This window comes from Peromyscus maniculatus, chromosome 19, assembly GCF_049852395.1.
Source record: "Peromyscus maniculatus bairdii isolate BWxNUB_F1_BW_parent chromosome 19, HU_Pman_BW_mat_3.1, whole genome shotgun sequence".
NCBI lineage: Eukaryota > Metazoa > Chordata > Mammalia > Rodentia > Cricetidae > Peromyscus > Peromyscus maniculatus.
In genome coordinates this window covers 11,092,977-11,375,862 of record NC_134870.1, presented here as the reverse complement: position 1 = coordinate 11,375,862, position 282,886 = coordinate 11,092,977, and the positions used below count along the sequence as shown (strand labels likewise).

Here is a 282,886-nt window from a genome sequence, read left to right as displayed (position 1 = left end):
GGTGCATGGACATCTATGCAGGTGAACAGTCATGCACATACAAATCAATGAACCCCCCTTTTTTTTTTTAACAAAAGAAAGATAAAGTGAGATCCTTTCATGAGTAAGACCAAATTGTGAACATCTGGCTTTCCAAGCTGCCATGTGGGCCTGAAACACCTAACTGCACTCTGTGCATCAGGACAGACAGCTGTCATTTGGAAAGAGGAGAAGAGCAGTAGAAAGAGCAGGAAGCAGTCACCCCCGGGGATAGGGGAGTCTGCTTTCCACTCTAATCACAGGGTATGACCCAAGTCTGAGTAGGTGTCTCATAGGCAGTCAACGAGGCACTGCTGAATCCAACTGCAAAAGCTGTAGTCTGCCCACACTGGGTGGGTGGCTTCTGTATTCTCTTCTGTCCTGGAGTTTCAAGCACACTCTGCTGCAGGAGCATCACTTGTGTGGGGGGAGGGGAGCTCCAGCTTCCCTCCAAACACCATCATGTTCATCCTGTCCCTGGAGAGCCTTCACAACTTCATCCGGAATTTGAAGCTGTCTGCCTCTGCTTGCTGGTCCAACTGTGCTCTTCATTTCTCCCGAGGCAACATCATCAACTGGAACCCTGGTGTTAGGATCACAAAATTTATAGGTCACTGGCAAATCCCCTGGAGCCAACAGGAAAGCTGTTTCTCTCAGAAATATGATTCACAAAGCAACCATGGGAGAGGACAACATCCTGGATCCAAGTGTTGCAAACAGTGAGGGCAGAAAGGAGTCTGCAGGAGCAAGTACAACAAGAGGACCCAAAGTACTTCACAATGTCCTCACAATGTGATTTTCTTTTCCTGAGTCTCCCTCAAAAATAGTGCAAGTTGTGGGGCTGGTTCTCTAGTTCAGTTGGTAGAATGTTTGCTTAGCATGTGTGAAGTCCTGGGTTCAGTCTCCAGCACTACACAAATGCTGGGATTAAAGGCGTGAGCCACCACCATCCAGCATAATAAATGTTTTTAAATAAGGAAAACTGAAGTGAAGCTGTGAGGAGATACAAATTAATCTACATCTACAGTAGAAAGCTTCCACTCCTTCTGTGGGTTATTTTTCACACCACTGTAATATAGTACCCAACGGAAGCCACTTTAACTTATTTTGGTTCATGGTGTCAGGGAGACAGCCCATTATGGTGGGGAAAGTATGGCAGAGACTCCAGATAAGAGAATACCATTCAGTGCTAAAAAGTAAGTGGAAGTTGGACATGTTGATGTACTCAAGAGACTGGACCTGGGGCAGGAGGACTCTAAGTTCTTTATTTTATTTTATTTTTATTGTTATGTTCATTGATGTTTTGCCTGTATGTGTGTCTGTGTGAGGGTGTCAGAAGCCTTGGAACTGGAGTGACATGCAGGTGTGAGCTGTCATATGGGGGCTGGGAACTGAACCCTGGTCCTCCAGAAAAGCAGCCAGTACTCTTAACCACTGAGCCATCTCCCCAGCCCTGAGGATTCTAAGTTCAAGGACAGCCAGAGATACATAGCAAGAACCTGTCTCAATTTTTTCTTATAATTAAAAAAAAGCCATTTACCATTTTTTAATTCTTACAACATCTTAATTTATCATGTGGGTTGTGTAGGTGTGTGTGTGTGTGTGTGTGTGTGTGTGTGTGTGTGTGTGTGTGTATAGATCAGAGGACAACCTGAGTTATCTTGCCAGTTCAACCTTAAAAATGTCTGTGATTTGCTAAAATAACATTCATTGTTTTGCTATACTATTTTTACTCATGCTGAGAGCCTGTTCATGTCTGTTACCCACTTGAATAAAAGTGCATTTTTGGTTAACTTTTATGACCAATTCCATATTAAAAATAAGAATCCTGTGTAAAAAAAAGTCTGTAATATTTGAATCAATTAACATGATGTGGTTATATGATTCTTATAATGGATCAAGAAAACCCAACAAATTTAAACCACGGGCAAGTAGCACCTCTCATGTGCCTGGCACCAAGAATCATCTTACTTCTAGACCACTGTTGCTTTCACAGTGTGTGCCTTTGAGAAAAGTCCCCTATATCCAAGTTTCTTATGCTGCTGTTCACAACCTTACAGGGGGTCAATTAACTAAATGTGGGATCTCAAAAAAAAAATAAGCAATCAATTCCTCCCCTGAGCTCCACATTAGGGCCCACAGACCTGGTAGCTTTACCAAAGGCCAGGCTGGTCCTAGGGACCCCAGGTAAAATACCACCCATAGGCCACCAAACCCCTTTAAGGCTGCCCAACATCTCCAGACTCACCTCCTTGCCAGGAGTCCACATCCTGCTCTACAACTTGGCTTTACCAGAGGTCAGGCTGGATCTGGGGACCACAGGCCCCCCAAAATCCCCCGGAGACACCATACTGGACCTGAAGACTTACTAATCACCAGAACCCTTGGCCATTTAGGCCAGAAGACCAGAGAGGAAAGAGAAACCAAGGAACAAAACACCCATCCAACAAAGACAAACAGAGGAATCAATACCTAGACCTATAATTATCCCAAATCCAGATGCCTAAATGCTGGTGTAAGAACATAATTGATAACAGAAAGAGCAATGTGACACCATCAGAGCCCAGCTATCCAGTGACAGCAAGACCTGAACAATCCAACGCAGCTGAAGCACAAGAAAATGACCTTGGAAATAACTTTATAAAGATGATAGAGGCCCTTAAAGAGGAAATTTAAAAAATCCCTTTAAGATATTGAGGAAAAGACAAACAAAAAAAATTGGATGACATCAATAAATCCCTAAAAGAATGTCAAGAAAGTCAAGAGCAAACAAACAGGTGAAGGAAATAGTTCAAGACCTGAAAATGGAAATAGAAGCAATAAAGAAAACACAGACAGAAAGAATCCTGAAAATATAAAATCTGGAACTACAGATGCAAGCATCACTAACAGAACACAGGAGATAGAAGAGAGAGCCTCAGATGTTGAAGACACAATAGAGGAAATAGATTCATCAGTCAAGGGAAATGTTAAATCTAAAAAATTCCTAACACAAAACATCCAGGAAATCTTAGGCACTATGAAAAGACCAAACATGAGAATAATAGGAATAGAAGAAGAAGAAACCCAGCTCAAAAACCCAGAGAATATATTTAACAAAACCATAAAAGAAAATTTTCTCAATCTAAAGAAGGACACATAAAAGTACAAGAAGCTTACAGAACACCAAAGATTGGATCAGGAAAGAAAATCCCCACACCACATAATAATCAAAACACTAAATATACAAAGTAGAGAAAGAATATTAAAAGCAGCAAAGGAAAAAAGCCAAGAAACATATAAAGGCAGACCTATTAGAATCACACCCAACTTCTCAACAGAGACTCTAAGAACCAAAAGGGATTGGACAGATGTGCTGCAGACTCTAAAAGACCACAGATACCAGCCCAGATTACTATACCCAGTAAAATATTCAATCACCATAGATGGAAAAAACAAGATATTTCATGACAAAGTCAAATTTAAACACTATCCACAAATCCAGCCCTCCAGAAGATACTAGAAGGAAAACTCCAATCCCAGGAAGTTAACTACACCCACAAAAACACGGGCAGTAAATAATCCCACACTAGTAAAAACCAAAGAAGTGAAACACACAAACACACACACACACACACACACACACACACACACACTACCAACACCAACAAAATAACAGGTGCTGTGGGATGTTCTGTATGGCAAATGTGTTGCTCTGATTTGTCAATAAAACACTGATTGGCCAGTGGTTAGGCAGGAAGTATAGGCGGGACTAACAGAAAGGAGAAAAGAAAGAACAGGAAAGCAGAAGGAGTCACTGCCAGCTGCCACCAGGACAAGCAGCATGTGAAGACACCGGTAAGCCACGAGCCATGTGGCAAGGTATAGATTTATGGAAATGGTTTAATTTAAGCTATAAGAACAGTTAGCAAGAAGCCTGCCACGGCCATACAGTTTGTAAGCAATATAAGTCTCTGTGTTTACTTGGTTGGGTCTGAGCGGCTGTGGGACTGGCGGGTGACAAAGATTTGTCCTGACTGTGGGCAAGGAAGGAAAACTCTAGCTATAAATAGGAATTAACAATCATTGGTTTCTAATATCCCACAATATAAATAGACTCAATTCTCCAATAAAAAGACACAGGCTAACAGAATGGATACAAAAACAGAATCTATCATTCTGCTGCATACAAGAAATGCACCCCAACATCAAAGACAGACATTACCTCAGAGTAAAGAATTGGAAAAAGATTGTCCAATCAAATGGACAGGTGGTGTAACTATCCTAATATCTAATAAAATAGACTTCAAATAAAAATTAATCCAAAGAGGTGGAAAAGTACATTTCATACTTATCAAAGGAAAAATCCACCAAGATGATGTCTCAGTTCTGAACATCTATGCCCCAAATGTAAAAACACCCACATTTGTAAATAAAAAACATTACTAAAGCTTAAATCACACATCAAAACCTACACAATAATACTAGGAGACTTCAACACCTTACTCTCACCGATGGACAGGTCATTCAGACAGAAATTAAACAAAGAAATAATAGATCTGACAAACATTGACTCAAGTGGATTTGACAGATGTCTACAGAACATTTCACCCAAACACAAAAGAATATACCTTCTTCTTAGCACCTCATGGAACCTTCTCCAAAACTGACCATATTCTTGGCCACAAAAAAAGTCTCAACAGATACAAAAAAAAATGAAATAACCCCCTATATCTTATCAGATCACCATGGATTAAAGCTAGATTCCAACAACAGAAACAACAGAAAGCCTACAAACTCATGGAAACTGAACAACTCCCTACTGAGTGACTACTGGGTCAAGGAAGAGAGGGGAGAGAGAGAGAGAGAGAGAGAGAGAGAGAGAGAGAGAGAGAGAGAGAGAGAGAGAGAGAGAGAAGACTTCTGAGAATTCAATGAAAATTAATGCACAACATATCCAAACCTATGGTACACAATGAAAGTGGTTTTAAGAGGAAAGTTCATAACACTAAGTGCCTTCATGAAGAATCTGGAGAGATCTCATACTAGTGACTTAACAGCACACCTGAAAGCTCTAGAACAAAAAGAAGCAAATACACCCAAGAGGGATAGATGGCAGGAAATAATCAAACTGAGGGCTGAAATCAATAAAATAGACACAAAGAGAACAATACAAAGAATTAATGAAACAAAGAAATCATTTTTCAGGAAAATAGATAAACCCTTATCCAAACTAATTAAAAGGCAGAGAGAGAATATACAAATTAACAAAATCAGGGTTGGGGATTTAGCTCAGTGGTAGAGTGCTTGCCTAGCAAGCACACAAGGCCCTGGGTTCGGTCCTCAGCTCTGAAAAAAAAATAAACAAATCTCAAATTAACAAAATCAGAAACTAAGAAGGGGACATAACAACAATGAGGAAATCAAGAGAGTCATCGGGTCATACTTCAAAAACCCATATTCCACAAAACTGGAAAATCTAAAAGAAATAGACATATTTCTTGATAGATACCACTCACCAAAGTTAAATCAAGATCAGATAAACAATTTCAATAGACCAATAACCCCTAAGGAAATAGAAGCAGTCATTATAAGTCTCCTAACAACAAAAAAGCCCAGGGCCAGATGGTTCTAATGTAGAATTCTACCAGACTTTCAAAGAAAAGCTAGTGCCAACATTCTTTAAAGTATAACACACACACTCAAAAAAAAAAAAAAAAAAAAAAACAGAAGGAACATTGCCAAATTCTTTCTATGAGGCCACAGTCACCCTGGTACCCAAACCACACAGACTCAACTAAAAAAGAGAATTACAGAATGATTTCACTCATGAACATTGATGCAAAATATTCAATAAAATACTGGCAAACTGAATCCAAGAATACATCAAAAAGATCATCCACCATGATCAAATAGGCTTCATCCCAGAGATGAGAGGCTGGTTCAATATACAAAAATCTGTCAATGTAATACACCATATAAACAAACTGAAAGAGAAAAACAACATGATCATCTCACTAAATGCTGAAAAAGTCTTTGACAAAATCCAACACCCCTTCATGATATAAGTATTGTGGAGAACAGGGATACAAAGAACATGCCTAAACATAACAAAAACAATATACAGCAAGCCTATAGTCAACATTAAATTAAATGGAGAGAAACTCAAAACAATCCTACTAAAATCAGGAACAAAACAAGGCTGTCCACTCTCTTCATATCTATTCAATATAGTACTTAAAGTTCTAGGTAGAGCAATAAGACAACTAAAGGAAATCAAGTGGATACAAATTGGAAAAGAACTCAAAATATCAGTATTTGCAGATGACATAAGTGATCCCAAAAATTCTACCAGAAGTCAGGCAGTGGTGGCGCACACCTTTAATCCCAGCACTCAGGAGGCAGAGCCAGGTGGATCTATGTGAGTTTGAGGCCAGCCTGGGCTACAGAGTGAGATCCAGGACAGGCACCAAAACTACACAGAGAAACCCTGTCTCAAAAAACAAAAGAAAAAATTTCTACCAGGGAACTCCTACAACTGATAAACAGTAATATGTTGGGATACAAGATTAGCTTTAAAAAAAAAATCTGTAGCCCTCCTATATACAAATGGTAAATGGGCTGAGAAAAAAAAATCGGGGAATCTCTCTTTATAATAGTCTCAAATAATAAAAAATATCTTGGGATAACTCTAACCAAGCAACTGAAAGACCTGTATGACAAGAACTTAAAATCTTTGAAGAGAGAAATTGGAGAAGATATCAGAAGATGGAAAGGTCTTCCATGCTCATGGATTAGTAGAGTGAACAATAAAAATGTCCATCTTACTGAAAGATATTCAATGCAATCCCCATTAAAATACCAACACAATTCTTTACAGACCTTGAAAGAATGATACTCAACTTCATATGGAAAAACAAAAAAAGACCCAAGATAGCTAAAATAATCCTGCACAATAAAAGAACTTCTAGAGGTATTATCACCCCTGATTTCAAGCTTTACTACAAAGTTATAGTAATAAAAACTGCATGGTATTAGCATAAAAACAGACAGATGGATTAATTGAATCAAAGATACAGACATAAGTCCACATACCTATGGACACCCAATTTTTGACAAAGAAGCCAAAATCATACAATGGAAAAGAGAAAACATCTTCAACAAATGGTACTGGCATAACTGGATGTCTGCATCTAGAAGAATGCAAATAGATCCATATCTATCACCCTGCATAAAACTCAAGTCCAAGTAGATAAAAGACCTCAGCACATATCTCAGATACACTGAATCTGATAGAAGAGGAAGTGGAAAATAGCCTTGAATGCATTGGCACAGAAGACAACTTCTTGAACAGGACACCAACAATGCAGACACAAGATCAACACTTAATAAACAGGACCTCATGAAACTAAAAAGTTTCTGTAAGGCAAAGGACACAGTCAATAAGCCAAAATAGCAACCTACAATGGAAAAAAAATATTCACCAACCCCACATCTGACAGAGAGCTGATTTCCAAAATATATAAAGAACTCAAGAAACTAGACATCAACAAACCAAATAATCAGATTTAAAATGGGGTACAGATCTAAACATAGAATTCTCAACAGAGGACTTCCAAATGACCGAGACACATTTAAAGAAATGCTCAACATCCTTATTCATCTAGGAAATGCAAATCAAAATGACTCTGAAATTCTATCTTACACCTGTCAGAATGGCTAAGATCAAAAACACAAGTGACAGCACATGCTGGAGAGGATGTGAAGCAAAGGAAACACTCCTCCATTGCTGGTGGGAGGGCAAACTTGGACAGCCACGCACTTTGGAAATCAATATGGTTAGTTCCTCAAAAAAAATGGGAATGAAACTATGACAAGACCTAGCTATACCACTCTTGGGCATATACCCAAAGGGTGCTAATCATACCACAAGGATACTTGATCAACTATGTTTATAACAACTTTATTTATAATAGTCAGAACCTGGAAATAACCTAAATGCCCCTCAACTAAGAAATGTATTTTTTTAAAAAATATGGTATATTTACACAGTGGAGTATTACTCGGCTGTTAAAAACAATGATTTGCCGGGCGGTGGTGGCGCACGCCTTTAATCCCAGCACTCGGGAGGCAGAGCCAGGAGGATCTCTGTGAGTTTGAGGCCAGCCTGGGCTACCAAGTGAGCTCCAGGAAAGGCGCAAAGCTACGCAGAGAAACCCTGTCTCGAAAAACCAAAAAAAAAAAAAAAATACAATGATTCATGAAATTTGAAGGCAAATGGATGGGACTAGAAAAAATCATCCTGAGTGAGATAACCCAGACTGAGAAAGACAAATATGGTATGTATTCACTCATGAGTGGACATTAGCTATAAAGTAAAGGATGACCATGCTACAATCCACATGCTCAGAGAGACTAGGTAACAAGGAAGGTTCAAAGGAAGAGACCTGGGTCTCCCTGGGAAGGGGAAATAGAAGAGAATTTGTGAATGGACTGGGGGTGGGTGGGAATGGGAACATGAGAGAGCAGGTTGTGGGGCAGAGGGGGAGAGTACTAGGAAGGGGGACATTTCTGGGTCAGATAAAACCCTGGCACAAGGGAATCTTCCAGGAATCTACAAGGATGACCCCAGCTAAGACTCCTAGCAATAGCAGATATGTAGTCTGAACTGGCGATCTCCTGTGATCAGGCAAGACTTCAAGTGAAGGGAATGAGAAACCAACCCAGCCAATAACCTTCCACCTACAGTCTGCCCTGCCTGTAGAATGGACTGGGATTGGTGCCTAACCCAGCTGTCATCAGAGAGACTTCATCCAGCAACTGATGGAAACAGATGCAGAACCACAGCCAAACATGAGGGAGGAAAGATTGTAGGAGCCAGGGGAGTCAAAGACACCACAAGAAAAAAACCCACAGAATCAACTAACCTGAGCTCACAGGGGCTCACAGAGACTGAACTGACAATCAGGGAGCCTGCAGGGGAATGATCTAGGTGCTCTGCATATATGTTACTGTTAGGGATCCAGAGAAGCCCCCAAGAAAGACCAACAGTTATGTATGCAGTTTAGCAAGAGAATTTATTTCCAGCATGATGGGGTGGCAAATAGCGACCCCAAAGTGGGGTTGCAAGCTCCTTTTAAGCAGAGTTAGGGGAATTCCAGGGAGGAGGGATTAATCTGGTGCTGATTGGTGGAGGAAAGATTGGTCTGGGAGCTGATTGGTGGGAGGCTGTAGTGGTTAAGGGGCCCATTGGTGGTGATGGTGATGGGGTGTCTAGTGTCTAGAGACTTGTTGATGAAAGGGTAGGGGAAGCTATCTTTAGTTGGTAGAAGTCTGGGAGGCATCTGCTGAGCCAGCAGAAGGGGCTTCAAGGTGTCTGCTGAGCCAGCAGGAGGTGGGGGAGGGGAGACCCGTTGATTGGTTGCCCCTAAGTTGTGGTTTTCTTGAGAATTGCTTGCTCAGCTCACGCCGATTCTAGTGAACCGAAACTAAGGCCTGGTCCATGCCAGGGCTGCCAGGGGAGCCTGTTATGGCCCTGGTTCGGCCACCGGGTCCTCTCACTCCCACCTTGAGTAGTGAGCCATCTCAAATCCTGGAGATGCATCCTCTGGATCTACAGGCTGCTATTGCTGTCTCAGAACCACCAGCTATACCATGGAAATCTTCTCCTTTACAAATCTGACTAGGGCATTGATAATGCAAGGTCCACAGGTTAAGGCCAAGGAGGACCAAGAGTCCAGCCAGAGCTGGCAGGAGAGTATTTAACCAGGGTGACCATTTGAATGAAGATTCATACCGTCCTTCATTCTGTTGTTTTTCCAGTTTTCTATCATGTAGCCTTTTTCTGATTAGATTCATGGAATCTTTTATAACTTCTGAATAGTTAGCATAAAAACAGCATTGTTCCCCCAGAGCCAGGCACAGACCCCCTTGTTGAAGGAACAGTAAGTCTAGCCCCTTTCTATTCTGGAGGATAACTCAGCTAAAGAGGAGAATGATTCCTCCAGGTGAGTGATGGATTTCTCCAGGTGGCTATGTCTGCATCTATGGCTGCACCCAGAATCCTATAATGTCAGTCTTGGAGAATGAGGGCTGAGGTCCCGGTGCCTACGGCCCCTGCTAAGCCCAAGCCTACAAGGGAGGATATTAGGGTGCCTGTGAAAACTTCCCATTTAGTCCATCCTAGCGGTGTTAATTGATGGAGGTTCTCTTCCTTGGGGAAATAAGCTATCCTGGGGACCAGCTGCACCAAGACACAGAAACCCTGAGTATCATTTAAAACTTGGACGTGTATTCAGGGGGTTAAACCCATGGGACAGGCCCACCAGGCATCATCCAGTGGGATTAAATATCCTGTCCCTGGTGGATTCTGAGTTTTGTTGCAGAGGTCAACATAATTAGATGGGTGTTTGCCCGCACAGAGGCTGTTTCCTGTTACAGACTGTAGCCCCAAGTTTTCCTGTGTCCACCCAGCTCCTGCAGCTGCTCAGACCCAAGTAAACACACAGAGACTTTTATTACTTATAAACTGTATGGCCATGGCAGGCTTCTTGCTATCTAGTTCTTATATCTTAAATTAACCCATTTCTATTAATCTATAAGTTGCCACATGGCTTGTGGCTTTTACATCTCATTTCCTCTGTGTCTGGCTGGCAAATCCTGACTAAGCCTTCTACTTCCCAGAATTCTCCTCTCTCCTTATCCTGCCTACACTGTACTTCCTGCTGGCCAATCAGCATTTTATTTATCAGTCAATCAGAGCAATACATTCAGAGCATACAGAAAGACAGCCCCAGCAACAGACTGCAGGGTAAGCCTTCTTCTGCCTGAACGTTGTCATCTGCATGACTGCAGGTCAGGGGAGCTGATATAACTTCCCTTTATTGCAATCCTCTCATAATAGAGTCGTTTTATATCCAGACAGAGCCAACAAGTCTTGGTGATGTTTGGCTTTGAGGAATTTCGAACCAAATAAGTAGCTCTCATCAGGTTAAAGAGGTCTGAATTGGTGGGCAAACTCAAGGGGGCTGCCTTCCTTGTCAAAGATAATGTTTTAGTTTTCTTAGGCCTAGATTTTTAAGATTTTATTTTCTTAGGCTTTGGGGTGCTCATTATCTTATTGGGGCCCAGGGACTTTGTGGATGGAGGGGTTGAACATCCAGCCGAAGGGTGAATAATGCTCCTGGGTCCTTCCTTCCCTATTTGTCTTTCAACCCGACTATATAGCCTTAAACCCCAGGTCATTCCTGACATCCAACCAGATGTGTTTTTACCAGCATCAGTAAACTGAATTAATATTGGGTTACATGTCCCTTATCCAGCAAATTTAGTCCTCCAAGCACCCAGACATTTTGGATCGCCTGCCCTTTTTACCTTGGTAAGGTCTCCATCCTTTGGGGCCTTCCACCAAATATGACCAGTGGAGACACAGATCCATGAAGCACAGAAATAGTCATTGACTCCCCCACAAGTCTCTATTCGGACCTTGTTTCTATCATACCCAGGGCAAACATAAAAACATGGGTGACTTCTTGTAACGTAGCATCACATACCTCCGCCCAACCATAAAGCATCCCCAAGTCAAAGTGTAGGTCAGGAAACCAGGTCCCCAAAGGGGCTGCATGGGAGGTTTTGGTTCAGGATCTTTCCTGAGCCAGCACTGATAATTTTTCATGTGAGATTAAAGGGTAGGTGAAGGTTGTGGTCCCTTATGGTGATCTGACTGGAAAGTCCCAGCAGGCACATGCATATGCTGAGGAAGCATAGGGACAAGCCCATCATTTAGCTGGGTAGGAGATTTCTGGAGTCTCAGTTTTAAAGGATCTCGTGGGTGTGCAATGGCCCTCCAAAGTCCAGGGTTGGCTTCCTCTGGAGCATAGTCCTCGGGATCAGTGTGTGGGTCCACAGTCTTCATGTGGGGATGATGAATCCAAGTGGGGATCCCATCCACTTTGGCAGCTGTGGGCTTTGTCAGGATGACAATGTAAGGTCCCTTCCAGCCAGGCTCTGAGGTGTCTTTCTTGTGTTTCTTGATGATCATCATGTTCCCTGGCCAAAAACTGTGGGACACAGGAGGTGGTGCCTTCTCATAGACTACACGCAGCTGAGGCCAAAGTTGTTTCTGCACCTGAGACAGAACTTGTAGAGAGGAGAGAAATTTGTGGTCATCAAATTCAGCCAGCAATTCTGCCCCGAGATTTGGCAGAATGGGTGGTGGCCTGACATACACGATCTCAAATGGAGTCAGACCTAAAGTGTAAGGAGAATTGCAAACCCAGTAAAGAGCAAAGAGAGACACCCAGTCACTGCCAGTCTCAAGGGTTAATTTAGTTACAGTCTCCTTCAGGGTCCTGTTTATCCTTTCTACCTGGCCTGAACTTTGGGGACGATAAGCACATTGGAGTTTGTAATTGGTCCCCATAGCCTTACCTAATTTCTGTGTTACCTGTGAAATTAGCTTCTGCTGTTTTGGCCTTAAATCTTAAGGTGTGCTCTTCTCAAAAGATCCTGTATTTTTCTTTCTCCCAGACGGGTACCCTGATGTATTTGTCAGACTAGTTGAGTGGCAAAGTCTGATGGGAGGATGATCCGTTCGTCAAGAGTCTTGAACCATCCTTCCTCCTTGTCAGCATTTGTGCTGGAGTGGATTCTCTGGAGCTCTTGGTAGGTGTAAGATGGGAATTCTGGCAATGTGGGTGTCACCATCTTTGGTGGTGTGGCCAGCAGGATGGATAACATCTGGAGGGCAGCTTCCTTTGCTGCCTTGTCTGCCCGGCTGCTTTCCCTCCAGATTGGGTCCTCTCCTTTCTGGTGTCCTGGGCAGTGCATGACAGCTTTATCTTGGGGCGGCCAAATGGCCTGTAAGAGGTCTAAAATTTCCTGTTGGTTTTTAACAGTCTTTCCTTCTGCAGTCAACAATCCCCTCTCTCTGTAGATGGCACCATGGACATATATCGTGGCAAATGCATACCGGCTGTCAGTATAGACATTAAGTCTTTTTCCCTTTCCCAACTGCAGTGCCTTTGTTAGAGCTATCAGCTCAGCCCTCTAGGCTGATGTCCCAGGAGGTAGGCCCTCTGTCCATATGATTTCTTCCTCAGCTGTAACCACGGCTCCCAAGTACCTGAGCACCATCTTTGATTAAACTACTGCCATCTGTATACCATGTTACCTCAGCCCTTGATAAAGGGACGTCCTTGAGGTCTGGTCTGGTCCTGTGGAGATGGCTCAGGATGTCCAGACAATCACGGAGAGGCTAGTCTAGGTCCAGGTCTGGGAGCAGGGTAGGAGGCAGGGTTCAGGGCACTGCTGGGGGTGTATTCGATCCTGGGTGGGTTTAGGAGCAAAGCCTGGTAATGAATTAGAAAGCCATCTATCAGGAGGGTGTTTAAGGACCCCCTCGATAGCATGGGGCGTGGTCACTTTAAGAGTCTACCCCAAGATTAGTTTATCTGAATCTTTGACTAATAAAGCTGTTGCTGCAATTATGCAGAGGCAAGGAGGCCATCCAGCAGCCACTGGGTCCAGCTTTTTGGACAAGTAGGCTACTGGCCTTTTCCATGGACCCAGGGTTTGCATCAGTACCCCCTCGGCCACTCCCTTCATATAGGTGGAAGGGTTTGGTGACATCTGTAGTGCCAAAGCAGGTGCACTCAGCAGAGCTGCCTTGATTTCACTGAAGGCCCTTTCCATTTGTGGGGTCCAATCTAGGGGAATCTTTCCCCTCCCCCTCATGCCTTCATACACTGACCAGGCTAATTTCAGCAAACCCAGGGATCCAGAGCCTACAGAACCCAGCAGAACCCAGGAACTCCCTCACCTCTCGGCAGTTGCTGGGTCTGGAGAGCCTCAGGATGGTCTCGTTCCTTGCTTTGGACAGCCATCTTTTGCCCCCCTTGATTGTGTACCCTAGGTAAGTTACCTCAGTCTGGCAGAGTTGAGCCTTCTTTGCTGATACACAATACCCCAGATCTCCCAAAGTTTTAGGTAGCCCCTCAGTGGTGGCCTTGCAGGCTTCCAAGGTATCGGCTGCTATCAGGAGGTCATCCACAGACTGTAATAAGCTGATGTTGGGGTGGGCTTGTCGGTACTCACCCAAGGCCTCATGGAGTGCCTCATCAAAGATGGTAGGAGAGTTTTTGAAGCCCTGGGGCAGTCGTGTCCAAGTCAGCTGTCCATTGAATCCGTCCTCTGGATCCATCCATTCAAAAGCAAACATAGGCTGACTGGCTGGTGCCAGTGGCAGGCTGAAGAAGGCATCCTTGATGCCTTAAGACAGTGTAGATGACCTATTCTGGAGGCAAGACACTTAGAAGTGTGTAGGGGTTGGGAACTGTTGTATGAATATCCTCCACCTTCATATTAACCTCACAGAGGTCTTTTACTGGTCTGTAGTCATTAGAATTGGGCTTTTTAAATAGCAGCAGAGGCATATTCCAGGCTGATTGGCAAGGGACCAAAGTACCCAGGTCTCTGAGATGCTTAATATGGGGGATGATCCCCTGCTTGGCCTCTCTGGGCATTAGGTACTGTCTAACATGTGTTGGCATTGCCCCAGCTTTCAGATGCACTAGAATGGGGAGCTGGTGTGCTGCCTAGATACCCCAGTTTCTGCCCATGCCTGGGGAATTTCTTGGAGCCAATTTTGGAGTAGGTTTCTATTGTCTTCCTGCTTTGGAGGACCCACAAACAATTTATATTCATCTTCAAGTGACATGGTGAGCACATGCAGTATCTCTCCCTCTTGATCAGTCACTGATATCCCGGTCTGGTGTCAAAATGGATGTGGGCCCCCATCTTAGTCATTAAGTATCTTCCCAACAGTGGGCATGGGCATTCAGGAATGACCACGAAAGAGTGAGTTACCCGGCCTTTTCCTATGTCTACTGGTCTTCCACAAATACCAGTTCATCCCTGTAGCCCCTTGCACCCAGGATTGTTTTTGTGACATTTTGCCTAGAGGTTGTTTTAAAATGGAGTGTTGTGTTCCTGTATCCACCAGAAAATACATTTCCCCTCCACCTTTAGGGTTACCCAAGGCTCAGGGAGGAGCTCTGAGCCCCGTCCTCTTCAGTCACTCATTTCTTCCAATTCCAGTACCTTCACTTTTGAGCCCTGTCATACAGGCATTCACTCTTCCAGTGACCCAACTTCTTACAGTGGGCACATTGGTCTTTCTGCAGTCTAGGCCTATTGCTCAGTCCTTGCTCCAGGACTTTCTGTGTGGTGAGCCTCCAGAAGCCAATGCCCATCTTCTAACCTTTGGGCTGCCTGATGCAGCTACAAGGACTTTGGTGAGTCCTTGCATCTGTCTTTCTAAAGCCTCCGTGAGCCCCTTAGTCGGTCTGTCTTCTGGGGTCTCCCTGTTATTGAATACTTTCTCAGCAACTGTAATGAGTTCAGCCAACCTCTTACCTTCAAAACCTTCTAGTCTTTGCAGCTTATGGAGGATACCTGGTGCTGACTGGTTGACAAAAGCCAGGCTGACTGCAGACCGACTCTCTGGTGCTTCTGGGTCCAAGGGTGTATATGTTCTATAAGCCTCTCTCAGCCTCTCTAGGAACACTCCTGGTGTTTCTTCAGGCTCCTGGCATACTTGACTAACTTTGAACAAATTTGTGGGCCGCCTCTCAGCAGCCCGGAGACCCCCCATTAGAGTCTGGTGGTAGACTTTTAGCCTCTCCCTACCTTCCTCTGTATTGAAGTCCCACTTGGGTCATGTCACAGGAAAACCAATACTTATGAGGTCTGCATTGGTGGTTGGTATTCCATCTGGGCCCAGAACCAATTTCCGTGTCTCGGCTATAATCCACTCCCCCCATCTCCTCAGTACTAAAGAGGACCTGGGGTAGCTAAAAACAGTCATCTCACATGGGCTGGTGTGTGAAAAGGACAGAATCTAACAAATCAGTGAGTTTGGCAGGTTTCTCAGAAAACTTAGGGTTTTGTAACTTCCAATTATAAAGGTCACTAGTGGCAAAGGGCCAATGGACTAGCTGCTGCCTGCCCTGAGCATCATGTGGGAAGGGCCATGGAATCAGCCCTGCATGGTGGCTTCCTCCCTCTGAGACTATGCTCATATGTGTGGGGGACTCCTCCATCCCTCCCCTGGAGCTCTCCTGGTTCCTTCATTCTGGGGCACCTGGGGGTAAGGTGGTGGGGTAGAAAGGAACTCTTCCTCTAAATCTGGAGATGGAAGGACAGGGTACAGGGGTGCAGAAGGCTGTGGCCTGAACCTCTTCTCCTTTTTCTCAGAAGCCACAGCCACGACTGCCCCTGGAGGAAGAAGAAAGGGGTTTCTTTTCCATGCAGAGAGCTTTTCTATGAGGTTGCCAGGTGGTGATATAGGGGACCTTATCAGGGTGTCCTGGTGACCCATAGACTATGTTCTTGACTCAATGGACAGTTGAGAGGTCAAAAGTCCCTCCTCCCGCCCTCCCACATCAAATGCAGGCCATTCATTCCTACAAAAAACAGAGAGTTTTCCCTTCTGGACCACAACTCCCAAGTCAGCAGCTTGGGCCCGGAAGTCCTTAAAATGATCCAGCAAGATATTTAGGGGAGTGGAAGCCGCCTGTCCCATTTCTTCTGAAGGAACAAATATAACAATATAATGAACAGACAGAAGCACAGGAGGGTTACAGAAATCACAATGCACAGGAATAGACCTTAAAAGAGAGACTGAAAACGGGCTGATGGCTTAGTTCTGCTTTTCTGCCAGAGCAAACTGCTTTCCCATTCAACCAGGGGGACCTTCTGCCCCAATTCAGCCGAAGGGACTCAGTTGTCCCTCTCAGATGAGTCCAGAATATCTCCAGGCCCAAAGCGGCAGGGGTGCCTCTAGCATGTCTGCCAGGCAAAATCTGGCCTCTAGATTCAGTCAGCTCAAGCTTCCTAGAGGAAGAAGCACAGAACAAAAAACAGAAACACAGAACATGGAACAGAACAGTGATAGTCAGACAGTCAGAACAGTGACAGACCAAGACAAAGAGTGATCACTCTTACACAGCTCAGTTTTCAACGCTCACATGACAGGGGGTCTTCAGGGGGCTTCCCAGTCAATGCACCAATAGTTAGGGTCTAAGAGAAGCCCCCAAGAAAGACCAACAGTCATGTATGCAATTTAGCAAGAGCATTTATTTCCAACATGATGAGGTGGCACAGAGCGACCCCAAAGGGGGTGTCACAAGCTCCTTTTAAGCAGAGTTGGGGAAATTCCAGGGAGGATGGATTAATCTGGTGCTGATTGGTGGAGGAAAGATTAGTCTAGGAGCTGATTGGTGGGAGGCTGTAGTGGTTAGGGGCCCATTGGTGGTGGTGGGGTCTAGTGTCTAGGGTCTTGTTGACAAGACAGTAGGGGAAGCTATCTTTAGCTAGCAGAAGTCTGGGGGGCATCTGCTGAGCCAGCAGAAGGGACTTCAGGATGCCTGCTGAGCCAGCAGGAGGCTGGGGGAACACCTGCTGATTGGTTGCCCCTACATTGTGATTTTTCTGAGAATTGCTTGCTCAGCTCCAGCCCATTCTAGTGAACTGAAACTAAGACCTGGTCCATGTCAGGGCTGCTAGGGGAACCTGTTATGGCCCCAGCTTGGCCACCAGATCCTCTCAGTTAGTTTTGTAGCTTGGTCCTCTTGTGGGATGCAGGAGCTGTCTCTGACTCTTTTACTGGTTTGGGGACCCTACACCTCATACTGGGCCACCTTGCCCAGTCTTAATACATGCGGAGGTGCCTAGTATTACTGCAACTTGATATGTTATGTTTTGTTAGTATCCATGGAAGACCTGCCCTTTTCTGAACAGAAACAGAGGAGGGGATGGATTTGGGGAGTGGGAACGGGAAGGTGGAGGGAGGGACTGGGAAGAGAGGAAAGAGGGAAACTTTGGCCAGGATATAAAATAAATAAATAGATGGATGGAAGAATGGATGGATAGATAGATAGATAGATAGATAGATAGATAGATAGATAGATAGATAGATAGATAGATAGATTAGATAGAAAGACAGATAGATATGATGGATAGATGTGATAGATATGATAGACAGACAGATAGATATGATAAGATAGATAGATGTGTATATACATACATAGATACATAGATTAAAAAATGAGCAAAAGGAGGAAGTTTCTGAATACACAAGGACCAAAAGTTTTTCAGAATCAAGTGTGTACTGACTTTGAACATCTCTGGAAGCGCCCATCCATACTTCATTGTGTATTCACTGCAGGCTTCATTCTGAACACGCAGTCCAAGCTCAGGTCACACCAGGGAACTCTGCTGGAACACCTCCCCTCAGACTTGAAACCAATGCTCATTACTTTTTAACTGTATGGAAAGGTCAACGGACAACTTTCGGAGGCCAGTTCTCTCCTGGGGATCAAACTCAGGTCATTAGGCTTAACAGCAAAAACCTTTGCCCACCAACCCACCCTGACTGCCTTGTGAACTTCAGTGTTTTCATTGTAGGTACTAAGTTTTTGCTCATACAGAAACATGAAGGTTTGATTATGAAAAAGTATTTTTAATATTTTTCCACTGTTACTATTCAATGTATAAGTAGCAAACTAGTATATCTTTGGATTGGGTTTTGTTATCCAAACAAATGCATCTATCTCATTAAAATACAAATTTGCATTAGTCTTCAAAAAATGGTAACATTTTATATATACCTAACAGTTTTTCCAGAACAGTTTTTGTAGTATTGGAGATCCAACCCAGGGCCCCGTGCATGCTAGACAAGCCGTCGCTACTGAGAGTACCCGTGCTCTTCATTTTCTTGTTTTCAGATGGGGACCTCACTGAATTTCCCAAGCTGCCCTCAGTTCACTCTGAAGCACAGATTGGCCCAGAGTCTGCGATCTCCTGCCTCAGCTTCCCAAGCAGCTGGGATTACAAACCTGTGCCACTACACAGGATGGTGGTGTCACAAACCTTTAATCCCAGCACTGGAGCGGCACAGGCAAGCAGATCTCTATGACAGCCTGGTCTACAAAGCAAGTTCCAGGACAACCAAGGATGCAGAGAGAAACTCTGTCTCAGGAAAGAAAAAAAAAAAAAGACAGTACCACTGTAACCAACTTAAAATAAATTCATCACTTAATATTAGTGAATGTTTAATTTGCATGCTTATTTCACATACCTATCTAGCCAGGATCGTGTAAAATTTTCTCAGGCACAAATAGCTTTCTAAATAAACAGTTTAAGAAGCCCTGACCTAGATGTGCTGGAGTAACAAACACATTTCAAAGAATGTGGAAGCGGCATTATGAAGGAAAACGGGGTCACACATGACCCCCAAGACTGGGCTGCCAGGTAGGGAGATGGAGGCAGGAGCTAAAGTGTGTTTCTGCAGTGGAGGGATCAAGGTCATTGTTGTCACAGTGGCCATTGTGCTAACATGAGGAAGCCCACTAGAGACATCGTGAGAAGTTTGGAAGAAGCCCAGGTTTCTCCCTCCTGCGTCTGAACTCTGCTAGTAACTCACAGTGATTCGTCTGGGTCACCTTAACCACAGAAACTACTGAAGAGAAAAAAAAATCCAGGAACAGAACATATACTGTGATCTTGTTTATATATAAATGTTCTGAATGGACACATTTAAAACAATACAAGAAACTAACACAAGAAAATAAAAACCACACCTGTAATCCTAGCACCAAAGGAGACAGAGGATCAGAAGTTCAAGGTACTCAGCTACTTAATAAGCTTGAGACCGGCCGGGCGGTGGTGGCGCACGCCTTTAATCCCAGCACTCGGGAGGCAGAGCCAGGCGGATCTCTGTGAGTTCGAGGCCAGCCTGGGCTACCAAGTGAGCTCCAGGAAAGGCGCAAAGCTACACAGAGAAACCCTGTCTCGAAAAACCAAAAAAAAAAAAAAAAAAAAAAAAAAATAAGCTTGAGACCAACCTAAGCTATGAGAGAACCTAACCTCAGGAGAAAAAAAAAAAGCAATTATAAAAATACCATTCTAGGTTGGGGATTTAGCTCAGTGGTAGAGCACCTGCCTAGCAAGCACAAGGCCCTGGGTTTGATCCTCAGCTCCAATAATAATAATAATAATAATAATAATAAATAAAAATACCGTTCTATATTGGGATTAAATTGCTAGCAATTTACAGAGTCATTTTAATGATCAAAGGAATTTATTTGGGGGTTAACTCACAATCATGAGAGATTTATCATAAGGTCCAAGAAAGCTCAGCTATGTCCCATGCTGATCTGCTTGGTCCAAGATCTCAGCATCCAAATCATGAGGTAGCCAAGAAAGAGTTGGGTCCGTGCATCCCAGGTCTTAAGCACCCCCCCAGCAGCCACACCCCAGGGGCAGGTACCTCAAGGTCATAGGCAGGTGTAACTGTTACTAGAGGGAGTGCTTCAGGGCTGGTTCAAATAGCCATCCAGTACAATTCTATGTTAATAAAAATAACATTTTAATGACTATGTACATGACCAAAACAAAAAATAATTACCAGAAAGTTTTACCATTTTGCAAACTCAATGTCTGGTTTAGTAAAATATTGGTGGATTCCCACACCTGCTGATAGATTCAGCTCATCAGTAGAAAGTTGTAACTAAAGAAGGTGAAGAAAGTATGACCTCAAATAAAACTGTATTTGGAAAAGAAGTATTTTATAATCCTTTATGTGGGTGGAGGTTTTGTTGTTGTTGTTTTTAAAGTTTTTTAAGACAAGTTCTCCCTATAGCCAAGGCTGGAACTTACTTTGTAGACCACGTCGGCCTGGAACTTCTGACCCTCCTGCCTCAGCCTCCCAGGTACTGGATTATGGGCATGAACCACAAAATTAAACTTAGATTATGACTGTTCTTCTGAAGCACTCAGTCAGATTCAACCAGCTGTAGTCCTTTGGGTGTCTATTTGTGGAGTTGTGTGAGGGGACAGGTACTGATGTGTGGATAGGTGCTTGACGTTTCCAAGGAGGCCAGAAGAGGGCATCAGATGTCCTGGAGCTGGAGTTACAGGTGATCCTTAGCCACCCTATAGGTGCTGGGAATGGAACTCCAGTCCTCTTCAAGAAGAGCCAGCGCTCCTAAATCATTGAACCATCCCTGCAGTCCGTCTACCTTGGTTTTTTACACATGGTCTCTCACTGGCTTGGAACTCAATGATTCCTCTAGGCTGGCGAGCCCACCATGTTAGGGTTTCTATTTCTGTGAAGAGACACCATGACCATGGCAACTCTTTTGTTTTGTTTTGTTTTGTTTTTTTGTTTTTCGAGAACTCACTCTGTAGCCCAGGCTGGCCTCGAACTCACAGAGATCCGCCTGCCTCTGCCTCCCGAGTGCTGGGATTAAAGGCGTGCGCCACCACCGCCTGGCTCCCATGGCAACTCTTATACAGAAAAACATTTAATTGAGGTGGCTCTCTTACAGTTCAGAGTTCAGTCCATTATCATCATGGTGGAGAGCATGGCAGCATGCAGGCAGACGTGGTGCTGGAGGAACAGCTGAGAGTCCTACATCTTGCAGGGAACAGAAAACCAACTGACAGTCACACCGAGGAAAGCTTGAGCAAAAGAGATCTCAAAGCCTGCCCCCACAGTGACACACTTCCTCCAACAAGGCCACACCTCCTAACAGTGCCACTCCCTTTAAGGGCCATTTTCTTGCAAACCACCACACCCACAAGTCCAGGAATCTGCCTGTCTCTGACTGTAACAGTGCTATGATTACAACAGTATGCTACCATGCCCAGGTTTTGTGGGTTTGCTTTGTTTTTTGTTTTTTGTTTTAACATGGTACCTTAGTTAGAGTTTCTATTGTTGTGAAGAGACACCATGACCATGGCAACTCTTATAAAAGAAAAACATTTAATTGAGGTGGCAGCTTACAGTTCAGAGGTTCAGTCCATTATCATCATGGCGGGGAGCATGACGGCATGCAGGCAGATATGGTGCTGGCTACATCTTGATCAGAAGAGCACAGGAAATGAACTGAGACATTGGGCAGTGTCTTGAGCATCTGAGAACTCAAAGCCTGCTCCCACAGTGACACACTTCCTCCAACAAGACCATCCCTACTCCAACAAAGCCGTGCCTCCTAATAGTGCCACTCCCTAGGAGCTTATGGGGGTCAATTTCATTCAAACTACCACACATAGGCTCTAGAGATAAAATTTGGGTTCTCAGACTTGCAAGGCTTTGTTCACTGAGCTATGACCCAGCCCCAAACAACCTAGTTTTCTCAAGATTTCCGGGGAGCTCCTCAGGTGAGGGGAGCCCACCATTCCTAACTGTACGCTGTGTGCATGCATGCCAGGGAAGCGGGCACTGGAGATTGTGTTGTGAACTTCCGATTTTTCAGACCCTCACCATGATGGTGCACAGAAATCGATGCCTCTAGGAGGGCACAGTGGATCCCTGAGGACTCAGCAGTTCAGTGTCTGTGATTCTGGCACTGTGGCAGGTTCCAAGGTGGGTGCTGTGCCCTGGAGGAAATGGCTTTATTTTTATTTATTTATTTATTTATTTATTTATTTATTTATTTATTTATTTATTTTTGGTTTTTCGAGACAGGGTTTCTCTGTGTAGCTTTGCGCCTTTTCCTGGAACTCACTTGGTAGCCCAAGCTGGCCTCGAACTCACAGAGATCCACCTGGCTCTGCCTCCCGAGTGCTGGGATTAAAGGCGTGCGCCACCACCGCCCGGCTGGAAATGGCTTTATTAAGAGGCCGCAAGGCAAGCGGAGTGCAGGAGATGAGACGTGTTCCAATGAAGGTGGTTTTTTATAAGAATGAAAGAGAAAGAAAAACACTGTTTCTGAGTTCAAATGTCCTCATTTAATCCCCGAGCTGGCCACTCAGAAGTGCATTGCAAAAGGTTTTACCAGGGCCCAGAACACAACAGAGGAATCCCACATCAGACGCAAACGATTCCACCTTCATTTTTTTCTGAGGGAATAGGAATTAGAGATCACTGCTCTGTCTGCATCTAATGGGGAAGAAAAGGAACGAGACAATAAGCAGCTGTGTAAACTGTGCACATGGGAGGAGAAACTTAATGGTTAGAATTAGACATTCTCCATCCAAGAGACACAAACCAAAGACAACCTGAACGTTTCTCAAGTGAGTCCTAAAACAAATTCTTCTGCATAGGGAAATGACTTGATTTGTGCTAATCGTGCTAGAAATTTCTGAGACTGACTTGACCATCTGTGATCCTTTACACAGGCGTGGCTGTTCCCCAGTCTGAGGAGAACTGGGAGTGGGTGATGAGCACCAAGTTCCACCCGTACCTTCACTGCACAGCCTCTTTATTATATGTGTGCCTACATGCCTGTGGAGTGGACAAAAAGAAGGTCCTCTGGTGGTTTAGTATGAACAAAAAATGAAATAAACTAAGCTGGGTGTGGTGGCACACACCTTGAATCCCAGCACTCAAGAGGCAGAGGCAGGAGGATGTCTGTGAGTTCGAGGCCAGCCTGGGCTACAAAATGAAGGAGGATGTCTGTGAGTTCGAGGCCGGCCTGGGCTACAAAGAAACCCTGTCTTGGAAAATCAAAAGAAAGAAAGAGAGGGAGGGACAAAAGGAGGGAGGGATGAAGGGAGGGAAGGAGAGAGAGAGAGAGAGAGAGAGAGAGAGAGAGAGAGAGAGAGAGAGAGAGAGAGAGAGAGAGAAGCTGTATAGTAAAATAAAGTTTTCATGCAGAGGACGCAGCTCAGTGATGGAGTACTAACCTAGTATATGCAAGCCCCTGGATTCTATCACCAGCTCCATTCTCTAGGACTGGGGAGGCCTGGGAGAGCTGTCTGGGGACCATGTGGAGATGAGCTTGTCACAGCTCTGGTTTTGGGGTTGTTGCCATGGAAAAGGAGGGAACAGGGAAGAGACAGAGTCTCATGCAGCCTCAAACTTGCTATGACCTTAAACTTCTGATCCTCCTGTGCCCACCTCTTGGGTGCTGGTATTACAGCCACTGGGCATGCACCACCATGCCAGGATTTTGTTTTGTTTTGTTCTGAGACAGGGTTTCTCTGTGTAGCCCTGACTGTCCTGGAACTCACTCTGTAGACCAGGCTGGCCTCGAACTCACAGAAAGATCTGCCTGCCTCTGCCTCCTGAGTGCAAAGACTAAAGAAATGTGCCACCCCTGCCCGGCTACCATGCCAGGTTTTATACAGTGCAGGATCAATCCCAGGGCCTTGTGCATGACATACAAGCCCTCTACCAACTGACCCACAGCCCCACATACTTGTTTTGGGGACCGGGTCTTGCTATGCAGTCCTGGCTGGCCCGGTACTACGCCTTGTGCCAGGCTTCAGCCTAGGCTGACTCAGACTCAGAACAACCTTCTTACCTCAGAGTCTTACGTGCCGGCTGTATGGGCATGCACCTGACCTGGCAATAGATTTTTGCTTGTTTGTTTATTTCATCTTTTTAAAAATGTGTGTGTGTGTGTGTGTGTGAGAGAGAGAGAGAGAGAGAGAGAGAGAGAGAGAGAAACAGACAGACAGACAGAGAGAGAGAGGGGTGGCGGGGAGAGAGATCTACGTGCACCTGTGTTTATGTACATGTGTGAGTATAGCATGTATGTCAGTCACATGGTACATGTGAAGGTCAGATGACCACCTCGAGTCTTTTCCTTTCATGTTGTTGTTTGAGGCCAGGTCGCTTGTTGAAACTTCGCACGCCAGGCTAGTTGGCTCACAAGCTCCAGGCACCCTCCTGTTCCAGAACGCTGGGATTGCAGATGCTCCCTGCTGTGCCCAGCTCTATGTGGCTTCTGAGGACCCGATCTTCACACTGGTTTAGCAAATACTTCATCCACTGAGCCATTTCTCAGCCCTGACAGCTTGGGCTTCTGAGTGGGAGATTGGAAGTCACTTGAACATCTCATGTACTTAGTAAAAGGCAGGGCCTGTGGGGACAGAGGTGTCCACACACTCAGCTTCAGTCTATAGCTGCAAACTTAAGGTATTTGGTATTTGAATTCCTCCTGCCATAATAATTCCTGATGTCCATGGCGTCCCTCACCCTGCTTTGATTCTATCCACATCCACACACAGAATGCCCAGATACTGTGAATTAGAAGTTATGAACTCATTGTATCTACCTGTTGGTAAAATGTAGCTTTTTATTTCCTCACTATGAAAATAGGCAAGAAAGCCATATAGTGGTCACTGCATGGGTGTGACTTTGACATCAGCTGAAATAACAAGCCAGGCCTGGGGGCTTAGGCCTGTAATGATGGCACTTGGGAGGCAGAGTCAGAAGGATGATGAGTTCAAAAGCAACCTGACCTAAATAGCTAACCTTAGGCTAGCCTGGGCTACATAGAGAAACTCTGGCTCAAAACAAAACAAACAAAACCAAAAAGCCCCACAAAATCAGGTCACAGTGCCTGTTGGTCATGTTTACATTCACTACTACTTTGACATGACAGCAGTTGCCAGCCTAGAGCTGGATCCTGCCATCCTTTAATACATTAAAAATGAACCCCAGCTGGGCACAGTGGCTCACATCTATAATGACAGCATTTGAGAGGCCACAGCAGGAGAACTGCCAGTTGTTTGAGGATAGTTGTTTGGGCTACATGGTGAACTGTAGACCAGCCTGGTGTATACAGCAAGGCTGTATCTCAAAATAACAATAGCCCAAGAAATGTGACGCACTACTATCAAACTTTTATTCCTCTTAAAAATTGTTGTATTACAATAAATTTCTTTCCCTTTTATTTTGTGCATTTTAAATATTATTCTCAGCCAGGCAGTGGTGGTGCATGCCTTTAATTCCAGCACTCGGGAGGCAGGGGCAGGCAGACCTCTGAGTTTGAGACCAGGCTGGTCTGCAGAGTTAGTTCCAGGACACCCAGGGCTACACAAAGAAACCCTGTCTCAAACAACAACAACAAAAATTATTCTGGGAAGGAATCAAAATGATGAGGTTTAGGCTGGTGAGTTGGCTGAGCAGGGTAACGACTCTCACTGCCAACTCTAACAACCTGAGCTCAGGCCCTGGGACCAGGCGGTAGCAGGAATAGAGTGGGCTCCTACAAGTTGTTCTATGACCTCCATACACGTGATGTGTTCCACGTGACACACACACACACACACACACACACACACACACACAAATTTAATTAAAACATTAGATTTTACATGTATGGGCACTATGCCTGCATGTATGTATATACGCATGTGCACTACATTCATGCAGTGCCCACAGAGGACAGACCACGGTGTGAGTCCACTAGAACGGGCTTACAGACGGCTCTGAGCTGCCATGTAGGTGCCAGGAACCAAGCCTGGGTCCTCTGTGAGAGCGGCAAGTGCTCTTAGACATTGAGCCCTTTCTCAGCCCTCCCATTTCACAGTTTACTTGTGAGCTTGTAGACTAACGAAGAAGTCCACAGCCCAAGGATGTTGGGAAGGAAGCTGCCTCTCTCCACCATATTGTCTTTCCTGGATGGACACTGCCCTGAGTTCTCACAAAGGGGTAGGAAGCATTTGACAGTTCCAGGGTACAGCCAAGTCATCAAGTCAGAGGACTGTGAGAAAGCTGCTTTATCCATCAGGTACCACAGGAACAGGGCCCAGGGCCAAAGAGGCAGGACAGCAGTGTCCAAAAAAACACTGAAGATAGACCTGGGCATGGAAAACTATTAGCTTTAAACTAAAAATAATGTCTAGTTAAATGTTCTACCAAATATTGTATGCTGGGCTTATCTGTTACCAAATTTTTACATTTGAAAAAAATACCACAGATCAGATTTTTTTTTCTCACTTTGCAGGCAATTGCAAGTAAACATGCTCATGAAGAAAGGCAGAAACAGATTTTTTTTTAATTACAGCTAGAAAGCAGAATTTTATGAAAATACATCAAATATTTTATGAGGGGAAAAATCTAGCCTTCCATAAGGTGGAATGTCGGGATTTTTTTGTTTGTTTGTTTTAATGCTTGAGAGGGTGTGAGAGGGGAATAGAAATGAGGGGTGGACCTGGTCTTCAAAAGTGCCAAGCCCTGCTTGCAAAAACTATAACTTATCCTCTTGCCTTCCACAAGCAGCAGGGCTGTGAGACAAGGGTGTCCAATGTTTTGACATTGTGACACGATGTCATGGTCTATAAATGTGCAGGGCTGCATGCATAGCTGTCCTGGGATAATAGTTTCCTCTCTGTTGCTGTGATAAAATATCCCTACAAAAAGCAAAACTGGTTGTGGGGTATCAATCAGTGCAGACTACTGCTTGGACACAAGCTTAAGTCAATAGAAAGTTTTTATTAGCTGGCCAGAAACTATACTGGGTGTTCCGGATCCCAGTGAAGCAAGGTTAGTACATTTAGAGACTTCCCAAGAACTGTGGACTTTGATGGATTAGGTCTTTGGTTTTGTTTCAGCAGGTGCCACTGTCTATGTGCTGAGTTTTATGAACTGAGCGGTACTTCCATCATGGAGTCAGTTGTGCTAAGGTCTGGGGGCCTATTAAGGTCTAGGGCCCTGGTATACTCCCAATTGGTGTTAGTGAATGAGTCAAATCATGATTCATCCTTCTCATAATTGGCCAAATAGTTTTAGATGCAGGGCTTCATTGTTAATCAGTCAGAATGAGAATTAAAGGCCCAGCCAGTGTTGATAGCAGAGTAGTTAGTCAGGGGACCAAGAGAACAGAGATTGGTAGCAATTATCTGATTTATGTCTTTGTCTCTTTCTCTTTTTGCCCAATCACAGTAAGATTTTCTTTAATTAATTCTTGATTATTAGCATAGAAACAACAGGTTTTCCCCAAAGCCATACATAGCCCTCCTTATCTTATGAGAAGTAATTCTAAGTCTCTCTAATTTTGTAGGATCATTTCTGTGAGGAAATCTAACTTGTTTTAATTCAGAAATGGAAACTTTTAAATACCTCTATGTCCCAATCAACCTGCCTACTTAGCTTCCAAAGTTTGCATCTCCCATGATAAAGGCTAGTGTGTCCATGGCTGTTGCCAGCTCCAACTAGGAATTCGATAAGAACAGGAACAGCTCTTTTTTTTTTTTTATAGTCCAGGGTCTATACTGAAATGTTTATTTTTCTTCTTTCCCATTATATAGGTGCAGAATGTGTACTGAGGTGCATAAAAGGAGTTTCTCAGTTTGGAAAGCATTAAAAGACACACATTTAATCATTCTATTAGCATGTGCCCATCAAGTAGTCTCAGAGGCCCGGTAATACTGCCCTTGTACAGCTGAGTTAACCCACAAGGCACAACAGCAGGCATCAGAATGAGGGGAAGTGCCTAGGCTAAAGATGCTGAGTATTAGACAAGCTTCAGCACCTTGTAAGTCCTCTAATGTTAATTTCGACTGCCCTTCGCACAAGTCACGGTGAGTTTTGTCAGTCAATGACTGACAGTCTGGTTAGCTCCTATCCCTACCTAGTATGGGGATTGGAGGTCTAAGAATACCAGCAATTCTGGCCAGTTTCTGCCTGGGAATGGTTAACTAAGCAGTGGACCTTGTCCAGAGTAGAAAACAGAGATGGGCATCCCTTAGCTTCCTAGACAGTGGGAGGCGGGACTCCGGCCCTGGGTGTGTTAGGAGGGGAGAGTTGGTTGGGGCCTTGGCACGGGTAAGAGATCTTTGTTAGGATCCAAAGGTCTGGGGACCTCAAGGACTGGTTTGAGTCTACCCCTAGGGTACCTTCCTGTGGCATAGAGTCTGAGTCTCCAGATTCTCCCTGTTTCCCGAAGGCCAGAATATTTCTTAAGGAATTTTCCTGGAAGCCGCAGTTTCACAACTCCATCTGCCAGGCTGTCCAGTCTAGGAATAACATACCTTGGTCTGAGCAACTCAGAACATTTGTGAACTGCAGATGAGTACCCAGGTGAAGGTCAGTTACCAGAGTCCTGGGAGAATGTTTCCGGGAGAATGATCTTTCCCTCCGGTGTCCTCCACCAACCTTTCTGCATTCCTATTTCTTCTTGGTTGTACCATGGAGTCTCAGGCAATACTGGCTCTGATATCCTCAGAATATCAACAGGCCCCACTGGTCTTAGGGCCTTTTGTAGGCATCAGGTCAGTGTCCCACTTACCTCTTCCCTCAGGGGAATCATCATTTCTATGTCCTCCAAGTGGAGCAGTAGAAGACAGCAATTTATAGGGAAGCCAAATAGCCTCTAGGAGGGCGAAGGTTTTCTCTGTGTTTTTAATGTCTGTTCCCCCCGATGGTGAGAGGTCCTCTTTCTCTATCATTCATACCATGGGCATGTGCAGTAGTAAAAGCATAGTGACTGTCCATGTATAAGGTGCTGGACTTTTCTTTTCCCAATCTGAAAGCCTGGGTCAGATTGGTCAGTTCTGCTCTCTGGGCTGGGGTACGTGCTTGGGCCCAAATTGCTTCAGTTAAAGTAACTACCGTAGCTCTCACATATCTGGTTTCCTCCTTCATCTTGTGGTAGTCATGGATGAGCACCTATGGGTCCTCGGTAGACAAGAGGGTGACTGTTACAGGGTATATGATCAACCTTGGGTCAAGAGGCAGAGCCAGCAACTAGTTAATAGAAAGTAATCATGGAGATTCAGAGGGAGTTCAGAGAACAGATAGAGAGACTCACAGGAAGTCGTAGGGAGGGACTTTGAGTGTGGTGGTCTTTTTTGAAGGGACACTCTTTCTGAAACACCCACAAAGAGGGAAGGTCAGCTAGTTGCTCCTCAACCTCTCTGAGCTAACAGGTTTTCACCCCAGCCTCTGACTCCTGAGTCTTGATTGGTAAATAGGATAATAGAGATCTAGTTAAAAACGACATTTGGTGGCAGTGGCAAGAGACTGGTCTGGCGGGATGTAGAAGTCCCACCGAGCACTTCCTGAGAAGTGGGCCAGTAACTGGCTGAACCAGCAGTAGGTTCAGATGCAGCCTCTGTGCCAGCAGGAAAACAACAGGCAACTGGACTGATGACAGTGGGTTTCTCAACAGGACTCAAGGGTGGTCCAGGAGTAGGGACTGGTGCTGGGTCGTACAGGCATTAGACAGCCAGAGTTCTGGTGTTCCTCAAAGGAAGACCTCAGCAGCGTGGGGTGCTGTAAGGATAAGATCTTGACCCAGAACCAGCTTGTTTTGTTGTTGTGTTTCATTAGGTTAGCAGTTAGCTGCCCCGGCTCTTACATAGGTAGACCATGCTGTGGCTATGGGTCCAGTTGTTTGGACAGGTATGTTATAGGCCATTTCCCGGACCCCAAAGTTGGGGTTAAAACCCTTTTTGTCATGTTGTTTCATGGACACACAGATGAAAAGGTTTGGGGAACTGTTTGCCTCTCTCTGTGTGCATTGTACATAAAAGTCAGGGGAGCCTGGATGATGAGAGGTCTGGCCCCTCGCCACCTCCACACAGGGACCAGGACCTACCGGGACCATGCGCAGGAGTCCAGTGATGAAACTAGCATGCGTCCCAGAATGGGACAGGTGGAGGAATTTTAGGTTCCTCTGGGTGACCTGGCAAAGCCCAAAGGATTCAGCCAACAAGAGGCACAGATCTTAAGGCTGGGGGTTCTCACACCAGACAAAGCCATTGCTCAATGTAGGAAAATGGAGCTGACAGAAACTCATGAAAAGACCCACAGTCAAGGCAACCAAGATTGGCCACCACACATTCATACACCTGAAACAGACAGGTGGGATCCAGTGACATCTGACGCTCACCCCAGACACTTGATAAAAGGCCATGCCTGGCCTCTCTTATGTGTCCAAACAGAAGGCACCTTAACCAGACTTAGAGGAGATGACAGACCAGGCAACTTTCTAATTTGTTTCCTTTTGGGGGTGGAGGTGTCAGGCCCCTCCAAAGCCCCATTAGACAGCAATTGATCAGAGGGACCCCTGGGGACCTGGGACATCTCAGGTTGAGCACCTCGTAGGAGCTCCTTGGTTCTTCCTCACTCTGAGGGGCTCTGTGATCTATGGTATCTTGAAGTCTGGTCTCTGAGGATATGGGTGAGACCTCTAGAAATGTTGTGGGGTATCCACTGTGGGGGGTCCCCAAAACAGCTTGACCACACAGCTGCCATGACCAGCTTAGAGGCCCAGACACAGCTTCTGGCAGGCAACACCTGGACCCAGGAAGAGCCATAAGCTAATCCCACCCAGTGGGGCCTGCACCTAAGAGGAACTTCCAAACATTCCCTATACCCCTAGACAAATGTCAGCTAATCAGGGTCCTGAACCCTGGGAATCCCCTCACCCCAACCTCTGCTATGATAAAAACATCACCCTGCCTAGGCTCTGGGCTCTCTGTTCTCACCTCTGTGTCAGACAGACAGAGGGTCCAAGCTCTGAGCTTGAAAATAAAGGCTCTTTGCTTTTACATACGGGATTTGCTCTCCATGGTGGCCTTTTGGGGGGTCCCTGCGATTTGGGCATAACACCACCAGAGAAGACTGCTCACACACAGATTTAAGCCAATAAATAAACTCAGGGCATAGACCTGCCAAAATAAAAACAAAGACCTAATCCATCAAAATACATAGTTCTGGGAAAGTCTCTAAATGTATTAATGTTGCTACATGACTGCACATGCCCAGTTCAGTAGCCAAGCAAGAGACTTAGTCATCCCTTACATCCTATGGAATTCATGCGTTGCATGGTTGCTTAATTTTCACACAGCGTGACCATGCAATCTATGTGCATGCGTGGAATATCTCCGTAAGCCCATATGTATGTGTGTGTGTGGGGAATCCATAAAAAGCGGGTCACAGACTCCTCCCCCTCCTCTTTCTCTTCTCCCTCTCTCTCCCTGTACAATCTCCATAGGCCTAAGCACATCTTTCCTTAATAAACTCTTACCGTGGCTTTCGTTGTGCCTCGTGGCTTTTCTCGCACAGCAAACAGCGCTGCTTGATGAATAACACAGTGCCGCATAAAACTAACAGCTAACCTTGCTTTTTTGGCTTACATAGTTCTGCTTCTGGCTAACTGTCCTTGATAACTGAAGTATGTCAACCCAGAACATGGTTTTTGTGCTTAAAAGCTCATCCTGAGAAAGGCTTGGCGCTTGTGGTGGCTGAAGGAAAATGGTCCCCAGGGGCTCATAGGGAGTGGCACTATTAGAAGGTGTGGCCTTGTTGGAGGAAGTGTGTCACTAGGGGAGGGCTTTGAGGTTTCAGGAGCTCAAGCCAGGCCCACTGTCTCTTCTTGCTGCCTTCGGACACTGATGGAGAACCCTCAGCTACCTCTCCAGCACCATTCCTCCCTGCATGCTGCCATGCTTCCTGCCTATCTTTATGACAATGGGCTAAAGCTCTGAACTGTAAGCAGGCTCCCAATTAAAGGCTTTCCTTTGTAAGCGTTGCCCAGATCATGGTGTCTCTTCACAGCAATAGAAACTCCAACTAAGACAGTGCCATACTGGGCTCCCGAATATACCCAGTTAGTCACCAGGCAGCTAATAAAGGCTTAAACTTGTGTCTGAGAAGTCTTCTCTGGCGGATACCCCACAATAGCAGGTCAGCTAGGACTTCACTGCCCAGACCGATGACCCTTCAATGAAGCACACCTTACCCTCTGCGAGTTGGGATTCTCCTGCGTCCTCCCTCTGGGTCTTTCTGTTGGAAATGCTGCTTGTTGTTTCTGAACAGCTCCAAACAAATCTGCCTTCTTCGCCTCCCACTGTGACAGGTTCTGGCGATGGAAGAAATGGCTATTCCTGTACTTCCTCCACTTGCTTCCTTCTGGCTGCCTCCATGCCCTCAGGTTTCTCTCTGTGCAGCATTAATGAAATGCCCCCGTTGTGGCTGAGATAGAAGATGGCCCCAAATGTGTGTAGAAGTCTTGGTTCTCAGCTGTTGGCACTACTGAGAGCCGACTGGATCACAAGTGTGCCCGCTACAAGGATGAATGAGTCCCCTGGTGAGTGCATAGCTCCACTGGCTATTAGCAGGTGGGGCCTGGTTGGAGGGATGTTGGGCACACTGGAGCTGGTAAGACAGGCAGGAGGGGAAGAGAGAGGAAGGCCTGGGAAGAACAGGGGAAAGTGGGGAAAGGGAAGGGAAGATGACGCTCCAATATGTGTGTGTGTGCTTGTGTGGATATGTGCACGTGTGTGTGTGTGAAGGTGCCCGGGACAGGGTGTCAGACCCTTGGAGCTGGAGTTACAAGCATTCATGATCTGCCTGATATGGGTGCTAGAATCAGAGCTTCAGTCCTCACAATACAGTAGCAAGGACTCTTAACCACTTCATCTCTTCAGCCCCAACATCCCTTTCCATGTATGGAGAAGGTGGAAGCCGTCAATGCGGAGGACAGTGGAGCCCGGCCTTACAACACTCAACCTCAACTCTTGTGTTCTTGTCTTTACCACTTTCTGCAAACTTTTTCTCTATTTTTTTTGTTTTGTTTTGTTTTGTTTTGTTTTAGGAGTGCAGTGGGGTATTGCGATAGAGGCTTACTCTGTAGCTCAAACTGTCCTAGAACTCACTGTGTAGCCTAAGATGGCCCTAAACTTCCAAGGACCCTCTGGCCTCAGCCTCCCAGATGCAGGAATTTCACAGGCATGAGCTACCACACTGGACTTCTGGAAATTTTTTCTAAAAAGAGACTGGGCATGGTGACACCCACCTTTAATCACAACACGAGAGAGGCAAAGGGAGGCAGTATCTGTGGACTTAAGGCCAACCTGGGATATGTAGAGAGACCCTAACCCACTTACTGCTCTGGAAGGCTCATAGCCAGCCAGCCTTGGTGGCATTTAATCCTAGTATTGGGGAGGCAGAGGCAAGAGATCCCTGTGAATTCAAAGTCAGCCTGGTCTACAAACCTAGTTCCAGGTCAGGTAGGGCTACACAGTGAGACCCGCCCTACCCCCCCCCCCCCCCCGCAAAAATAAATAAATAAAGTCAAAGGCTCATAACCATCTGTTCAACTTACTTCCTACAGCTTCTATATGTTGGCACAGTTCTTAGGGCTGGACAGAGGGCAGTAATGTAAACAGATTGAGAGTCCCTGCCTGTAGGAGCCAACAAAGACTCCAACTTATGGTTTGTTTCTATTTTGACTCAAGATCAGAGAGTTTATGTTGCTCTCCAAGGCTGCATAATAGGATATTTTGGCCAGGTGTCTTATGCTTCAAGGCCTAATTACAAGATGCTTCGCTGTAAGGCGTGTTTACCAGGTGTTTAGAGAATTAAGAAAGTGTCTACACTTGGTTGTACTGTGTACTTTGATCTTGAAAGGAGGAGGTCTTTTGCCCCTCCCCTTGCTAGTGTATAAAAAGCCCATTAGGAATAAACTCAAGGAGACTGGGTATTGACCCAGAGCCCTCCCAAAGCTATCCTGTGTCTCTATCTTTTTCTTCATTTACGTCTATATTTTTTCCTATCTAGCATTTCTCAATTCTTTACTCCCCACTTCAAGGACCCTTCAACAGATCAGGGCTGGACCCTGACACGTGCCCCTTAGGCAGAAAGGTGATTGTAATAAGTAACCATGGGCACAATGCCAGGACAAGTCCCATTCAGAAATAAGACTCTAGGTGAGGAGCCCAGGAGTCTCAAGGGGGTGTGATTGGGTGGACAAGATGGCTTAAGCGGTAAAGACACCAGCCACCAAGCCTGATGCTGAGGTCAGTACCTAGACCCACATGGGAAACTGACTCTTCCAAGTTGTCCATATAACAATCAATCAATAAACACATTTTAAATGTGCTTTACAAGGATGGTCAAGGAAGGAATCTGTAGTTAGGTGGCCTTCCTTTGTGCTCGTAGGAAGTAAATGAGGGGTTGAGGTAATGCGGACCATCAAAGGCTCAGGATTGGAGACTCCATAACACAGGACCAGATGGGAGAATGCGTAGGTGGAGGAAGTGGGGTGCTGAAGTTTGCTGTGCAGTCTTTACTTGGGCTTTACTCTCCACTTCTAAGAGTTCAGCTTTTTTTGTTCCACACATAAAGTGAAATTGGGTGGCATTTGTAATCCCTATAAGTTCACATCTGATTTTTCAAATACTAGGATTTCCTTTTAGAGTTTTGTTTCTTTGTTTTGTTTTGTTTTTCAAGACAGAGTCTCACTATGTCTCTCTGGCTGGCCTTGAACTCACAGAGATCCACCTGCCTCTGCCTCCCAAATGCCAGAATTAAAGGCATGTGCCCCTATGCCCTGCTTGGATTTCCTTCTTTTTAAAGGCTGACTGGTGCTCCATGGTTACAGTGTGACCAGCCAGCTGCTCAGGCTCCTGCTGCTGCAGCACTGTACCAAGAGGGACTCGAGCTTCGGAAGAGCGCGACAACGTCTTTTAAACAATGTCTACCAGAGCCTTTGTCCATCCTCAGGCTACCTTCTTGCTACTGAGTTGTTCAAGGTCCTTAGATACCTTTCTATTAACCCTTTTCATGCAAATGACATACAAACGTTTTCTGCAGGGACAAAGGGTATCAACAACAACCCTGTCCTCTCCAATTCCAACACAAGAATGGCCACTGCCAGTGTGGGGGTACACATCTGTAACCCCAGCAAGGGGAGGCTGAGGCAGGAGGATGGTAAGATTAAAGTCAGCCTGAACTACATAGAGAGACCTGTCTCATAAAAAGGAGAGGAGTCACTGTAATGAAAACTGTGGGGTCCTGCCCCACCGGGAACTTAGGTCACCTGTGAAGAGGTGGCCTGGAACCAAGGAAAGGTGAGTGTGCCCTTTCCCCAGCCTCCCTCTTACCTGGACACAATCAGACCCAGTGGGGAGTCAAGTCAACTCGTTTATTGTTAGGCAGTAAGCCTCCTTTATAACAAAAACCTCGGAACCCTAGGAGGGGGTGAAAAAAGCAACCAATCACTTTAAAGGTCATCCTATTTACAAGTTGTTTATGCACTGACATCATCTCCTGTTTTTAGTATCTTATCTCAGCGTAAATAACTTGAGCTAACTTCCTTTCTCACCATCCTTTGTGTCTACTTTCTGCGTAAAAAGCTTAAACTAACTTCCTCTAGCACCATTTGTGTCTACTCTCATGGAAAACAGCTTAAAGCTTAAGCTCTATTTGTCTAACTTTCTCTCAGCACCCTCTTTGTAGCCCATGTATGCCCCACAGAAGACAAATGGATTTCATTGCATGGCGTCAAAAAAACATGACCGACAGCCAACATGCTCTGGCAGTGTAGCAGCCAGCCAAGTGACCAGGGGGAAAAATCGCCTGTAATTGAACTGTCCCGTAAAGAGGGCTCTCTTCAACCCTTTTGTGCACACGCATTATCTTTCCGACTTTGGAGCAAGCTGTGGGATGTTTCCCTGTAAGGATTCTGTATATGCCCAGCTGGGGGGGGGGTTCTCCTCTGGCACCTTATTACGTCATCAGCAGGTGACTGCTGCGTTCCAGCCTAAAAGCCGGACGTGCACCCCCATGCTCTCTCTCTCTGCGCTCAGTCTCTCTCTGTCTCTCTTTCTCTGTGTCTTTCTCTCTGTCCTATCCCCTCTTCTCTCTAATAAAGCCCATTCTAACTCTGGTAACCATGGCTCGTGATTCTTCCACACTCTTCTGTTGCCGACCAAACCACTGCCATATACCCTTTCATTCCCCAGTCTTGAAAATCTTTGCTACCCCTGGTTTTCCTGAAACTGATTTTCCTCCTATCTCACTGCATCCTGCCAGGTTAACAAGCAAGCCTTGTTCTTTTCATGTACCTTAGCAGCTAACAAAGTATCTAACCTGTGATACGTACTCTACAAGACTTGTTCAACACAACCAGGGGACTGGCCAGCTGCAGGTTCTCTGCTTGCTTACACTGATTCATTAATTCTGTGAGTCAGCTCTCAAGTGCCAGGATTAAAACAGGCAAGCACCCTTGCCACAGAAGGGTTGACATCTAAGGGCAGGAAATGGGTAACTAAAGTGTATTTAAAGCAAGCCCAGTGGGGGTCTAGAGAGATGCTCCAGAGGTTAAGAGCATTGATTGGTCTTCCGGAGATCCTGAGTTCAATTCCCAGCAACTACATGGCAGCTCACGACCATCTATAATGAGATCTGGTGCCCTCTTTTGGCCTGCAGGCAAACATGCAGATAGAACCCTGTATACATAAGAAACAAATCTAAAGAAAGAAAGAAAGAAGGAAGGAAGGAAGGAAAGAAAGAAAGAAAAAAAGAAAGAAAGAAAGAAAGAAAGAAAGAAAGAAAGAAAGAAAGAAAGAAAGAAAGAAAGAAAGAAAGAAAGAAGGAAGCCAGGTGTGGTGGCAAGGCCTTTCTCATTCCAGCAGTTGGGAGGCAGAGGCAGGCAAATCTCTGAGTTTGAGGCCAGCGTGGTGAACAGAGAGAGTTCCAGGACAGCCAGAGCCACACAAAGAAACCCAACTCAAAAAAACAAAACCAACAAACAAAACCAAGCTCCTAGGTAGTATGCACAGTGCTGTGCTGGAACCAGCTTACAGCAGCTAAGCCTTCGTTAACATTTCTCTCCTCTCCCTCCTCAGTGATAGCTTAAAATGCGGTGGGAACATCTATACCAGAAAACTAGCAAAGCTTATCAATCAGGGCTCCTGCCTATCCAAAAGTTGCATCTTATACTTGTATATCCTCCCCCGCCCCTGTGCCTGTCCATTGTGTGTCCTCCCCGCATCCAAGAATTTATGTGATTCTACAGAGTAGATACCAGGGTACATGAGGCTGCTTCTTTGGTGTGTGTTGCTGGTGCCTGAAGTAAGCAAGGCAGATAATCAGGGAGAAACTAAGGGGAGCAGGGTTCAGACAATGTAGCTGTCACCTCTGGGAGGAGAAGAGAGAATTTATTCTAGAACCAAACAGGAATTGAAAGACACCAGCATACTTGCTTAACCTAACGCCATTTTGAGCAAGGCCTGAAAAGTACGGGGAAAGTTCAGTTAGAGGACATGGGCATAGGAACAAACAGGGTACTAAAGGTCAGAAAAACAACTTGGAGCCAAGTCAGCAGGCGTGTGGAGCTCGGGGAAAAACCACGAGCTGTCCTGAGTTTGAACCTGGCCTCATACGAATCGTCCAATCAGAACCCTGTAAACCATGCTTCTCGCTTCTGTACCCGCCCTTCTGCTGCCCGACCCTATAAAAACCCTCCACTCCAGCCCGTGGGCGCCAGTCTCTTGAGCCTCTTGAGGGACTGTGTTGCCCCGGGTACCCGTGTTCCTGAATAAAGCCTCTTGCTGTTTGCATCTGACTTGTGGTCTCGGTGTGATCTCTGGGCGAGGGTCTCTCCAGAGGGAAGACTACCTTCGGGGGTCTTTCATTTGGGGGCTCATCCGGGATTTGAGACCCCCCCCTCGGGACCACCGACCCACTGTCAGGAGGTAAGCCGGCCGGCCTTGGTGTATGTCATCTCTGTCCTGTCTGAGTGTTGTCAGTTTGTCTGAATGTTGAATGTTGTCTGTTTGCGCGCCTGAATCTGTCTGTGTCAGTGGAACTGAAGGAGCCGACGGGCTCGGACTTCGCCACTGCGACCCTGGAAGACGTTCCACGGGTCTCTTAAGTCCCCTCTGGGGCACGGTCTGAAGTCCCCTCTGGGGCACGGTTTTTCTGGTTTTGCTTTCGGTTTGGAACCGAAGCCGCGCAGCGCGTGTTAGTCTCGTTTGTGTTTGTCTGTCATTCTGTGTTTTCTGTTTAACCGTTCTCCTCCTAGAAACAGTCATAGGAAGCCAGATCTCTCCCGCTCCCTGTTCCTCCCGACCCCTCCACCAGCGTGTCGTTTCCTCTCCCCGCGTTCTGCCGCTCGGGCGGCGGCGGAGGCGGGCGCCGGTGCGCCCCGTGCCTCCTCCCGTCCGCGCGTCCGCGGCGCGGTCGCGGGGGTCCGGGGCGGCGCTGGGGGGGGGCCTCCCCTCCTCGCTCCCCGCTCTCCCCGGCCGTCCGCGTCTCCCGCGCGGGCGGAGGGTCGGGGCTGCGCCGGTCTTCCCCCGCCGGGTCCGCCCCCGGGCCACTTAGAACTGGTGCGGACCAGGGGAATCCGATCGCGAAGGCCCGCGGCGGCGGCGGGCGCGGGATGTGGCGGGGGCGCGCAGGCGGGGCCGGGGATGGGGTCGGTGGGGGGACTGCCCCCCGGCCGGCGACCGGCGCCGAGCGCACTTCCACCGCGGAGCGCACGGGCCGGCGACCGGCTGCCGAGCGCACTTCCACCGCGGCGGTGTGCCGCGACCGGCTCCGGGACGGCTGGGAGGGCCCGGTATGGGGAAGGTGGCTCGGGGGCGGCGTCACCCGTGGACGCCGAGACACCCCGCCCGGAGTGTTACAGCCCCCCCGCCCCCGACAGCACTGGAGGGACCGGCGGCTCCTGCAGCGGCCTCCGAACCGCTTCTACAGGGCCGCGCCCTTCGCCCTCTCTGCAGCCCGGCCGGGCTGCTCCGGGCGGCCTGAGGGGCGGCGCCTTCTGCGGCCTCCGCGGCTGGGGGGACGTGAGGGGCGGCCCACCGCTATGGAGACAGGCCCGGCGCCCCTGGTGGCCCCGCCGCGCCGTCACGGCGCCTCCGCTGCTGCCCCTTCGCCCCCGCCCCGGGGTTCCCGGGCTGGGCCGATCCTAGTGGTGGCACCGGGACCGCTGGTGACCACGGCCACGTCTGCCCCCGTCAACCTGGTGGTCCCCGGGGAAGCTCAGCCCACCTGGGTTCCAGGAGCGGCACCGACCACGGCCACGGCGGCGACAGAGACGGCGGCGACAGAGACGGCGGCGACAGAGGCGGCAGCGACAGAGGCGGCGGCGGGCAGCACGGTGGTGGTGCTGACCCTGGAGGCCTCAGCCGAAGCGGCCAAGACGCAAGAGTCCCCTGCACCGGCGGCGGCAGAGGCAGGAGCAGAGACGGCGGTGGCCTTGGCTTCGGGGGCAGACGCTCCGAAGACGGAAGAGGCTCGAGCCTCGCCCACCCCAGGACCAGGGACCCCCACTCGGACCCCTTCCAGAACGGCGCCTGGAGCCCTGACTGCCAAACCCCCGGTTGCCCCCAAGCCGGGAACCACAGTGGCTTCAGGAGTGACTGCTCGGGGCGGAGCGGGACAGGTGACAGGTGGACATGGAGCTGCTACGTCGGCCTCGGCCGGGCCCGCGCCGGAGGACCCCGCGGGGCCTGTCGCAGGCCCCCCCGGGACGTGTGAGGCTCCGGTGGCTGTGGTGACGATGACCCCAGCCCCGGAGCCTGTTGAGAACTTTCAAGACCTGGGCTCCACGTCCAGCCTCGGACCTGGCATCTCTGGGCCTCGAGGGCAAGCCCCGGACACCCTGAGCTACCTGGACTCCGTGAGCCTCATGTCCGGGACCTTGGAGTCCTTGGCGGATGATGTGAGCTCCATGGGTTCGGACTCGGAGATAAATGGGCTGGCCCTGCGCAAGACGGACAAGTATGGTTTCCTTGGGGGCAGCCAGTACTCAGGCAGCCTAGAGAGCTCTATTCCTGTGGATGTGGCTCGGCAGAGGGAGCTCAAATGGCTGGAAATGTTCAGTAACTGGGATAAGTGGCTGTCACGGCGTTTCCAGAAGGTAAAACTTCGCTGCCGGAAAGGGATCCCCTCATCTCTCAGAGCCAAGGCCTGACAGTACCTGTCTAATAGCAAGGAACTTTTGGAGCAGAACCCGGGCAAGTTTGAGGAGCTGGAACGGGCCCCTGGGGACCCCAAGTGGCTGGATGTGATTGAGAAGGACTTGCATCGCCAATTCCCTTTCCATGAAATGTTTGCTGCTCGAGGAGGGCATGGGCAACAGGACCTGTACCGCATCCTGAAGGCCTACACCATCTACAGGCCTGATGAGGGTTACTGCCAGGCCCAGGCCCCCGTGGCCGCAGTCCTGCTCATGCACATGCCTGCTGAGCAAGCCTTCTGGTGCCTGGTACAGATCTGCGACAAGTACCTCCCAGGTTACTACAGTGCGGGGCTGGAGGCCATTCAGTTGGACGGAGAAATCTTTTTTTGCGCTCCTGCGCCGGGCTTCCCCGCTAGCACATCGGCATCTCCGGCGGCAGCGCATTGACCCTGTGCTGTACATGACAGAATGGTTCATGTGCATCTTTGCCCGCACCCTCCCCTGGGCTTCAGTGCTGCGTGTCTGGGACATGTTTTTCTGTAAAGGCGTTAAGATCATCTTCCGAGTGGCTCTGGTCTTGCTGAGACACACTTTGGGTACTGTGGAGAAGCTTCGTTCCTGTCAAGGCATGTATGAAACCATGGAGCAGCTTCAAAACCTGCCACAACAGTGTATGCAGGAGGACTTCCTGGTGCATGAAGTAACCAACCTCCCAGTGACAGAAACATTGATTGAGCGAGAGAATGCAGCCCAGCTGAAGAAATGGCGGGAGACCAGGGGAGAGCTACAGTACCGGCCCTCACGGCGACTGCACGGCTCCCGAGCCATCCACGAGGAGCGCAGGCGGCAGCAGCCACCCCTGGGCCCTTCCTCCAGCTTCCTCCAGCCTCCCTAGTCTTAAGAGCAGAGGCTCCCGGTCAGCTGGAGGGGCTCCTTCCCCACCACCTCCTGTCCGCAGGGCGAGTGCCGGCCTCGTCCCTGGGGCTGTCGTCACTGCTGAGGGACTGCATCCGTCACTTCCTTCGCCCACTGGCAACAGCACCCCACTAGGCACCAGCAAGGAGGCACGGTGGCAGGAGAAAGAGCGGCAGAAACAGGTCAGAGAGGGAGTTAGGACAGGAGATCAAAGAAGAACACCGCTTGACAAAGACCAGTGTGCTTACTGTAGGTATTGATGGACCACCAAGAAAAAGGTTCAGCTGGCATCTGGACAGGACCCAAAGGGACCCCCCTACAAGTCCTAGCCCTTTGAACTGTTCGTGGATGAGAACTCAGGCTTTGCAAAAGGAATGCTGGTACAGAGACTGGGGCCATGAAAGCCCGGTAGCTGCAGGATGGCCCCCCTGTCTGTGCATGGTAGCCGCCATTGCTGTTTTGCTCAAGGATTCAGGGAAACTGACTTTGGGACAGCCATTAACTATGTTATCCTCCCATGCGGTGAAAGCTCTGGTCCAGCAGATGACCCACTACCAGGCTCTGTTGTTAGACACAGACCGAGTGGTGTTCGGACCAGTTGTCTCCCTCAACCCCACAACCCTGCTGCCCTTGCCAGACCCATCCAAGGAGCACAATTGCCTCCAGATTCTAGCGGAGGCCCATGGCACCCGCTCTGACCTAACAGATCAACCGCTGTTGAACTCAGATTTTATCTGGTTCACAGATGGGAGCAGCTTCCTCCAAGAAGGAGAACGGAGGGCTGGAGCAGCCGTCACCACCGAATCGGAGGTAGTTTGGACCTCACCACTGCCACCTGGAACATCGGCCCAAAAGGCAGAGTTGATCGCACTGACCCAGGCCCTCCGGATGGCGAAAGCCCGGAGGACCAGGAACTAGCAAAGAAAATGGGGGCGGAATAGAGCCCCGAGCGACAAGCTTACATCATGGATGGACAGAGGCCTCCCCTACCAAGAAGGAGACCGCTAACGTGGTAACCAAGAAACTCCTGGATGACATCTTTCCCAGAGGCACATCTTCAAGCCCTCCAACTGGTGCAGAGGGAGATCTGGAAGCCTCTGGCCAAGGCTTATCAGGAGCAGCTAGACAAGCCGGTGGTGCCCCACCCCTTCCAGATCAGGGACTCCGTTTGGGTCCGACGACACCAGACCAAGAATCTGGAACCACGGTGGAAGGGGCCCTACACTGTCTTGCTGACCACCCCCACTGCACTCAAGGTCGACGGGATTGCTGCATGGATCCACGCCTCTCATGTGAAGGCTGCCAGGGAACCCGACCCAGCAGGATCCAGAAAGTCAACATGGACAGTGCGCCGCACACGAAACCCCCTAAAAATAAGGTTGGCCCGCGGCTCCTCTTCCTCCCCCTCCTCTTAATCTCTGCCTACCCCCAGGGGACTAGGGCGGCAGAGAGCCCGCACCTAGTTAAGAGGCTCACTTGGCAGGTCATCTCACAAACTGGGGAGACGGTCTGGCAAACGACCGCCCTTCACACCCCCTTTACATGGTGGCCTAACTTGCATCCAGATCTCTGCCAATTAGCAGCAGGGTCAGAGGACTGGGACATCCCTACCACTGACCCCATGAACCCCAGAGCACCAGACGTCTGTCAGGATGGTAAGGGAACTTGCAAATGTAGTGACGGGAGATACGGATGTGGTCACCCTGAAACCAGGGCAGCCCTGTCACAACTATCCTTCTACGTCTGCCCCCGGGATGGTAGGGACAGAAAGATGATTAGACAATGTGGGGGTTATGAAAGTTACTTCTGTAAAGCATGGGGATGTGAAACAACTGGTAATACCTATTGGAAGCCTTCATCCACTTGGGACCTCATTAGGGTAAAAAGGGCTACCCAAGGAGAAAGCCACTCATGGCATCCCCTTACCCAAGGGCGTTGTTGGGGAACTGTCATGTCAGAAAGAGATAACACTTACTGGAAGGGGGGAGGCCCCTGTGTAAATTTCACCTGCAACCCCCTGAATATATCTTTTACCCAGAAGGGAAGGGAGATAACACAAGACTAGATTAAAGGTAAAACATGGGGACTTAGACTTTACATGACGGGACGGGACCAGGGAGTCGTGTTTACGATTAAGCTTAAAATCACGGAGCCCTCCGCCTCTATAGGTCCCAACCAGGTTCTCTCTGACCAAAAGTGCCCCTCTTTACCCGCTCCGGCACCCCCGAGGGCTACCCCCCGACCCAATTCGGCCATTCGCCCAAGCACGGCTCCGAATGCTACTGTAACCCCAGTCACCCTCCAGCCACCCAGGCCCGGTACGGGAGACCGGCTATTGAATCTTATAGAGGGCGCCTACTCAGCCCTCAATGTTACCAACCCAAATCGGACTCAGGAGTGTTGGTTATGCCTAGTCTCCACACCTCCCTATTATGAGGGGGTGGCCGTAGTCGGAAGCTTCACCAATTCTTCTTCACCCCCGTCAGGATGTGCCTCGACACCTCAGCATAAGCTCACAATCTCCGAGGTGTCAGGACAAGGACTATGTCTGGGGACAGTACCCTACACCCACCAACACCTGTGCAATCACACCCAGGCACTTGTTCCAGGACCCCACTATCTCGTGGCTCCCAACGGGACTTACTGGGCCTGTAGCACTGGACTTACACCATGCATCTCCCCCTCAATACTAGCCAACATGGCCGATTATTGTATGCTCATAGAACTGTACCCCAAGATAGTCTACCATACACCTGAAGATATCTATGCCCAGTATGAAATAGGGGTCCCCCGCATAAAAAGAGAGCCAGTCTCGCTAACCCTGGCCCTGATACTAGGTGGATTAACTATGGGAGGAGTCGCCGCCGGAATAGGCACAGGTACCACTGCCCTCATGGAAACCAACCAGTTCAGACACCTCCAGGCTGCCATGCATACCGATATCCAGGCATTGGAGGAATCCGTGAGTGCCTTGGAAAAGTCACCCACCTCCCTGTCTGAGGTAGTTCTGCAGAACCGGAGGGGATTAGACCTCCTCTTCCTGCGTGGGGGAGGGGGGGGGGTTATGTGCCACCCTTAAAGAAGAATGTTGCTTCTATGCGGATCATACTGGGGTGGTGAGAGATAGCATGGCTAAATTAAGAAAGAGATTAGAACAAAGACAAAAACTCTTTGAAGAACAGCAGGGATGGTTTGAAGGATGGTTCGGAAGGTCCCCCTGGCTCACCACCCTCATCTCCACCCTTGTGGGACCCCTTCTGATTTTATTGCTCCTTCTGACGCTCGGGCCCTGTATCCTAAACAGACTTGTCCAATTTATCAGGGAACGCGTTTCTACTGTTCAGACCTTGGTATTGACCCAACAATACCGAAGACTCAACCAGGTGGAAATGGAGCCACATCCCTATTCTACCCCATGAATGGAGGATTCCATTCCCTGAGATAAGAAAATGGGGGAATGAAAGACCCCAGCATACTTGCTTAGCCTAACGCCATTTTGAGCAAGGCCTGAAAAGTACGGGGAAAGTTCAGTTAGAGGACATGGGCATAGGAACAAACAGGGTACTAAAGGTCAGAAAAACAACTTGGAGCCAAGTCAGCAGGCGTGTCGAGCTCGGGGAAAAACCACGAGCTGTCCTGAGTTTGAACCTGGCCTCATATGAATCGTCCAATCAGAACCCTGTAAACCATGCTTCTCGCTTCTGTACCCGCCCTTCTGCTGCCCGACCCTATAAAAACCCTCCACTCCAGCCCGTGGGCGCGCCAGTCTCTTGAGCCTCTTGAGGGACTGTGTTGCCCCGGGTACCCGTGTTCCTGAATAAAGCCTCTTGCTGTTTGCATCTGACTTGTGGTCTCGGTGTGATCTCTGGGCGAGGGTCTCTCCAGAGGGAAGACTACCTTCGGGGGTCTTTCAGAATGACCCTGGCCCAGGAACACAGGTTCCATCATGGTAACAGTGTCATGAAGTTCTTAAAGTAACAGAACAAAGACAGCCTTTCATTTTCAAGGTACCTTGAAAATATGTTGGTGGGAATGTTGTACCTGTTTCTCGAAACCCCCACAGACCACCAAGGAGCTGGTTTCCAATGCAAGCACATAAGGTTCCTTTTATTGTCAGGTTCAACCTGGGCCACCACAAGGCAGATGGAAGGAAATGTGGCAGTGGCCACGAGCCCGGGTGTAGAGAGTTTTTATAGGGAAAAACCACAAGCAGGAATTAGCAACTTGGGATTCGGTAGAAGGGATATGGGACATGGTGATTTTTTTGAAACTATTGGTCTAGGCTTTCAGCTCAAAACCACATTTGAAACCATTGGATTGTACTTTTGGTGGGGAACCATAACTTACTCAGTAGGATTATCTAGATATCTTTGCTGTGGATATCGCTCTATATAAATAAAACACTGTCGAAAACAACAACAACAAAAAAAAAAATAATAAATAAAACACTGATGGCCAGTGACCAGACAGGAAGTATAGGCGGGACAAGGAGAGAGGAGAATTGGGGAAACAGGAAGAAGGAGGGGGAGACACTGCAGCCACCGCCAGGACAAGCAACATGTAAAGATGCCGGTAAGCCACAAGCCACGTGGCAAGGTATAGATTTATAGAAATGGGTTAATTTAAGATATAAGAACAGTTAGCAAGAAGCCTGCCACAGCCATACAGTTTATAAGTAATATAAGCGTCTGAGTGATTATTTTATACGTGGATTGTGGGACTGCAGGGCTTGGTGGAACCTGGAGAGAAGCCCTCCAGCAACGTATCTTCAAGGGCCATAAACTGCAGACAGGATGTCTGCAGGAGGATACGGCCCTGTATCTGTTCTAGTTGTCATGGCACATTCCTGAGTTCCTTTCTGGAACTGAGGACAGCAGGTGGTCTAAGATGGTGGCCCTACCCTAAGATGGGGTCAGTATTGCCTTCACAGGAACACCAGGCAGGTGGGCACAGCAAAGCAGGTAGTGGGCTGGGGTTTTTTGTTTTCTTGTTGTTGTTGTTTTCACTTTCTAAAATTATTTACCTAAAAGTCAGGTAGGTGTTAACACAAATGCGGAAGAAGACAAGTGGCTGTCTACAGGTTGACCATGGCTCAAGGTCATTCAGCTCTTGGTCGCCAGTGCTCTGGCTCCACAATCGTGAGAGTTTTGGTTTTTAGTTTTTTGGTTTTTGTTTTGTTCTGTTGTTTTGTTTTTTGAGACAGGGTTTCTCTGTATAATTTTGGTGCCAGTCCTGTATCTCACTCTGTAGACAAGGCTGGCCTCAAACTCACAGAGATCCATCTGGCCCTGCCTCCTGAGTGCTGGATTAAAGGCGTGAGACACTGCCACCCCGCTGTCACGGAAGTTCTTAAGAGTCACTCAGCTCTGTAGACAATGTTCACGGGTGTGCCCTGCCCCCAAATGTAGCTAGGAGTTTTCCTGTGTCCTGGGTGGCCGGCAGTCGGGACACATCTCTCCCACTCTCGTCCCCCATTAAAACACACAGAGGCTTATATTAATTATAATTGCTCAGCCATTAGCTCAGGCCTACCCTTGACTAGCTCTTACACTTAAATTAACCCATAATTCTTATTTATGTTTAGCCATGTGGCTTGGTACCTTTCCTCAGTTCTGCCTTGTCATCTTGCTTCCTCTGTATCTGGCTGGTGACTCCTGACTCTGCTCTTCCTTTTCCCAGCATTCCTTTAGTCTGCTCCCCTTGCCTATACTTCCTGCCTGGCTACCGGCCAATCAGTGTTTTCTTAAACCAGTGTACAATAGCATTATCCCACAGCAGGTGTCATCTACAGGGAGGAGTTGTGGGTCCAGTCACGGCCAGACACTGACCAGGTAATCCAAGAAGTGAGAAGTGAGCCCATGGGTAAATAAGTACACTTGTAGGCATGCCACCGTGCCCTGCCCTGTGAGCCCCTGGGTAAATAAGTACACTTGTAGGCATGCCACCGTGCCCTGCCCTGTTTGAGTCTTCTGTGTGAGAAACAATAATGCCTCCCTCACATCTGCCTTCCCTGGCTGAGCAGTATGTTCTGTGCCCGTGTGACCTTGGAACTCTGGGTAGAGAACCTGGCAAATGGAACTCTAGCTGAGCCCAGCTGACATAGTATATCTCCACTGTGGTGAAGGAAGGGAATAAGGAATGTCTGGGGAGTACAATTAATTTTCAACGAGATGGTCAAGAAAACATTGACTATAGTATGACATTTTAGCCAGGCATGGTAGCCGGCGCCTGGAACCCCACCCAGTCCTGGGGAAGAAGCAGTAGGATAATCAAAAGTTCAAGGTCATCCTTGACTACACAGTGAGCTCAAAGCCAGGCTGGGCTGCATGAAAGGTAGCCCTGTCTTAATTGGAGGGTGGCTGTTGCTGCCTGTGCCACCCCAGCAACCCCAATTTACCTCAGTGGTGGCTGAATCCAGTTTGCAGTTTCTCTGGGATTTGCCAGTGCCCCTTCAGAGACAACAGCATCAACCAGAATCCCTTTAAATGTTGCCTAAGTTTTAAGAATCCTAGCCTCTCCTCTTGGCTTCCCCGGGCCCAGGGGTAACCACTGCTTCTTTTATTAACTGGTTAGTTGGAAAATTATTTTTATTCAATTCTGTCCTTGTAAACATCAACCACAAAGATGCTGTTTGGATATTGAGAGGGAAGCTGAGGTGCAAACTTGGGAACACCATAGGAAGAGAGTTCTAGATGGAGGAAGGAGTCCATGGTGGCCCTGTCGAAGCACAACTCAAAGAATAACAACGATGATGAGTAGCTGTGTGAAGCATAAGACACCAGCAGGAGGGCCAAGTAGTGGCGAGTAGAGGACCTTGTTGTGGCTTCCACCCAGTGGGACAAAGATCCACTGGGTGATCTTGAACAGAGAGCAACAAGCAAGTTTCGTCAGGATTGTTCCAGATGCTGTATTGGAAACTACACTGAAGGATTTACAAATGGGGCTAACAGGGTTGTTGTGTAAATCTGCAGGGGAGCTGGTTCCCACCGAGGGAATGGCCATGGGGTGGTGCAAAGAGGATCCTGGGATATTTTCTAAGTGGAGTCAATGGTGCTTGGACATGAGATATGGGGGGGGGGGATGAGAAATCAGGGTGGTTCAAGCATTGAAATGTTATTGGCCAAAATTTAAAAACTGAAGGAAACATGGTTTGGATGGGGTGGGAGGAAATAGGGGGTTCAATTTAGACAGAATAAGGCTAGGTTACTACGTAGATGCTGTGATGGCCCATCTTCACTGTGAATTTGATTTGAAATCACCTAGGAGACACCTTTGGGCATGCCTCTGCAATTGTTTCCGTAGAGGACTGAGTGTGGAAGACTCACCCTGAAGGTGGGCGGTATCTCACGGGTTGGGATTCCAGACAGAATAAAAATGGAAATAAAGGGGGCTGGAGAGTTGGCTCAGAGGTTAAGAACACTGGCTGCTCTTCCAGAGGTCCTAAGTTCAATTCCCAACGCCCACAAGGTACCTCACAACCATCTGTGATGAGATCTGGTGCCCTCTTCTGGCGTGCAGGCATACATGGAGGCAGAACACTGAATACACAATAAATAAATAAATAGATCTTTGGGGTTGGGGATTTAGCTCAGTGGTAGAGTGCTTGCCTAGCAAGTGCAAGGCCCTGGATTCGGTCCTCAGCTCTAGGGGGGAAAAAAAGGAAATAAAGTAGAAAGCAAGCTGAGCATTCAGTTCTCTGTTTCATGATTGTAGATAAGGTGCGACCAGCAGCCACACACTTACACTGCCAGGCTTCGTTTTCTTTTGTTTTTGCCATGATTGACTGTATCCCCTCCAACCACCAGCCAAAACCTACCTTCCTTAAGTTGATTTAATCAGAGGTTTGTCACAGTAAGTAGCTGGCAGAGAAGCCTAGAAGCTTCCAGGTTAAGACCATGCCTTGCAGCACTTAAGGCCCTTCCTGCCAAAACCATTGCTCAATCTTTTTTTTTTTCCACTTTTATCAATTCTTTGTGGATTTCACATCATGCATTCCAATCCTACTTATCTTTCCTTCTCCTTGAATTTACCCTCTGCCCCTGCAACATTTCCCTCAAATCAAAACCAAATTTAAAAGAAAAACCAAAAACCAAACCAAACAAAGAAACAAACAAAAACAAAAAAGAAGAATCTTGTCGTGGAAGCTGCAGTGTGGCCCGTTGAGTCATCCAGGTTATCCTTTAATCCATTCATCTTCACTTGCCAAGTGTTCATTACCACGAATCATTGATGTGGCTCAAGGCCCCTGGTTTCTGCTCCACCACCGATAATGGGTTCTCCCTGGGGCTCCTTTTGGATATCCTGTTGTCTCCTGTGTTATGGGGATCCTGCTGTTTTGAATCTGTAGGTTCGTCCCCTTTATATGCTCCAACAGTTCATAGATTCGGTGGATGCTGGGGTGAGCCAACCCATAGCCCTAGTTCTGGGTGTGGGTGGTACCTGGGTTGGTCAGCCTGCCAGCTTTCCCTCATCGTCACTACCAGGACAAGCTCTCCAGCACTGCCCAGGCTAGCTCACCCAACGCAGTCTGCAACAAGGAGCCGGGCCAGTTCTGTTCTCAGGTTCTCAGATCCGGGTCCCCCACACTCACATCGCCAGGGCCAGCTCTACGGTTTTGCCCAGGCAAAGTGCAGGGCCCTCTCTCCTGATTGTTATGGGTAGAAAGAGGGGTGGGGGTGGGGCTAGGCAGGGTCCGGCTCTCATGCCCTCAGGGCTGGCTCACTTGTGCCCCCAGAGGGTCGGCTCTAGTGTGCTGCTCGGGCAGGATGCAGAATCTCCTCTCCTGTGTGCTACAGCTGGGGAGGGGCAGGGCTAGCCCTCTCACTCCCACCATCCTGGGGCCAGCTCTGTCACTGGCCACAGGTAGCAATCGGCAGAGGGGAAAGGGCATCTTTCCCTCACCCGTGCCACTGCATGGCAGAGGAGTGGGGGCGAGGTCAGCTTTGTTGCTCTCAGGCCCTCAGGGCGGGCTCACCTGTGTCCCTGACATCAGGGCAGCTCCAGTGTGCTGCCCAGACAGGAAGCAGAGCCTGCTCTCTATGCACTGCAGCTGCTGAAGGTCAGGGACAGCTCCCCCACTCTTGTGACCCCAGGGCCAGCTCTCTCACCTGCCTCCGGTGGTGATGGGTGAAGGGGTAGAGCATCCCACAGGGTCAGCTCTAACATGCTGCCCAGGTGAGGTGCGTGCCTGTGGTGAGGGGTGGAACCATCTTTCCCAAGCGCTGGGGTGAGTTCTCCCCTGAAAGGTAGGACCAGCTCTCCTGCTGCAGTATCCAGTGAGGGGCAGGGCCAGTCATCCCAGAGCCACCAAGCTTTACAGCCTGAGTTTGATCCCTGAGCCCCAACATGGTGGAAGGAGAGAACTTACCCCCCCCCCACACACACACACAAAACAGCACTAAACAATGGCACTCAGTTAGTACCTAAGAAGGGGCTTGGAATCTGACTTCTACATGACATCATCATCATTTTCAACTTCTCTCATCTACTCCATAACTACAACTTCATTTTTTTAGTTGTGCATTTAAAATATGATTCAATTTTCACATTTATTTAGCCATTCGATCTTACGTGATCAATTTACTGTCTGTATTTGAACATTTATATACACATGGTAACTGCAGGTAATATTTCATGGTGTTTAGACGATTTGTAAGAAAATTTTTATATATTTATTTATTTAGAATGTATATATGGAGAGCAGAGGCACACTTATGCCACAGCATGAATGTGGAAGTCAGAGGAAAGCTTCTGGGCGTCCGTTTGCTCCTTCCACCATGTGGGTCCAGAGGACTGAACTCAGGGCGTCAGGCTATTTGCTGACCTACCTTTCTTTCTTTCTTTCTTTCTTTCTTTCTTTCTTTCTTTCTTCTTTCTTTCTTTCTTTCTTTCTTTTTTCTTTCTCTCTTTCCTCCTCTTCCTCCTCTTCTTTCCTCCATGTTCCTCTTCCTCTTCATCTCATGTGACCTGAAGCTGACCTCAAACTCTGTAGCTGAGGATTACCTTGAATTTCTGATCCTCCTGCCTCTACTTCCTAAGTGCTGGGACCACAGGCTTGTACCACTATCCTCAGTTTTAGCGACCCTTGGGATCAAATCTCGGGCTTTGCACATAATAAGCAAACCACTAACTTGATTATATCATCCCCGTCAGTGTTCATCGTCAACTTGATAGAATATCGAATCATTTGAGAGAGGAGCCAGTAGTCATGCCTTTAGGGGATTATCTCAATTACATTAATTGAGGTGGGAGGACCTGCCCACTATGGGTGGCATCATTCCCTGTCCAGGATCCTGAACTACATAAAGAGAAAGAGAACTGAGTGACAGCATGCCTTCATCTTTCTGTTTCCTGACTGTGGATGTGATGTGATGGGACCAGCCACTTCATTCTCTGGCTGCGTTGCCTCCCCTACCAAAATGGACTGTACCCTTGAACTGTGAGCCAGAATAAATCTGTTCTCCCTTAAGTTGCTTTTGTCAGGGTGTCTTAGCACAGCAACAGAAAAAGAGAGACTAAGACACCCCAGATGACTTATTAAAACAAAATATACCTTGCATATTTCCAAGTTTATATTACCCAGGTTACTGCCTCAGTCAGTCAAAGACCTTCTGTGGTGTTATTTTATTTTTGCAACCCAATAAATTTATCTGAGGATCAGAGGAAAAAGTCAGCCACTATAGTAAACATAGAAGTCAGGCAATGGTAGCACACGTCTTTAATCCTATCATTTGGGAAGCAGGGATCTGTCTGGATCTCTGTGAGTTCAAGGCCCCAGTGGGAACAGAGCCAGGCATAGTGGCTCACACCTTAAATTCCAATACTAGTTAACCATAAAAGTTTGGAGGTCTGCATAGACAGATAGGAAGTGACAGAGCTGGGCAGGAAGAGGAAGTGATGTAGCTGGACTGAGAGAGCAAATGAGACAGCAGAACAGAAAAGCATATAGGCATAGGTATACAAGAAGTAGGTCTCTTTGGAAGCTGAGGTGTGGGTGAGGTGAGGTTGGCTTGTGGCTATCCAATTCCTCTGATCTCTCAGGTTTTAACCCCGATATCTGGCTCTGGGTTTTTTATTTAATATGGTAGTTTAGCAGTTCATCTACAACCTTCTTTTCTGCTAAGGTAGAGGACACACACCCTTTAGGCTTGCCTCCCAGGCACGTGTCCATCTCCTGCTGCCCTCTGTTATGGTATTCAAATCCGCTGGGACGACCACAGACTTAGGCTCAATTCAAATTTAGATGAAATGAATTTATTCTTACTGCTAACAGAGGATGACTGACAGCCACAGAGCCAAACAGCATGCTGTGTGGAAGAGGGGTAAGGGAGGGTTCTAAAGAGGACATCAGGAAGGTGTGTATTACAACTATCCATGGAACCCACCAGGAAGGTGTGTATTACAACTATCCATGGAACCCACCAGGAAGGTGTGTATTACAACTATCCATGGAACCCACACACAGGGGGGCAGGAGAGTTGTTTTACTTCCTTGGTTTTTTCATTCTTTCTTGATATATAGTAATATTAAGTTTCTTTAGCCAACACAGGGGACCTGTGTAAATGATTACTCAGGTCTGAGCATGCTAATGACTGGGACAGAGCAGTTCTTTTCTGGGCAGACATTAACACAGTGCCATCAGGTCAGGGCTGGCTGTCATGTCCCCACACCTCCACACCCCAGGTGAATATTGACCCTGTTCACCCTCTTCCCGAATCTGTCTCAAGGCCCCATATACCAGGATACTTCTCCCTCCTGCTATCATCTGCACAAGCTTCTCCTGTCGGCCCAGGCCAGTGCCAACACCTTCTCTGAAGACTTCCTCCCTCTGAGATTCTATAGCCTTTGTTTTTGCCATTCAAGACGGATGTGTAGTTGGAGACTTGTCTATCTCCTTAGTAACATAAAAGCCTGGAAGTATATGCCTGTAATCCCAGCACTGAGGAAGTAGAGGCAGGAGGATCTGATCAAGAGCTCTAGGTCATTCTTGACTACATAGAGAATTTGTGGCCAGCCTTTATGAGGCTGTGTCTCACACAGATAAATGAATATTAATAAAAAGCTGGCAAAAGGACCCTGCATTTCATGGATGTAGCAAGTTTGCTCTGAGAAGAATAGACAGGGTATAGGTGTGGAGGGCCCCAAAACAGCTTGACCACACAGCAGCCATGACAGGCTTAGGGGCCTAGACACAGCTTCTGTGACAGGCTTACTGGCCCTTGAGTCTATCACACACCTATTTTTGTTTTACAGATACCCTAGAAAATTGTCAGCCAATCAGGGTCCTGGACCCTGGAAATCCCCTCACCCCAACCTCTACTATGATATGTTCTTTTCCCTTCCCTTGCCTCTCTCTGTGACGCTCCACACGGTGTTGAATTTTCACTCTGATACCAGTTCCTCATCTCCCATTTCCGGATACCTTTCTCTATTTCCCTTCAATTCAGTCAGCCAGGATCTATTGAGCACCTACTATGTGTGAATCATGATGGAAAATACTGGTTTCCTGACTTATCAGTGGAGGATATATATACATACATACATACACACACATATATATGTATGTGTATGTGTATGTATATGCATATGCATATGCATATGTATATGTATATGTATATGTATATACACACAGTACAGATCAATCTCCAAAACTATACACTTTTATAAACAGTTCTGAAGTTTGACAGCACCTATCTTAGGTGGGAACTGGAAAGGTTAACTAGCCAAGTGAGGTTTCAGGTGTAAGCGTGTGTGTGTGTGTGTGTGTGTGTGTGTGTGTGTGTGTGTGTGTGTGTGTGACATCATACTGTTCTACAATGAAAACAAAATGAGAGATGGATACAAGTACATAAACTGCAATCTTTCCTCCTTTTCCCATTGACTCTAGCCAGATTCCAAAACTACCGGGTCTTTGAACGCCCTGTCACGTCATAGTTCTAAGCTGCCATCTAGTGGCGGTGGGGAGTTTGGCTTCAGTCTGATACCACATTCCTTCCTTTTTGCCTCCTACACTCTGTTCCTTCCACACTCCTGAAATCTGGGAATAATGCATCTCACATATGGCAGGAGAAGAGTTGAGATACATGCTTCCTTCTGCAGCATCGCCAGATTCCCTGTAAGGATCATGACAATGGGTTACAATACTCCATATTTTTCAAGAAAACAAGTGCCCCAAGACCTCCAAAACAGCAGGAGTGCACAGTACTTACAACTTCCCATTCACCTTGAAATTTGCATTTTAAAGACTCATTATTCCACAAGAAATTCCAAATTCTTTTCATGTGCACTTACTGGGCAGCTGTAAGTCAATCTGTAATGTGACAATTATAATCACAAAGGAGACCTTGGACAAAATGCTCATGTCTCTCTGAAAGGGTGAGTGGTATCTTCTAGAAACATCCGGGCTGAGACTTAAACAAGAAAGTCAACAGGCCAATGATGGGAGAAGGGCAGACCTTCAGGGAAAGGAGAAAGATAGGCTGTTTGGGTGAGAAAGCAAACACACACACACACACACACACACACACACACACACACACACACACGTACACTTCTGGAACTCAGTCCCAAGTTTCACAAATCCAAACAGTCAAGCTTTTAAGAATGCATTTAAATGTTCTTAGGGGAACCACCTCCTTTTTTATTTTCTTCCAAACAAAATCTTGTACTGGGACTGGGGAGATGATTCACTGGTTAAGAGCAATTGGTGCTCTTTCAGAGGATCCAAATTTGGTTCCTGGCACCACATCACGTGGCTTGCAACCATCTGTAACTCCAGCTCTAGTGACATCTAATGCCTTCTTCTGGCTTCCTCAGGCACCTGTACTCATGTGGACACCATCCTTCCCATGTACATGTTATACCCAGATCACGGGGACCCCCAAAAGACCACCACGGAGACCGAATCCCACATGTAAAAGCAAAGAGCCTTTATTTCAAGCTCCAGAGCTTAGTCCCTCTGCCTGTCTGACACAGCAGTGAGAGCAGAGCCTTGAACTCAGGTGAGGCAGAGTTTTTAATCATAGCAGAAGTTGGGGTGAAGGCATTTCCAGGGTCCAGGACCCTGATTGGCAGACAATTTTCTAGGGGTATTTGTAAAACAAAAAAAAAAAATAGGTATGTGTTAGACTCAAGGACATCTGGCCACCTTATCTAATGGTTGGAATGTTTGGGATGTCAGGTACTAGTCCTCACCCCTGGGTGGATCTCTGGGTGGAATCAGCTTAAGGCTTTTCCTGGATCTGGGTGTTGCCTGCCAGTAAGCCTGTCACAGAAGCTGTGTCTAGGCCCCTAAGCCTGTCATGGCTGCTGTGTGGTCAAGCTGTTTGGGGGCCCTTCACAATACATACAATCTAAATGCCTTTGGCCTCCTCCAGCATCTGTACTCAAGTGTTCATACCTACATGCAAATATACAAAACCGTGCATAACTAAAAATAATAAGAACAATTTTTTTCTCTGATACAGAATTTCTCTACACAGCTATCCTGGAACTCAGATATGCCTGCCTTTGCCTCCCGAGTGTTGAGATTAAAGGCATGTGTCACCACCACTTGGCTATAAAAACAAAACGTAAAAAAAAAAAAAAAAAATCTTACATTGACCCATAAAAGATTTTTGAGCTAAAGCTTGGCCAATGGCAGAATTACCCAGCATTAGCTCTCTTTAATACAGTTCTTCCATTTCAGAATTTCTAATTATTTTCGCTTTAAATTTTTGTTGTTTTTGAAAAAGGAATGTAGCCCAGGCCAGTCTCAAACTTTCTGTAGCCAGGGATCACCTTGAATCCCTCCCTGATCCTCACATGCCTCCTCTCAGCTTTATTCAGGCTGGAGATCAACCCAGGGCCTCTGGCATGCTAGACAAGCAGTCTATCAGCTGAGGTGCATGTCAGCCAACCAGAGTCCTGAACCCTGGAAATTCCCTCACCCCAACCTCTGCTATGACAAAAACTCTACCCTGCCTGAGCTCAGGGCTCTCTGCTCTCACTGCTGCATGGGACAGACAAGAGAGACCAAGCTCGGAGCTTGAAAATAAAGGTTCATTGCTTTTACATATGGGATTTGGACTCCGTGGTGGTCTTTTGGGGGTCCCCGAAACCTGGACATAACAGTTCTGTTTCTCCCATTCTTATTACATGTTCACAATGGAGCTCAGAGAAGGATCATTCCTGGAGAACTTCAGAAGCCCTAGAGAACATGTTGGCAACATTGTGACAGGCATTATCTCCATAGTAATTCACAAATGACATCCCTCCTGAAATTGAAACACTCCATCCTTCAGGGAAACCCCCTAAGCAGGAAGGTAAACAAATCAAAATAGCTCCAGGAAGTCCCTGAAACTGATCAGATTCACTAGGGCCCTCTCAGACAGAGTAAGTCATAAAAGTTTCGAGTCCCTCTGACACTTGAAGAACCGAGCTACAAAGACTCTCAGAAGAAAAACTCAAAGAAGACTCTGAGCCCAGACCAGCTGCCTGGAAGAAGCAGGACCAGACAAGCTGCCCGGAAGAGGCTAGACCACTTGGAAAGGGCATTTTCCATCCTGTTGAGCTGCAGGCTGTGCAGTGTGCTCCAGGTTCCCAGATTTGTGAGCTGTGGCCCATGATGGTGTCAGCCTCAGTGGTGCAGCTGTCCTTGGGTAATTTGTGCTCCTGTAAGTAATCCCTTACCCACATTCCTGTAAGTAACCCCAATAAAACTACTGGTTCACCCAATTGGACTTTGGTGGTATCTGTTGTGGATTAGGATGAACAGATATGTGTTGTGTCTTCTCAGGAAAAAAATTGTCACACAAGGGGTGAACAAAGAGGACGACCAACACCTGAGGTTGCCTCTTACCTGCATATACATGCCATGGGACTCACAGGCACATTCACACACAAAATGATAAAACCAAAACCAGCTTATGGCTAGAGGTATGGCTTCACAGTAGAGTACTTGCCTGGCATTAATGCAACTTGTTTTTCAAGAGGAGGTTTCTCTGTGTAGCATTGGAGCCTATCCTGGAACTCACTCTGTAGACCACGCTGGTCTTGAATTCAGAGATCTGCCTGCCTCTGCCTCTGGGATCAAAGATGTGCACCACCACCTCCCAACCGACTCATTTCTAATCTGAGCAGAAGATAAATTATTGCAGGGAGATCCATGGGAGAAATGTGCTTGATGTGAGCATCAGACACTTCTGCTTCTGTTCCCTTGGTGCATGCTCAGTGTCATATCCATCACTGCCACGGACAGACCTGGAATATCCTCCCTCACAGCCTGTGTCTCTGCTGCATGTCCTCCACTGAATAGGCTATTAATTCATCTAATCATGTGTTCTGTATGCACACTCACCCTCTTGCACCTTGTTCATCCACAACAGCATAAATAGTCTCTTCTTTGTCTCATGTAGATAAAGGACTTGGTCCTCCTGCCTCCATTATTTTTAAGATTTTTCACTTCATATGCATGGAGACTGTGCAACCATGTGTCTGATACTTGCTGAGACCAGAGGCATCAGATCTCCTGGAACTGGAGTTACATGAGATTGTTAGCTGACATATGGGTGCTGGAAATTGAACCCTGAACCTCTCTGCAAAAGCAGCCAGTGCTTTAAGCTTCTAAACCATGTCTAGACACACATACAACCCCCTAAACCATGACACACATACACCCTAAACCATGTCTAGACACGCACACATGCACACACAAGCAGTTCTTTAAATCCTGATTGTCCTCAAACTCCTAATCCTCCTCCTGCCTCTGCCTTCCAAGTGCTGACACCTTTTAAAAGATAAGATCTTGAGAATAAGTTGGTCTCCACCTCCCCAGCTGGGATTAGACATGCATCACTATGCCCAGAAAAGTCTGATACATTTAGAAAGGGGGATTGAGACAGGATCCAATTACATAGCGCAGGCTGTTCTTGACTTTACAGCAATCCCTTTGCCTCAGCTTCCCCAAAATTGATCATACTCTTAAAAATCCCTCATACAAGGGCTGGAAGTGTACACTAGCAGTAGAGCACATACTTCATTCAATCAAAACAAAACAAAACACTCAGAAACATACTGCAACCTTGTATTGCAGTTTGGTACCTTAGCAGGAATGAAAGGCACACACATCTTCTACTAGTGAGGATAGTGTGATGGTTGGCCTCTCTCAAGCCTGACAGTCAAGTGCAGTTGGTGTGGAGGGCTGTTAATTCCCCCTTTCACAAAGCCCTTGTATCTGCCATTAAAAAATGTACATGGAGTGCTTACATGCCACACTACTGTGGAGGTCAGGGAACAACTTTGTGGAAGTCTGTTCTCTCCATCTCATGGTTCCAAAGATCAAACTCAAGTTGCCAAACTTTGTCAGAAAGTGTTTTGTAATTACCCACTGAGCCATCTCACTGGCCCTCTAGGCCTTTTACTCGCTAATCTAGTACTTCTTTTTAAAAAGATTTGTGTGTGTTTGTGTTCTTCCTGAAATATGTGTAACATGTGCTGGTACCCTGGAACTGGAGTTATGGATGGTTGTGAACCGCACCCAGGTCCCCTACAAGAGCAAGTGGTTAACTGATGAGCCATCTCTACAGCTTATTTGACCTCTTATGCTTGGTCTCCATTCTCCTTTCCCCAACCCTGTATTGCAGAACTGAAACTACACAATAGGTGGCATCACACAATATATATACCTCCACTACAAACTGCACATGGCTGCATTAGGGTGCATCCCAAGACACATCTTTTCTACATAAACAACAGCATTCCTTTGATGGGAGTCTATTTGAATACAATACCCACAATTCCTATAGAAGGCATGGTTCACTGAAGACAGCAATCTTTACCAAGCAATCCAACACAAAGATGACACTACATGTGCAAAATATTCTTAGGGCCCCATCTTGCCTACTGCCAATTTCTCCACATTAAAGGTGTCAACTAGCTGACTTTTTGACTGACTGTTAACAGGACTTGAAATATCTTGGCCAGGCCGTGGTGGCGCACGCCTTTAATCCCACTCTGGAGGCAGAGGCAGGCGGATCTGTGTGAGTTCGAGGCCAGCCTGGTCTACAGAGGGAGTTCCAGGAAAGGTGCAAATCTACACAGAGAAACCCTGTCTTGGGGAAGAAAAAAATATAATAATAAAAAAAAGAAATATCTTGCTGTATGGACATTTATGAAATGGTTTTATGACGATCTTTAGCACTGGAAATACATAATAACAAAATTTTATACAGTTCAACCGAACATACACTTGTATCAGCACTAACAGCCTGTCAACTTTTTCAAGTGCAAAATAATGGAAAATCTCCTGCGTGTTTTGCAGGGTCTTATGAGAGCTAGAAATGTTTCTCTAAGGACAAATTTTAATTAAGACACACAAATAGGAGAAAACCATTTTTAATTGAAAAAAATAAAGCAATACATCTCAAATAACACCATATTTAACAACATACACTAAATTGTAAGGAGAAATAGCTTTCCTAACTGGTACTGTGAAACCAATGCATCAGCATATTGCTACAGCTTCTCCCCTTTATACTGACAGCTACAAAGACAAAATAAAGTAGGAGCTTTCCCCCCTAGCAATTAAATTATAAACCTATCTATCCCTGTTCTTATTCCACTGACAAAAAGAGTAATTTAAAAAGTGTTTTCCATAGTCAGGAGTTCCCAAAGGGGGGGAGGTGTGATTCTTATAAAAAAAAAAAACTGTTAATATTTAACTCATCCACAAGACTTCAAAACAGGATTTCAAAACGGCCTCTAGTACAAGTTTCCCTGGATGGTGTACGGGCACACTGGCTCGATTAAACTTTAAAAGTATCAAAGTTATTGCTTTAGCTAGAAGAACTGTGGACAGAAGTCTCCTTTTAAAGAGTTCATTATACAGATGTTCCTAAAATTCCTGTATGTCAACTGAAAGTGCTAGAAAACACAGCAAACATCACATTCAAGAATGGACAGAAAAGAGGCATTAAGATGTATGGCTTTTTGTGTTTGATTATATTACTAAACATATAAATAAAGTCATTACTGTTTAACAGAAAAAGGTTTTTACAAAATGCATGTTCAAAATTAACATTTTTATTAAATCAAGTTAAAAAAAAGTTCACTGTAGAAAAGTCAACAAGGGTATTAAGAAAATCAAAATATACCATTTTTTACAATGTATGTATATATTAGCAGCAAACTACTTCAGACATTTTTCTTTTGAGTTTAGTTATTTTAAAGAAAGCGTAACAGTGTATGTCAGCATGGAATGTCAGGAATTCATTCTTCACCCTATACTCTGTGACTTGGCCTCTTCTACAATAGTTTACACCAAAGACTAAGAACGAACTTGGTTTTGACTAAAATGTAGTTAAACAGTAGCTGGTAAAACCTCTCTCACTACATCACCTATGCATTATTTTAAAAAATAACTAATGAGCACCATATAACAAATTTTTCAGATGTAATAACAGCCAACTATACCATTTAGTATTTGGCTTACTGTTTAAAAAATCTGGTAACATACAAAATTTTAATCAAATGAGATAAATACTTCAATCCTATATTGCTTGCCCATTATTAAAACTCTTAATAGAAATTCTATACATAACCTGACAAACTCTAGGTAAAGATATATGTGCATAGATACATGCAAAAGTGTATGTACATATCTCCACATACATCTTCAACTTTGGATTTTTAAAAAACTAATTTAAGTGTAATATATCATCACAAACTGAAAGTTTCATCAGCTAGTGAGAAATACTGACTACAAAGAACTGTCATACAACTCATTTTAGGCTTACAAATTACTCAAGCTAGAGTGAAATAACAAACTAACCACCAAAGAAAACTTTTTTTCTCTTCTTTTGATATGTTCATCTAATAGCAAAAGAAGAAACATTTGTACAATATGCTTTCAAAGTCAAAATTATTATAGAAATTTCACTAGTCTTCAAAAATACAAAACATTACATAAATACAATTTTCTTATTGTTGAATTCCTCAGCTAGAATCTATTCTTTAAAAAATCCCTTTGGATTATCCCACTTAGCACTTCAAGTTTCCATTCTGCAGTTCTGACAAATGGCTCAGGCTTATTATTTTTATAGGAATCACATCTTTTAGAATTTGCTGTTACCTTTGTAATAAAGTACTGTTACCTCTAAAGTAAATAGAAGGAACTGCATCAAAATATCAAAAACAACTTAATGAAACATTCAGAATATGTAACACAAGGAAGAAAAAGACAACAGGAATTCCCTTTTCACCACACAAGTAAAATACAACCATTTCCATGCTGTTAAAGTAACTGTCTAGAGAATGGAGTTAGGGTGGTCCACCTTTAATTTCAATTAAAAACCTAATACAGTAGACTGAATTATTATTTTTATTAATATGCACAGCAAATTATTCAAACGGTGACTTCATGTTGTCTTCCCCTTAAAGATGGCACTTGTAGGTACAAGGATGCAGAAATGTGTACTCAAATCAGATGTTTGCTTGAAAAGATTCTTCTACAGCAGTTTGATACTGGGTTTCCTCATCTAGCTGAAGATTCTAAGTAAAGAAAAAAAAACGTTAACAGGGTAATAGTCAACTATTCAATTTTATCTAATGCATTACACATCTTCACATTCATTTGCATACAAGGGAGTTTATGTACAGTATGCTTTAAAATGCAAGATTAAGCCAAGTACCATGGTGTGTGTGCCATATTCTCAGCCACTCAGGACTGTGAGGCAGGAGGATACCTAGAGCCCAGGGGTTTGAAACCAGCATGGACATAATGGGACCCCATCTCAAAAATTAGCAAAATACCAAGTTTCAATACATGAACTTTAAAAATTAAATTTGGCTATCATTATTTAGTAATAAGTAATAACTGCTCTGCTCAGCAGAGGATAAAATTTACACTGACCAAAATTATAGTTAATTAAAACTAGCAGTATGATAAATTTGTATCATTTCTAAAAAAGATTTCTAAGTTTTGAAGAGAAACTAAATTTAAGAAAGATAAGCATTATGTTAACTAACTGAATCAACAGCCGAATTAACAGTTCTTAACCACAGCGTGAAACTAAGTAACTGTAGCTCAGTCATTTTTAAATTATAACTGACTCTATGACTAGGGCTTAGTACCTCGGTGTACACAACTGTTTAGAATGCACTGAGTCTTGACCCAGTGCAACAACACCAACAACAGAAACCCTACTCTCTCTTTAACAACCCTATTTGCTGTCAATTTATGCCCCATGGATTAGCTTTAAAAGATAGCAAGTCTTCTACCTGACAACTAAAATAGTTTTCTATGGCAAGGTAAAACAAAGAATTAGATTAAAAATAGTTGACAAAACCTATTTTGTTCTTCCAAATATAGCCCTCCAGACACAGTATCTGCTCTTAAAATGGAAATTTAAAAATAATATACAATTACTTCCTAAAATCACTAAAGCAGCACATGTAAATTTTACAAACATTTAAATTATTCTGAAATAAGACTAAAATTGCAAATCCCATAAAAATGAAAATTATGCATGCCTGTTTTTACCTATTGGGATTAATTGTGTATTAAATAAGATCTTAACTACACACAAGCTGAATAAAGTGCAATTTTATAATTAATAAAGTGGAACTATCACATCATTTTTTAAAATTATCATGAGTATGAAAAATAGAAATGGAGCCATTTTGGTCTGAGGGGCTCCGTTGCCTTTCCTGAGTAGACAACCTGGTTTTTGATGGGTTTCTCTGGTTTGTGTTCTTTTTTTTTTTTTTTGGTTTTTCGAGACAGGGTTTCTCTGTGTAGCTTTGCGCCTTTCCTGGAACTCACTTGGTAGCCCAGGCTGGCCTCGAACTCACAGAGATCCACCTGGCTCTGCCTCCCGAGTGCTGGGATTAAAGGCGTGCGCCACCACCGCCCGGCTATGGTTTGTGTTCTTAATGGGCCTCCTATGCTAACAACTTACTCTGTATTTGAAGCCCATTCTCCCACGTGATTGGTACCAATTTTACTTTTCAAGCAGGTATAATTTTCTCTTAATTCTAGGCAATTTTTTACTTAAACTTTCATTTTGCTATTAAGGGGCTTATTTTTCTAGTAATTATCTCTCTAGTATAAAAAATAAATTCAATTCTCAGAATTTCATGAAGCTTAACAATTTTACTACTAAAAATATAGCAACTTGCCCTTTATTCAAGTAGTCTGATTCCACAACTTGCCTGAAAACTCAAATTTAGATTGAAAAAGTTAATTTAACTTTCTTAATCTTGAAGAACTCACTTACCACAAATTCTCCATAATCAAACTGATGTCTTTGATTTAGATGACTAACGAAATTTCTAGTAATCTGGCTAGGATCTCCCCAAGGAAGAGACACACAAATAGGACATGTCTATGAGAAACAGATTGTTTTAAATAAAAAAATAACAAAAATAATGAAACATCATATAATTATTGAGAGCATTAAAATACAAGCTCATGTTACTGAAAACACCAGGTATACTTCATTGTGCGTCACTTTGCTGCATTTTGCAGATACTACATTTCTTTAAAAGTTGAAAGTCTGTGCCAACCCAGTGTCAAGCAAGTCTATTTGGCACCATTGTTCCAACAGCTCAAATGATGAATAACACTTTTAGCAATGAAGCATGTAACTCAGATAATGTATATACTTTAGACATAATACAATTGCATACTTAACAGAAAACAGTATAGTCAAGTGTAACTTTTATATGCACTGAAAAATAAAAGGTGTAGCTCAATTCACATCAATTTTTTATTTTATTTTTTGTTTTTTTGAGACAGGGTCTCTCTAATGTAGTCCTGGCTATTCTGGAGCTTGCTATGTAGACAAGGCTCACTGAGATCCTCCTGCCTCTGCCTCCCAAGTGCTGGGATTAAAGGCGTGAACCAGCACATTCAGCCCTCACATCAATATTTGCTTTAATACTGTGATCTGTACTCAAACCTATAGTCTCTCTAAGGTTTGCCTGAACACAAAAAGCACTGGACAGTATAAAGAGATTGAGACAGGGTCTCACTATGTAGCCCAGGCTGCCTTGAACTTGTGATTCTTCTGTCTAAGGCTCCCAAGTCCTGGGACTAGAGACATGTGTCACCATGTGCAGCTCTTAAAATCCATTTCTAAGAGCCAAATCCCATGACTAGATCATTTCCCAAGCAGATTACCTTAGATAAATGACACTATTATAGTAAGAGAGACCATGGATATTCTATTAATTAAATCTCTAGTTATAGAACTATTTAAACAGAAACAGCACATGCAGCCTACACTAATGTCAATGTAATGACAGTTTCCATTAACTACCTACAACATGTGTAACATATAGTCTCACCTGATCTAATTAATAACCATTATAGAAATATTAGCTTGATTTCACTTACATGTAAAATGAAAATGGAGTGAATCATAAAGTTTAAACTGTATCCTCAAAGTTTTAATGAAGTACATTTTTTAAAATGACACAAAAAGAAGTAACTGGATTCTAACCAAAGCTGACAGTGCATAGAGTATTATGCAGAAAAGAATACAAATCAAATAATTCAACCCACATACCTCTTGGGTACTGTATTTGCTTATTTAACCCCTTCCCTTTTAATGAATGGTTGCAGGAATTGAAAGGAATCCTCAATAGTTACTCAGGCATTTTTTAAAAAATATTTTTCTACTATATTTGCTAAAATATCTAAAGACTGGCTGTAAATGTTATTAATAAATTTTACTCCTTATTTTTGAAGAAGCTGGTTGTAGTAGCTCAACCCTGTCGTCCCTAATCCTATTGTAAACTGTCCACACTACCTCATGATATCATCTTCCTTTATATAAGGTAATAAAAATCAATCAACAACGTTCTCCTATTTATGTAGAGAAATATATAGAACCAGATCTTCCTGAAGTTGAGGCGGAAAGAACACAAATGCAAGGTCTGCCTGGGCAACTAAGTGAGACCCCCCCCATCATAAAATTTTATTAGAAAAAATTTAAAAGGCTGGAGATATATTTTAAAGGTAGGATTCTTGTGGAGCAAGTGTCGAGCTCCAGTTGAAGCCCCAGTACAGGGCAGGAGGATGAAAGATATCTTCCAGCTTAATAAATTCACTTATCTATGAAATGTATGCTCAAAATGAGTTCTTTTGGGACCATTAACATAATGTTGGGATCCTGTAATCTACATAAATTTCCCCCTAAAAACAACATCAAAAAATACAAGTATGCATCAAAATAAAAATAAATATAGCATGACTTTTTTCCTTCTTGCTTTTACACATTCATATAAATTCTTCAATGATAGAATTAAAAATATCTACTGGTTTTACCCTTTGGCTTTTGAGACAAGGTCTCACTGTATGGCTCTGGTCAGCCTAGAACTGTTCTCCAGAGCTAGGAGTAAAAGCATTCACCACCATACCTAGCTCAGTTTTATTCTTATAAGTATTGTCTTCTATAGCAGATTCATGTGACTGGATCCAGTCCTCTGCATCCAGAATAAACTGAAAGGACTCAACAGAATTAGGCTCTGCCCCTACACAAAAATGACTCCCTAGTTCACATTTTATTCTTTACTAGAGTAGTCTACATTACCTGACAGTAACTATCTTTCTTTACATGAGGCAATAAAAATTTAAATATCTCATTTTTTTGCATCACAGTCAATCATTTATTAAAACTTTTAAATCCAAATTTAAATAAGAAACTTCCCTTTTCTATACATAAAGTGAGATTCATGGAACCACATGCTTTAAACAAAAGATTCTTTTGAATATATGTACTCACCACAGGAACTATCTGAAATAGATGGTTACTATTACAGTGATCCAACAAACGCTGTCTGGTGAAATTTGACTCTTGACATAAGGGACACTTAAAGGTGGGATGCCCAGAAGAACTACAAGGCAATTCAAATGAGACATACTGAAATTCAAAACCATCAACATAAAAAATGAGCTATTTTTTGATGCACTGTTGTGAATTAATTATTATGTTTTAAGTCATAGTTATGAGATTATTCAACAATTGATTCGGAATAGAATTTCTCTTACAGTCTCAGTTTATATAGTACTAGTGTTTATCCTTTCAGTTCATTTGTTCTCCAGGGGGGAAAAGCTAAGTATGATAGTACTCAGAAGGCTAAAGTAGCGAGGTCATGAGTTCAAGATCAGCCTCATCTACCTTATGAAACCCATCTCCAAAAAAACAATTACAAACAAAATATAGGACAATGGTTAAGAAGTTAAGTCCAAATGTAATTGTAATCATTCACATGGTACCAGAAGTCACTGTGTATCCCTTCAAGTTTCTAACTGTCTTACGGTTTACCACATTTTAGAAAGCTCCTCTGTAGGAACTGAAAACTTAACACAGATTCTATGGACCAGTGAAATGGTTCAACAAGTGAAGAAGGCACAAGTAGTTGTCTGACTGTACTGCAGCATGTGCTTCATTACCCTTCCAAGGCTCACAAAATAAACAACACAGTTAGTGAAAGAAGGATTTCCATCAAATTCTAACTTTAATCTACCCCAGATTAAGAATCTAACACAAAATTCACAGAAAAAGCAAAAAGGCAAAGACTGAAACATGTAGTGGTTTGAATAACAATGACTCCCAAAGGTTTGTGTTTGAATATTTCATTCCCATTTGTTAGAACTGTTTGGAAAGGATTAGCAAGTATGGCCTTGATGGAAGTGTGTCATTGGGCAGACTTTAAGGTTTCAAAAAACTGACACCATTTCCAGTGTGCTTTCTGCTTCCTCCTTGTGTATCAAGATGTATCTGGCTCCAGTTGCCAATCACCAGGCCTCATATCACCAATATGGACTCTAATCTTCTAAAAAATAAACCCCAAATAAACTCTATCTTCTGTAAGTTGCACTGGTCATGGTGTTTTACCACAGCAATAGAAACCCTAAGATAAAGTAATTCAAAGCAATCTAAGAATCAAACATCATTGGGCTTTAACACTTCTGAATGTCACCAAGTTCAATATTGACATCTTTGCCTGAATCATGCATGGAAGAAATCTGACCAGGAAAATAGATTAGTTCTTACATGATGATCCTGAAAGCAACAACTATTTAAGCACTGTTTATTTCTGAAGCATTAACTCCCAGGACTATAGTTAGTGATTTAACTGAATAAATGTTTATTTTAAAAATACAGTAACTGGGCTGGAAAGATGGCTCAGCAGCTAAGGGGCACTTGCCACCCAACCTGAAACCCGAGTAAAGTCCTCAGGACTCTTACGGTGAAAAGAACCAACTCCTGCAAGCTATCCTCTAGACCACTCTATGTGTAATGTGGCATGCACATGAGCACATACACAACACACACACAAAATCACACAATAAAAAAAATACTTGTCTTGAAAAACCAAAAAAAAAAAAAAATACTAAAAATCTACTAACTAATCTATTTAACGTTATTATCTACATGCCTGTTAAACTCCAAGCACTCTGAAGGCTTAGGCAAGAAGACCATGAATTTAGGGCCAGCCTAAGCTTTACAACAAAACTCTGTCTCAGAGAAAAGAAAAATCTATTATGAGGATTCAGGATTATAGCTCAATGGTATAGTGAATGCCTAGTATGCTAAATCCCTGAGTTAAATTCTTACCACCACAAATAATAAAGACCTTCTATATTATTCAACAATATTATTTACCAAAGTAGAATTTTTAAAAATTTACCTTGTATTCTCTTGGTAAGTTTCTGTATTATCAGATGTAGATGTTTCACTCCTGTTACTTAAGAAGCACAGGGGGGAAAGAGTTAATGCCCCAAATAATAAAACACATCACAGCTTCATTAATGTGAACTGTTTAATGAAGATGACCAGACTGAACTTTAGGGGCTGGAGAGATGGCTCAGCAGTTAATACTTTTGGTCTTCATAGGCACCAGGCACACATCTGGTACACATGCAGGAAAAACACTCAATCCACATTAAAAAAAAAAGTGTGAACTTCAAGTAGTTTTTTGGTTTTTGCTGAGACAGGGTTTCTCTGTGTAGCCCTGGCTGTCCTAGAACTCACCCTGAAGACCAAGTTGGCCTCCAATTCACAGAGATCCACCTGCCTCTGCCTCCCAAGTGCTGGGATTAAAGGCCCACGTGCTACCACCACTCGGCTCAAGTAATCTTTAATACAAAATATTCATGATATTCATGACATCGCTTTCAAAAATCAAGAAAGACTGTTTAAGTTCTTATCCACTCATGTATTTATGTCTTAGATGATTACAGCAGGGCATAGTGGTATACACTTACAATGTCACCACTTAGAAGGCTGAGGCAGGAGGAATAATAGGTCTGAGGCCAGCCTGGACTACTTAACTCTTGTCTAAAAAAACAAACAAAAAAACCCAGCCAGGCATGGTGACATATATCTTTAATCCTAGTATATGAAAGGCAGAGACAGAAACAGGTGCATCTCTGAGTTTTGGGCATCCCGGACTACAAAGAAAATTCCAGGCAAAGTAAGATGATATCTCAAAACAAAAATAAAACCTTTTACAATATTCAGGTACAAGTGTAAAGTAAAGAACACAAAATTTTAATTACATAAAATCTTTTTCCTCAACCAGTGATGTTCTTTTGGGGATGATGGTGAAGTGAGGGCGAGGACAGAGTCTAGAAATTACGCCACGCTGGCTTCCCATTCTCCTGCTTCTTCCTCTGGCATTATAGGCATGTGCTATCACATTTGGCCCTTGCTCATTTTTTAACACACAGGATGTTTTGCCTGCATGTAAGTCTATGCAGTACATGCATAAAGTGCTTGCAAAGGCCAGGAAAAGGTGTAGGATCCCCTGTATCTGAAGTTACAGATGGTGGTAAGCCTCCAAGCAGAGGCTGACATTCGAACCCAGGTCTTATGGAAGCACAGTCAATGCTCTACTAACTACTAAGCCATCTCTCCAGTGCTCCTTGTTAAATTCTTAAACCCTTGGGTGAACTAAAAGATTTGTGAACCTTTGTCAGGTAGCTAGGACATGGTAGAAAACTGTGGCTTCCAAAGTGAAAGAGGTTTCACAAAATACTTGACTTTTTTTTTTTTTTTTTCTTCAAAGACAGGGTTTCTCTGTGTAGTTTTGGTGCCTGTCCTGGATCTCGCTCTATAGCCCAGGCTGGCCTCAAAATCACAGAGATCCGCCTGGCTCTCTCTCCCGAGTGCTGGGATTAAAGGTGTGCGCCACCACTGCCTGGCAAAATATTTGAACTTTTTTAATGATTATAATTTATTCCCCAAAAAGAAACTAGGCTTCATTAGTACACTTCTCTAATACATAGACTATCCTGACATATTTAGCTGTACCCTATGCCAGAAAAGTCAGTGTTATATGGAATATTAGAAGAAGGAGCATTCCACACAGGAACTATAACTAACATGCCACAGAATTTCATCCATGTTGTCAATGTTATAAAAACAAGTACACCAGGCAGTGGTGGCGCATGCCTTTAATCCCAGCACTCGGGAGGCAGAGCCAGGCGGATCTCTGTGAGTTCAAGCCCAGCCTGGGCTACCAAGTGAGTTCCAGGAAAGGCGCAAAGCTACACAGAGAAACCCTGTCTCGAAAAATCAAAAAAAAAAAAAAAAAAAAAAAAAGAAAGAAAGAAAGAAAGAAAAAAAGAAAAGAAAAGAAAAACCAAAACAACAACAAAAAAACTCCAAGTACTTGCAGGCTTTGGGGCTTCTTTTCCAGCTCACTAGCCTACTTTTACCATGGAGAAACACTTTTTTTCTTTTAGAGACTTGTATTATTTTTCATTATATGAGTGTGTCTGTGTATGAGAATGCAGGTGACCTCAGAGGCCAGAGACATCAGTTCCACCTGGAGCTGGAGTTACGGATGGTTGTGACCCGCCTGATGTGGGTACTAGGAATCAAAATACATCCCAAAGTGCAAGAAGTGCCCCCCCCCCAAGGAAAACATTTCTCTTGCCAGGCATCATGACACCTATAATCCTAGTATTCAGAAGTCAGCTCATCAGTTCAAAGCCTACTCAAAACTACCTAGTAGTCACACGGCAAGATCCTGTCTCAAACCCTGCCTCCCCCACACACACACAAAAAATTAAGGTCTAAGGATGCATGCAACTCATGGTTTAGTGCTTATCTATAATATGAAAAGCCCTGGGTCCCTGAGTCTGATCCCAAAGCACCACAAAACAAACAAGCCTAATAACAAAAAAACGTAATTCTGCCCATGTCCATATTGAAAATTGATGATGCCTTCTATGGTAATTACAACATTGCATAGGATATATAAATAATACTAGATTCTATATAAGATTTAGCAGTAAATAAATACAATCAAGTTTAAAGGTTCTAATTGGAGTATAAACTATAGTTCTACTAACAGGAAGAAATTCTAAAGGTTAGCAAAGATTCAACAGGACAGCTAACAGTTTAAATAAAAAAAGGAAAAGCCAGTAAAATGATTCAGGGGTCAGAGCAGCTTTCCACACAGGTCTGAAACCTAAGTTTGATCCTCCGGTCCCACAAGATGGCAACAGAGAACCATTTTCTGAAAGCTGTCCTCTTACCTCCAGCACACACACACACACACACACACACACACACACACACACACACACACAGAGAGAGAGAGAGAGAGAGAGACAGAGAGACAGAGAGAGGGGAGAAGGGAGAAGGGGGAGAGAGAGAGGGAGGGAGGGAGGGAGAGGGAGAGGGAGAGAGAGAGGGAGAGAGAGAACAAAACAGTAACAGCACCCACACGGCAGCTCACACCGACCTGGAACTCCAGTTCCAGGGAATCTGACACCCCACACAGACATACACGCAGGCAAAGCACCAATCACATAAAATAAAAGTAAATCATTAAAATTTTACCAGTTGTGGTGACGCATGCCTTTAGTCTCAGCACTCAGGAATCAGAGGAAGGTAGATCTCTGTTCTGAGTTCAGGGCCAGCCTGGTCTACAAAGCAAGTTCCAGGACAGCCAGGACTACACAAAGAAACCCTGTAACCCTGTCTCGAAAAACCTAAATACATACATACATACATACATGAATAAATAGTCTACCAGCTAAGCTGGCAAGGTATAGGTTAGAGTGCTAGGGAAAAGCAGTACCACTTGTAAAGGATGGGGGTGAAGGTATGAACTAACACCACACAAGACATTATTCAACTTAATCTCACCTACACTAACACATTAACTTTCAACCCCACTTAGCAGGCCTTGAATTTGTGATTCTCCTCCTCAGCCTCCTAAGTAGCTGGGATTACAGCCCTGTGCCACCAGGTCTATCTCTATAGTTTTTATTGTACTCATCCATTTATTTTTAGTACAAAGCAAGATTTTATGACATACTCCAGTTTGGCCTTGAACTTATCATGTAGCTTTGATAAGCTTTGAAATCATGGAAATTTTCTTGCTTTAGTCTTCTGAATACTGGATCACAGGTGAGTGCCATCATACCCAGCTAAGCCTTCCCTGTTAAGTAAATTAAATATCTTCCAAAATAGCAATGTTGGATCTGGGAAGATGCCGCAGTGGTTAAAGTACTTACTGCATAAGCATAGCATACGAGTTTACCTCCCCTGCACCCATTTGATGACAGGAGGACAGCACTCACATAAAAAGACATAAAAACAAACCTGGAGCCAGGTACTGGGGTCAACACTGGAAGATCAGAGACGCACAACAAGCCACAGCCACCTCACCTTGCCAATTCCTCAGCTGATCCTGTTTCCTCAGACTGGAAGCCTCTGTGTCCTTGTATCCGAATGAACTGCTGCTGTAAAGCCTAAAAGCTTAAGCAGGCTCTAGTTCCTGGTTTTCATGCCTTATCTACCTTTCTGCTTTCTGCCATCACTTCCTGGGATTAAAGGCACAAGTCACCATGCCTGGCTGTTTCCAGGGTGGCTTTGAACTCACAGAGATCCAGACCGATCTCTGCCTCTGGAATGCTAGGATTAAAGGCGTGTGCTATCACTGCCTAACCTCTATGTTTAACATTATGGCTGTTCTGTTCTCTGACCCCTAGATAAGTTTACTGGGGTGCACAATATATCAACCATACAATAAGGCACTCCTGTAAGCTAGTGTTGGGACAGCAGAGACAAATGATCCCTAGCCCCTCGGGACATCAGTGAGCACCAGGTTCAGTGAAAGACTATCTTCAAAACTAAGGTGGAGAGCAACTGCAGATATCTGATACTGTTCAACAAGAACACATATGCATATACATTAACATGTATAGCACCCGCACACACACACAAGGTAGCAAGGATATGTTAAAATTCAACATGGCTGTTTAACGTATATAATACAATGATATGTAGAATTACACAGCAAAGACAAACACTAAAAAGAAAATGATCAAATAAGAAAGGAGTCTGAGCCAGGCGGTGGTGGCACATGCCTTTAATCCCAGCACTTGGGAAGCAGAGCCAGGCAGATCTCTGTGAGTTTGAGACCAGCCTGGTCCACAGAGCGAGATCCAGGAAAGGCTGCAAAACTACACAGAGAAACCCTGCCTTGGGGGGGGGGGGGGCAGGAATAGGACTTTGTGCTATCAGGCAGTCATTAGAGTTTGGAGATGACATCCATTTTTCTTAAACACTAAAGAAAATATACTGGCAGGACTGGAGAGATGGTGCAGTAGTTAACTGTCAATTAAAAACAAACAAACAAAAATGTACTTGCAGAGGACCTGAGTTTGGCTTATTACATCAACTGGCTCATAACCACCTATAACTCTAATTCCCGGGGGATATGACATCCTCTTCTGGTCTCTGCAGGCACCTGCACTCACATGTACATACACACACAGAGACACACAGGTCTACACATAACTGAACAGATTGAAATGCCATCAGGCAGATTAGGGAACTACCAACTGAACACTAATACCATTCAGAAAAATGAAAGGGACTGAGTTAGAGAAGTAACAACAGCAAAGAAAGAACACAGATAAGGAATATTGTTATTAGGACTTAACATCGTCCGACCAAATGAATCTAAGGAACCAAATGAGCAAGGTCTGTGTCCTAGGGATAGGGTAGGGAGTTGTCATTTAACAAGCAGTACAGAGTATGGTGGGTGGTGTATACCTGTAATTCCAGTACTCAGGCAGCAGAGGCATCACAAAGTTTGAGGTCAGGAATAGTCTACATATCAAGATCCATGCCAGCCAGGGCTACACAGTGAAACCAATTCTCAAAAAGCCAAAATAAAACAAAAACAAAACAGCCCAATAAAGTGACAGTACATGTAATACACTCTAAGAACTTCGCTGAGTACTTGGGATACAGTGTTGAAAAAAGGTAACAAAACATTACTCCATATTAAGAAAAATTAACTGGCCAGGAGGTGGTGGTGCACACCTTTAATCCGAGCACTCAGGAAGCAGAGGTAGGTGGATCTCTATGTGCAAGACCAGCCTGGTCTACAGAGTAAGTTCCAGGACAGCCAGGGCTACACAGAGAAACTTTGTCTCAAAAAACAAAACAAAAAATTAATTGGGCAATAAACAGATATGTACTTTTAATATAGCAGAAGTATAGTAAGCAAAGCAGAGGGAGGAAAGAATCCACATGGATTTATTTTAAAAAAAAAAATCACTAAATGAAAATGACAATTTTATCTACTGACAGTAATTTGAGAACCTGGGTTGAGTTCTGCAGAGCAATGAAAACATTACTAAAGAACTTACCAGAAGTTTCAACTAAGTAGTCAGTAAAACAGCCAAAAGAAATATTACAACTATATGAACAACCAGAGTGCTTAAAGGTGGTTAAAGTACGAATATTAACAACATGTATCAAGCACTGAAATTAAAATTTTATTTATTTGACTAAGCATATTGATTTCCACAAGCTATTGTAAGACTGAAGAAATTGCATTTCTTTACACTATTGAACACAAGCTTGTCATTAATTTTCTAAATGAAACAAAACATTTAGGGATACATGTGGGGATGATAAAAATTAAAGAACTGAAAGAACAGTAGTTATAGGTATATGGAGTTCAAACCGACACAGCTCACAGGAAAACTGTTCTGGTAACTGCTCTATTTCATGACCTGGGTTAGCGGGTAACCAGGTATACATCTAATCATTATTATTTACTTGAACAGTATTTACTGAGCTTCCATTACTTACTCAATTGTACCTGGGTAGATGGAGAATAACAAAACAAATTACCAAAGTACCTCTATTTCAAATTAGTTAAAGGAGCTCACAGAAGGGCTGAGGAGATAAATGGATTAGCAGGTACAAGCACTTGTTACTAAGGCTGATGGCCACCAGAAGTGGTAGTGCATGCTTTTAATCCCAGCAGAAGCAGAGATTCTCGAGAAAGAAAAAAACTATTCAAAAGTAAAAAAATAAACACCTGATGACCTGAATTCAATCACCAGGATCCATATGGAAAAAGAAAACTGACTCCTCTAAGCTGTCCTGACCTCCAAATACACACACACACACACACACACACACACACACACACACACACACACACACACACACACACAGAAATGTAATAAATGTTTTTAAATGACGCAACAAAACAATAATAAAAAAAAAAACAACTTTTTTTGAAGCTATGTATGTGGTATGAGGTTTGGGACTACACAAGTACCCAGTGCCCAGGAGACTCAGGAGGAGTCCAAAGCCATCATGGGCTATATAGTAAGTTCAAAACCAGCTTTAAATACACTATACCCAGTCTCAAAATAATAGTAAAACAGAAAAGTAGTAGTAGTAATAGTATATCTAAGCACTATCAGAATAAAAACTTCAAAAAACTCCAGTATTGAAATACATTATTGAAAATGATTTTGCCAAATATTTAAATTATTTCATCTGAAAATTAATTGAGTCTTTAACTCCCAGGTATAATTTTTATTCAAAGAAAGATTTTCCCAAAATGATTTTAAGTAACATAAGCTTAGGCATATGATAAAGTTGGTCTCCTAGATACAAATATCAAATAAATTTTGAAGGCAAATTCTAGTTAAGATACTTAGTGTAATTTGTTAAACATATACATATCAAAATTCCCCAAGCAATTTCCATTTCAATTATTAAAATTTTGTTTTTAGAATAAATGTTGCTTACCTGTTCCTTACTGAATCTTGAGAAATCTTAAAGTTTGGAATGACAGAAGACACACCATATTCATCCTGATACTTCTTACAAGATTTGTAATGATGTCTCATGCGATAGAATTTAATCTGTAAATTATTGGTTAAATACGATTTTTAATTTAGAACACAATACACAAAATTTGAGATACTGTCAATAAGAGGAAAAAAGATAAAAATAGATAACTAAATATTTCATTTAAGCAAAAGTTTCTTTATAAAGGTAAGTTAGTGTCAGGCAGGGTCACACATACCTTTAACCCCAGTACTTGGGAAACAGATCTCTTATTTAGAGGCTGAGGCCAATCTGGTCTACACAGTGAGTTTCAGATCAGCCAGGGCTACATAGGGAGACCCTGCCTCAAATAAATAAATAAACTAACAAATAAATATAGTAACACCAATAGAAAAAGCCAGGCACAGAGGTGCATCCTTGTATCTCAGCATTTGGGAAGAGGAAACAAAGAATCAGTTGTTCAAGGTCATCTTCAGTTATATTATGAGTTCAAGGCCCACTTGGGCTACCTGACACCCTAGCCCAGAAAACCAAATACAAAAGAAAGAATTCTAAGAGGCTGCCTCATACTGCTGGGCATTTGACTATTACAACCCGATAAGAGAAAAAAGCAGGTAAGAAATGATGTTTCCTGTGTTCATATTGGGAACATTTTTTTTGGTTTCTCACTGAGAAACAAGGCCAGAATCCCCCAAGTGTATTTTCAGTTCACCATCTTCTTCAGAGATGGAAAGCAGATCTGACTTGAATAAACGCGCTACAGACACAAGGCTATACTCAAAGCCTAACCACTTCTCACCAGTTCAGCCTTCTTCAAGTAGAATGATTAGAGAATGTTATTTGTTTATCAATACCTGACTATCCCATGTGCTTAAAATTAAAGCTTAAACCAGTCTTCTGTGAGATATTTCATGATTTCTTAAATACCTAAGTGGGCACCTACAGGTTTCTTTAGTATATAAATCTATTTGGCTAACTTATTAACATTTGACAGACTATGAGCTTATTGAGAAAATAAACTTTTAATCTTTTTTTTTAAGATTTATGTATTTGTTATGTATACAGTGTTCTGTCTACACGTATGCTTGCAGGCCAGAAGATTTCATTACAGATGGTTGTGAGCCACCATGTGGTTGCTGGGAATTGAACTCAGGACCTCTGGAAGAACAGCCAGTGCTCTTAACTGCTGAGCCATCTCTCCAGCCCCTAAACTTTTAATCTTAAAGATGAAAAATCTCTAAGGCTTCTGATACACAAAGCTTCTGATCTTTTCTACATAACTCACTCTAAATAACATCTTGTTTATTTTGTTTTTGAGGCTATCTCAATCTGTAGCCCAAGCTAGCTGTGAACTTGCAGCCCTCCTAGTTCAGACCCCTGAGAGCAAGGATTATAGGTGCACACCATATTGCTTGGAAATGTCTTTCTTTTCAAAATCATGTTCACCAGGAAATTAAAACACTGTCATAATATAACTCTACCTTTTTTGAACAGCATCTGCAGCTACCAGAAAACTTCCTCATGACATTTTCAAGATCTAAGGCCCGTTCTGGACATGCTCTTTCTCTTCTAGTCACACTTCCACGACATAGGGGACAATGTATTCCACTTTCTCTCATTGCAGTCAGGAAACATTTTCTACAGAAACTAAACCAAACATTTGTTACATGTTAGTTAATTACAGAAAAAATTACTTTATTTCTTTTAAACAAGTGATTATGGATATGTACATATACTATGTAGTCAGGCTATTCAAATGTATGCACAGCCCAGTTTTGAAAGTTATGTATGTATTTCTCAGACATTAAGATTAATAACTGGATTAGATGGTAACAAAATAAAACTACATTCAAGTCCATTTTACAACTTTTTTTTTTTTTTTTTTTTTTTTGAGAAAGGGTCTCACTCTGAAGCTGAAGTTTATAGACTCTAAGGAAGCAATCCTACTTTAACTTCCTGAATGATGGGAATTATAGGTATGTGCCACCACACCCAGCTACATTTGTGTCTAAAAACTATAAAACAAAGACAGGCGTGGCAGCACAGGCATTTAATCCCAGCAAGTCAGGAAGATGAAACAGAAGGATCTCTTTGAGCTCAAGGACAACCGGTCTCCATGTCTCAAGTTCCAGGACATCCAGAACATAAAAAGACCAATTCAAACAAACAACAACAACAACAACAAAAAAAAAAAAAAAAAAAAAAAAAAAAAAAACCACACACCCTATATTCCGGTAAATAAATACCTTTTATTTCCAATTTTTCTGTTTTTCCTTCTATACCACAAACATGCCTCTTCAGATATAAACTTGTTTATTATCCCCCTTTATATTAAACTAGATAAATTTGCTACACAGAAACTGATTTTAAAAAAAAGTTTAGTAATTTTTGGTGTGCACCTTCCTTCTCTTCCTGTCATACTTTCTTTTTCACATATCAAAGAAGCCTGTAATTTTAGAATAGTACATTACCATATTACTACAAATTCCTGTTTGTTACCCCCAGATGCCAACGATCAACAGACTGGGAGAGAAAAAAAAACACATTTTTACCCACTGTGCTTTTAGTGTAAGTTAAATACCTGGCAAGCAAATTTATATAATCAAAATAATTACCCCAAATAACTTATTTTTAATAGAGAATCTTGGGGCTGGAGAGATGGCTCAGCAGTTAGGAGCACCTGTTGTTCTTTCAGAAGACCTAGGTTCAATTCCCATCACCACATGGCTGCTCACAACTGCCTGTAACCCCAGTCCCAGGGAATCTGATGCCCTATTCTGACCTTCACAGGTACTGCATGCAAATGGTGCACAGACATATAGGCAAAACAATGATAAACAAAAAGTTTCATGTAGCTAGAGTGACCTCAAATTCTTCACATTACGTTGGCCTTGAACTCCTGATCCTCCTGCCTCCAAGTACAAGGATCATAGGCATGTATACACCATGCCTGGCCTGGCCTTTTTTTTCTCCCTTGAGACAAGGTAGCTCTGGTATGGCTCAAACTCACAGCAACTCTCCTGCCTCAGTCTCCTTAATGCTGGGACTACAAGCAAATGCCAAAATACACAGCTCCCCAAAATAACTAAGGAGGGGAAATGAGCAATCAATTAATCTTCAGGTCTTAAAATTAAACCGATCTGACCAAAACTACACAGAGAAACCCTATCTCGGAAAAAAAAAATTAAATTGATCTGTTAAGTAAACAGTACAGTTTTTGCCACTTTATAGTTTAAAAATCTTAAGAAGCTGGAAGGTGGGTGGTGCATTCTTTTAATCCCAGCACTCAGGAAGGAGGCAGAGGCAGGTGGATCTCGGAGTTCCAGGCCAAGTTCCACAACAGCTACCAGCTACACAGAGAAATTCTGTCTGGGGTTGGGGGTAGGGGAGTGGGGGGTGGATCTTAAGACATGAAAATAAGCCAGGTAGTGGTGGCACACACCTTTAATGCCAGCACTTAGGAGGCAGAGAGCCAGGCGGATCTCTGTGAGTTCAAGGCCAGCCTGGTCTACAGAGTGAGTTCCGGGACAGGCTCCAAAGCTACAGAGAAACCCTGTCTCGAAAAAACAAACAAACAAACAAACAAAGACATTAAAATATAGAAGGGGGATTTGTTGGGAAGAGGTTCAGAGAAGTTAGAAGGAAATGAGAGGGTAATTGAAGACAAAAATGAACAAAATACATTATATGTATGAGACTGTCAACAAATAATTTTAAAAAATTCATAGTGAGTTCCCAATTAGTTAGAGCTGTATCATGAAACTTCATCTCAAAAGCCAGAAATAAGCCTCATATCTTGGCACATGCCTATCATCTCAGGACGTGAAAAGTAGAAACAGGAAAATCAGAGTTCAAAGCCAGTCTTAACTATAAAGGAGTTCAAGGCCAGCCTGGGCTATCTATATAAGATAAGTCTCAAAGGAAGAAAACTAGTGTTTCCCAGATATGTTGTTACATGTAAATTTTCATTTAGATTCGAGCTTACTTCTAACACTGTACAAATATTCTTTGACATTTTAAAAAAGAGACAGAAACTACGATGATTGGCTTTAAGTGTCAAGTTGACACAACCCAGAATCACCTGGGAAGAAAAGTCAATTGAGGTATTGTCTAGATTAGGTTGGCTGAATCTGTGGGTGTATTTTAGGACTGTTTTCATAGCTACTGATGTATATGAAGACCCAGACCATTTCAGACAGCAGCCTTACCTGGTTTTCAGCCCTGAACTGTTTAAGAGAAGGCTGTCTAAGTAGCAAGCAAGGTTTTATTGTATCCCTGTTCTGGATGGGATGTGGTGCTTTAAATTCCTGTCTTGATGTCTCCAAAGGAACAGACTGCAATTGTAAATCAAATAAACCCTTTCTTCCTTAAGTTGTTTTTTGTCAAAGTATTTTATCACAGCAACAAAAATTAAAATGAACAAAATAAAAGATTTTTAAGATTACACAGTAAACTAGGAGAAATAAGCTTATCAATAGCCACTCTATTTTCTCCTGAAATGTTTTTCTGGACATTTGCCTCACACACACTTTTTTTTTCCTTTTGAGGAACAGTATTGCTATGTAGCCCATGCTGGTTTTAAATTCCTGGCAATTCTCCTACCTTATCTCACCTCCCAAGTGCTGATTTTATAGATGTGCCACTATGACTGGTTCAGCTGGGGGGCAGGGGAAGCACCGGACCTCACATAGGCTAGATAAATGGGCTAACAATGGGCTAGGTCCCAGGTCCCCCCAGTTCGTTTTGGTGTTTTGAGACAGTTTCACTTAGTTGCATAGCCTAACCTTGAAATTGCAATTGTCCTTTCTTAGTCTTCCCAGATGCTTTTGCAGGCCTGTACCACCCAAGCCAACTTTGTTTTGTTTTTCAGTGCTGGGGATTAAACCCAGACCCTTGTGCATGCTAGGCAAGCATTTTAACACTAATACCATCAGCCCTTACTTTGTTTTTATTTATTTATTTTTAAACATTATATCGGACTATTCTAAGGTATCTAACAGTGTTGTGGTTTGGTTTTTTTTTTTTTTTTGTTACTGCTTTGCTTTTTGTTTTTAATTCTTTCAGTTTATGTCTTGCCTGGATTTCTTCCTATCCTATCTACTACTACTCCTTAGAATACAGCTCTCTCTACTGAAGTTACATAAGTATTCTTCAAAACTTGGGTCTATCTAGGACCTCTGCTCTTCTTGCTTTGTTACATATATATGTTCCCCGGTGAACATACACACAAAGGCAGCTTTAGCTCCCTTTATTCCAGATCTATGTACAGTATATACATTTAACTACTGGACATGCTGTCATTAAATCTTACACAATATCCTTAAAATGTCAGGGGTCTCTTCTCTGCATTACCACTATTACCTTAGTTTAAGGTTCTTTCTCATCATTCTCTTTCCTGACATATCAATGTGTCACCAACATTACTAGTGTCAACTGCCAACCTAAAATTTGACACTTAAATAAACTTTCTAAAAGTGAAACCACACCATGCTGTTCCCCTGCTAAAATAGGTCTCTGGTTTCTAGGAAAACATATATGGCTCACCCAGTAAATTTCTGCCAATATATGTAAAGTACAGCTATTACACATATTCTTTGGCTCCAAACTCTGTCTGAGGATAGCCATCTTCTAGTAAATCTATACACGGTATACCCACCATGCCCCAAATACAAACTATCACTGGTAACTTCATCGAGAAAATCAGTCACTTATATTTATATTCCCAAACTGATTTAGATACTTGCTTCTTGTTGCTAACATAAAATTTTCTACCTAAAATCTTATAAATATCAGTAACATTTATAGGTTTTCTCTACTAGATTATTAACAGTTACCAGAGAAAGTACACTGAGTACTCCTTATGCCAAAAAGAAAGCATTAGACAACTTCTATTTGGAGAAATAAATGGAGATTAAAGGGACATTTGTAATGATTTTGCTCCTTTTCTGCCACTGAAATGGCCATGAAAACCTATTTTTAATATCTACAAGATCCCCAGTGATCCAAATCATTAACCTCATCCCTCTCTATGAATCATAAAGTAATTTGGTACTCTTTTCCTTCTGTTAGTTTGATAGACTAGACTGTATCCATCCATTAAGGCACTGAGCTCAATCCTAAGCCTCACTTCAAAAATACAACCCGATTTTACAGCAAAATATAAACTTGTTTATGGGCACAATTCTGTCTTTTGTAAAAAAGAGATAATGATGTGCCGGGTGGTAGTGGTGCATGCCTTTAATTCCAGCACTAGGGAGGCAGAGACAGGCAGATCTCTGTGAGTTCGAAGCTAGCCTGGGCTACAGAGTGTGTTCCAGGAAAGGAGCAAAGCTACGCAGAGAAACCCTGTCTCGAAAAACCAAAAAAAAAAAAAGAAAGAAAGAAAGAAAGAAAGAAAGAAAGAAAGAAAGAAAGAAAAGAAAAAGAGAGATAATGATGTAGTAAATACTTTAAAATAATTCTAGTTATTAAAAAAAAAAAAAAAATCCGGGCTGGAGAGATGGCTCAGCGGTTAAAAGCACTAACTGCCTTTCCAGAGGTCCTGAATTCAATTCCCAGCAACCACATGGTGGCTCACAACCATCTCTAATAGAGCTGGTGCACTCTTCTGGCCTGCAATCATATATGCTGTATACATAATAAATAAATAAATTAAAAAAAAGAAAAAAAAATTCCTTCACCCCATTCAGTCCTGTCAATCTAGACCCTGCTCCATCATTACCTACCTTTTCATCTATATAAAAAATTTCCCCCCTCTTCCTTTTTTAAATACACTGTTCAGCAAGAAGTACAAAGCAACTATAGAGAAAGTGCTGGTAGAGAGCTATTCTGTTCTTGTCCAGTAAGTTAATCTGAAGAAAGTCAGAACTTAAAAAAAAAAAAAGAAAAAAAAAAAAAATCATCACTTGAGGTCAAGCTAAATTATAGTCCATTTTAAATATACCACATGTGAAATACACTGGAATTTTGTGCACAGAATTTTGAGGAGCTGAAATTTACAATGGGGTCTGAGGTCAGTGACCCCAGAGTATCTGAAATGATTCTGTACATAAAAGATCTATGAAGTACACACACAACAGCTACCGTAGCGTCCTCTCACCTCATCTACACCAAAGAAAAGTGTCAGGCTGTCATTAATCTTGCTTTATAAAGAACTTAATTATTTTAAATCGAGTGTGTGTGTGTGTCTGCAGGAGGACATGTGCACGTGAGTGCAAACGCCTTGCAGAGGCCAGAGATGCTGGATCCCTTGCAACTAGAGTTAATAGTTGTCTACCTGATGTGGATGGTAGGAACTGAACTCTGGTCCTGTGGTAGAACAGTAATTGTTCTTAACCTCAGCGCCATCTCTCCAGTCCTCATTAATCTTTCTTTCATCCCCCTTTTTCTGTTTGTTTTTCTGGTTTTTTGAGACAGGGTTTCTCTGTGTAGCCCTGGCTGTCCTCAACTGAGATTTGCCTCCCTGAGTACTGGGATTAAAGGCATTAGCCACCACCACTCAGCTCATTAATCTTTCTTGACGAGCAAAAATAACTTCCCTAGTTCATCACTAAACGCCAACTCACATGACTGCCACAGAATAGGATTAGTGAAGATGAAGAACAGTGAAGAGTTGGCCAACACAAAAGTTCCATGTTATTTCTTTTGGGGGGGGGGTTTATTTGGCTTACACTTCTATCACTGAAGGAAGTCAGGACAGGAACTCAAGCAGGGCAGAGACTGAGGGCAGGAGCTGATGCAGAGGCCATGGAGGGGTGCTAATTACTGGCTGCCTCCTCATGGCTTGCTCAGTCTTTTTTTTTTTTTAATTTACTTATTTTTCTATTATCAGCTTGATACAGTATAAATTCTTAACTTAATAGTGAAATGTTTCACTGAGGCTTGCCCAGTAATTGAGTAAAACCAAAACTTATAAGCCCCAGTCATCCTAGGGTCCCCCCTGCTATATATATAGCCTCCCTGGTTCTGTGGGTTGCAGTCTGATTGTTCTTTGCTTTATATCTAGAATCCACTTGTGAGTGAGTACATACCATGTTTGTCCTTCTGGGATTGGGTTACCTCACTCAGGATGATTTTTTCTAGTTCCATCCATTTGCCTGCAAATTTCATGCGCTCATTGTTTTTCTCTGCTGAGTAGTACTCCAAATGTGTACCACATTTTCTTAATCCATTCTTCAGTTGATGGGCATCTAGGTTGTTTCCAGGTTCTGGCTATTATAAATAGTGCTGCTATGAACATAGTAGAGCATGTATGTTTGTGGTATGATTGAGCATTCCTTGGGTATATGCCTAAGAGTGGTATGGCTGGGTCTTGAGGTAGTTCGATTCCTAATTTTTTGAGAAACCGCCATACTGATTTCCACAGTGGTTGCACAAGTTTGCATTCCCACCAACAGTGGAGGAGTATTCCCTTTGTTCCCCATCCTCTCCAACTCAATGATATTTCTGTACTTTTTGAATCATATTGCTTTTTTTGGGCATTTTTGTCCCTTTTGTTATGTGTTTTTCATTTTGTTAGTTTGGCTTGTTTGGGCATTTTCTTGGTTTGCTAAAGATTGAGATAAAGGACAGTAGATGGAGAAGATATGAGAGGAGTTGGGGGAGGGGAAATCATGATGAGACTATATTGTGTGAAAATATATTATATATATATATTTTTTGAGACAGGGTTTCTGTCTAGTTTTGCTGCCTGTCTTGGATCTCACTCTGTAGACCAGGCTGGCCTTAGTCACAAAGATCCACCTGGCTCTGCCTCCCGGGTGCTAGGGTTAAAGACGTGCGCCACCACTGCCCAGTGTGAAATATTTTTTTAATAAAAAAGGATTATCATTGTCAAAAAAAGTTAACAAAAAAGTCATCTGTAGCTAGACTTGTGATCAAGAAACCAAAGTTCTATCCACCACCATTATTCCTTTTCTTAGACGGGATTGCTGGATTGTTGTTACTGTTGCGTGGTTGTGTTTTTGCGACAAGTCTTGCTTGGTGTGTAGTCTAGGGTGGCCTGGAAGTCACTACACGGCCAGGCTAGTCTCAAACTCAAAATCCTTCTGTCTGCGCCTGCCAAGCATCACCTCACCTATGCCTTGAAAATTCTAAGTCCCATCATTAAAAACAAGGGTGGAAGGAAAAACTTAATCTAGAGACTTGTTCAATTCTTTGCAGCTGCTTGGAAGCACCGAACTTTTTCACGCCCCACCTGCCAGAAACCCATGTCTAAGTTTGGAACGGAGCCTAGAAACTGGTTATCTTTACTTTAAAAAGTTCCTCAGGGAGCCCGGCGTGTTGGCGCAAGCCTTTAATCCCTGGGGCAGGGAGATCGCTGTGAGTTCCAGACTGGCCAGAGCAACAGGAGCCCGTGCCTCAAAATAAATATATAAATAAGCAAGCAAGTTAAGTAAATAAATAACGTTCCTCGTGGACTCCGGTCATCACCCAGGCCTGTCACGTGCTTTATTAAGGTCTGTCTCCAGCCCCGACTGGCACTGGCTGTCTGGGAAAGGATTCAAGTTGCTTCCCGTAACCATGGCAAGCAACCTACCTCAAGGCCACCCTGCCCCGTGCCTTTGTGTCCTACCTCATCCCTGGAGTAAGCACCTCAGCCAGGCACAGTGCACAGGAGGAACGCACAAAGGGAGCCACCTCCTCCTGCAAGCCCAGGAAACCCTGCGGCCCAGGAAACCCTGCAGCCCAGGAAACCCCCCGCCGCCCCTTCGGACCTCGCGTGGGGAGAGAAGGGCGCTAGCTAGGCTCCTCATCTGACACCGTTTGAGCCCCGAGTTTCCAAATCGGCACAAGGACGGGGGTGAAGGAGGGGTCGCGGGCTGTGTGTGTGTGTGGGGGGGGGTGTCCTCGCACAGACCAGGGTCTAACACCCCAAGGGGAGCCCCTGTAACCACCACGGCGGGCCCTACACGACCGACCCCGCGGCGGGGCCCGAGCACTCAACGCCCGGGCCTCCACAAGGGTTGCTAGGAAACAAAAAGGCTCCACGTTCTCTGCGACCCCCCCCCGCCCCCGCCCCGCGCTCCGGCCCGGCAAGGAGGGCCAGGGACGCCCCCCCCCCCCGAGAGGGCCCGAGCACCGACCGACCCCCGAGCGGGGGTGGGGGGGGGTGGAGCAGAAAGCAGGCGGCGGCGGGGCCGAGGCCGGGCGGAGGGGACGCCGGGCTGCGGCGGCGGCGGGGGCCGGGGCCGGGCGCGAGCGAAGGGGCGTCTACTCACACGTGCTGACAGGCCGCGGTGCGCACCGGCGTCTTGAGCACCTCCTGGCAGACAGGGCAGTAGAAATCATCTTCCGTGTAGGACGTGGCCGCCGAGAGCTCCTCGGACATGGCGAGGGGTGGGCGGGAACGGCGCCGGCGCCGGCAGGGGCCCAGGTGGCGGTGGCGGCCCGGAGCCCGACGCCCCGAGAGAGCCCTGAGGGGGGAGGGAATCGTGTCAGGAAGCGGCTCTCTCAGGAAGCGGCCGGCGCCAGGAAGGGGGCGGGGCTCGGGGGCGGGGCGGAACACCGAGACAAGGCAGCAGCACGAGCAGGCCCCGCCCATTCTCCGCCGGCCCACGGCGCGGGGGCGGGGCTTGGCGGCAGGCGCAGGGGAGGGGGCGGCTGTCATTGGCTGCGCCCGCGGCTTCTATCGCCGGCGCGCGCCGAGGCCCCGCCCCGCCCCTCCCGGCCGCCATAGCGCCGCGGCCCCGCCCCCGGGGGGGTCGGGGGAGGGGGGTGGGCCAGGCGCCGCGGCTCCGCGGAGGTTCCGCGCTCGGCCGCCGCTCGCCCCCGTCACTCCTCCCGCCCCAGGCTCCCCCCCCCTCCGCTCCGCCCTCCCCGGCCCGCCGCTCTGGCAACGCCGCCCAGGCTCGCCCGGCCTCACCTCAGATCCCCGGAGCCGCGCTGGGCCTCATGCGCCTTCCCCGTCGCCGAGGGCCGGCCGAGCGGTGGCCCTCCGCCGTCCTCTGGCTTCAGTCCCGCGGCGCGCAGGCCTCATGGGACTGGACCCCAGTGAGGCTCGTGGAGCACTGTCAAGCCCCCTCCCCCGGAGCCGCGGTCCCTGGGCATTGCGGGGCTCGCCGCCCGGCCGCGGGTCACCGCCCACCGCGGGGCGGGGGCGTGGTGGCCTCCCCGGCACCCATGGCAACCGGGGGCGGCGCGGCGCGGCGGCGGATTGTGACGAAAGCAATGGGCGGCCCTCTTCACCCCGTAGTCTCAGCCGCCCCGCAGTGTGGATTCCGTTGCCTGCCCTCCTTCTGCCTTTCCTGGGAATTTTCTTCCTTTTTTTTTTCCTTTCCTTCTTTCTTTCCTTCCTTTTTCTTTATTTTTTTCCTTTTTCTCTCTCCTTTTTTGGTTTCTTAAGACACGGTTTCCAAATATTCCTAATACAAAGGATCTGATTTTCATTATTAATCCCGGCCAAATTTGGATTTGGGAAGAGGTGTGCTATGGAACAAGTAATCACAATCTGGTTAGACATCTGTAATTGGGGAGACTGGGGTAGGAGGATCTCAGATTCAAAGGCTGCTGTGGAGTTGGAACTTTGAATTTAAGCAAAATGACAGATTTGTACATTTCAGGCATTGACAGATTTTTCGATTAAGGAAGGTGAGAATGATAGATTTGAAGAATGAGCATGTACCTATGCATTCCATCTAAGTCACTAATTCGTTATTTTTGTCTCACTTGGGAAATAAGTGTGTTTTCTTGAATGGACCCTTAATTCCTAGATAAAGCCACATAATACAGGAACCCAACTATGTGGGAAAGAGAAGGTAAGGAAAATCCAGAGTATATGAGAACCTTCAGTAAACCTTAGAGAAAAATTCCAATGCCATCCTTTGTTAAAATCCTTAAACACAGTCTAAGTTAATTATAAATAGATGTCATTTAAGACACTAGTTTGGGGGCCAGGGAGATGGCTCAGTGGTTATGAACACTAGCTGCTCTTCCAGAGGACACAGATTCAGTTCTCAGCACCCACAGGGCAGCTCACAGCCATCTGCAACTCCAGTTCTAAAAATCTGAATTCATCTTCTGGCCTCCTTGCACACTGAACATGGAGGTACATGGGTATCCATGCAGACAAAACATTCAGAAAAGAAAAATAAAATTGCAAAGAAAAAAATATTAAAAAAAAAAAAAGACTAACCAGGCAGAGGTGGAGCACGCCTGTAATCCCAGCACTTGGGAGGCAGAGGCAGGCAGATCTCCAAGTTAGAGGCCAGCCTGGGCTACAGAGTAAGTTCCTGACAGCCAAGGCTACCAGGAAAAACCCTGTCTCGAAGAAAGAAGAAGAAACAAAACAAATGAAAAAGACACTAGTTGGGTCTCTCCTGAAGTTCATGACTTTCATGGTCCTTGTCACTGTAAAGAAGAAACATTGGTAGGACACAGGTCTGGACAGAGCATCGGTATCACACATACCAGGCTAGACTAACATGGAGTCAGCCAAAGTCCTGTGCCATCAAACTTGAAACCAAGTTATCTGTCCTTGGTAAAAATCAGGATAGAAAGTAAGAAATAGTCACATTCTCATATAATCGAGTTTTAGCCGATCTAGGAAAGTCTCCCATTCTGTGACCTTCACAGGGAAACTACCCCAACAGACTGGAATCCTGCTTGTTCTAATCCTGCTCTCCTCAATCCGCTTCTGTCTATGCTGCCAGACTCCTCTACTCACAACAACACTGCTCTACTTTATGGAATGGGGTTCTGTGGATTTCACAAATTGCAAATAAAACCCAACTAAGGTTTCAAAATGTATATTTCTAGTAGCACTGTTAGGTATTTTTGCAGATGCCACGGCTCTTATTGTCAACTAATTTCACTCTGATAGTTATCAAAATGATGGTTCAAAGAGTAACTGGAGGAACAAAGCATGCTTTGATGAAGTATTACATTTTACATTAACAGTGATTATGGAGGTAGGTAGGAAATGGAAGGATTAGAATCTACAGATTCTTGGAAAACCTCCAGGAGCCTCAATGTGCATGAGAAAGCAAGGAGGAGGAGGTCCTAATCAGCATGTGAGAGACTGAAGGAAGAGGATGGAGAGTTCAAGGTCAACCTGGCCTGCATAACAAGACCCTGTCTGGGGGGGAAAAAAAGAAAACCATAGAGGTGGGAGGGTGGGGTTCTAGAATAGCGAATTCCTTCTACCAGGCTGTAAGTGCTTGCATTCTTGTTCCTTTTGCTCCATAACAGTGGAAGTGGAAGCAGAGCAGGAAAGCTAATATTAGCTTGAGATTTCCTGGGAGGGGAAAGAACATGATAGGAGGCTTGTGCTAGCTTCTCAAAGTCCCATCAATGGTTTTCAGATACCCAGTGTCACTGTTTGATAGTGTATTTTAACTCATTCCACTCATTCTGATCACCTTAGGAAATATATTATCTAAATGACATTCTGTTTTTATTTTAAGTTTATACAACATATTCTAATCGTGGTTTCCCCTCCCCTGTCACCTCCCAGATCCTTCCCACCTATCCAACTCTATGCCTCTTTTTCTTTCCTTACAAAACAAACGGGAAAAAAAAGTAAAGGTTAGTAAGGGGCTGGAGAGATGGCTCAGTTGTTGAGAACTCTTGCTGCTCTTACAGAGGACTCAGCTTTAATTCCTAGTACCCACAATTCCAGGGGACCCAATGACATCTGGCTTCTGAGACCACCAGCACACTGGTGGTACACAGATACATATGCAGGCAAGACACATAAATAAAATAGCAAAGGTTATTTCATAAGTAAATAAATAGAGTGAAAAAAGTACAAGAAACACACATACAATATGATATTCTTTAATGTCATTTTTTTTTTTTTTTTTTTTTTTTTTGGTTTTTCGAGACAGGGTTTCTCTGTGTAGCTTTGCGCCTTTCCTGGAACTCACTTGGTAGCCCAGGCTGGCCTCGAACTCAGAGATCCGCCTGGCTCTGCCTCCAGAGTGCTGGGATTAAAGGCGTGCGCCACCACCGCCCGGCTCATTCTTTTTTTTTTAAAGATTTATTTATATGTATACAGGATGTATGACTGCGGGCCAGAAGAGGGCACCCGATCTCATTACAGATGGTTGTGAGCCACCATGTGGTTGCTGGGAATTGAACTCAGGACCTCTGGAGGAGTAGCCAGTGCTCTTAACCTCTGAGCCATCTCTCCAGCCCCTTTAATGTCATTCTTAAGAATACCTAACAATGAAGTTAATTTCATGACTTTAATTTTGTTTTGTCCTCTGCAACCCTAACTTTCCACATGTCTACTGCAAATATATTTATACTACTCACTCATATTCTAAATCGTGTAGCTGTAAGCATGTAGTTGGTAGCATGTGCAAGTTCATCAATAAATTGGTTGTAAGAACTGGATGTGGCGGAACAAACCTGTAATTAACACTCTATACGGGTAGAAAGAGGAAGTTCAAAGCTAGCCTCAGCCACAAAATGGGCTTCTCATGAGACCTTGTCTCAAAAATTAAACAAGAAAATAATTTTCTTTCTTGACAGAGCCTGGCTTTGTCTCATTATAAAACTTCAAAAGCCCCTGGTGTTGGTTAAGTGATTGCCTTAGAAGAAGCCACTGGAAAACTGACAGAATGAGAGAAAGGCTCAGGTTTCACCTTTTGTTTGTTCCATGACCTTAATGAATGCCTAAAATGTGTCTACTGTCTTCTTAGATGATGATCTTAACTTGAACTTGCTCAGGAATGACTCTTTAGTTGAGCATGCTTAGGAATGGACATGACTATATAGAGGCCCTGAAGAAAATCCCCATGATTCCTTAGTTCAAGAAGGGAATTAATGTGGAAATCACATACAAACACATTGTCCAGGCTTAACCATCCTGCTGTAGGAAAGACATCACACACACACACACACACACACACACACACACACATATACACACACACACATACACACACACTGATCTAGGCTCAACCATCCCACAGCAGGTAAGACATTTCACCATCCTGTTATGTCACGCTTTAACTTAATTTGCTGCTTTCAAGTCTCTAACTGGTCTGCTAAAGGTAACACAGCTTACCCTGAGTCAGCTATCTCATTAACTACCCCACTGTCTGGGTTGTGGCTGTGCTTATTTCCCTTTGCACTCACCCGGAAATGAATCACTGTCAGTTTGTGTCAGGGGAACTTCCAAAATGCAAACATCAAAACCTCTGTCAGACTGCTGAATTGAGGAGCTGGGGCTGGGGGGGTGACTTGGTGGTAGAGCACTTGGCCAGTATGGGTATGGTACGTTCCTGAGAAACTAGACCTTCGACTCCCGGACAGGCAGGCAGACAGAGAGGTGGACTGTGGCTAGGTAAGAAAGGTAATGAACCTTTCAAGATGGCTAACTTCTTCCTTACCCTCTTGATCTGAGACAAGAGCCTAGCAGCTTAAAACAAGGGCTTTTCCAGCCCCTGCCTCCCGTCAGTGGAAGGACTGGTTCAACAAGTTCATGGCTGGATCAGGACTCCTTTACAGCTGTGGGCCAATTGGCCATCTGTCCTTCTTCAAACTGACCAACCCTAAGTTAGTGAAGAGAAACTCTCCCGAGACTTTCATACTTCAAGCCTTCCAGAAAATACTGGATCTCTCACTTTCCCGAGCTTTGCAGAAGGTCTTTTCCCCTGTATGTCTGTGCATGTACATGTTTCCTCACCTCCAAAAACACATTTCTTCAACTGCTGCTCTGTCTGTCTGCACCTGTTGGAGGTGTTGGAGAGTTCACTTGTGCTACCTGTGGCGCCTGAGATCCTTCCTGCCATTTAATTCCTTAATTGGCAGAGAAAATGAACCCAATAAAGACGCCCTAAGCTGTCTTAGGTCCAAGTTCATTTCTTAGTTCCAAAAGTACATAAGGAAAGGGGAAACGGAGCATGGTGGTGTGGTTCTGTATTCCTAGCCACTTGGGGGCTGAGGCAGGATGAACCCCTTGGGGGCCACCAGTGCTACATAAGTGAGATCTTGTCGAGAAAAAACTCAAAGGGGATGGGGATTTGGTTCAGTTGGTACTGTGGTGAGGTCTGGAGTTCAGACTAGGTGTAGAGACATACCCTTGCACCCTTTCACTGAAAGGGTGAAAGCAGGGGAATCCGAAGTCCAGGGAGAGGGGCTCTACCCGGCTTGAGCATGGCGAACACGGCTCTGGCAGACCCCAGCATGGGGAACATGGCTCTGACTGGCTACAGCATGGCGAACATGGCTCTGGCAGACCCCAGCATGGGGAACATGGCTCTGACTGGCTACAGCATGGCGAACATGGCTCTGGCAGACCCCAGCATGGGGAACATGGCTCTGACTGACCACAGCATGGCGAACATGGCTCTGGCAGACCCCAGCATGGGGAACATGGCTCTGACTGGCTACAGCATGGCAAACACTGCTCTGGCTGGCCTTGCCCTGCCTGCCCCCGCCCCCCCCCATTCCCTCTGCCTTGCTAAAATCATTAGATTACATTCCTAAAGCCAGCCACCAAGGTCCATCCCCTTGTTTGGCCATTTCCTCCTCCCGAGGCTGATCACCAAGGTCCAGCTATCAAAGTATTGAAGTCCAGCAACCAAAAGTTCCCCTTTGGCTGCCTTAATTAACCTGTCCAATCAAAGCTAAACATCTCATCCTAACAGGAGGTGTCCCCTTTTCTCTTTATAAACCGCCATTTGTCTATGGGCCATGTCTGTCTCCTCTCTATCCAGAGGCAGTCCTTTGTCCCTTCAGGATAAATACCCCTTCCCCTTCTCCCTTGCTCCCTTCTCCTTCTCTCCCATCCTCTGCCTTCTGTCTTTGTCTCTTATTCCCTGGCTTTTGTCCTTCTGGGGCAAATAAATCTCCTTTGTTCTAAGAACTTGGTCTTGGGATCTGTGGTAGTTTGAATGTAATTGGCCCCATAATTTCATAGGGAGTGGCACTCTTAGAGGGTGTGGCTTTGTTGGAGTGGGTATGGCCTTGTTAGAGGATGTGCATCATGGTGAGGCAGGCTTTGAGGTTTCCTATGCTCAGGATTCCACCCAGTGTCTCAGTTGACTTCCTGTTGCCTGCAGGATATAGGACTCTTTGCTACTACTCCAGCACCAAGTCTGCCTGCACACTGCCATGCTCCCTGCCACAATGATAATGAACTGAACCTCTGAAACTATAAGTGAGCCACCCCAATCAAATGTTTTCTTTTTAAGAGTTGCCATGATCATGGTGTCTCTTCACAACAATAGAAACTCTAAGACCGGGCCCCTTCACAGGGTTATATAATCTTCCTCTGCTATATTGCAACCTGGACATCAGCATGTCTGGATTACATGACAATCCATCTGGGAAAAAAATGTGTATGAGAGAAGTTTAGCCATGTCCAATGTCATACACTATAGTCCAGGCTATTTGAGAGACTGAGGCAGAAGGATCACTAGTCCCCAGGAATTCAAGAATAACCTGGGTAACATAACAAGGCACCCACATCCCCCGCAAAAAAAAAAAAAAAATCAGTCCATTCCTATGTGTGTAACTCAGTGGTAGAATACTTGAAAGAGGTAATTAAGCTGAAATGGAGTGGGGAGGCTAGAGATGTAGCTGAGTGCTAGAATGCTTGTCTAGAAGTGCAAGGTCCTGGGCTCCATCCCATCATTGCAAAACAAAATGTTAAAATGGGGTGGAGGGGTAATCATGGTGGTACACAACTTAAGTACCAGGCAGAGGTAAGAGGTTCTTTGTGAATCCCAGGCCAGCCTGGGCTACATAATGAGACCCTGTCTCAAAACAAAATACAAATGAACACAAAGTGGGGGTGATACACCCTGACTGGCAACCAGCCAGAGGAGCCCCACAGCAGCACATGAAAGGTGAAAAGTTCAAACAAGGCTGTGTGCTTAGAGCTTTATCAGAAGTCTGATCAGAAACCCGTGGGTGAAAACCAGCGACAAGGAGTTTCTCAGTCTCTATATTTAAATACTTTATTTTTGAAAGTTCAGGAGCATTGCCAGTGAGATGACATTTCTTTTATTCCAAATTTCACTGACAACTATAATTTACCAAACTGGTTTAAAAAGAAAAATGCTCGTGTGTGTGTGTGTGTGTGTGTGTGTGTGTGTGTGTGTGTGTGAGAGAGAGAGAGAGAGAGAGAGAGAGAGAGAGAGAGAGAGAGAGAGAGAGAGAGAGAGAGTTGGGGTGAGAAAAACAACACTAATGTAGACTCTTAGGAGCTGGAGAGACAGCCCAGTAAGTGCTCACTGGACAGGCAAGAAGACCTAACCTTGATTCCCCAGAATCCATGGTATATGTTCGTTTCTAAAAAGCCAGGTATGGCAGTTCACATCTGTGATCCCCATGCAGGCCAGGATTCTCGGGACTGACTGGCCAGCCACTCTAGCCAAATCAGCAAAATCCAAGTTTAGTGAGGACCTTGTCTCCAAAAATAAGGTGCTGGGTATAGTGGTATATATCTTTTGAGGCAGAGGCAGGTGAATTTGAGGCTAGCCTGGTATACATAGCAAGTTCCAGGCTGGCCAGGGCTGCATAATGAGACCTTTGCCTCAAAAATAATAATAATTAAAAAAAAAAAAGGTGGAGAGTGATTGATGAATACACCAATCTCTAGCCTCCATGCAGTCCTCACACGCACAAAAGCACACACACACACAAGAAAACCCATGTAGATAATTTTTTAAAGATTGATTTGGGGGTGGCCGTAGAAAGATGGCTCAACACATATAAAGAAGAGTTGCAACTCCAGTTCCTGGGTATCTGACGCCCCCTTCTGACCTCCAAGGGCAACAATCATGGACATGGTGCACAATACACACGTTCAGGCAAAATACTTATAAAATAAGTAAATCTAATAAAATATTTTAAGATTTATTTTTATTTTATGTGCATTTATGTACACTGGAACTGGATTTATAGACAGTTTTGAGCTGCCATATGAGTGATGGGAATTGAACCGAGGTCCTCTGGAAGAGTAGCCAGTGCTCTTAAACTCTGAGCCATCTCTCCAACCCCTAATACAAATATATATATATATATATATATATATATATATATAGTCTTTTGAGACAGGGTTTCTCTTTGTAGTTTTGGTCCCTGTCTTGGATCTCACTCTGTAGACCAGGCTGGCCTCGAACTCACAGAGATCTGCCTGGCTCTGCCTCCCGAGTGCTGGGATTAAAGGTGTGCACCACCACTGTCCGGCTGATATAAAAATTTTTAAGATTTCTTTCTTTTTCTGTGTTTAAGTGTTTTGCCAGTCTGCATGTCTATGCACCGTGTACATGCAATTCTGGCAAAAGCCAGAAGAGGGCTGTCCTGTGAGTGTTGGGAATTGAACCTAGAGCAGCCAGTGCTCTTAACCACTGAGCCCCTACCCATTTTGATCACTTTTAAATGTACACTATCATAGTATCAGCTATATACCCGGTTTGTACAACAGGTTTTAGCACTTTTGCCTATTGCTGAACTGAAAGTCTATACCCATTAAACAATAACTCCCCATTTCTTCTTCCAACCCCTCAAAACCATTCCATTTCCTGTTTTTTTTTTGTTTGTTTGTTTTTTAAGATTTATTTATTTATTATGTATACAGCATATGTGACTGCAGGCCAGAAGAGGGCATCAGATCTCGTTACAGATGGTTGTGAGCCACCATGTGGTTGCTGGGAATTGAACTCAGGACCTCTGGAAGAGCAGTCAGTGCTCTTAACCTCTGAGCCATCTCTCCAGCCCCCCATTTCCTGTTTCTATGAATTGTATTATTTTACTGCCTGTTTTTCACTGGGAAGGCTGGGGTGTTAAATGGTAGAGAACTTAAGTAGCATGTGCAAGGCCCTAGGTTCAGTGCCCAATACTTGGGGGAGGGGAGTTATTCTCTCTCTGTACCAGGCTTTTTTTTTTTGGCTACCAGCCAGCTCCCAAATCATGACACAGAGACTTATTAGTTTTGAATTGCTCGGCCTCGCTTAGGCACCTTTCTGGCTAGCTCTTTTGACTTAAATTAACCTGTTTCTCCTTATCTACCTTTTGTCTCGGGACTTATTACCTTTCTCACTTCTGCACATCTTACTCTCACTGCTTCTGTCTGTCTGTCTGTCTGGCGGCTGCCTGGCTTCTTACCCCAGACATGTCCTTCATTCTCTCCTCCATCTTCTCTTGTTCTTCCTCTCTCTCCTTTCGAGCCTAGATTTCTCTTCCTATTTATTCTCTCTTCCTGCCAGCCTATCCTTTCTCTGCCTAGCTATTGGGCATCCAGTTCTTTATTAGACCAATCAGGTGCCTTAGGCAGGCAAGGTGAAACAAATGCAACAATTTTTTTCATAATAAATAAACGCAGCATAAACAAAAGAAACACACCTTTACACAATTAAAGTGATATTCTGCAGCATGAACAAATATGACACATCTTTGCCTAGTTAAAATAATAAAAATAATATTCTACAACACCCCTGTAAGGGGTTTCAAATCAGCAGGCCCCAAGGCCCAAATTTCTGCAGAACACAAACTTGAAATCCTATAAAAGGATAATATAATGTTGCATTTTAGGCCCTCTGTTAAAACAAACAAACACAAACAAAAAGATGTGGATGTCTGTGAGTTCGAAGCCATCTTAGTCTACATAGTGAGTTCCAAGACAGCCAGGCCTACATAGTGAGATCCTGTCTCCAAAACAACAAAAGAGAAGATGAGATGATAGATGCTGGGAATCCTAACATTTGAGTGACAGAGTTCAAGGTTGTTTTTCAGCTATATGTTGTTGACTTTGAAGTCAGTCTGGGCTACATGAGATCCTGTTCAAAACAACAACAACAACAAATGTTCACTAAGTGTTGAAGTCTAGACTTGAACTCCTTATACAGCTCCGGTTAGAACTGAACTGTCTTCCTGCTTTAGCCTCTAAACGCCAGGGTTATAGGTATGTGCCCCCACACCTGGCTCTCACATATATTTTTGCCATGGTAACTTTTAGTTAATTTTATTCAAACTTGGGAATCATTAACAAATGAAAGACGTGTTCGGTTTTTGTTTTGTTTTGTTTTGATTCAGGAATGGTGGCACACATCTTTAATCTCTGTTCTCAGGAGGTAGAGGCAGGCAGATTTCTGACTTCTAGGCCCAGCCCAAGCTATATATTAACATCCTGTCTCAAAAAAACAAAACAAAACAAAACAAAAAAACAACTAGGATGTGTTCTTTTCTGGCTGGAGAGATGGCTCAGTGGTTAAAATCAGTTCTCTTGCAGACAACCTGGGTTTCATTCTCAGTACCCACATGGCAGCTCACAACTGTAACTCCAGTTCCAGGGGATCTGATGCTTCTAACCTAAGGATTCCTGCATGCACATGGTATACACACACACACACACACACACACACACACACACACACACACACACACACACACATTTATATTAAAACTTTTTTCTTTTTTTTCTTTCTTTCTTTTTTTTTTTTTTTTTGGTTTTTCGAGACAGGGTTTCTCTGTGTAGCTTTGCGCCTTTCCTGGAACTCACTTGGTAGCCCAGGCTGGCCTCGAACTCACAGAGATCCGCCTGGCTCTGCCTCCTGAGTGCTGGGATTAAAGGCGTGCGCCACCACCGCCCGGCTATATTAAAACTTTTTAAAATGTGTGTTTCCTGAAATGTAAGACTGTGTATATTTTGTGGGCCAAGCTGACCTCAAACTCAATATAAAGCCAAGGATAACTCTGAACATCTGTTCTTCCTGCCTGTACCTCCTCAGGGCTGATATTACAGGCAAGTGTAATCACACCTATTTTATTTGGTGCTAAGGATGGAACCTACAGATGTGTGTGAGAGACAAGCACTCTAAGACACACCCCCAGCCCACTGGCAATGTAGAAGCACTTTTCTTTTTTTTTTTTTTTTGAGACAGAGTCCCAGGCTTGACCACAACTCCTTCATAACTGAAGGTGTCCATCAAAGAATGCTAAGAAGCTTTCTTATTGAGGTACACCCCACTTCTTTGTTTTTAACGGTTGCTAAGTAACATCAACCACAAAAGTAATTTTCATTTAGTTCAGTGGTTCTCAACTAAAGATTCTATTCCCAGTAGACGTTATCATTGTCAATAGACATGTCTGGTTGTCCTAACTGGGAACAGTATGCAATTTGCTTGGGATCCAGGCAGGGACTAAGGCTATTCAATAATCTAAAGTGCAGAAGCTAGCCCCTCATCACTAACACTCCAAATACCCGTAACAGCAGTTTAGAAAACCTGGTATTCTGAGCACCACCGTGTTACTGTTGGCTGTTAGCTCCACTGCTGGCTGGAACTGTGCATGTGTCCTGGGTTTCTGCCCTAGTACTGCAAAGAAGAGGGGCAAAGGCTTTCCTAACCTGCTTGGCCAGAAATAGCAGTGCATAGCTACAATCCCAGCACTTGGGCAGAGATAGAATGATCACAAGCTCAAGACCAGCTTGGGCTATGTAAGCAAATTCCAGGCCAGCAGGGCTACATGCTGAAACCTTGTCTCAAAACAACAAAAACTGTGTACAGTGATGCATGCTTGTAATCCCAGCTACTTAAGAGGCTAAAACAGAAGATTACCAGTTCAAGGGCAGCCTAGGCAACTAATTTAGATTCTGTCTTAAAAAGGAAGAGGACTAGAGATATAGCTTGGCACTAGAATGCTTGACCAGCATGTTTGAGATCCTAGGTTCAATACCCAGTACCATAAAAATAAGAAAACCAAATAGACACAGTGGATATTTTAATGAAAGCAATGGTCCTGCCATTCTTTATTTCTCATAATAATAGTTTTCAAAAGAAAAAGAATTACACGTTTTAAATTCTGATCAGAAGTTCTTTTTACATTTGAACAATAAAAGAATGAATCTCTTAGTACTTAAAAAATACTTTCAATGTGTGAGCATACAAATTATCATATGATAACCATTCAAAAACTGGAGTAAGCTCACTTTAAAATGAAGCACACATAATGCTCAGTAACAGTAGGGAACCAACATTACCATCCTCAGGGGTTCTTAGGAGCGTCCACAATCAATCCAGTTTCCAACCAAAGTTTAGCAGAACCTAGTTTTAAAATATCATTGGAATTGTTCCCCCCCCCCCCTTGATAAAGTTGTAGCATGAGGCAGTATTTACAAAAAAGCACATGAAAGATTTTTATTGGTAATCAACAACTTTGAATACTGGCTTTTACTTCTTAAAGCAATGAATTACAAACTCCTTTTTATAAAAAGGTCAAAGCACAGTGGGAAGATATCTGCATGTCATTTTCAAACTGCAGCAATTCAGAACACAAAATACCTCAGGCGGCCAGCACCTAATTTATCCTGTAGGTGACAAAATTAAAAAACAAACACACTAACCTCAGGTAGACTTCTGAGTGTGTCCCTGCACTGTTAGCAAAGCATGACTTCAACTTAGGACTTAGAACACAGGGCTTTGGTTTTGAGGCAGAGTCACATGTAGCTCCAGGCTAGCCTAAACTTGCTAGGTATCTGAGGCTGGCCTCAAGCTTCTGATCTTTTTGCTTCTATCTCCCAAGTGCTGGATTACAGACTTTATTCACCACGCTCAATTTAGAATTCGGTTTTGTTGGGTTTCTTAGTTTTTTGTTATTTTAAACATTTTGTGTGAGTGCGTATGCTCAGGCACCTGTGTTCTCAAGTACCAGTGGAAGCCAGAAGAACTGCTCGAGTGAGCTGTCCCACATGGGTGCTGGGACCTCAGACATCACGATGGAGCGGCAAGCACCCTAGCTGCTGAGTCATCATCTCCTCAGCCCCGCCCCCTGTTTATTTTTTTATGTGTGCTGATGTGAGTTCCCACACGAGCATGCCATGGTGCAAGTGCAGAGGTGAAAAGACAACTTTCCGGAGTCAGTTTTCCTCCCGCCATGAGCTGTTGGGGAGCAGACAAACTTGGGTGGCGGACTTGCACAGAGAGCAGTCTACCTGCTCAGCCATCTTGGTTATCCAGAATCGGTTTTTATTTTTCCTTTAATTTTTTCAATGTTTATTTTTTATTTTATGTGCATTGGCATTTTGCCTAAATATATGTTTGTGTGAGTGTGTTGGATGCCCTGGAGCTAGAATTACAGACAGTTGTGAGCTGCCATGCATGTTCTGGAATTGAACTGGGATCCTCTGGAAGAGCAGCCAGTGCTCTTAACCACTGAACCATCCCTCCAGCCCCCAGAATGGAGTTTGAAACTTACTTACAGGTGTAATAACTTTATGGCTCTAAATTAACACAGATTGACTGACACGCTAGCCTGACGCACATCAGTTCCTGGGTCAGCAATGGCCTGATGCACACCAGTTCCTGATTTTAATCTAACACCAAAAGAGAAATGAAGGAAAGAAAGGGATGTCCTGAAGTCTTTTTTTTCCCTTGCTTTATATCTCCCAAGTGACCTTGTCCTGGTGAGAAAACAGTAGCAATATCAAAGTAGTCATGGAAAATTCATTAGAGGAATTTTAGAAAGCAGTGGCCACATCTAAATCCCAGCACTAGGGGCTGGAAGCAGGAAGATCACCCAAAGTTCGAGGCCAGTGTGCTCTACACAGTGAGTTCCAGATCAGCCAGGTATACATATCGAGAACCTGTCTCAAAAAAGGGGGAAGAACTCATGGCACCATGATTATGACAATGTTGAAGTGTAACAAACAATGCTTATAAATGATTACCGTTTAAGGTGTTTTATGTCCAATTGTGGGTGGGCATGGGGGGGTACCCATTATGTCGGCACTTGTGGGAGTCAGTTCTCTTCCACAAACATGGGTCCCAGGGACCAAACCCAGATGGCTGGGCTTGGCAGCAAGTGCCTTTACCTCACCAGCCATTTAAAGAAGCTAATTTTAAGTCAAATAGCAGTTCACGCCCAGGAGTTGATGGCCATAGTCTCTGATCCTTTTCCCTTCAAGATGGAAATTCTAATCAGTGTCCTGAATGTGTCATTAAAGAATCAAATGTGAAAAATTCCAGTAATAATAAATACACCTGAAGAACTAGGGGATAAAAAGGGAGGGAGTAGAGCATAACAAAAAATGTTGGCACAATAAAAACTATTTTTGAAAATGGGGAATAACTGTCAGGCATGGTAACACAGACCTGTATCCTCACACACAGGAGACTGAAGCAAGAAGGTCTCGAGTTAGCAACCATCCTGAACTACCATGACTACCATGACCACCATGCCTGGCCATAATGTATTCTATCTTTAAACAAACAAACAGCTGTTTCCTAGCTCTTCCCCCTGAAACAATGGCCACCTTAATAACAGCAATTATCCGTAGAGACTTTTTCTGGAATAAAAATGGGAGGGGGGTGGATTGAGACAGGGTCTCTTGTAGCCTAGGCTGTCCTTGCCTTGCTATGTAGCTGAGGAAGATCTTGAATAGATCCTCCTTACAGGCATGTGCTACCATCCCCAGCTTCCGACTGTGTTTTGAAATGTCATTCTGCACAGAAAGAAATCAGGCTTCTGAGGGAGTTGGTGATTTCAGGTCCATACTAGCAAACACAAATTCCGCATGGAGGATCTTGCCATAGGAAACAGCAAGGAAAGTAATCAAGTGTTCAAAGGACTCAGCCAACCTTCAAGGAATGGCCAAAGAAAAGAGGAGTCGGACCTCAATAAAGTGACGTTTGTAACGGATGGAAGTCCATTCATAGATGTCTAAATATATGAGTTCATAATGCTTTTGTTTCTTTGGTTTTGAGACAAGGTCTTACACTATAGCCGAAGCAGGCTTGCAACTTGTAGCCCAGGTTGGCTTTGGACTTGAAGCAATCCTGCTCTGCCTCCCAGGCATATGCATGTCACCATCCATGAGTACTAATGTTTCTTATAATAACACATTAAGCTATACATTTTGCATCTGGTTTTTAGTATGTGTGCTTTATTTTATTCTTTTTAAGATGTTAAAATTAAAAACAAAGCTTAGGAGTTCCACTCAAAATTACTAATGTGAAAACGTTGACCACAGATTGGTCTTAAGAAATCACTTATATTATAAAACACCTCTAAATAATAAGCTACAAATATTTGAAAAATATTCCATCAAATTTTTATATGTGCATATACAGTATGCCAATAGTTAAGTCCACATAATCTTTTTTCAGTTTTTTAATGTTTTTTATGGTCTCATTAGCCAAGGCTGGCCTTACATTTCTGATCCTTCCACCTCCCAAATACTTGGGTTACAGGCATTCACCACCATGCCCAACTAAGTATACATTCCAAACACAAAATCCATTAGAGTATTAGGTACTGTAATTTGGTTAAAATGGATTTTGTTGATTTCAAGTTCTTTCCTTTCCTCCTTTCACATGAGGTTATTTACATTCCTTTATTGGAGATTAGAGCATGAAGATTTGAATAAATTTCAGATTTCCTTTAATGTCCATATTTTGTTCCTTTCTCCATCTTTTTGTGCAGAACGGAGATTGGTTATCTTGCCTAACCATGATGATGGTCATGAACATGTAGCATTATGCACAGCATCACCAATGTGCACATGGAGCTCATCCACCACATACTCAGCCTCTGTCTCTTCCATCTGTTAATAGCTTATGGAGACTATTGCCTGTGGTTAAATGTCTACAAAACTCAAGAATGTAAAGGCAGTTCTAAACCGGAATGAAAGCAGTTTTTGAATGCAACATAGCAAAGACAAGTGTGTAACACTGTAGTACAGTTTTCTCCATCAAACATTGACAATTTCCCTCCAGTCCTTCAAGCAGCATCTTAAATGGTATAAGTGAATGGTCCCTTGCTATTTATAAAATTATGTGGTGTTTGAGTGGTTCACATATTCAAGAAGTGAGCGGTCTAACACTCTTCGGATAAGGGCTTCCTCGATTATATCAAAGTCCTACAATAGAAAAGAATGATTAGAAATAGTAGTGGTTCAGAAATGGCACCAGGCTCAATGCAATGCTCACTTTTCAGGAAACAAGTTCCCTGAGTTCTAGGGCCTGTCCATCATTCCAGGAAGCCTGTCAGACCTAGAACTTATTGGAGGTTACTGTTTCCTGTTTGACTACACTGGCCTTTCAGGAATTGCCATCAAGTCTTAATGAATAGTTTATAGAGAATCGTAGACATCTGGGTTGGAAAAATGGCTCAGTGTTAAGAACACAAACTGCTCTTCCAGAGGACCTGAGCTCATTTCCTAGCACCCACTGTGATGGCCAAAGAAACTCCATTTTGTACTAGGCATCCACCTTGGTATCTAATAGCTGTTTGTCTCTGACTCAAGTTACTGGAAGATTAGTTCCCGGAAACCCTGACTCCTTGACACCCCCCACCCCCAGAAATGCACAGCTGTGACCATCTGCTCGTTATGATGACTAACTGCTGATTTTGGCTTCTGTGACTTACTTGTACAGACATTCAAGAATATTCTGAGGTCACCTCCACTATCTAATCTCTGCACAGCAGACTAGTTCTTGTGGACAAAAGGCTTTAAAAGCCCTTCCTTCGCCTGCTTCTGCGAGGTACTCTGAATTGACTCTGGGGTCTTTTCTCAGTAGTCTCAAACTCTACAACACCACATCAGGTAGCTCATAACCACTAAAGACTCTGATGTCCTTTTCTGACTTCATTGGATAAACATATATCATCCCCCCACCCCACCCCCCGCAACATACACCTAGACATATAAGTAAAAAGTAAATTAAAATCTGAAGGTTTAGAAAAGTAAAAGAAAGCCTTGTCAGGTCAGGATGGTCTCTCTATTTCACAACTGGAATAATGTTTACACATTCCTGCTAGTTTGGGGAGGGGTCAGAGTTGAATGACAGCATTTTCCTAGAATGGGCAAGACTCCAGGGTCGATCTCTAGCACTGGAGAAAAAAAATCAGGCCACTCCTAGGACTCAGAATGCTAACAGTTCTATTAATTATTGATATACGGACAGGAAAATGCAAACAAAATGCTCTTCCTGCTTATTTATGTGCCAAAGTAAAATTTAAGCTTCATATCAGCACTTCTCTAAGTAAAAACAAAAGGCAGTAAGAAACCTATCCCTCTCTAGTCCCTCTTGCTTCTAAAACAAAAGGTGAAATCGCTATTGAAAGTCCATTCTATCATTTTAGTTTGTTCTTTGAGACAGTGTCTTACTATGGCTGGCCTGGAACTTACTATGTAGACCAGGCTGATCTTGAATTCACAGAGCTCTGCCCACCTCTGCCTTCCCAGTGCTGGGAACAAAGGCAAGCACCACCACAGCTGGTTAAAGAAGACCACTCCAGTATCAGTAGTGAATGCTATAAAGCACTCTGCTGTCTTGATGTTCTCCTTAATGCTAATGCTAACACTGAACACTTTACCCACATGCTCCATTTTTCTCGTATAATTTTATTCACAGGGATTTTTAAACAGGACGCTTAACACAGATAGCACAAACACACAATGTAAAAGTTAGAAATATACTTACTAAGAAATCATCATAAAACAAAGTGTGGCTGACTTGCAAGTGTCTAATTAGACTGCCATTGAAGGTGCTTGGACTCTCATTAGGTAGCAAATGGCAAAGTGGGCAGAACTAGAAAGAAAGACCAATAAATAGTTAAAAAAGGAATTTTAAATAACTACTAATCCCAGAATTTTTAAAAAGAAGTCACCATTGAATGTGAATTTTAACTATGAATCCATTGGCCATACCTCAACATTGTATTTTGTTTGTTTAGTTTCGTGTGTGTGTGTGTGTGTGTGTGTGTGTGTGTGTGTGTAATGTATATACGTGTTCTTGTGTTTGCATGTGTGTATGTACAGCGTCATGCCTGTGCATGTTCATGTGAAGGTCAGAGGTCAATGTCAGGTGTTTTCCTCAATTGTTCTCCACCTCGTGTTCTTAATTTACTTTTATTTTTCATTTCTACTTTATGTATTTAAGTTGCCATACAGTTTTTAAGGATTTTAACAAATGATTTATTAACTTCTACATGTGTGAGTGTTTGCCTGCATATGATATATGTACCACATCCATGCCTGGTGCCCACAGAACCCAGAAGAGAGCATCAGATATCCTGCAACTGAAGTTCTAGATTGCTGGACCTGAACCCGGGTCCATTGCAAGAGCGGCAATCTTAAACACTGAGCCATCTCTTCAGCCCCCTCCTACTTTATTTTTTGAGACAGCTTCTCATTGAATCTGGAGCTAAGCGATTAGGCTAGGCGAGCTGGCTGGCCAGCAAGCTCCAGGATCCGCCTCTGTACTCCTAGTCCTGGGCTTCCAGATGGGCACCGCACCATCCCACTCGGGTCTTAGGGGGGCACTGGGGATCAGAACTCAGGTCCTCCTGTTTGTTTGCAGGCACTTTATTGACAAAGCCATCTTCCTAGCACTGTTTTGTTTTGTTTCTCATGTAGCTCAGGCTAGCTTTGAATCCACTGTGGCCAAGGCTGGCCTTAAACACCTGTCTACTACTACACTTGGCTTCATATATCTCAATAGTAAAAATTATATTTATAGCTGGGAAGATCTCTGAGTTCAAGGCCAGTCAGGTCAACACAGAAAGTTCAGGTCAGCTGAGCTGCATGGTGAGATCCTATGCATTTATCTTTTCAGCTGAATATCTTTTTCTTAAGAAGTAAAAAGAAGTGGGGGGGGGGGCTAGAAAAATGGCTCAGTGGTTAAGAACACTGGTTGTTCTTCCAATGGACCCGTGTTCAATTCCCAGCACCCGCATGACAGCTCATAACTGTCTGTAACTCCAAGATCTGACATCCTCACATAGATACACATGTGGACAAAACACCAATGCACACTAAATAAAAAAGAAGTAAAAAATATTTTACAGGATTTCACTCTTGTAGACCTGCCTAGCCTAGAACTCACTACGTAGACCAGGCTTGTCTTGAACTCACAAAGATCCACCTGCTTCTGCCTACCAAAGGTATGTACCATCACGCCCAGAAACACAATATTAAATAGAGTTTCTTAGGATTGGTGAAATACTCAGTGTGCTGAAAGTTCTCTCCCAAAAGACTCCCCAAAGTTCTCCCATCTCCACATGTGAACTTTGTGTGAACACACAGATAAATAAGTGTAGTAACTTTAAAATCAGAAAATAAGTAAGTGCTGGCATGGAACTCCCTATGTAGCCCAGGCTAGCCTCAAACCTGCAGCATCTGTCCTTCCTTACCTCCCAAGTACTGAGATGACAGGCACAAGCCACCAGGCCCAGAGTCTAACAGAGCTTAAATTCAGACACTATACACAGACAGACAGACTGACAGACAGCTAGCAGGTAAGAATCATTACCACAGGCCTCCTTTCTGATCTGTGGTGGGTAATACAATGATCCAGCAAGCAGTCTTCATCCAGTTCTCTCTGACAAAATGGACATACACATCTGGAAATAGCACAGAATCACAATCACTAAAATAGTGGTCAGCTATTTTATTAGACACCTGATTAGAAACTTAAAAACATAGATTGTACAGACTACAGCTGGGTTAGTATCTTTTCTTGTGAGGGGGGTAGGGTCTCCCTAGGTAACCCAGGCTTACCTTGGTCCTCCTACTTCTAGCCCCTAAGTTCTGGGGTTACAGGTATGCACCACCACACCTGGCTTGCTTTTCTGGTTTGTTTGTTTAGAGACAAGAGTCTTGCTATGTAGCTCAGGCTTTCTTCCCTCAAGCTCACAGCAATCCATCTGCCTCAGCTTCCTCGAATGCTGTGGGTATAGGCATCTGTCACCATACTGGGCTGGGTGTTTGTTTGTTTTACTCTCACGGCATGGTTCAAGCTGTCCTCAAAGTTGCTAGGTAGCATAGGCTAGCTCTGCATTGGTGATCCTTCTGCCTTGGTCTCCTGAGTACTGGAGACCAAGATCTGTGCCACCAAGCTTGGCTGCCAGAGTCTTCACTATCATTTTAACCAGCAAAAGAAATTAGAGGTTAAGTTAGTTTCTATATATTTTAAATATTTCATAAACTCCATCAACTTGCAGTCAAAGCCATATTTTTTCCATCTATTTTTTAGTCTTTCTTCCTTCCTCCCTATTGGTCAATCTAGCAGAATCTGCACTCTGCTTACTTGAAGCAAAAATATTCATTTAAAATTTATGGCATCATTTATAAAACAAATCCTGCAATAACAGGTACATTAGCAAGGCAATTTCAAGTAAAATAAAAAGAACAGACTAAGCCTTAGACTTTGAGGCTGGAGAGATGGCTTGGTGGTTAAAAGTACTTGCTGCTCTTGCAGAGGACTCAGGTCCAGTTCTCAGCACCTACACGGGGGGGGGGGGGGGGGGGGGGCTCACCACTCTGCATAACCCCAGTGAGAGGTCCAACACAATTTCCCTCCTCCGCAGGCTCCTACATACACTTGGTGCAGACATACACTTGGGCACACATACATACACCCACCATTAAAAAAAAGAGAGAGATGTTTGGGGCTGGAGAGATAGCTCAGCACTTAAGAGCACTGGCTGTTCTTACCAAGGAACTGGGTCCAAATCCAATACCCACATGGTGGTTATCTGACACTTTCTGACCTCTGTGGGCACTGCATACACATAGTGCACAGACAATGCAAGACACATAAAATAAAAATCAAAAGTCTTTTTCAAAAAGAGATGTTCAATTTTGAGTGTACTTTCATGTGTAGCCCAGGATGGCCTCAGACTCATAAGTATCCTTCTGCCTCAGCTTCCCAAGTGCTAAGCTTAAATTCTTCATAGACATACTGAATTTAGCATGACATTACACCGTATTCAAACAAACCTTGTTGTTGTCGTCTCGCCAAGCTCTTGCAGTGGCCCATATTTATCGATGTACTTCTCACAAGTCCTTATGTGCATCCTCATGTCACTGAGGCAAACCTACACAAAGGCAAACAAATAAAGATAAAACTCCTGTTGGAAAGGGCCTTTATGTGACCTAGCTCTATAACTTTCAAACCAGGTTACATTGGGGCAGTAATTAATTGGTTTATTCAAGAAATAGTCACAAAGTATAGGCATTATCAAGAATAACACTGAGCCAGATGAGCATGCCTTTAAACACAGCATTCAAGAGGCAGAGGCAGGCGGATCTCTGAGTGTGAGGCCAGCCTGGTCTACAGATCAAGTTCCAGGACAACCAGGGATATACAGAGAAACCCTGTCTCGAAAAATCAAAAAGTAATAATAATAACATAATCATCATCATCACAATCATCATATACTTCGTTTAACATCTCCTAACACTTTGGAAACACTGAATGTTGAGATTTTAAATTTGTTCCTTCTAAAAACCATGCTGTTTTTTAAAAAAACAAAAACAAGGGCTGGAGAGATGGCTCAGAGGTTAAGAGCACCGACTGCTCTTCCAGAGGTCCTGAGTTCAATTCCCAGCAACCACATGGTGGCTCACAACCATCTGTAATGAGATCTGGCGCCCTCCTCTGTATACATAATAAATAAATAAATCTTTAAAAAAAACAAAAACAAAAACATCTGCGCGGTGGCGGCGCACACCTGTAATCCCAGCACTCAGGAGGCAGAGGCAGGCGGATCTCTGTGAGTTTGAGGCCAGCCTGGACTACAGAGCTAGTCCAGGACAGGCTCCAAAGCTACAGAGAAACCCTGTCTTGAAAAACAAAAACAAAAACAAAAAACAAAAAAAAAATGTATAGTAACAAAGGATTTTTTGCATGCTGTTATGCAAATAGGTTTTGGACAGAAAGAAAACTAGATAAAGAGAAAGAGTAAGACTAAGAGAAGCAGAAAAAAATTGACAAGAGATGAAAAGACACGGAGATGAGGACAACTGAGTGCACACATTTTTCAAGTGTCCATCATAAAGTAAAGGAGACCTCACAGTGTAAGTGGAGTCGTAAATGCCACTGTGAGTTCATGACATGACTAGCAGTGTTGTGTGAGTTCACAATGCACAGTACACTAATAGTGCCACCAGGGCTAACCACCACAGTAGTCCGTCTTTATCAGCAGCCCTGATTCCGCACTGACAAACCCTCAGGGCTGTGCTGTGGGCACAGTACGCACGCCTCAGCTTCTTCAGGAGCACTGGTTAGATTTCCTGGTGGAGGAAGCTTCTTACAGCTGTGGCTAGGTGGCAGCCCACAGCCAGCTCATGCTGCCCCATTCTGCCCAAACTTCCGGTGGAAGTTCAGCTTCAGAAACTCTATCACGTGATGGAAATAGCCACAGTCGCTTAACAAAAGGCAGAAAGAAGTAAAGCTAGCAAGAACATGAAAACAGTGACAAAGTATCCATCAAAAACATAAGGAAGAGGACTGATCAAGGCAGCCATCTTAAAAGGACGTGTCTATACTCAGACATGGTGGTGCATGTCTTCTTGTTGTTTTTTTTTTTTTTTTTTTTTTTTTTGGACAGGGTTTCTCTGTGTAACTCTGGCTGTCCTGGAACTAGTTCTACAACTCAGAGATCCTTCTGCCTTTGCTTTCTGAGTGCTAGGTTAAAGGTGTGCGCCCAGCAGTGATGCATGCCTTTGATCCCAGCACTTGGGAAGCAAAGGTGAGTAAATCTTTGAGTTCCAGCCCAGCCTGGTTTACACAGAGTTCCAGGCCAGCCAGGGCTACACAGTGAGACCCTATGTGAGATGGGGGATGGGGAGGGGGAGGGGGGAAGAAAGGAGGAGGAAAAGAAATATTTATAACCTATAGTATCTACTTTGGGGGCTGCTGAGATATCTCAGTGGGTAAAGGCACCTGCTACTAAGCCTGACAACTGATTCCAGGTCCCCACAATGGAAAAGGAGAGACCCAATTTCTACAAATTGTACTCTGGCTTCCCACAAGCAAGCTGTGGCTCATGTGTCCCTGTTCTCTCTCTCTCTCTCTCTCTCTCTCTCTCTCTCTCTCTCTCTCTCTCTCTCTCTCTCTCTCCTCTCTCCCTCAAGTAAAATAATAATTTAAGGATCCTATTTACACAGCTTCTCTTTCCTTAGTTTAATCGTGTATAAGTATGTATATACTTCTGAGCCAGGCATTATGGCACACACCTTTAATTCCAGCACTTAAGAGGGACAGTGTGGGGCATTTACCCACCACCCCCACAGCTTCCCAGAGTTTTCTTGAGTGCGAGCAGCAGAAAATATTAGATAGAAGGATTTATAGCGGAGAATCTCGCGGAGATAAACAGATAGAAAATAAAGGATAGCCTCGAGAGGGCCTGGAACCTATTCCAACGGGCCCGGACTGTCTCTGGTCCAGGGTTTTTATAGAGACGCCAAGGGGTGGAGCAAAAGACCTCCTCCCCCAGCACAGCCAAGTGCAGACCATCTCAGACACCTGCACTCAGGCCCGTGGTCCTGATCATCCTCTATTCGGACCTGCTGGGTAAAGCCACGAGGAACCCCAGAACGGGCTCCCACAGGACAGGCAAGTGATCTCTGCCGACCTGATCCATATGTGAGTCCCAGGCCATGCAGGCATACAGAGGGAGACCCATCATAAACAAACAAATAAACAAAAAATAGGAGAAGGAAGGAAGGGAGGGAGGGAAAAAATTAGCGATACATAGGTGTGGTATACACATAATCCTCAGGATTTGGGAGGAAGATTTGAAGTAGGAGGATCATAAGTTTCAGGCTAGACTAGGCTAAGACTGTCTAAAAAAAATTCATATTCTTTGTTCAAGAAAGATAAGCTTTCCTTAGAAAAATCATCAACCTGGGGATTGTACATTGACAAATAAATAGATTGTTAAATTTATAATCTAGACATACACACAAAACTATGTAAGGCACCATCGAAGAGAAGGTAGACAATGAGCCTCTTGCCTGTTCTAATGTTGCAGATAATCAGATAGAGGAAAAAATCAGTGCATACAGGCAGCGAAGAATTTGTTTTGAGAGGAACTCAAAATACTGAGGCCAGGCTGCATGGAGAGGAGAGCTGGCCTGGACAGAGAAGTATGCAAAGCTGAAACTTGTACAGGAACAGGCAGCATTCCTGGACAGAAGAACAGCCTAGAAAGCAAGGGCATCACACAGAGTTCCTCAAACATTAACCCAAATCCTGGCACTGGTCAGATACCAGAGAATCTGATGACAACCAGGTGGGGACTCCACCCAGGACCTGAGAGAATGCTGTTGTTTTGGATAGACAACCACGGTAAGGTGGTCCATGTGTGCCCACACATACACACAAAATAAATAAATTAATAAAAATAAACAATGTGTGTCAAATCAGAAACAGTAAGTGAGAGAATTAATGTTGGATCTCAGGGTGCTTGTCCCCAAAGGATATGTATAAATTCTGGTCAGGTGGCCGTGATAGATTATTGAGCCTTACACTTACAAATGTCTTTAAATGCACCAAGGCCTTAGTGGATTAGTGTTGGGTACCATATTAGAGGAGGTGCCAAGCTCCCCGAGTGTTCTTGCCTCCAGGGCCCTGGCAGTGGCTGACACATGGAGTGTGAGCATACAGCTCTCTAGGAAAAGATGGTAACAGGAAAGGAGCCTACAGGAGACAAGGGCCCTGAGAACTTAAGGGGTGCAGGTAGTCAAACCAATCACTCTGGGGAGCTGAGAAGCATCTTCCTGCTACCTCACTCAGAGTCATTCCTTAAGGGCCAGGGGAACGAGTTCAGATGGTTCCCAGGCTCTGAGGCAAGGAGAGAGAGTAAACATGTTCTTCCACTGCTGAGGATTGATTTTTTTTTTTTTAAGATTTATTTATTTATTATGTACAGTGTTCTGCCTGCATATATGCCTGCTTGCCAGAAGAGGGCACCAGATCTCATTACAGATGGTTGTGAGCCACCATGTGGTTGATGGGAATTAAACTCAGGACCTCTGGAAGAGCAGCCAGTGCTCTTAGCCTCTGAGACATCTCTCCAGACTTTTTTTTTTTTTTCCCCAGACAGGGTTTCTTTATGTACCCTTGGTTATCCTGGAACTCACCCTGAAGACCAAGTTGGCCTCCAATTCACAGAGATCCACCTGCCTCTGCCTCCTGAGTGCTGGGATTAAAGGCATGCGCCACCACCGCCTGGCGGAGATTGACTTTTTGTTTTGGGTTTTTGTTGTTGTTGTTCTGACACAGTGTATTGTTATACAGTCCTAGCTGGACTGGAACTTGCTAGACCAGGCTAGCCTTGAGCATGCAGCAGATCCTCTTGCTTCAGCCTCCAGTGTGCTGAGATTAAAGGCATGAATTCTCATATGTTTCTTTAAATTCCATCCAAGTTAAAAATTCTTAATTTTCAGCTCTGGATGGTGGTAAGAAAACCACCAAAGTTCCAAGTTTCAAAAAGAATGTTTAAAAGGCTGGTGGGGCAAGCATGTAATGCAAGCTACTTTAGGGATACAGAGTCAGTTCACAGCTAGCATAGGTAACTTAATGACTCTGTCTCAAAATCATAAGTAAAACTGAGGGCTGGGGATATGGGCCGGTGGCACAACAGTCACCCAGCATGCAGGAAGCCTTAGGTCCACTTCAGTATGCATGTATGTATATATATTCATATACTTAATAGTGTATATGAATGTATGTATATATATTCATATACATACATGCATACTGAAGGAGCTGATGTGGTGGGCATGCATGTAATCTTGATACTTCCAAAGCAGAGGTAGGAGGATAGCAAGTTTAAATCCATCTTGGGCTATGGAATGAGACCCTGTTCCCAACATCGGGGAGCTGGAGAGATGGAGCAGGTGGAATGATGATTTCACTGGAAGAATCATGAACATTGGTTGTGTTACTCACCAGAGTCCCACACTCAGTACAGTTCTGGTATTCTGATTTCATTCTTTTGGCTATGTCAGTTGCTGGAACTCCCTCTGAAGGAAGGTATGCCCGGCAGTATGGACATGTCCATTTATTATTCTTTATACTGGTCGCAATACAGGATCGGCAGAACCTACTCAAAACAGAGAATAATCAGGAGACATGGCTCAGCACTTGAGTTCATACTGCTCTTCCAGAGGGCATGAGTTCCACTCCCAGCACTCAAGTCTTCTGGCCTCCCAGGACACCTGCACTCATACCCACATATAGACACATACATGTAATTTAAAATACACATACATGTATTTAAAAATAAAATAGCTAGGCACGGTAGTCCATGATTTTAACCCTAGCACTCAGGAAGCAGAGACAGGCAGATCTGTGAGTTCAAGGTCAGCCTGGTCTACACCGTAGGTTCCAGGCCAGCCAGAGTCACACCATGAGACCCTGTCTCAACAAAGAAGGTAGGACCTATAAAGGTCCATCCAACTGCTCCCAGGTAAAAAGACCAGAATCTCCATTCTACTCATGGCTCTGCGTGGAGTTCTAAAACAGTCAATCCAGTTGGGTCTATCAGTCACCTCAGACAGGCTGCTTTCCTCAAGCCACGGTAAGAAGAAGAAGAAGAAGAAGAAGAAGAAGAAGAAGAAGAAGAAGAAGAAGAAGAAGAAGAAGAAGAAGAAGAAGAAGAAGAAGAAGAAGAAGAAGAAGAAGAAGAAGAGAGGAATAATTATCCCCTTAATAAGGTACTTTTTCTTCTCAGAAACCCCACCCTGGAAGTAGTCTCTTATGGAGACACCACTTTTCTGAATTATCCAGAAAAATGTAACTTTTTCTCTTTCTTCCTTCCAAACTCTGGGCATGCTTTCATCCATACTCTGGGTTTTCTCAGTCTCTGCTCCTGCCATGTGGCTGCTTGCCAAACATGTTGGACCCTAACTCAAAAGGCATGACTTTCTCCTCATGTCTAATTTCTTTTATGAATGAGACTAAGAATCTGAAAAAGGAACCTCAGTTTTCCCACTACCATCTCTACCTCCTATAATCTCTACCTGGGATTACAGGAAGCCATCACTTAGCCTGGCTGAAAATATATTCTTGTTTTGTTTGTCTGTTTGTTTTGAGAAAGACAACTGTGCAGTCTTGGTTGGCCTGGAATGTACTATGTAGATGAGGCTGGCCTCAAAGTCATAACATCTGCCTGATTCTACCTCCTAAGTGATAATATTAAAAGCATGGACCATTATACACAACCTTGGAAGTATATCCTTGTAAGAGTATTCATTACAAATGATTCAAATGTGTTCTCCTCCCCCCCAAGACAGGGTTTCACTGTTGTAGCCCTGGCTGTCCTGGAACTCTGTAGACCAGGCTGGCCGCGAACTCACAGAGATCTGCCTGCCTCTGCCTCCTGAGTGCTGGGATTAAAGGGGTATGACACCATTGCCTAACTACAATTGTTCAACTAAAAAAAAAAAAATAACATTCCAAATACAACATCAATGGCTCCAACCTGAATTATCTGCTCACATGACTTATATACCAACAGATAACCCCTCACTCTATTGAAGTCAGAGATGAGACTGCAGAAATACTCAGTTTAAAAAGACCTCAGGTTTTAAGTTGGGATTGGTGGCACACAGCTACATAATTTCAGCACTTGGGAGATGGAGGCAGGAAAATTGTAAATTCATGGTCATTTATAGTTTAATAGCTAATTTGAGTCTAGTCTAGCCTCAAAACAAAACAAAAAAACAAAAGGGAGATAAGGAATAAAATAAAAACAGGGGTATATCCTTTGTCATATTAGAAGAAAATAATTTAAATCTGCACGATAATACACCACTATAATCCCAGTGCTTGGGAAACAGAGGCAGGAGGATTTTAGTCAATCTGGGCTACATGTGAGAGTTCTAGGATAGCCTGAGCTACAATACAAGACCCTTTCCAAAACCAAAACAGAAAAAAACAGTGGTGTGACTCCAAAGGAACCTGGAGAACTGGGGATACTTTTCTAATGGAAACAAAACAAAAAACTACACCAGCTCCTCAAACTCACAGAGATCTACCTGCCTCTGCATCCTGAGTACTAGAATTAAAAGCATGCACCACCATAAAAAACAAACAAACAACAACAACAAAAAAAAAAAAAAACTACACCAGCCTCAGACCACTTTGCTGAGGTTCAGGAGGGCAACTAGGAATCCCAGGGCATAAGCTGAGCTGTGCAGAGGGAGATGAGTAGACACAGGACCAGCCTAAACTCAAGAGGAAGATCACACAAGTTCAAGGCCAGCCTAGGTGCCAGTCCAGAGTACCATGAAAACATGTATTGTTTTTAGTTGAACGTTTGAACCACTTGCAATACATATTCTTCAAGAATACACCTTCAGCCCATAAGCCCTCTCTCAAAACAGGAAACCAGGGCAAAAGCTGAGAGTAACAGAGAGGTAGAGAGAATTAAGCAGGAATTTTAATATTTCATAGGTCATTCTAGGCCCTACAAAAGAATCAACCACTTCATATACTTTCAAGTTTATAGCAAATTTATTTGAGACACTTTGGTGCCTTAAACTGGGTGTGGGAGAACAAACCTGTAAACATGACACTTAGGAAGTCAAAAAAGGATTACAAGTATAATATGATCCTCAGCAAGTTCAAGACTAGCTTGAGCCACACGAGATCCTGTCTCTAAAAACCAAGACTGGGGCTGGAGAGATGGCTCAGGGGTTAAGAACACTGGCTATTCTTCCAGAGGTCCTGAGTTCAATTCCCAGCAACCACATGGTGGCTCATAAACACCTATAATGAGATCCAGTTCCCTCTTCTGGCATGCAGGCAGAACACTGTACACATAACAAATAAATAAATCTTAAAAACAAAACAAGACTGGACTAGGCGTAGAGCTCAGTTGGCAGAGCGCTCGCCTTGCTTGTATGCACCCCAGGTCCCATCCCCACCACTGTATAAACTGGACATGGTTGTACACACCAGTAATCCCGGAAATCCAGAGGTTGAGGGTGGAGGAGTTCAGGGTCATCTTAGCCTCATCAGCGAGTTTGGTATACGAGACCCTGACTCAAAAAGCCAAGACATACCGGTGCCTTACACCAGCAAGTGGCAACAGACAGTGGCAAAGGGAAGAGACAGGCCACATAAAACCACGCCCCTTCTGCAAGTGAAAAGCTGCCAGCTGCATGATCCCAAAGTTGATGCCAGAGCAGATGGGGCTGATGGGGCTAGCCACAGGGGGAGAGACTGACCACAAAGGACAGGAAGGGATGCCTCAGCGGAAGGGAACCAATTGTTCCAGATCTCTCTCCATGTGGTGTTGCTACAGGCTGTGAACAATTGCTGCAATTCATCAACCACCATACACTGTATGAGTCACACTGTTTCACCTCAGTAAAGCTGAGAAGCAAAACAAAAACGTCTCTGTGATGACAGGCCAGTTACAGTAACACTGTGAGAAAGATCCCAGGGCCACTTGGAACACAGGCTCCCTCCTACACAACCCAGGCACAACAGCAGTTGCTCAGAGCATGCTCAGAAAGTTGACATAACAATCAGGAGGAACTGCCCACTAGACTTTTCTGGGAATTCCCAAAGTTCCCACGAAGAAATCGCACTGTGGTGCCTGTAGCTCAGTTGAGGGCGTGCTTGTGCACAAAGCCCCGAGTGCTGTGGTATATGCCTATAAACCCAGCATTTGGAAGTGAGAGCAGGAGGGGCCACAGTTCAAGACCAACCCCACTGACAGAAACAGTTGACCAGCCTGGACTCTATCTGAGCTCCTGTCTCGAAAAGAGTGGGACTCTTTCTACCATGAGGACCCCAGGGGAGAGGAATGGACACTAGGAGAGGAGGGATTTGATTGTCTACCCCGTCCCATCAGGAGGCTGTGAAGTGAGAAATCACAAAAGGAAGGATCAATACAAAGAGAGTATGCAGTTGAAAGGGAAAAGCTGGACGTGGATGTAAATGGCACACCATTTTGAAAATCTTGCTCTAGCCCAGCGTGGTGGGACACTCCTTTAATCCCAGTACCCAGGAGGTGGAGGCTAGGAAGCTCTCGGAATTCAAGACCAGCCTTGTCTACAGGCCAGCCAAGGCTACATAGTGAGACCCTACATCTCAAACAGCAACAACAAAAACCAATCCGCCTCCTTGTTTTCAAAACCTCTGAATGAGGTTGGTGAAATACCCAGTAGTAAAAAGCGTCTGCCACCCGTTGTCTTCTGACCTCCACGTGGGCAACGCGGCACACGCACCCCACATAAAATTAATAAATGTAACTTTTAAATGAAAAAACAACCAACAAAAGGAAACCTTCTGGATTCACTCCCAGGGCTTTGAAATCAGATTTCACACTCAAGTCCAGTCTCCTGGCTCAGCTGTGAGCCTTGTCTTACTAGCCTGGTGCCACTCCAGTGCCATCTCCCAGAAGTGCTGGGGCTGAGGCCCTCTCCAAGGAGTGTGGGTGGCCCTTTGCTCTAGCACCCCGCCTGGCCTCCCTTGTAGCACAGCAGGAGAAAATCAATAAGGAACTCCATAATGGCTCCGCCAACTCTGAAACCAGCTGGAAACTTAATTACATCACTCCTATTTGTTATTTTACGAACCCCAGTCTATTTCTCTAAATTAAGTAATTAGCCAAATCCCCCGTAATAAAGAGGCCGGCAGAGTGCTGGAAGGAAACAGGAAAACACAGCTAAGGACCCAGGAGAGACTCATGTCCCAGTCTCAGGGCAAAAGTGAACTCTAAATGAATTGAAACAGGAAAGAGAAGCGCTGGGGACTTTCTGGGGTGGAGGAGAGGGTCCTGGAGGGGAGAGTTCTGGAAGAGGCTGTTGGCAGCATGTGGCAGCCCTCACCTTCTAACTGAGAGACCCAACACAAAGTTTCATGATGGGTGTGCTGATAAAAAGACGAATTCAAACCTTGAGATGGCTAGTTTAATGGCTCACACCTGTAATCCCACCAGTTGGGAGGCTGAGGCAGGAGGATTGCTTTAAGTTGAAGGCTGGGCAGGGCTGTATAGTGTGTTCCAGGTCAGCCTGGGTTAGAGTGAGAACCTAAAATAACCTTAAAAAAAAAAAAGACATGAGCTGGCAAAGTAAGTATGGAAATGGAGACAGAATGAAGGGAGCCGCTATCCAAAGATAATAGTCACGGGCTAATATTCCACTACGGGGCAAACACACACACACACACACACACACACACACACACACACACACACACACACACACACACACCACAAAAACAAACTAACAAACAGTCCCCTTCAACAAGGAATCCTACTGGTCAGGCCCAAGTACAGCTTCATAGTACAGTATGTGTGTGTATAGTACTTGCCTAGTAGGAATGAGAAACCGAGTTCAGTCCCCAGCACAGCAAGAAAAGCAACCCTATCATGTCTAATATGAACACACACACACACACACACACACACACACACACACACACACACACACACGGTCAGGTGACTGATGCTATAAAAGAACACCAAACTGTACAAACTGTTTTGTTTTGGAGTCACTTATATTTATTAATCCAACCAATAGCCAACATTTCATCTCCAAACCTTCACAGAGTGGTGACACTGTGCTTTTAAAAGGAGTGTTCCACTACAACAATGATGCTCAAGAATTTCCCGATTCTTGTGGCACAAATGGCTTCACACATCACATTCTAACACACTCACAAAGGACATTGGGGTGTTCTTCTGGGGCACGGAGGGTTCGTGTCTAGTCATCAGTTTTTTGGTTTTTTTTTTTTTTTTTTTTTTTGGTTTTTCGAGACAGGGTTTCTCTGTGTAGCTTTGTGCCTTTCCTGGATCTCGCTCTGTAGACCAGGCTGGCCTCGAACTCACAGAGATCCGCCTGCCTCTGCCTCCCGAGTGCTAGGATTAAAGGCGTGAGCCACCACCGCCCGGCTAGTCATCAGTTTTACACTAAAATCACTAGAGAGAAAGCACAGATCACTGGAGCTGGGGATGTGACTCAGTTGGTACAGTACTTGCACAGCATGCACAGAGCTCTGGGTTCGATCCCCAGTACCATCTCATAAACCTGAGTACGTATATCCCCGCCCCCACCCATCTGAGTTTCATGGCCCTGAACTTGTTGCTTCCTTTCTGATGATGATGAAGTCTGAAAGTATGTATGAGGCAGGTGAGGATTTCCAGGAAATTAGAGACTATCTACCACACCCTAATGTTGAATGACAATCAATGGTTTGGCCAAGAAAACAAAACGAAACAAAAACCAATCTAAGAAAAAAGCCTAACTGGCCCTTCATTTACTTAGCTGTAGCCAAAATAACTTCCTTACCCTTCTACCGTCCCCCAAGAACAAGGCTGTACAGAATTAGCCTTTGTTATCAGTGTTCATGTTCAGCTTAGCATGGTGGCACACACCAGCAATTCCGGCATGCCCTCCTAGAGAGGAGAGAAAAGCTCATAAAACTCAGGATGCAAATGAAGTCAGAAGAGACTGTGATGGCTCATCTTCACCATCATCAGTTCAACTGGATTTGAAAGCATGCAGGAGACACACTTCTGGATGTTCTGAGGAAGAGTCAGAGAAGCTTAGCTAAAGAAGATCCAGCCAGAATCTGGGTGGCACTCTCCCATGGGCTGGGGCCTTGGATCGAGTAAAAGTGGGAAAGGATAAAGCCAGCTGCTTCATAATTCATCTCCCTCTGCTTCCTGACTGCAGACAAAATAGGATCGGCTGCCTCATACTCTGACCACCATATCTTCTGTATGCCCAAATAAATTCTGTCTTTTACAGGTTGCCTTGGTCAGGGTCACCAGAGTAACTGACATGTATCCCCAGCCCTCTTCAGCAGGCATGTCTATTTTTCTGGGGCTTGGCCGTGAACCTGGGCTTTGCACATGTGAGACAAGTGCTTTACCAATGAACAGCATCCCCACACCTTTGATTCCCTTTTCTCTTTGTAAATTGTAAAGCAGCTTCCTCTTTAGTTCAGTTTACAGTTTCTATGTAGTAATTCCCTCTTTTCTTAGTTCTCTGACAATATTAAAGCAGATATAAGAAGTCCTTTTCTCCTATTCTACTTTTAAAATTATTTTTTGAGAAATGAGTAATAAATTTAAAATATAAAACCCAAACAAACCCTTCCTAAGTTGCTTCTCGGGCATTTTGTCACAGAAACAAGGAAACGCTCTAGGGCTAGAGAGTTAACTTAGTGGTTAGGAGCACTTCCTGCTCTTCTGGAGGACAGGGTCCTGCCCCGACATCATGTCAGTGGTGCAGACATGGTTGTCCCAGGCCTAGGGGACGGGGCGCCCTCTTCTGGCCCCCACACTGGTGTGCACATACCCACAAATACACCCCCCCCACCCCTAAAAATAAACCATGAACAATTTCTAGTGGAGAGGCCACTCTTGAGTGGAGGGACCTAAGGTTGATCAAGGAGCTCCAGGGACACAGCTCTTCAGGTTCATTGTCCACACTGGGAAAGGGTGTGTGGAAACAAAGCCTGAGTCACCTATGATCCTGTAAAAGAAACCCAAAATGAACTCATTGTTTTACCAAGCTGTACTTGAAATAAACCAGTGGTCTATCACTGGTGTCCTATCTGGAGTGAATAGATGTCTAGTCACACCTCAGGAGGAAAAGCCATAAAACTTCTGTCTACTGTCTTCACCAAGCTCAGTTCTCCCCCAGAGGCTGAAAATAACAAGCACACAGGGACACAGGTCATCGGGATGGTTTCTCTAGAGAGCTCTCACTAACTGATGATACATAAGCAGATAACAAACATCTGTAATACACAATCGGGTGAGATGGTTTCACTGTAAGAAAGAAGTCTTGGAGTTGTTCCTCTCTAAGAATGGAAGCACTGTGTTTGGGGGTGTAGCTCAGTGCTAGACTGCTCACCTCTTGAACTCAAGGGCCTGAGTTCAATCCTTAGTCAAGGGGAAGTGAAACCTCATCAGAGTCTGGTGAATAGAGCGTGCCTATAACCCTAGCATTTAGGAGGCTGGGGTAAGAGGATCTCAAGTTCTAGGCCAGGATGGGCTACATAGCAAGAACCATCTCAGAACAAAACAAACAGAAAACCGCCAGGGTCTCCTTACTCCAGAGAGCCACCACTTTGGAGAGGCTTTATTCATTCTACTTAATCACAAATGGAACATTTTCATCCACTTTCCTCAAAGTGATAAGGAAATAGCCTTAGCAGCATTTCCTTCTAGGAAAAGCATGCACATCTATGACTTTAAGCAGTTGTCTCCACTGAGTGAGAGGGAGATACAGCTCTTCCCATCCTATACCACACCCCAGTTTCATTCCCGACCTCTAGGCAAGTAGCTCTCAATCTTCCTAAGGCCAAGGCCCTTTAATACAATTAATTCCTCATGTTGTGGTGACCCCACCCATAAAATCATTTTCATTGCTACTTCACAACTGTGGTTTTGCTAGTGTTATGAACCCTAATGCAAATATCTGCATTTTCTGATGGTCATAGGCAAACCCTGTGAAAGGGGCGCCTGGCCTTCAAAGGGGTCGAAACCTACGGGTTGAGAACCCTGCTCTAGACCTTTTGGGTAACCCCTTTAGCTTTCACCCACTTCCCCAAACGTACTCCACAGACTCTCTGAGATATTTGTGTTTGCTTGTTTGTTTTTGGTATTTTGTGATTCTGGAGACCGTGTCTCCTTATGCCGTCCTAGCTGGCTAACACTTGATGTTCAGGCTGGATTTACACTGTGGCAGTCTTCAGGATGCTACATTTCAAACTCTGTGGTTACGGGTATGCCCCCACCAGAACCAGCTATAGGCAACTGCATTTTAAATTCTCTTTACCAGATTGCTAAATGTTCAGTAGGCTTGTAGTGGCTATTCTTGGTTGTCAACTTGGTAGTCAGCATCTAGAATTACCCAAAATCCAAAAATGGAGGGCACATCTATGAGGGATTTTTTTTTTTCTTAATTTGAAGTACGTAGATCCACTTCTAATCCAGGTCCAGGTAGGAGGACAAAAGCCTTTGATCCGGATCTTGAGGCAGGAAAACACACCTTTAATCTGGGCCACACCTTCTGCTGAGGCCATGGGAGACCAAAGCTTTTGCTCTGTCTGTTTGTCCTTCCCTCAATAGCATGTCCATTCCCGGGCATTACAGCCTACTTCTTCAGGATTTTAGCATATATTGAAGACCAGTTGAGACATCTAGCCTCGTGGACTGAACAACTACTGGATCCCTGGACTTTCCATTCACAGCCAGCCATTGCTGGATTACCTGAACTACAGCCTGTAGTCATTCTAATAAATCCCCTTTCTATACACAGATTCATCTGTACATTCTGTTACCCTGGAGAATCCTGAGTAATACAAAGCCCTTTCATGAGTTTATTAAATCCTAGGAATTGTCTCTAACATTTCTCTCCTTTGTCTACCATGTCCAGTTGGAAAACTAATTATTTGGCTGTTTTTATTTGAGTGTGTGATACTCAGGGATCAAATCTCAAACCTTGTGCATACTAGGTAAGAACTCTGCCTCTGCAAGATACCCTGTGGTGGTTCGGAGGAGATGCCCTCCATAGTTCTGGGTATTTGAATATTTGGTCCCTAGCTGGTGGCAGTGTTTGGGAAGGCTTGGGGATTGCAGCCTTGTTGGAGGAAGCTTATCACCTGAGGCAGACTTTGAGAATTTAAGGACTCTGTCCATTCTGAGTTCATTCTCTCTGCTTCCTGCTTGGGTTCCAAGATGTAAGCTCTCAGTTTCCAGCTGCCAAGCCTCCACTCTGCCATCATGGAACAGTATGCCCAAATAAATTCCTTCTTTTATAGGTTGCCTTGGTCATGGTGTTTTATCATAGTAACAGCAAAATAGCTCCCCACTTCAGCAGGCATGTCTATAACACTCAGAGCAGTTTATTTTTCTAACGCTGGACACTGAACCTAGTCCTTGCACATGTTAGGTAAGGGCTTTACCAATGAACAACATGCCTAGACCTTTGATTTTTCTCTTTAACTGCAAATCAGATTCCTTTTTTTTTTTTTTTTTTTTTTTTTTTTTTGGTTTTTTCATGACAGGGTTTCTCTTGTGTAGCTTTGCGCCTTTCCTGGAGCTCACTTGGTAGCCCAGGCTGGCCTCGAACTCACAGAGATCCGCCTGCCTCTGCCTCCCAAGTGCTGGGATTAAAGGCGTGCGCCACCACGCCCGGCTTTTTTTTTTTTTTTTTTTTTCTTTTACTTTGACTTTTTTTTTTTTTTTTTTTTTTTTTTTTTTTTTTTGGTTTTTCGAGACAGGGTTTCTCTGTGTAGCTTTGCGCCTTTCCTGGAGCTCACTTGGTAGCCCAGGCTGGCCTTGAACTCACAGAGATCCGCCTGGCTCTGCCTCCCGAGTGCTGGGATTAAAGGCGTGCGCCACCAACGCCCGGCTCAGATTCCTTTTTAGCAACTCTCTCTTTCCCTAGTTCTCTGACAACACTGAAGCAAATGTATGAAGTCCTTTTCTCCTCATTTACTTTTAAAATTATTTTTGTGATATGAATAATCAATCCAAAACATAAAACACTGGATATCAGGCATGGTGGTGCACACCTTTAATCCCAGCGCTTGGAAGGAAGAGGGAAGTGGATCTCTGTGAGTTCAAGAAAAGCCTTGGTCTACACAGTGAGTTCCAGGCCAGCCTGGGATACAGAATGAGCTCTTGTCTCAGGAAGAGAGAGAGACTGAGTCCTAAATTGTAGAAAACTGTCCAAAGTACAAAACACTGGAGTCATCAAGATGGCTCTGAGGATAAAGGCATTTGCTAGTTTGATCCCCAGAACCCACAAAGTAGAAGCAGAGATGGAGGCATGAAGATCAGGAGTTCAAGGTCACCCTTGCTTCTAAAGTGAGTTTAATGCCAGCTTGAGGAACATGAGACCCTGCCTCAAGTAAACAAGAGACTAGCAAGACGACTTAAGGGGTAAAGGCACCTACCACCCTACCACCCTACCTGACTACTAGAGGGAGATCTCCAAGACATAAGAGGTGGAAGGAGAGGCAACTCCTGAAAGCTGTCCTCTTCTCTCCACTCCCCCACGTCCTGGGAAGCAAGCATCACCTCGCTCAAGTGAATTCACTGAAAACCCATACATTCCATTAAACAAACAACCAAACAGGCCTGGGATAGAGTTCATTTGGTAGAGTGCCTGCCCGGCCTGCCAGCAGACACAGGCCCTGAGTTTGATACACAGCACCCTATGCGTAGTATATCTGTAATCTCAGCTAGGAAGAAGAAAGAAGCAGGGCTTGCTAGTCATGGTGGCACAAGCCTTTAATCACAGCATTTAGGAGGCAAAGGCAGGAAGATCTCTGAGTTCAAGGCCAGCTAGCTCTACAAAGTCAGACCTTGTCTAAAAAAAAGAAAGAAAGGAAGGAAGGAAAGAAGGAAGGAAGGAAGGAAGGAAGGAAGAAAGAAAGAAAGAAAGAAAGAAAGAAAGAAAGAAAGAAAGAAAGAAAGAAAGAAAGAAAGAAAGAAAGAAAAGAAAAATGAAAGAAATTTAACGACTAAAAATGGACAGTTATCCTTGACTGCATAGTGTGTTCAGGGCCAGCTGGGATAAATACCTGGGACTCTGTGTCAAAGTCAAGATGACGATGATAATACCTATTTATGGACGTTTGGAGTATAAAATGACTGGAGCAAACAGAAGTCACGATCTGAGCCTTTTGTGTGGGGCATTGGCAATCCAGTCCAGGGCTTGGCTTGTGCTATGCAAACTTTCTACCACTACACTCCCCATTTCCAGCTCTCAGCCTGAAATGCAGAGGCTTCTCTGCATTTCAAATGTTCACAACATTTCATTTCTCACCATTTTTAAAGGAAGAGACCGAGTTTCTGAGATTCAAACACTTGGTCACAAGATGGCTCATGGCTGTGCTGATTTCAAACCCACTTTCAGTCATGCTCAGCTGCCACAGTGCCACAATTGTGTTTGTAAAGGATCATTTCTACATTCGTCCAGAGAATTGTTGTCACTGTGCATGCTTGATTTGCCATAGATTTATAAACTAAAATCAACAAAAAATAGCCCTGTTTGAAATCTAATCCCAATATGGGATACTGAAAACAAAGAGCTTCGCTTGCAATTTTCTCATTTTCCAACTTAAGTTCGGCACGAAAGAGTAATTTAGTTAGAATGTACAATTGGTGTTAACAACAGTCTCCAGTGCAGAAAGGACTCTGGTTAACATTTATAAAGTGGAAGGGGCCCAAGTTGGCCAAAAGGAAGAACATGGAAATTCTGCCCACAGGCAGAACAATGGACATAGATTTGTCCAAACAAAGAACAGTTAAGGGAGGGAAGACAATTTGTCCAGCCCTTGTTATGATATTTTATGACTATTTTTCCAGTGACCAATTTCCTATTCACTTTAACAAAGAAAAAAAGATTAAACAAAAGTAAATGTAACATTTTGTGAGTTTATATTATCCTTTGGCAGAAACAAATAAATTACTGTGTTCAAAGTCCAGCCCCTGAAAACAATCTGGAGTCATATGATTACAGAGGCAAGGCTGCCCCTTCAGAGCTGTAGAGGAAGTTTCAAGACTTATTGTTCATCTTTGGTTCAACTGCAAAGCTTTAATGTTAATAAAGGTTAACCTCAAATCCTGGGGATCTATCTCAGGACACAGAACTTGCTTAGTGATTTACAAGTCCCTCAATTCCACACAGGCTCACAAAGTGGAAAATGGGGAGTTGGTAGGGAGCTTTCTTACCATGCAAGGATCCTCAACCTGATATAAACTGGACATGCAGTGCATGCAGGTCAGTGATCCCAGCAGTCCCCAAGTGGAGACAGGAGGTTCAAGGCCAAGTTTGGGTGAGTGTGGTAGCACCTTTAGTCCTAGAACCCAGGAGGTAGAGGCAGGCAGATCTCTGAGTTACAGGTGGGCCTGATCTACATAGTGATATCAAGGCCAGCCAGGGCTACACAGTGAGACTCTCAAAACAAAACTTTTCAAGGTCATCCTCACATCCTCAGCTTCTTTGTGAGCTAGACTACTCTACGTGAGACCCAAACTCACCCCTGAGCCCCCCAAGGGAAAACAAATAGGTCTTTAAAAATGCCGTTCTCGCCGGGCAGTGGTGGTGCAAGTCTTTAATCCCAGCACTCGGGAGGCAGAGGCAGGCGGATTTCTGTGAGTTCGAGGCCAGCCTGGACTACCAAGTGAGTCCCAGGAAAGGCGCAAAGCTACACAGAGAAACCCTGTCTCGAAAAACCAAAAAATAAATAAATAAATAAATAAATAAATAAATAAATAAATAAATAAATAAAAAATGTCGTTCTCTTTAGGCTATCGTTCGGACCTAATCAACATATTCCATGACATTACACAACAGAACCTTGGCTCTCACACTGTCTACCTGGCCTTTAGATGGCTTGTCAAAGAGCTATGTCTAGAGCTAGGAAACAACATCACTAACTGGAAAAGACGTTAAAAACGTAAGCCTTGAGTTTAAAGTACAAAGCTGAAAAAAGAAACAAAACAAAAACCAAAACCAAAAAAAACAGGTCCTGAGAATAAACCACAAAGTGGAGCCAAGAGCACTCTTGATTTAAACACTGTGTGGGCGGCACATTCTCCTCTCTGGTTCACAATGGGCACCAGGGCTTCTCGGCTCTCCCTATTTGTCAAGCCTTACTCAAGTGCCGTTAAAAACCACAGTCGTGCATATGCATTTTTAATATACAGGGTTTGGTTTGGCTTGGTTGATAAGCGGAAAGTCGGCACCAGCGTACAGTGTTTGTGTTCTTTTGCTTTATCTTGCTTTAGTTAGTTTCATAGAGTGGGCTTTGCTTTCGACCTATACATGCAATCACACAACTCAGACCCATGTAACCAAGAAAAAAACAAAACAAAACAAAACTGCCGGAACAAACGGCTAACACAAATTCACACATGGAAGGCCTCTCTGCTTATTCAAACATCCCCTAAGAGCATACCCATTACGATCGGGGCTTCATTTTTAAAGCCGTAGAAACTACCACTGCTTTGCAACGGTAGTGAGTTTTCACTACACGATACGAGATTTTGAGGAAAACTGTCTAAACTTTCGGTTCTGGGAGAGGCTGGTGTCTATGCCAGGTAGCAAGCACACAACCTCCAGTCACTTTGCATCTGAGTTTTAAATGGGTGAATTAATTCAGTGGCATGGAGCAAACGTCCAAGCGACCTCAGAAAGCCTTTGGCAATACACGTCTGTGTGTGTTGGGAAAGGGATGTGGGGTGAGAATTGAAAGAGTTTGTGCAGATCCTCTACAGCACAAGAGATTAAGCCTCCGGAGGTTCTGGAACATGTGCACAGATCCAGGAAAACAAAACCCACCCAGGTTCTCAGGAGAGTGAGAGACACACCCAGATCAGTCAGAATCAGCTGGGCTACTGTGCATGGTGGGAACCCCCTGCCATACCGCCCCACGAGCCCCGGCTCTCAGTCCTGTGTAAGCGTCCCCCAACCAGCCCTGCATCGGGTTCCCCAATAGTCGCTGCTCTACTCCCACCCACTTTGTGCCCCCCGCTTCCCCGGCGTCCTTCCCCGCTGGGTGGTCGCGCCACCCGAGCTCCCGGACACTCACACGTGGCCACAGCGGGTCCGAACCGGCTGATGTAGCACCTCCAGGCACACCGAGCAGTCGAAGGAGGTGATGGGAAGCTCCGGGTCCCCGCTGCGCTCCAGGGGCCGCGGGGAGGCGGAGGCGGGAGCGGACTTGGAGCTGTCGCTGCTCAGCAGGGAGCCCATCGCTGCGCGCTAGCTCTGCTGGCTGCCAGGAGCTCGGTGCGGGCTGCGGGGGGGTTCTGTTGTCCCTCCCCGGAGGAAGGAAGTCCCGGCCCAGCCGGGATCGCCGCCTCCTGACTCGGCCAGCCGCGTCGCGGGGCCTCTCGGTGGAGCGCAGGCAGAGCGCGCGGCTGCCGCTTGCAAACGTTCTTCCGCGAGCTACCAGGCTGCAGAAGCTCGAGGTCCCCGGAGAGTGAAACCTGAGCATTCCACCCGGCGACCGCACTCAGAGTTCTGCAAAGTGCAGTTTGAGAACACCCACTGGAGGCCGGATGAGTCTATCTGGCCTCCAAGTTGGTATCTTAATAAGCCTCAGAGCCGACCTATGACCATTTCGGTGATTGACTCAATACTTCAATCAGGGAGAGATAGATAGCCCGGGGCACTGGAAAGTTTCCTGATTCAGAGCCCCACTTGGTGGTGTACAAATACGATGCCAGCAGTCAGGCAGAAGGATTGCTGCGAGTTCGAGGCCAGCCTGGGCTGCATTTGAACACGGCTGTGTTTCAAAAGTAGGCAAATAAGCCAGATATCATGGCTTATGCCTTCATTTTCAGAACTTAGGAGGATTATCCAAAGTTTCAGGGCAGCCTGGACTACCATTCAGGGCTGTGGAATGAGACCACCTCAAGAAAACACCACCATTTTAGATGTAGTTCAGTGGTGGTGTGCTTGCCTAGCCTGTATGAGGTCTGGGTTTGCTCCCCAGTACTGATGTAAATGATAAAGTGAGGAATAAAATAAAACTCACACCTGCATATGGTAGGGCACGCCTGTAATAACAGTACTTGAGAAGCTGAGATAGGAGGGGAAAAATAGGTTGGAGACAGCTATAGATATAATGCAATCGTATGGACAAATACACACTACTCTGTGGACTACACATAATATTACAAAATCCGTAATGTATTACAATCTCCCGGTCTTCACCCAGTTTCTCCTAGTCTTTACCCTTTGATGTTCGTTTTTGAGACTTTTAAATTTTTTTTTCCTCTTTTCAAGACAGGGTCTCTTTGTATAGCTCTGGATGTCCTGGAACTTGCTTTTTAGGCCAGGCTAGCCTCAAACTCAGAGAATGCTTGCATCTGCTTCTGCTGGAATTAAAGGCATGTACCAGCATGGCCAGCTGACACTTTTAATTTTATTTTATGTTGTTTAATTTTATGATGCTGGGCCTTGTCTCTCAGGCAAACAATTAATCATTAAGCTGTAACTCAGCTCCCTTTTTGCTTAGTTTTTGGTTTTGATTGTTGTTGTTTTTGAAAATGGGCCTTACAATGCAGCCCTGGCTGGCCTGGAACTTACTATGTAGGCCAAACTGGCCTTGAATTCTCAGAGATCTGCCTCCCTCTTCGTCCTGAATGCTGGAATTAAAGACAAGCACCAATGTAGGCAGAGTTTTCCTGTCCTGCAGCCACTTTCAAGCACACTGAGGCTTATATTAATTATAAATGCTTGGTCAATAGCTCAGGCTTATTACTAATTAGCTTTTACATTTTAAGTTAATCCATATTCCTTATTTACACTCTACCATGTGGCAGTACCTTTATTAACATGGCATATTTATCTCCTGCTCCCTCTGCATCTGGCTGGCAACTCCAGGCTCTGTCCTTCTTCCTCCCTGAATTCTCCTTGTCTGGCTCTCCTCCCTAAACTTATTCTGTTCAGCTATTGGCCAGTCAGCGTCTTTATTAAACCAATCCCTGTGACATATATTCACACAGTGTAAAGGAATATTCCACAGCACACCAACATGCCTGGCCTAGCCATAAGCTAATGAATAGGTTTACAGTATCAAGTATGTATTCTCTCCTTTTGACCAGACCTAAAATCCAATCAGAAATCAGTTGGTTAATCCCAGAACAGTCAAGTCACTATTACACCAGTGATAGGCAATTTTTGCAGGTAGAGTTTTTGTTAGAAGTAAATGGATGGAATGGACAGTGACGCCTACCAGGTGGAGTTAAACACATGTTCTGTCTCTGACTTAACTCATTCTGCAGGCATTTAATGAGGGAGCCTACTTGGTGTCAAATAGATCACTAGTCATCAGAGGCAGGATAAGGGATGTTCTAGTTAGTTAGTTAGCATTAACTGCGAACTTGACCCCGCCTAGAAAGTAACTGGGGAATTGTCTTTATCAGGTTGCTCTCTGGGCTTGTGTATGACAATGAGAAGTTGTCTTGGTTGTTTGTCGATGAAGGAGAGCATAGCCCACTGCAGGCAGCACCTCTCTCCAGGTGGTCCTGAGCTATATAAGAAAGCTACCTAAACATGAGCCTGGGAGTGAGCCAGAAAACAACGGTCCTCCATGGTCTCTGCTTCAGCCTCCTGCCTTGAGTTCCTTCCACAAACTCCCTCGATAATGGGCCGTGACCTGGAGGTGAAGCCTAATAATTTGCTTTTAGGTGGAATGTTTTATCATAGCAACAAGAAGGAAACCAGGACAGACCAAGGAGTGGACCGCTACTGGTTCTGGCCGCCGAGCGCCTCTTCACCCTCACTGTCCTCCTCTTTAGGTGGATTCTTTTCTTCATCTCTGAGTTTAAGAGACTCTTCTGACTGACTACTGTGGACCTCGGTGGTGAAGGCAATGCAGTGTATGTTTATGTGTGTTTCCATGACACACAGTGACTCTGGAGTGCTACCTCTCACTGTGGCCTTTTCAACCTCATGGCCCTCCCTTTTCATGGAGTCACAGCGTTCCCAGCACCTACCTCTTAGAGGATGATGCACTTCCTCTTCATCTCCTGCCTTTACAGCTTGCAGCATTTTACCAACACTTCCTTTTTCTCTTGCATAATCTATTCAGTTAGTCCGTGGTTTACACCAAAACTGACACCTCTTTCCTGTCCTCAAGGCTTTTATTCTGATAGATATGCTCTTAAGAAAATAATATCTTTAGCTGGGCGGTGGTGGTGCACACCTTTAATTCCAGCACTTGGGAGGCAAATCTCTGTGAGTTCGAGGCCAGCCTGGTCCGAAGAGAGAGTTACAGGACAGCCAGGGCTACACAGAGAAACCCTGTCTCAAAAAACCCTCCCCCCAAAAAGAAAAGAAAACTTCTATAATAAAGTATATCATCAGTGATCAGAATCTATGAAAGGAATGAGGATGCTGACTTCACCCAGAGTGTGTAAGGAAGGAGAGAGCAAGAACGAACTTTCTGGAGTTAGAGATGTAGCTCTCAGTTGGTAGAGTGCTTTCCCAGCATACAGAAAACTGGGTTTCATATCCAGCACAGCAGAAACTGAGTGTGGCTGTGCCCATCTGTAATCCCAGCTCTGGGGAGGTGGAGGCAGGAGGATCAGAAATTCAAAAGTCTTCCGCAGCTATGTAGCAGATTTGAGGCCTGCCTGCTTGACACACCTAGGCCTATCTTAAAAAGTTACAAATACCAGCATGGTGGTGAAGGCCTTTAACCCCAGCACTTTGGAGGCATAGGCAGGTAGATTTCTGTGAGTTTGAGCACAGCCTTGTCTACATACCAAGTTCCAGAACAACCAGGGCTATGTAGAGAGACCCTGTCTCAAAAATAAAAGTAGAAAATAAAAAAGGCAGAAAAAACAAAAACAAAAACAGAAAACAGCATTCCATAGCTAGTCATGATGAAGCACGTCTTGAATCTCGGCACTCAGGGGGCGGAGATAGGACATCCTCTGTGAGTTGAGGCCTGTCTACATGGGGAGTTCCAGGACAACCAGGACTATATAGTGAGACTCTGCTAGGAGGAGGAGGAGGAAGAGGAGGAGGGAAGACATTCCAGTTTCAAATGGAAGGAAAATCCAAGTGTTCCGGACAGATGGGGATGACGGAGCCGTGGTGAGCACAGACAAGGGGCCAGGAAGCCCCAGGCTCCGGCTCTGGAAGCTTCATTCAGTTCCCTGATGCTTGGGTTTCCAGCACACAGCACTCAGCAGAGGGAGGGGAGACTGGAGGCGAGGCGGTGTGAACACCAAAGCGGCCTTGGCTGTATTTTCAGGTGGCTTCTGTGGCTTTACAGACCCAGTTCAGAGCTTGAGCAAGTCAGTGACATGGCCACATCGGCAGTTCTGTCGCGTCATCCTGTCCCCAAGTTGTCTTGCGTCAGACTCACCTGAGAAGCCTGTTGAAATGGCTCGATGCCAAGATACCAGACTTCAGTGTCTGGGTGAGTTATGAAAGCCACACGTTAGCTGGCTGAGGTGGTGCCCTCAGGAAGCGAACTCAGGAGGGTGGCTGAGAGTGCCATGAGGCCAGCTCGGGGTATACAGAAAGACCTTTGCTCAGAAAGGGAAAGCAAACAATAGCTCATCAAAATGGAAACCAAACCAGACAACCAACCAGACAAACACCTTACACATTAGACAGTCCCCAGCGGCCGCACACAGGGCTCAGTGGGCCATTCCTGGAGAAGCAGTTCAGTGGTTTCTACGGCAGCCTGCTCTGTACGTCATTGTGGCAACAGCAAACCTGCCAGGCGGCAGGAGAGCCACTTGCTTTTATTTTGGCAGAGTTTGAGCCTCCTCACTACTGGGTGGTGTCTTGCTGGTCAGACACTCTGGCCCTGAAACATGGGTATCTCCATGCTTACATGGATCACTTCATAAATTCTCACCTATAATCCTATGGGCATAACAATGACTTATAGCACTCTGCAGAAACATCTGAGATGTGATCTTGAATAGTGTGTAGCACCTTCACAATGATAAAATGAAAAATTGTTTCTTTTGTAGAAGGCAGTACTTAGGGATGGAAACCAGGGCCTTACACATGCTAGGCATATGCTCTGTATTCAGCTGTCTTCAGAGCTGCTTTATTATTATTATTATTATAATATTAATTTTACTTACTTTTTTTTTTTTTTTTTGGTTTTTCGAGACAGGGTTTCTCTGTGTAGCTTTGCGCCTTTCCTGGAACTCACTTGGTAGCCCAGGCTGGCCTCGAACTCACAGAGATCCACCTGGCTCTGCCTCCTGAGTGCTGGGATTAAAGGCGTGCGCCACCACCGCCCGGCCACTTACTTTTTTTTTGAGACAGGGTTTCTCTGTGTAGTTTTGGTGCCTGTCCTGGAACTTGCTCTGTAGACCAGGCTGGCCTCGAATTCACAGAGATCCGCCTGGCTCTGCCTCCTGAGTGCTGAATTTTCACTTACTTTAAAATTTTTTTTTTTTTTTTAAAAACATTTCTTTGTTGAGGGAGAGGTGTCCAAATGCCATGGTGTGCACGTAGAGGTCAGAACACAATGTAAGGGAATTGGTGCTCTCTTCCCACTCAGATTGCCACAAGCTCCTTTCCCACTTAACTATCTTGCTGGCCCCATTGCTCGCTTCTCAAAGCGAGAAGGACATCATCACAAATGCCATTCCACCGCAGGACTCATGTGCTCATCCAGATAAATCAGTCAAGGACCTGGATTCTCTGCCTTGATTTGTGATGGCTGGTTTTTCCGACTTGAGTGCTGCCCTTTGTTTTTCTGCCAGCCAGTCTTACTGTCTTTAGTTGCTAGGTTTCAGATCGTGTGTGGTCAGCAGGTATCTCCATGACATTCTGACCAATTAATCCTCCATCTACTGTAGGTAGTCCCAGCACAACATAGCCTCAAAGCACGCTGCTTGACTTGAGTAATGACTCAGGGAAGATCATGTGGGTGTCAGTGAGAGGCTCTTCCTGGGTAACTCCTGGGCCTGAATTCCTTTCATTTTCAGGGTGATCTACTTCAATACACATGAACTCACAACAGGTATAGAATGGAAAGGTTCAAAGGAGCTTCTGACCCAGTTCTCCCATTTCCCAAGAAGTAAACAGCACCACAAACACATACAAAAAAACAGTATATTTTGGTTTGAATAAATGTCCCCTGTGGGCTCCTGTGTTTGAACACTTAACTGGTAATACAGCTTTGAGGGGCAGAGGAACCTTTAAGACGTGAGTCCTGGCTGCCCGGTGGGTGTTTAAGGGGTTATCTTGGCCCTGCGTGCTGTCTTGTTCTCTGCTGCCCCGTTTGCCACTGTGTGAGGAAATTTACTACATGTTCCTAGTGACCTGTAACCACCATGCCATGCCTTCTCCACCACGAGGGACTCAAGTCCTGAGCCCAGGTCAATCCTTCCTCCATTAAGCGGCTTACCGTGTTGAGAAAGCACCTGATCCAGTACTGCTCAGGGACAGTGTTTGGCCTCTCTTGTAAACGGGCCAATACTTGGAAATAATAAGGCGTAGCTGGGTGTGGTGGTGCTCATCTTTAATCCCAGCACTCGGAGGCAGAGCCAGGTGGATCTCTGTGAGTTCGAGGCCAGCCTGGGCTACAGAGCAAGATCCAGAACAGGCACCAAAGCTACACAGAGAAACCCTGTCTCAAAAACCCAAAAAAAAGGAAACCATATTTGGGGAAGCAGGATCACAAAAGGTAAAATGATAAATAACAAACTAAACAGCAACTTCATAGACACTGAGGCAACACTATAAATTAGTCCACGATTCACTACAAATAAGAACTTTCAGGATTTTCCCCGAACTCCCCCACCCCTATATAAACACTTTCCTACTTGATATTTGTCTACTATGTATCTTGTTGTCCTTTATCACAAAAGAGTGTCAGTGCTTTCACTTCAAAAAAATGTGAATGTCGGGTGGGTAAGGTGGCTTCGCAGGTAAAGGGGCTTGCCGCCACGCCTGACAACCCGCGTTTAATCTCCAGGACCCGCGTGGTGGGAGGAGAGAACTGACTCTGACCTCTACCACCAGTGGTGTGTATGTGTGTGTGTGTGTGTGTGTGTGTGTGTGTGTGTGTGTGCTGTGATTGTATCTTGTGCTAGTATTATATGTAACTTAGGTAAATCATATCTTTCACCTGGGTAAGTGAAGCTATCTTTTTGTTGGTACATCCTACAAGTGTAGATCAATCTGTCTCCTGTTAGAAGGCTGGAAAGATCAGGGTCCCTTTGGCCATTGCCCACTCTCAGGCCTTATCACTCTGTATTCAACTCTGTCTATAATCTACACCTAAAGAACTGGCAGGCAACAATAAAAATACAAACCAGTGCTAAGTGTAGTGGCAACCATCTGTGATGCCAGCAAGGCAAAAGGATCATGAATTTGTGGTTAGCCTTTGCATCAGCTCCTGTGTCCAGGATCCTGCCCTGCTTGAGTTCCTGTCCTGACTTTCTTCAATAATGAACAGCAATATGGAAGTGTAAGTCAAATAAACCCTTTCCTCCCCAACTTGCTTTTTGGTCATGGTGTTTCATCACAGCAATAGAAACCCTAAGTAAGACAGTATTAAAGTTTAAAGTCTGCATTCGTAAATCCCTGAGATGATACAAAGTACAGGGAAAAACTTTAGGTCTTTAAGGCACAGCCTTAAGATCTCACAGCAGAGCCTTGGGAGAGGGATCATCCACATAGTGTTGTTCCCACACCACAAAAAGTCAGAGTAATGAAAGTACCTCCAGAAAAAGCATTTATGAATTTTATTATCCCATTTCACAAATGGAAAACTGAAGTGTATAAACAGATGTGGGACAATTCATTTATAGTCTGCGCCCCCATAATTAGAAACATAAGGCAGTTGAGAAATAGATGCATGGAAACTATGGTAGCAGTTACAGGTTAATGATCTAAAGCTGGCAAGAGAAAATGATAGATGGATTTTAGGAACCCCTGGGAAGGACAGAGCTAAGAACTGTTTGTAAAAACACAGCTTTTTCCTAGCTCTTTCCTTGAGACAATGACAACTCAGTAGCAAGGATGGGACGGGCAGAAGAGTTGGGAATAGATTTCTTGTAGCTGAGGGTGGCCTTGAACTCCTGCTCCTCCTGTTTCTGAGTGCTGGGATTGCTGGTGTGTGCCACCACAGCCACCTTGCCACTTTTTAAATCACCTCAAATTTCAAATTACTTGTATCATATGAAACACAGTTTGTATTGTGCTCAGGTGTGGAAGAAAACTAGAAAAAGAAAGGTTTTTTGTTTGTTTTAAAGAAAAAGGAAAAACGGCAGAACACTCTTTGCATTTGGCTGTTTTCTGTCCCGTTAGCACTTGGTCATTTGCTTCTACATAAGAGGAAAGTGGGGCAGCATGGAGGCAGTGGGGAGGTGTGGTCCACTTAGTGATTATAGACCACGGACTCCTGGGCTAGGCTACATCTCTAGATACCACGATGAGCTCACACCTGAACTTGCCAGCCTTAGCATCCTGGAAGCTGAGGAGGGTCATCCTCGGCCCCCTTACAGCTGGCAGCAGATGCTGTAGGAAGAGACATCATAGATCAGCAGGCGCCAGACTTTGACCTTAATTTGAGGACATTAAAGAAAACCATTAAACCAGGTGTGGCAGCACTCAGGAGGCAAAGGCAGGAAGACCAGAAATTGGAGGTCATCTTGGGCTATGCAGTGAGCTCCAGGGCAGACTTGGCTATGTGAAATGCCTCCTCTCAAAAATATATGCATTTTCCTCCTTCAGTGCAAAACATCAAGATAACACATCATCACTGGCAATAAAAAACTCATTAAAACAACAATGTGAGTATATAAAAGGTCATATGAAGAGAACTAACTTACATTTATCCATAAATTCTTCAAAGCATTAGGTAATTAGACTCAGCAGGATCAAAATATGCCATAATTGCTTTTTAGTCTGCGTCTAGCTTGAATGCATTGCATTAGCCTGTTTTCTTCTCTTGACCCTAATGTAAAACTGGCTGCCCTTCTGTTATGTGAGCCTGAAGCTTTGGAAATACCAGTGCTGCTGCAGTGAGCAAACCGGTGACCATAGACACAATGATGCGAGCTGTCAAACGAGATACACTGTTTCATTTTTATATCGAGCCTCATCAAAGACCATTCTACTGAATTAAAGCAACACTACACAAAGAAATGGCAAAGGTCTGAAGAGGGCACATGCCAATAAGCCAAAAGCTTCGGAGGCTGAGGCAGGGGGATCAGAAGTTTGAGGTTGGCCCAAGCCACATTGTAAATTTGAGGCAAGCTTGAGCTATGCATCGAGACCTTTTCTCTCAAAAGAACAAAAATAAACCGGGCATAGTGGCACACACCTTAATTCCAGTACTAGCACTTGAGGGGCAGAAATGGGAGGGATCTTTTTTAGTTTGAGGCCAGCCTGGTCTATATAGCAAGTTCCACTACATAGTGAGACCCTGTCTCAAAAGACCAAAAACAAAACCCCAAACCCAACAAGAAAAAACAAAAGTATTTGCCTTGTACACAATATATACATGAATATTAAAATATGACACAGTATCTCAGAAATGTGTGAACTTTTTATATGTCAATTAAAATTAACTTTGGCTGGGCTGTGGTGGTGCACGCCTTTAATTCCAGCACTTGGGGAGGAAGAGGCAGGCGGAGCTCTGTGAGTTTGAGGTGAACCTGGTCTATAGAGTTGCAGGACAGCCAGGGCTACACAGAGAAACTCTGTCTCGAAAACCAAAAAAAAAAATTAATAATAATTATAACTCGGGCTGAGGGTGTAGGGCTATAAGTTTACAGGCAAAGTCCTGGGTTTGATCCTTGGCATTGCAACATTGTAAAAAAGGAAAAGGAGGACCAGGAAACTTAATTTGGGGCAGATCACCTGTGTAGCATGCCTGAGACCCTAGGTCCCGTTCCCAGTAATGTCAGCACTCTCTCTCTCCCTCTCTCTATTTTTTTTTTTTTTTGGTTTTTCGAGACAGGGTTTCTCTGCGTAGCTTTGCGCCTTTCCTGAAGCTCACTTGGTAGCCCAGGCTGGCCTCGAACTCACAGAGATCCGCCTGGCTCTGCCTCCCGAGTGCTGGGATTAAAGGCATGCGCCACCACCGCCCGGCTCTCCCTCTCTCTATTAAATAAATGTAATTTTTAAGACCCCACAACCAAAACCCAACTAACCAACTCCAAGCCTTGCAATTAAACTCAAAACAAACGAAACCAAACAGAATGGATTAAGAAAATGTGGTACATATACACAATGGAGTACTACTCAGCAGAAAAAAACAATGACAGCATGAAGTCTGCAGGCAAATGGATGGAACTAGAAAATATCATCCTGAGTGAGGTAACCCAATCCCAGAAGGACAGACATGGTATGTACTCACTCACAAGTGGATTCTAGATATAAAGCAAAGAACAATCAGACTGCAACCCACAGAACCAGGGAGTCTATCTATCTATCTATCTATCTATCTATCTATCTATCTATCTATCTATCTATCTATCTATCTATCTATCAATCATCTATCTATATAGCAGGGGGGACCCTAGGATGACTGTATGACCCTAGGATGGCTTATAATAAATTTTGGTTTTACTCAATTACTGGGCAAGCCTCAATGAAACATTTAACAATTAGGATAAGAATTTATACTGTATCAAGCTAACAATAGAAAAATAAATTTAAAAAAAGTGAAAACAGGAAAGAAAAAGAAAAGATACCTCACTTCCCTTGTGTTCTGGGGTTTTCTTTCAAACCCTGCTTTAGGGAGACAGCCCTGTTAGGCAGAAAATAAAGCTTGCTTAATTAGACTAAAAAATCTAAAAAACAAAAACAAACAAACCAAACAATCCCAGAACCTTACACGTATCTAGCAAGCATTCTACCACTGAGCTACATGCCTAGTAGCAACACGGAACCACCAGGCTACTAACACATATAACATCTGAGAAATGATGTCTTTTCTTCTAATATATGGCCAGGGCTTACTAAGTTGCTCATGCTGGGCTCAAACACTTGGTGATCTTCCCTTGGCCTCCTGAGTGCCAGGACTTACAGGCCAGGCACTGTCATATATAATGGCTTTGTGTATGATATGGCAGTGCGTACTTCCTGCTTATCTCTCTGTTTTCACAACGAATATGGAAAAAGCAGGTGCTGCTCAGTCAGCTGGAGCAGAGAGGAGAGAGTCAGAGTTTCCTTTACTTCCAGGCGCTTAGCCCCTCCCTCAGGAAGGACAGTGGGAAATCGATGCCAGAAGGCTCTGGAGGGGCTGTTGCTGATGGTTCTGCTGTCGTCAGGCCTGTGAGCAGATTCCTCTGCAGGGAATCGATACAAACATCTTGCCGCAGAGCAGACTGCAGATCAGGAACCGCAGACATCCATCAGAGAGAACAGCTGATGTCCTCAGAGCCCAAGCCAGAACTGCTTCTCCTGGCACCTGGGGCTGATAACTTGGTTCAGATAAAACAGAAAAGATGTCCAGCCCTCTCCATTTTCAGCCTGCTGTTAAAGTGGTACTTGGTAGAACACATGCCTACCATGCCTGAAGCCCTGGGTTCAATGCCCAGTGCTGCAGAAACAGGCAGGTAGTACTGGTCTGCTAAGCCAGCACTATGAAGGTGGAGGCAGGAAAACCAAGGTCATCTTGAACTGTGTGAGGTCAAACTGGCCCACATGAGACATGCTTCCCCCGCAAACAAGCAAGCTGTATTTTAATTTTATCTTGGTGCTGGGGATCGAAGCCACTTACTTATTTGTTTGAGGCAAGGTCTCAAGCTGTACTCCAGACTAACCGGGAACTTTCTATGTAGTTTCATTGTGGCAATGATCCTGCCTCAGCTTCCAGAGTCCTGGAATTGCAAGTGTGTATTACTATGCCCCTCTCAGTTTTTCTGTTTGTTTGTTTCATTTGGATGGTGTGTAGGGTGTGTGGGGTGTGTGTGTGGGGGTGTCTCATGTAGCAGTGGTTGGCTTCTCAAACTCACTGAAGAGGGAATTGATTTTCTAGTCCTTACACCTCCACTGCCTTCACCCCTGGGTTAAAGGCAAGAGCCACCATACCCTCATTTATGCAGTGCTGGGGATGAAATCCAGGGCCTTGTGCATCCTAACTGAGCTGCATCCCCAGCCTCTGTCTATAATTTTTAAAATATTTCATCCATTTAAGGAAAATTCACAAATAATAACAGCTACTCTTTCCTTCTTCTTTCCTTCCTTCCTTCCTTCCTTCCTTCCTTCCTTCCTTCCTTCCTTCCTTCCTTCCTTCCTTCCTTCCTTCCTTCCTTCCTCCCTTCCTTCCTTCCTTCCTTCCTTCCTGTTTGGGAGGGGTTTGTTTTTCCATACAGGGTTTCTCTGTGTAGCCCTGGCTGTCCTGAAATACCTTTGTAGACAAGGCTAGCCTTGAACTCACAGAGATCGGCCTACCTCTGCCTCCCAAGTGCTGGGATTAAAGGTGTGCTCCACCCTGCCTGGCACTATTAGCTGCTTTTAATATACATTAACTTTGTTAGTTACTGTGTGGGGACACAGCACAGTTGTGGAGGTCAGGGGACAGTTTACAGGAGCTGGTTCTCGCCCCCCACCATGTTAGTCCTGGGGATTGAATCTGAGTCCTCAGACTTAGCAGCAAGCATCTTTATGCCACCCCTCAACTATTATTTATGGGGTGTTTACTGTGCTGAGTATATTGTATAGGTAACGGGTCTCGCCTCTAACTATTAGACAGTACTACCATCCCCATTTGAACTCAAATAACCAGCACAAGGAATGCAGCTGATAAGCTCACAACCCAAAGCGGGGCTTGGGTCTGCGTGACTACAGTTTCAGTTTGTTAACTTGTGCACTGTGTTTTCTGTTTGAAGACACACAATTTAAGGAGAACAGTTTCATAAGTACTCACACGACTGCTAAGTGCTTTCGTTTTCTGAGATCCCCTTCATTACTGTTTGAGTGAGTGTTGCTGGGAACTTTTCCTTCTATTGTTCTCCCCACCCACTCTGTCCTTTCGGATCAGCATGAGCCACCACTTCTCCAGAAGTGGCCTTGAACTGGACCTCCCCTGACCCTGCCAGCTACTGTTTACTAGCTGAAGGTAGCTGCCTGACTCCATCCAGGCAGAGTTTATTCTACGGAAATTTCGAAATTCAGGTAGAAAGATTTCAAAATACAGAGATGGGAGAAAAAGGAGGGAGGGAAGGAGGGAAGGTGAACGTTTCTCTTGCATTATCTGTGACATGCAAAATTCAAAGGCTTTATGTAACTCACATTCAGACAAAGCCACTGGACAGTGAGGGAAAAACAGAAGACCTGGAGAAAGACAGAGGAAGAATTAAAGCTGGGCATGTTGGTGAACCTCTGTAATTCCAGTCCTCAAGAAGCTGAGGTAGGAAAATTAGAAGTGCCCATCTCAAAAACTAACAAAACGGTCAGGTGTGGTGGTGTACACCTTTAATCTCAGGAGGCAGGGCAGATGTGTCTCTGAGTTGGAGGCCTGTCTGGTCTACATACCCAGTTCCAGGATGGTCAGGGCTATGAAATGGGGAGAAAAAAAAATGAAACAGGGCAAGCGCCATCCAAGTGTTTTGAGACACAGCTACATCAAAAGCATAGAAAGTCTTCAAACACATTTCCTGGGCTCAGAACCCCACTGTGACACAGCATCTGTGTGAACCAGGGTATCATGTTTACTTCTCCAGTGCCTGGTTGTCTTACCCATGAAACAAGGTTAGTCGTGGCACTAATTATGCATGGGGTGGGGTGGTACTTAGTGAGGCAGACCTCAGCACTTGGGAAATGGAGGAGGAAGGGGTGCCCTGAGTTCAAGATCAGCCTAGACTATGCAGTAAGTTGCTAGTTAACCTGAGCTACAATGTGAGCTACAATACTATCTCCAAAATATTATATATAGATGGGCTATGATAGTTCTTTCTTTCTTTCTTTCTTTCTTTCTTTCTTTCTTTCTTTCTTTCTTTCTTTCTTTCTTTCTTTCTCTCTCTCTCTCTCTCTCTCTTTCTTTCTTTCTTTCTTTCTTTCTTTCTTGTTTTTTTGAGACAGTGTTTCTCTGTGTAGTTTTGGTGCCTGTCCTGGATCTCACTCTGTAGCCCAGGCTGGCCTCGAACTCACAGAGATCCGCCTGGCTCTGCCTCCCAAGTGCTGGGATTAAAGGCGTGTGCCACCACTGCCCGGCCTGTATCTTTCTTACAATGGTGACCCATGGTTAATTTTACATTAGGTATTCTAATTTTGTTAATGCCAGAAGTTCAGTAGAAATTAAAAAAGAAAGAATAAAAATGTATGATGCCAAGGAGTAAGTAAAATCAGGGGGCCTTTAGGCTGGAAAGATGGTTCAGTGGTTAAGAGCACATACTGCTCTTACAGAGGGCTAGTTTGACTCCTAGCGCCCATAATGGTCTGCTCATAATCATCTACAATACTAGCTCCAAAGGATTTGATGGCCTCCATGGGTTCCCCACACACATGCACATATCTGTACACAGACACATAAATAAAAATAAAATATTTAAAAAGTGAGGAGCCTTGTCTATCTCCTGAAGTGGGTATTGGAAGTGAGGGTGCAGTGAAGTCACCGAATCCAACCACTCTGTGGGTAGAAAGAAAAGTTTATAGGGGATCGAACCACTGGGCTGCCTCTGAATAGAAGCCAGCAGCCTGGTGGGAAAGTTTCGAATTTTACAGGACAGTCAGCAGGGTGGGAGTCTTCAGTTGACGTAGGCTCTTCAGGTTAATGGGAACTAGATGTTCTTGCTTGGGGTTGGTGACTGTTGGGACAGATAAGGCAGCTAATGTTTTTTTCTGAGGAATGCTGAGTGTAGCTATTCTCCTCTTTACCAGGGCCTTCTGTGGGATGCTGTCACCAGCATGGCCGTCAGGGGGCTTGCTTTGGTCCTAAGAGATACCTATGTCAGTCAACTTTATACACCTAACTTCTAGTACAAGGTCCTTTGTTTGTTGTTTTTTTTGATACAGGGTCTCTCTATGTACTCCTGGCTGTCCTGGAACTTGCTGTGTAGACCAGGCTAGTGGCCCCTAGTGCTGGGATTATTGACATGTACCACCGAGACTGGCCCTTTGTATTTCATTTTATTTTTCTGTCCAAGGTCTTAAATGTAGAAGAAATGTGATAACAACTTGTTGAATGAAAGTGGGAACCCCCGCAACTATTTACTTAACAATTACTCCACATTTGCATATTGTCATCCCCTCCAAAGGGAAGGTTGAAGCAGGGTCTCATGTAGCCCAGGCTGGCCTCACAGTTTGCTATACAGCTGAAGATGACCTTGAACTAAATCTTCCTGCCTCCACCTCTCCATGCTGGGACCACAGATGCTCAAGTTCTTTCTTTCTCCTTTTTTCCATGTTCTGCTCCCCCTCTTCCCGCTCCTCATCTCCCCCTCCCTCCCTCCCTTGTCCTTTCTTTCTCTTCACTCTATAATCTTCCTCCTCAGCACCTAAGTGCTGGTTTATTTTCTTTCAAGAGACGGGAACTCAGGCTAGAGACTTAGCTCACTTTGGTACAGACCTATGTGGTATACAGTACACTCTGGGTTCCTTTCCAGCAACAAAGAACACCTATAATCCCAGCACCTGGGTTAAGGATGAGAAGGATGAGGTGTGAGAAACATTATTTTTTTTCCTTTCAAAAGTGACTAGGTCTCCAGAGGCCAAATTCCACAGATCTCCCCCAACTTTGTAAAACTTTTATGCAAACCTTCTCTTTCCCACCTGACCAACTTTTGTTTATAAAAAAAAGGTCCTGCTGCTTCCCAGAACCTATGACACAGGGGCTGACACCTCTCCCTTCCCTTCATTTTCTCTGTGCTGATTATTTATTAACCAATTGCCTCAGATAGCGAGGTCAAGCTCCCACTGAGAGGATAGCCGCTGTCCCCTTCTGCATCAGTATAAAAGCTCCCATCTCCATCGAGGTGTGCTCGCTAGCCCAGTGGTAGGTTGTGGCACACCCTTTGTGCAAGAAGAAATTGCCTTGTTGGGGTCCCTTGTGCTTTGCTTCTTTGTGAGATGCCTTTCTAACAAAGGAAACCCTTGGCTGTTACCTGAATTTGAGATTACTCTGGACCACACTAGACCTTGTTCCTCCTGCTCCCCCAGACCCTCCAGGAACCATACTCAAATTGTGTTGTAGCACTCTCACAGTGCAGCCTTTATTCTGTCCCTTGTCACTACACTCTAACTGGAGTATTTTTAGGAGCTGTTACAAGGCAGGAGTTCACTCCCATCAGTCCCATCATCTCCCAGTGACCTCACACTGCTGGGTGCTGTTGTGAGCCTTTGCAGGCTGCCCCAGTTCTCTCGCCAGGGCGTCTATGTGAGGCTCACAGCTCTGACGACTATTACTGTCTCTGTTGCCTACTACTATGAATGGAGTATCCTCCCTTTACATAGAATTATCTAACATGTCTTTGAGTTGGCTTTTTGTTGTTGTTTTGAGACAGGGTTTCCTGTATCCCAGGAAGACATAAATTCACTATGTACCCAAAGCTGGTCTTGAAACTTGATTTTCTGCCTCCCCCTCTCAACTTCTGGGAACACAGATGTGTGCCACTATGCCCATCTATGGACCTGGGGTCTTGTGCATGAAGTAAACTGAACTATACTTCTTATATTAGCTCATATTATGTATCTAGGTATATCAGATTAGTAGAATTTATTACCTATTCAGTGGCATTGTCTGCTGTATCAAAGTGGATCTAAGTGATCCTCTGTTGTAGAATAGTTTTTTGTTATTTCCTTCTTTGCTGTTATGATGGTGCCACTAAGGACATCTATGGAGTGAGGTCTTGCACATCCCCCTCATATTTTCTTTAGGACAATAATTGCTAACTTAATTTGTTTTACATTCTCTTCATAATAAGGAAATGATGTCATGGGTAGTCAAGGACTGAATAGTTTTCAGGATTTGAAAGTGCAACTTGATAAAAATAGAAAATCTTAACAATTCCACCATGAAGACCAGCTTAATTACCAACTTCAACAATTCAAGGAAGCTGTGTCCCAGTGGCCCAGCACAGCCATCTTCCTGGCTACCTCATTTCTGTTTAGAATCTTGCTGTCAAGTAAACAATGTAGTTTGGGAAGAGTTTTCAATTATTATGTTTTGCTTTGTTTAAATATATAGTTAAGCTATCTTTTTATCTTTAAAAAAGTAGAACTGAATAAGAACTAAGCAAACATTTGGGTTTTTTTTTTTTTACTGTTTTTCACCTGATTAAATCAGAGTGTTTAAACAAAAGATGTATATAAGTGTATACTCCAAGCTGGGTATGGTACCTGTAATCCCAGCACTTGGGAGGCAGAGGCAGGCAGATCTCTGTGAGTTCCAGGCCATCCTGGTCTACAGAGTGAGTTCCAGGCCAGTCAGGGCTACATAGTGAGACCCTGTCTCAAAAACAAACAAATAAACAAATGAATGAATGAAATAATAGTAAAAACCCAGTATATTCCAGGGATGGAAAGGCAAGTGCTAATGATATAAGGAAGCTTCTAAGGGACAGTGAGCTGCCTCACCTAGCAGGACCATAGGAAAAAGAATGAGCCCACAGTTCAACATCTATGTGACTTTAAAAAAAGTTTAATAGTTACATTTTATCATCATCATCATCATTATCATCATCATCATCATCATCATCATCATCATCATCATCATCAGTGTGTGTGTGCATGTACCTGTGTGCTTGCATGTGCCATAGTTCAAGTGTGGAGGTCAGAGGATAACTTTTTTCTTCTTTTATTGAAAATATTTTTTTTCTCACATAATACATCCTGATTACAGTTTTTCTTCCCTGTGTTCCCTCCAGTTCATCCTCACCTTCCCTCACATCTGGATCCACACCCTTCTGTCTCTCATTAGAAAATAAACAGGCTTCTAAGGGATAATCATAAAATAGAATATAGTAAGAAAAACAAAAACTAGCATATCCGAATTGGACAAAACTAACAGAAGGAAAAGAGCCCAAGAGAAGGCACTAGTTCATGTTTCTCCTCCTATTGAGAAACCCTAACCCTTCAGGCTTATACCCCCCAAGCTCCAGGAGAATAAGGAACTAAAAGGAAAACTAGTTCCAAGGGCAACCTGACTCAGCCATTATTCAACCTGTTACAATGTAACAATGTAAAAAGATTTCTGTTAAGAGATGTGCTCAACTGTGACTGGGATAGTTGCAAGTGTTCCAGGAAGGACCACTGTGACCTTTGTGTAAACTCCACTCCCGCCCTGATACCCACCTTGAGGTTTCAGGAAGAATGTACACGTGGACGTGACTGTACCCACTCTGTGATCAGACCATAATCTTGTGAAACGAACTTGTATGGGAATTGTAATCTTGTGGTTTTTGTGGGTTTTTCCTTTAAAAGCACCCATGTGGCTACAGTAAGAGGCGACTCTTGCTCTCTGGAGCAGAGTTTGCCTGACTGTACAGCCGCATCAATAAACACCTCTTGCTATTGCATCAACTGGAATGAAGTCTGGGTTCTTGGGGCGCCCACTTGAGACCCAAGATTTTGGGGTCTAACACTATGACATGAGTCTAGGGGATGGGGCTCAGGTTGTCAGGTTTGGTGGGAAGAGATTCATTTCCGATCTCCTCTCTGTCAACTAGAATATAGATTTTAGAGAGGGGGGGGGAAGGGATAAAGGGAGAAGGAAGGAAAGGAAGAAGGAAGGAAGATGGTTTGATGCGTGTATATGTGAACATGAATAATAGATTTTCTGCCACCCGACAGTAAGTGTCTCAGCCAACGCAGTAAGCCATATCAAGCTAAACTGGAAAAGTGTAACAGCAGGTCTACTGAGCAAAGCAGCTCCTCGGTGAGTTCACCATGGCAGGGAAAGGGCTAGAGAAGTTGTTGGCCGGAACTATGGCAGGGAAGTTTTATAGACTGTAGGGGAGGGGGATGATGGGTCTGCCACATCTGGGTTTGTGACCAAGTAATGTCAAAAGCAGTGCTTAGGCGGGGACTTGGGTGCTTGGCAGCATCAGGGGAGAAAGCTGCAAGACTCGCCAGGCATGCATTTTGGCACCTTTCCTTTGTTCAGAGACTCCCAGGGCTGGAGTTAACAACAGGTTACCAGTTGCCTCATGTGAGTGCTGGGAAACAAACTTGGGCCCTCTGCAAGAGCTGTATGCATGCCCTTAACCACAAGCAACTCCATCCCATGCTGTCCTCTTGTAAGGGCACTGACTCCATTATGAGGGCCCCAGCCTCGTGATCTCACTTACACCTAATTAAATCCAAACTATCCCGAACGAGACCTTCTATAGAGATGTGCCTAGTTCCCTTCTCTGGGGTAACAAATGTGTTTCTTCTACATTTTCATCTTGTTCTACCAGTACTTCCCATGTCAGTTCGTGTTTATGGAGCTTGCTGATGCATTGGTAAGACTGTGAAGGCTCTCAATGATCATTCTACTTCCAAGCCTTCTCTTCTTATACATACGATACATACAATACATAGTTCTTTCCCTTTCCAACCTCAAAGCCATACAGGAGTCCTCATCAGTTCAGTTCTTCTGGTGCTCTTCAAAATCCTGAGGATCACAATGTTGCCATACACTCCAAATGCAGCCCTCTGCTCATGCCGATCATCAAGCAGTTTGGAGGGCAGAAGAGTGAGCTTTACACTAGCCAATTCTGACACATCTGGAGAGAAGTGTCTGCAAGCCAAGGACATTTTGCACCATAGACTCCCACTTGTGGCCCAGTGGAAACTTTCCGTGGTTGCTCTAATGTGTTCCTCCCACCAGCATATCAAAGAGCCAGAAAATGGGGGCAGATGTGGCTTTCAAGGGCAGGGCAACAGAGACAGTTCCTACCAGCTTTGCATGAGGTCTATGGGCCTTACCCAGGTACCTTTGCAACATGTTAGTTGTGTGAACATGGTTCAATCCATAGCATCCTTGCCCCCCCTGGACCAGTTATCAGCAAAGAGAACAGGATTCTCCTGATTAGCTTAGTTTGACGAGCTGAGGAGAAGAGGATTCGGGGGCGGGTGGTGGTGGCAGGGAGTCAGTCACAGAGTTCAGCCACAGAGGAAGCATATTTCACCATGGAAGACCGGTGTCTGAGTGATGAGAGAGCAGCCCAAGGTCAAGCAGAAGAAGCAGCACAGGTAAGAGTTAAACTCAGCCAAGATCAAGCGCCTGCCTTTGCTCGACTCCTGTTGGCCTTTGCAGTTCCTCTGGACCTCCTTGTTACAGTTCCTTCTCCTTTTGGTTTTGTGAAAAAAACTTTTCCCATTTTTTTCGAGACAGGGTGTGGTGATATTTTATTTGTACTGAAATGTGATTTTAATTTTATGTTAATAAATAAAGTTGCCCTGGGGTCAGAGCTATTAGAGCCATAGCAAGAGCATGGTGGTTAGAAGAGCTAGGTAGATTTCTGTGTGTTCAGGGATACAGCCAGTATTGGAGACATACGCCTTTAAGACCTGGAGGGCGGTACTTACAGGCAGTGATGAGGCAGTCATGTGGTTGGGTTTACAACCAATGAGAAGGCAGAACAGAAAGATTATTTAAACAGAGACACAGGAAGTACCTCCCTCTCTCGGGGAAGCTAGGAGCACTGCAGGAGGTAAGATTTTATCTCTGAGCTCTGACCTCTCGGCTTTCTCTTTTACCTTGGCTCTGTGTTTCTTATTTTAATAAGACGATTGGTTACATCTACATCTGGCGCCCAACGTGACAAGAATCCATTAAAAACTGCTTGGGGCCGGCTCCCTAGCCCGAGCAGCCGGCTCCCTAGCCGGAGCAGCCAGCTCCCTAGCCCCTGCCCAAGGTCTGCTTGGGCTCAGGCTGGACTGTGAGCTGCTTGCTTAAAGCCAGTGCTACAAACAGCTCAGGCCTGCCCTGCTAAACAGGGCCCCTGCCTGTAAAGCCAAGCCTTGACTTGGCTCAAGAGGGAACAAGTGGCTGGCTTTAAGCTTTAGCCGGCTACCCCTTCGCTTTCACTTTCACTTTCGCTTTCGCTTTCGCTTTCTCTCTTGCTTTCTCTCTGTCTCTCTCTCTGGATTCACACCTAGGACACTAGGTGGCTCTTTTGAAATTCACTCGGATTTCTACTGTTCTACGCAGATTTGGTAAGTCATAAAGGAAAAAATGGGTTTTCTGTGTACATTGGAAGAAAATTGGGTTTTGTTTGAAATTTTAGGCAGTCTGACAATGGAACAACTATATGAAAAGATGAGTATTATGGGAATTATGCAGTTAATCACCATGCTTATTCTCATTTTACTATTTAAAAAGATAGTCGATTTAAGTGCCAGGATAACAGCTTTAGAAAAACCTGTTAATTTTAACAGTGAAGTTGGTTCAAGTTTGGATCATAAGGTTACAGAAAGAAAGCCTATTTTCACACAGTCATCCTTAATTTATCCTGTAACCGTACAGCAGATGCCTGATCAAATGGCTACACAAAATATCTGGGCTCCAATTGAACTGATGGATTTTAAAAGGTTTAAGGAGGCAATAGTATCTTATGGCATGCATTCCCCATATGTAAAGCAAATGTTAAACTCTTGGTCAACATATAATAGGATTATACCACAGGACTGGCAGGACCTTGCACAAGCTGTTCTGGAACCCAGCCAGAGAATTCAATTTCTAACGTGGTTTAAGGAGGAAGCTAGAAACGTAGAAACACAATGGAGGGATAAAGGAATACAAGTTTGTCAGGATCAGCTTATTGGAGAAGGCCAATATGCTTCAATACAAACACAATGTTTATATGATGTTCAAACCGTAATTTTATGTCGAATGGCAGCCTTGAATGCATGGGACAGAGTTGATGAACCAGGAAAAAGACCTGAGTCATTCACAAAGGTTATGCAAGGCCCAAAAGAATCTTTCACAGATTTTTTAGAAAGACTGGCTTCAGCAGTAAACAGAATGGTCTCAGGATCAGAAGCTAGTAAGGCAATAATTGAAGCTTTGGCATTTGAGAATGCGAATGCAGCATGCAAAAGAATAATCAGGCCGTTAAGGGCAAGATCTGCACCTTTGGAAGATTGGATTAGAGAAACAATTAATGTTGAGGTTGATGAGCATGATACGTGGGTAGGAGAAGTAATTTCAAAAGGTTTGAGGAGTGTTAGATGTTTTGGGTGTGGACAGCAAGGACATTTTAAAAGGGACTGTAAACAGGTCATTCCTAGAAGCAATGTTTCTTCAAGGAACAATGGCAACAGAATGCCCCTTCCTTCTGGAGTATGCAGAAGGTGTGGTAAGGGAAAACACTGGACCAACGAATGTAGATCAACAAAGGACAGACAGGGTAATCCTTTGCCTCAGTTTTCGGGAAACTCCCGGAGGGGCCTCATGCAGGCCCCCATAGCAAAACCAGTTCAAACCTTTCCTGCAGCTGTAGAGGAAATCCCTGCTCTGAGCGACTAAATAACCAAATGACTATTGGAATAAATCATGCTGGTCAGGATGATGAAAAAGAGAGAATAGAAAATTCAGGAGAAAACATAAAGAAAATTTTTTGGCAAACTTCTATTAATGAACAGAGACCAAAATTAACGATAAAAATAAATGGTGTTTTGTTGTCTGGTCTGGTAGACACAGGTGCGGACATTACCATAATTGCACCAGAATTTTGGCATCCAGCTTGGCCTCTTCAGGAGGTAAACGTTCAACTGTTAGGAATTGGGACATTATCTAGAGTGAAACAGAGTGCAAGATGGCTGGAATGTATAGGTCCAGAAGGACAGAGAGGAAAATTAAAACCATATGTCGCTAACATAGCTATGAACCTGTGGGATCGAGACTTGTTGCAACAATGGAATACTCAGATTAAAATCCCTCCAATCTCAGAAACAAATCATAAACTAGCACATGTTTCTGAGAGAAATATTAGAAGGCATTATTTTGAGTGGTCACCAGCCATCCATATTATACAAGAACAGGGCACAACAACTGATAATCCTCCAAAAATACCAACAGCTCTACCTTTAAAATGGTTAACAGACAAGCCTGTATGGGTTCAGCAATGGCCTTTAACAACAGAGAAACTCCAGGCTTTAGAAGAGCTGGTAGAAGAACAGCTAAATGCTCAGCATATTGAACAGTCAACCAGCCCTTGGAATTCTCCTGTATTTGTTATTTTTTTTTTTTTTTTAAAGATTTATTTATTTATTATGTATATAGAAGAGGGCGCCAGATCTCATTACAGATGGTTGTGAGCCACCATGTGGTTGCTGGGACTTGAACTCAGGACCTCTGGAGGAGCAGTCGGTGCTCTTAACCTCTGAGCCATCTCTCCAGCCCCCTGTATTTGTTATTAAAAAGAAATCTGGTAAATGGAGAATGGTAACAGACCTTAGAGCAATTAACAAAGTAATTCAGCCAATGGGCTCTCTACAATCTGGAATTCCTTTGACTACTCTGTTACCAAAAGGATGGCCTCTCATAGTTATTGATTTAAAAGACTGTTTCTTTTCAATACCCTTACAAGAAAAAGACAAAGAAAGATTTGCTTTCACAGTGCCTACTTATAATAATTCTCAACCGGTTAAAAGATTTCAATGGAGGGTCCTCCCACAGGGAATGTTAAATAGCCCAACTCTGTGCCAATATTTTGTACAACAGCCATTGGAAGTGATACGTAAAAAATTTCCTAAATCTATAATTTATCATTATATGGATGATATTTTACTAGCTGACTCAAATGCAGATACTTTAGAAAGAATGTTTGAAGAAGTAAAGAAAATTTTGCCTTGCTGGGGATTACAAATTGCTCCTGAAAAAATACAAAGAGGAGATTCTATTAATTATTTAGGATATAAAATAGAGCTACAAAAAATTAGACCCCAAAAGGTGCAAATTCGGAGAGATAGACTACAGACTCTTAATGACTTTCAAAGATTATTTGGAGATATTTCTCATCTACGAACTATTGTTGGGGTAAAAAATGATGAACTGACTAATTTGTTCAAAACCTTAGAAGGTGACAAGGACTTAAATAGTCCAAGAGAATTATCACCTGAAGCTGAGAAAGAATTGGCCTTGGTAGAAAAGAAAGTACATGAAGGGCACGTGGATCGTATTGATCCAAAGCTGGATTGCATTTTGGTTATTTTACCTTCTAGGCATTCCCCTACTGGAATATTAATGCAGAGGGAAGATATTATATTGGAATGGATATTTTTACCAAATAAACCAAATAAAAAATTAAAAACTTATGGGGAAAAAATCTCTGACTTGATTTGGAAAGGAAAATTGAGACTTCGTCAATTAGCAGGAATAGACCCAGCAGAAATTGTCGTACCTTTAACTAAGGAGGACATTGAAAAATTATGGACAGAAAGTGAACCTTGGCAAAGAGCTTGCAGTAATTTTTTGGGAGAAATTAACAGCAAATATCCCAAAAGCAACAGAATTGATTTTATAAAGAGAGCTGATTGGATCTTGCCTCGAATTGTACGGCAAAAACCCATATCTGGAGTTCGTACATTTTATACAGATGCCAACAAACAAGGAAAGGCAGGTTACAAATCAGAAAATTTAAGTAAAGTGGTACAAAGTCCTTATAATTCAGTGCAAAAATCAGAATTGTATGCTATTCTGTTGGTATTAATGGATTTTTCAGAACCTCTCAACATAGTAACTGACTCTCAGTATGCTGAAAGAGTGGTGTTACATATTGAGACTGCAGAATTTATCCCTGATGCTTCAGAATTAACTTCACTATTTATTCAATTACAAGATACAATCAGGAAAAGGAGTCATCCTTTATATATAACTCACATCCGATCTCATACTGGTCTGCCAGGCCCTCTAGCACAAGGCAATGATGAGATTGATAAATTATTGATAGGAAATGTGCTGGAGGCCTCAGAATTTCATAAAAAACATCATGTCAATAGTAAAGGTTTAAAAAAGGATTTTTCCATAACCTGGCAACAAGCCAAAGAAATAGTAAAGAAATGTCCTACTTGTTCTTTCTATAATCAAACGCCATTACCAGCAGGATGTAACCCAAAGGGTACTCAGAGGAATGAAATCTGGCAGATGGATGTGTTTCACTTTGCAGAATTTGGAAAATTGAAATAATTACACCACACCATTGATACTTATTCAGGATTTCAATGGGCAACTGCTTTGAGTTCTGAAAAAGCTGATTCTGTAATCACTCATTTGCTAGAAGTTATGGCCATTATGGGTATACCTGCACAAATCAAAACTGACAATGCTCCATCATATGTCTCTGTTAAAATGAAACAGTTTTTTGCTTATTACAATATAAAGCATATTACAGGTATACCACATAATCCTACAGGTCAAGCAGTTATAGAAAGGTCAAACAGAACTCTAAAGGATATGCTAAATAAACAGAAAGGAGTAACAAAAACCCCCAGAAATAGACTGCATAATGCTCTATTAACTTTGAATTTTCTGAATGCCAATGAGAAAGGAACAACAGCTGCAGAGAGACATTGGGTAATAGAAAAAACTACAGAATTAAATCAGCCTATATACTTTAAGGATGTGCTGACCTCAGAATGGAAGCCAGGGTATGTATTACGTTGGGGACGAGGTTTTGCTTTTGTTTCTACAGGAGAAGATAAGCTGTGGGTACCATCAAAATTGATAAAGGTTCGATTTGAACAAGAGAAACCTCTTAATTAGAGGAGGTGATAGTTCATCAACCAGCATGAACATCCAATTTAAACTAACTTGTACCTATAACACATGTCTTTTCATTTAATCAGATAATAACTTGCCAAAAAGGAACATCCCCAAAATTAGTCTTGGGGGAAGGTTTTTGTTTTTGTCTTTTAGGAGAATGAAGGTTAAGGAATCTGAAGAACACAAGACAAATGAGACAACTGAAGAAAAGGGACAAATCATCTATCCCAGGAAACAAAGTGAAACAGCGTATGGGTATATATAATCTAAAAAAAATTTATGTTTTCTTAAATGTTTGTTTCTGCTTTTCTCTAAAGATTTAACACTATTGGTTTTCTAATAGTCCCAGTTCAATTAAAATTTAAAGCTGACTTTGGAGTTGGAGAATGGCTCTCTCCTTCTTTAAACTCAAGCATGTTGTTAAAAGGAAAATGCAAACTCCCTGTATCATGCCAGAAAGAGCCATTTTCTGCTATGGGACAGGACAAAAGCCAAATTAATTAAGGGACTATTCTATTACTAATCTCAACTCTTTGATTCTATTCTGATTCTTTTTTTTTTTTTTTTTTTTTTTGGTTTTTCGAGACAGGGTTTCTCTGTGTAGCTTTGCGCCTTTCCTGGAACTCACTTGGTAGCCCAGGCTGGCCTCGAACTCACAGAGATCCTCCCGGCTCTGCCTCCCGAGTGCTGGGATTAAAGGCTATTCTGATTCTTTAAACTTTTCTTTTTTTTTCTTTTTTTTTTTTTTTGGTTTTTTTCAAGACAGGGTTTCTCTGTGTAGCTTTGCGCCTTTCCTGGAGCTCACTTGGTAGCCCAGGCTGGCCTCGAACTCACAGAGATCCGCCTGGCTCTGCCTCCCGAGTGCTGGGATTAAAGGCGTGCGCCACCAACGCCCGGCTCTTTAAACTTTTCTTAAAGTATAAATTTTATATCAAAATTTACAAGATTAATATATATATACATTTTAAACTTTGTTAAGATATGAATGGTCATATAGAGTACTATCTAATTCTAGAAAAAAGGCTTCAATTAGCTGCATATATATGTCTTTGTGTTCGAGTCTCTTATCAGTTTTCTGCAGGAAATCACGGCCAGGCCTAACATCAACTGAAGTCTCTGGAAAGAAGATGGGGCCCCACAACAACAAACACAACAACAACAATTCCATGTGGACAATAATAATATCACTGAACTGACAAACATCATCTATAGATCAGCTTTGAACTACAAGGTGCTCAGAGCAATTTTGAGATGACTAGCTGAGATGATCCAGTCTCAAAGACTACTTGAATAAGGACTTGAGATAAACCCTGAACTTTGGCTTTATACATAGACTGGATAATAAGGAAGGATATAGTTATCTTTCCTAGAATTTGACAATTAACCTAAAAAAATTTTCTTTCAGGATAAAGATAACTTCGCCCATACCCAGCAGGAAGCAATTTTAAGAATATGACACCCACATTGCCAAAGAAGTGGTGTGGGGCGGGTGGTTTTTTGGTTCTTTTAATGGGTTTTGGGTCTGGGATAATTTTCATTGTTTAGGGGGGTTGGTTACAAGTTGTCAAGGGTTAGGAAAAAGGCTAAGCAAAGGAGATTAGATTTAAGGTTCTTGTTTAAAAAAAAAATTTCATTGTTTAGGGGGGTTGGTTACAAGTTGTCAAGGGTTAGGAAAAAGGCTAAGCAAAGGAGATTAGATTTAAGGTTCTTGTTTAAAAAAAAAAAAGAAAGAAAGAAAAGAAAAGAAAAAGACAATTACTAGTTTTAAATACTTTACATTATTACCAACTATTAGGATATAAAGAAATGAAAGTTAGTAGTTATAGACATTACAATAGAAATTGTAGTCATATTAGATACGTTTTAAAAATTGAGCAGATATGTTTTAGACAGGTCATCTTCAAACCCTTCAGAGATCTACCGAATATGGCATTTAAAATGTTTTAATAACTTAGAAATTTTTCTTTTTTGAGACATGTCGGCTCCTGGCAGTACCAATCTACTTCAGAGAAAATATGGGCATTGAAGAAACTGCATATGGAGTTAATTTTCATTGTGGCAAAAGTTAGCCACTGGACAACAAAGTATCCTCAAATCAACAGGACAAAATGGACAGACAGAACACGAAACAAAGGACTACTGATTCCTGCCAAAACAAGTGTGGTTATGGCTTTATCAAAAGGCATCTTCTGAGGCCAGGACAATATGGCACCATCCCTGAAGTCGCCTTCACAATCTGGAAAAGGTACAGTACCCTTTTCTTTGAAGGCAGCTGAACAGGCAGTGGGCCGATGGCTTCTGTTGTGCAATGGAACAGCAACTGAAAGCTCACGCCTCTCAATAGTAGACTGGCATTTAATAGAGGGATGTGGAGAAGGGGATGCTTAGATGAAGCCATATATACACAGCCAAGAAGAATGGACAGCTGAATTCAAAAACCATCAACAATTTCCAGAATTTAAAATCCTGAATCATGACAAGACACTAGTGGAATTCAGGTGTTTCTGGTACATGGACTGCTCTCTCTCACCCAATGTGAGGTTGAACTGTTGACCTTTGTACAGCCTACTTCACAGATGAGTCTGTCGGATACAATAGGCCTATAGGCTGAAGATGATGCCCCAGTGCTGTGAAGAAACCTCAGGTGACTGTCCAGGCAGCTGGCTGTTTCTCTCAACTCAAAAAATTTTTGGAAGTTGCTTTTGTGCACTTCCTGTTTTTATTTTTGTTAGCTAATATTATTTCCTTCTTGGGTCTCTGAGGGAGTTGAAGATTAGTTAGTTATAGTTGAAGATTAATTAGGATAGAAAGTGAATTAGATACATTTTGGACTTACTAAAATAGGATAGATAAGGGAATTATTTTCTCTGATTTGTCAAATACAAATGGACTAGACATTGTTTAGGTATTTGTTACTTGTATATATTGTATATAGTTATTGTACTTTTGTATATAGTTTTTCTTTTGTTAGTTATAACCTTTTGCCTTTTTTCTTTTTATTAAAATAGAAAAGGGGAAATGTGGTGATATTTTATTTGTACTGAAATGTGATTTTAATTTTATGTTAATAAATAAAGTTGCCCTGGGGTCAGAGCTATTAGAGCCATAGCAAGAGCATGGTGGTTAGAAGAGCTAGGTAGATTTCTGTGTGTTCAGGGATACAGCCAGTATTGGAGACATACGCCTTTAAGACCTGGAGGGCGGTACTTACAGGCAGTGATGAGGCAGTCATGTGGTTGGGTTTACAACCAATGAGAAGGCAGAACAGAAAGATTATTTAAACAGAGACACAGGAAGTACCTCCCTCTCTCGGGGAAGCTAGGAGCACTGCAGGAGGTAAGATTTTATCTCTGAGCTCTGACCTCTCGGCTTTCTCTTTTACCTTGGCTCTGTGTTTCTTATTTTAATAAGACGATTGGTTACATCTACAACAGGGTTTCTCTGTGTAGTTTTGGTGCCTGTCCTGGATCTCGCTCTGTAGACCAGGCTGGCCTAGAACTCACAGAGATCCACCTGCCTCTGCCTCCCAAGTGCTGGGATTAAAGGCGTGCGCCACCACTGCTCGGCAGGTTTTGTGAAGTTTTAAAAATTATTATACATGTGGGTATTTTGCTTGCATGCTTGTCTGTGCACCACATCCATGCCTCATGCCCACAGAGGCCAAAGGAAAATGTGGGATCCCTGGAGTTATGGATGGTTATAAGCTGCTATATGGGTGCTGGGAATTGAACCTTTGCAAGAGCAGCCAGGGAGGGCTCTTAACCTCTGAGCTGTCACTCTAGATTCCTCTCCCCCTTTTTTGAGATAGGGTTTCACTATGTAACCCAGGTTGTCCTGGAATTTGCTGTGCTATACCTACCAGGATGGCCTGAAACTTACAGAGATCCTTCTGCCTGTGCCTCCCAAGTGCTGTGATTAAAAGTGTGCACCCCACACCCACCTTCCCAGTCCAGTTGTAATGGTACTTGGGACTGAATGGAGCATTGCAATGTCAGTACACACAACCCAGATCCTGGAGCTTCACCCTCCATTCTGGACTCTAGGCATGATGGGCCAGGCCATACAGTAAAGCCTGGCCACAGCTGTTGGCAAGTATCATTTGAGGTGCAATACCACTTTCTGAAGAGCTCCATTCCTGTTGAATAGGGCAGCGGCGTAACTCTGTGTAAATCTCTGCTAACTTGTTCAAGCTGTGCAATCTACCAGGGGCTTCATTTGTGTTTGTGCTGTTCCAAAAGAAAAACTGTGACAGCAGATATGTACCGCCCGACTCCAGTGGCTCCGCTGTCACCGTCTGGGTGACACAGGCCCTCACATTGCTTATGTACACCCCATGGATAGGAAAACTGATCTCAAACGCACTCAGAGACTGACAAGTAAGAAACACACAACAAACAGGAAGTCCTGCTGCCAGGCGCCACCAAACACCCTGTGATTCCAGTGCTCTGGAGGCAGCACTGGGAAGATCAGGATCCGCTGCCACCACCCATGGTGAGTCCATGCTCAGCCCTGCCTGGGCTGCACGAGCCCCCCCTCTAAAAATACCACCGGCCCAGAGACGTTCATCAGACCTGACACCCCACTTTTTGCCTAAGCTTCTGATTCTTCCAGCATGAAGTGATTAATGCTTTTTTTTTTTCAGATTCTCATAAAAATGACAATAAACACAACTAGTTTGCTGTTAAGTAGGCCTTTTTTTTTTAAAGTTAACTACATTCTGGCATGTTTATTTTATTTATTTATTTATTTATTTATTTATTTATTTATTGACAAGCTCTTGATATGTAGCCCAAACTATCCTTGAACTCAAGATTTCTCTGCCTCAGTTTTTTGAGAGGCAGAATTACAGACCTCTATCACCATGCATGGCTCCCAGGCAGAAGTTTATGTCTTTTATTTTGAGACAAGGTCTCATGTAGCCCAGGCTGACATTGAATACAATAGTTAGCAAAGGGTAACCTTGAACTTCTGTTATTCAAGGCGTCACATGGCTCAAATTGTTTCTTAGGCTCCCAGTACTGCAAGAACTGTGTACTTATGGTCCTCTGTTTCTTCCCTGGACTCCTGTTGGCCTAGTTGATAAAGCTGTTTTTTGCTTTAGTCTCTATTGCAAAGGAGTATCCTTCCAAGTACATCATGTCAATAATGACATGATATTTATTGTCCTAAGCAAGACCTTGTTGAAGATGAAAAAGATGATTCTTGGGATTTGGAGGCAAGGAGGGGTAAGATGGGGTTCCATGTAGCAAAAGGTGACCTTGAACTCCTGATTCTTCTGCCTCCACCTCCTGAGTAATTGTATCTTAGGCATGCCATCATGCCCAGTGAAAGGGACTGTTATTTACATTAAGACAGCAGGTGCTACACAGCTGTCCTGGCCTACGGTCCATACTAGCTATAAGATTGGGAGTAAGCTGTTGGTGGGCCTTTGCTCATCTTCTCCTTGGCAACTGAGACCTTGTCCCTGCAATGCAGCCTTTTTGGTGAGTGGAGGTTATCCTCAAGCAAGACAGATCTCCCCAAGATTGGTTACTTTACCCAAGGACACTGTCCTCTATCCTCTTGGCTAGACTTTTACTAGCTGACTCACACTCTCCAACCCCTTTCTGGGATGGCACTCCCAGGGCCAAGTCCCAAGACTGGTGCCCATTTCTCTCTCAGCAAACAGCCATGTTCCCAGTGACAGTGCAACTTGTGCTGCTAATGAGTATATGGTTAAAGTGTAAACCGTCCTCAAACAAGGGCAAGGAGACACAAGGTGTTTTGTGCCCACAGGGCTCCAGCCAATGCACTTCGCTGGGAGCTACAACAGTCTCAGCTGGGCATGAGTTAGGTCACTGGGTCAGATGATCCTGGATTCACAGCACACGGCAGTTATTTGACAAACAGCTTCCCCTTCCTCCCTTCCTTCCTCCCTCCCTCCCTCCCTCCCTCCCTCCCTCCCTCCTCCCAGGCTTTCTCTTTGGGGTCTCTGCATGTGACTGCTTCAGACTCCTAGTTTCAGACACTTGCCACTGAAATGCTTTGCCAAGTATCTCTTCCTAGATGATAATTTTTCCTTTATTAAAAAAACAAAAACAACAACAACAACCCCCCCTAAACCTTGCCGAGCTTCGGGTGTGTCTCCGTTGGTGGGATGCTTGCCTAACTCTCAAAGCCCCCTTTCTATATGACCATCAGTATTGCATAAACCAGGCAGGTGTGTTGGGGCACAAGCGCTAAATCTATCTTAGCACTTGGGAGGTGGACAACAGAGGCCCAGAAGTTCAAGGTCATTCTCAGCTACATTGGGAATTTGAAAAAAAAAATATTTGCTTCAGTGAGCTTATCACAGAAATCTGACAACCTTAATTTCATTCCTGCATCCTACCTGGTGGATGGAGGAGAGAGCTATCCAAAAGTTGGCCTCTGATCTCCACATATTCACTGTACCCCCCACTACAAGTACACACATGTGCAAAGTCAAAATAAGTAAGTGTAATACTTTCTTTTCATTAACAAGTGAACAACCCCTTTGCTCGAAGGCTGTGACAGGAAGGGAAAGAATGACAGTGACACACAGGCTGCAGTCGCTTAGGTGATTCCACTGGTGGTGATCTAAGGCAGCTGGGGGAGCAGGACGGCTCAGAAGGCGAAGCGCTTGCCTGTGCTCCCAAATCCCACGATGGGAAGAGAGAACGGACTCTCGAAAGTTACAGCTTCCACGTGGACACCACGCAAGTGCGTATCTCCCACTAACAATAAATAGAATTAAACTTAAGATACATGAAAAGGCAAAGCTTTTAGGCTGGGGTCGGAGGGCTTCTGAGCTATGTCATCTCCTGAGGACACTCTGGGGAGTACAGGGTCAAGTTTAGAAGCACTGCGTTGCAAGTCTTCCTTGAAGTAAATCCAATCCGTCTTCCCCATCAGTACATTGCTTTTCCAGTTCTGGAACTCAAGTCAATTCAAAGTATCGGGGTCTACTTGGAACGTAGCACAGAGTGGTATTAGCATTCTGACACCACAAGAACAAGTCATGGTCCTGGCTTTGTTTTAAGACAAAGTCTTACTGTGTAGTTCATGTTACTATCAAACTCAAACTCATGGCAATCCTCCTGCATCAGCCTCCCATGTGCTGGATTACTGTGCTGTTCTACCATGCCTAGCTGAGAATGAGAAATCTTGAAACACGTTAAATTCGTCTTAGATTTTTGCTGTAGGAAACTGAATTGCACTTCTTCTACAGTATAAGCACTAGACCACTGAGCTGCACTTTAATCCCCCATTAATCTTGTTTATTTGTTTAATTTATTTGGTGTATATGCACATTTTGCTTGTATGTCTGTGCACTACATGCATGCCTGGTGTCTGAGGAGGTCAGAAGATTGTGTCAGACCCTTTGGAGCTGGAGTTAAGGATAGTTGTGAGCCACTGTGTGAGTGCTGGGAATTGAACCCATATCCTCTGAGAAGAGCAGCCAGAACTCTTAACTACTGAGCCATTTTTCCAACCCCCATATTAACTTTAAATAAGGTAAAAGCTAGATGACCTCACTTTTTGTTTTATTTTGTTTGTGTGTAGCAGGGTCTCGTGTAGCTCAGGCTGGACTTAAATTCACCATGTATGGAAAATGACCTTGAACTTGTGACCTGCCTGCCTGGGATTCCTGAGTCCTGGGATTATAGGCTCCACCACACCGGCTGCCTGACGTATTTGTGCTAGAGACTGAACTAAGGGGGCTCCATGCACACTAGACCAGCACTGTGACCTCAGGGCTTTTCTGCAATAGGGATTTAACCCACGGCTTCATACATATGAGAGTTTACCAATGAGCTATATCCTCAGCCCTGGATAAGTTCTCGAGGGGAGTGCAGTGAACATGAAGATCCTGTATATTCACAGGCTCTCGCTGGCCTGTCTTCAGAGAATGGGGAGACCCCTGAACACGCAGAGCTTGGTGCTGAAGTACTCTAGCTTGGTGGCCCTCCCTGTTTGCTGGCCTCTCACATCCCCAGAATGGAGTGTCTGTTAACTGGCCTTGCTTCTCTTGGAACAGAGGACACTTGATGAAACAAGATGCTGTCCACATAGGCACCCAGGCCTAGGAATTCTTAATGAGATTTTAATAGCAGACGTGGGCTGGATCTTCAGTCCCCACCATCACAGAAAGTCCCAGCTGTCCAGTGACTGCCTCAGTTTGTGGTAAAAGGCCGTGGTTTGAGAAATGAAACAGAATCTGGCCGTTACTCAAGCATTTAGAACAAAGTTTAAACTAAACTGGGACCAGTGGCCGAGCAGTCATCAACTTAGCTAGTGGAAGGAGGTGGCACAGACGACACCCCTCTGGGACAGAGGGGAAAGGTCACACTGATGGCCATTTTTAGACAGCGGTTTTACACAAAGTGAACACTGCTTATTTTTTAAGTTTTTACTTTCAGGGCAGGCTAGAAAGATGGCGTGGTGCTTAAGAACACACACTGCTCTCCCTGAGGACCTGAGTTCCATTCCTAGCACCCATGTCAGGTGGCTCATACTGCCTGTAACTCCAGCTCCAGAAGATTCGATGCCTCTAGCCTCGGAAGACACTGCAGTCACGTCACATACCCATTCCCATAGAAACACACAAGTTAAAAATGATAAAAAAGCCGGGCGTCGGTGGCGCACGCCTTTAATCCCAGCACTTGGGAGGCAGAGCCAGGCGGATCTCTGTGAGTTCGAGGCCAGCCTGGGCTACCAAGTGAGCTCCAGGAAAGGCGCAAAGCTACACAGAGAAACCCTGTCTCGAAAAACCAAAAAAAAAAAAAAAAAAAAAAAAAAAAAAAAAAAAAAAGATAAAAAAAAATTAATGCCTTTTTAAGTCGTGTGTGTGTGTGTGTGTGTGTGTGTGTGTGTGTGTATGTGTGTGTGTGTGTGTGTGTGTGTGTGTCTGTCTGTCTGTCTGTCTGTCTGTGTGTGTTTTGAGACAGGGTTTCTATGTATAATCCTGGCTGTCCTGGAACTTATTCTGCAGACCGGGCTGGCCTTGAACTCAGAGATCCGCCTGCCTCTGCCTCCCCAGTACTGGATTAAAGGTGTGAGCCACCACTGCCCCGGAAACTTTTTATTTTTTGAGACAGGGTCTCACTGTGTAGTCCTGACTGTCCTGGATCTCACCATGTTGCTCACACTAGCCTTTTTATTGTCCTGAAGCTCACAGCACTTGCTTTCTCCAATTTCTCCCCTTCTTTGTCACCAGCTCTTGCACTCCACTGTAGCAAGTAATAGATGAGTGTGTGTGTGTGTGTGTGTGTGTGTGTGTGTGTGTGTGTGGTGTGAGTGTGGTGTGAATGTGTGTATATGTGTGTGTGGTGTGAGTGTGTGTGTAGTGTGTGTGTGTGTGTAGTGTGTGTGTGTGTGTGTGTGTGGTGTGAGTGTGTGTGTGTGTGTGGTGTGAGTGTGTGTATGCATGTGTGTGTGTGTGTGTGGTGTGAGTGTGTGTATGTGTGTGGTGTGAGTGTGTGTGTGTGTGGTGTGAGTGTGTGTGTGTGTGTGGTGTGAGTGTGTGTGTATGTGTGTGTGGTGTGAGTGTGTGTGCTGTGAATGTGTGTATATGTGTGTGGTGTGAGTGTGTGAGTGTGTGTATGTATGTGTGTGAGTGTGTGTGTGAGTGTGTGTGTATGTGTGTGTGTGTGAAATGTACCACGCGTTCTACCACCAGCATTCCAAGCTCTTTTTACTTTTATTTTGACACAGGATCTCACTAAATTGTCAAAACTGGCCTGGAACTTACTATGTAGCCCAAGGCAGGCCCTGAACTTGCAATCCTCCTGCCTTGGTATCTCAAGTGCTGGGATTATAGGCATGTATCACCCAGTCCTGGGATTGTAGGCCTGAGCCACCATCTCCCGCTTTCCCCTCTTTTTTGGATAGGGTCTCGTTTGCAGTTTGATGGCACTGTGCAAACTAGGAGGCAGGGCCTGGTTGGAGGAAGTAGTAGCTAGGCGGTCCATGAGCACTCCTCCTTGTTCTCTCTGCTTCCCAGCTGCCTTGAGGGAGCAACTCTGCTCTATCACACCCTTCCCACCATGCTCTTCTGTCTCATCTCATACCTAAAACAATGGAGCCAGTGGACAGTGAACTGAATCTCCCTGTCGTTGAGATGAAAAGTGTCTAACAGAATAAGAATACAGTGTAACCATGAGTCATGCTCTCTGCCTTTTTAAGGGAGCCAGGTGGGTCTCCTGTAGCTCAGGTTGGCTCTAAACTCATTGTGTATCTGAGGATGACCTTGGACATCTAACCCACTTGTCTCTGTGTCCCAGGTATGGGAATTGCAGGTGGACACCATATGTAGTCCTCTCATCTTTTGGCTCATCTCTTCCTGAGATTCTGAAGTGTACGTCTATGCTCAGTATGACTTGAGTGAAATGTCAGTGTCTGCTCTCACTTCCCCCACTCTGTTATCCAGCTTCATCTTAGCTGACCACTTTAGCGGGTATTACCGCACAGCTCACAGGTAAAAGAGACAGTAGAGGGAAGAGAGGCGAAACTTCTGAGTCACACAGCAGTATCTGCCAAAACAGTGTTTTCAACCCCAGCTCATGACCCTCTACAGTTGTGAAATCAATTCATGAGTTTTAAAAATCCAAGAGATAACAGAAAAGGAAGAGTAGATGCAGGAGCTCTGCAACATACAGAACACGAAGCGAGGCCTTGGCAAACACTCATTTCTCTCTTACATCCATAAGTACGTGTGCCTTGGTAAAACATATTCTAAACCAAAGTCACGAGGGAAGGAAAGGAAAAAGGAGGCCACTTCTATTAGCCTGTTTGTGTTATTGTAATGCAATGCTGTGGTTGGGTAACTTTATGGAGAAGAGGTTTATTTGCTCTTGGGGATCTGATCCAAAGTCCAAGGCTGCCTCCGGTAATGGACTTTGCCTTTGTAATGGCAAAGTCCCAATGGTGGCAGACAGCGTCACAAGGCAAGAGGCAGAGAGTGTGCATGTGTCTGTCTAATCTCTTATAAAGCCACCAAGATTCAACCATGTTGAGTCCACTACCCTGACCTTCTCCAATCCAATTAAACTGTTTTTAAAGACAGGGTCTCTCTGCACAGTTGGGGTGGAGGGGTGGGGAGGTGTACTTGGTTGGAACTTGAGGCAATTTTCCTGCCTCAGACTTCTGAGCGCTGGATTACAGATAGAAACTACCATGCCTTGTCCCCTTCTTCACATTTTAGAGAGGGTTTCATGTATTCTGGGCTGGCACCCAAGTCATTATGTAGCCAGTGAGGACCTTGAACTTCTGATGGTCTTGCTTCTGAGTGCTAGGATTACAGGTACATGCTACCATGCCCAGTTTATGCTGTTTTGGGACTAGACCCAGGACCTCTTGCATTTGAGGCAAGCACCGCCACAGAGGTACTCCCCCTACCCCATGCTCATGTCCCATTGCTCTGTTCTGTAGAGCTGGTGACCTAACCAAAGACCCCACGTATCCTGAGCAAGTGCTGGACCACTGAGCCAGCTAACTCGTGCTCCTAAATTTGAACGTCAGTAGTCTAAACCAGATTAGCATGAAGTGAAGATCAAATATACCTATGTAGAGAAGCATAGAGAGTGAGGCACTAAGAATGTGAGATCTACTCAGTCTCCATCTAGTATTTAAGAGTAAACTGTTCAAGCACAGCTTGCATTTAAACATTGTTTTCGTTGGGCATGGCACACGCCTTTAATCCCAGCACTCTGGAGGCAGAGGAAGGTAGAACTCTGTGAGCTTGAGGCTGGCCTGGTTTATAGGAGTACCAGGACAGCCAGGGCTGGCTACATAATAGAGAAGCCTTGTCTCAAAACACAAACAAAAATTGTTTTTAGTTCAATCTACTGTATTTATTTATATGCATATTTAAATTTCTTTTATACACCTATTAATTTATGTGGGGTGTGAGTGTATATGAGTAGCACAAATACCATGGGTCACAACCACTTACAACTCCTACTCCAAGGGATCTGATGCCCACTTCCGGCATTTTCCACTCACAGTCATGTACCTAGTTACCCTTTGACACCAGAGGCAAAAAATATCTAACATTCAGGGCTACGAGCAAGGAGAGAACGATGAAAGGTTTGTTTTGTTTCTCTTAGAATGAAATGTTTCCCCTCATAGCAGATGCTTTCAGTTCCTTTAAAAAATAGGTTACACTTATTGATTTTGGTGTGACTATGTGAGCTGGTGAGCAAGCTTGCCATGGCGCCCATGTGGAGATGAGAGGGAAACGCCCAGGAGTCAGTTCTCTCCTTCCATCATGTGGCTGCTGGGGTCTAGACTCAGGCTGTCAGCCTTGGCAGCAAGTGCCTTACCTGCTGAGCCATCCAGTCTCCCCACCCCCTCAGTGGATTCTTAAAGCACATTCTCCAGTAAGCCACGTGCCAGGTGAGTATCTTTTGGTCTGTTATCCATTTGGCATGGATAACACTCAGTTTTCTCAGCAAGACCAACCAGGTTGGCCTCACATACTTGCACAGCACCAGCGGGAAGGCTGGATATGTTTCAGCCAAGTAAACCTCTTTAAATTATAAGATGTTGCATATTTTATAGCAACACAAAATGAGCTACTGTAGCCAGTGACACAAAAGAAACTCTGAGACAATTTCTCAGAAATTGTTCTGGACAATTTCTCACACCAGATGATGGGAGGGGAGTCTGGAATCAGTTTAGTGGGTGGCCTGTAACCAGTTTTCTGGGATACCACAGTGACAGGCCTGCAGCCAGAGGTTTCTTCACCGCCAGTAGAGGGGCTCGCTCTCCTGCGCAGTCTGTTAGCCACTGTGGATCTGAAGACAGACTACTTTTCATGAGCCCTAGCATAAAGACCTCCCCTTTCTCATTCCCTCAGCCATGCTACAATAACTAACCTAGAGCCAGGCGCTCCACTCCCGGGTCTTCCTGAGATGACACCTTCAGCTCCACTAGTGCCTGGAGAGTGAGTTCACCTTTCTTACCTATCAAACGAAGAGGCCAGACACTCACCTAGAAACTTCTCTGGAAGAGGCCAGTATTTGGGTCTTTATGTGGCCTTCTGAAACTTCTTCCCTCACTCCCCTTGTCCTTCTCCCTTTCTCCCTTTCTTATTTTGTATAATGTTGTAGAGTCTCCTATGTGAGAACTTATTTGGAGGTCCTCATAGGGAAACACAGCTATGTCGATACCTTCCACCCAAGAACAGTCTCTTCCACCACGCACACAGCTAGGGGAGGGAGACAGAGTGGAGAGGAAGGGACTTCTGCATAGCCAGCCCGATCCCCTGAAGTCACCCTGCTGATCAGTGGAGTGACACACACATCATGGCCAGATGGCCCTCCATTCTATTCTACATTGTTTGTTTGTTTGTTTGTTTGTTTGTTTTTGAGACAAGAGCTAATGTAGCCTAGACTGGCCTTGAACCTGCTAGGGAGAATCTGCTACTGTTTCTCTCTCTCTCTCTCTCTGTCTCTCTCTCTCTGTCTCTCTCTCTGTCTCTCTCTCTGTCTCTCTCTGTCTCTCTCTGTCTCTCTCTCTCTCTCTCTCTCTCTGTCTCTGTGTGTGTGTGTGTGTGTGCAAATGCACAGACCCATGTGCCTGTGTGTGGGCCAGAGAACTCCATCTGATTTCCTTGAGGCAGGGTCTCCCACTGAATCTAGAGCTAATCTTGTTGTCAGCAGCCTCCCAATCCCCCTGTCTCTGTCCTCCATAGCACTGGGGTTACAGGTGTGTGCATGATCACACCAGGCTTCTTGTGTGGTATTGGGGATTTGAACTCAGGTTTTAATGCTTATGCAGCAAGCACTCTTACCCACTCCGCCATCTCTCCAGCCACATATCTTACTACTCAGAATCATGGTATCAATCGCCAGAGATTTGATAACAAGCACAGTTCCTACACTATTTTTTTATACTTTTATTTATAGTCTGTGTATGGGTATTTTGCTTGGATGTTTGTCTGTGTATAACTTGTGTGCTTCATGCCCAAGGAAGGGCATTGGATTTCCTGGAACTGGAGTTACAGAGGGTTATGAGCAACCATGTGAGTGCTAGAACTAAATTCAGATCTTATGGAAGAACAGCCAGTGCTCTTAACTGCTGAGCCACCTCTCCAGCCTCAGTTTTTATGTCAGTGGTCACCAGCTTGAATCTCATGTGGTCCAGGCGGATCTCAAACTTGCCATGTGACTATGGATGATCTGAAACTTGTGATTCTCCGGCTTTCACTTCCCAAGTTCTGGGACTGCAGTCTTTGTCTGTGGCCCACCATACCTTCCGAAATGATGAACCCTTGCTCTCCATTTAGACAAGGTATTCTTTCACACGTTTATTACAGACAAGATTTCTTATAGAAAAACCTCCTCTTCTCAAGTAAAGAGTTTACATTTGGGGCTCAAAAGAAGGCTTAGTGGTGAAGAGCACTGACTGCTCTCCCAGAAGACCCAAGTTCAATTGCCAGCATCCATAAGGTAGCTCACTCACAACCAACTGTAACTTTAATTCCTGGGTATCTCAGGCCTTCTTCTGGTCTTCAAGGACACTGTATGCCCATAGTGCACAGATGGACCTGCCCGCAAAACACTCCTACACATAATACAAGAAAATAAACACACCTAAATTCAAACCTCACATTTGCATAGAGAATAGATGGTGACAACTTCCTGTTTGGCAAAGCCTTTGCTGGCTTGGACTAAGGGCGTGTTCTCCTTAAGTGCTGTTGCCATGGAGCCACAGCTGGCCAAGCTTCATGTTCTGCCCAGGTTCTGAGTCCCACTAACATATGGAAGTGTGCTGGGATAGGAATCACTTCCAGGTGATAGTGTGCTTTAAAGCAGGGTTAAATAATAGTGGCTATTGATATTGATCGACACTCCAAACTGGTGCAACGTTCATGTTAGCCTTAGAGAGCAAACACACTGAGATGGTTTGTAACAAAGTAAACATTTAGCCTTATTTTGCAAGTTTATTTTTTTGTCATCCCTCCTTGTAAGTTTTTAAAAACAAAATCAAACAGTATGTAGTCTTTCTTCTCTTTTTCTCTATTTGAGGGAGGGAGGGATTATTTATTTCCTTTGAGACAGGGTCTCATGTAGCCCAGGCTATGACAGAGGATGGTCTTGAATGAAATCCTCCTAGCTCTGCCTTTTAAAGACTGGGATTATAGGGCATGAATACCATGCCTAGTTCATGAAGTGATGGTGAACAAATTTAGGGCTTCCCGAATGCTAGACAAGTACTTTATCATCTTAGATACATCTCTAGAATTATATATATATATATATATATATATATAGCTATATGTGTGTATATATCTATGTATACATATACACACATACATATATATATTTTTCTTTTTAGATAGAATCTTGTTACTGTTGTCCAGGTGGCTTCAAGCTCAAAATCCTCCTCAGCTACTCTCATGCTGGAACTTATATATATATATAGGCATGCTCTCATTTTGTAGATCAGGCTGGCCCTGTAACCGGAAGGAATCCTCCTGCCTTATCTTGTCCAGTGCTGGGATTACAGGTGTGAGTCACCATGCCAGCTTTTGCTTTGCACTTAACAACACTCAGAAATAATTTTGTATGCATACCACTCAGTGAACACTTTAAGAAACTTTCTTTTTGCTAAAAGCCACTAAAAAGCCTACTGGCTAGGGGGTGGCCAATCAATAAAGTGCTTGCTACCCAAGGATGAAGACCTGAAGCCAGATGCCCGGCACCCTCATAAAGAATTGGCCCTGTGGCACATGCCTGTAATCCTAGTGCTGAGCGTGTGGAAATACGTGAATCTTTGGTGCTTACTTGACAGCCATCAGCACAGACAGATCAGTGAACTCCAAGTTCAGTGAGAGACTGCCTCAAAAAATGAGGTGTAGAGTTAAAGGGAAGGACAGCTGACATTGACCTCTGGCCTCCAAGTAAAGGCAGTGGGGGGGGGGATTCCCCAGTTATCAGAAGATGACAATGGCCTTGTATTCTGTAGTGGTCACATCCACATGGGGAATACAGCATAAACACTGGGTTCTTATGGAGACACAAGCAATGAAAGCATTCACAGACAAATGAGAGAGAAATGGATAGAAAACTTCAAATCAAACCCCAGCACTTCAGAAGCTGAGGCAGATATCACACATTCCAGGCCAGCTCGGACTACACAGTAAGAACTTCTGTTAAAACAAACAAACAAACAAACAAATAAACAAACAAAACACTTTATGTAACCTTAGCCATGTATGGGTCAGTGGCAGACACTCATCCTCCTAGGATTTACGGGAAGATCCAGAGGATCACAAACGTATAGGCAGCCTAGGCTACACAGTGAGTTCAAGGCCAGCCTAGATTGTATGAGTCTTGTTTCAAAAACAAACATACCAACCTAATCCAACATGGTAGCACTGGCCTTTAATCCCGGTACTGGAGAGCAGAGACAGGTGGATGTCTGTGAGTTTGAGATCAGTCTAGTATACAGACTGAGCTCCAGGCCACCCAGTGCTACATAGTGAGACCCTGTCTCTAGATAAGTAGTCAAATGAAAAATTAATAAATGAAGGTTCACAGCGGTTAACTTGCTATCTTTAAATATCTCTAAAGAGGCTGTACCCTCATCCTGTGTTGCTCTGGAAAGCAAAATGTAGATAAAGGGCAGAAGTCATGAGCAAGCACGTTCTTGGTCAACCTAGGATGCTGACTAGGTCTTTGCTTTCCTTCTCAGTGATCTTCGGATCATCAAGTGTCATTTTAGTGGTTTGAATGAGAAGTCCCTCGTAGACTCGGGTATTTGAATATCTGGTTCTCAGTTAGTGGAGCTGTTTGGGTAGGTTAGGGTGCAGCTTTGCTGGAAGAAGCATGCCACTGGGGCAGACTTGGAGAGGATATGGGTTTGCCCTTCTTCTGTTTGCTCTCTCTGCCTCACACTTGCACTCGAAGATGCGATCTCTCTGCTTCCTGCTCCTGCCGCCTTGCCTGTGGCTTACTGCTACACTTTTCCTTCATGGTGGACTCTGGTCCTTCTGTAGCTGTGAGCACCAGCAAACCTTCCCTCCTATAAGCTGCCTTGACCAGGTGTTTTATCACAGCAACAGAAAAGTAACTAACACAGTGGTCAAGGTCAGGTCAGAGATCACTTGGCTGGAACAGTGGAGCCTGTTATGATACTTTCCTGCCCCTTGTTGACCTCCATTCCATCCAGAACCTCAGGAAGGAAGGAGACCATGTTCTGCATTTCTACAATATATTTCAAAACTTTCCAGGCATGTCCACTCTGTGGCCCAGGGTGGTTATGAATTCAGAGAGACACATTTGGGGATGACAAAGTCATGCTGCAAAGTAAAGAGGGCAGCCCCCAGGCCAGCTAATGCCATTGGATGCAGAGCCCAGGCCTTTGTTGGAACCTGTTATGCTCTACACTAATTGCCAGGTTCTGTCTGATGGTTCACAGTTCTGATGGATTTCTGAGAATATACAGTACAAAGTATCCCATGACCTCAAGAACATAATTTGAAGACATGTCTTACTTGCAGAACCATAAATGTCATGTTTCCACTTCTTGGAAATTGACACTGAGAGTATGTTCTTAAAATAGACTGCGCTCAACTCGCCCTACAATTCTCTAGAAGAAAACATGTTATCATTTTTAGACATCCATTCTAGGGTGAAAATATAAAAATCATAGTCCATGTGTAGTCCATCTTATGAGTAGGCAGAACATACTAAAAAGTAGTATACATGCTCTGAGTTAGGGATAAGGAAGGAAGGTGGTCAAGGGTAACAGAATAGAACTAACAAATGCATGGAATGGGGCAGAGAAGAGAGAAATTGGAGGGCACAGATTGGCAGATAGAGAGAGCAAGGACTGTGGGCACAGAAGAGTGCCCACAGAATGGGCACATAAGAGTGGCTTGAGAGCACATCCACTCCAGAAGGACTCCTAGGTAAATGAGAGGGACACTCTCAGATTTCAATCCATTTGTCTTGGAAAACAGACAAGCCTATAGATCCGAGTGATGGTAATATTACTTTATATTTGAATGCTATTTTCTAGTTTTCAAAATGATTTTACCTTTTTTTTTTTCAATCTCAGTGAGAGACATTGTTTCAAAAAACATGGTGGGTGGCTCCTGAGGAACAGCATCTGCATAGCAAAACTCTCTCTCAAGAAACCCCCAAAAAGGAGGGGGCTGGGAGTCCAGCTGGGTTGGTAGAGCACTTGCCTATGTTCTGTGCTCTGCACGGCTCCAGAAATTGACCTCACTGGGGTGGCGGGGGAAGGAAGAACTGACAACAACTTACAGAAAATCTGGGATTGGTGATCTGGGCTCTCGGAGAGAAAAGCCACATCATCCTGCAAGCCCAGTGTGTTTACTGTATACAGATGAACAAGGAGGCAGGGTTACTGCAGACAGATGAACAAGGATTCAGGATTATTCTATACAGCTGAACAAAGAGGCATGCCTAGCTGGTCTTGGTAGAGGCTCTGTAGGGGAGCAGTCTTCAGGCTGTGAACATTCAGGGGCAGAAAGCTGTTAGAGACATTTTCTGAACACACTGTCAACATCACACTGAGAGTAGTGGAAGGCTTCGCCACTCTCTCAAGGCACTGGGGTCCTTGACAGGGGATGCTCATGTCAGACATACACTTTCACTCAGGATGTTACTAGGATACAGGAAGTGCTGAGTTCAGTCCTCAGCACTGCATAATTCCAGGCAAGGTGACACATGCCTGAAATCCCAGCACTTGGAGGGTAGCAGAAGGAACAGAGGTTCAAAACACCTTTGGGCTACACAGCAACTTTAAGATTAACCTGGGTTACATGAGACCCTGTCTCCAAAAATAAAATAATAAAATTCTATTGAAATGGCAGAGGCCTTGGCTGCATTCTCCAGCACACTATCCTGGTTCTATCCAAATCAGTTTTCAAGTATTTATGAAGGATACTATCTGAAAAATACAACTGATGTTGGGTGGTGCAGCTCAGTGGTAGAGTACTTGGTTGTATCTCAGCCTTTACTTAATCCATAGCACCAAAATAATAAATACTGGGAAACAAAAACAAAGGAAAAAATCATATAGGCTAGAGAGATCATCCACTTAGTAAAGTGCTCGCCACACAAGCGTTAGACCTGACTTCAGATTCCCACTGCCGGTGCAGCAGTGTGCATCTAGAGTTCTAGCGCTGGGATCCAGGGAGCTGGCTGGCCAGCGAGTCTACCTGAAGCAGTAAATGTCAGTTTCAATGAGACCCTGTCTCAAACAGCTAAATATAGAATGATAAAGGAAAACAGTGGCACCAACCTCTGGAATATGTATACACACACACACACACACACACACACACACACACACACACACACACACACACCAAATGATGACAACAGAAGGAATATAATAGGACCTATTAGGACACAAGCTTGGCTCTAGGAAGTCCCAAAGGAGAAGGCTTTGGCATCCAGAAATTCAGTTAAAGTGGGGAAGAATGGTAAAAGCAAGAAAGGTATCTCATTGGGAAGGACAGAGGTCTGATGGCCTAAACTCTGTTTCCCAAATGCTTACAGCAATCTTATTGTAACACATGAATGAGAAATGTAGGCAAGAGTGAATGTTCCTATGGCAGCAGTCAGCATCCTGTTGGCATGGTTGACCATTACTTTGGGTCATTATCTCAGTCACGTAAGCGATGTCTGGGACTATCTCTGCGCTTAGGGAATTGTTTATATCCTTTATCTTAAGGTGATCATCAGTAGGGCTTGTTGTTTCTGGTATCTAGGGTAACCATAAGAGAGAAAAGTCTTGGGAGAGCGTAGAAGCATAGATGGAACAAGATGAAACCAAAAAAAAATTAGACAGTGATTATGCCCCACCTCACATCCCAGAGGTCAAACCATATTTGCATTCTAAGGTAGAATTGTGAATTCCCAATGGACCCATAAGCAGAGAACACTTTGAACAGTGTTTGTCCTTTGGTAAATATGTGCCAAGTAGTAAATATTCTCTCTCTCACACCATTTTTTTTTTTTTGGAGGCAGGGTTTCTCTGTGTCCTAGAACTCATTCTGTAGACCAGGCTGGCTTTGAACTCAGAGACCTGCCTACCTTTGCCTCCTACGTGCTGGCACTAAAGGCTGCACCACCATGCCAGGCTGTGCCATTTCTTAAGAGTGGCTTCTTCCCTAAGAATTCAACAGAAGCTTTCTTAATGAAATATACATTTGAAAGAATAAGGGGAAATATTATTTCCATCCTTAGACATTTTGTTTCAGTTTATGTGAGACAGGATTTTATTTGACAGCCCAAGTTGGCCTGGAACTCACAGTACTCCTCCTGCCTCGGCCTAAGGGCTAGGATTACAGATGTGAGTTACCATGTGTAGCAATATCCTTAGACCTTTGTAGAAAGCCTACTTCTTGTTCTCGGATTTTTAAGTCAATAGAAAAACTTGCTCTATATTTAGATGTGTCATCATTCTGTCTGTTTACTTGTTTATTTTGAGACAGGCTGCCCAGGAACCAGCTGTGCAGCAGAGGTTGTCCTTGAACATCACCATCTTTCTGCAGCCGCCTCCCCAGGGGTAAAATAACAAGCTGGAACCACCACATCTAGTTTTATTTGGTGCTGGGTCTCGAACTTTCATTTTACTCTCAGTTTTTTGTGTTGCTGGAGAATGAACCTGAGCCTTGTGTACCTTAGGTAAACATCCCAGCACCAAGCTGCATTGCCTGTGCTGGTATCATCTCTGAAACTGGGAGGTTTAGGCCTCGTGTGGTGGCACACACCTAAATCTCAGAGACAGAGGCAGGCAGATCTCTGTGATTCAAGGCCAGCCTGGGCTACCTGGAGAGTTCCAGGACATCTAGGTCTACATATAGAGACCTTGTCTCAAACAAACAACATTTAGAGACCTTGTCTCAAACAAACAAACAAACAAACAAACAAACGAAATTAGACAATTTAGAGTTCTACACCAGTTAGTACAGCATTATAAAAAAACAAAAACCAACCAAAGAACACCTAGATAATTTGGATTAAGGCACTTGTCCAAGCAAAGAATGACAAGGCCTGGATCAACTTCTGCCCCAGTCTGATAAAGTCCAGAGCACTGCTTGAACATGCAAATCATAATCTTCAAGGAAAGGTAAATAGGCGCCCAGAGCCAGCTTTGGATTATAGATATTGCTTATCTAATCTTTGCTGTTTTTATAAACAAGGCCTCCGATGCAACGGAAGGTAAGGTAAAGTCCAAAGTGAGTGAGCTGAGTCATTCGGTTCCGCAGGCTAGCCTATGATCACGTCTTTCAAAGTAGATACAGACACAGGGAAAGTCCAGTGACTGCAGTGGGGAAATCAAATACAGCATTCCAACTAAATGACCCTGTTTGCCTGAACTATCCAACTGAGGGATCGTCAGCTAACAGGGGCCAGGCTGTAGAGATGGCTCATCAGTTAAGAGCAAGCACTGTTCTTCCAGAGACCCAAGTTTGGTTCCCAGAGCCCATGTTGGGTGACTCACAGCCCCTTGTAACTTCAGCTACAGAGGACCCAACATCCTTTCCTGGTTTCGAAGGCCACCTGGTCTCAATTGCAGATATACAAAGACAATCACACATGCCCATAAATAAAAAATAAAAATGTTTCTTAAAACGAAACAAAAGTACAAGAAGCAGCCAGTAATGGCAACGGCAGGAGGATCAGAAGTACAAGATAATCCTCACTATGTAACCAGTTCAAGGTCAGCCTAGGATATACAAAAGTGTCTTAAAGGAAGAATTAAATCATACAAACAACTTCTCTTATTTTCTATTCAAGTACGTTCATGTCAATTTTCAAATAGATAATAGGAAGTAGTGTTTTATTCTAAAATAAGAACTTTGACTTTTGATATTTAGTATTGTATAAATATTAAAATTTACATTTTATGGCTGGAGAAATGGCTCAATGGTTAAGAGTACTCACTGCTCTTGCAGACTACCAGAGCTTAATATCAGCATTCACATCTGACAGTTCACAATAACCTGTTAGCTCTAGCTCCAGGGACTCTGACACCCTCTTCTTCTGTCTGCCACAGGCACTGTTCTAATGTGCACTTAACAACACACACACACACACACACACACACACACACACACACACACTATACACACAACACACACATCCACCTCAACACAATACCACACATAAATACACACATACACCACACACACAGAGTCTTAATTAGGGTTTCTATTGTTGTGATGAAACACCATGACTAAATAGCAAGTTTGGGAGGAAAGGGTTTATTCAGCTTAAGCTTCCACATTACAGTTCATCATCAAATGAAGTCAGGGCAGGAACTGAAGCAGGGCAGGAACCTGGAGCCAGGAGTAAAGGCAGAGGCCGTGGAGGGGTGTTGATTATTGGCTTGCTCAACGCAACTTGTTCAGCTTGCTTCCTTATAGAACCCAGAACCCTCAGGCTAGAGATAGCACTACCCATATTGGGCTGCCCGCCCCCACATCAATGACTGTCTCATTGAATATTCTATTGCTGAAGAGACACCATGACCATAGCAATTCTTGTAAAGGAAATCATTTAACTGGGGCTTGCTTACAGTTTCAGAAGTTTAGTCCATTGTCAGCATGGTGGGAAGCATGCAGGCACACAGGCAGACACGGTGCTGGAGGAGCTGAGATTTCTACATCCAGATCTGCAGGCAGCAGGAAGGAAAGAGACATTCTTGAACATTTGGAATCCCAAAGCTCACCTCCAGTAACACACTTCTAACAAGGCCATACCTCCTAATCTCTGGCAAGTAGTGCCACTCCTTAATGACCAAGCATTCAAATACATGAGCCCATGGGGCCATCCCTATTCCAACTACTGCAATAACTAATAAAAAATGCTCTACAGGTGGACATTATAGAGACATTTTTTTAATTGAGGTTCCCTCCTCTCAGATGACTTAGCTCATGTCAAGTTGGCATAAAACTATCCAGTACACACATCATACACACTACACATACCCCATACCAAATCATACATACACACACTGCACATATCCCCTCCACTACACATATAAACATACCACACATATCCCCTCCACCACATCGACACAACATCACACATACCCCCCACACATACACATACCACACAAACAGATGTAAATCAAATCTAATGCATTAAATGATTTTTTACAAGTTCAAGTATTCTTTACTCAAAGTTGGAAATGTACCATATTGCATTATTGCAAAAATTCACTGGTAGTACAAAACACTTTGCACCTGGTAAGAAGGCAATAAAAAGCTGATTTATAAACTCATTACTATAAATTACTGTTACAGTACTTTGCAAATACAGAATTTCAAACTGCATTCTTTTTCTAAATTGCCTACAATACTCAAGGTTCCTGAAGCTAAGGCTTCAGAGAGAAGGGGAAGAGGTAGTGATATGAAGGGATTTCCATTTCTCTTTTGATGCCCACAGACTTCAAGGTATCAGCCTAGCTGTATCTGTAACCCCAAAACAGCTCTTCACCAGTCTGCACGGCTCTCAGCAAATATGCATACTCTGTGACCAGCATTACCATCATAATTTTTCCATAGCAGTTTGGATTTACTGAATTTTTAGCAAAATGGATTTTATTGCCTGTGTGGGTTATGTCATCGTTCAAAATGAACAGGAAACTGCATGTGTATTTGTCGTACATGTTCCCTCTTCTGTCTGCTTCATCCTGAGAAATAATCTCTGCACAGTGTTCTGAAATGGATTCCTTTTTTCTGCACAGGAACTTTGATAAAGATCCCCCAGCCTGCCACAGTAGATGGTGACAGCAACAAGCGCTTTTTAGAGCCCCACTGACGACTGCTGTCCTTGCAGGACATGTTTTTGCTGTCCCAATGGTCAGCAGCTCCACATGGGAGACAGAGGTCAGGGTCACACTCTCGGATAGCCAGGTAGCATGGACATTGCTTGGGGTTACACTGTGCCTTGCACCAGCCTCTGGGAAGGCAGTTTTGATGCTTTTTCGGTTGTATCTTTCTGCAGTCTTCTTTTCTTCTTTCTCAGAGGACTGTCCATGTCCTCAGTGGGACACATGCTGGCAATGGACTCTTTGACTCTGAACTCATATGCTTGTTTGTGTGTTTTGGTCCCAGTTAGCCTAGCAATGACACAAAAGCTATCCCAGTAACTACCGGTAAGGACTCTAAACATTGAGGCTCCAAACCACATTCTCGGGAGCTTCAGTATTTGGCTTCATTTTTATTGGTGTTTGACACTGGGAGTTTGCTTTAGGGGGGCTGGACGTTTCATCTTTCTTCTCTTCTTCATCATCATTCTCCCCCACTTCAGTCCCTGCTTCTCTGTCACCGTCTACATCCTCGGACCGCAGCACACTGACGGGGGTGTGCTGCTACTGTTATTAGGAAGTCTTCCTCTTTTGTGGCCCCTGGGCATTGTGATGTCTTCATGCACTCAGCAGTGAAGGCGGCAGCAAACCCTTAACTCCTTCCAGATGCTGGTAACACTGGCTCCCAAGGCTTGCTGTCCAGAGCTGTTTCTGTGTTCTGCCCTTATGTGTTGGGTGTCCCATGGAAGAGATGCAGGAAGCAGTCATGCTTAAAACATCACCCACAGGAAAGTGTATGAAATGAATGTAAGCTCTGGGCCCTCTCAACAGATTCAGCATTTGGTCCATCTATGTTTGGGGTGTATTCAGAAGGCAGAGCACCTGGGAGCTGCTGCCTGGTGATATATAAAATTTCTTCTACTGTACCCTCATCTGGAAACATTGAGGAAATAACTTCCAAAATTTTATTGGCAAGAAATGTCCATAGTGGACAACTTTATCATCTTGACTATCTTCTAGATCTTCCTGTTTTTCTTCTCTTTCATCAGGATCATCTCTATCATCATTGTCATCGTTATCATTATATTAATCAAGAACATTTACCAATGCCACAAAAATTTCACCATTTGTAAATTCACATTCTCTGTCTCCAGGCACTTTTCCACCACATTTTTTTTTTTTTTTACTAGTTCTTCAGTGAAAGTGCCATCCTGATCTAGAACTTCATTCCCTATACAGGAATGTTATGTAAAGCATTTTCATCTTTCACGATAAGATTCTGCTGTCAGGGAGGCCAAGAATATATTACGGGCCCTGATGCAACTGCACTTGGGGTGTTTAACCAGATGACTTATGCTAGAAAATCCAAGTCACTGGGTCACCAACAAGAAGTCATGATGTGCGTAGGTTGTATCCTTTGCCGCTTCCATTCTTGGTTTAATGGTTCCATTCTTCCAGAAGTAAACAGTCTTCCTTCGCTCATCTGACCCTCTTGAGCTGTCTCAGGCTCATGAAGTCTGATTTTACATGCCTCCACCAGCAAACGGGTTCTTTCTCAGATTTCTTCCCAGTCTGGCCCGTGATTCTTCTTTGTCCCATGCACCAGCTCACATCACCCCCACCACTAGGACTTCCGTTGCCTTCCATATACCACCGGGTGTTGGATGCAACCCAACCTAGCGCCAAACACAGTGGCCTGCATAAAATGATTCTTAAAAATAGCTTACACATTGCTAAACCAACCCATTGCTACAAAAGAAAGAGAAAAATCATATTCCCAATAAACACGTCCAGCTAATGGACAGTGTAGACATCTTCAGACTGACTGTTGAGGCTGGGTGTTGCTCACCTCTGTAATGCTAGCACTCCATGAGACCAGGCACAAACATGATTATACACACACACACACACACACACACACACACACACACACACACACACACACATATATATGTATATATATATATCAAGCACATATATACTTGTAGCAAAATACTCATAGGCATAAAATTAAATAATTAACTTTTAAAAATTAAAAAAAAACTTCTCCAGTGGTTTTTTTCTGGCTGTGAATGAGGTTACAGGACTTAATTTGTTGTAACTTTGACATTAGCTAGAACTTTTGTGTTGTTGTTTTTTCCTAAGATCTCAAATAGCCCAGTCTGGCCTCAAACTCTTAGTAGCTTCTGACAATGAAGTATTCTGAGAATATTTCTCATATTTTAAGAGACTGGAACTTTTGCTGGACCTCACAGCCAGAGTTAACAATATACCTTGAAGTCACTTAGGACTTAAGACTACTAGCCTACTGTGTACTCTGTTTGTTTAACCTGCTGTTAAGAGAACAATATAACAGGCAACATTACTTGCCTTGGATTTCGCATGTAATCAACTTTTACAACCATGGCCAATTACAGCTAATGCATAGCTGTAACTCTAAGTTATATACTCTTCCATACCTGGCCCAGATAATGCATGTGTGTCATTTGCTGCAAAGCAGTAAATACAGAAGTTGAAAGCAACTATAAACTAACAAAGGTAGAAATCATCCATTTATGGATATTGGTTGATCCTCAATGATGTTTGTTATCTGGGTCAGTGGGAAACAGAATTATTCCTTGAATAATTCTCTTACTAAAGATTTCTGTAAGTATCCCATTCCTTCCCCTATGTGATACTTTCTATGCTGTTCAATAAAGACAGAGCAAACCCTTTGTTAGGAACAGACATACAGAGACAGAATAGACAGATACACAGGGACACATACAGATGCAGGCACAGATTCAGACTCATGCAACAGACAGACAGTAGACAGAAGATACAGGGAGCATGAAGTAGAGAACTCAAATCTGGGCTCACTCTTGGTTAAATGACTAAGGGAAAGTGCTTTGATTTCTTTCCTTAATTCAACACTGATTCATTATTGGTAACTTGGAGTTAATCATTGCTCCTTGAAGTAGCTGAAGATGAGCTTGAACTTTTGATCCACCTCTTTTTTTTTCTTCCTTTCTTCTTTTTTTTCTGGAGCTGAGGATCAAACCCAGGGCCTTGTGCTTGCTAGGCAAGCGCTCTACCACTGAGCTAAATCCCCAACTCTTTGATCCACCTCTTAAGCATTAAAATTACAGGTATGTGTCACCACTTCTTTTGTCGTTTTTGGTTTTTTAATTAATTAATTAATTTTAGACAAGATTTCATCAAGTAATTTTAGCTGGCCTGTAACTCCATATGTTGACCAGGCTGGAGAGCCACCAACCTCTGCTTCCTAGGTGCTGGGAATAAAGAAGTGTACCTCTGGATAGTATTTCAAAGTATTTGAAAATCTGAAAGTGAATTTCCCTTTTTTTATACCTGAACCTGTAAGCAATTATCTATTGTACTGATCTCTCTTCTTCTGTTTTCTCCATTTTTCTTTTATTGACATTTCTGCCTTTACTTTGCTTGTCAGCACAGAATGATTTATGCAGGAAACATTAGAGAAGTAGGCTTGAGTCTTGATGAGTAAGCCTGGTTCAGAACCATGGAGAGCAGCCAAAGTGGTCCAAACGTGAGAAGTATGATTTGCGAAGGCCATGGTTGGCTTTGTTCTAAGGTTTTAAAATTGAATTTGTGTGTGTGTGTGTGTGTGTGTGTGTGTGTGTGTGTGTGTGTGCCACTTCTGTTCCTGTCCTCATGGAGACCGGATGAGGGCGCTGGGTTCCCTGGAGCTGGAATTATAGGCGGTTGTGAGCTACCAATGTGGGCGTTGGGAACTGAACTGTAGACCCCTTGCAAGAGCAGTAAGCATTCTTAACCACTGAACCAGCCCTGCCTTTGTTCTGAACTGTTCTGGAGCAGTACCTGATGTATGCAAAGTTTCTGGAACTATCTGTCTGTGCCTCACTGCCTGGTTTTGGTTGAATGGCAATGCCTTTCCTTACTCAACCATCTCACTAGCCTAAATAATTTTTAAAAATGTGTGTGTATGTGTGTGTGTGTGTGCATTACACCATGTGTGTGTGTCTGAGTTATGCCATGTGTCTGCAGATGTCTTCGTGTCAGAACAGTCTAAGAATTGAGTTGTGTGAGTATTCTGAATGCTTGTGAGAAAACTCCAAGAAAACAAGGTAAGAGTCTTGTAAGTCAGTTTCTTCAAAACACAGACTTGTTCTTGGAATGTGTTACCTCCTCCCAGGTATAGAAAACAGGAGTGAATAACTGGCTCTTGTTATTTGTTTATATGCCTCAAATGGAAAAACATGGTTTTTGTATTGTGCAGCTTGTCCTTGTGATTGTACACAGGTTAAACTAATGAAAACTTTACTCATGTGACCTTTCTTAACCCTCAGAGTATAAATTATCTGAAGCTCTGAATAAAGTTGGTATTGCATAAGACTTTAGTCAGCCTCATATACTGGCTCCACTCTACCAAGTTCCACTGCCTCTACAGAAAGCCCAGCACATGCTAGAAGAGGGCTTTGGCGCCCTTAAAACTGCTGTCTGAGCCAGGTTCTGGGAACCAAACTCTGGGTCTTCTGGAAGAGTAGCAAGCACTCTTAACTTAGCTGCTGAGCCATATCTCAAGCTCCTAACTATGGCACGTTAACACTTGGGAAGTGGAGGCAGGAGGATCAGGACTTCAAGGACAGCCTTGGCCACATGAAGATCCGTCTAAAATAAAATAAAATGTGGGCCAAAGCTGAGGTTAGCACAGTAGTAGAGGACTTGGTCTAGTGATAATAAAGCTGTCTGATCTCTAGAACTCTAAAGAATATGAACCAACATGTAGAATACAGGTTTATTATATGTGAACATACTATATATGTGTATATTGTGTGTGTATATGTATGTGTTGGGCACTAGATTGAACCCAGAACCTTGTACATGCTATTGCAGACACAACCATTGAGCTACATGTTGCCTGCCCTGATCTCTCTCTCTCTCTCTCTCTCTCTCTCTCTCTCTCTCTCTCTCTCTCTCTCTCTCTCTCTCTCTCTCCTCCCCTCTCTCCCTCCCTCCCTCCCCCTACCCTTTCTCTCTGTCCTGTTAGGGATTAAACCCAGGGCCTTTGTATCTTAGGCAAATGTTTTACCACTGAGCTACATTCACATCCCATAAATTATATATTTAAACCCTCCTTCTATTTCAATGTTTTCAATTAGTATATCATGAAATATTTGAGTGTAATTAACTTAAAAGTTTCTCCCTCTTACATTATGTGTATTGTTGGTTTCTCTGCATGTATGTCTGTGCACCACGTGTGTGTAGTGCCCACATAAGGCATTCGATCCCCTGGGCCTCGAGTTGCAGATGGTTGAGAGTTACTATGTGTGTGCTAGGAACTGAACCTGGGTCTCCAGTGATAACTATGTATTTTAGAATTAAAATTTTTCTTATAATTACAAATTACAATGTTCAACAGCACCATCTGCTGTTGGAAAAGTTGAAAGCAGTTACAGTTTTGTTCTACACTAGATTTGATCTTCACATTTAAAATAATTGGAAGTAATTACAGAGGTCTGAAAGGTAGACTTAGGTGTTCAGCTTTAAATGAATCCAGCAATTTTAGCCTCAACATAAAGTATTTATTATGTGTATACAATGTATGAGTATTAAGTGCAGTGCCACAGTGCACCTGTAGAGACCAGAGGACAACTCAGTGGAGTGCTCCCTTCCTTCCACTATGTGGGTCTTGGGGGTCAAACTCAGGTCATCAGTCTTGGCAACAAGCATCCTGCCCATATCACTGGCCTCTAACCCCAACTTTGTTTTTTAAAAATATCTTTTTAGAAGCTGGAAAGATGGCTCAGGAGCTAAGAGAAAAAAATTACAAAATCTTTAAAAATATTTTTAGGGTTTATTTTTAATGTTGCCCCACAGAGGCCCGAAGAGGGTGCTGGATGCACTGGAGCTGGAGTTATATGCAGTTATGAGCGCTCAGACACGGATGATGGGAAGCAAACTTAGCTCCTCTGGAAGAGTGGTAGGGCTCTCTTCAAACAAAATGTAGATAGACACTTTGTCTGCTTGTGTGTTCATGTCTGCCTGGTGCAAGCCAAAATGTCTGTAGGTGTGTTTGGAACAAGGAAGCTTGGTGGGAAGGCAACTTCCTCATAGTGAAGCCCCTGGGATGAAGGGAAGCAAATTCTGTTTCTAGCTTCATGTTGACTATTCAGGAAAGTTGACTGCTCACATGGTTCACTTCCTACATCAGAAAATTGGTGACTGAAGGTGGTTATAGGGAGTTCAAGGAGTCATCACCCACACTAGGGCAGGTATTTTGATGATACAGCTGCCTTGGATTTATCTATGCATCTGTCAGTAACCTGGTTCACTAAATACTCTTTAGTCAGTGTGGTGGTTTGACTGAAAATGGCCCCTAGAGGCTCATAGGGATTAGCACTATTAGGAGGTGTGGCCTTGTAGGAGTAGGTGTGGCCTTGTTGGAGAAGGTGTGTCATTGGGGGCAGGCTTTGAAGTTTCAGATGCTCAAGCCAAGCCCAGTGTCACTCTCTCTTCCTGCTGCCTTCAGATCTGAATGTAGAACTCTCAGGTACTTTCCCATCATCATGTCTGCCAACATACTGCCATGCTTCCTGCCATGATGACAATGGACTAAACCTCTAAACTGTAAGCAAGCTTCCAATTAAATGTTTCCTTTGTAAGAGTTGCCATGGTCATAGTGTCTCTTCACAGCAATAGAAACCCTAACTAAGACAGTCAGTATCAGCAATGAGTGGACATTTATTCACATCTCCCCAGGAAGGTATCACCTGGATTTGCGTAAGTACACTCTGTGATGTCCAGTGGTGATGGACTTGTCTAATGACTCAGTTCTGAAAAGGTATCCCATCGTTGAGCTTTGTTCAACAAGTGTTTACTCATTTGTGACCAACCCTGTCCTCTTGGCCTTGAGGGTAGGATATGACCAAGCTATGGACACAGTGAACTATTCAAAATACATGTAATATAAGCACAGCCAGTGTCCAGAGGAGGCATAGACACAGAAGAGCACAAGCTAGACCTGCAAACACATCCTGCACAGTGCCTTATTCTGGCACAGTGTGGAGACACCTCGCTATTGACTTGTATTCATTCACTTCATTCACTGGTTCTTTTGACTTAGCAACAGAACCATGGACCTTAACATTTCCAGCCTCCTTAGGAGATAAAGTGTTTTCTAGAACTTACTGGGTCCAGTGGGATGTGAAATTATTGAATGACAATTTTATGATTTGATTTTGTTTCTAACAAAGAAAACAGATTTCTTTATTATATTGAAAAAGCAAGTGGGCATGGCACTACCAGAAGAACCAACAGCTCGATTTGCTACCCTCCCTTATTTTTTGTAGTACTGGAGACTAAACCCACGGCCTTGCACATGCTAAGCAAGCACTCTACCACTGAGCTATATCCACACCTCATGTCTTCACTTTAAACAGCTGGAGGCCAGGCATAGTATCACATACCTGTAATCCCAGCAGGTTGAGACAGGAGGATCAGGAGTTCAAGGTCTACCTACTACCTAGTGACTTTGAAGAGCACATTAAATTCACCATGTTCTCTCTATATGCATGTATGTATACCTAGGAAGATGCTGGCCGCCAAGCCTGATATCCTGAGTTCTATTCCCAGACCCACATGGTAGAAGGAGACAAAGGTTGTCCTCTGACCTCCACTTAGGTATCATTGCATGTGTGTGTATGGGTACATGAGCAAATACAAATAAATAAACTTCTATAATGAAATTAGAAAAAAATATTAGTGTCTGGGATGTAGTTCAGTTGGCAGAATTCATACTTAGAACGCATGAAGTCCTGCTTTAAATCTCCAGCACCACATAAAAATGAAGAGATCCTAGCCCTGGGAAGTGGAGGCAGGAAGATTAGAAGTTCAAGATCATCCTTGACTATAGAGTGAGTTGGTGGCCAGCCTGGGCCTGTCTCAGAAATAAATAAACAAATAAAAAGCTACTGGTCACAGACTATGAAGAACCACATCCAAAGATCCCAGGGTTGGAATTGGCTATGATGATTTCTGTATGGCTGCATCCAGGTATAAGATGAGTCTGTTTTCAGTAGTAAAAGGGATAATTATTAGGTAGGAGCAGTTTTAAAATCATAGCTATGGAAGAAGGCAATGTGTGGTTATGAAGAAGCCAATGATTAGTTGTGGTAAGATATATGATTTTTATATTTGGCTGGTAAACATTCCCATCTCTAGTTTGATAGTCATAAGTCTTATCTTCCTTCCTAGAAGAGTAGAGATATGACCATGACTTGCTGTGGAATAATCTTTTTGTACACTATGAATATGTATTATTCTCATTGGCTAATAAAAAGCTGATTGGCTGATAGCTGGTCAGGAAGAGATTGAGTGTAAGAGAATTCTGGGAAGAGGAAGGGCAGAGTCAGAGAGTTGCCAGAAAATGCAGAAAAGCAAGGTAAGAATGCCATACTGAGAAAAGATACCAAGCCACATGGCTAAACATCTATAAGAAATGTAAGAGTTAGCTAGTAACAAGTTTGAGCTATCGACTGAGCATTTATAATTAATATGAGGCTCTGTGTGATAATTTGGGAATCAACTGCTGGGTATTTGGAAACAAATGGTTGGGACAGAAAACATCTGATTACAATGACTAGCCATAGCTAATAATGGCTAACCCTTCTGGAACTTGATTGGCTCAGGAAAAGGCATATGGCAGTGGGATGGACAGACTGATGCTGGGAATGTGAAGTCCCATTTCTGTTTAATTTGTTCAAATGAGAATGTGGGACCTGGGCACATGGGCAGGCCCTCCACTGGGGAGAAAGGTCCCCGAGGAATGAAGATGGAAGCAGAGATGTAGGGAGGCTCCTGCTGATGAAGCCTGGGTTATGCTTGTCCCGAGGGAGCTTTCCTGTGAGCTGTAAGTCTCCTTTACCTACACTTGGTTTAAGCTAGTATAACTTGAACTTCCGATTTATTTTATTTATTTATTTATTTATTTATTTATTTATTTATTTATTTATTTATTTATTTATTTATTTATTTTGGAACAGGGTTTCTCTGTGTAAGAGCCTGGCTGTCCTGGAATTCACTCTGTAGCCCAGGCTGTCCTCCAACTCACAGAGATTGGCAGGCTGCTGCCTCTCGAGTGCTGGGATTATAGGCTTTCACTACCACCTCCAGGCTACATTTTTTTTTTTTTAAAATCACAGGGGATCAAACCCAGAACTTCATGAATCAGAGACAAGTGCCCTACCGCTGAACTATATTCCCAGCATGTTTCATATTTATTTATTTTCCAGCATGTTTTACATTTATTTATTCTTACTTTTAAAGACAGGGTCTTCTATAGCCTAGACCTTGTGGAAATCATCTTGCCTCAACATCTCAAAAGCTGGGATTACAGGTGTTAGCCATCACACACACACACACACACACACACACACACACACACACACACACACACACACACATACACCCCTTTCATACTGTGGAGCAGGCTGGCCTTGAAATTGTGCTGGCACTCCTGCTCGTCTTCCAACTGCTGGGATTATAGGTGTAGTTACCACTGCTTAGACACACTTTTTTGTTTGTTTGTTTTTTGAGACAGAGTTTCTCTGTGTAACAGCCTTGGTTGTCCTGGAACTCACTCTGTAGACCAGGCTGACCTTGAACTCACAGAGATCCGCCTGCCTCTGCCCCCGCACCCCCATGTGCTAAAATCAAAGGCATGTGCCACAACCACCTGGCTCTAGATACACTTTTTGATGTTGTTGATAAATACAGAGTCTCATGTATTCCAGATTAACCTGGAACTTGCTATGTAGCTGAGGATGACACTGAACATCTGTCTATCTGCCTCCACTTTTCCAGTGCCAGGATGACAGGCATTTTCCAGTATGCTCAGCTTACATTTTCCCCCAGATTCAGCCTTATTGTGTATTTCAGGCTGACAATCTTGTTTCAGCCTGGATTTTTTTTGAGTTGGGTGAGTGTTCCAAGATAGGCTTTCCCAGAATAGGCCTGGTTGTCCTGGAACTAACTTTGTGGACCAGGCTGGCCTCGAACTCACATAGATCCACCTGCTTCTGTCTCCTGAGTGCTAGGACTAAAGGCATGTGCGACCACTACCTGGCAATTCCAGCTTGGAATTACTGGCATGTATCACCACATCCAATTTTAACTTCAGATTTTTTTTCAGATTTATTTATAGTACATGTGTATATGTCTCTGTATGGTTATGTGCACATAAGTATAGGTGCCCTTAAAGGTCAGACAAGGGTGGCTAGTCCCCTGGAACTGGAGTTACTGGCAATTGTGGGCCACCTGATGTGGATGCTGGGAACTGAACTCAGGTCCTCTGCAAAAGCAGTAATTGCCCTTAACCACTGGGCCATCTCTATTCCCACTAACTTCTGTTTTGATGTTGCAAAAGTCTTGATTAAAAAGTCTGCTACCACTAGGCATGGTGGCACACACTTTTAATTCCTGCACTAAGGAGGCAGGCGGATCTCTGAGTATGAGGCCAGCTAGGTCTACATAGCAAGTTCCAGGCCAGTTAAGGATACAAAGTCAGACTCTGTAATTCAAAAAGTCTGTTAAAGCCTTTTTTCGCCGGGCGTTGGTGGCGCACGCCTTTAATCCCAGCACTCGGGAGGCAGAGGCAGGCGGATCTCTGTGAGTTCGAGGCCAGCCTGGGCTACCAAGTGAGCTCCAGGAAAGGCGCAAAGCTACACAGAGAAACCCTGTCTCGAAAAAATCAAAAAAAAAAAAAAAAAAAAAAAAAAAAAAAAAAAAAAAAAAAAAAAAAAGCCTTTTTTCACAGACAGGTGGTAGCATACTCTTTTAATACCAGCACTCCAGAGGCAGAGGCAGGCAGATCTCGGTGAGTTCGAGGCCAGCCTGGTCTACAGATTGAGTTCTAGAACAGCCAGACTGGTTACACAGAGAAACTCTGTCTCAAAAAAAAAAAAAAAAGAAAAAAACAAAAAAGTCTGTAAGGCTGGGCGGTGGTGGCGCACACCTTTAATCCCAGCACTCGGGAGGCAGAGCCAGGCGGATCTCTGTGAGTTCGAGGCCAGCCTGGGCTACCAAGTGAGTCCCAGGAAAGGCACAAAGCTACACAGAGAAACCGTCTGGGGGGGGGGGGGGAGTCTGTAAGGTGCCCACTGTAATGTTATCTCTTTTAAGGCAATACTCTCCCTCCCCTTCTCTTGAGACAGGGTCTCACTGTACACAGCCCTAACTAGCTTGTAACTTGCTACACAGGCCAGGGTGATCTCATACTCACAGAGATCTATATGCCTCTGATAATAGCCAGCTCTAGGGCCCAGTCTTTGGTCTAGTAAAACTCTGTTCCCCATTCTGTCTTGTGGCAATTCTCTGGTAATTCCCTTTTAGGCGTGGGTCATGTGGTTATGGGGGCTGACAAGTCTCAAGTATGCAAGAATGGCCAGCCACACAGTATATAAGTACTGGTTTCTCCACTGCCACGAAGTAAACACTCCAAAAAGGAAAAGGAGAGGCGGAGCCAGGCGTGGTGGTGAAAGCCGGTAACCCCAGTACTTGGGAGGCTGAAGTAGGAGTTCCAAGACATCCAGACACCCGGAACTTCACGTATGAGAGACAAGTGCACGACATCCCAGCCTGCGTCTTAAAAAAGGACGGACGACGAAGGCAGCCTTTCCCAGAGATCCAGAAAAATGGAGTTTCCCCATACACGCCGTGCTAACTAAAGCACCCTCGATAGCACATTCTCCTGCGCGGTGGTTGAGCACACGTGTGGCGGACCGCTTCTAAAAGCACACCGGTGCTCAAAGGATACACGGTCCGCCTCTAGCACCTGCAGAGGGCACCTGGGCACCTGCCTGGCAATCAGCACCCCTTCTCCCTCAAGCAGTTGCCGCCCACCCAGGGAAAGGCGGGGCGACCTGTCAGAAAGCAGCGCGAAGTCACACCAGTTGCTTACTGCAGCCAGATGAGATCTTTGGGGACACCAAGAAGGTCAGGCCGGCGTGAACAGCCATCACCATTACAGACTGGCCAAGGGACCCGCGGGAGAACCGGTCCAAAACCTGCGCGCCGGGGCCGCTCGGCCACGCCCACCCGCCTCACAGCCCCGCCCCCCAGCCAATAGGGGCCGCCGCTCGTCACAGTATTTCCGGTTCCATTCTCCCTCCGGGCTTCCGTAGCTCCCTGTTTTCCCAGTCCTCGGCCCCGGCCCCGCCCCGCCCCTACCGCGTCTTTGACACCGTCACGTGAAAGGGTGCGCGCGCGGGGCCTGCCGGGAGTCGTGCTGCCGGCGGGTCAGGGTTCGGCCCAACATGGCGGTTCCGGTCGGGCAGTGACCAAGGCTTTGGCGTCGGGAGGACTGAGCGGCGGTGGTCGGCGTCCCCACCGGCCAGGGTGGGATGCAAAGCTTCCGGGAGCGCTGAGAGGAGGCAGGGGCGGGCCCAGGCCCGGGAAGCCGAAGCAGCGGCGGCTGCGCGCAGTCGGCTGCAGGCTCGGGAGCGGGGCCGCACCCGGCCGGCCGGGCGGGCAGGCGGCGGCGGCGGCGGCGGCTGCGGCAAGCTCGGCTCCGAGGTGGGGCGGAGGCCGGGCGCCCGGCCGCGGCCATGGCCCAGTGCGTGCAGTCGGTGCAGGAGCTCATCCCCGACTCCTTCGTTCCCTGCGTCGCCGCGCTGTGCAGCGACGAAGCCGAGCGGCTCACCCGCCTCAACCACCTCAGCTTCGCCGAGCTGCTCAAGCCCTTCTCCCGCCTCACTTCCGAAGGTACGTGGGGTTCTTCCTCGTCCATCAGCTACAGCCGAGCCGTGGCCGAGAAAAGGAAGTTGGGAGCAAGGAGAGGACAGAGGGGCGGCGGCCCGGGGCTGCGGCGGACGAGGGGGCGGCCAGCGTCTGTCAAGACCGCGCGCTCCTGGCCACCCCGGTTTTCTAAAGCGCTTTCCTCCTTGGACGAGCCGGGTCATTAAGTCGTGAAGATAAACCTGAGCCCCCTGCACAAGGGAGTCGAGACTGTTTTTAACAGTCACCCAACAGGATTTGGTACTTCTTAGACAGTTAAGGTAGAAAGATGCAGCCTCCAAAACGGAGTTTAAGAGTAAAGATCTGTCATGTCTCACACTCCCTTCGTCGAGTGTTAAATTGGACTTTTAAAGTTATCTTGTTCGTGGCATTCGTCTAGTCTTGGGGTTCATCTCTGTCTGGACCTCTGTTTGGCTGTTTGCTTTCCTCCTTTCGACCATTCGAACAGGTTCTAGCTATACAGCAGTTGGCCCAATCTCAAGAAAAGCAAGCAAAAGTATTACATGAATAATAGTAAAGGGTGGGGGCTGCCCTGTAGCTCAGTTGGTAGAGTTTCTGCCTAGCATGCTGGAAGCCGCTGTCCATTAGCTTCTCAGCCCCACACAGCACACCTGTGATCCCAGTACTCGGAGCTAGAGGCAGGAAGATTAAGAAGGTTAAGTCTTTCCTGGGCTATGTATGTGGCATGTTTGAGGCCAGCAGGTGTACACGAGACCCTACCTAAAGAGAAAAATGTAACAATTAAAAAGTTAAAAGAAAAAAAATGACAAAGGATAAATTGTAGTAACATAGATGTTTCAAGTTATCTAGATTTATGGGGTTAGAACAGTTCAAGCACTTTGTCCTTTTCATTTTGGTGGTTAGTCATAAGAAATATATTCATATTTAATAATTATTTTCTTTCTCCAGCTTGTTTATTCTTGCTAATTTTTAAGATGAGTTTCACTCTAGTCCAGGCTGGTCTGGAACTCACTATATATATGTAGCTTGGCAAGTCCAAATTCCAGGCAGTCCCCCTGTCTCAACCTCTTGAGTGCTGAGATTACAGGCTTGAGCTGCCATAACTGGCTCTTTCTCCAGGTTTTGATTTTTTTTTTTTTTTTTTGTTATTAAGGAAAAAAAATCATACTTAAAATTTTATTCAAGGGGACAAGAGAGATGGCCCAGTGGTTAAGAGCACATGTAGCTCTCACAGAGGACCAAATTTTGATTCCCAGCACTCAGTGTGTGGTGGTTCAGAACTTCCTCTATCCCTAGCTCTGGGGAGACTCGCAAGTCGAGACACACACACACACACACACACACACACACACAGAGAGAGAGAGAGAGAGAGAGAGAGAGAGAGAGAGAGAGAGAGAGAGAGAGAGAGAGAGGAGAATTTTTAAAAGTTAAACATTTTAATTTAAGTATACTCCTAAGTGTGGTTTAACTGCTCTCTTTAACAGAACATAGCAAACAAACACACAAACAAAAAAACAAAAACCAGGTAAAGTTCCTTGGAAATTTGAGAGTTGTTTAGGATGAAGGGTTCTCTTATTAACTTTTGTTTATCAAATAACTGTGGTCTTTATTTGGTTATGGTGTTTATCCAGATGTGTACACACACACACACACACACACACACACACACACACACACACACACACACAGTGCTATACTTGTTGGTTCCTGTGTTTACATGCTTCAGGCAGTCTTTAGGAGACTTGCTGCTTTGCAAGTTTCTTTTTGTAGTTAGGGAGGAAGGAAGTATCCAAAAAAACCCAACTTTGAGGGGCAGAGAGATGGTGTAGTGGTTAAAAGCACTTGATACTCTGCAGAGGGCCATGGTTCCATTCCCAGCACCCCTTGGCAGCTTATAACTGTAACTCCAGCCCCAGGGGATCCAGCGCTGTCACCTGGCACAGCACTGTCCACAGGTGATGTGCTTACATACGTGTAGGCATACATACACATAAAACTAAGTTAAAATTTTTGTTGTTGTTTGAGACAGGGTCTCTCTTTGTAGTTGTGGCTGTCCTAGAGCTCACTAAGTAGACCAGGCTGGCCTTGAACTCAGATCTGCCTGCCTCTGCCCTCCACCACTGGTGGGATGAAAGTTGTGTACCACCATGCCTAGGTAACCCGAACTTTGATAATTCCTGGACTCTCTTCAGCCTATAGTTTATTCAACATTGCAGCTACTCCCATGCTTTACAGCAGTGGTTCTCAACCTTCCTAATGCTGCAACCCTTTAATACAGTTCCTCGTGTTGTAGTGACCCCAACCATAAAATTATTTCATTGCTACTTCATAACTGTAATTTTGCTACTGTTATGAATTGTAATGTAAATATCTGATATGCGACCCAAAGGGGTTGAGACACACAGGTTGAGAACCATTGCTCTAGCGTTACTAAGAACAGCAAACCTCTGCATTTGTAATTCAAATGGGGTTGGGGTTGATAGGTCTGAGTATTAGCTCAGATTGACCTCTATTTCTCACTGTACCCCAATCTAGCTTCACTGTTGAGAGCCTCTTGCCCCAGCCTGAGTGCTGGGGCTACAGGTGTATGCCACCACTCCTTGTTTCAGTTTATATTAAACTTTCCGTCTCCCGTACTGAGGTTCAAATCCAGGCTCCTACACATGCTAAGCAAGGGTTATCTCACTAAGCTATGTTTCTAGTCCCTCTCCAGTCTTAAATTCCTAAAAAATGAACCCCAGAAGTCAATTTGACTTTGTGTGTGCTCTTTGCTGTTGTGTTAAGAAAAATAAACAATGCTAATATCTGAGACCTGTTTCATGTAGCTTTTCTTTTAGTCACTGAGTCTTTTGTTATTTCCGCTTACTAATTATCATTATTGTTGCTATTTTGGGACAGGGTTAGTTATGTAGCCCAGGCTGGCCTTAACTCACTATGTAGCCCAGGCTGGCTTCCAGCACACAATGATTCTCCTACCTCAATTTCCTACATGCCAGGATTACAAGTGTGCACTACCACCAGGCCATTATTGCCTTTTTAAATTTGAGGACATTGAGATATAGAAATAATAGCTTATCTGCAGTTTTGTATCTTGGAAAGATTTAAAAACAGGTAATGTGACTCAGGATATTGTGATCTGAATCATCAAAATCATCTAATTTCTTGGGTGTGCTTACTTTTTTATACTGGAGAGCAAGGTCTCATGTAATCTAGGCTGGCCTTGAACTCTTGATCTTCCTGCCTCTATGTTCTAAGTATTAGGATTACAAGCGTGTGTCACCATGTCAGGCCTCATATATATAGTTAAAATTTTTGGTAACCTTGATAATACATAAAGAAAAAGTAGCATATGATGTTTTCTTTTGATGCTGAGGGTTGAACTTGGGCCTCTTGCACTAAACTTTTTTCTTTTGCGCATAGGTGTATTCTCAGCCCTGGTGGGATTAGTTCCAGTAATGTAACTTATTTGATCCATGTATTTCCAAAGTTTTGGCAGATTTATTTCAATAGGTATCCAATATAAAAGATGTAAGTGGGAAGTTTTGCATTCTTTTTTGTTGCTAAAGTTTTTTAAAAATGGTGTGCTTTGTGCTTAAATATCCCCTTTTGTGAGTAGGTGCATTTTTAAGAACTCCGTAGGCCTTCTATGATGGTGCGGTGATAGAGGTGAACTTGTGTCCACTTGTATTTCTCCTTGAAGCATGGGAAAGATTAGGAAGGAGTACAGTGAGGTGGTTGATAGACAGGTGGTGGAAAGACAAAAGCATTTACCATGTATTTGAGAAGGAGTGAGGTAGAACGGTGTCTTAGTTCCTCTTGTTCCTGTGATAAAATATTTTGACGGAAGCAGCTTGAGAGGGAAGGATTTATTTTGGCTCACTGAAGATACAGTCCATCATGGCAGAGAAGTGAAGACAGAAGGAGCCTGAAGCATCTGGTCACATTGCATCCACAGTTAGGAGCCAGGAGTGATCGCAAACTCTAGTTTCCCATTTTATAGTCCAGGATCCCTTTTAAGTCAAGATAGATAACCCTCTACAGTCAAGATAGATAACCGTAGTAATCAAGCTAACCCTCCAGTGGCATGCCCAGTCTTCCAGGTGATTGTAGATTCTATGATTGCAGTTAAGACTGCCGTCAAATGGTTAGGTCAGAAGGTATAAATTGTAGTCAGTGTTTAGGGGAGAGTAGCGGGAAAGCAATCTTGTAGGGTACAGAATTCAGAGGAGATGCTGGGGAGAGGAGAAGCTTTGTTTCAGGAAAGGGCTTCTAGATTTCATTTCTAGTGGTAACTGGGGCAGTCTCGAGTTCTTGAGCAAGGCCATTGAGTTTGTAGTTTATAAGGTTCATATGAGTTGTTATAAATTTTTAAAAAGTTTAAGCTGGCATGGTACATGTCTATAATCCTATTGCTTTGGAGGCTGAGGCAGGAGGATTACTTGCTTGATGCCAGCTTGAATTACATAAGGAAACACTCAGAAAAGAAGAAAAAGTTCAAAGGTAATTAAGATACAGACTACAGTGTCAGCATAAAAATATTTGGTAGAACATTAATTTTGGAGGGGGGCTGGGAGTTCATATAGGGGAGGTGGAAGGTGTTGTATATAAGAATATGGATGTATGCATGTATGAAATTCTCAAAGTTAATGGAAAATATTATATTCAGAAATTTGGTGTAACATCCCACAGCCTTTTTGTTGTTGGTAAATAAATTTTGGGGCTTTTTTTCCCTTTATGGTATGTGTATTATAGAGATTCTTCAAAGATTTTTTTTTCCCTTAGGAAGTAAATCATAAGAATATCATTTAGGTAGTACAATTTCAGGATCCAAGTAAAACAAGTTACATTTTCTTTTTTAAAGGATTTCCTTTTATTTTACAAGTGTGGGTGTTTTTGCTTGCATGTGTGTCTGCACCACATTCATTCATTGACAGCAGAGGCCAGAGGAGGGCTCTGGATCCCCTGGAACTGGAGGTACAGAGGGCTACTAGGCATCCTGTGAGTGCTGGGAGTTGAACACTGGTCCCCTGGAAGAACAGCCAGAGCTCTTACTGAGCCATCTCTCTAGCACCATGTTAAAATTTCTTTACTCAGAGAAAGGAATGTAAACAAACAAGACTAGATTTTATTTGTGGCCAGCAGGTTTATTTGATTTGCCCTGACTTCTGAGATCAAACTTGGCTTAGTACAGTCAAGTATTTCCAGATTTATCTTTAGGTTTCAGTAGAAAAAAAAAACATAGTTTAAATATTACACTGAAAAGACGATTGCTAGAAGAAATTTGAGTACCATTTTTGTGTAGGACCTTAAAAAAGTAGCTATTAGGCTTCAAGTGCATGTAAGTTAGGTGATAGGGAGCTAGTTAAGGTTTCTTGCATGTTTTTAAAACCTAAAAAGAATTAAATACACTGCATCTACCAATGAAGCACAGTTCAATGGTTTTGTATATGTTCTTGATGTGTGCTCCAGATTTAACTTGTATTCACTGTTCACACACATTTTGTGATCCTACTACTTCTTTTCTATGGTGCTGGAGATTGAACTGGGACCTTATGACCCTAGGGGATGCCTGTTTACGCTTGTAAATAATACTGTAGCTACCAACATAAAACAAACCCAATGGCGTCTTTGGAGAGTCTGTGTCTCATACTAATGTCAGGCTTTTTTAAAAAAAAAAAAGAAAAAGACCTTACAGGTCCTTTGCATGTATATTATGGCTTCCAGCTCGTTCGTTCGTTCGTTCGTTCGTTCGTTCGTTCGTTCGTTCGTTCGTTCATTCATTCATTCATTCATTCATTCATTCATTCATTCATTTATGGGATTCCTGTGTGTGAGAATGTGTGTTTCTGTATCTATATGCATTTTTATGCTTTTTCTGTGGTTCTTTTTCTTGTTTGGTTGTCTTGTCATTTCAGATTTGTTTGTTTTTTATTATCTTTTTGTATTTTAATATTATTCATTAACTGCCTATTTGTTTTCTAACTAGAGACAGAAAGGGTGTATAGATCTGGATGGGAGGGGAGGGAAGGTGGGGAAGAACTGGGAGGAATATGGGAAGGGGAAACCATAATCAGAACATATTGTATGAAAAAAATGTATTTTCAATTAAAAAAAACGAGTAAAGAAAAAACAACAACAATAAAACAACAACAAACAGAGCTAGGGATGTGCCTCAGTTAGAGTGCTTATCTATAGTACATATGCCCTATATTCACCCCTCACCACCATAAAAGAAAAACACAAAATTTATGTACTGCTGAGCTGTGTCCTCAGTCCTCTAGTATTTTCGGAGATTTGTATTGGCGGTCGGCTTCATAGAGTTAATCATGCCTTTCTGTTTGTTTGATGGGAGTTATCTAATAATTCTAAATAGTATTTCATTGTATCTTTTACATGTGTTTTCAGAAAATTTCACTTTAAACACTAACTTTAAATTACAGTTTCGGAAGTATGTATGTTAATATGTTGAAATTAATTAAATTTATTTAAGTGATTAAAATAATAGATTGTAATTCTTCTATAAATTTGAATAGTTTCTCTGCACAGACTAGAGAAGTTTGGCAGATAAGTTTAGGAAATGTCTTTGAAAGGCAGCTTCTCTAATTTATTTTCTTTCCGTTTCCCACCTCTTCCTCTTCTTCCTCATCTCCATCCTCAGCTACCCCCCACCCCCCTTCTTTATTGTTTTAGATCTGGCTGGCCTTGAACTCCTGATTCTCTTGCCTCCACCTACCAAGTGGTAGTACAGGTATGCACCACCACACTTTTCTTTGTTGTTATAACCATCATAATCATTTTTTAAGTTAAATTTCTTTTAGTTATAAACTTTGCTTTGTTGTTGTTGTTGTTGTTTTCTTTGATATTCAGGGGTTAGGACCTTTATGAATGACCTATACCCCAAACTTAAAGCATTTCATCCTAGCACTGTTTTCATTACTTTTCTATTCTTGTATGAAATAATTGACAAAAACAACTTGGGAAGAAGGGTGTATTCTGACTCTCGTTTAGATATAGTCCACCACAATGAAGAAGTCAGCTCTCTTCCTCCTTTCCATTAATTTCTGAGACCCTAGCCCATGGGATGGTGCCACCCATATTCAGAGTGGGTTTTCCTCCTTAGATAACCCCGTCTGTGGACACCCTCATAGTCAGGCCCAGACGTTTGTCTCCTAGATGATTCTAGATCCTGTCAAGTTGACTCAATATTGACCACCACACATCTTTCCCTTGTCAACTTGATACCCACATATATCACTTTAAACATTTTAATCTTTATTTCAATGTTTATGACTGCTGACTCAGCGGTCAGAAGAGGCTGTCTGATTCCCTGGGACTGAAGTTACAGATGGTTTGTAGGTCTCCATGTGGATGCTGGGAATTGAACTCGGGTCCTCTGGAAGAACAGGTAGTACTCTTATCTACTGAACCATCTCTCCCCCCATCCCTCACCCCCCAAAATCACTTTAAAGCCTTCTATCCTTTGTCCCTGTAGGCACATAAAAGTACTTCATAATGTAAAATGCATTCAGTCTAAATTCAAAGGTTCTTAGAGTTTTTAACAGTACCATACTATTTTGAAGTTAAGTACAGTTTCTTCTGAGACTCTGATGTCTTCACAGTGAGCCCCTATAAAATAAATTACAAAAACAACAACCAGATGACATACTTCCAATGTGGGATGACACAAAATAAACACTCCCATCTCTAATGGAAAGAACGAGGGTATAGCAAGGACTGTTTGGACCAAGGCAAGACTGAAACCCAGCGGGGCAAATATCAAATCCTACAGCTCTTTGCTGGGTATCTGGGACTGTGCTCCTGGTGGCTTGGGTAGCTCCACCCTTCCTGTCTGCCACCTGCAGCACATACAGTCTCAAACCAGTTTCACTCCATTCCTGTAGCTTTCCTCAGCAGATATCCCATTGCCCTGGTCTTTTTGTGGCATCCCAGGGTCTCCCAGTGTTGCTTAGGCTTCATCTTCTCAGCTTCACCTTGTGGTCTCTTAGGCTCTCTTAGCAGGGAATCCAACCCCGCCACACATTGCTGTGCCTCAGTGGTGTTTTAGAACCTTGGCCTTCCATGCCTGTAAAACTGGTACCATGTATATGATGCTAAGCATTGCCAGCTTGAGATAGAGCTTAGGCCCCTGGACCACAATTGAATTGTTGCCTGGGCCTTCCAAGATGACTCCAGGGAGACAGTTTTCCCTATAGTTCTTGAGCAGGGCACCCTTTCAGTAGCGTTCTGTTTAGACCCCTTTAAGGGAATTTGGATTTTCACAGAATGTAGTGCTAAAAGGATGGATGGAGTCTTGCTCTCTGGGCACTTTTCCTATTGTTTCAGTTCAAAACAGGTTTCTCTAGAATTGTACCAATCTCTAATAATAATATCTCCTTTCTCACCAACATGGCTTGTCTACAGCTGTATTTTTTTACATTTATATATTTATTGTATGTGTCTGTGTGTATGTGTATAGGCGCTCGTGTGGAGGTCAGAGGAACTTACGAAGAAGTTGGTTCTCCTCTTCCAACATGTAGGATCCAGGGATCATACTCCAGTCTCAGGCTTGGCAGCAAATGCCTTTACCTGTTGAATCATCTTGCTGATCCCTTGTCTTCAGCTTTAAACTCCTTTTTCCCAACAAATGGCATGTTTTGTTTTTTTTTGTTGTTGTTGTTTGTTTGTTTGTTTTTTACTATTTTGCTCCATTTGTTCTCACTGTAGACCTGGGTAAAAGTAGTGTGCAGTAATCAAGACACAGCCCAGATGCTGTCTGGCTTGATATCAGCCAACCACTGAATTCAGTCTCACTGAAGTTGTTAGGACATAGGCAGTGGCAGCCAGATTCTTTGTCAGAATATAACATGAATGGCTTTTAGCCTAGTTCTCAGTGGAGCCTTGTTCCCCTTTGGAACCCCATAAGCAAGGCCACCATTGCTAATGTTTTTCTTGGCACTCTGATTTCCAAATTCCCACCAGAGTGGCCTGGTAAACTCTTTTTACAGCATTCATGGGCTTTCTGAGTCCCAGAGTTCTAAGTTCTTTGACATTCTTCTATGACTGAGTCTCAGAGGCCTAACAATCACATAGTCAGGTGTATCACCACAACTGTCCCACTTCTGCGGTCAGTTCTGTATTAGTTCTTTTTTCATCGCTTTGACAACATACCTGATAGACATCATAAGGAGGGAAAATTTATTTTGGCTGACTTTGGAGCCTGTAGTCCATCATGGGAAGATGACAGCGGGAACAGGAGGCTGTCTGGTCACCTTCTTCTATCCAGTCACCAGAGAGAGAAATGAGTGGGGGTGCTCAGCTCACTTTCTCTTTCAGCTTGGGACCTGAGCCCATGGTGTAATGCAGTCCTTATCAGGGTGGGTCTTCTCACTCCCTGAATCCAGTCTAGAATCAGGCATACTCGGGTTTGTCTTCTGGTGACTCTAGATCCTGTCAAGACGACAATATTAACCACCACAACCACTCCTATGATGATGTAACTAGGTAATTAATCTCTAAGGTTTGGAGAGAGAGAGAGAGAGAGAGAGAGAGAGAGAGAGAGAGAGAGAGAGAGAGGAAGAGAGAGGAAGAGGAGAGAGAGAGGAAGAGGAGAGAGGAAGAGAGAGAGAGAGAGAGAGAGAGAGGGAGGGAGGGAGGGAGGGAGAGAGAGAGAGAGAGAGAGAGAGAGAGAGAGAGAGAGAGAGAGAGAGAGAGAGAGGAGTTTCTAGTTTGAATATAAGACCTAGAATATGCTAGGAAAGTATATTATAGCGTTGTTCCCAGCCCTCAAAGGAAGGTTTGCTACAGTTTTTGCTGCTTATAGTACTTAATTATGGAGCAACCTTGAGGAAAATACTTGCAAAATATGTTCCTGAAGATTTCAGAGGTATATCATAGTACTCTGGCAGTTCTCTTTTCCTTTCCTTTTCTCTTTCCCTTTTATTTTTCTGTGTCATAATTATACAGTTGGGAAGTTTTAATTATTGAGGGAGGTCTGTGTGTACTTAAATGAGAAAACAATAATCATAGATGAATGCAGAGCATACAATAACTTCATCTCCACTGTTCAGCTACAAAATGCAAAACTTGTCATCTTTTTAAACCTTTGTGTGTGTACATGTGCATATGTGTGCCCATGGTGTGTGTGTGTGTGTGTGTGTGTGTGTGTGTGTGTGTGCGCGCGCGCGTGCAGAGCAGAGGAAAACCTTCAGTGTCTGTCTTTTCCTTCCACTTTGTGTGAACAAGGGTCTCTTTGTTCACTCCTGCCTGTGCTATGCTAGCTGACCTGTGAGTATCCCCAGATCCTCTAGTTTCCAACACCATGTCTTTGTGGGAGTGCTAGGATTATAGACATATGGACTTCTGTGTCTGGTTTTATGTGGGTTCTGGAGATCCAAACTGTGTTCCTCAGCCCTGTGTTTGCTTTTTTTCCGTTTTCTTTAAAATTACTGTAAGTTAGGTTGGAATCCTCCTCCTTTCTCTTGGTTTTCTTTTCGTCTTTAAATAGTCAGGTCAGCTACTATGAATACATTTTGCACATAACTTAAAATTATTTTTTTAAATCATTGTGTATGTGTGTATGATGTGTATGAGTATGTGCATGCGTGCACGTAGAGATCAGAGGACAACTTGTAGTGCTTGGGTCTCTCTCTTCCCATCTTGGACTCTGGAGATTGAGTTATCCACTATCCCACGTATGTTATTTAAAATACACATGCAAATATTCAAAACACATGCTATTTGATATTTTATTTTATTATTATTATTTATTTTTTTTGAGACGGTGTCCCATTTTGTAGTCTGGACTGGCTTTGAACTTATAGCAAGACATTCCTTTGGCCTGAGTTGCATGAGTGATTGAATTATAGTTATGAGCCACAATACCTGGGTAATATTTTAATATTTTATTGTCCTTTTTTTTTCTACCTGTGAAATGTATCCCTCATGTTCCAAGGCTTGCTTGGGACATGGTTTGTACACCAAGCTGCTTTGGAACTCAAAATAATCCCTGTGTTTATGCCTCCAGATTGCTGGGATTATAGGTATGTGTTCCATACCTGGATGAGCTTTATGTTTTTAAATTTAAAATTTTAGAAGTGTCTGAGGAAGCACAAGAAATTATGGAAATTTAGTTTGTAACTGATTAAATTATAAATAAGCCTAGATGTAAAAATGCTTTTGGGAAGCTGGGCATAGTGACATATACCTATAATCCCAGCATTTGGAAGGCTGAGACAGTAGGATCACTGTGTGTTCAAGGCCACTCATGCTTTATACAAAGATCCTGCCTCCAAAAGCCAGAACAGTATCTGGGTACTTTATGGTTTTGGACAGCTCTAAATGTAGGGGAAACAGGGCCTATAGGGAAATTGTGTAGCATTGTGTGAGAGGAAGGAATATTTTTTTCCTCTTTGAGACAGAGTCTCACATAGCCTAGACTGCCCTTGAACTCCTGATCCTTCTGCTTCTATTTTCCAGGTGCTGGGATTATAGCATGTGCCACTATGACTGTCTAAGTGGAACGAGTTTATGGTTAATAGGTTAGGTATTTCTTTTGGTTTGTAAGGGGAAATGTAAACCAGTTGTATCTTGGAAGAATTATTCTTTTAATTCTTAGTTTCTGATTTGAGATTCTTTTGTGTTTGAAAACAATGATACATTATACCAAGTTAATTTAAAATTTCTTTCTCTCTTTTAAAAGTTCACATGAGAGATCCTAATAATCAACTGCATATAATTAAAAATTTGAAGATAGCAGTAAGCAACATTGTCACCCAGCCACCTCAGCCGGGAGCCATTGGGAAGCTTTTGAATGATGTCGTTTCTGGCAGCCAGCCTGCAGAAGGATCAGTGGCTAATGTGATTACAGCGGGGGATTATGACCTTAACATCAGTGGTATGTAACAACTGTTGATATTTTTTTAAATGGAAATTTTTTTTGTTAGGAAAATAATTCTTTATCTTGGAGACCTTTCATTCAAGTGATTTATGGCTTACAAGGTGCTAGAGCTGGGCCTACAGAGCAGTGCTGAAAGACATTTTCACACCCAGGAACTTCTTTGTTTCTAGCACCTGTAGTAAGTAACCTAGAGGGTAATCAGAGTTTCATGATAAAACTAATAATGATAACATGTGGTTTTTTTTTTTTTTTGTATGATTTGATATTGTCATTAAATGAAAGGCATGTTATTATACTTTTAATCTTTGTGTTAAGTGGAAATGTATATAAAACAGATGTAAGTACATAGTTTTATAAGTGCTTCTTACACTGGTTTACGTAGTGAATGTTTTTATAATAAGACTGATAAGGAAAATAATACATTAATATGTAGAGTGAGTTAATATTTGATGTGATTCTTTTCTAGTATTCAAAGTCTTATGAAAAATACATGGTGCATTCTTAAAAGGAAAATATTAGAATTATGTTAATCTAATTACAATCTCTCAACTGCTTAAAAACAGCAGCTTACTTTTTTAGGTTGGTCTAATTTAGTCTTGACACTTTGATGCTTCCTAATTGTATCGCTAAAGACCTTCCTGGGCCAGTGAGATGGTTCAGCTGGTATAGTGTTTGCCATGCAAGCCTGATGACTGGAGTTGGAGGCCTAGAACTCATGGGAGTGTGGTAGGAGAGACTTGACTTTACAGAGTTGTCCTCTGACCTCCACATAGGCACTGTGGCACACATGCACCCCCATACATTAATATAATAATAATGATAATAATAATAATAATAATAATAATAATGGTAATAGTAGTAGTAAACCAAATCTTGCCTCTGTACAGAGAACTTAATGGCAGGTTGTAGGTCAACATAGTAATTAGTCTATAAGTATGTATACTTACAAATATGTGTAGAATTACTGTGTTTTAGTCTTCCATATCTTTCTTTGCCATTTATTTTAATTTCAGCAACATAGATCAATCTGATAATTTCATTTTATCTTTTTTTATTTTATAGTGCTAGGATTTGTCCCAGGACCTTAAAACATGCTAGTCAATCAGCTCACCACTGAGCTATACCAGTCAAAAGAATTTGAATTTTTAGATAACAGGATTAGTCAGTTTCTGGTATAATGTATTTTAATGTGATAGAAAATTTTGCATATTTACCTGAGAAATGGTAGAATTTGAGATTTGTTTTCCTGTCATCAGTGTTGAGGTATGAGAGGCAAGGAGTCAGATGTTAATGTCTTAATCTTATATATGACAAGCCCTGAGTTAATGGGGTAACTGAGGTAGGCTGCTGACGGTTTGAAACTTTGTCTTTTCTCTGAAAAGATAAACTTGATTAGACTCCTTCCTTCTTCCTGTTCTCCTATCCTTCCCCAGTCTCCCCTCTGTCTCCTCTTCTCCCACCCTTTCTCATGATCTTGCTCTGTGAGACAGTCTCACTGTGTAGCTTAGATGGCCTGGAACTCACAGTGATCTACCTACCTTTTCTTCCTAAGTGCTGGGATTAAAGGTGTGCACCATCATGCCCACTTCTTTCTTTCACAGGGGAAGGCTTCAAGCTTTCTGTGTAGCTGAGGCTGCCCCTAACTCCTTCATTCTCCTCCTCTACCTCTCAAATGCTAGGATTTTCGGTGAGTACAGCCTCTTCCAGATTCTGTAAAGCTATTTTATAAAGTCTTTCCCTTTTCTCTTTTTCTTTCCTTCCTTCCTTTCTCTCTCTCTCTCTTTTTTTTCCTTTTCTTTTCTTGGAGACAGGGTCCTGGCTGGCTTGGAACTTGTGGCAGTCCTCTTACCTCAACCTCTCAACAGGCCTGCACTGCTAAACTTAGTTAGGCTCTTAACATTTTTGGTTTTCAGATGTATTTATCTTCTGCTATGCACTTTGCACTGATACCTAGAGATGTATAAGACATGTGTTATAAGCTTACAGTCAAGTAAAGAGATCATTGTTAATCAGTAATCATAATACATTCTGATTTATAATGTTATAGAAATAATGATTGTAGTAAAGATGGCCTGTCTGTCATTCCAAAGAGCTAAGAGGATACAGAGGGGAATTGCCTATCATGTATGAAAGTAGTTTTGTGGGGGTTTGTTTTTTGTTTTCTCCTTTTGGAGTTAGGGTCTTGCTAAGTATCTTAGTTGCTTTTCTGTTATAATGACAAAACACCGCGACCAAGGCAGCTTATAAAAGAAAGAAAGCATTTAGTTGGGGGCTTGCTTACAGTTTCAGAGGGTGAATTCCTGACCATCATGTTGGGGGGCATCAGTAGCCAGAGAACTTGTATCTTGAGGCAACAGCCATGAGGTAGAGAGATGACTGGATTGACATGGGCTTTTGAATCCTTAAATCCTCCCCTCTCCCCAATGAGACACTTCCTCCAACAAGGCCAACACCTCATAATCTTTCTCAAACAGTTCTACCAACTAGGGACTAAGCATTCAAACATGTGAGCTTGTGGGTGTCATTCTCATTCAAACCACCACACTAGGTTTCCTAGGCTGATAGACTGACAGAGTGACCTGCAAGCCTCCAACTCTTGTGTTTCCTACTTCTGTCCCCCCCCCCCCCCCCCCGTCCCCGTCCCATCCCCCGTTCCCGTCCCCCCCACCCCCCGGCTTTCTGGGGTTGATAGGTATTGTCTTAGGTAGGGTTTCTGTTGCTTTGAAGAAACACCCTGGCCCCCATAGGCTTGTAGCTATATCATAATGCAAAATGCATTTAGTCCAACTTCAAAAGTCCCCATAGTCTCTCACAGTCTCAACAGTGTTTAAAAGTTGAAAGGTCAAAGTCTCTTCTGAGATTCATGCAGTCTCTTAATTGTAATCCCTTATAAAATCAAAATCAAAAAGCAGATCACATACTTCTAACATAATGGCATAGGATATAATTACCATTCCAAAATGGAGGAAATGGAACATAATAAGGAAATACTGGACCAAAGCAAGACTGAAAACCACCTGTGCAAACTCCACACTCTGCATCTCCATGTCTGTTGTCAAAATGCTCTTCAGATCAAAACTCCTTTGAGCTTTGTTGACTATAACACACTTCCTTTTCTTGGGCTGTTTGCACGCCTACTTAGTAGTTTTTCTTGGTAGGTATTTCACGGGTCCAGCATCTCCAGCATCTCCAGCATCTTGGGGTCTCCAAGGCAATCTAGGCTTCACTTTCATAGTTTCACACAGTGGCCTCTCTAGGCCTCCCTTCAGGGGTACCTCTGATACATGCCTGGCCTCAACAGCTTTCCTTAGTCGTAGAGGGAGATTCCATAACCCCTTTCTTCTGTCTTTAATACTAAAGCCAGAACCACTTGACCGAAGTTGGCAAGTTTTGCTGCTTACTGAGGCAGGAACATGGTCCCCTTATTTAATTATATCTTCACCAGCTTTCTGTTTCCATGGTTTCCTTCGCTCCCTAAGTTTGATTGTCCTGAAACTTGATCTGTAGACCAGGCAGGCATCAAACTTAGTGATCTGCCTGCCTCTGCCTTCTGAGTACTAGGATTAAAGTACTGAAGTTTCAGTTTGTTCCATCATGCCTGGGTCTAAGCTGTTAATTCCTTTTCATAAGTTGGAAGCTTAATTGGGTAGGCTCTTGCTCTGAATTAAAAATCACCACTTTTTTATTCCATTTAATATCTTTGTTTATCTCCTTGAATACAGGATTTATTTCCATTCTGCTTCCTGGTATTCCTTTTCTCCTCAAATTGTGTATTTTGTATTTTTCCTTGCTCAGCTTGCTTATAAGAGTGAACACTAATAACCACACAACATAGTCTATACTAGACTGTTTTGAGATTTCATTTGCCAGTGCAATTAATCCAAATTTCTTCACTTTAGAAGCAGCCACATTCTTAGCCAAAACATCACAAGAACAATCTCTAGGCCACATATTAAAATTCTTCTCTAAAATCTCTTGAGGTAGCCCTCACAGATCTAGTCACCTCCAGCACTACTGTCTTCTCTGCTCCTACTAGTATGACCCAGTAAGCAGTGCTTAAAGCATTCCCCTGCTTTCCTAACCCAAAGTACCAAAGTCCACATTCCTCCAAATAAAATGCACGGTCAGGCCTATCACAGCAATACCGCAGTCCCTGGTACCAACTTCTGTCTTAGGGTTTCTATTGATGTGAAGAGGCACCATGACACCAGCAACTCTTATAAAGGAAAACATTTAATTGGGGCCGGCTTACAGTTTCAAAGGTTTAGTCTGTTATTGTCATGGTGGAACATGGTGGCATGCAGGCAGACATGGTACTGGAGAAGGAGCTGAGAGTTATAAATCTGGATTTGCAGGTAGCAGAAGGAGAGACTGTATTGGCCATAGCTTGAGCATATCTGAAACCTCAAAGCCTGCCCCTACAGTGACATACTTCCTCCAACAAGGTCACACCTCCTAATAGTGCCACTCCCTATGGGCCAAGCATTCAGACACGAGTCTGTGGGGGCCATACCTATTCAAACCACTACAGTAATAATCCTTAAAATCATTTTGTTCAGTCTTTGTAGTCTCTTAAACTTCCTGAGTAGGACTTTGAATTGGTTAGGTCAGTTTTCAAGTAATTCTTGATCACAGTCTTCTTCCAGAGTCTTTTCTCTATCACTGATGTCATCAGTAAGGATGATACCATTCCCCAGGGAGTTGAAAATTGCTTTGCGGACAAAATATTTTAGTTATTACACAGGTTCTTATTTCTCCAAAGGGCCATGTCACTGCGTGTTCATGTATAATTTCAAACATTTTGGGGCCAGGGGTATAGTGTAGTGAATGAGCACATGCATAGCATATGCATGACCTCAAGCTGGGGAAAGATGGAAGGGAGCGAGTAATGAGGAAAAAAGAAAGTCTAGAGACAGCAGGGAATGGTGGCTCATATATGTAATCTAATTGGGCAGGAGGGTTGCTCCCAGTTCAAGGCCAGCCTGGAATACACAATGGGACTCTCTCAAAACAAAAATATTCATTGGTGAAAGATAAAAAAAAGTTGAAAAATGTTCATCTACTCCATCCTGGACTATTGACTCCAAGCTACTTTCCACAGTTGTCATCCTAGAGATTTCCTTTCCTTCTCTTGCTTTATTTTACAATATTAATGTCACCATCCTCATTATTGTGGGTGTATGTGTGTATGAAGTGTGTACCATGATGCATGTGTGGTCAGAGGACATTGTGAGGTCTTTGTAGGTTCTGTGGATCATACTCATTTTCAGGCTTACATCATGTAGCAAGGGCCTTACCTACTGAACCAGCTAGTCAATTTTTTTTTTCTTTATACTCTCTTTTTCGAAAATTCAAACCTCTCTCTCTGTCTATCTGTGTAGAAAGATTCTTACTCTGTAATATAGGTTGCACTAGAACTCACTGGCTCTGGATCATTTCCAACTCGGTGCTGGATTCTTTTGCTTCAGTTCCTAAAGTTTAAGATGATAGGCAAGAGTAACGAGGCTTGACTCATTCTTATCTTTTGTGGTGTATATCTTTGATTTGAAGGAGGGGTCTTCCTTAGTAGCTTTCTGGGAAAGGTGTAGAAGATAATGCTTTTTAAATATGTTTTTTTTTTTAAATTAAAAAAATTCTTAGAATGCTTTCCTTTTATTTTTTGTATGGGTGTTTTAACAGTGTGTATGTCTGTGCACCACCTGTATGCAGTGCCTATGGAGATCAGAAGAGATCATTGGATCCTCTGGGACTAGAGTTACAGATAGTTGTGAACCACCATATGGCTCACCAGGTTCTGAGAACAGAACTTGGGTCCTCTGGAAAAGCAGCTAATTCTCTTAAACATGGAGTCATCTTACTGGGTGGTGGTGATGCATGCTTATAATCCCAGCACTCGGGAGGCAGATCCAGGCGAATCTCTATGAGTTTGAGGCCATCCTGGTCTACAAAGTGAGTTCCAGGACAGCCACAGTGGGTACACAGAGAAACCCTGTCTTGAGAAACTAAAAAAAAAAAAAAAAAGGTGTGTGTGTGTGTGTGTGTATAATAAAGTATTTTTTTAAAAAAATCATGAAGCCATCACTCCAACCACTTAGGATAAAATTTTTGAGAAGTTAATGAAAATGTAGTTTATGATTGACTGATGGTTTACCTGTACCAGTTAGAAATACTTCAGATTTGATACTTGTCCTCTGAGCTGTATTGTTCTTAAGAACCCTACTTATTTTCAGCTTTAAATAACTCAAAAGAGGCTCTTTGCTCTGCTGTTTGAGATGCACATTGGGCCACTTAGGGCTTCTGAGTTCTAATGCAGCATTGGTTATATGTCTAGAAGTTTGCATTTAGGTTTTGCTGTTAGAGGGAGTTGGCATACTTTTCACTCATTCTGTTTAAGCAGTAAATGTTAGATATTTACCTCATAGCTTGGCTTAACGGTGCCGTATTTTCTTCATCAGATCGGTCAATTAAAGCTAGTGTTCCTTGGTACAGTAATTGGAAAGACACTTTCATGGAATTGAAAGAATCCTCGTTATATACAGGTATTTCTTGTGATGGGTCTCTTTTTTCCAGATTGTTCTCATGTTACTCCTTATCTATTGCCCGCTGTCCCCTTTTCCAGTACCATATTTGTACCAGTTAATGTGTCCCTAATTTTTCTGATGTGAAAGTAGTCTTGTGGTACTCTTTAAATTTTACTTGTTCATCATCTATTATCTATTTCTTAAGTCCATACATTGCTCTGGAATAGTCTAGTTTGAACTGTATCTTCTTTTTATAAAAATGAAAAGCATACTATCCTTTCCTTACCGAGACAAAATACATTGTACAGAGAAATGCTGGTTCCAGACTCCCTTTGAAGCTGAGAATGACCTTGAACTCCTCATCTCCTGAATCCCCACAAGTGCTTGCTTGGCTTGTTGAAGGAAACATTCACAGGGTATTATGGCTGCTATTTCACTTGCTAATAAAAATAGGAATAGGAGCAAAATAGTGATTTCATCCCAAACTATGCACAAGCCTTTTTAAGGTGAAATAATGGTCATTAAGTGTTCAAGTCTTGTGTTAAACACAAAAATTAAAAAGTACCATTTCTTCCCATTTCCTGTAAAGAGCATAATTTGAAAAATATAACAAAATTAGTTTATTGGCAGTTAACAAAGTTAAAGGTGGACAGAGGAATCACACACTTCACAGCACCTCAGGAAAACATGTGGCTGAGGGGAAAAGTTACCTGTTCACCTGAATGTGACCTGTCTGAAGGATGAAAACCCATCTCTGCCTTGCTTCATGAATCTTTGCTTAGTGTTCAGTGTCTGTTCCCACAGTGCTCATAAGTGCGTATTTTGTCCTTTCCTTTTTTATTTAATGAAAAATTATAATAGTTTTACACATAACTATGTTCATAAAGTTCTAAAGTCAAATCCTGAGACACAGTTGGGAGTGTCGCTCAGCGGTAGAGTGCTTATCTGTTGTGCACGCCATTCTGGGTTTGGTCCTCTTAACCCCATGTGAACTGTGCAGAAGGGAACACCTGCAGTTCCAGCACCTGAGACAGAGGGTCAGAGTGCATTAGTTTCATTTCTGTTGCTCTCGTCAAATACCCTGACAGAAGCAGCTTAGGAGAGAAAGGGTTTATTTTGGGGACGGAATGGCCTCAAGGCCCACCAGTCATGTTATTTTGGCAGTACTGTAGTAAAATGAGAATAGGAAATAGGGCCAGCCCAGAACACCTCACAGCCCACCTCTGGTGGATTATTTCCTTCAGCAAGGTTCCACCATTTTAAAAGTTCCATAACCATCCCAAACAGTGCCTCCAGCCGGGACCAAGTATTCAAACACATGAGCCTATGGGGGACATTTTCTATTCAAACCACAATAAGGACTATAAGATCACCCTTAGCTGCACCGTGAGTTCAAACCAACCTGGGATATATGAGACCCCTGTCTCAGATACAAAAACAAAAGACTAATACATATATAGTTCAGAGAAAGCTAGCCTCCCTCCATCTCTCTCTCTCCCTACTCCTCTTCCTTCCCTCTCCCTCTCTCCCCCTGCCTTTTCCTTTCTTCCATTCTCCTTTCTTCTTCCTGAGAGATAGTTAGTTGTATTAGGCTTTTTTTTTTTTTTTTGGTAGCACTTGCGATCAAGCCCAGGGCCTCATGCATGCTACCTAATATCCTACCACAGAGCTGCATCCACAGCCCACATGTGTTAGGTTTATCTTTTCATTATTTGTCTTTGAAAATATAACAAATGGGTGTAACTTTTCATGTGTTTTTCCCTTTCTTACACAAAAATGCATACTTTTTGGCTGCTGCTTTGTTTTATTGTTTCTTGAGACACAGCAGGCTGGCACTGTAGCCTTGGTTGGTGTTGAACTCATAGCTGTCTTCTTGCTGCCTTAGACTTCTAAGTGCTGGATTTACAGGTATGAGCCACTAATGCCTAGCCTTGGCTGTTGCGGATTTTACTTCACAGCCTTATAGTGTTTCCTCTTCCTCTTTTAGTTGCATAGTATACCATTTAATGGATGGACCCTAGTTTAGTCCTGATGATATAAGGCTCTTCTAGCCTTGTTTCCTTAATTTTTTTCTTTGATATAGAGTCATATAGCCCAGGATGGTCTCAAAACTCTTGATCTTCCTGCCTCTATATTCTGGTTGCCAGGGGTGCAGGAATTTGGTATCATATTCAGCTAAAGTTTATTTATACAGATAATATAGTATGGCATAGCTGTTTGGAAGATCTCCTACCAAGCAGAAACTTACTCATATGACTACAGTTTTTTTCTTTCTTTTTATTTTTTTTTTTGTTGTTAATTTTTTAGCAATAGTAAGGCAACAAAGGTAGACAAATAGGCAAAATGGTATAGATATATAGTCATTTCTGTGAAATATTTTGTTACTTAATAAACATTTTTGATATTTCTTTTGGTATAGATAATAAATCAATGAATTTTTTAGCTGGAAATTATTTTCAACTGATTTGGAGGGAAGAATATGTTCTGGTTGGTGAGAAAATTAGTTTCCTATTGTGACAAATACATACAGTTGTGTCATTCATTGTCCATTTCCATGAAGATGGTAGTATTGTTGGGAATTGTCTTAATAATGTCCTCCTAACCATACTGCAAATATGTGCTTTTTTTATTTTAAATTCCAAGACAGGGTTTCTCTGTGTAGTCCTGGCTTTTCTGGAACTCTCTTCTGTTTACTAGGCTGGTCTCAAACTCAGAGATCTGCCTGTCTCTGCCTGTGCCTCTGCTTCCCGAGTGCTGGGATTAAAGGTGTGTGCCACCACTGCCTGGCTGCATGTGAGCATTTCTTGTAGGACATTTGTTGTAGGGTTTTGTTTTGTTTTTTTGAGACAGGTCTCTCTGTGTAACAGTCCTGGCCATCCTGGAACCTGCTAGGTAGACCAGACTGGCCTTGAACTCACAGAGATCTGCCTGCTTCTGCCTTCCCAGTGCTAGGATTAAAGATAGGTGCCATCACACCTGGCTACAGTGAAAAGATTTTTTGTACATTTGGCTGATGTGTTGACACAGAAGATAGTCTACACAGGTGGTCAAAGGCCAGGCAGAACTACATAGTGAGCTCATATCTTAAAACAAAAAGCCAAATAACAAAAAGATGATTTGGTTCCAGATGAGATATTATATTTGGTCAGCACATACAGTTTTTTCTTCTGCCTTTCTAGTCATTTATGCCTGGTCCTCCAGCTTCCATCTTGTAGGTGCTAGGAGTACAGGCATATGCCATTCTGCCTGCCTAACCAGCTCTGTGTAGCACTCTTTCTTGGTTCCTTGCTCTTCTCTCTCTCCTTCATGCAACTGTTTGAGACCTGATCTTACTTTGTCACTCAGGCTGTCAGATTTGTAATCCTCCCTCCTCAATCTCTTGAGTGCTAGGATTAGAGGCATGAACCACCTTGCCCAACTAAGTTTAAGTATGTTCAGATTTTTTTTAGAAAAGATGTAATATGAATTGCTAAAGAGTTGACTTGCTTATAAAGTAATCATCCTTTGAATTTCTCTTTAGAAAGTCTTTGCTGGGTCAGTGAGATGGCTCAGTGGGTAAAGGTACTTGTTCTGCAAGCCTGACAACCTGAGTTCAGTTCCCAGAACCCATGCTGTAAACAGAACCAACCTGAAAGTTGTCCTCTCACCTCCATATGCATACAACCACACACAGACTAGTAATACTGTGTAAGATTTTAAAAGGCTTTGTTATAGTCAGACTCAAGTCATCAAGCTATGGAATTTGTCAGCCACACCCATCTTGACAGTTTGAGCCAGGTGATTATTTGTGTGTGTGGCTGTTTTGATCTGTGCACTGTAAGATGTCTTTGATTTCCTGACCTCTTTCCCTAAGCACCAGTAGTCCTGTCTCCTTCTCTGTTGTGACAACCACAACTACCTTCCAAAACTGTCCAGTTTCTCCTGAGGGGTAAGATCATCTTGATGGAGAGCCGGTGATGTACAGCATGATCTCCTATAAGCAGGGTCTGCTTATGACTGTGAACTGACTGATATGGGACCTAAAGCTTAGTGCTAGTCACTGTGATCCAGTGAGTACGTGGTTCAGGAAGGCTGCAAAGGCTCAGGAATGACAGCTTCATTCTCCTGACCTGAGTAGTTGCATATATAAGTGGATTTGCATGAATAGCTTAAAATATACATGCTGCATATGCTATATATCTTTAAATATGTGAATGATTTGATATATTTATATAAAATGCTACATCTACAAATAAGAGAAATTGTGCTGTTTGCTTTTATATCATGTATCTTAAAGCACAGGTAAAAATACTTGTTTACTACTAGAAATTGTTAGCTTTTATAAACTGATTCTGCTGAATTCTAACCATTTTGCATTTTGTTAATTTTAGCGACTACTCCGTGGTTTGAGTCTTACAGAGAGACATTTCTGCAGTCCATGCCAGCATCAGATCATGAGTTTCTGAACCACTATTTAGCGTGTATCCTTTAAGTCATCTGAAAGCCAGGAAGTTGCTAATTGGAGAAACAAAGACAAAATACTTGAGAAGTTATAGAGAATGGAGAAATTATTTTTTATTGTTAATGATATCACATTCAAAATTACTTTATTTTGGATTTTCTGAACTGGGTAGTTGAGGGGTGTGTGTGTGTGTGTGTGTGTGTGTGTGTGTGTGTGTGTGTGTGTGTGTGTGAATTCAGTGTGCATGTTGTATATGCTTATCTGGGTGTGCAAGTGTGTATGCTTGTGCACATGGAAGCCAGAGGAAGAGGTCTCCCTTAGATGTTCAGGCTGGCTTTGGACTCACACTTGAGTGCAAACACAGCCCTAACTTTTATTCCTTTTGCCTCAGCCTCTTGAGTAGCTGGAATAACAGGCCTGTGCTATGATGCCTGGCCAGAAAATTTCTCCTACAATTTATATTAATAAGGCAATATTTATCATTTAGAGATGTGATAATTTCCCTGACAGTGTGGTTACAAGGTATGTTGGTGGCGTCGTCCGGTGAAGCTGAACCTATGGAACAGTTTTCAAAGTTGTCACAAGAACAGCATCGAATTCAGCACAACAGTGATTATTCCTACCCTAAGTGGTTTATCCCAAATACACTTAAATATTACGTGCTTTTGCATGATGTAACTTCAGGAGATGAGCAGAGGTAAGCATTGCTTTTTAAATTTTAATTTTTTTTTTTTTTAAAAAAGAAGAATCACTTTTTGGAGAGGCGGTTGTGTGTCTGTGTGCATGCGCACACATATGCATGTGCATATGCATACATATCATAGCACACATGTGGAGGTCAGAGGACATCTTTAGGGATTGGTTCTCTTCTTCCACCACAGGGACCTGGGCATTAAACTTGGGTTGTTGATGGCAAGTGCTTTTTTTTTTTTTTTTTTTTTTAAATCCATTTATTATGTATAGTATTCTGTCTGCATGTATGCCTACATGCCAGAAGAGGGCATCAGATCTCATGATAGATGGTTTCTAGGACTTGAACTCAGGTCCTCTGGAAGAGCAGCCAGTGCTCTTAATCTCTGAGCCATCTCTCCATCCCCAGCAAGTGCTTTTACTTGCTGAGCTATCTTTTAGGCCCCTAAAATGAATTCTTGGAATATAAGCATAAAAATAAATTTTATGTTTATGGCTTTGGAGTTTACTTTGGCTTTTGTTTCAAGGTATGGATCAAACTAATCTTGTTTTATATTATACTATACTTGGTATCTGATTGCCATTTGGCACCTATAATTTATAATCCTTGTTTTGAACATAAGTGATCATTGATTGTTGGGTAGTTGAGATTGAGCATGAAGTCTAATGCTTCCTGAGCACAGTCTACCATTGAGCAATAGCTCTACCCTCTAACTAATTTCTAATAACTTAAAACCCAGAAACAGAATAAATACCTCTTGTAGAGTATTCATCTTTAGCATTTAAAAAAATGTCCAAAGCCCATTGGATAAAGAGTAGTATAAGTAAAAAATAGTGTGAAATGGCTATTAAAATTACTTTGAGACAGTTCAACGTGGTTTATCTCCTGTATTGAGTGGTGATGTTAAAGTGGCATTCAGAATTAGGCCAATGGTTCTTAGTTTTTTAATAATTTTGTTTAGTGTGTGTGTGTGTGTGTGTGTACACATCACAGCCTGCAAGCCGGGGGGGGGGGGGGGGGGGGGGGGCGGGCGGGCGGGCGGGCGGGCGGGCGGGGGCGGGGTCAGACAACACCTTGCAGGGGCCGGTTCTCTTTCTACCATGTGCAGTATGTGTCATTCCCCTTCCTACAGAAATAAACATAAAAATAATATAAAGAGAAATAAATAAAAAAATTAAGAACTGTTGTCCAAGGTCTAAATTCTGTCTAAAGTCTCTCTAAGGTTATTACAAAGTTTTTTCTCTTTTCTTTAGAGCTGAATCAATTTATGAAGAAATGAAACAGAAATATGGAACTCAGGGTTGTTATTTGCTTAAAATTAATTCTCGAGCACCGAATCGAGCATCAGATGAACAGATACCAGATCCTTGGAGTCAATATCTCCAGAAAAATAGTATTCAACACCAGGTACCTCTGAAAAACTGAATCAAACCACAAAAGTTGTATTTTAGTTTATGTCATAAAGATATGATTGTTGAGCCGGGCGGTGGTGGCGCACGCCTTTAATCCCAGCACTCGGGAGGCAGAGCCAGGCGGATCTCTGTGAGTTCGAGGCCAGCCTGGGCTACCAAGTGAGCTCCAGGAAAGGCGCAAAGCTACGCAGAGAAACCCTGTCTCGAAAAAAACCAAAAAAAAAAAAAAAAAAAAAAAAAAAAAAGATATGATTGTTGATTTTTTTTTCTTTTATGTTTTGAGGGGCAGGTGGAGACAGGGTCTGACTCTGTATACATTACTGGCTTGGAACTTATTATATAGATTGGGCTAGCCTCAAACTCCCAGAGATCCACCTATCTCTGGCTGCAGAGTGCTAGGATTAAAGATGTGTGCCACTAAGCCTGGCTAGCGTTTTGTTTTCTTTTTCTTTGACATATAGTACAGGCAGGCTGTGATCTTGTTAGGTAGCCCAGGCTGTCTGTCCTGATTTCTTAATCCTCCTGCCTCAGCTTCCCAAGTGTTGACATTTTTGACATGCACTATCATGGGTCTAGAAGTTTTTATTTGTTAGTTTTGAAACTGAACACAGTGAGTTTGCAAAGCCAAAACAAGCACAGCCAAGACATACAAGAGGGGGGGAAGGTGTCTGACATGCAACAGGCAAGGCAAACATCCAAAGCAGTGCCACCTTTGACCAAAGGAAGATGAGGATTTCATTCAGGGCCCATTCCTAAGCTTTTTCTGTTGTGTTCCTTTTATGCTCAGTTTGTGGTCATAATTTAAAGACCAGATAGATGCAGTGTTGGGCATGCTCAGCTCAGAGTCATGGAGCACATATGGTTAACTGGTTAAAGCGACAGATAGAAATAGCTGGTCATGCTTAGCTTGCACCATAAAGTTTTAGCTGAAAATAAAGGAGAGGGTACTTAGAAGGCACAGTAACATAGGTACCTGCACCCAAAGGACCTGCCTTGGCTTAGTGGCTAACTAATACAATACTAGCATGACTAGTTTGATCCATCAGCTGTGAGCTCTTAAATAAAGTGGTTCAAAAGCTGTTTTTTTAATCAGCTACAGCACATTGAGGTATAAATGATAGCATTAGGTTGTTTTTGAAAAGTGAATTACATTCTGTATCAATTACTTTCTGTTCCTGTGATAATAAACACTATGAAGAGAAAGGGTTTACTTTACCTCACAAGACCTGAGAAGTGTTGTCCATCATGGTGGGGAAGGTTTGGAAGCAGGGGGTCTGAGGCTGGCCTGGCAGTCAGAAAGCAGAGAAATTACTTTTCATCTACATACAGGAAGCAGAGCAATCAGGAAGTAGTTCAAGGCTATAAATCCTTGAGAGCTGCCACAAGTGTTATTTTTTCTCCAGCAAGCCTCAAACTTAGCACCTCCAGCTGGGAACCAAGTGTCCTAATACATGAACCAATGGGGGACATTTCTTATTCAAACCACAGCATGTACTAAGAGTTAGTTAGATTGTTTATCCATGTAGAGATAGACATTTGGATTTGTCTATTTAATTAACCAAGAATGTACTCAGCCCCACCCCACACCCCCATATTAACTAAGGCGGCTCATAGTCTGCTCTTTATTAGCCTGGGCTGGGGCTGCCTTCTTCCTACGGTTCTACTGTGCTGTGTTTTGGCCACTTTGGAGCGCATACGACCTAGGTGTGTATGTGTGGTTGCTCCTGCTATTTGGTCTTCAGTTCTTGAATTTTTGAAGTGTTATTTCTTCCTTTCTTGTTATTTTCTTAGACTTCTAAGCTAATTTGTTGGTTGAAGTGCATAGTTGTAAAGTTTATTTCTTTCACAATGTTTACGTAACATTGTGTGCTACTTGGTAGAGCCAATACCAAGTTCTTTTGTTTATTTGGTTAGTAGAGATTTGACTTTTTTTAAAAGGATTTTTCAAATAAATGAAAAATATATTTTGAGATATTTAAAAATCACTTTAAAAGTTTATGTAATTATTGCTCTAATAGAAATGTTGGTTAACATTTTATTTTTCTTATTTTTCTGTCATGTAGAATTTTTGATCTAGACATAGTGTCTAATATTTTACCATTTATTTATTTATTTATTATTTATTTATTTATTTATTTATTTATTTATTTATTTATTTATTTCTGTGTAACTTTGGAGCCTTTTTTTTACGTTTTATAAAATCTTTATTGACAAATAATTCACATAGTATACAATTTGCCTGTTTGCACAATTTGATAGACTTTAGTCCAGCATCCTCATAGACCCATGACACCATTACCACTTTCTATTTTAGAACATCGCTGTCTTCAATTTCATACACACATACAATGTATGATGATTACATTCCACCTTATTTTTTTAAATGAACATAATATTTGCAGTTGTAACCATTTTTAAGTTCACAATTCAGTGGCATGAATTATATTCAAAATATTAATTACACTCATGATATTCATTAATCACACTCATGATATTAATTACATTTGTAGTATTCATTGATTACATTCACAGTATTTATTCAATAACTATGATATTCATTAATTATATTAATTGTATTGATTTATTACATTATAAATTTATTACATTATTACAGTCCTGATACTACTGTCCATTTGTGGGGCTTTTTGATCACACAAAACAGAAACTCTGTACTTAGGAAATCTTTGCTCTATATTCCTTTCTTCTCCATCTTGAGATAACATCTAATCTTTCTGTCTCTATGAATTTGTATGTTCAATATATTTCATGTAATACAATTCTATGGTATTTGTTCCTTTTTTTAATGTAAAAACATTTTATGTACAATTGCAGGAGAAATAATACACAGCTTGAACATAAAAACAGATTATAATTCAAGAACCCAGGGTTATTTGAAACTGGAAAATATTTTCTTTGTAGAAAATAGTAAAAATGATAACATTTCACATTAAGCCCTTTTAAGCCAAATAATAGTTGAATTATACATATAAATACTGATTAGATTCTGGGATACAGAAGAAACCTATCTTCATCTGTTCAGAGAGCTATGTTTTACTTGAGTTGTGTGAGATTCCTATTCATCTTCCCCTTCACTATTTGATTTATAGCAGACATTTTTCTATAGGCTAATCCATAATCTAAAAAGATTTTAGCCTCCCCTCCTGAGAGTACAGCCCGCATATTCTTTCATCAGCTTGATATGGTATAAATTCTTATCCTAATAGTGAAATGTTTCACTAAAGCTTCCCAAGTGACTGGGCAAAACCAAAACGTATTATAAGCCACAGTTATGCTTACTCATTTATTTTTAAGATTTATTGATGTATTGATTTAGTATACACGTGAATGCCTGTAGTATACACGTGAATCTGGAACTGCAGCTACAGATGGTTAAGAACCACTTGATGTGGGTTGGTAACTGGGTCATCTGTAAGAGCAGTAAGTGCTCTTAAACAGTGAGCCATTTCTGCAGCCTGTTTCACTCATTTTAATATTGGAATGTTGAGGGGAAGTCTTTAGACATAAAAGAGCCCAAACCGGCTGGATATAAAACAGCTTTTTTTTTTTTTTTTTTTAAATGCCCTCTCCCCCCTCGGGACCATCCTCGAAATAAAGGTAGTACTGAAAAATTCAGTTCACAGTTAGGCTGTCTAAGGTTGTAAAGGGAATGCCAGTCTGATTGTTCAGTTTGAGAACTTTTAGCAGAAAACAGAGGTATCAGAGAGTATGTAATTTAGAATCTTAGAAGGCCAGAGTGTGAGAATCATTAAAGGTACTACCTGACTCCTAAAGTAATGTTTTCACCTTTTGAAAACATGTTTCCTTAAGTGAGAAGCAGCTTGAGGACCAACTGCAGATGCTTTCTATGGCTTGTGCACATAGGCTGTTTAGGGGGGTCATGTTAGTATCCTCAGAAGGATAACTATATCCTTTTATATTACTCCAGGCTAGTTATACCTGCTTTTTGAAGTCTGTCTGGAGGGGTGGTTTTCAGAGAGTTTCCTACCTGGCTCTGTCTGTTGCTATTAAGTTCTGGTACTCAGAATAATAATAGCTCATTTTTCTTGGTCTCATGGAGTAATGTAGGGTTCAGGGATGGCCCGAGATCCAGTGCCTTACTAGAATGGAACACTGTGTTGGGTATTTCTCACAGCCCTTCGGTCTATTCAGAATCCACTCCTGCTAGCGTTTTGTCTATGACCTGGGAGATTTTGAAGTTGTTCTTTTTCCCTCTTGTCTGACTCTGGTAGGCTTTACCTTTGTCATTATTTTTTTAGGATTCATGGGCATATGTATGTGCCTGTTTAAATATATGTGGGCATGAATATTGAAGTGCATTTGAGATACTGGTCATTTGAATGTGAAAGAATTAGCATAGTTAGTTGAGTATGAAAAGGAATTAAAATACAATGTTATGGATCATCATGACAATACAATATGCTGAGATTAGAGGGCCAAAAGAGAAGAGTATTCCTTTAGCAAGTACATGAAGCCATATTCATCAGGAGAATTATAAGCATTGGTGTATTTGGTAATATTTAAACACGATTAATTAATTATATTGCTAATGCTTTTGTATTTTATTTTGCTAGGAATCATATGAAGATGGCCCTTGTACTTTGACCTCCAATAAGAATTCTGATAGTAACTTGCTCTCATTGGATGGACTAGATAACGAAGTCAAAGGTCTTGTTATACTTTAAGTTCTCTTTTGACTGGAAGTATTTATTGTTATTAAAGCACTCTAGCCTTCACAGATAAATGATAGGGAAACTTTAACCACTAACCCCTTTCAGTACTGGTAATTGAGTTTAGGGCTTTGCAGATGCTAGTTCATTCCCCAGCCCCTTTTCTTTAAAAAAAATTTTTTTAAAGATTTATTTTTAATTATGTATATGTGTGTTTATGTGTGGGGATGTTTCTGTGAATGCTGGTGCTGGAGGAGATCATAGGCATGAGATCACCCAGAGCTAGGGTTACATACAGGTGGTTATAAGCTGCCTGATGTGGGTTCTGGGAACTGAACTCAGGTCCTCTGCAAGAACAGTAAATACCAAGACATCTTTCTAGCCCACCCCTCCTTTTTAAAATTTTAAGACTAGATCTTGACTAAGTTATTGACTGTGCTTTAAATTTGGTTTTTCTTATCCCAGCTTTCTAAGTAGCTCGGATATCGTATCTCTCTGTATAGCTTAAGTTGTCCTTGAACTTAGAATTTTCTCTCTACCTCTGAGTACTGAGAGGTAGACATGTGCCAGCACACTTGACTCAGAAGTTAATGTTTCTTCTGGTTTTATGCAGTTCTTTGAATTCTGGTTTTTGTTGTTTACATTTAAATTTATGTTCTAAGAATAGTGGATCATGAGGGCTAGAGAGAGGGCTCAGTGGTTATTGATCTTCCAGAGGACCCTGAGTTAGATCTCAGTACCCATGCCAGACCACTCAACAGCTGCCTCCAGCTCTAGGGGAACCTAACACCCTCTGTGGGCCTCCGTGAGCTTCAGTGTACAAACAAATAAACGAGAAAATCTTAAAATGGTCATGCCTGGGTCAATCAAAATATTTTTAAAAGCCAGGGAAATGTAATATACAACATAATTCCCCAAATTCATAAGATTTTTAGAACTATATTACTATATTTTTTTAAATTATAGTTTTGGTAATGATGGCTCTAAATTTTTGTTTGTTTGTTTGTTATATTGATCTTACTGTGTGGGCAAAAGTGGCCTGGAACTTAACTGTCTGCTTGGGATCCATTTCTCAGATTTCCAACTGCTGGAATTATAGACATGTGCCACCATGTGCAGTTGTTGTAATATAAGATAGCCTGTTTATAAACAGAACTCTCCCTGCTTCGGGGGCTATTACTTTGTATCTCAATAGAACCTTGCTTGCTCTCCAAAAATAGGGTAATTCACTGTAGTATTTTAAAACTGAGTTGCCTAGATTCTTAAGCTTGTATGCAGGCAGCAATTATTAGCTCAAGTACCTTAATTTAATTCAAGTTTTTTATTGCATTCATTTACATATGCTTGCATGCGTGTGTGTTTCTGCATGCGGGTGCAGTGTCATATATGTGGAGGTCAGTGAACGACCTATAGGGAGTCTGTTCTTTCTGTTCATGTGTGGATTTCAGGAATCATACTCAGTTGTTAGGCAGTCTTCCCTGAACTGTCTCTCCAGCTCAAGTCTTTAATTTAAAATGGGAAAATGTTAACAGTATTTCATCTCAGATACACACAGTGAGAGAGGATTTGTCATCTTTTCCTTTAATGACATGATAGTTTTGTTACGTTTTCTGTTGCATTCTGAGAGTAAAGGAGAGATTTGTTTTTCAGTAGATGGTTTACCAAATAACTTCCGAGTTCATCCACTTCAATTAGACCAATGTGGTGACCCTCCTAATACCGATGGCTCAGATCATACAAAGTTTGCTTCAGTACACGAAACAAAGAAAGCAAGTACTGGAGTGATTCGTGGTGCTTGTTTGACACTCACTGATCATGATAGAATTCGACAGTTTATACAAGAGTTTACATTCCGTGGCCTTTTACCACATATAGAGAAAACAATTCGGCAATTAAATGATCAGGTAAGACTTAAGTTTTTTGGGTTATTAATCTTCAAATTAAGTCAGTGAGTTTAAGGCTTTATTAAAAGTTTTGTATTTAAAGTTTTGTTTTGATTTTTGTTTTATAATAAGCTGTAAAAACTGACTGAAGTTACTATCAGTGATGAAGTTCTGTTTAGTACTAGATAAGCTTTATTTATTTTCACTTAGAATTTTTTCCAGTTTATTGGACAAATTATTTTTTTAAGACTCATTTATCAATTCTAATTTTATGTGTATGAATGTTTTGCCTGCATGTATGTATGTATACAATTTCATATATGGTGGTCACAGAGGATGTAAGAGGGCATTGGATGCTCTGGAACTGGAGTAACGGGTAGTTGTGAGCCACCATGTGGGTGCAGGGAACTGAACTTGCGTTCTTTGCAAGAGCAGCAAATGCTATTATCTACCAAGCCAGCTCTACAGCCTATATATTAGACATTAAAACAAATCAACAGCTGTTTTCAGTTTTATTTTATGGGTATGTGTGTTTTGCTTGTACATCTGTATGTACATCATATGTGTGCCTGGTCCCTGCAGAGGCCAGAGGGGACTTGGATTTCCCAGAACTGGAGTTACAGTTGGTTGTGAGCCACTGTGTCGGTCCTGAGAGCTGAAGACAAGTCCTCTACAAGAAAAACAATCTGCTGAGCCATTTCTGCAGACCCTAGACATTTTTTGAATTAGTGTTATTAAAATATTGACTTACTAGTAAAGCTTAATTTTTTTGTTTGTAGAAAATACTCTAAGTGTTCATATTTGTTAACATATTTACATATTTTTTTCTAGCTAATATCAAGGAAAGGTTTGAGTCGATCTCTGTTTTCTGCCACTAAGAAATGGTTTAGTGGCAGTAAAGTTCCAGAAAAGAGCATTAACGAGCTGAAAAATACATCTGGGTTGTTGTGAGTAGAATGCCACTCTATTTAATTCTGCTGCCTTTAACTTTGTCTTGCGTTTGACTACAAAAACAGTGATTGTCTTTTTAGGTTCTTATTTTCATATTGGTCAAAACTTAATGATATCTAAAAAAGATACTAATTAAATCTAATTTAAAAAACAACTCTAATTGAACTTTTAAAAAAATTTATTTTTATGTGCATTGGAGTTTTGCCTACATGTATGTCTGTGTGAGGGTGTCAGGTCCCCTCGAACTGGAGTTACGGACAGCTGTGAACTGCCATGTGGGTGCTAGAAATTGAACCTGGGTCCCCTGGAAGAGCAGTCAGTGCTCTTAACCGCTGAACCAGCTTTCTAGACCCTGTAATTGGACTTTTAAATCAAGGTTTTTTTTTTTTTTGAGATGGAGTCTGACTGAGCCTAGGCTAGCTTGGGACTTGTAATAATCCTATTTTTGTTTCCCAAGCACTGGGGTTACAGATGTGAACTGCTTTTACCATGGCTGGCTTATTGGACTTTGGGAAAAAACTCTTCAGCCAAAAATACCACTGGCTCTTTTAGTTGCTCATTAGAACTAAGACTCTATTGCTGAAAACTCTGTGTAATTTAATTACAGAACACTGAGAAAGTAAACTGGATCTAACCAGGACATTTTCTTCCTGGTGGTTGGTTAGCTTTCATAATGCTCGAAGGTGATATATAGACTACTGGGGAAAAATTCATCAGCGACCTTAGCAAAGGACGCTGGATGTCACAGTACCCACCTGCTAGGCCATATGTGCCCACTGATCCAATAGTGGCATGAGTGTTAGGGGGGTAACCAATTGTTTTTAGGTTGGATTTGACCTGCATTAGGAGTGAATTCATGGTTGATACTGTAGATCAGTCAGCATCCTGTGGCTAGAGTGGTGATAAGCAAAACCAAACAAAACTCTTAAAATAACTCAGAATGTCATTTTACTTTGGACCTGCTCCTGTATTTGTAAGAAGATGGGAGTTAGATTTGGTACTCAGTACTAGCTAGCCCTTTTTGTCTGAAGTGCTTTGGTCTATACTTTTTTAAAGGTGAGTTGCCCCATTCAGCCTTCAGCTTGGAGCTCTTCTGCTTCAGGCTCCCTCGTGTTGGTGCGTCACCATGCTGGGCTCCTCTGCCTGCTGTCCTAAGACAAGGAATATACTTAGCAAATTTTGTTTCTTACAAAGTCTTGTTTTAATGAAAAATGACAGGAGTCTATTTGGATTTTTTTTTCTGAGTTGTATATAAATAAGTTACTTGGTATTAACCATTTATTCATAAATTGTTCCTGGGGCAAATGCTTGTCTGCAGTTGGGAAACTTCCAAGACTATAAATTAAACATATTAATTAATTAACTTTTGGACTTTCAAATAGTTTTGAGAATTGACAGTCTTCCTTGAAGATAGAATTTTTGCAAAATAGATCAAATTCTTTTATGTTCTGCGTAGTTGAACAGCTTACTATACATTTTATGTGTGATGGGCCATAAATTCTATATTTATGTTCTAGGTATCCACCAGAAGCACCTGAGCTTCAAATCAGGAAAATGGCTGACTTGTGCTTTTTGGTGCAGCATTATGATTTGGCTTACAGTTGCTATCATACTGCAAAGAAGGATTTCCTTAATGATCAAGCAATGCTTTATGCAGCTGGAGCCTTGGTTGGTACTGTTTGTTTGTTTTGTACTGTTGAGTATCAAGCCAGGGCCTCGAATGGCCTAGGTAATGGTCTGTGACTTGCTGAGCTCTATCCCCACGCCTGTGATACATTTTAGAAAATGAAAATTGATGGTCAACATTTTGTGCATATGGACTTCCTATCCAGAGAAGTGCCTCCCTTCCCTTTCTTCCCCTTCTGGGCTCAAGACAGTTTTCACTTCCTCTTTCATCCTCATGTCAGGAGTTCCTCTTTATCTCAATCCCACCAGGAGGAAATGTACGATATTTAGATTGTATCCTCCTGCCATGTTAAGCTGCCCAACAAGCTATATAGGTCACCTTCCTGTGTTACCAGTTCATGGTTTTGTTTGTGCTTTGATTATGCAGATGAATAGGCTTCAAGAGGACTGTTCCAAATCTGTTCCTCTTAGGTTTATTACTTTTACAATAGCTTTTATAAACTATAGGTATTTTTAATTATGAATGTATAATGTTAAAATAAATACACCTTAATATCCAGCACTTATAAACTCATCTTTCATATAGCTGTTACCTTTCCTTAAATAGTTTAAATGTAATATTTATCAAATGTAGATAAAAATAGGAAAATTGTACAGCCATATAGCACATTTTGTGTGTGTGTGTGTGTGTGTGTGTGTGTGTGTGTGAGAGAACAGACTGAATATATGGTGGTGTTCTTATAAAATTATTGCTTAAAACATTCTTACCTACAAATGGCATAATCATTTTGGTTTCTATAAATATATTCTGGTGTCTGCACAACAAAATCACCTCAACGAATTTTTCAGGATTCACCTTTCTTATGGATGTGTCAGGATATACCTTTAAATCATGCATAACTCTGTTTTTTTTTTTGTTTGTTGTTGTTTTGTTTTTAAGATAGGGTCTCTGTTTACCTGCCTAGCTTAGAACATACTGTGTAGACCAGGCTAGCCTCGGACTTAACAGAGATCAGCCTGCCTCTGCCTCCCAAAGGCTGGGATTAAAGATGTGGGCCATCACACCCCACAAAGACCAGAATTTTAAGTTAAAACAAATAATGTGTGTTTTGAGTCTGCATTAACTGTGAAATTTATACATGTATACTCTGAGGCCTTCAGTCTTTAAGTTTACTGCGTGTTAAATATGAGAATGGTTCTCCTGAAACACTGTCTGTTTGTTTCCTTTAGGAGATGGCAGCAGTGTCAGCCTTTCTCCAGCCAGGAGCTCCGAGGCCATACCCTGCCCATTACATGGACACAGCCATTCAGACCTATAGGGACATCTGCAAGTAGGTGACCATAATATTGATAGTTTTGCCTGTTTGGGACAGAGTTGATATTTACAAGTAGTTCTTTGTTTTTCATGCCATAGATTCTCAACTGAAGTTAATTTAGTCAGAGACAAGTTGAAATGAAAATTGTTCTTATTCCCTTCTCTTTTCAGATCCTAGCTACACTGCATTGGTGGATAGCAAGTTGATGTGTGTAGCATTGAGGTTTTGTGCTACACTGCAGATAATTTTTGTTGTAGACATTTTTGATTTTACCTACCATTAAGATGGAAATTAGCCATTTTGAACTTTTCTTGTTAATTAGGCAGAAGCGTGAAGAGTTGAGTAATATAGACTTAGGGAAAAATGACAAGTAGTGAGTACTAGTAGAATTCTAAGGAAACTGAACTGGGTCAGAAGTCATCAGAAGGAGGCTGTTAGGTTATCTGATAGGTAGACTTTCATGCAGGGTGGCTAGGTTTTGTAGCCATAGGGACATTTCTAGAATTATGAGTTATAGGAATAAAATTTCTCTAGTTTTGCTGGTAAAGGTCAGTTTGTGTATATGGAAAGCATTGGGGGATAGAGAGAAAGGGTTGGAAATAAATCGATGTTAGAAGCCTTAACTGTCATTTATTTTTCCTAAGCTGGAATTAAGGTTTATGCTGTAGTAAATGAAAATTACTGCATATTTGAGTAGACATTCATCATTATAAAAGCTATTTTTTAGTAAATTAATCAGATTTTTTTTTTAATGGTGCTAGATTGAACTCAGAGCTTTGTCCACTGAGTTACATGCCTGATGTTTGTGTTGTAGAATAGATGCCTTGGAAGACAGAGATAGAGAATCAATTGAAGCCCTCTTGTTTATGTAGAGGTAATAGTAATAGCAATGCTTACAATGGAACAGCATTCATAGGCTGGCAAGATACCAGTGGGTAAAGATCATTGCTGCCAAGCCTGACAACTTGAGCTGATCCCCGGGACCCACGTGATATAAGGAGAGAATTGACTCCCAAAAGTTGTCCTGACTTGCACATGAATGTTATAATAACAAGCGCATTTGTACTCCCCCACATGCGCATACACACAAGTAATTATAAAATATAATACAAATAAAAATGTAATAATGTATTTAAAAATTTAACAATTTATAGAATTTAAGAACTGAGCCTTATATGAGTAGTGAACATTAGGAGTTTATACTTTTGTGTTCATTAAGGCAAACTTAGGTATTGTTTTGGGAATACCTGTTGCAAATGTAATCTATGGAAAGTGTGATAGATCATCAAAGCATTTGTTTGTTTTGTGGGGTATGAGTCTTATGTATTCCAGGCTGGCTTCTACTTGCTATATGGCCAAGGGTGGTCTTAAATTCCTGATCCTCTGTCTCCATTTCTGGAGTGCTAGGATCACTTGTGTAAGCTATGGGACCTGCTATTACTTTTTCTTTTGAAAGACAAGGTCTCGCTATGTAGCCCAAGCTAGCCTGGAACTCACCATGCAGACCAAGCTGGTCTCCTACTCACAGAGGTTCACCTGTCTCTGCCTTCCACATTCTGGGATTAAAGGCATGTAATATCATGTTTAGCCAACAATATGTTTTGAGTGTAATAACCACTCCTAAACTTTTTTTATGTGTGTGTAAGTGTTGGGTATGGGCATTCCATGGCATGTTTATGGAGGCCAAGGACAACTTGATGGGAGTCTGTTCGCTCCTCTGTATGTGGGCCACTGGAATCAAACTTAGGTCATTAGACTTGTGTAGCTAGAGTTTTCCGCCTTGCCCACAGTCAGGACAAATCTTTGTCACCCGCCAGTCCCACAGCCACTCAGACCCAACCAAGTAAACACAGAGACTTATATAGCTTACAAACTGTATGGCTGTGGCAGGCTTCTTGCTAACTGTGCTTATAGCTTAAATTAATCCATTTCCATAAATCTATACCTTGCCACATGGCTGGTGGCTTACCGGCATCTTCACATGCTGCTGGTCATGGCGGCGGCTGCCGTGTCTCTCCGCCTCAGCCTTCTGCTTCCCAGAATTCTCCTCTCTCCTTGTCCCACCTACTTCCTGCCTGGCCACTGGCCAACCAGTGTTTTATTTATTGACCAATCAGAGCAATTTGACATACAGACTGTCCCACAGCAGACTTGGTTGCAAATACCTTTACCCACTTGGTTATCTCACTGCCCCACTCCCCTTTTTCTTAAATTACTTTATTACAGTTGATTTTTTAAAAACATTTCCTTTGCTACAATACAGAGGATACTGACAAAGTATTACATATAACTTGTTTTCACTTTTATGTTCTGAGAACTTGGTAATAGCTTTAAATGTATAATCTATACAATTAATACAGGTTATATATGAACTAGAAGGTATGCTGAACCAGAAGAATGCTGAGAATACTGTATAGTAAGCCTTACCAGTTAGTGCTGTGAACCATTTTACCGAAAGGAAAATGCACATCTGTAGTCACCTTTATCCCCTTCTTTGAGACAAAGTCTCATAATATAGCACCAGATAATCTTGAATTCACCAGCATTCTCCTGTCTCAGCCTCCCAAGTGCTAGGATTGTAGGTGTGTACAACTGTATTCAGCCTTGCATCGTGTTCTTACTTTGGAATTGTGTGATGAGAAAAGGTGCTGGGCTGGGGCTGTAGCATATCATTTGCCAGGCCCCCAGTGTGACCCCAGCACTTCCAAAGGAATAAAGATTGCTTTTTTTTTTTTTTTTCCCCTTTTTAGTAGGTAGAAAATGACAGACTTTTTTTCTTAAATCTTGATCCTTTCATTAGAATTTGAGAACAATAACAGCAGGGGAGTCAGACTGGAAACTACTGGAAGGAGACATTTGAGTTAGGGTACAAGAGAGCAGGCAAGTTCAACTGTGGAGATTGACAAGCAGCTGTGTGGCTGTGGGGCTGGGTGGGCATAAGATGGGTTCTTAGAGAATGTGAGTTCAGAGCAAGCATGCTAGGACTCTGGCATGTCCCGAAAAGGGGCCAGAAAGGGGGAAAGGGAGCAGGCTTAGCCGTGAAGCTCTGCAAGCAAGGCCAGGACAGATTTCTTGCTCAGAGTCAGCTAGTGACTCTTTGAATGCATGGTAACTTGGATGTGCTAAAGAATTACTGTGATGCTGATTATTTTTCCTTGTCTGTTTTTGTTTAGGAATATGGTGTTGGCTGAAAGATGTGTGTTGCTTAGTGCCGAAATTTTAAAAAGTCAAAGCAAATACTCAGAGGCTGCAGCCCTTCTAATACGGTTGACAAGTGAGGTACTGGACTTTGGTGTTTGATTTCATTAGTGTGTAAAGAGGTGCTGTATAAAACAAAGTAGGAGGGGCTTACTTTTTCAGGATTAAAACACCACTAGCTACTCATTAACTTCATTTTAAGATTTTTTGTTTGTTTTGTTTTGTAGTGGGGGCAGCTTGAGACAGTTTTTATAGTCCATAATGGCCTTAAATTTCTAGCAATTTCCCTGCCTGAGCCTCTGAGTGCTGGGATTTCAGTCATGAATACCATACTCTGCTAGTATATCTTTTATAATTTGTACTTATTTATTGAAAATTATGTTTTTAAATTTATTTACTTTATATTTTATCGGGGACTATGGGGGTCCAGCCCCTTGATAGTCCCCTCCCAGGGTCCGGGAAGAATCTACAACCAGCTGGTAATTAATCTTTAATGGGAAGAAATGAATCTATGTACACGAAACTCCTTAGTTCATACACTTATTCTGTGTATTATTCTGTGATAGTTCTCATGTCTAGCTCCTTTCTTGCCTGATTTCTCTGCATTTATCTACTGTTCCCTCTAGGTTCTATCTTAATTCCTTCATCTAGTTCTGTCCCTTCTAGGTTCTCATCTATCTAGTTCTTTCCCCTATCAGCTCCTCTCCTGTCTCCTTCTCTCTCATCTGGCTCTTCCTCATCTTGTTCTTCCCCATCTGGCTCTTCCTCATCTTCCATCTCGTTCCTCTAGTCCTCTCTTTTAGCCCTTCAATCTAGTTCTTCCCCATCTCAGTTCGTTTCTCTCAAGTTCTTACCCATCTAGTTCTTCCATTCTCTTCTCTCTTCTCTCTGCCTCCTGGAAGTCTCGGTATATAAAGGGAGGGTCTGAGCTAAATTGTGTAAAGCTATTAACGTCCACCTCTCCTAGGCGGTGTCTCCTTGTGGAATTTACCGTAAGTCAGGAGACTTGCATGTGGGCTGTTATCATTGTTAGTCCACCTGGGACTAACAATGGGCGCCCACCTGGGTGGTGTTTCCTGTAGTCCTTGAAAGTGGCCAAGGGAGATAATCTGATTCCAGAGAAAGCCTTTCCTGAGGCTGTTCTCCAAATACCTGGAATGTGTATGTCCAGAGAGTGATCAGTCTACACTGTTAGTCCTTCTTAGGGAAAAGTCAATTGGGAAAACTATGAAGGCACACATGATTTTCATAACAGAACACAGCTGATATATAACAAGCCAAGTAACACCAAAAACTCCTTGGAATTTGGCTTCCTCTGGAGGAATTCCCTGATCCCTCCAGGTAGTGACTTTGCCATAACCAGCTGAGTTCTTATGATATATTCCTGCGGCCCGCAGCAATATTTATGAGTGTACTTATGTTATGTGCCTCATATGTGTGCCTGGTGCTACAGAGGTCAGAAGAAGGTGTTAGATCCCCTGGAACTGGAGTTAACTGATAGTTGTGACCCTCTATGTGGGTGCTGGAAACTGAAACTGGTTCTTTACAAGAGCTGCCAGTGCTCTTAACTACTGAGTCATCTTTACAGCCCTAATTGAATTAATTTTGTTTCTGTAGTCTCAGTCTACCTTTCATTACAAACTAACCACAACCATTGTGGCATCTTATTTGATGTAAGTTCTATGCTATGTACAACTAAGACATGCATGTGTCTCAATCTGGTATAAAACTAGTACTAAGAAAATCACTGAGGAATGTTGAATCTCAGTTTTTACTTGTATGACCATTTAAAGAAAAATCATTAAGCTTTAAACATGCATCCAAAGTAGATAAATTTAAAAGATGGCAGGCCATACTAGTCTACTTTGGATGCATCCAAAGCATCTTAGATGAATATATCAATAAATTTAAAACCTTTTACCCAATACTTTTTTAAAAAAGATTATTTATTTATTATATATACAGTGTTCTGCCTGCATTTATGCCTGCAGGCCAGAAGAGGGCACTAGAACTCACCATAGATGGTTGTGAGCCACCATGTGGTTGATGGGAATTGAACTCAGGATCTCTGGAAGAGTAGCCAGTGCTCTTCACCTCTGAGTCATCTCTAGCCCATTACCCACTACTTTTGTGACACGCAGTCAGCAGCCATCTCTCCTTGCTCAGGAAGAAGGGGCTTGCAGAGCTTGAGGTCCTTCTCTTCATCCATCCTGTCAGAGGGTGACTGGCTGTTGTTGGTGGGCTGCGTATAATTCTTATCCTCTGAATATTCTTTCATTCATATCCCAAAGGTCCCTCTGAATGCCTACCAGTTTCTTTTTAATTTACGATTACTGCTACTGTGTATGCGTGCGTGCGTGCGTGCGTGCGTGCGTGCGTGGTGGCATGAATTCCCTGGCACAGAGGCAGAGGTCAGAGTAGTTTGTGGAGTCAGTTCTCTCCTCTCCTTTGAGTTTGATGGATCCAACTTAGGTGGCCAGGCTTGTGGCACGTGCCTCTACCTGCTGAGCCATTGCACTCGGCCCTCTGCCTTCTTGGTTACGTCACTACTCTTCCTGCTTTGGCTCTCTGTCTGTTGCTTCACATAAGTTGCTGGCCATGTCTTTCAGATTCTAGTTCCCCACCTTGCTCTAAATGTTTCCTTTCTACTCCCTCATAGACAATAAAGGTTGGCATCATATTATACTAGAAATTGTGTTTAATCTGTTACCTACTTGAGGTTAGCCTTCTACCCTCTTTTTTTTTTTTTCCAAATAAGTCAGTTGTGGTTTGTATTCCAAGCAGATCTGAGCTATCTCACTCTACAGTCCATGCTGTCCTTGAACTCATTCCTCTCTCTCTCTCTCTCTCTCTCTCTCTCTCTCTCTCTCTCTCTCTCTCTCTCTCTCTCTCTCTCTCTCTCTCTCTCTCTCTCTGTATGTGGTGTGGTAATTAATGTTCATGTGAGTACAGTGACCCCAGAGGCCAGAAGGAGATTTCAGATCCCCTGGAAATGGTACAGGCAACTCAGCTGCCTGATGTGGATGCTGGGAATCAAACTCAGGTCCTCTGCAAAACCGTCCTCTTCCATGCTTTTAACTACGGAGCCATCTCGCCAACCCATCTTTTACATTTTTATTCCTAATGCCTTACACTGAAGTTTGAGCCAAATAAATGCCTTGAAAAAAATTTCTCTGAGGTATATTAGTGTCACGTGTGATATTTAAAGTGTTTAGTAATTGGTATATGTGATACACTGACCAATAAGCATGAACTGGTGTGTCTTAGTTACTGTTGTATTGCTGTGAAGAGACACTGTGACCAAAGCAACTCTTATAAAGGAAAGCGTTTAACTGGGGCTTGCTTACGGTTTCAGAGGTTTAGTTGGTCCATTATCATGGCAGGGAGCATGGCAGCATGCAGGCAGGGGCTGGAGCAATAGCTGAGAGCTACATCCCAGAAAGAAATTCTCGGCCTCCTGTGACCTTTTTGAAGCCTCCATGCCCCTCCCACCCCCAGCCCAAACCTCCAACAGTGTTGCACCTCCTAACCCTCCTAATCCTTCTTGAGTAGTGCCACCCCTGGTGACTTAAGCATTCAGTACAGGAGCCTATGGTGGCTGTTCTTATTTAAACCACCACTCTGGGTCAGACATGAGCTGTTTGGTAGTGTTCAGACTATTTTAGTAGCTAATCTGATCTTTACTTTGAGTGCTGTGTTGTTTCAACCTAGGGATATCAGTGAATGTACACAGAATTTATGTTCCAGGAGTTAGTGTAGCGTTTCATTGTTTTGTGTTGTGTTTTTTTAACCTTGTTTAAATGTGTTTGTCTGTCTACCTACATATATGAATAAAATGTCCTTAGAGCACATTCTTCTGATTATATTTAACCTTGTTATTTGTTTTTAAATCAAACCTTGTTACTTGTTTTTAACTTTACTTTCTCAAATCTGGAGGATTTATCATTTACTGCTTTAGGGCAGGGGTAGAAGTAGGTTCTAGTAATGTTTTCCCAGAATTAGGAATTTGCAGTGATCTGTTGGGTTTCTCCTCTCTCTTCTTTTCTCCTCCTTCTCCCCTCCTGTGCTTGGCATTGAACTCAGGGCCTCACAAATGCCAGGCAAGTGCTGTGCTACTGAACTGTATTTCCAGCCCATCCCCCCCATATACATTTCTTGATTTTTATATAACTCGATTTTCAATTGTTTTTTTTTTTTTTTTTTTGCTGTTTTTGTGTGTGTTTGGTACACATGCCATGACATTCACAAAGAGGCAGAGGACAAGGTAGTAGAGTCATTCTTTTCACTTTGAAAGAGTTCTGGGGAGTAAACTCTGGTTGTCAGGGGTCGGTGGCATTTTTTTTTCTTCCTGCAAAGTGATCTCATTAAGCTTCTCTTTGTAATAACTTGATAGTAAAGACTTGATGCCAGTAATCTGTGTCTAATTTTGTTTTAGTTTAATTCATGATGTGGACTTAAGATCTTGATTGAATTGCTCAGTCCTATGGTGTTAAATTTGAGAATGCTAAGTTTGTTATGAGGGTTCTCAACTGGACTGTACACTTAAAAAGCATTGCAGATTTCTAGAGAACATTGTTTACAAAAATAGGGTATCCGGGATTGGTACCTATATGAATTTTGGATTCGAATGAGTAAGAGGGGGAAGAAGGGGGAGCGGGGAAGCGCGCCCAAAGGCCAGAATTGTTGGATTCCCCTGGAGCTTGAGTTACAGGTGGTTGTGAACTTCCTGACATGGGTGCTAGGAACTGTACTTTGGGTTCTCTGAAAGAGCAGTACACACTCTTAACTGTTGAGCCATCTCTCTGGCTCCATAAACCTGAATTCTTAATTCCATTGATGAGAGTATTTATTTATAGTATGTTTTTTTGGCAACAATTTGTCTGCAATGATTAGAATTTGAGATACATGCATAATTTTCATTAATTTCTTATTTCTACTTCCAGAAATTTGTGTAATAAAAGTATTTCTGAGTATTTAATAATTTAATAATTGTTTTGATGACTGAGTGCATTGGCACTCACGAGGCAGGAAGACTATGGGTTTGAGACTAGCTGGGACTATCCAGAGTCCTAGATCAGCCTTAGCTACTTAGTGAGATCTTGTATCAGTAAGAACAGGAAGTAAGAACAGGAATTGTGTAGCTCAATTCGAGAACACTTGCCTAGGTTCAGTTCCCAGCAGTACATGCACATGCACACACAGAAATTACACTTGCTAAGTCTTTTTGGTAGTAGAAAAAAAAAACCCTAATGTTTGATTAATTGGTGACTCTAAGTTATGATATTTTTACATATTGGAATATAGTACTTATTTAGAAATGAAGGATGCAAATGGCTTGGAAAACAAAATATTGTATCTACTACCACTTACGTATAAAAATTTATGTGTTTGGTTTTTTTCATACATGCCTGTTAGGCGTATAAACACTCATATATGGAAAGAGAAACTGAGAAAACAGCACCAAACTGGAAACAGTCCTCTGCAAATGAATTGTAGCATGGGATGCCGGTGTTTGCTTTTTTGTACAGTTACTTTCAATAAATATATATATTTATATGGGGGAATGGAAGTGTGGCTCAAAGGTTCCGAGCATGTATTACTCTTACAGAGAACCTGAGTGTGGTTCCCAGCACAGTGTTGGGCAAATGATACCTCTGGCCTCTGTGGCTGTCACTGGTGCACATAGCTACACACAGTCACACACACATGCACCTATATTTGTATTTTAGTAATTTTTGTTAGAATTGCCTGTTCTGAAAAATCTAACAATGTAAGCTCCTACGATTATCTAATTAATTGATTTGTATCCTCCTTAGAACCATTTGTTAATTATGTATTCCTGATACTTTCCCACCAGCTTTTGAATGGGATTCTTAGAGCAGACATTCGAACATTTGATTTGGGCTTAAAGTAATGATAGCTGCTGTCTGCTGTGTGTATTCTGCATGGTCTCCTCAGATTTGCTGCTTCTCTAGAAAGACTGCTGCAAAGATAGTTTATAATAGTGGTCTGTTTGATGTAACTAATTTGTTGAAACAATTGCATTTAAAGTCAATGTTTTCTGTTTTCAACTTTCCCTGGGGAAAATAATGGCAGCAGAACACATGGAAGGGCCTGGTAAGTTCAGCTTGAGGCTGAGGACCTAGAGAAAGTGTTGGGGAAAAGTTGATTCTTAATCAGCAACCTTCCTCACTTTCTCCCTGATCTCTGAAGCAGTAGCTTACCAAGATGAGTTATCACAGCTCCTGGGCAGTCAAGGTCAGGCAAACGGAAACTGCTTGCAGTTGCCCTGTTCCTGATTTACAAAGAGCCTGTGAAGAACTCCTCACTGCAGGGCTAGCCTTTGGAACTTGTTCATGAAAAGCAGGCATTGGCCCTTTATTTAATATTACAGTAAAAATTGAGGATTCCTTTAAGTAAATGCTCTTTAAAGAGGATAAAGTCATAAGTTAGCTTATTTAATAATCTACACACAATCTAGCCTATGTTCTTTGGGGAGGGGTGCACAGTAAATATGCTATTAGTTACCAGGCAGAATCCAGGACAAACTAGATAACTGTTTTTCTGTGTTTTTGGTTTATCTTTAACTAGAATACCTGTATTCAGTTCTCAGTTTAACTGCTCAGAAGGGATTGAAGTTATTCAGAGATTTATTATACAGTATGCATCATAATTGGCCATTTGGATTTTATGAAAAGGAACAACAACAGAAAATGTTTTGTTTAACACATTTAAACAAAATGTGTGCTACTTGGAGAAAGAGTTGAGATTGGTTGGCCCTTTTATCTCTGCCTCTTTTACTCTAAGCTACACTGACTGTTACTAGGAATCAGAAGCTTTCTGAGCAGCTCTTTTTTCTTTTACTTTGGTGACACTAACCATTCTTTGGTTTGCACATTCACAGGATTCTGATCTCCGAAGTGCACTTCTCTTGGAGCAGGCTGCTCATTGCTTCATAAACATGAAGAGCCCCATGGTTAGAAAATATGCTTTTCACATGATCCTGGCTGGCCATCGGTTTAGTAAAGCAGGGCAGGTAAGCATATTTCCTTTAAAAGGTTGTTGCAGCTGGAAAGATGCTTAGCAGCTAGGAGCTTTTGCTGCTTTTCCAGAGGACCTGACTTGGGATCCCAGCCTCCACTTTGAATAATTCACAGCTGCCTGTAACTCCAGCTGCTGAGAATCTGATACTCTTTCCTGGAATACCAGGGTGCCTGCACTCACCTGTGAACACAAACCCACATGTGCATACATAATTAAGTATAAAAACCAGTCTTTTTATTTTTTTGTTTATTTTCATTTATTTGCAAAGTGTATTCTTATCAGTTTTGTTGTTGTTTTTGAGACAAGTTCATACAATGTAGCTCTGGCTGACTCATACTTAGAGATCTTCCTGCCTCTGCCTCCTAAGTGCTGAGATTCTTGTCACATTTTTGTTTATTTCTTTATTTTTTGTGTATGCCCATGTGTGGAGTCAGACAACTTGCAGACATAGTTTTTTGGGGGGTGGTTGTGGAGGGGGGATTGTTCAAGACAGGGTTTCTCTATGTAGTTTTGGTGCCTGTCCTATATCTCACTCTATAGACCAGGCTGGCCTCGAACTCACAGAGATCTGCCTGGCTCTGCCTACCGAGTGTTTGAGATTAAAGGTGTGCGCCACCACTGCCCAGTGCAGACATAGTTTTTATCCTTCTACAGTGAGAGCCTTTGGGTTCAAAGTGGTTTACAGGCGTGGTGGCAAGCCTTTACCTTCTGACGATGCTTGCCCTCCCCCTAACCTTTTATATTTAATCCTAAAAGTTGAAATAAATTCTGCTTTTAGATATTTTGGTAAGGACATGAGATTTGGATTTAGACAGATACAGGCTTAAGCCTTGATGTATAAACAGCCTGGTTTTGGTTACTTAACTTTTCTGGAACTGCGTTTTGGTTTTGGTTTTTATTTTTATTTTATTTTTAAATTTTTATCCTGGTGTGACTGGACACCAGACAGACTGGGTATTGAACCCAGGTCCTCTGGAACATCATCATTGCTCTTAACTGCTGAGCCGTCTCTCTCCCCTGGTTTTTAATTTTTAATTTATTATGTGTGTGGGCTCACATAGTATCATATTCCTTTGGAGATTGGAGGACAGTTCTTTGGAGTCACTTTTCTCCTGTCACTTTGTGGGCTTTGGAGATTTAACTCAGGCCTGCATGCAAGTGTCTCTATTCCTTGAGCAGTCAATCTCACTGGCCCTTTGTCTTTTTTATTCAGTATAGGACCCAAGCCCTGTGGGATGGTACCCTATATTCAGGATGGGTCTTCCCTCCTCAGTTAAAGCTTTCTGGAAACACTCTCATAGACACTCCCAGAGGTGTGTTGCCATGGTGATTCTAGATCTATTCAGGTTGATACTGCTGACTGTTATACCTTACCTCTTCACAGAAAGAATTTGAAATAAATAAAGACAAACTGATTAGTGAAATATTTTCCTCAGAAGTTAATCTCAGAGAAATAAGGAGTAATAGTGTAAGAACAGACAAAAACACATACACACTCACACTGGATGGCTGAGGAAGCCCAACCTGTGTCCACATAGAATTGTGTAATTGTGAGGAGATCATTGTAATTGTTAACTTCATTTTCTCTATCACATTCTCTTGTAGTGGGTGAGCCAGTTACCTGTTTATACTTGGGCATGTCTCTGCATGTGTTTGTGTTTATCTTCTCTAGTTCAAGACAAATTTAAACTGTAGTATGTGCTTCACTTATTTTCTTACAGAAAAAGCATGCTTTGCGCTGCTATTGTCAAGCCATGCAAGTTTACAAAGGGAAAGGCTGGTCCCTGGCAGAGGATCACATCAACTTCACCATCGGGCGCCAGTCCTACACTCTGCGCCAGCTGGACAATGCTGTGTCTGCTTTCAGGCACATTTTAATCAATGAAAGCAAACAATCGGCTGCTCAGCAAGGGGCCTTTCTCAGAGAGTATCTTTATGTTTATAAGGTAAGTACTCCTTCTCAGGAATAAATACTAAAATTGTTCTTAAATTATTATTTTCAGGAAAAAGTCTGCTTACTACTAGCCCCTTAGAGCATAATTAAATGGCTTTATTGTAGAGTATGTAATTACCTGTCATAAAAATTTGTGGACGGTTCCTTGGTTATAGCTCTGTACTACATGGCCTTTACACAGTTTTTAAAAAGAGAATTTTAATATTTCAGTAAATGTGGTTTTGTGGCTTTTCTTTCTTTCTTTAAATATTCTTGTAATTAAACTAGAATTGTATCAGTTCCCCCTTTCCTTCCCTTTAAAGCCTCTTTTTTAATTTAAATTTTATTTATTCATCTATCTATTTATTTCATGTGTTTGGGTATTTTGCCTGTATGTCTGTGGATTACATCCATGCCTGATGCCTACAGAGGCCATAAGAGGTGTTGGATCCCCTGGGACTGAAGATTTACTTAGATAGTTGTGAGCTACCATGAAGGTGTTGGGAATCAAACTCTGGTCCTCTGGAAGAAGAACCAGTGCTCTTTGCTGCTGAACCATCTCTCCAGCCCCTTTTTCTTAAGATAGGTCTCAGTCTTTAGTTAGGCTGGCCTCAGACTCTTCACCTTCCTGCCTTAGCCTTCTGAAAACTAGTATTATAGGTGTATACCACCCACACATGGCTTTCATTTGTGAGTATTTTGAAATCTTTACAAGAAATGCCTTAAGATTTCTGGATTACTTATTTATTTTGTTTTTTTGAGACAGGGTCTCATAGCTCAGACTGGCCTAGAATTCTCTGTGTATTTGAGAATGAATTTTAATTACTGATCCTCCAGCCTCTTACCTCCCCAGTGCTGGATTGTGGGCATGTGCTGGCCCTGTTTATCACGTTTTTATAGGATTGCAGCTGATTTTACAAAATAATGGATCCTCCTACTACCCTTAGATTCGTGTGCTCCTTCCTTTTCCTGATAAAAGATGAGGTGTGGACTCACAGCAAGTGTTGTACTGTAATCTTGGTGGGGAGAAACCACAAACCACTGTTTGATAGGACACTTAGGATGTTTAAACCCTCCCCTTCAAGACCTGTGAAAGGTTGAATATTTTATCTTCCTCACAGAAAATAACTGCTCTTACTAATTCAGAGTCAGACCAGTTAAAAATTGGCAGATAGGACGCTATAATGACTCAACAAGAAGCAAAATTCATACTAAAGTACAATTGGAAGTTTAATATGCAACAAAACAAAAAGCTTAACTAGTTTAGTACTCTTTAGGAAGGTTCTATTTTAAAACGTAGTACTGGGAATTAATTAAAACCAGGGGCCAGTGCCTGCTAGATAAGCACTCTACCACTGAGCTGTCTCCCAGCCCTTTTATTTTTTGTTTTGAGATAGGGTCTTGCTGAGTTGCTCAGGTGGCTTTGTACTTGCTCTGAGGCCGAGGCTCCTGATTAGCGGGAGTTAGTTACAGGCTAGGAAGGTTCTCTAGAAGTAGAGAAATAATGTCTAAAGTTCTCAATTGTAATCGTTTATGACTCTGATATAGCATATAAACTAGTCTTTGTATGTCTAAATTTTCTTGCATAACATTTGATACCTGTGTATTAAAAATTAGGAAACATGAAAAAAATGTAGCTTTCTTAAAAACTATTTTTTCCTTCTGTTGTATTTCTCCCAGAATGTAAATCAGCTGTCACCAGATGGCCCTTTACCACAGCTTCCCTTACCATACATTAACAGTTCAGCAACACGGGTTTTCTTTGGCCATGACAGACGACCAGCAGATGGTTAGTAAACTCTCACTTGGCCTAGTTAACTAATGATTATTTCTTTGAAGTGTTCTTTCTCCCACTAGAAATGGAAACGCTGTTGGGTAGTTGAAAATGGCTTTATGCTGCTTCCCCTATTGTCCCGTCATTAGAGCATAACCACTACCTTATTGTTTTTCTTTCCAGTCCAAAACTAAAAACAACGAAAACCAAATGGGTGTGATTCTTTACAGCGGCTTCTCTCACTCAGGAAGTGCTCACTACTGTATCCCCTTGGCAAGGGGGATTTAATATTGTCATAGACGCCATTCATTGCCTATAAAGCACCTTTAAATACAGCATTCATTCCCTTCCTGTAGTTACTGATTTTAGTTTTTTTGCTTGTATAAAATCATATTGTGATAAACATGTATATAACGTAGTTTTTAATTGATTTATTTTTCTGTCCTGAGACAAGATTCCCAAGCTAGCTGGAACTCTGTATAGAGAAGGCTGGTCTTGAACTTGGAGTAAGCCTTCTGCCTCTGTCTCTCACGTGTGGGTTATAGGTGTGCACTTAGCTTAGGTTCTTCAACTTTTTTATTATGGAAATGTGTAGAAGCAGACAACATGGTTTACCTCCTCTGCTTGTAAGATTTTTTTTTTTTTTAAGGTTAAAAGAAAAAATGTTTTTGAAACAGAGTTCCATGTAGCCCGGGCTGGCCTCAGACTTACCGTGTACCTTAAGGTGACCTTGAACGTATCCTCTTGCTCTTCCCAGGTGCTGGGATTACAGATGTGTGTCACCACGCTTAATTTATGTGGTTCTGGGACCAAATTTTGTGTGTGTTAGGCAAACAACCTCCACCTAAGCTACATCACCACCCCTTTTAAACCAATACAGGATCTTTTTTTTTTCCGGGGTTGAGGCTTGAAAGGGCATTTACTATTAGACTAAAGGTTGGGTATACTGATGTTCTTGATGCATGACGAGCTAAGCTTTGTCATCATAAATACTTTTACATTTCAGCTCAGTGTGTTTCTCTTTCAAATCTAATTTGATGTTTTTTTTTTTAAAGTCAACTTTACATCATGATTTTTCTTTATTGCAAAAATATTTTGATACATTTACATAAGGAACATATGCTGCAGGGCCTGAATGAACTAATTCTGCATGTTTAACTTTGGATAATGGAACATAATGCTGAGTGAAAAAAATCTTTTACAGCTTAAATTTGAAATACAGAAACCAGTTCCATGCATTGACTTCTGACTTCTGATGAAATTTATAAGAAAAATATGCAAACATGTCTGAAAGTGATACATTTTAAGCTCCAAGAGAAATGATACCAGCAGAAGTGGTGGGGGTGTTAGGATTGGGAGGAATGCAGAGAGAGGGTTTGACTTTGGCTATAATGCTTTTTTTAAAATAAATTAATTAATTAAATAAAAAAAATCAGGCTCATGAGATGAAAGTTGACTTAAAAAATTTTTGAGATATGAGTTTGACTTGATGGCTCAAGAGGTGATGGTACTTGCTCCAATGCCTGAAGACTGAGTTCAGTCCTGGGGAGCCACATGGAGGGACGAGAGAACTGATCCCCAAAAGTTGCCCTCTGACCTCCATTTGTGCCAAGCATGTACCCCCCATTTAAATAAATAAATAAATGTAATTAAAAAAATAGTTAAGATACAATCAGTGGGGCTGGAAAAATAGCTCGGTGGTTAAGAGCACTGGCTGCTTTTCCAGAGGACCCGGGTTCCAAAACCCATATGGCAGCTCACACTGTTTTGTAATTCCAGTTCTTGGAATTTCAAAACCTTCTTGCCTCCATGGGTACCAGGTACATAAGTGATACACAGACAGACATGCAGGCAAAGCACCCATAGACATAAAATAAAAATATTTAGATTTAAAAAAAAAAGCTGTGCAGTGGTGGCACATGCCTTTAATCTTACCTCTCTGGAGGCAGAGGTAGGTGGAGTTCTGAGTTCGTAGCCACCCTAGTCTACTGAGCGAGTTCCAGGACACAGAGCTACACAGAGAAACCTTGTCTCGAAAAACAAAAAATAAAATAAAAAATAATAAAGATATAAGCCAGGAGTGGTAGTCATACCTTTGATCCCAGCACTTGGGAGGTAGAGACAGGAAGGTGTGTTTCATGTCATCTTTTAAGTTCCATAGCTTGTTACAGGCTAGCCTGAGCTACAAGAGCCACTGAGTCAAAAACAGAATTTTTATCTAGAAGCAGTTTTATATATTTTTCTGTATGTTGAAATATTTTCTGTAAAATTTGTGGAAGTTAGGGAAAATAACATTATTTCAGAATCAGAAAAAAAATCAGTATTAGAGCAAAGTTGTTGTTAAGCTAGGATTAGAGAATAGATATTTGTGAATCAAGAGAATTAGAAATTAGGCAAGAGTGCATATATATGTACATATATTTGGATACCTCTGGTTCTTATTTGAAATATGCTGTATATGAGGCAGATGTTCATGAGTATGTATTTAAGTGTGAAATGTGCTTTCTTTTTCCTTTTGTTTTTTTAAGGTGAAAAGCAAGCGGCTACTCATATAAGTCTTGATCAAGAATATGACTCTGAGTCATCTCAGCAGTGGCGAGAACTTGAGGAGCATGTTGTGGCTGTGGCTAATAAAGGAGTAATTCCATCCAGTTTCTACCCCACACAGTATTGTTTGAACAGTTACTCAGACAACTCCAGATTTCCACTTGCAGTTGTGGAAGGTGCTATAATTGAACAAAAAATATTTTATATGTATAAATGTTTTGCCTGCATGTGTGTATATGCACCACATACGTGCCTCATGCTCCTGGAGGGTAGAGGAGGATAGATCTCCTGGAATTGGAGTTAAAGATAGTTGGGAGCTGCCGTGTGGGTTCTCTGCAAGACCAGCAAGTGATCATAACCACTGGGCCATCTCTCCAGCCCAATACTGAAGTGTTTATTCATGACTTTCTGTTCTTAGAGCAAATTCCAGATAGTTTATGATCTGCCACATTACTGCAGGCCATGTGCACAAAGATAGCTCACTATGTGCTGAGCTGCATTTGTAAGCAAGTGGTGGGGCTCTAATGTCCATGTATGTTACATGTGCTGGAGCACCAAGAGAATGATGTTAGGAACATGTAAGTCATTTCCAAACTGTATAAGGTGACAGAAGACAGTCTAGGCAAAAAGACAGAAAGGTGTTAGAGGCAGGGTCAGGGTTATGAAAGTTACTAAACGTAGCCTTTTCTTTCTGTAGAGCCAATTACGGTGGAAGTGGCGTTCAGAAACCCTTTGAAAGTTCCACTTTTGCTGTCGGACTTGTCATTGCTCTGGAGGTTTCAGCCTAAAGATGCCAATGGGAAAGACATCGAAACAGTTAGAGAACGAGTAAGTCACTAGCTGGTATCTGTGATGTGTGTGTGTCTCAGCTACAGTCCGACAGTCTGTCGCTGTTTTACTCTTTATTCTGCTTACTCATGAAATGTGAGAATACAGAAAAGCATCATCTTAAAACTATCTTCCTGCTATTTAGAAACAGCTACAGTAACATTTTGCTGTTTATATTGAGTTTTCATTTTTATGTTTTTTGCTCATCTTTTTGTATTTCCTTCTATTCGTGTTGCTTTGTTCATTCATGTTGCTTGGTCTGTGTTTTCTAGTGTTAAAATGTCTAGTACTTCATTTTTATGTAAACTGTCACAGATGATTCATAGACTTACCTTACTGTCATCTACTAGTTAGAGTGAAGAGTTCCATGTTTACTATCACAATAATTCTGTGGTGAATTTTAAAATTTAAATTGTAGTAGAATTTTGGGTTGAACCGATGGCCGCTCGTGCTAGCTAGGCAAGCACACCCACATATCCTTGGCCGTTGTTAACCGTGAGCAATTGAACTTCTCTTGGGTCTTGTCCTCTTGATGACTGCATCCTTGAATAGATCACTTAACCACTTTAGTGGAGTCAGGCTGAACAAAATGAAAAATACACGTCAAGTGCCTTCCGTAGATAGGCTTTCCTGTGGGGGTGGAAAACCTTGCACAGCGCTTAACCTAGAGCGCTGACTTCAGTTGATGTTACTCTTTGTAAATTTGGCCAGCAAGATGTTAATGATTTATTTTATCCACTAGTATGTATATTTTTTAAAAATATAATTTGTTCTTTAGGTTACAGGTGAACCTGAAATGATTGGAACTGAAGTTATTTCAGAATTCTTAATTAACAGTGAAGAATCTAAAGTGGTAATTGTTTTAAGCATTTATCTTTGTTTTATGTTTCTAAGCTTGTAAACCGAAAACAAAATTTAAAAGATCAGCTTAATTCTTTTAGCTATTAGGTTTTCTAGCTTTTTTAAGTCTAAAATTTGAAATATTAGAGAACTGGAGTTGCTCCAGAGAAATCAGTAGAAAAGTAGTAGTTTGTCTTTGAACAAGTTTCCAGAGACGCCTGGTACAAGCGTTTTACCACTTCTTGGTATTAGTATGGCAAATGTATAGACACTTAGGTGTGCAGATTTGTTTGTTTGTTTATTGAGACAGGGTCTCACTGTGTAGCCTTGGCTGTCCTGAAACTCAGTATGTAGCCCTGGCTGGCCTGGAACTCAGAGAAATTGCCTGGCCCTTTCTCTCTCAAATGTGGGGATGGAAGAAGGTATGTGCCACCATGCCTAGCCCAGAGTTGGTCTGTGGCTGTTCTTTTAGGGCTGGGGTGTTTTTAGTTTGTGCAAGGCCTCGTTTGAGTCCCAGTACTACAAAAGAAAAAAATTGTGTTTTCCAGGATCAAGACATAATTTTTGATTTGTTTTTTGTCCAGCATGGTGGTGCACACCTTTAATCCCAGTACTTGAGAGGCAGAGACAGGTAGATCTCTTTGAGTTTGAGGCCAGCCTGGTCTACATACCAAGTTCCAGACTTGCTAAAGCTACATAGTGAGACCTTAGCTCAGTAACAAAACAAAACAAAAACCCAAAACAATTACTGAATTTACAGATCTTCTTTTAAGAAAGATGCTTTTCCATACATAGCCAACAGGGGAGCTGCCACAACTAAGAAAGTGATTTCCCAGGGCAAGCCTCTTCCATTGCACTTGGGATTTGCTGTGGCCCTGTGATTTCCCCAAATGGAGGAAACTCCACTGCATAATTTGTGACAGATGGTAGACTGTACATGCTTTCCCCTGAAATAAAAATTAAAATAAAAAACAAGAAAAATACTTTTCCATAAGAAACATTGTCAGTTTAAAAGTTTAGCTCATGAGTTAATTCTGCAACATTCCAAATTGAGATACTGTGCTATTTAAGATCCTATGAAAACATAATAAGAATGACTTCAATATTTCCATAGGCAAGACTGAAGCTCTTTCCCCATCACATAGGGGAGCTGCACATTCTGGGAGTTGTGTATAATCTTGGCACTATTCAGGGCTCCGTGACAGTAGATGGCATTGGTGCTCTTCCTGGATGTCACACAGGTAAAGCTATAGCATCGATAAGCAGTTAGAAAAGTAACTCTTAAAATTATCCCATAGAATACAGTGAATGAATAGAGTTTTCTTCTAAATAGGTCTTATGTGCCTTTCAAGCATATCCAGCCTTTTGACATTGCCCATGTTACGTTGTCATGTACAAAGTTCCTATTTGAGAACTGCAGTCAAATTACAAAAGATTATTGCCAAGAAAAATCTCATAATATTTTAATGTGTTGGGCTGCAGGTTGGACACACCAGCTATATAATGGCATCTAGACATGTATAAGCATATGTAATTTAGATTATTCTAAGTTCTGGCATAGGTTCAAAGTATGGGATTTTATTCCCTTGATAATATTTTTGTTACTGATCTCAATTTAGTAGATTCTAACTAACTAAATTTTATTTGTTGAAATGTCTGCTGCCAGTACAAAACCACCTTAGTATATTTTGTTTTTAATATTTCCTTTTTATCAAACAACATACTAAAGCCACTGTTTCCTCTGTCTTTGGATATTAAATACTCAAAGCCACCTGTGGCAGTCCATGCCAATAATTCCAGTTTCTTGGGAGGCTAAGACAGGAGAACTGCAAAAATAGCCTGAGCAGTTTAGCCAGACAATGTTTCAAAACAAAAGTCATAAAATTGGAGCTATTGGTGTCGCTCCCTGGTAGTACATCTGCTTAGCATGAGGCCCCAGGTTCAGTCTTCAGTACTGATGAACAAAACAACAGGAAAAAAATCACCTGAAATATTGTTATCTATACCCAAAAGGAGCAGAGTTAGTTTTAAGCTAATATTCTTGGTGCCCTAAATAGTATTCTCTGTAGACTTTGAAGAAAACTAAGATACATACATGCACTTCACATGGTTTGGTGGGTTTTGTTTGCTTGATTTTTAAATAATTCGGAGAACTCTATAGTTAATATATAGTCGGGTGAGTTTAGGTTGAAAAGATGCTGTGAAGGGAGTTTGTAATAAACTGCTGTAGTTCCAGCACTTTATTTTTGTAGATGTATCTTCTAACAAATTAAAATTGACTGCCGTTCATGTGGTTGGTGTGAATTTAGCATTCATAATAAAAGCTGATTATTAACAGTGGGAATCTCTTGGAACACTTGCTGACTTTCACGCTTGTAGTTAACATTTCCACTGGGACATAAGAGAAACTCAAATAGAAAGGATCAATCAGTGGGTTTTGTTCCTACACAAAAATTGAGTATGGTCTTTTGAGTTTTCGTACTGTCTTTCTGCTTCCTGTTTGATAGGCAGGTTAGGCAGGTTATTTGTAAGTAGTCTTGCTAATTTATTACATTTTAAAGCAGTGTGAGTGAGTATTGAAATTTTTTTTTAACTTTCCTTTCTCACTGGTACTTAACCCTTAATCTAGTACCACAGAATTTTGATTTTCCATAAAATATTGCTAACAGGGTGCTAAAACAAAATACATTAAAGATCATAATTTATGTTAGTGTGTGACAGTGACTGTGAGTTAACATTAAAACAAGTCCCATCTTATAAACAGAATTTTCATGACATTTTAGTGTAGCTACTTTTCATGCAGAATGTTCATAGGGATCTGGGCATAATAGTTTATGGAAGCACTACATTGTATATCTCATCTGGAACCGCCAGAATGATCAAAGGCCCTGAATAGCCTTCCGGAAAGGTGGAGCTGTTTGCCCACCCTAGCTCTTTCACACGTGTGAGTACATGGTTTACTTGGGTGAAACCTCACATGAATATTGAAGAAGTTAAAGAGAAAACTTTCTGTATTAGAATTTTCATTCTTCAGCCTTTTGAGAAGATATAGCTAGTTATATGTCTTCAAAATAATGCTATATTTGGTATGAGTAAAAGTAAAAAGCTGACCTGTTTTATGTTTTACTTTTTATTTTTATGTTTTATTTTTTAATACGTTACTTAATATTTTCTTATGGCCCACTGGGCCAAAGATAGTTGTTCTCGCATTTTTTTTGATGAATAAGGATACTGGTTTTTAAAGACTGCTACTCAATGATGAGTAGCCTTCATGCAACATAAGTAAATAAAAAAAAAAAATGAGATGTTGAATAGCACACCATAGATGATGTTAAATATGGAATAAAGTATACTTAGTGTTGTAATTACATGTGTTACTCAACAATTACATGGGATTTATGGAAATTTATAGCATTTATTTATAGTATTCATATATTCAAGTTAAATTAAATCATCAAACCTGTCATATTATTTTTAGGGTATTGATTTTTTTTAATTTCAGGAAAACATTCTTTGAGTATGTCAGTCCGAGGGAGACAGGACTTAGAGATTCAGGGCCCTCGACTTAACAACACGAAGGAGGAGAAGACATCTGTCAAGTACGGTCCTGACCGGCGTTTAGACCCTATCATCACCGAGGAGATGCCGTTGCTGGAGGTATGGGGCTTCTTCCATCAGGACTGTAAAAGTTTGCAGAGCCAGATAATGTTTTATAGAAATTAATTTTAGGTTGAGGTTGTTGATAGTATATTGAACTGTACTTTCTGTTGTGGTCTGTTTTAAGGCAGGGTCTCTCTACGTAGTACTGGCTGGCCTTGAACTCACAGAGATCTGCCTCCTGAGTGCTGAGAACTGCACTGTTAAACTATTGTTAAGCTAGCTAAATGGTTCTCATTGATAGAGGTCAGGCTATGTGCAAATTGACATTCCACCACAGTCATGCTATAAGATAGAATCCTGAACATATTAATAGAAACTGGGGGAATATTCATAACTCAGCACTTTGCTTATTGAACTTGATGACCCTTTTGCAGTGTATAAAAATAATATGTGAGTGAATGCTCATAGACAGTGTAAGCAGTATGTGGGGATGAATGCATCTGGAATGTAACCCAGACTCAGACAGATGACCTATAGTGTGTGTGTGTGTGTGTGTGTGTGTGTGTGTGTGTGTGTGTGTGTGTATACATGTATATACATATACACGTGTATATACATAGATAAATATCTATGCGTGCAGATGAGCGGGACTGTAGGCTAGGCCACTAGTAAGGAGACCATGAGAAAAAGGTGTTGAGGAAGGAGGGAGAAGCAGTAGGATGTGACATGTCCATGGAAAGGCTGTGTGGGGACATGGAAGAGTACAGGGTTGCCCGGGGCCATGGGGGAGATGGGAGAATGTTTATAAGGACCATAATGAAATCTAAAACTATATGTGTTAGTTTTTAGTTTCCCTGATAGGGAAGTTAGTAAGTGATCACCTTTCTCCAAAAGGTGCTTGTAATATGATCCCAAAATGGTATTTATGTTTTTAGACCTAATGGTCTTAAGTATAGTGTTGGTAGTTAGTTATAAATAGTATCATGTAGCATGGTTGGGTGGTGGTAGTGTTGTGTATTAAGATGAAATAATTTTTGAGCTGCATACATTCTGCTCAGATCTAATACATTTTAAGGCAGAGAGGCAAAATTTAATGGGGGGTGGGGAGGATACAGGCCCAAATGCTGTTTTCTTTTTGATAAATATTTTATGTATGTTTTAGCTTTATTTGATATTTGTTCATGTTGAGGATTTTTATTTATCTAAATTCATATTTAGCTTTTTATTTGTTGTTTCTTTGTTCTATATTGACTCTTTCAGTTAAAACTTCTCAGTTAAGTTAAATATTATTGACTGATTGTGATGCTGGGGTTCAAACCCAGGGCCTCACATGTGCTTGCTATGAATTCAGCCATTGAACCTGCTCTGTCTTATTTACTGATGTCTATATGCTTTAAACATTTTATTCTTTCCCTTTCCTTGTGGTTTTCTTCACATTTCTCTTGCGTGAGTGTATGGATGCACTTACAAATAGAGTACGCTTGTCAGAGGATGGTGGTTTTTCTCCTGCCATGTGAGCTTGAAGGTAGAACTCCAGCCCAGACCTTCCCCTGTTTGTGGAGTCTGTGGAGCCCAGGTTGACCTGGGATTGCTAGTCTTCCCACCTTGTCTGCCCAGTGCCTAGGCACCCTGCCTGTCATACTTGTGTTTTAAATTGAAGGCGTGTGTTCTCCTGACTGTCAAGGGTAAGAACAAAGTTTGTTTCTAGTCCTAGTACTTTTAGTGGGGTGCAGGCTGCTCATGATGCCATCTTTTTACTGATATTCTGAAAAATATCCACACTTTTTTCCCCCCAAGTTTTTATTATTTGTTGAGATAGGGTCTTACTATGTTAGCCATAGCTAGTCTGGAACTTGATATTTAGGCCAGACTGGCCTGAGATCATCAGCCTACTTCTTCCATTTGAGAGTTGGGATTAAAGACATGGGCCACCATGTGTGGTTGTCTGTTTGCCACTGTGTGCTACCTATTTGATTCAGTGGTATTTCCACATTTTGGTGTGTGTCATATCATGTCTTTAACATGGCAAGCCCAACCTCCTAATGTCCCACTTACCTATCCCAGCTTTAAGTTCTTACAGTGGTAATTCATTGACATCATGTAGTTGTAGGTAAGATTAGCACCCAGGAATAAATTGAGACAGATTGTATTTAAATGCCATGTTAAGTATGCTCTTTTATAGTTTAAAGTCATAGACGTTTGTCTGGAATTCTATAGGTAACAATTTATGAGAGCTTACTTTCAGAAGAGGATATTCTGATCACTATAGTAAGTTTTCAAAATAAATTAGTAGAGGTCACCAAAATACATTAAATTCTACTAGTTTGCAGTTTTTATTAAACCATATAATTGAAATGTTCCTTAGTTATTAAAGCTGTTAAAAGTATAACCAGACAGAGCTGGGCGGTGGTGGCACACGCCTTTAATCCCAGCACTCGGGAGGCAGAGCCAGGAGGATCTCTGTGAGTTCGAGGCCAGCCTGGTCTCCAAAGCGAGTTCCAGGAAAGGCGCAAAGCTACACAGAGAAACCCTGTCTCGAAAAACCAAAAAAAAAGTATAACCAGACAGGGGAACGGGAAGGGATGGGTTGTGAGTGGTGGCACACACCTTTAATTCCAGCACTTGGGAGGCAGAGGCAGGCAGTTCTCTGAGTTTGAGGACAGCCTTGTCTACAGACTGAGTTCCAGGACAGCCAGGGCTACACAGAGAAACCCTGTTTGGAAAAAACAAAGGGAGGGAAGTCCAACTTTTGTATTTCTTTAACTTAATAATTTTACTTTTTTTTTGAGAACTTCATACATGAGCCATATTCATCTACATTACTCTCATTCCCTCTAACTGCTCTAACTCCTCCACCTATGTTCTCTCTCCCAAATCTGTGACCTCTCTTTTTTAATTAGTGTGTGTGTGTGTGTGTGTGTAATAAGTAAATAAGTAAGCCTTCTGAGTCCGTTCAGTTTTGTACATGTGTCCATGTGTCCAGGGCTGGCTACTTGGGATTGGGTGACCTCTGTGAGAGCTCATTGCTTCGGTCTCCTTTCTTGTCAGCCATTGACATCTGTAGCTCTTCATCTGGGGTAGGACCACATGGAATGTCCCCTGTCAGTGTTCTTTATTAACTGGTGCTGTCGTTCTGCTGGGCTTGTTCAGGCAACCACATTGTTGGGAGTTCATGGCTAAACCTTCTCTGTCGTATGTAGGAAACAGCAGTAGCAGACACCCTGGTCTCTGGCTCTTCCAGTCTTCCTTCCCCCTCTTCCTTGATGCTTCCTAAGCTTTAGGTGCAGAGGTTGCAGCAGGTCGTGCTCTCAGATGGCACACAGTTGTAGATAGAGCTGTATTCTCAGTCTCAAACTCACTACAGGAACCAGGTACTGTCATTGGCTTAAACTTGGTGGAACTTAGCGGCTTTTCAATTCCCATCCATCCTGTGTTTGGAACTGCTTGTGTTGGTCATGTTTGTTCTTGTGTGGCAGTTTGAACCTTGTGCATCTGAGAGCAGTGTTTGGAAGGAGGCCACTTCTTACTCTGTAGAAACAACTAATGTTGGCTGACCAGTCTTGTAAAGAATGAAAATTTTTATGTATTTGGGGTTGAAATGAGGACCAGAGGCCATCTGTGTGAGTGCTGGGGTGTGTTTTCAAGAGTTTGATTTTGTCTGTTATGTGTTAAATCACTAGGAAGTCATTAAGTTTCTAGTCTTGGTTTCTTAGCATTTGAGTGGTCTGATTTATGCCTAGTTTTATTCACAGGTTGAAAAATCCTCCATTTGCCCCCATTGAGTTATTAAAAGCCTGGGTTATGTGGAGCTTTTGGACTTTAAAGTTGTGAACATGGGATCATGGGTCTGGTCTCTATGTTCTCTGTGAGAGCCATGGTTATTTACTGATGCAGTTAGATACTTTTAAACTTGACAGTGATAAACCAAGACTCATTTTCATCTAATTTTTAGAGTCATTCAAAATAGCTCGTAACTTGTCCATAATCTACATAGTGATGCAAGTTTGACAAATTAGTCATCTTGTTCTTGTATTTTAAATTCAGAATTTAAAATCTGAGTGGCAAAAAACATTAGATGCTTGATTCAGAGATAGAACTATGAAATAACTTGTTCTTTTAGAAAACAGTTTCAGCGTTGCTCATCAGAGGCTCAGAATTTTAACAGTGTAATAATATTTTTTCCCTCCAATGCAGGTGTTCTTTATACATTTTCCTACAGGGCTCCTCTGTGGAGAAATCCGGAAAGCATATGTCGAATTTGTCAATGTCAGCAAGTGTCCTCTGACTGGATTGAAGGTTGTGTCTAAACGTCCGGAGTTCTTCACTTTTGGGGTCAACACTGCTGCTCTAACACCACTGAGCCCTTCCACATCTGAAAACTGCAGTGCTTACAAGACGGTAGTTACAGGCGCTGCCTCTGCAGGCACGGCACTTGTGTCTTGTGCGTCTTCTGGAGACTTTGGGACCAGCACAGGACAGCAGCTGGAGGCCATCCCAGTCCCCCTTCCTGATGCCGTGCTGCTCCCCGGGGCTTCTGTCCAGCTGCCAATGTGGCTTCGAGGGCCAGACGAAGAGGGTGTCCATGAGATTAACTTTTTATTTTACTATGAAAGTGTTAAAAAGCAGCCTAAAAGACGGTGGGTAATTTAACACTTTTAAAGTGTAAGATCCGTACTTAGTGTGTTTACGTATTTGAATAAATAGTTGGTACTTGTTAATATATTATACATCATCATTTACTAAGAAGTCACCATGTTCCTGACTGGGTGGTGGTGGCGGCGGCGGCGGCATTGCACGCCTTTAATCACAGCACTCGGGGGGCAGAAGCAGGTGGACCTCTGAGTTCCAGACCAACCTGGTCTATGGAGCAAGTTCCAGAACAGCCAGAGCTACACAGAGAAACCCTGTCTTGAAAAACAAAAAACAAATAAAAAGATACTGTCTCTCAAATTATGTATGATGTTTATATCTGAATTTGTTATAACTTAATTCTAGGTAGCTAAGAATGGGGAAAAAATAGCTACATGAAGTTTTGTTTTGTTTTTTAAATAGAAAGTGAAAAACTCAAATTTTTTTTTTTTTACTTTTTTTTAAAGTCTATAAACTTACTGATTCTTTAATAGATTTAAATGCTGTGTCATATGTATATCAAGCCCCCTTCCGTACAGCATCCTTTTGTAAGAAGATGATTTTGGTATGTATGGGAAATGTGTGTGCAGTGGTGTTCCAGTGGACAATCGCTTAAGATCTCCAACCTCACTGTTGTACAACTTCAGACCTACATGTTTCACAGCAGAATTCGAATACTACTGCCATCTTTATAAAATTAACATTTGTTTTATTCTGTAGAATATCGAAATGTCATGTGAAACAGTATAAGGACAAAAATAGGAAAATACTTGAAGTGATGGTACAGTTTGGGGCCTTAATAATGTGAATTCTCCTTAAGATGATGCTGCATTGTGGGTTCTTAGTAATGTGGATGCTCCTTAAGAGGATGGCCACAGCACTCTGGCCAGGGGAGCGTTAGAGCCGAGGTAGTGAAAGGGGCTTCAGAGGGCAGAGGGACTCCAGGACATGGGTTCCCGAGTCAGCCACTCCAGTGCGGTTTACCAGTTAGAATAAGAACTGAATGCTTTTGCCACAGTACAAACTGTGGGAAAGAGGTCAAGTAGGGTTTGATGTGGTAGCACATGCCTGTAATTGGGGAGATGAAGGCAAGAGCAGGAATGTAAGGCCATCCTGAAACAACACAGACTTTGGCTTAAAAACTAGACATTGCATTTGAAATGTGCAGTTTTGAATACCAAGTTAAAAGTTGAAGTTTCAGGCCTGGGGATATGTGCCTCAGTGGTTAAGAGTTCTTGCTGTTTTTCCAGAGGACCCATGGTTGGTGCCCAGCATTCATATTGGGTGTAATCCAGTTCTTGGTAGTCTGGTGCCTTCTTCTGGCCTCTTTGGATACCCATACATATGTGCACACATAAATACACAAATTAAGAAAAAAATTAAGTTGTGGTTTTATTGGTAGTTTTAATTTTGAGACTTATTTATTTATTTTGAGACAGTATCTCATTATGGTAGCCTTGGCTAGCCTGGAACTCACTGTAGACCAGGTTGGCCTCAAACTCACAGAGATCATTCTACCTCTGTCTCCTGAGTGCTGGGATTAAAGGTGTGTGCCACCATACATTTTGGGAGCATCTTTGGGACCTCTTTTAAGAGAGAAGGTGTATATGTTTTTATGTGAAGGTTATTTTCACTATGTCATGGTTTGATGAGCAGGAAAAAAGCCTAGAGCCAGGATTACTGTTAATTTTCTTCTAAATTGAGAAGAAACAATTGGACTGAACTTAGTCTAACTATAATTTGTTTTCTGGTTTTATGCAATCCTGGAAGTTACCATGTTTCTGGTCTTTATTTAGATTTAGAGATTTGTAACATAGGGAGAGACTCTTAGATTCAGTTTGCATGTGTTTTTAATCTTCAGACACAGAATATTAAGACACACTGCAGTTATTTGTACTAGCCGGTCTTTGAACGTGCGAGCAACTGTCTGCAGAAGTAATTCACTTGAAGATGAAGAAGGCAGGGGAGGCAATATGCTAGTCTTTGTGGATGTGGAAAATACCAATACTGTAAGTTATTTTAAAGCTGAATTTTGTTTAAAGTGTATTTAGAAATGTTTGGTTTTGGCAAATGTTTTTTCCTACAGTTTAGCGTAAGTAGGGATTTTAGAACTATTCACATAGTCTAGTATGAAAACATGTTAAAATTCTCCACTGGGTTTCATTTTGTGAAAGGATCTGCTGATAATAGTATGGTACATCGGTGTCAGGTGTAGTATTTGGTGATACAGTCTGAGAGGTAATGAAGTGTGTGTCGTTCTGTAAGGATTTCACATTCCGTATTACCGTAATAGCCCTGTTCTCACATGCTCTGACAGTACCATTCCCTTTATAAAAGACATTTCTCTCTGTACACTCCAAAGTCAAGAAGCTGATTGTGAAGCTTATAGAGCCTCAAGTTGATCAATTCAGATACTTATCAAATGTTATCAGTTCTGTAATGCTTGCTTTTGGTTTCATAAGTCTGTGAAACCACTTTTTAAGAAACATTGAGGTTTATTGTGCCGAAATGTTGGTGATTTTTCACAAGACTATGTTCATTATTTGAGTAAGAAGATGTTAGTAATTTCTAGTGTCAGATTAGCTCTCACTTAAGGAAACATAACAGTTATATACAATTTAAGTTACACACTAGTTTGAGAGTTTTTTGTTGTTTCTCCCCCGTCTTATAGTGGCTCCTATGTGTTAGTCTAGGTAACTTTGAATTGTCAGCCTCCTGAGAGCCAGGATTATAGGCAAGTGGCAGGTGGCACTGTGCCCAGCTAATTGCTTGTTGTCCCCCCCCCCCACCTTTTTGAAAATGAGATATTTCTGGACAAAATGCATTAGAAGAAATGAGTGTCATACCACCCCCCCTTTTTTGAGAGAGAGAGATCTAGTCTCAAACATTCTGTAGTTGAGAATTACTTTGAACTTTTTTTTTTTTCAGATTTATTTATTTATTGTGTATACATTGTTCTGCCTGCATGTATGCCTGCATGCCATAAGAGGGCACCAGATCTCATTACAGATGGTTGTGAGCCACCATGTGGTTGCTGGGAATTGAACTCAGGACCTCTGGAAGAGCAGCCAGTGCTCTTAGCCTCTGAGCCATCCCTCCAGCCCTACTTTGAACTTCTAAGCCCATGCTTCTACCTCCTGAGCACTGAGATTATAGGCATGTATCACCACATCTGTCTTATAGAATGCTAGGAATTGGACACAGAGGCTTCATGAATGCCAGGCCAACTGAACTATTACCCTGTCTCAGAAAGTGTCATAGTTTAGTTAAAAGTCCACAACCAATTTATTCTTTCTCTCTTGAGTCATTCTGTAACCAGAGAAGTCTGAAACTTGAGATGTAGTACGTAAACCGTGGTCCTTTTGTTCTAGCCTCCCAAGTGCTGAGACTGGATGTGAACTGCCATGCCTGACTTACAAATAATTTTGATGATTAAATACTACCAGAATTAGTAGATTCTAATAACTTTATGTATGGATATATATTATACTATGAATATATAATATACTAATATATTTCTTCAGTGAAATGTTGCTTTCTCCCAAGTGTTAGAGGATTTGAATAACCTTTTGAGATACATATTGTTGAATTATTTCATATACATATTACATCTAATGTTTTTATTTTATTTCTGAAGATTTGTTTTTATTTTATGCATATGAATGTTCTGTCTGCTTATATATAACTATATGTGTGCCTCGTGTCCATGGAGGCCAGAAAAAAGGGCTGGATTCTCTGGAAACGGAATAGATTATTGTAAGCTGCCATGTGGGTGCTGAGAACTGAACCTAGGTCCTCTGGAAGGAAGCTCAGCAAGTGCTCCTAACCACTGATCCATTTCTCTAGCCCCTGCAAATCTAGGTGTTTTGTGCCCGCCCCCATTTTATTTTCCCTATGCTGGGAATTAAGTGGGGCCTTGTACATGAGGTCAGTGCTCTACCATTGAGCTCCTTCCCCACCCTCTACTGTTACTTTTGATTGATTTGAGTGGCATCTGATTTTGTCCTCACTGGAGTATTTTACCTCGGTTCCTTTAACCTCAGGTGACTTGTGTGTGTCTTTGACAGAGTGAAGCAGGGGTTAAGGAGTTCCACATGGTGCAGGTGTCAAGCAGTAGCAAGCACTGGCAGCTGCACAAATCCGTGAACATCTCTGAAAACAAAGGTCTGTGCCCTTACCTCACACTGATCTCACGGGGGAGGGAGGATTGGGTCACTCACTTCCTTGTTGTTGGGAGCACACACATGAAGATGCAGCTGAAGGGAGGAAGGGTGTTTGGGCTGCAGTGTGAAGGGATACAGTCCATCCATCCTTTCAGGGAGGGCACAGGGGCAGGGGCATGACACAACAGGTCACACCGCATCTGCGTCAGCAAGCAGAGAGGGTGGATAGGAAGTGGGACTAGGCGTCATACCTCAGGATCTGTCTGTCCCAGTTCCCACTTCCACCAGCAAGACACCACTAGCTGCGGACCACTTGTTCAAACACTAGCAATAGGGGCTTTTAACACTTGAAGAATAGGAGTTAACTGAACATGTGGAGAAATCTGTATAGTCAGAGTGCATGGCATATTCATGTTTACTGGAGAAAAATTGGTTGTGGCTTTAGTGTAAACTATGCTGCTACTCATGTAGACTTTAGTAGCCAGCAAAATACATCAGCATTTAATTTTTTTACTTTTATCTATTTTTGTATTTGTATCTGTGTGCATGTAAACATTCATTTTCCACAGCACACAGGTGGAGGCCAAAGGACAACTTGGGGGAGTCAGTTCTCTCCTTCCACCATATGGATCCCAGTATTAAACTCAGGTCATCAGACTTGGTAGCAAGCACCTTTACCTGCTGAGCCATCTCTTTGGTCCTATAAGACTGTTTTAAAGCCAGATACAGTGGTAGGAAAATACACTATGGCAAAATGTAATGTGGAGAAGTCCTAAAAGGAAATGACTGAAAAATACTGAAAGGGTGTGATCAAGGGCTAAGACTGCGGGGCCCCTAGAACTCCTCCCATGTTCTCACCTTTAGAACTTAGTGTTTCAAATATCACATGCAACACACACACACACACACACACACACACACACACACACACACACACACACACACACACACACACAGTCACATATGCTTGTGTATCTTAAGAGTCTGAATCTTAACCTTTTCAAGTGACCAATGAATATTCATTTCATTGAAAAGAAAGAAGATTCTTTTTCTTTTTTTGAGACAAGGCTATCTTAGAATTTATTATGTAGACCAGGCTGGCCTTAAACTCAGAGATCCACTTGCCTCTGCCTCTTGAATGCTTGGACTAAAGGCGTGCATCTCCACATCCAACCAAATGAAACCTTTTTTTTTTTTTTTTTTTTTTTTTTTTTTTTTTTTTTTTTTAATAATTTTGAATTGCTTTCCGTTTTGACGAAGGAAGTCTGAATAATGAATTGGGCTCTGCACATGTTGTAACCTGAGAAACATTTTTATTCCTAGATGCCAAACTTGCCAGTAGGGAGAAAGGAAAGTTTTGCTTCAAGGCAGTAAGATGTAAACAAAAAGAAGGTAAATTTGTTTTACTTTGACACTTTCTTAAATGTCTGTTTTATATCTTACAGCAGTGGCCTAATTAGTTTGTTTTCCTGTGGTTTTTTTTTTTTTTAGCTGCTATACAGTCCTCCGAAAAATACACTTTTGCAGATATCATCTTTGGAAATGAACAGGTATGCAAAGATGCACATTAGTATTTGACGTAAAAATCGTAGTTTTGGCTTATCTCTCTGTTCTGAAAAAACTGTAGCGTCACTAATAATTATCTTTGAATAGTGAGCATATGAACTTCATTGAGTTTTACAACCCACCTTTAATCCAAGCATGCCATATGGACTGTACCACTTCAGTTACGTAAAACTAACTTCTGAAAATATCCAGTGAAGGAAGCATAGTGCTTGGGAGTTTAGAAAAGCCAGAATTACTTGAGGAAACTTTTCTGTTTAGCAAAAGTGGCCAAAGTACAGCCACAGTTTTCTAACTAGAACCTCTGTTTCTAAGTCTGCTTAAATTTCTTTTCTCATGTTGTCATCTTCAAATTTGGGCATATTATATGGTTCCAAGACCTGGAAACTTTGGGTACATAGGCTGTCTTGGAATTGGAAAGATTTTTGTAACATTTGATCATAATATGCATTAATCACCTGGAGCAAGCTTTTCAAATGTTAAGAAGTATGCGGTTGGGATCTTGTTAAGGTACAGTTGCAGTTTGTCAGGACTGTGGTGGAAACTGAGGTTCTATGTGGTTGTCAGTTTCTAGGTAATGCTATAGACCTTAGTAGTGGCTCAATCTTTAGACCTTAGTTTTGAGTGTCCAGGTGTAGAGAATTTTGTTAGGATAAAGGCTTTTCTTCCCCACTTCTGAAGTTCCATTGTGATCTACAATAGAGTTTGGGAATATGATTTTTAAATTTTTTTTTTGAAGACAGGGTATCATGTAAGTCCAGCCTGGCCTCGTAACTCCTTATATAGTCAAGGATGACCTTGAACTTCTCTTCTTCCTGTCTCTACCTCCTGAGTTCTGGGATTACAGGTTTATGTCACCATACATGGTAGGATTGAAGGCCTATGGGACCATGTGTGGTGGGATTGCAGGCCTATGGGACCATGTCTGGTGGGATTGCAGGCCTATGGGACTATGACTGGTAGGATTGCAGGCCTATGGGACTATGACTGGTAGGATTGCAGGCCTATGGGACCATGTCTAGTGGGATTACAGGCTTATAGCACCGTGTCACCATTTCTGACCTTCCGTGTGGAGCTGGAGGTTGAACACAGAGATTTGTAAATGCTAAACCCTCAATCTATCAACTGAGCTATGTCCCTAGCCTGGAACATGCTTTAACATTTTGTTTTAATTAATTAATTTTGTGTGTGCTCACATACATGTGCTTGTGTGTGCCATGGTGGATGTGTAGAGGTCCGAGAGGACCACTTTCTGGAGTCAGTTCTCTTTTCCCTGCTTGAGAAAGGGTTTCCCCATGTCTCTTCTGCAGTGCTCTTTATGTTCCCAGGCTAGCTGGCCTTCAAGTTTTGGGCTGCTTCTCCTTTGTAAGCACCTTCACTTTACCATAAGGATGCTGGAATTAAGATGTGGGCTCTAGGCATCCACTTGAGGTTACCAAGTTTGTGTGACAAGTACTTTTGCCTGTTGAACCATCTCCCTGCCTTGTGCATTTTTAACAAGCTCTGCTGTAACCTGGGAGGTCATCTAGGGAGCCACCCTCTCATCCTGTATAATTGTTCTGTTAATGAAATGACTTCTTCATGTTCCTTAACAATTCCAGACATCTCTAAAGTATTGCATTTCTCTGATCAGGAGTTTTACATTACTCACTGCTGTGACAATATTTGAGGAAGCAGCTGTTGAAGGAATATCTCAAAGCTACGAAGCTCCAATAATTACAAAGCATGTGTGATTTTAAATGTTAGAGTTAGCAGTATTTTAGGTATTCACTTGTATGTTTTCATCATTTCTTTTTCTTTGTTGTCTTTTTGTTTGTTTATTGTGATGCTGATGATCCTAGGGGCTTAAACCTAGGATCTTCCATATGCTAGGCAAGCACTCTACCACTAAGCTATAATCCAGTCCTCTTTTACTTTGTACTTTGAGAAGGGTCTCACTAGTTGCCTCTACTGGAATTACAAGCCTAAGCCACCAAACCTGGTGGATGAGTTTTTAATTTTATTTTAAAATAATTAATTTGGGGCTGGAGAGATGGCTCAGCAGCTAAGAGCACTGACTGCTCTTCCAGAGGTCCTGAGTTCAATTCCCAGCAACCACATGGTGGCTCACAGCCATCTGTAGCAAAATCTGTCTGGCACCCTCTTCAGAATTAAAAAAATAAATAAATAAATTCCTAAAGGCTTCAGTAGAACCCTTAAACTATATTAAAACTGCAATTTTTGTTGTATTTGTTGTTAAAAAATATTGCACATAAGTACCAAAGAAGGCAGAAACAAAGCTCCTGTTTTGAAGTATCTGGTTGAATAAGACCAAGTACTACAGATTAAGGAGAAAATTATGGGGATGATATTTTATCAGAAAAAGTTCATCAGAAGAGAAAAAAATAGGATGTAGTTGGAAGTTTTCCTATGTCCTGCCCGGCACAGATCTCTCCCACTCACATCCCCCAAGTAAACACACAGAGGCTTATATTAATTAAAACTGCTTGGCCATTTGCTCAGGCTTATTACTGACTAGCTCTTACACTTAAATTAACCCATAATTCTTATGTATGTTTAACCACATGGCTTGGTACCTTTTCTCAGTTCTGCCTTGTCATCTTGCTTTCTCTGTGTCTGGCTGGCGACTTCTGACTCAGCCTTCCTCTTCCCAGAATTCTCCTTGTCTGCTTATCCCGCCTGTTCTTTCCTGGCTACTGACCAGTCAGCATTTTATTTATCAACCAGATCAGAGCAACACATATTCACAGCGTACAGAATGACATCACCCATCAATAGGTTTTTTTTTTTGGTTTGTTTGTTTGTTTTTTAAGTGGCTGGAGTGGGTACTGGGAACTGACCTCTTGTATTTTGGGTTGTGAGCCTACCCTTTAACAGCTGGGTCAGTTCTCCAGCCCAGCACGTATTTATTAACATTTAATATTTTCTTTGTATTGTGAAGCTTTACATATAAATGATCTTTGCATTGTAATCCATAAAACTGTAAATGTAGAGGTTTTACTGTGAGAGAGTATTCTGTGTTAGGGGAAATCCTATAAATTGAATCTTTTCTTACATTGTTTCTTTCAGGTAAATACAAAGGGCCATTTAATACCAGTGATTATCAATGTTATTTCATTAGATGCTGCCTGTATAGTTTCTTTTTAATTCAGCCAGACACCTCAAAAAGTACTCTTTTACAAAATTATTTAACAACAACCACAATGAAAATGAGTTTTAGTTCAAGGATCTGACTGATGTTTCTAGGGAGTTAAATGGATGAGAAGCACTTTTGTTTTATAGAATTGTAGTTTTTCTTCATCCTCCTGGACACTTGGAAAATCATGGCAATATAGATTACATTGGTATAACACCTTTTAAGGTTATAAACAATTTGCACTAAATCTTTTAAGTATTCAAATGGCCTTCACATATTTAGCTGCACAGACAAGAAATTGAGTGAACTTTGGGATATATGTAAGTTACAGAATTGTAAATTTTGGCAGAGTATATTTAAATGAGTAAGTTTTGACAGGGCATTTAATTAAAACATTTATGTAGACAAGTGATTTTTCTTTCCACAGATAATAAGTTCAGCAAGTCCATGTGCAGATTTCTTTTACCGAAGTTTATCCTCAGAGTTGAAGAAACCACAAGACCCGCTTTCTGCACATCCAGAGAAACCTGTAGACGATGCTGTGCGGCTGATTCAGAAGTGCAGTGAGGTGGACCTGAACATTGTCGTGTTATGGAAGGTAGTGCATTACATGCTGTCAGCAAGCCTCACTTAGAGACCTTTACGTTTTGTTTGTTTTGCATTTTGCGATAGGGTCTTTCTGTGTAGCCAGGTAGGCCTCAGACTCTACTCCTGCTTTAGCTCCAGGGATGCTGGAAATACAGGTGTGTACCATCACACCCAGCCTGGATGTTTGCCCACCCGCCTGCCTTCCTTCCTTTCCTTTTTTGTTGTTATTGTTACTGGGTTTTTTTGTTTGTTTGTTTGTTTGTTTTCTGTTTCATTTTGTTTTTTGAGACAGAGTCTCATTTTATAGCCCTGCTAGCTTAGAACTTGTTTTATATATATAGACCAGTCTGGACTTGAACTTATAAAGCTCCATCTTTGCTGGGATTGGACCTGTGTGCCACTATATTCAGCTCTAAATATTTTATTTTCAAATTGGAGAATAACTGTATACTCACATTTTTCTGATTAAAATTTTCACTTTCAATATTGAAATTATTTTATAACTTTTAGCCATTCTATCATAATGACTTTTTGAATGTTTTTGTCTAAAGGAGTTCAATAAAAGCAGATAGCTTTCTTCTGTGAGACACTGTTGTTTCTCTGTGTCACAAAGAGTATTGTGGTCATGCAGGTCAGTGAGAGCAGGTTCCATGAAACTGTCATGAGCACCTCCAGACACTGTTGTCTGGGCGCTCAGTTCCCGGCTCCGCGGCATTGGACTTGGTGCTGTTGGTGTTCCTCTCTTTGTGTGCCTTTCCTCCCTTTCTTATTTTTACCTTTATTTATTTATTTATTTATTTATTTATTTATTTATTTATTGCTAATGCAAGTAGTTTACATTTTGAAACCGTGCTGACTTTGCATGAACTTCAAATGAAACACTGCTTACATAAATTTTATATTTTTAAACATATAAAAAATGCATAGATTTGTGTTAAAATGACTATTATGTATTGTTATGTATTAGCTTGAAATTATAGGCTCTTATATTGATGCATTTAAGGTAAGATTTTGAGTAATATGTGCTATAATCTGTACTTAGTTGTCAAATCCACAATGATCTTGGTTGGGGAGAAAATTTTACTTTTTAAAAAATGGCCTGCTAATCATATGTAAAAGAAAACTTAAGGTGTAATCCTTGATAGAAAATAGAGATTAAATGTATTAAAGAATATGATACAAAGTTTAGTAGCAGTAAATACCTGGAGCTGCATTTATATTGAGTTGAGAAAATGTCTGTAAATTAAAGAGAATTAAAAAATACTTTTTCCCTCCATTTTTGGTTTTTATTTTTCTGACAGGATCTCATATAATCAAGGTTGGCCTTGAACTTCTTATCCTTCCAGTACCTCCCAAGTGCTGGGATTACAGGTGTGTGTTACCACACCAGCTAGCTACTGAACACTTGTAAAGTCATCTTAATTGTGGGATATCATGCACAGGAAGGGGAGGATTTGTGAATCAAAGCTATTCAGGACCAAACTCATATCTTGGGTGTCAAATTGTTTTGCTTTGAGGCAGGATCTCCTATGTAGCTCAGGTTGGCCTGGAAATGTCTACGTAAAAGATGTCTGACATTGTCTCAAGACTTCATCATTGAGTTCCTATAAAGGCTCAACAAGCAGCTGTTCAGCTCCTTACTTCTGGGTTCTGAGCTGAGCAGGCTGTGGGTTATCTTGTGCCTTAGGACAGCCGTACTTAAAAGTGTGACCCCCGAATTACAAGCTGTCACCAGTCAGTGAGTACAGAAATTGAAAGGAGTCAAACATTGAGACTCTTGCAGCATTCTGAGGGAGTCTCTTGAATCAAATGAAAATTTGGCTTATTAAAAACAAGTAATTCGCCGGGCAGTGGTGGCGCACGCCTTTAATCCCAGCCCTCGGGAGGCAGAGGCAGGCGGATGTCTGTGAGTTCAAGGCCAGCCTGGGCTACCAAGTGAGTCCCAGGAAAGGCGCAAAGCTACACAGAGAAACCCTGTCTCGGAAAAAAAAAAAAAAAAAAAAAAAAATCGCCAGACATGGTGGCACATGTCTTTAATCACAGCACTTGGGAGGCAGAGATAGGTAGATCTCTGTGATTTGAGGCCATCCTGGTCTACAGAGTGAGTTCCAGGACAGCCAGGGCTACACAGAGAAGCCCTGTCTTGCAAAACCAAAAAACCAACCAAATAAACAAAAACACAACTAAGTCAGGGCTGAAGAGATGGGTCAGGAGTTAACAGCATTGGGCTGCTCTTCCAGAGGACCCACATGGTGGCTCACAAACCCCGTCCCAGGGCATCCAACATTCTTTTCTGGCTTACTCAGGTACCAGGCATGCACACAGTGCATAGACCTACATGCTACCATGATGCACATAAAATAAATAAAATTAAAAACAAAACTCCAAATAAGTCTTGTATATTTGTATAATGTGACAGTACAGTAAATTAGAGCCATTGACAGATACTTCTCTAGAACAGAGTCAAATTCAAAAGGGAGAAAAAAATATAAATTGGGACAAATATCTTAAAATAGATGAATTCAGCTTGCTATTTACCAGTAGAAAAAAAGCCTTTTTAAAAACGTATGTAGCTAGATGTGGTGCCATGTGCCTATAATTCTAGTATTCAGAAGGCTTAAGTTTGATTCCAGCCTGAGCTACATATCAGATTCCACTCCAGCCTGTGATATCCAGTGAGACACTATCTAGGAAAAAATAACCAAAACCAAAAGAAATTGTGTGGATTCAAGTGGATATGCTGGTACACACCAGTAATGCTAACACTCATGGTGCTCAGACAGAATCACAGGTTTGAGGCCATCCTGGACTTCATGGTCTGACAAGGCATGGCGTTTTCACCCTCAGGATTCACAGTTTAGTCATCTGCGTTTTGACAGTCGAGTGAAGAAGCTTGTATGTTACTTGTTGGTTTTTAACCGAGATTCCCTAAGAAAGCAGTCTTTCTGGGACCTGTGGAGAGGACTCGGGGTAAAGTGCCTGCTGTGCAAGTGTGAGGCCCTGAGTTCAGATCCCCAGCACTCAGGGGAAGCCAGGCATTGGCCTGTGTCTGTAACCCCAGTGCTGAACGGAGAAAGTGTCCCCGGAGTTCCCTGGGAGCAAGCCTGTCAGGGAGCTAGCTCTGGGTTCAGTGAGAGAGCTGGCTGAGGAGTCCAGCATATGTTGAGTTCTGACTTTCACAGGCACCCACCTGCATGTGCTCGCTCTCTCTCTCTCTCTCTCTCTCCCTCTCTCTCTCTCTCTCTCACTCTCTCTCTCTCTCTCTCTCTCTCTCACACACACACACACACACACACACACACACACACACACACACACACTTCTTTGAAGTTTGAAAGTCTAGAGAAAACAAGGGGGAAAAATCAAGATTTATCTCTTTGAAATACTTGGGTCAGTCGAGTTTTATTAAAAAAGCAACAGATTCAGAGGGAGAGGTAGATGTTTTTTGATTGAATGGATAAATAAAGGTAATAAAGGTTCAAATGCTGACACGGAATTGTGGATAATTGATAGATACTAGGTGTTACAAGGTGGTTACTTTTGAGGTTTCTACCACGAGGGGAAGGTGACATTTCTGTTGGTTGCATTTTCAGGCATACGTTGTAGAAGATAACAAGCAGCTTATTTTAGAAGGCCAGCATCATGTTGTTGTTCGCACTCTTGGAAAAGAAGCCTTTTCACAGTCTCAGAAACAGGTAATGGCAGTTGCTGGGAGGCTGTTGGGACCCTTGTGTCTGCGTGTCGTTGTGCTTCCCTGTGCTTGTGACCTTTCTGCGCCAGGCCTCTCACCCCTCTGCTCCATCTTCTCTATTTTAAGAGAGGGTCTAGTTGCTCTGGCTGGTCTCCAACGTGCAGCCTCTGCATTGGCCTCTGGTTATGGAGTTAGAGGCATACATTACATGCCTAGTTTGTCTGAATTTCCTTCTTTGGCTACTGTTTATGTCTTTTCTCCTGACGGGTGATATGTAGAAATTTTCTGGTGTTATTTATATGATGAGGATTAAACCCTGAGCCTCACACATGATAGACCTACACTCTACCACTGAGCTATACCTTTAGCCCTTATTCAGTATAATTTAGAAGTCATGTTGTTTAGATGACTTAAATATTTTAATAATGGATTTTAAGACTTTTAACTAGATGAATTCTTTTTATTTTATAAGTGAACATTCTGCCTGCACATATGTCTGTGCACTGTGTGCATGCTTGGTGTCTATAGACAATGTATGAACACCATGTGCATGCAGTGCCCAAGAACTATATATGTGACCACGTACATGCTTGTTGCCCATGGACTGTCTATGCATGCAGTGCCCATAGACTTGGTAAGAAGGCATTGGGTCCTGGAAATGGGGTTATGAATGGTTGTGAACTGGGTCCTCTAGAAGAGTATCCAGTGCTCTTAACCACTGAGCCATCTCTCCAGCCCCAATAATGCATTTTTTAAACTTTAAAAATTAAAGGTAGTCATAAGTACAGAGTTCTTACAAATCGAAACACATTCTATTCCAAGACTGGGGTTAAGAAAAAGATCCCGGCAACTGTCCAGAAGCTCCTCCTGCCTTTCCTCAGCTCTTCGTTTTCTGGAGTAAACTGGACTGTTTGTATGTCTTAGAAGTCAAAAGCAGAGCTGCTGTTTGGAATCTGCAGATGTCCTATGGGGTTTATTGTCATCTAGGTCCTTTAGGCTAGGGTCATGTTTGTGAAATCTGTCCATGTTATAGCGCTTCAATTTTCAATGGACATGTCAGTGTAGGAACAATTATTTTCCAACCAAAAGAACAGTGGGTTCCAGGAACAACGACTGATTCCAAGGCTGAGGGAGGAGGTCTGCAAGGTGAGCTGCAAGACCTCGTGGTCCCAGAGTGTGAAGTGCCCACAGCTTCAGAAAGCATGCAGGGTGAAGTGCTCATGTCACAGAGTATTGCTGTTTTTTCCCTTGGTCCTCGTAAATACTGTGCACATGCAGTAGAATCGGCTGCAATGTTTAAACGATGCTCTTTGAAGTAAGTAGAGCTGTCTTGATGACCAGGATTAGGTGATTTTTATGCTGTTGTTCCCTTTCCTCCTTTAAGAAACTTAAAGTAATTTAGGGGCCTTATTCAGTAGCGCAGGCTGGCCTCAAGTTTGGGGTGTAGCTGAGGTTGGCCTTGAGTTCCTGATTTTCTTGCTTCTACCACCCAAGTGCTGAGATTACAAAGCATGGGATTGTAGTGGGCCACTGTGCCTGGTTTATAGGGTGCTGGGGCTTGAGCCGGTTCATGCCAGGCCATCACTAGGCCAGTTGAGCTAGCTCCCCAGTACGTGTTTGCTTTGAGTAATATATTTGAAATACTAAATCTATGAAACGATTGTATTTTCAAAATGGAAATTTTTTTGTTAGTTCTTGATCCTCAGCTGTTAAAACAGCTGTGGATAATTGAATATCCACAGCCTTAGTACTGAGCAGTTTTATTTAATGAGAATCACATCAACTGTTGAAGTGATTGGTTATGGAACCTAAATTTACATATAAGGAAATTATTAAAGTAATTAAGATCACTGAGCTAATGTGTAGAATCGTTAGGTAAACAGGAAATTAATGTTTATCCCTGATTATATTGTAAGTGGCAGTAGCTGCTAGTTTAAATAATAGCAAAAAAGAAAAAAATAGTCTTCATGATTTAGGTTGTCTTCACTGTTTTTTTAAAAAAGTTTGTATACTGTAAGTTTTATAAAGCATCATTTCATTATTAGTCTTTATTGTCTATTCTCAGGAGCCACCAGAAATGGAACTATTGAAGTTTTTCAGGCCAGAAAACACTACAGTTTCCACAAGACCATCAGTAGAACAGCTTTCTAATCTCATTAAAACAAGTCTTCACTACCCAGAATCATTTCATCATCCATTTCATCAAAAAAGGTATGAGGGTTATTTTTGTTAAATTTTTCTATGTACATGTACAGACACCCATTCTTAAAAATTAACATTATTTTGGTAACAGCATTAACCCACACAACAAAAGAAATTTAAAATAATATTGGGTCTTAAATGATTTAGCCTTTACTATAATTAGTATTTGCGAGTGTATGTGTATTGGGGGGGTGGGGCACGCATACACACACACCTTCAGTGTTACTGAGTGAGGATGGATGTTGCCCCAGACACTTCCGAGGTGTCTGTTTGAAGTGTAAGGTTTTTCATAAAGTCAAAAACCAGGGGGAAAAATTGTATTGTTTTGTTTTAGACGCAAATCAAACCTATAGCCTGATTTACAGTGGGACTCAGATTTAAACTATGTCATTCTGTAAGATTTTTTTTTACATCTATTTATATTGCACACACACACACACACACACACACACACATACATGCATTCTGTGGCATTCATGTGGAGGTCAAAGGACATTCTTTGGGAGTTAGTTCTCTCCTTCTACCATGTGGAGCCCAGGTATCAAACCCAGGCTGTCAGACTTGGCAGCAAGATGAGACAACTTTTCCTGGAGAATTTTTAAGTACTAAATATCATAGGGAATGATTTATTTATATTTTTGATAAATAACTTTAATGTATAAAATACTCCAGAAAGGTCTAACAGTCAGTGGGCCATAATGTCAGCTGGGTCTGAGGATGAGATGGGCGGTGGGACGGGTGAGGGCAGTCTGCAGAAATCTGCATCTCTTCTTTTAGAAGCATTTCAGTAAGGTGTGAGTCATCTAGCATTGGAGGATTAGATGGGCCCAGAAGAGTGTAAGTTCCTGGGGTTTCACTTGGGCTTGTGACTACACATTTGTAATTTAAATAAAGGAGATGCTGCAGACGGGAAACCTGCTCTCAGGGGCATAACGCCAGCACAACCTAAGCCACATTTATATCCAGGGACAATACTTTTGCTTAACAGTATTCCTTCTAGAAAATATGCATTCTGATATTTAGTATGGAGAGATTGTATTAATGTATTTTATTTACAAAATAAGTACCTAGCATGATTTTGTGACTCAGGTTTTCCTTACTTGAATTTGATTTTGAGCTTGTGTTCTGTTAAGTGTTCTTGTGTTGTTATTAAGAAGCTAGTTTCTATGAAGGAGGTGTTTGACTAGCGATTTTGTCTGTCTCTGTTCCACAGCCTTTGCCTAGTACCAGTGACCCTTTTACTTTCTAACTGTTCTAAGGCTGACGTAGATGTCATAGTTGATCTCCGGCATAAAACAACAAGGTAAGAATTTATTTTGTGAGAGGTTATTTTGTAGCCCAAAGTTTAGTATTATTTAAAGCAGTTCAGTGTTTGGAAATTATGCAAATCATTGCCTAACATGGATAAAATTAACTCAAGCACTGTTAGATTTATTTATATGGTATCAGAGAAGTGTTACAGAGCTATTAAATATCAAAGGTTTCTTTCACCCTGATTTGAAAATAATAATAAAAGAGTCTTAGATTATACTGCAGTACCCAGTACTTTTAGAGCTGCAGGTTTGTCTTAGGCATTTTTGTATTAGGAAATAAATCTTGGGCTGGAAAAAGGTTCAGTGGTCAAGAGCACTTGGTGCTCTTGTACAGGATCTGTGTTTGGTTCCCATCACCTGTGTGGTGGCTTACAACCATCTGTAACTCCAGTTCCAAGGGATCTGATATCTTCTTCTGGCTCTGCAAGTACCTGGTACACATGTGGTTCAGTGACACACGTGTAGACGGTGTACCCATACACATAAAGATGAGTAAATAAATCTTCAAAAACACAAAAGAAAGTCATATGAAGCCTATGCTGAATGTTTTCATGTACATCCCAGAAATGTGCATTAAAATCCAAGCATGTAGTCTGTATGTTTGTGTATCACAAACATTGAGTTGTGCTGTGTTTTTGGGCACTGGATTGTTCCCACTTTGGAGTTTTACAAAGTTTAATATCATGGGCATTCTTTTACATACAATTATTTTTATATGTGAATAATAAAGAGGTTAAGAGCTCAGTTTGAAATCAGGTTCCATTGTTGACTAGATGCCATTATGGGCATTAAGTGAAATAATCTACTTTTATCATTGTTCCTGGAAAATAGTAATAAGTATTATTAATAATAGTTCATTTCATAAATAATTCCTAGAAACAAAAGGATTTGATGAAGGAGAAATGTTAGTAAGACTTTAGAGGAAAAAAAAGTGAAAGAAAAAGTTTACAACTTAGTGTTTCTTTCTTTTTTTAGTCCAGAGGCACTGGAGACTCATGGATCATTCACGTGGCTTGGACAGACACAGTATAAACTGCAGCTGAAAAGCGAAGAGACGCAGAGTTTGCAACTGAAAGCATGCTTTGTTCATACAGGTGTTTATAACCTTGGGACTCCAAGGGTATTCGCCAAGTTATCGGACCAGGTTACAGTATTTGAAACAAGTCAGCAGAACTCCATGCCTGCTCTGATTATCATCAATAACGCCTGACCGCTGAGAGTCACGGATGGAGCCTGACTCTGGAATTAGTTTTTCAGCAGCGTTTGAAATACCCTCTTGTTACGGAAGTTCTCTCATCACTGCGAAGTACTGGGACTTGGCACTTGTTGACACACAGTACACTGGGCTGAGAATAGAATTCCATTTTGTTTTCTTTTAAAACTGGTAATAATTTACATGTTCATAATACAGAATTTCAACATATCCATACACTTCATTAAGCCGTGTCTTAAAAAGAAAAGCGTCGAAGTCTGCTGTTGCACCGTGCGGAGTGGGATGTGACTCTTGGAGATGATTTTGAAGAGGGAAAGGCCTTGCTGGCAAGACTGCCTGCCGCTAAGCCATTATTCTGCAGATCCCAGCTTTACTGTGAAGGTCTAGAGTGTTAATACAGTTTTTACAGGTTTTCTTGCCTTGCCTCACGCAGTTCTGTAAGATCGGTTTTGAACTTTGGCTACGGGCATTCGTATTTCAGTCTGGTGTCCCGATAGCTTATACATAACTGTAAAAAGAAAAGCTTTTCTGATGCTTTGAACATAGTTTTGGAAGGAATTTGACTTTATTCCCTCGCTCATCTCTTATTGTCACACTATTTCACAATAAGATTTTTGTCATTAAATCATATTCTTTATTATATAACTTTAACAATTAAGTTGATCTGTTTAAAATATAAATCTACTCAAGTTAAAAATAAGCTTTTCAAAAATGTATTATATTTATAACAAATTTACTGTAAATAGAATAAAGACATACTATTCACTGTATAAATTTATTAGATGCCTTTTTTAAAACCTAGCCCTGTGAGGACGTAATATATTCTTTATTTAAAATAAATGTCAACCGTACAGTAGGTACCAGCCTATTTTCCTGTGAAAGCTTCATCACCATTGTCCAAAAATGAAGCATGACCTTTGCTCGTGAAGAGCAAATGAAGTTTTTCTTTGCATATGTCCTGTTTGATACTGTATTCAGTTCTGCATGGTCTGGCCTCATCCCAGTGGGAAAATCATCTGCTTCCTGCACCTGTTGTCTACAGCTGCGCAGGTGTGCTGGTTACGGCCTTCCTGTTGGGAAGAAGTACAGCTTCTCAACTGAACAGGAAACAGCTCCCTAAAACAGTACCCAATTGGTCTCTTACCGGTGACCAAAATCCAGAACAAAATGCAGAGCTGGGAGGCTGGCGTTATGGGGACTTCTGCCTAGGGTCAGTTCCCTTCCGAAGAAGCAGCCTAGAGAGGTACAGATTTAAGGTGCTTAGAAAACAAGATGTGTAAGTCAGGAGAAATTACATAAATTGAAGCAAGCAGAGTGAAAGGTTGAACTAGGGGAAAGGTAAGAGAACTGTTGAGTCTGGAAAGAGAAGAGGAACATAGACAGTGTTAAGAGAACCTCACGGATTTCCAGATGATTATCAAATCACAGTTCTTCTTTCTGAACATGTCTAGAAAAGCTGCTCAAGGTGGAAGCAAAGGCAGACAGTCTAGGACAGGCAGATGCCTTTCCTCCCTCTCCAACAGCCTGCAGTACTGGGGCTGCCACTGGGGACCTCATGCACCCAGACAAGTCAGCCCAGCTCTGGAAGAGCAGCAGCAGTTAAACCCATAGTGACTTCATAACAATAAAAGAAACCAGTGGACTATCTGAAAGGGTTGAGTAGTGTGTTGTGTTGTGTTTTGAGGCAGGTCTTACATATCTCAGATTGGCCCTGAACTTACTATATAGCCAAGAATGACCTTTAAATTTTTGTTTGTTTGTTTGTTTGTTTGTTTGTTTGGTTGGTTGGTTGGTTGGTTGGTTGGTTTCTCTCTCTGTGTAGCCCTGACTGTCCTGGAACTCCCTCTGTAGGCCAGGCTGGCCTGGAACTCACAGAGATCCCGCCTGCCTCTGTCTCCTCAGGGCTGCGATTAAAGGCGTGCGCCACCACTGCCTGGCATCCTTTAAATCTTGATCCTCTGTCTCTACCTTCCAGGTGCTGGTATTACAGGCATGTATCACTGCACCCAGTTTCTGCAGTGCTGTGGCTGGTACCCGGACCCTGCACGGCAATCCCTGCATAAATAAGAGGCTGAAAGCAAAACTGGTTTCCTGGCAGGAGTTTAAAATCCTCAGTACTATCCCAGTCTTGCACAGGGAAAGAGTTACACTAAATATAGCCTGTGTTGAGAAAGCATGCAAAGCCAAAACTAAGCTACACCCCCAACCCTAAGCTACAATTTTAAACTCAGCAAAAATATACCCTTGCAGAAAGGGAATGAAGCATATTTTCAGACTAGCCCAGAGCTTTCAATTCAGGTGGCTGTAAGCTAATGGCAGCTGCCCAAATTGTCCCATTCATTCTCCATATATGTATAAGATCCCACAGTAAGGCAGGGAAGCCAGACCTAATTCCACTGTAGCCAGGAGGGGACACCACCAACTCCAAATTTCCCATTAATGGGAACTCAGTGCAAAGCTCCGGCAAGCTTCTCCTTGAAGCCTTTGTCAACATCTGTAAGTGGAGATGGCAGGAATGTAGACAGACTGGAAAGGAGAGGTGGAGGCAGAGTGGAGTCACTCCAGGGAAATGACCCTGCTGTGTTTTAGATGAGACTACATGGGACAAAAGGTGGCAGTGCAGGGTCAGAGGATTCCTTTCTTTGCCAGGTTTCACCATAGCAAGGGGTTCTTGGAACCAACCGTCCCCACAGGGGGGCACTAGAGTGCAGCTTCGTGACAGTGCTGTCATGAGCGTGCCCTGAAAGCTGAAGTGAGTGTTGTGAGGTGACACTTAACAGAGTTGAGGGAGTGTGTGTGTGTGTGTGTGTGTGTGTGTGTGTGTGTGTGTGTGTGCGTGTGTGCGTGCACGCATGCGCTGCGGGTATGCAGGTGCCCCGGGGACAGAAGAAGATGTTTGGTCCCCTGAAGCTAGAACCTAGGGTCTTGCACCAGTTCATTCATTCATTCGTTTTTGAGACAGGGTCTTCTGTAGCTGACCCTGGCCCCCAACTTGCTGAGGATGACCTTAAACTTCCGATACTTCTACCTTCTGGGTATCGGGATTACAGGTGTGGGCCTCCATGCCTGGTTTTATTTGGTGCTGGGGATGGAACCCAGGGCATCATGCATGCTAGGCAAGCACTCTACCAGGTGTCCCAGCCCACTTCACCCATTTTTAATACAGCACTCAAACTGAGCATTGCAGTCACTGACAAAGTTACCCTTTGACCTGCCACAGGTCATCTTTTAAAACTTTTAAGTTACATTTTAATTAATTGTGTGTTTGCGTATATGCATGCACACCTGTGTGCCATGGTATGCATGTAGAAGTTAGGATACCATGTGAGAGTTGGTTTTCTACTTCCAGCAAGTAGGTCATGGGATCAAACTTAGCTCGATCCCAGGTATGGCAGCAATCACCTTAATCAGCTGAGCCTTCTCTCCAGCCCCTCATCGTTTTCTTTTTAATATATAGTCTTTAGCCAACCTCCCCTCTCCATGGTCCAAGGACACTCACCTCACTCTATGGCCCTATTCTGGCTGTCCTTATGATAATTTCTGGCTTCCAGGGCTGCCTCTGACCACTGGGCAGGCAGCAGGCTTACTTCTGCAGCTTTCCCCAGGATACTTTTTGCACCAGCCATAAGCCAAACCTGTCCACTTTAAGGTCCCAAGAGAGCCAATAATATAAGTTTGGCAGTGAACCAGAATTCAATGAAGGCTTGGTAAAAAAAACTAGGTGTGAGTCTGTTTCAAAGGAAATGAAATGTCTCAAATAGCACAATTTCTAAGTTTCAATCTGTCAACCCATTTGTCCCAAAAGGCTTTCACCAGCCTATCGGAGTGACAGCAAATTGAACTATATATTATAAAATATTTGTAGCATACTGTAATATGCTACAAGCAACCCTCTAGCACCCATGCAGAGCAAGTTGCCAGCTTTGTGACACTGGACAGGAGGCATCTAGCTCTTTCTTCGAGGAGGTGCATCTCTGTTCCTGAAGCCGATCAGAAAGCTAAGGATGGGTGATACTCCTAATTGTCTCCCCAGGGAAGGGTGTTCCCTGAGACTACCTTTGGGCATTTAGGAAACTGTCTCGAGGAATATTGAGAGTGATGAAAGCACTTTGAGAACACACTTCTGGAAAATGACCCCAGAGGATAATCTTTTTTTTTTTATTATTTTTTTTTTTTTATTTTTTTATTTTTTTTTTTTTTTGGTTTTTCGAGACAGGGTTTCTCTGTGTAGCTTTGCGCCTTTCCTGGGACTCACTTGGTAGCCCAGGCTGGCCTCGAACTCACAGAGATCCGCCTGGCTCTGCCTCCCGAGTGCTGGGATTAAAGGCGTGCGCCACCACCGCCCGGCTCCCAGAGGATAATCTTAAAAGAAGTGACGAGAAGAAATTGTCAGGACTGCTGGCCAAGTGCCGAGGAGGATGGGCGGAGCTGGAACGCTCTGGTGTAGTGTTGCAAGCAGGTCCAGGTGCTGTCCCACACCTGACTATCATCAGAAGCTCTCTGCAGGCAGAGGAGATGGTTCTGCAGTCTGCATGCCTTCAAATGAATGACAAAGCAATTCCAGACTTCCTAAGCCTCTGTAACTTCAGTCTGAGGGGCATCCGAAGCCCTCTCCTGGCCTCCCCAGGCACTGGATGCACATGGTGCACATAAATTCATTCAGGTACACACAAACCTTTAAACCTTAAAAGTTCTTTCTATGGGTCACTGATAAATTTATACATATAAAAGATGTCTATCACATGCATACATACACATGTACATGGCATTTTCTAAGTCATAAATGAAAAATATACAACTTTAATACCCAATAATGCCACCCCCTAGTTGATATAAAATTCAGAATTTAATTTCTTCAGTTAAGATGAGCTTTTCTTTTAAAAGTTGTACCCTTATTCTAACCTACGTTTTGTTTGTTTGTGTTTGTTTTTGTTTTTAAGGAAGAGTTGAAAATACTACAAAATTGGCTGGAGAGATGGCTCAGAATACTAGATGGTTAAGAATACTAGCTGCTCTTCTAGAGGACCTGGGTTCGATTTTCATTCCCCCCCAACACACACACACACATAGTGGCTTACAGCCATTTATAACGAATCTTTTTCTGACCTCTGGGTATCAGACATGCATGTGGTGCACCCACAGACAGACTTGCAGGCGAAACACCATGCACGAAAAACAAACAAATGAACTAGAAAATGGGCTGGGAGTGTGGCTCAGGGCTAGGATGTGTACTGAGCAGGAGCAAGGCTCCGGGTCTGATCCCCGACACCCATGCCACTCCAACAACCACGAAAGGAAAAGGCCGCGGGGTTTCTGTCGTAAATAAGAGGCTAAGAGCAATGCTAGTTGGCAGAAATTTCCAATCTTTATAATGTCACCCAATCTCTCACAGGGAAGGAACTACACTAAATCTAGAATTTTGAGAAAGCACACAAAGCCAAATGGTGAATGAGGAGGAAATAACAAGCTGGGAGCCAGGTGGCAGCTCCCTGAATAGAAAGCTCCTGTGAATATCTGGGTGCTGGGGACCGAACCAGGTTGTCTTCAGGAGCAGCAAGTGCTCTAAATCATGGAGCCAGCTCTCCAGCCCCAACAATAACTTCTCAAATTAAAATTTTGGTTAATATACAAAGAAACGGGCTTCATTGAAAATAGGTGTTTTAAAATTAAAGCTACGATCTTCAGAACCTTGTCTCAATTTACTTGCTTGGAACTGGTTATGAGGTTTATGCAAATGATGCTATGCAATTTATTTAAATTAAATTTCATTTTCACCTGTTAAGCTCTCTAAATGCACAGAATTGGTTGCTGTGGTCATTTTGTTGAGCCCAGCTGGTGCAGAAGGCTGACTGGTCAGAACAAAGCTGGCTGATCGCCTCAAAAGCTTTCAGAATGTGGCATTTACCTCCCCACATTCCCCGCTTGTAGTACACAATTCCAAAGCCTTGACTTCCCAGAAATATGTTTTAGTCAAAAAGCAAAGAAGAAATGAGTTTATTGTATAAATTAATGTATAAGGCATGGATCTGAGCCTAGAGGGCATTTGCTGAGGTATCCAGGTTCTTGTATCCTAGAATCAAGTTTTGAACCAGAGCCATGTGGATAGTTCCAGAAATAAAGATAGTTTATCAAGCCAAGAATGGAAGCAGGCTGAAGAACTGAGACAGACAGGTAGGAGCCATAATGACCTCCAGCATGGAATAAAGTGAGCCCATGTGGGTCATTTGCATAGCATCCAAGTTTTTCTGTTTGGAAATCTCAGGGTTTTCCCTCATGTGTTCTGTTTCATTGCATGTAGCTCCAAGTGTGGGGGTTGGTCTTCCTCTGCTGTTGGTTCTGTGCCAATCTTTGATGCCCTGCTTCCTATCCTATTCTCCCACCCCATAAAGGAATCCTCTGGCGAGGACTTATTTGTTTTAGCCTTATTACATTTTTTTAAACAGGGTCTCACTGTAAAGCCTTGGCTAGACTGGAACTCCCAGCAGTCTTCCTGCCTTGGCCTCCCAAGTGCTGGTACTACAGGAATGTGTCACACAGCTAGCTTCTGGCGAGTTTCTTTAAAAAAAAAAATTATGTGCATGGATGTTTTGCCTGTATGCATGTATGTATGTGTATCATCTGTGTGTCTGGAGTCTGTAGAGGCCAGAAGAGGGAGTCAGATTCCCTGGAACTGGAGTTATGGATGCTTGTGAGCCACCGTATGAGTATGTGGAACCAAACCCAAGTCCTAGGCAAGAGCAACAAATGCTCTGGACCAGTGAGCCATCTCTCCAGCCTCCTTGGTAAGCTATGTGAACTGTAGAATTGGTGCTGAAGAGGGAGCTTAGTGGTTAAGAACATATAGTGCTCTTCCAGAAGACCTGGATTCAGCTCCTAGCACCCACAGTGGGCCACTTCACAGCTTCCTGTAACTCCAGCTCGAGGAGATTCAATGCCTTCTGACTTCAGAGGTGCCTGAACTACATGTACATACACAGAGGGAAAGAGAGGGTGGGGCGAGCTTATAACTCATTAGTGATTAATTCTGAGTCACCAATAATCAATCAGTGTGCATTAAGGAAAGAAATCAAAGCATTTCCCTTCTGAGTCATTTAACCAAGAGCGAGTCCAAATTTGAATGCTCTACTTCATGCTCCCTGTGTTTTCTGTCCTCACCTGTATGAGTCTGAGCCTGTCCGTCCCTGTGTGTGTGTTGTGTGTGTTGTGTCTGTGTCTGACAAAGGGTTCGCTCTGTCTTTATTGAACAGCATAGAAAGCATCACACGGGGAAGGAATGGGATACTTTACAGGAATCTTCCACAGCGTTTTACAAGGTTTTAAGTCACTGGCTCCAACTGACTCCAACAGCCATCACTGAGTATCAGCCAATAACTATAAATGGTTGCTTTCAACCTTTATGGCAGATTTTAGGAGGTCACTTTCAATGTCTGTATTTTCTGCTTTCAGCCAATGACACACGGGCATTATCTGGGTCAGGGGCATGGAAGAGTACATAATTTAAGATCACAGCTGGGCATTAGCTTAGGTTATAAAAGCTGACTGCATGGGAAATCCAAGGCAGGTAAGGTTGGCAGTTGCCTTGTTCTCTTAGAGGCTGACAACAGTTTGAGCACGCAGAAGGCGAGTAGTCTTAAGTCTTGAGTGACCACAGGGTGTATTATTAACTCTGGCTGTGAAGTCCAGAAATAATTCCAGTCTCTTAGAATAGAAGAGATATTTTTAGAGTATTGCATCCCTGAGGGGGTTATCTTAATTAAAAATAAACCGCAGAATCATGCCTTTCTGAGGAATTTGAGCCATCAGGTCTGGGTTGGTTCTCCTAGGATTTGTTTATAAGAAATGTCCAGGTGATTCTGAAATCCTTCTTTAGATGGCTGAGTTGGTGCCAGGCAGGTACACACTGCAGGACTAGTCAGTATTGTCCTGGACTGCGGGGTCCACCTCCCAGGGAATTTGGCGGCTGCTCTGAGAAGAGTGTGGTGCAGTTGGCAAGGCCCCACGTGGCTTTGTCCTCCCAAACACTGTGTCAGAAGCAGATGGTGTATTTGATGGACAGAGTGAAGCCCCTGCAGGGGTGGGGCTGAGTGTCAGCTGATTCATGGAGCATCAGAGTTTGCCTTCCTTGTGGGTTTGACACTTTGGTAAATGAGCCACATTCGCTAAGCTCTGTCTGTCGTTTTTTGTTGAGTAGCCTGCTTATCTGCCACTTTGGAGTCCAGAGCTAACTGCTCTCAGGGATCAAACCTACGTAACACATCCTCACAGGAAAAGGAGCACAGGGCAAACAAAATTAGGCATGTCATTTAAAAATCTTACACACAGAACTAGGCATACACGTGGCACATGCTGTAATCCCAGCACTTGGCAGGTTGAGGTTAGAGGATCAGTGTCAAAGTCATCCTTGCTTACATAGCCAGTTTGAGGTCAGCCTGGACTACATGAAACTTCTCAAATTTTTTTTTTATTTTTGATTATTAAGGTATTTACCACCAGATTCACTGAGATTCCCTTGAGAGGTAGCAGAGATAACTCATTGCCAAGGTGGCTTTTTAAATTTTTTTTCCTTTGTTTTGGTGATTTCTGCAGACTATTGAGAGGGGGAAAACAAAGTATTCATTACTGTACTGTGGAAGATCTGTTTGCAAGGTGCGGACTAAATAGACCGTATAGCATAGGCCTCCAACTGCTGCTCCTGTGTGCCAGGCAGGAAGCCAGTGTGCTCTGCATGGTGTCCAGTGCCTAGTGGAATCTAAAGGGAACCATGCTCTGGGTGGATTGGGGTTTTTAATTTGTTTGGGTTTTTTTTTTAGACAAGTTCTCACTATGTAGCTCTGGCTGTCCTAGAATTCACTATATAGACCAGGCTGGCCTAATTCACAGAGGTCCACCTGCATCTGCCTCCCAAATGCTGGGATTAAAGGCATGTGCTACTACATCTGGCATGGGTCATTTTTTTAAAAATTACATTTATTTATCATTTATTTATTTATTATTTATTGTTTAGGGTCTGTTCCAAGAAATACACACGCATGCACGCACGCACGCACGCATGTCCCTTGCAATTATGGGGTTCAGAGGACAGTTTGCCGGGAGTCAGTTCTCTTCTTCCACCACATGGGAATTGAACTCGGATCATCAGTCTTGGCAGCAAACACCTTTACCTGCTGAACCATCTTGTCAGAGCTTGTTTTAGCTTTGGAAAGAGCATTTCACTACATATCCCTGGCTGCCTTGAACTGGAGAGCTTCTGCCTTAGCCTCACAACTGATGAGATTTGAAGTGTGAACTACCTACCAAACCTGACTTTTGTTTTTACTTTGTGTGTGTGTATGTAGAATGTGGGTTTTAAAGAAGGATACTCAATCCAGTTCTCCAGGTGACAAATAGGGTACACTACCAGGAGCGTTACAATCATCCCCCAGCCTTGGATTCTAGACACTTGTATCTCCAGGGATAATTCTCTAATAAAAGGAGAAGAGCAAGAAATGACTGGTGGCACACGCCTTTAATCCCAGCACTCGGGAGGCAGAGCCAGGCAGATCGCTGTGAGTTTGAGGCCAGCCTGGACTACCAAGTGAGTTCCAGGAAAGGCGCAAAGCTACACAGAGAAACCCTGCCTCGAAAAACCAAAAAAAAAAAAAAAAAAAAGACTGGCAGATGAACACATATAAACCAGGAATTGTGCTAGACAATGTACATGTTTTCATTTATAGATTAAATAAAATATATGACACAGTAAACATAAATATATGACACAGTAAACATTTTTTCAAAATCCCAAAGACGGTGAATGCATCAATTTTTATTCTTAGAGCATTTTTGTTTTACTAGAACAAATAAGTACATTTAGATCCATCTCACTTATGAAAGTGCTTGGAGAAACTTCAAATCACCCAGTACTTCATTTTAGACAATAAAATGCAAAACATGATAATGGTATTTTACTGGAAACTTCTCGGAATAGCAATGATTTCCTCCCATAGACCAGTGACTCACTTATTATCACAGATAAAGTCCTGTTAAAGCAGTCTGAGGGCAGCTCCTGGAGGGCAGGGACAGAGCTCGGCCTGTGACAAACTATAGTTCTGACTAATTGGGGGAGTGGAGAACTTGAAAGCAGAATTACCAGGAGTGAGGCAAGTTCAGACCTGTGGATACCAGGACATTGTCTCTAAAATTAAGTGTGCCTTTTTTCTGTCTTTCATTTTGCTAGCAGATCCATGAAGAAGAGGGAGATTAGGTCTGCAAATCAGCTCCTCAATCTGCTGCAAGATACTGAATAAAAGAAATCAGGGGGCTGAGTGGAGAGGTGTAAGCATTTAATATCAGCTCCCGGGGAGCAGAGACAGGTGTCTCTCTGAAGTTTGAGGACAGCCCAGCATGTGTATTGAGTTCCAGGCCATCCAGGCCAATAGAGTGAGACCCTGTCTTGAAAGAAAGAATGATAAAGAGAGAGAAGAGCAGAGATTTTCTGGGTATTTTAGTACCACCTCACTTTGCTTCTTTATTTTATTTTTAATTATTTTTATTTTTTTAAGAAAGATGTATTTATTTTTATGTATGTAGGTGTTTAGCCTGCATGTATGTGCCCATGGAGGCCAGAAGAGTGCATCAGAACCTCTGGAAATGGAGTTACAGATAGTTGTAAACCACATGTGGGTGCTTGGACCCAAACCCCAGTCCTCTGCAGAATAATCTCCAGACCTTCTTTTTTCTTTTTTAGAGGTAGGGTCTCAGGTGGACCAAGCTGTCCTTGAACTCACTAAGTAGCCAAGGATGACCTTGAGTTTCTGTTTCTGCCTCCACTCCCAGGATTCTGAGGCTGCAGGAAGCCCTGCCTCACCAGGTTTATGTTGTGCGGGGTGGGGGTGGGGGATGGATCCCAGGGCCTCATGCCTGCTGGGCAAGGCCTCTACCAACTGAGCCATGTTCCAGCCCTAGCTCCGGTCATCACCATTAGTCAACTGCCGTGACACTGGGGATTTCAGTTAGAGGGTAAAGGGGTTTAGGGTCCGTTTTAAGTCATTAGTGGCCATTTTGGACCTGGCTGGTGTGAGCTAGCTTACCTAAAGAGGCACTCTTGCCCTGCAGACACTTTTGTCTTTTCTTTGAAGACCAGGGAGGTAGAGACTCAGGTCACATGGGAGGCATGGAGGGTTGCCTGTAGTCTAGCAGTTCATCACAGCCCATGGCCTCACAGGCCTCACTGGAAACCCTCTTCACCTTCTCTCTGGCTTCTAAGCTCAACCTTCTGGAATCTTCCATCAACACACTCACTGGACTGTTCATCAAAGTACTGTTCATGCATGCATCCATTTACACTTAATTTTCATAACAGCCTTGTAGTGGAGATATTGTCATGCCTCCCCCTCCAGTTCACGAGTGAGGAAGTGATGTAACCTGCTGCAGGTCACCCAGTTACCAAGTCCCAGGTCTCCCAGTTAGTTACCAAGTGCTAGAGTTCAAACTGAAACACAAATCTAGACATTTGTGTGCAAAATCTCTCCTTTGGGAAATGAAGTCTCAGGTAGCCCAAGCTGGACTCGAACTCACTGCATAGCTGAACTGAAGGCTGGCCTTGAACTCCTAATCCTCCAGCCCCCACCTTCTAAATGTTGAGATTCTGGGTACCAGCCACCACACCCAGCCTGTCTGTGGAACCTCTCTAGCCATTTCTCGGCCTTGATCAAGGTTCATACCTTTTCAGAAGGAGAAAAGTCATAACTACCACTATCTCCTCTCTCTCTCTCTCTCTCTCTCTCTCTCTCTCTCTCTCTCTCTCTCTCCCCCCCCCCCTTTCAACTCGATCTCATTCTGTAGCCATGTCTAGCCTGGAAAACATTAGTTTGATTCCCATCTACTTAATTCTAACTTAAGAACAACTTCTTCAGACACAGAAGAAGAAATACTCTTTGTCCTGTCTCAGGTAAATTTCTCTACGTGGCTTAATGGAAATCATGCTCTATCTTCTGAGTCCAGTTCTATCAGGTATTTCCTGCCTTCAAATTCTTCTCATTAACCCTCTCTAGATGTGGAAATACCCAAAACCTTACTTTGTATTTATCAATCCAAGTGACTTCACAGGAATTGTTACACCATATAGCCCTGACACGGAGCACCCCAGTGTATTACTATAGAGTGACAGGTATAATGCCTAGGGAAACCAAGCAGCCATTATTGTTCCCCAAGATGAAGCTTAAGTGTCGTCTCCTCCAGGAGACTCTTCAGCTTTATCCTTCATCTTTTTCCGTTGGCCCTTAGCATAAACTTCTGAGAATCAGCCTTGTAACAATAAGATTGTTCTGGACTATCCACCTACATTGAAGATTCTTTGAGAACAGAGGTTGAATCCAATCTTGCTGTATATGCCTGGCCCAGTATCTTGCACACAGCAATGACACATGGAACAGAATTTAATCCTTCAGCATTTTTTTCATTTAGCAAATATTTATTGAGTTGCTACTATATGCCAGACATCATTCTAGACTGTGGGGAGCTGGCATCATGTAAAGCAGACAAGGAATCAGATTTCACGTGGTCCAGTGTCAGAGCGTGAACGACTTGCCAGGTTATATAGAGAAACATAATTTAGAAGACAGTGTTAGGGACTTGAGAAGTATTGTTTTACAAAAGGAGGCTATAGACCAACTGCTCTGATAAGTCGCTCTTGTTTGTTTGTTTGTTTGTTCATTTGTTTTAAGAGATGAGATCGCGGTCTAGCCCCAAACCCACTATGTCACTAAGGATGATCTTGAACTCCTGATCCTCCTGCCTCTACATCTCAAGTGCTGGGAAGACAGACATGTGTTACCACACCCAGTTTACTCAGTACTGGGGATTGAACCCAGAGCCTTGGGTGAGTGAGACATGCACTTTACCCATCGAAGTACATTCCTGGACTTGTAGGTGGTGACTTGAGAGAAGAGAAGAGCACAATGTGAACATCTGTCTGTGTGAACACCTGTCTGTGTGAACATGTGTGAACATCTGTCTGTGTGAACATGTGTGAACATCTGTCTGTGTGAATGTGTGAACATCTGTCTGTGTGAACATGTGTGAACATGTGTGAACATCTGTCTGTGTGAACATGTGTGAACACCTGTCTGTGTGAACATGTGTGAACATGTCTGTGTGAATATGTGAGAAGCTGCTTGCTTAGGCTAAGTATTTACCTCCAATATTTTATTAAGAAAAATTGTTGAATACTTAGAAAACACGAAAAACTACAGTGAAGCCACATGCCTACTACTTAGGTTCCACTACAAACGTTTTTATCCTTCCAGCCTCTGTTGTCTGCTGCCATCTTGCTTCTCAGTTCATTACAAAATAAAGCCGTCCGCACATTTTACGTTAGTACTCGGGAGTGCATCTCAGTTTCTTCCTTTTACTTTCCTTTCAGTAAAATGAAGTGGACACGTTGTGTTTTATGTTTATTTATTTATGTGTGGGTGCATGCATGCCACAGTGGTCAGAAGACAACTTCGGGGAGTTGGTTCTGTTGTTCTATGACGTGGGTTCCAGGGATTGAACTCAGGTCATCAGGCTCGGCAGCAGATGCCTTTACTGATATTAATAAGTTTGGCCAATGCTTACACTGAATAGTCCAAGTTTCTGTGGAGCTACGGACACCTATCCTCATCCCAGGAAGTTCCCGTGCCCTGTCTCATCAACCCCTAGTCCTTCTGTCCTGAGGACAGCATTGGTGGATTGATTTCCACCCTAGACTCATCATGGATCTATTCTAGGACTGAATAGAAACAGAACCATACATGGTGCTTCGTGTGGTTAAGATTCACACAGGCCATTGCCTGTACTCTACTATACATACAGTTGAAAGTCCAGTGACTTTCAACCAGGGGGCACTTGACAATGTCCAGAAGCATTTTGGGTTGTCACAACTGAGACACTGTTGCTGGTGTCTAGTATTCAGAGACTAGAGTCTCTGAGTGTGGGAATGCACCCATAGGTCTAGTACTTGGAGGGTGGAAATGGGGGGACAGGGAGCCAGAGGGTCATCTCTGACTACAGAGTGAGCTCAGAGTTAGCCTGAGCTACACGAGCCTCTGTCTCAACCCCTCGCTTCACGAAGAGGCCAGAGATGCTGTTAAATTGTTTAAAATGTGCAAATTAGATTTCCCTTCTCCCCAAATCCACCACCGTCATCCCTGTCATGGACATCACTACCAAGAATTATCCAGTTCTGTCCATAGTACTGAGGTTGAAAAGCACAGGTGTGAAGCATTATCGGTGTCTCTGCACCCAACAGCTCTTATTACCAGCCATAATTTATTTAATGTGGATATTTGACTAATTTTAGACTTGTGATTTTTTTAATTTTCAAAAAAAGGACTATAGTTTAACCATGCCCCACTTTGT

The 282,886-nt window shown here is 42.8% G+C and overlaps 3 protein-coding genes and 2 pseudogenes across 17 annotated transcripts; 2 read left to right on the top strand and 3 right to left on the bottom strand.

Annotated features, from left to right (window-relative positions):
• The first annotated feature begins 39,329 nt into the window (after window positions 1-39,329).
• LOC102914377 (TBC1 domain family member 10B pseudogene) lies at window positions 39,330-45,195 on the top strand (annotated as a pseudogene). Its single transcript, XR_013045982.1, has one exon. The product of XR_013045982.1 is annotated as a TBC1 domain family member 10B pseudogene (transcript).
• Window positions 45,196-61,689: 16,494 nt separating this feature from the next.
• Rnf138 (ring finger protein 138) lies at window positions 61,690-86,560 on the bottom strand. Of its 4 annotated transcripts, none has more exons than XM_076554789.1 (8): window positions 86,331-86,560; window positions 85,687-85,881; window positions 76,948-77,113; window positions 75,425-75,540; window positions 68,028-68,084; window positions 66,116-66,227; window positions 63,605-63,712; window positions 61,690-61,877 (listed from the first exon to the last, which is right to left on the bottom strand). In XM_076554789.1, exons 2-8 carry the CDS (start codon window positions 85,794-85,796, stop codon window positions 61,809-61,811), a joined length of 738 nt encoding a protein of 245 aa, XP_076410904.1. In that variant the 5' UTR covers window positions 85,797-85,881; window positions 86,331-86,560; the 3' UTR covers window positions 61,690-61,808. The 4 variants fall into 4 exon arrangements, with proteins under 4 accessions (XP_076410904.1, XP_076410905.1, XP_076410906.1 ...); XM_076554790.1 differs by having other exon boundaries at window positions 68,028-68,078; window positions 86,331-86,543; XM_076554791.1 differs by lacking the exon at window positions 63,605-63,712 and having other exon boundaries at window positions 86,331-86,543.
• Window positions 86,561-98,139: 11,579 nt separating this feature from the next.
• Window positions 98,140-188,178, bottom strand: Rnf125 (ring finger protein 125). Of its 3 annotated transcripts, none has more exons than XM_076554788.1 (7): window positions 188,027-188,178; window positions 174,853-174,948; window positions 112,105-112,258; window positions 107,145-107,242; window positions 105,676-105,766; window positions 103,846-103,953; window positions 98,140-102,278 (listed from the first exon to the last, which is right to left on the bottom strand). In XM_076554788.1, exons 3-7 carry the CDS (start codon window positions 112,144-112,146, stop codon window positions 102,192-102,194), a joined length of 426 nt encoding a protein of 141 aa, XP_076410903.1. In that variant the 5' UTR covers window positions 112,147-112,258; window positions 174,853-174,948; window positions 188,027-188,178; the 3' UTR covers window positions 98,140-102,191. The 3 variants fall into 3 exon arrangements, with proteins under 3 accessions (XP_076410903.1, XP_076410901.1, XP_042119605.1); XM_076554786.1 differs by having other exon boundaries at window positions 187,989-188,165; XM_042263671.2 differs by lacking the exons at window positions 174,853-174,948; window positions 188,027-188,178 and adding an exon at window positions 126,733-127,297.
• On the bottom strand, window positions 175,654-176,596 carry LOC102913444 (histone-lysine N-methyltransferase EZH2 pseudogene; annotated as a pseudogene).
• A 350-nt stretch (window positions 188,179-188,528) lies between the features above and the next one.
• Window positions 188,529-269,284, top strand: Trappc8 (trafficking protein particle complex subunit 8). Of its 9 annotated transcripts, none has more exons than XM_042264341.2 (30): window positions 188,529-188,829; window positions 200,522-200,716; window positions 207,175-207,258; window positions 211,611-211,700; window positions 212,204-212,378; window positions 213,626-213,779; window positions 218,377-218,470; window positions 220,123-220,376; window positions 221,187-221,302; window positions 222,824-222,974; window positions 224,163-224,263; window positions 227,422-227,527; window positions 234,351-234,482; window positions 236,212-236,436; window positions 238,104-238,212; window positions 240,726-240,920; window positions 241,442-241,572; window positions 242,351-242,425; window positions 243,527-243,653; window positions 245,915-246,069; window positions 250,207-250,649; window positions 252,503-252,650; window positions 254,709-254,805; window positions 256,128-256,196; window positions 256,296-256,354; window positions 259,931-260,101; window positions 263,685-263,786; window positions 265,848-265,993; window positions 267,198-267,287; window positions 268,273-269,284. In XM_042264341.2, exons 1-30 carry the CDS (start codon window positions 188,673-188,675, stop codon window positions 268,505-268,507), a joined length of 4,386 nt encoding a protein of 1,461 aa, XP_042120275.1. In that variant the 5' UTR covers window positions 188,529-188,672; the 3' UTR covers window positions 268,508-269,284. The 9 variants fall into 9 exon arrangements, with proteins under 9 accessions (XP_042120275.1, XP_042120276.1, XP_042120277.1 ...); XM_042264342.2 differs by having other exon boundaries at window positions 188,612-188,829; window positions 220,126-220,376; XM_076554782.1 differs by lacking the exon at window positions 188,529-188,829 and adding an exon at window positions 192,282-192,351.
• Window positions 269,285-282,886: the final 13,602 nt, after the last annotated feature.

What these genes read in the sequence shown, in the direction of transcription:
- Rnf138 (XM_076554789.1), bottom strand. Translation starts at nt 85,796, where the DNA reads ATGTCCGAGGAGCTCTCGGCGGCCACGTCCTACACGGAAGATGATTTC. An exon ending in GCAGATGCTGTTCAAAAAAG is followed by an intron (nt 75,541 to 76,947) that starts GTAGAGTTATAT and finishes AATAATTTACAG; the next exon opens with ATTAAATTCTATCGCATGAG. An exon ending in TTGATTATGGAGAATTTGTG is followed by an intron (nt 61,878 to 63,604) that starts GTAAGTGAGTTC and finishes TTCTTTACTTAG; the next exon opens with AATCTTCAGCTAGATGAGGA.
- Rnf125 (XM_042263671.2), bottom strand. Translation starts at nt 126,896, where the DNA reads ATGGGCTCCCTGCTGAGCAGCGACAGCTCCAAGTCCGCTCCCGCCTCC. An exon ending in CGGACCCGCTGTGGCCACGT is followed by an intron (nt 112,259 to 126,732) that starts GTGAGTGTCCGG and finishes TGTTTTGAGTAG; the next exon opens with GTTCTGCCGATCCTGTATTG. An exon ending in GATCAGAAAGGAGGCCTGTG is followed by an intron (nt 103,954 to 105,675) that starts GTAATGATTCTT and finishes CTTTCTTTCTAG; the next exon opens with TTCTGCCCACTTTGCCATTT.
- Trappc8 (XM_042264341.2), top strand. Translation starts at nt 188,673, where the DNA reads ATGGCCCAGTGCGTGCAGTCGGTGCAGGAGCTCATCCCCGACTCCTTC. An exon ending in AGGAGATGCCGTTGCTGGAG is followed by an intron (nt 246,070 to 250,206) that starts GTATGGGGCTTC and finishes CCTCCAATGCAG; the next exon opens with GTGTTCTTTATACATTTTCC. An exon ending in CTCCGGCATAAAACAACAAG is followed by an intron (nt 267,288 to 268,272) that starts GTAAGAATTTAT and finishes TTCTTTTTTTAG; the next exon opens with TCCAGAGGCACTGGAGACTC.